The sequence below is a fragment of the Episyrphus balteatus genome, chromosome 1 (genome assembly GCF_945859705.1).
Source record: "Episyrphus balteatus chromosome 1, idEpiBalt1.1, whole genome shotgun sequence".
NCBI classification, from domain to species: domain Eukaryota; kingdom Metazoa; phylum Arthropoda; class Insecta; order Diptera; family Syrphidae; genus Episyrphus; species Episyrphus balteatus.
In genome coordinates this window covers 167761950-168050307 of record NC_079134.1, presented here as the reverse complement: position 1 = coordinate 168050307, position 288358 = coordinate 167761950, and the positions used below count along the sequence as shown (strand labels likewise).

General features: G+C 31.7%; 3 protein-coding genes, 2 long non-coding RNA genes and 1 other non-coding gene across 6 annotated transcripts; 4 read left to right on the top strand and 2 right to left on the bottom strand.

The window, feature by feature from the left end:
• The first annotated feature begins 55214 nt into the window (after window positions 1-55214).
• Window positions 55215-66987, top strand: LOC129907504 (uncharacterized). Its single transcript, XM_055983781.1, has 5 exons — window positions 55215-55392; window positions 65317-65991; window positions 66051-66128; window positions 66187-66421; window positions 66703-66987. The coding sequence occupies exons 1-5, from the start codon at window positions 55215-55217 to the stop codon at window positions 66854-66856; spliced, it is 1320 nt and encodes a 439-aa protein (XP_055839756.1). The 3' UTR covers window positions 66857-66987.
• On the bottom strand, window positions 55264-55869 carry LOC129907519 (uncharacterized). Its single transcript, XR_008771051.1, has 3 exons — window positions 55742-55869; window positions 55413-55667; window positions 55264-55380 (listed from the first exon to the last, which is right to left on the bottom strand). It is a non-coding gene; the product is annotated as an uncharacterized LOC129907519 (long non-coding RNA).
• Window positions 66988-71347: 4360 nt separating the features above from the next.
• LOC129907497 (ribosome biogenesis protein BOP1 homolog) lies at window positions 71348-77056 on the top strand. The gene is made up of 5 exons (XM_055983766.1): window positions 71348-71551; window positions 71609-73136; window positions 75912-76399; window positions 76458-76753; window positions 76817-77056. Exons 1-5 carry the CDS (start codon window positions 71456-71458, stop codon window positions 76968-76970), a joined length of 2562 nt encoding a protein of 853 aa, XP_055839741.1. The 5' UTR covers window positions 71348-71455; the 3' UTR covers window positions 76971-77056.
• A 5531-nt stretch (window positions 77057-82587) lies between these two features.
• On the top strand, window positions 82588-201111 carry LOC129907508 (regulator of G-protein signaling 17). The gene is made up of 9 exons (XM_055983786.1): window positions 82588-83002; window positions 96038-96383; window positions 147487-147640; window positions 154219-154554; window positions 154869-154877; window positions 191165-191245; window positions 191363-191424; window positions 200583-200871; window positions 200934-201111. Exons 4-9 carry the CDS (start codon window positions 154220-154222, stop codon window positions 201019-201021), a joined length of 864 nt encoding a protein of 287 aa, XP_055839761.1. The 5' UTR covers window positions 82588-83002; window positions 96038-96383; window positions 147487-147640; window position 154219; the 3' UTR covers window positions 201022-201111.
• Window positions 129507-129606, bottom strand: Trnay-gua (transfer RNA tyrosine (anticodon GUA)). Its single transcript has 2 exons — window positions 129570-129606; window positions 129507-129542 (listed from the first exon to the last, which is right to left on the bottom strand). It is a non-coding gene; the product is annotated as a tRNA-Tyr (tRNA).
• A 66098-nt stretch (window positions 201112-267209) lies between the features above and the next one.
• LOC129921388 (uncharacterized) lies at window positions 267210-268493 on the top strand. The gene is made up of 2 exons (XR_008773512.1): window positions 267210-267351; window positions 268449-268493. It is a non-coding gene; the product is annotated as an uncharacterized LOC129921388 (long non-coding RNA).
• The last annotated feature ends 19865 nt before the right edge of the window (window positions 268494-288358 follow it).

Genomic DNA, 288358 nt, shown 5'->3' with positions numbered 1-288358 from the left:
TTTTTAATGAGGACTTTTTACTCCATGAAGTACCACTTTTCACTCCCTGAAGTTCTCATTTATAATGAAGACTTTTTAATGAGGACTTTTTACTCCATGAAGTTCTCATTCATTATGAAGACTTTTTAATGAGGACTTTTTACTCCATGAAGGCACACTTTTCACTTCCTGAAGTTCTCATTCATTATGAAGAGTTTTTAATGAGGACTTTTTACTCCATGAAGTTCTCATTCATTATGAAGAGTTTTTAATGAGGACTTTTTACTCCATGAAGTTCTCATTCATTATGAAGGCTTTTTAATGAGGACTTTTTACTCCATGAAGGCACACTTTTTACTTCCTGAAGTTCTCATACATTATGAAGACTTTTGAATGAGGACTTTTTACTCCATGAAGGCAAATTTTTCAGTTCCCTGAAGTTCTCATTCATTATGAAGACTTTTGAATGAGGACTTTTTACTCCATGAAGGCACACTTTTCACTTCCTGAAGTTCTCATTCATTATGAAGAGTTTTTAATGAGGACTTTTTACTCCATGAAGTTCTCATTCATTATGAAGGCTTTTTAATGAGGACTTTTTACTCCATGAAGTACCACTTTTCACTCCCTGAAGTTCTCATTCATAATGAAGACTTTTTAATGAGGACTTTTTACTCCATGAAGTTCTCATTCATTATGAAGACTTTTTAATGAGGACTTTTTACTCCATGAAGGCACACTTTTCACTTCCTGAAGTTCTCATTCATTATGAAGAGTTTTTAATGAGGACTTTTTACTCCATGAAGTTCTCATTCATTATGAAGAGTTTTTAATGAGGACTTTTTACTCCATGAAGTTCTCATTCATTATGAAGGCTTTTTAATGAGGACTTTTTACTCCATGAAGGCACACTTTTCACTTCCTGAAGTTCTCATTCATTATGAAGAGTTTTTAATGAGGACTTTTTACTCTATGAAGTTCTCATTCATTATGAAGACTTTTTAATGAGGACTTTTTACTCCATGAAGTTCTCATTCATTATGAAGGCTTTTTAATGAGGAATTTTTACTCCATGAAGGCACACTTTTTACTTCCTGAAGTTCTCATACATTATGAAGACTTTTGAATGAGGACTTTTTACTCCATGAAGGCACACTTTTCACTTCCTGAAGCTCTCATTCATTATGAAGAGTTTTTAATGAGGACTTTTTACTCCATGAAGTTCTCATTCATTATGAAGGCTTTTTAATGAGGACTTTTTACTCCATGAAGTACCACTTTTCACTCCCTGAAGTTCTCATTCATAATGAAGACTTTTTAATGAGGACTTTTTACTCCATGAAGTTCTCATTCATTATGAAGACTTTTTAATGAGGACTTTTTACTCCATGAAGGCACACTTTTCACTTCCTGAAGTTCTCATTCATTATGAAGAGTTTTTAATGAGGACTTTTTACTCCATGAAGTTCTCATTCATTATGAAGAGTTTTTAATGAGGACTTTTTACTCCATGAAGTTCTCATTCATTATGAAGGCTTTTTAATGAGGACTTTTTACTCCATGAAGGCACACTTTTCACTTCCTGAAGTTCTCATTCATTATGAAGAGTTTTTAATGAGGACTTTTTACTCTATGAAGTTCTCATTCATTACGAAGACTTTTTAATGAGGACTTTTTACTCCATGAAGGCACACTTTTCACTTCCTGAAGTTCTCATTCATTATGAAGAGTTTTTAATGAGGACTTTTTACTCCATGAAGTTCTCATTCATTATGAAGACTTTTTAATGAGGACTTTTTACTCCATGAAGGCACACTTTTCACTTCCTGAAGTTCTCATTCATTATGAAGAGTTTTTAATGAGGACTTTTTACTCCATGAAGTTCTCATTCATTATGAAGAGTTTTTAATGAGGACTTTTTACTCCATGAAGTTCTCATTCATTATGAAGGCTTTTTAATGAGGACTTTTTACTCCATGAAGGCACACTTTTTACTTCCTGAAGTTCTCATACATTATGAAGACTTTTGAATGAGGACTTTTTACTCCATGAAGGCAAATTTTTCAGTTCCCTGAAGTTCTCATTCATTATGAAGGCTTTTTAATGAGGACTTTTTACTCCATGAAGGCACACTTTTCACTTCCTGAAGTTCTCATTCATTATGAAGACTTTTTAATGAGGACTTTTTACTCCATGAAGGCACATTTTTCAGTTCCCTGAAGTTCTCATTCATTATGAAGACTTTTTTATGAGGATTTTTTACTCCATGAAGTTCTCATTCATTATGAAGGCTTTTTAATGAGGACTTTTTACTCCATGAAGTACCACTTTTCACTCCCTGAAGTTCTCATTCATAATGAAGACTTTTTAATGAGGACTTTTTACTCCATGAAGTTCTCATTCATTATGAAGAGTTTTTAATGAGGACTTTTTACTCCATGAAGTTCTCATTCATTATGAAGACTTTTTAATGAGGACTTTTTACTCCATGAAGGCACATTTTTCAGTTCCCTGAAGTTCTCATTCATTATGAAGACTTTTTTATGAGGATTTTTTACTCCATGAAGTTCTCATTCATTATGAAGGCTTTTTAATGAGGACTTTTTACTCCATGAAGTACCACTTTTCACTCCCTGAAGTTCTCATTCATAATGAAGACTTTTTAATGAGGACTTTTTACTCCATGAAGTTCTCATTCATTATGAAGACTTTTTAATGAGGACTTTTTACTCCATGAAGGCACACTTTTCACTTCCTGAAGTTCTCATTCATTATGAAGAGTTTTTAATGAGGACTTTTTACTCCATGAAGTTCTCATTCATTATGAAGAGTTTTTAATGAGGACTTTTTACTCCATGAAGTTCTCATTCATTATGAAGACTTTTTAATGAGGACTTTTTACTCCATGAAGGCACATTTTTCAGTTCCCTGAAGTTCTCATTCATTATGAAGACTTTTTTATGAGGATTTTTTACTCCATGAAGTTCTCATTCATTATGAAGGCTTTTTAATGAGGACTTTTTACTCCATGAAGTACCACTTTTTACTCCCTGAAGTTCTCATTCATTATGAAGACTTTTTAATGAGTACTTTTTACTCCATGAAGTTCTCATTCATTATGAAGACTTTTTAATGAGGACTTTTTACTCCATGAAGTTTTCATTCATTATGAAGACTTTTTTATGAGGATTTTTTACTCCATGAAGTTCTCATTCATTATGAAGGCTTTTTAATGAGGACTTTTTACTCCATGAAGTACCACTTTTCACTCCCTGAAGTTCTCATTCATTATGAAGACTTTTTAATGAGTACTTTTTACTCCATGAAGTTCTCAATCATAATGAAGACTTTTTAATGAGGACTTTTTACTCCATGAAGGCACATTTTTCAGTTCCCTGAAGTTCTCATTCATTATGAAGACTTTTTTATGAGGATTTTTTACTCCATGAAGTTCGCATTCATTATGAAGGCTTTTTAATGAGGAGTTTTTACTCCATGAAGTACCACTTTTCACTCCCTGAAGTTCTCATTCATTATGAAGACTTTTTAATGAGGACTTTTTACTCCATGAAGTTCTCATTCATTATGAAGGCTTTTTAATGAGGACTTTTTACTCCATGAAGACACACTTTTTACTTTTTGAAGTTCTCATACATTATGAAGACTTTTGAATGAGGACTTTTTACTCCATGAAGGCACATTTTTCAGTTCCCTGAAGTTCTCATTCATTATGAAGGCTTTTTTATGAGGATTTTTTACTCCATGAAGTTCTCATTCATTATGAAGAGTTTTTAATGAGGACTTTTTACTCCATGAAGTTCTCATTCATTATGAAGGCTTTTTAATGAGGACTTTTTACTCCATGAAGGCACACTTTTTACTTCCTGAAGTTCTCATACATTATGAAGACTTTTGAATGAGGACTTTTTACTCCATGAAGGCACATTTTTCAGTTCCCTGAAGTTCTCATTCATTATGAAGACTTTTTAATGAGAATTTTTTACTCCATGAAGTACCACTTTTCACTCCCTGAAGTTCTCATTCATTATGAAGACTTTTTAATGAGGACTTTTTACTCCATGAAGGCACACTTTTCACTTCCTGAAGTTCTCATCCATTATGAAGACTTTTTAATGAGGACTTTTTACTCCATGAAGTCACACTTTTCACTCCCCGAAGTTCTCATTCATTATAAAGACTTTTTAATGAGGACTTTTTACTCCATGAAGCATGAAGGCACACTTTTCATTCCCTGAAGTTCTCATCCATTATGAAGAATTTTTAATGAGGATTTTTGACGATATAAAACACCATTAAGTTTTATGTAGTTAATTCCTAAATTTGGTTTGAACAAACGGATCTCACTAACCATGTAGATATGTTTAGGCAATTTTATATTTTTCATAAAAATTTAAATATTGAAATTGGTTCACTTTGAAAACTTGTCCAAGATCAGGTCATTCAACTTTTTATATTTTCATTTCATTTCGGAAAAAATTGCAAAGTCTCTTTATCAAAAGAGGATTTTTACGTTAAGCAAGCAAATAAATGTACAAAAAAAAAAAACAGAAAAAACCATCCATTGGCAAACAAACACACGAACTTTATCGAATAACACACACAAACAAAGACATTGCAAAGCAGAAATTGAAATAAATTCCATTTTTATTGAATCGAAATGCATCCACCATGGCCTCGACTCTATACTCTGTGTGTTTCTTTCAGGTTTCAGAATATGCCAAACAGAATAACAGCACCAGCAAGAGGCTTTTGTGTTGCACACTCACTTTTTTAATATCGCATTGTCATTTGAAATTGACTTTTCATCTTTCCCCGCAACACGTTCTTTTTGTCCACAATAAATTCAACCCGGAAATTACGAGAGGATCCTATCACAAAATAATGCAGAACAGAAAAATACAGAACAAAAAAAAAAATCGTAAAGCCTATGCAACTTATCTTTGCCACACAACTCAGGTACGAAAAAATATATTCCATGACCTTTTGTGGTTTTTTTTAAGGATATTTTTTGTTGTTGTTTTTTTGTTGTTTGCTAGGCCATATTGTATCCTTGGATATTGAATATTTTTTTTTCTTTCCCTCTCAAAATGCCTTTGCACGCAAGAGCTAATTCCATAATGTTCCTATCAAAAAGGCTTTTTCCAACAAAAACTACAACAGGAATGGAAGAAAAAAATTGATGCATATGCGAATATTAGCGAGCGAATAACCTTTAAAAAATGATTTCCCTCTGGCAACGTTAGCTTTGCAGCATCGCGTGGTCCTTTAAAGGACGTTGCAATGAAAACTTTTTTTGTGTGGAAATAGTTTTGGAACAAACTATTCATAAAAAACTGCTAAAAACATGGGATTCTTGGAGCCAGACGGGGCGTGTCTGTAGAGAGAACAGCACATATCTCCTCAAGCAGAGGCAAATGAAAAATACAAGATAATAATGCCTTATCCTGACCGTAAAGCAGTGTTGAATTTGTCACTGAGTAAGATATAGGCGCTAACACCCTCGATGTACTCTTACTCTTACTCTTACTCTTACTCTTACTCTTACTCTTACTCTTACTCTTACTCTTACTCTTACTCTTACTCTTACTCTTACTCTTACTCTTACTCTTACTCTTACTCTTACTCTTACTCTTACTCTTACTCTTACTCTTACTCTTACTCTTACTCTTACTCTTACTCTTACTCTTACTCTTACTCTTACTCTTACTCTTACTCTTACTCTTACTCTTACTCTTACTCTTACTCTTACTCTTACTCTTACTCTTACTCTTACTCTTACTCTTACTCTTACTCTTACTCTTACTCTTACTCTTACTCTTACTCTTACTCTTACTCTTACTCTTACTCTTACTCTTACTCTTACTCTTACTCTTACTCTTACTCTTACTCTTACTCTTACTCTTACTCTTACTCTTACTCTTACTCTTACTCTTACTCTTACTCTTACTCTTACTCTTACTCTTACTCTTACTCTTACTCTTACTCTTACTCTTACTCTTACTCTTACTCTGACTCTTACTCTTACTCTTACTCTTACTCTTACTCTTACTCTTACTCTTACTCTTACTCTTACTCTTACTCTTACTCTTACTCTTACTCTTACTCTTACTCTTACTCTTACTCTTACTCTTACTCTTACTCTTACTCTTACTCTTACTCTTACTCTTACTCTTACTCTTACTCTTACTCTTACTCTTACTCTTACTCTTACTCTTACTCTTACTCTTACTCTTACTCTTACTCTTACTCTTACTCTTACTCTTACTCTTACTCTTACTCTTACTCTTACTCTTACTCTTACTCTTACTTTTACTCTTACTCTTACTCTTACTCTTACTCTTACTCTTACTCTTACTCTTACTTTACTCTTACTCTAACTATAATTAGTGCTCTTAATAGTACTGAAGCTTCTACCAACCCTTCTTCTTGAGTGCTTTTAATACTTCTACTACTCTTTCCAATACTTCTACTACCATCTACTACTTAAAGTACTTTTTTTAGTACTTTTTTCTTACTTTATTGTTGTCATCGAGACTCTGTTTTCAGGCCCCCATGGATCTAAATACGCTTCCTATTTGTTGGGGTGCCTATATAGTGGAACCACTGTTGCACTTAGTGCTCCTCAAAAAACCACCCAACGAAATTGAAGTCGTCAGCAGGTTCTTATTTTTTTTTTTTTGCTTTAAGACTTTTTTTTTCATTTTTCATTTTTTTTTTGGGGGGGGGCCATAACCTTATTGCTTCCAGGCAAACCCAAGAAAGCATCAGAACATATTTTGTTGTTGCTATTTATTTTTCTATTCGTTGCTCCTAACTACTGCAGCTTCATGATTTCTTAAGGACTCTACCGGGAATATAGGCGCACTGCAATATATTAGAATGTTTGTTGAAGTTGTCTCACGAGATGTCGAGGAAACTATTTTGAGATTACAATCTCATAGCAAATGTGTAAGTGGATTTGTATACGAGAGAGTATATGCCAAGTCATGGAAGAAAATTTCTTCTACTGGCGAAGTGAATGGTTTTGGAAAAAAGGGGTTTAGTGTTAAGGCTTCAAGGACTCCTCTGCCTTGCCTTTGGCTCGATTCATTTTTATTTATTAGCTCTTGAAGAGAGAGCTCCTTTCCATGCTTTGGTTTTTCTTATAGGTACCTACGTTTACTATGTGTGAAGGAAACTCTTTTCGATTCACTTATAGATTGGAAATCCAGATTAAATGAAATCCAGTATTTTTTTACTTATATGAACGTAAATAATGGATAAGGTTTATAAGTGGTACTGTTATTTCATTTGAAGAAGACAAAAAAAAGAAAAACCTTATGAAATAAAAGAAAATGCTGGTAAGTAAAATGTGTTTCTAGATTATTATCGATTCTTATTTTGAAGAGGATCTTGAAGGATAACGAATTTATAGTAGAAACTTCAAACGAAGGTTTTCGTGTAGGTAACCTTGATTGGAGATATTTAAAATCATGTCAAGATATTTCCAAATGTATCATAATTTTGGTTGTTTGGAACGAACTTCGTGTGAAATAAAAAAATCTTCTTGAAGTTAAAAGGCTTCAAAAAAGAATGACACTTTATGAAATAAAAAGTCTTCAAAAGTAAAGAGGCTTCAAAGAAGTTTGAGACTTCATTAAATAAAAAGCCTTTAAGAAGTAAAGAGGCTTTAAAAAAACGATTAGACTTCATCAAATAAAAAGTCTTCAAGAAGAATAAAAAGGCTTCAAAAATAACGATGAGACTTCATGACATAAAAAGTCTTCAAGAAGCAAAGAGGCTTTAAGGAACGATGAGACTTCATGAAATAAAAAGTCTTCAAAAAGAAAAGAGGCTTCAAAGAAGTATGAAACTTCATTAAATAAAAAGTCTTCAAAAATAAAGAGGCTTCAAAGAAGTATGAGACTTCATTAAATAAAAAGCCTTTAAGAAGTAAAGAGGCTTTAAAGAACGATGAGACTTTATGAAATAAAAAGTCTTCAAAAAGAAAACAGGCTTCAAAGATGTATGAGACTTAATTTAATAAAAAGTCTTCAAAAATAAAGAGGCTTCAAAGAAGTATGAGACTTCATTGAATAAAAAGCCTTTAAGAAGTAAAGAGGCTTTAAAGAAGTATGAGACTTTATTAAATAAAAAGTCTTCAAAAATAAAGAGGCTTCAAAGAAGTATGAGACTTCTTAAAAAAAAAAGTCTTCATGAAGTTAAGAGGCTTCACAGAAGTATGAGAGTTCATTAAATAAAAAGCCTTTAAGAAGTAAAGAGGCTTTAAAAAACGATGAGACTTCATGAAATAAAAAGACTTCAAGAAGAATAAAAAGGCTTCAAAAATAACGATGAGACTTCATGAAATAAAAAGTCTTCAAGAAGCAAAGCGACTTCAAAGCACGATGAAACTTCATGAAATAAAAAGTCTTCAAGAAGTACAAAAGGCTTCATATCTTTATAAGTTTTGGATGCGTAGTATTAATTTGGAATTTTGCAAAGTTTGACCCTTAAAAAAAAAACCATATTTAACTCTTATTAGAAACGACAAATGTTTGCGGTTGAATCACAAAAAAAAAAAAACATATGTATTTCCCCAAAAACCCACAACACAATAATAATATACAAAATATATTTTGCCTACATATGCGGTTTTACCTACACAACACATCCATCCCCTACAACAAATCAAACAATGAAAAGCAATTTATTCATTTTTCGTCATCCAACCACAAATGACTTTTGCTGAACCTAGTTCCTTCCCCAAAAAAAAAAAAAATCAAATGAAACTAATCCATCTGAGCTTATTTAAATATCTGCCTTCAAGGATTTCGACCTAAATTCATTTGCTACCCCGATAAATATTTAGTGCCAATGAACAATTTTGTGTGTCCTTTCAATTATATTGTCACTTTCAGTGGCAAACTTTTTTCCTTCCTTCCCCAACGTAAATTGTCGGGTAAAAATTTAAATTTGAAAAAACTTTAATGAGGACAAAAAAAAGTTTATTTTTTTCTTAAATTAATGTAGGTTTGTTATATCGGTCGAAGGAGGCTTAAGAGTGTTGGCGTCATGTTGCCTCTTTTAGATTTTTAGGGGATATCGCAATAAGCCCCAAAGAAAATGAGTCAATCTAGGCTACCAAGGATATTCAATGAAAAGGTCACACGCTGATTTTGTTTAGGATCAAATCACTTTTTTTTTCTTTTCTAAAAAAAAAAATACAAAAAATCACAATAAAACCCACAAAATGCCAAAAGATAAGAAACGACCGAGGTTTTTATAAAAAAAAAGGAACAAAAATCAGGATGTAGGCATCAAGTTCAATGATGGCAATTCATGTCAACAAAATGAAAAAAAGAAAAAAAACATAAAACCTTTTGGATTTTCTAAGGCCAATACCGCACTTAAAGCGGATTGAAATGTCAATTGAAAATGTTCCGCATCAATCATTCCATGGGGACAATACATCGAGCATGTCTAACCCTAAAAGGATAGTAAATCACCTATCCTATCATTACTGCTTTTAAAAACATCAAAATAAATTTTCGTTGTAGCCTTAAGGATTTAAAAAGGGCTTTTTTCTGCAATGTTTACATAAAGGGGTAATAATTGGGGGAAATTTCTGCAAATAAAAGCTTTTTAAGGAGTGTGGTGAATTTCATCAAGCTTTCAGAAACTATTTTGATTTTGAGGCTTAAAGTTGAAGTTTATGGAAGATTCTTCTTTTTTTTTCAATGCAAATTTCCTATACCTACCTATGAGATGCTTTTTTTACAGACAAGATACTAAAGAATCTCTAAAAAAAAACTATTACCCAGACGATTTTACAACCTAAGGGAAATAAATCGATATCTAACTATAGAGAGTTAAGGGTTTCTATATTTTTTTACAACTAACATGATGAATGCAGGCGATGATACATATAAAAAATAGAACTCAAGTATTCATGGTGAATGTTTTATGCTTTGACAGCAAAACATTTTGATGAGATGATGGCGTGCATACTGTTTTGTGTCTATGAAAATCTATCACAAAAAAATAAAGGACCATGAAAGGACTAACTCGTAAACACAGCCTTAAAATTACCATGTTACTTGTTATTTTTTTTTTTTTTTTTGTGTAAGTGATTTTTAGTGTCTATTGGTTGTTAGAGTTTTTTTATAAGTAGAACTCATGAATTTTGATAGAAAGTTTTAAATTTAGCAAAAGAAGGACATCATATTGGAAGAGAAAGTATTTTTTATATTGGAAATTTAATGGCTAGATTATTATGTAAATTGATGGATAGCACTTAAATTTTTAAAATATAGAAAATTAAAAATATGAATGAAATTTTGTTTTTGTATTGTAAATTTTAAAATTTTAAGGAACATACAAGGTTCAAGGTTTTCTTCAAGGATGGTTACAAAAAGGTCTGTCTTTTGATCTATCGTGAGACACCTGGCCTCATATGAAAAATGAATTAGCTTAAGCACTATCTCACTTTTCAGTACCTACATTTTCTTGAGATCTATCACAAGAAAATAAGATACATAGATCTCAAGAAAATGTAGGTACTGAAAAGTGAGATAAGAGCTTAAGCTAATTTTTATTGCATACGACCCCTTGTCAATACACTATTTTGTTCGTATTCAGCTCAACTTACAAAAATTTTAAAATCTAAGGTCAACTATATCCACCAAGATTAAAATTCTTAATCATTAAAATTGAAAACGCTAAATTTTTTATTGGTCATGAAAAGTTTCATTAAATAAAAACCTACTTCGACGTTCTATTACGTTATTTACTTGACCTCAAATACCAGTTTTCAGTTTATTTTAAATTTCGTTCTTGTTGATCCTCATGATTTACTATACCAAATAAAAATATTAGCAGTGTAGTTACATATTTATGTTCAATTTTATGTATGTGCTGCAATGACATTGGACTTGGTAACCTTATTATCAAGCAGTTATGATGGAAAATCTATTGCAAAATTTATATTATATTTTAGTAATTTAAAGATTTGCAAGAGACTAATTTTAGTTTTTCTTACTCCCTCTTAACCCTCTGTAGGCACAACTCTTTTCTGCAGATTTGGTTTATACTTTTTCATGTCACTAGAACTTTTTTTGGTCTCACTCTTTTATAAAGAATCATATATGAAATTGATGTAGAATTTTCCGAGGAATATTGTGTTCACAATTCCAAAAAAATATTTTTTTCACCCTTATAAAGACACTTTTTAGTGGCCACTTTTTATTTTTGTCCTGCCAAATTCGCACCCGTGTGCCGATAGAGTGTTAAGATTGGACCCTTATTGGTAATGTGTCAAAGAAAAAATGTCGAATTTTCCGTCAAAACCCTTTAGAAGAAGTTTTCGTTATGCCTTCTTTATGTATAATGCTCTAATGTAATGTTTTAGAATTTCAGGTTTATTGAGAGGTTATAAGAAAAATACAATTTCATACGGAGAGATTAAAAAGCTTTTTAATATAATGTTTGAAACATGCGTAAATTTCGATTGGGTCAACAAACGTCTACGATCTTACTTTTGAGGTATTTGACGTGATACTTACAAAGTACCCCAGTCACAATACTGCCCATAATCTCGTAAAGGCCTTAACTACAAAATTTTCGATTTTGCTTTTTTTTGCATATTTGGAGTTAGGGCATTTTTTCTGATTTATTCTCATTTATATTTTCAGCCTAGGTCTTTAAATAAGCCAGAAAATTCCAAATATTTTTAAATTTTTTTTCATTTTTATATGCAAATTGCGGTTTTTGATTTTGTGTTTTCCTCTATAACTCAGAAATATGAAAAATATAGTTAGGGCCTTTACGAGACTATGGGCAGAATACTTAAGACAGGACTTGGTTTAATATAAAATTCAGGCCTTATAGCATATTTTAGTCCTGAAAAACTGGCAATACAGCGCAGGGCTGGATTAGTATTATTTTGATTCGTTCGATAATATTAGGCACTAGCTGTGTTTTGTTGGCACTGCAATCCGTATCCGCACTTGGAGTTTACAACACGACGCTGCTGAAAAGTATAGAAGCTAAACCAAGCTGTGGATAGAATTTTGACGAAATTTATATTATTACGTTTTCCTTGATATTTGGGAAAACCTACTGCGGATAGCTTTACCAAAAAAACACGCCTATTGATAGACGACAAGTTGAGTTCTATTGAACAGATTTTGTTGGATTTTAAATCCGAACAAGGATTATTTATTTGAAGCTTTTAAAAACTAATTGAATTGGGTTGGTGAAAAATACCACTTTTTAACGGCATCTCACAACTAGTTTGCACCAGTAACTGATTAATTGCTTCTCTACCAGAACCTAAAGTAAAATATGTTTATATTCAATATCTGATACCTGATAGTCACTGCTTACCAGCAAAAAATAAGCAGTCATAAAATCTTTAAAGCAATCCTAAAAGTTGTTTAACTTTAAACAACCCTTTACAAAATTCGTATCGTTAAGGAGTTTCCACGTATGAACATGGTTGCTTAATGATGATTTAATATCAACTCCATTTTGCATGGATCTATTTCATAATTGATTTTGACACAATATTTATGTGTTTTGCAGTAAAGTTGTTTAATTTTCTCAGAAAAGAACTTTTAATTAAAAATTATTTAAGCAGTGAATAAAATATTAAATGAGCTCGCGCTATTAAATTTATACTTTAAAAATTTTAAGTTTAATATTTTAATTGCAAAAAAGATTTTTAAAAACAACATACAAATCGGTGGTTTTTTGCATTCTAGTCAAAATTTTGAAGGTGTTTTGAAGGCAAAACTCCAGATTAAGGGGGGAAATCCCTCTGGACGACACCTTTTTCAATATTTTTTTATGAAAAACTGAAAGCACTTATTGAAATTTGGAAAGAGACAAGATATTACTGACATTATTAAGTATTGAAAAATTTTTTTTTTGAAATGAAAAAATAACAAAATGGCGACTCTGGAGCCTTTCAAAGTTGACGCCTCTAGTTTACGCCGTGCAATGCACAGGTCCAGGAAATCATCTTAAATCAAAAAGGAAATTTTTTTCCGTTAGATGATATTAGTACGCATTGCATGAACCTAAATTTATTTTTTTTAAAATGAAAAATAAAAATTAGAAATAAAAAAAACGAAAAAAAAACATGTTTTTTTTACAAAGAAGTAGTTAAAAAAAGTTAAGTTAAGGAGTAATTTGCTTCAAATTTCAAGTCGATAGCTTCATTAGTTTTTGAGTTACATTGCACGGCGCACAATGGGACCAAACGACCAAAACCATCTCAAAATTGGTTTTAACAGATGTGATCATTTCAAAAAAGTAATGATTGTTTAGCATAATAGAAATGTGCGCAATTATGATAGCATACATTGTTTTTAATATATTTTGGATAAAAGTACTTAAAATGAGTCTCGAACCTTACATTTCAATTTTTATTGTTTTTCATCCTATTTTATTTAACAGTTTAAACTTAGTTTTCTCAGAAGTTTGTGAAGAAACCTTATAAGTGTTGTATATCAATAAAAAGGTCAGAATCTCTACTTTATAAATCCGTTATTTGTTTTTGAATGTACTTTAAATTGATTGTTTAAAAAAAATAACAATTAATGGGAAGTAATTTGGCCAATTTTAATTTTCAATTGTAGATTTCTCCTTTGCCGACGACTGCCGATGTCGAGTTATGAATGAATTTAGAATCTCATTTTACTCAAAATTAAGGAATAAAAATATAATTTTGCGCATATTTGCGCCATTTTGATTTACGATCAAAAATGTATAAAATAAAAATTTTCCAAAAATGTTTGAAAATCTTTTTTTTTCTGTCATCTACAGGGTGTCTCAAAATTAATGATTCAAATGAAATATTCTGATAGGCTATTTAAAGGGCTCTTAAAATTTGGTAACTTGTCTATCCCAAATATTTACGGTTTTCGATTAAATGCACTTCTTGTGAAATTTCGAAAAATTCCTACTTTAAAACAGTATTTTGACTCCACTGTTCATAATTTATTTTTGTTATTTTACAAATCTGTCCCTAAAACAATAATTGACAATTAGGAACAATTGACAAATAAAAAAAAAATTATTTCGCTACAAATTAGTTTAAACAAAAGCCTATGTTTTTTATTGTTTTTTTTTTTACTCTGAAAAACCTTGTTTTGTTGAATTCAAATTATAGTATCTTTCATCTTAACTTAAATTTCCGAATTTTTTATACTTTTTTTGAAAACTGTGATAACTAGGCAAGTTATAAAAATGATAAACCAGTTACAAAATGTACAATTTATTTTTTAGGGTGTTGCTCTAAAATAAAAGTAAGAAATTGAGTTTCATTAAAACTGCTAACTAATTTGTAGCGATATGGCGAACAAAATAAATAATGTTTTGATTAAATAATTGATTCTTATTTACCAATGTCTTAGTGAACGTTTGTAAAAACAAAAATCAGTTATGAACAGAGGAAGTAAAATACTGTTTCAAAGTAGGAATTTTTCGAAATTTCACAAGAAGTGCATTTAATCGAAAATGGTAAGAATTTGAGATATGTATGTATTTTAAATTATTACTTTTGGGATCCCCTATAAAGGGAATTCCCAACAAGCTTGACATTCTGAACGGATTTCAAGTCCCATTTTATGCCGCAAATCAAAATCTGCAGATTTGATTTTATTTTATTTCATCCCATTTTTTCAAACTTTTATTTTTTTACGCTGTTTTAATTCTTATCTCAAGCTTTTGTTTTATTTAAAAAGTCTTCTCTATAAAATATAAATTATTTTCATATTTCATTTCGTTTTAATACATTTTCCTCTTTAACCCTTTTTTGTTGTTTGAGTTTTATAAAATACACAATAATTTTGATTTTATTACGAAAATGGTTAATTTAGTCTCTACGTTTTTGGATACTTATCCCTTTCACATTTTTTCTTCCTTTTCTTACTTATAAAATAAATTCTGCAATGAATTTTATATTATCTTTCATTCGTATGCTTTTTTTAAATTTATAATCTTTTAATTTTTGCTTTCTTATCAATATATTATATATATGATAACTTCACTTATATTTAACACAAATAGCAACGACTTAAAATATAATTTTGTATATGAATTAAGCCATTAATTGACGAATTTGAGCTATTTTTCATAATTTCTGTTTTTGAAAATATTATAATAAATGGTAGGTAGGTAGGTAGAGATGGCGGTCAAGGCAAACCATGTTTGATTGACCCAATTAGCGCAGGATGCGCCGTTTTGATACCAAAACTTATGAAACCTGTGAGTGATAATTGGATTTATTTGAAATACATTTTTTAATTGGTTTTTAAAAAAGGGAAAAACAAGTGTTAGGCAGTCCTAAATCCACTTTGTTGCATTTAGGAACGAGATCAAGTCTTTGATCTTTGATTCTGAGATGTTATCTATGACATTAAAGAATTCGCTCCCCAGAGAGAGTGCTCTATTCCTAGCAAGGGCGGGACATTGACATAGGAAATGGTAGACCGTTTCTTTTTCTTGCTGGTCCAAGCAGCTGCGACAGTAGGTATTGTGCGGTATACCCAACTTTGCTGCATGTTCCCCTATCGGCCAATGTCCTGTACACACCGCAACGATTCTGCTAATATCTTTTCTGGGTCTAGAGATTAGGTCATATGTTTTGGATTTATTATAGGTGGGCCAGATTTTTCTGGATATGACGCAGCTAGTCAAGTTGTGCCACCTATTGTTAGCTTTTGTTAGGTATTTTAAGAAGATATCGCCCTTCATGACTCCTATGGGAATGTTGACTATTTCTGCTAGTAATAAATACATACATAATTTTTTTAGTTCTGATTTTTATTACATGTTGAAGCATATACATTGTAGTATATTTGTGCCAAATTTCAAAAAAAAATATTGAGAAACAAAAAAGTTATGGAATTTTGAGATGATTTACATCGTTTGGTCCCATAGTGCGGCGCGGAGAAAAACTAGTTTCGAAAAAAATGCGTTTAAATTTTTCGTTTTCGTACTATGGTAGGTTCGGAGCGCATTGGTTTCGGGACTATCTAGGCATTTTTGAGGCTTCATTTAAGGCTAAGACCACTGAAAATAGTTTCTTCGGTTGATAAATAAATTTATTACGCAAAAAAAGAATAATGCAAAAATTAAAAAATTCCAGGAAGCTCATCAAAAAACATCAAAACATAGCGTTCAAAAGTATACAGATTTTTTTTTTGTGGGACTTATGATTTTCCTTGACTCAATTCTAAGTGCTTCATATTAATTGAATAGCAAATTTCATGTCTATACTATAAAAACTTTTGTACAGTTTTTTTCGGCATGTTGAATTCTTTGACACTTTTATGAACACAACGTTAAATCACTAAATGTAAAATTTCGATAGTTTAATTGAATCATTTATTTTCAAAACATGATAAGTCCACGATTTCAAATTTTTCAGGAGAAGAAAAAAACGTTCTATTTTCTTTTGTTAAGTGTATCAAAATGTATAAAAAATATATTTTGTAGAACTTTTAACTAGCTACAGAATATCGTTTGGTACTTACTTTTTGGACCGATAGTTCAAAAGATAAAAAATAAAAACGATTTTGGACTTATCATACTTTGAAAATAAACGAATGTGAAATTAGTTTTAAAATTAATATAAAATTTTTTTTAAAGCTTCAGTCTATTCAAACAGTTACATTAGAATATAATGTTTCGAGTAGTTATTATACTTGAAAGACGCTTTCAACTTAGATTTTGAGTCAGTAGTCTGCTTCTTTATGTGTAGTCAATTACTCATAAAAAAATTTCTGTTTATTTTCAAAAGATGATAAGTCCGGGACTTTTATCATGTTTTGACAGTAAAAAATTTTTTCGCTTAGCTGTAAAATCGAATATAGACTGAGTAGATGCTTCATATTTTGAAGGCAAGTGTGTTTATCCCCTAAGAACATATTCAGTTAAAAAAACGAATTTTGAAAAAAAGTGGACTTATCATGTTTTGAAAATAAACGATTCAATTAAAAGACAGATAAACCCGGACTTTTAAGTATTTGATCTATTTTCGCACAAAACATTAGCAAGGAATAGGTAAAACCTTCGAAAGCATCATTGTCAGATGTCAGTTTGAAAAAGGCATAGACGTGTTCAGCCTTTCGCCCTAGAAAGTAAATCGTAGTTCGCCTCTCTTTTTATTGCAAACTAATAGCATACCTACAAGAAAACCGGAATTTTTGAAATTTATAAGTTACTAGACCTTAAAAATTCAATCAGATTTAAATACAATAATTCTTCAAAAAAACTCCAAACACTAACAAATTTTTTTAAATAATTCAATTCCCTTGATAAAGTCCCTTTAAAAAACTTGGCTTCAATTACATTTAGCATACCTTTCCTATTTCTATATAGTCCCACAGCCACCATTCAATGACAACAAAATTGCATAAAACAATCAACTTAGAAACAACTTTTAGCAAACATCTTTCTTTATTTTTTAACAGAATGAAAAAGTTTCAAAACAATCGTTTTAAATTCCCCCATTTTTTTTTTTTTTTTTTTTTGTTTCTCCCCTTGCTCCGTATAATAAAAAGTATGTTACTCCATATTGTTTCACTATTACCATAAAAAGTTATTGCCACCAACAAGAGGGTTACTATACTACTCTGTGATGATGGTGGGAAAACAATCCGCGAACACCGAGCAAGCACCCACGGCACAGACTACATTTTTTTTTTACTGAATGCTGCTACGATCGCAGAATAAAAGCACTTATTAAGTTTCATTTTATATAATGGTTTTTATATGAACTGAATATCCTACTATTTTGTGGTGGCAGAAAATAAAAAGGATTCCATTTGTGATATTCCAATTGACTATGTTCGAAAAAAAAAAAACTGAAGTTTCATGGAAATTATGTTAAAACTGTTGACAAAAAAAATCAAGAAGAAGAAAAAACAATTTTCGAATGGATTTTAAGTCGTATCCTTGAAAGAAAATTTGATCAATCGTTTTTGTAGCTTTAAAAGGTATTTCAAAATGTCAACACTCCCAAAAAAAGAACTTTCCACCCCTCACCTCCTTCTCCCACAAAACTGCACGGAAAGGATGTGTTAATTGAACGGGATATCAAGGGTTTGTTTAACGTTATTGTTTCACTGAGAATGGGCCTCGTTATGCTTATGTCCTTTGAGTCATCCTGCCGGCAACTATTCTACTGGTTGTTTATGTTAAAATTATAATAAGGTATCTGCTCTAATGTGACCCAAAAGCATTAGACGACATATATAATATACCTACCTTACCAACCTATGCATTTTGTTAAGGTAAAATCAGAGGAAGGGGGCAATCGTGCTCTTCGCTTAAGTGAATTTAATTTACGTGAGTGGTTGGTTGTTTACATTGGATATTGTGGGTGTGTGCTTCTCTTTTACTTACCATTCATATCGTGGGAGTAATGGTAGGCCTGGATGGTTGGTCTGGGTGGGCAAATGGAACGTCGTACTTAGTGCCAAGATGAAAATGGGCTTTTAATTAACCGTATGGATGTAGGTAAGGTATGTGTGATGGTATTCACGGAGGATATATGGTTCCGGTTGAAAACTATTTCATATGTTTGCATTTCAAATTATTCGGCTTCTGATTTTCATTGCGTTTATTACATACACTCAACAACGGTATATACAGGATACATCACGGAAGTGGGAATTTGTTGATTTAAGATTTAAGATTCAATTGAAAAATGGTAATGGAGTTCTTGTGGAGTTGGAAATGATGAAAATTTAGTTCAAAAGTGTAAGTATGGGAAATTAGAAAAATTCCTTTCAACAATAATCAACATCTCAAATGCGGGCTTGGAAAACGGAAATATATTACGTGCTATGTATGTGTTTCCGGCGTTGGATAAAGTGATCTTAAATTCCTACGCACTTATGAAAACATTATTTAAATTCAAATTTTTGGCAGGAAACAAAAAGAGAAAGATATAAGTGTTTGACATTCCAAAAGATTGCATGATAAAGAAATACAATTTCGGAAAAAGTTAAGAAGCAAGTTATGGTACTTCGATAATTCTTAGAATTATACAATCAATACAAACGCCCGCAGAACAGTGGAACTCTTATGTTATAAGGCTTAAAATATTAATTTTTCGTCTGGGTCATTAATGCAAAACTTTTTATTTCACTGGATTTTCAAATTTTTGGAACTCGAAAAACCTCCTTAAGCCAGGCCTAAGTTGAAAATTTTGTAAAATGAATACAAAATCTGTTTTAATTTTTTTACTTGCTCTATAGGGCAAGTATTGGTTTCGTGTAGAAAAAAAAATTCGAGGTTTTAATCAAAACCGACATTACGATGATGGAGAAAATCAAAAAAGTGGTTTTCGTCATGCCGTCCGTCGGTCTGTGCGTCTGTGCGTATGTGCGTCTGTGCGTCCATCTGTACATCGAGCTAGGGCCTAAACGGAACCAATTTTTTTTATTTTTCTAATATCTCCTTTTAAACGCATATCTCCCATATAAAGTTTTCGAGGTATTGCAAATTTCTCGAAAACGGCTCTAACGATTTTGATTAAATTTGGTGTAGGTAATACTCCCATTGATTCTTACAAAACTGCGCTTTTAGTTTTTCTCAAAAAATGCGGAGAACGGAAATATGGCGTTGCCGTTTTTCAAAAATTAACATATTTTTTAAGTTCATATATTTCATCAAAGCATAAGTTAATTTTATTCAAAATTTACAGACATAATTTTGAAGTGTCAAAAATAAAAAAAAAAATTAAAAAAGTTTTTGAAAAAAATTTGTTTTTAAAGTTTTTGAAAAAAAATTTAATTTTAATTTTTTTAACTTGCAATTTTTTTTTTTTTGTTTTTTTTTTCTCCACACTAAACAAAATCTTAAATTTCCAATAACTATTTAAGATAACGATACTTTGAACTACAAGAGCAAGTACGTGCGACCCCAGTCGTGCATTTTATTTTCTTAGTGTTAAATGTAAATTCTAATAAAAGATTTTCGTTTTTTTTATTCATATGCTTTGTAATTAATTAGATCAAAAATTTAAAAAAAGACAAAAAAAAAATTATGTGTGCCATTCACACGTGGCTGAATGTGAAACCTTAAAAATCATTTAAAAAAAATCGAAAAAATATAACTTTTCTTTATTCCATAATTTTTTTTATATGACAACCTACAATAAATTTTATACCATCTGAAAGCTTATTCTTTCAGCTCAAAATATTTATATCGACCATGTCTATACAACATCTACAAAAAGAGCTTGAATTTTATTAATCCAATTAGTTTTCATAAAAAAAGCAAAACAATCAATCACTTTTCTCTTCTAACGCCATTAAATCCATTTTTTAAAAGACAACCTATAATAAATTTTATATCATTATTATTTCACCTTTTATATGACGCTTCAATCATATTTCTACCATGCCTACAAAAAAAGTAATAATTTTTTAAAGCCAACCATGTCGAAATTTCAAACTGAGATTTCGGTACTTCCTCTACTGCTGGCTGGTCAGGTCATCGGCAACAAATCTTCACAGGTGTTTTGAGGTATTTTTCAAGTTTTTCAATTAAAGATTATATAACTTGTAGAGCACGTAATGTTATGTGTGATATATTAAATTTGTTATGTGCTCTAGATCAAAAGATATAACGTGTTTAGAAAAAGAACATTTTTTCACCGTTATCTCACAATTTTGAATATGAAATTAATTAAAATTTTGCACAATCATAATTTATTTAACTACCTATCTACTGTATAAATTTAATTTGTCTATCTATTAAAACAAAAAAGTTATGATCAATTGATTTTTCGTGTCGCTTTTTCGTTTCATCTTGTTTCAAATCACTACGATACTAAAGAAGTTTTCACTTCAAAAATATTTATTTTTTAATTTTTTAATTTAATGTCTTTTTTGTTTTTGAAACACAACTTTTTGCACAATCAGACCCAACCACTCGAATAACTGGAGCCAATAAAATGAGTCTCAAAATAGTTAATGCATTTAAATTTGTAGAGCAAACCAAGAAAATACCTGAGCTTTTAAAACAAAAGTTGCCTTAAACACTTCTCACATTTATTCCTTACAAAACTTTGGTTTAGAGTCGAATATCAATCACTTCCACTTAAACTTAAGCTAGCGTTCTAGATTCTTCAAAGGATTTAATTTCGGGACAAAGATATAAAAGAATCTTTTTTAATTCAAGTTGGGAGCCCAAGAGAGCTTCAGATCTTCTACCCAGTGGTATTCCTTTTTCAATAATCAATTTATTAATTTTTCATGATCTGAAATCACAAGAAACCATCTTTTGTCAAGGGCTCAAGAAATTGGGGATACAAATGTGGTATTATTACATTTTTGAAAACGAAACGATTTTTCTAACAGGATGCTCATTCTTCAGCAACAAATTTTTTGGAAAGTAGATATTTGGGCCTATTTCATAGATAATACATCACATACAATCAATGAATTTGTCAGCGTTCTTGTTGACATGCAATTCGATCAGTAAAACAACAAAATTTATGCCAAGAACTACTGTTGTATGTGATGTATTACCTTTCAAATAAGCTGCTGATATACATATGAGATTATTATGAATCACATAAATGATGTGACTTAACGATAATGTGCAATTCTGTAAAAATTTCTAGAGGCCTTCAAATACCTAACATTGGAGACAAATTCTTGCAGTTTTTAGGGCCCAACCAATAGAATCAGTCGCATCCTTTACTTCGACGAATTTAACTGACAGCTTGATAAAATACACACGTTCTTATAAAGGCCCCAATAGAATACTTCGTATGACGGATTGCTTTTTGACAGCTCCAAGGTGTGTTCGATATTTTATCGCTGAATGTGCACTAAGGAAGTTCTGATGCAAGAAATTTTTAACTATTATTGTTGTTCTTTTTTTAATAAAATAAAATGCACGACTAGATTTCCTGTAGGTACCTGCTCTTCAGTTAAAAACAATTTTTTATAGCAAATTATGAGTTGTAGGTATGACTTTGGCATAGTAAAATTGAACTCTACAACAGAATTTGAGTATTTAATTGATATAATTTATTCGATATATCATTAAATGTTACTTTTATTACATTTTCTTCACAAATATACAATTAAAGTTCACTCAGAAACAGAAAATCGAACTGATCTATTGTTGACAACCAATGTCAAAGGATACGACGGATGAAAAAGTAGAAAGTTGGGCTACTTCTTCCGTCGAATCCGTCCGTCTCCGTCCGATCCGTCGCTTATGGGTTGCTTCCCATAAGAACGTGTGTATTTTATCGAGCTGTCAGTTGAAAACTTCGACGGAAAGGACGCAACGGATTCTATGGGTTGGGCCCTTAAGAACCGACCCATAAAACGTATCTGTCGAGTCTGTCATGCATGGGCCGGTTCTCATAGGAACGTGTGTACTTTATCAGACTATCAGTTGAAAATTTCGACTTCGAGCACGCGACCGATTCTTGGGATTGGCCCCTTTTTATCATTAATGTCTTCATTTCAAATTTTAACATTCAAGTCTCTATAAAATTGATAGATAACATCACAACGAAAAGTTTTAAGAAACTTTATTTGGTAATTTTCGTTGTAAGGGCATGTGTGCACTTGATTTTTCATGACTGCATTATTTAAGTTTCATAGGATACTTTCACCGTACAAAGAAATACTAAATTTGCAAAATATCTCTGATGAACTAATAATGTATCAACTTCATTGACAAACTTTCCAATACCATGTTTGTGTGCAAAAAAAAAAAAACAGAAAAAACTTATCTAAAAGATATCACTTCCCAGGGAGACCCTTGTTCAACAATAGTTTTAGATTTTCCTTTATCCAGATTAACTCAATTTTCTCAACATCATCATTCAGTCAATATACCTATTATGTAGAAGATGCGAGGGAAAGAGAAACTTCACTCCAAACCATCACTTTGTTTGCTCCTCTTGTTATTCCAGCCACGATTACCCTCATGGGATTCAACTAATAGTTGGCACTTTCAGCACCGAGATACGCAACCCAACGACATTTCAAATTGAATTAAGGTTCACTTGCGCCAATTGTTCTCTTCTCCATCTATAACCCCATCCATAATCCAAATTGTACATTCGAGAAAGCAGCCCCAAACGCATCCCTTTCCTTTTTGAGATGCTTATCAGAAAGTTCAAAAATCCAGTCGACCCTAATCCTTACTCAACTCAACCCATCTCGCTTAGCTTGCACAACCCTTCGGCAATTTAACAATAATCCGACGTGTTAAGAACCCGGTAATAGTTGGAGATAACGTGAAATTACTGGCTTCAAGCCAAAATATACTTCGCAAGTTGAAAAAAACAAAACAGAAAAAATAAAAAAAAATAATAATAATAAAGTCCTTTTTTTTCCTTTGGAGAGATAACCGACTAATTTTTATGAAATTTTTTAACCAGTGGAAAATTACTTTTCATTTTTTTTTTTTTTCTTTATTTCTTTCTTTCTTTCATCTTTTTGAACCTTGGAAGTCTAAGATTTTCACTTCCATAATATCTTCTAGCTGACAAACAAAAAAAAAGTTAAAAAAAAAAAGAAAACTTAATCCTGTGCATGCTTGAGTTGAAGCATTTTGTTTTCATATTTTCTCTTCTTTTCTTTTAAATTTCTTTTTTTCATTGCCATTTTTGCCATACCTCAGAATACTAAGTGGAAGCAAAAGATAGGCTTTGTGGGATTTTTCTTTTTTTCTTTTAACTTTTTTTTTTTATTTTTTTGCCAAGTACAACAACAAAAGAACTATGCAACCAGGAAGGAGTACTAATGAACAATTTTGCAAAGAATGCAATTTAGAATCTTTTATCTTGAAGAGTTTAACTTTGGATATATTCATTAATGAATATATCATCAAAAAAAAAGTAATGACAAAAAATGTATTTCACCAAGCTCTGTTGTAAAGGTATCCTTAATTAAGGTATTGTTTAAAAAAAGGTAGGTAAAATTTCTTTGTTTTGAAGAAGGTTAAGAGCCGATGTTGGATTTTCTTTAATAAAGACAAGTTGGAATAGAAGTTGTTATACAAAATTCTTGGAAGTTATGTCTTAAAATCAATTTTTTCAAGTCAACAATTATGGCAAGACTTTTAGATTCTAAAATCGAGAAATTATTTGACGAATTTAATAAAAAAAATATTTTCGTACTTAAACTTTAAAACACAAGACGCGGAAAAACATCTCAGCCCTCTGTGCCCCAACACAAATTCTTTTTAAAAATGCCCATCAATATATTGTTTTAATACTAATATTTCAAAAAACTTATGTTGAACAAAACACCTCCCTTAAAAGCAGGGCAACAACTGTTAGTTCAGCGAGTATTTTTATAAAAAGAGCAGACAACACTTAACAATGTCCAATTAATTTAATATTTGGATCAGTATTAGCAAATTTTTTATTATTTCTAACCCTTTCGGACCCAGCGTTACTCTCATGTAACATATTTTTAAAAATTCGTAAAAAATATTCCATTAAATATTTTTTTAGGTTTCGATGGCTTAATTGAAAGATATTAATGCCTAGTTACTTTATTATTACAAAAAGTTAGTCAAATATCGTACCTTTAATTTTTGTTTATCGAAAAAGAGACTGAAATTCACATTTTTTTCTTTTTTTTTGCAAAAAAAAAAATTTTTATATATGGTCATAATTTTGAAAAAAAAAAAAAAATACAAAAAATGTTAATAAAGAAATTGTTTTGTTTTTTGGCTAAGAAGAAGTAGCATACATTATTGTTGTATAAAAAATTATTTTCCCAGTTGTCCGACTTTTTTTGGTGGTCCTAAGCAGTGCATGTTACTTACATGCAACAAGAGTAACACATTATTTTTGCTATTTATTATTTTAGAAAATAGCTTTTTGCTATTCATATTTCTTAGTTGTGATGTTTTTGACACGATGATACGGAAAAAACATTTTTTAATATTGATTTTAATAGCTTGGGTTCGAAATTGCTAAATTTTAAATTTAAACGGTCACTGGGGCGTATGTGGAACTTTTTTTTGTTTAACTTTTTTTTTTGACATTTGGTGACTTCTCAGAATAGATACTTATTTGGAATTTATGTTCCAGATGGTTAATAAAGTGCATCGGACGAAGTTTATTTTATAATGGATGTAATAAAAACATAAAACAAAATTGCAAAAACATCATTTTGAACTGTTTAGACCTCATTTGATTGTAAAATAAAGAATTCTTTTTTCCTACACTAAATGGTATACATTTTTCTTATTTCTAAATTTCCGTTGAATAAATTCAAAATATTTCCATTGAGACGGATAGTGACTTTTTTATACAAATTTGGTAAATGTACCAATATGAAAATAAAAAAAAAATGTTTAATAAACATAAAATTCGTTCTTCAAATTAAAAAACAACTCTGTAAATGGAATTGAGCCCCAAAAAAAGTATGTAGTTTAGTTTCTTTTAATGAGATACTTTAAAAAAAATCAAAATCGTTAGAGCCGTTGTTTAAAAAACTATTTTTTTATAAAAAGTTTTTAAATAATCTTCGTATCCCAATTTGTAGCAATTAATAATTTATGAACACCCAAACCAAAAATTAAAAAAAAAAAAATTTTCAAAAATTTAATTTTTCAAAATTATTCAATAACTATTTTTTTTTTAATTTTGTTTTTGATTTAGGATAAAAATTATAAAAGTGATTTTGTTTAAAAAAAACTTCGTTGACTGATTAAAATTTATTGAAAAAAATGTCAATGCAAAATGGGTGCCTTAAATATTTTTTTAAGATTCGTCTATTTTCTTACAATTTTGGCTATTTGACCATTCATAAGCTGTTTCAACTATAATATTGAATCTACAGTAAAAACTTCGACGAATATTAAAAAAAAAATTGAATGCACAAATTTTGCATTGAATTTTTTTTTAAAGCAGAAAATATTTGATTTGCAATTTAAAATTTTTTTTTTTTTTTTTGAAGAAAAATATTTTTGTTTTCAATACAAAATTTATTTTCAATGCAAATATTTTTGTTTGTTTTTAAAACCCTGATGCATAGGTAAATTGAAAACGACTGAAATGATTTTAGTAAAATCATTGAATAATTACAAAAATAGAAGTGACACCGCAGATTACTCTGCAACTACAAGAGTACCGGAAGATAGATGAACTACATGTTTGCGCCTCAACTATTATGTATTTTCGAGTTGAGTCTTAACTAATAATTTTTTTAAACCTTCATAAAAAAAAATAATAATTATTATTATACATATCAAAGAGCTTATATTCATATAAGTTTTCGTATATTGAAAAGTCATATTAGTCTAGAGAACAAGGACGATGCCTTTTACTCCTACTGGCCTAGGTTCCAATACCGGTAAAATATGAAATTGTTTTTTTTTTTTTTTGCGGAGATTTCTTTGAGAAATTTAATTATTTTTTATTTTAGTAATGTAAAAAAAAAAAAAACAATCTCAATTTCCCGTCAGATTCGAACCTAGGCAGGTTAACTTAACAGACATTCACCTTATCCTCTAGGCTATCTCCACTTTTTTACCGACTTCCAAAAAGGAGGAGGTATTCAATTCGTCTGTATTTTTTTTTTTTTTTTTTTTTTTTTTTTTTTTTTTTTTTTTATGTTTGCTACCGCATAACTTTGGACTGAGTGAACCAATTTTGATAATTCTTTTTGTATTGGAAAGCTGGTGGCTGCAGTGTGGTCCCATTTCAATTTCGTTCACTTTTAGCCATAGGAACTATTTTAAAAACCATAAAACCCAGTTTTGATCCATGGAAGTCGGTTTTGTTTTTTTGCTAAAAATGATTTTGTTACATATTTAATAAAAAAAAAATAGAATTTCAAAAAGTCGAGACCCCTTTTTAATTTAAACAAATTGAAATCTCTCAAAAGTTAATTTTAAAAATGCATTTGAAAAATATATTATTGAAATAAGAAAACTTTTATCTATATGTATAAGCTGTTTAGGATTTGATTTGGGTTGCTGGATTTGCTTTTGGATTGTTGGCTTTGCTTTTGGATTGTTGGATTTGCTTTTTTAATTAAACGCACGATATTAGCGACAGCAACTTTACAGCGGAAGTTTCCCTGGGTGTCCACTTCTATTTGTAATTATTCAATGGTAAAATAAATTCTCATTCAATAAGGTGTCCATCTGGAACCTTTCTAAAAAGAGGGAAACAAAAAATAAAATCTCAATCGGATAAAATTTCCAGAAAATTTTTGACCCCATGGACAAAATCTCCATGGGGAAAGGCATCCAATGGACAAAATCTCCAATAAATAATTTTTCTCCCATTTTCTCCAAATCCCCAAAAATCTCCAATTATCAAAAACAAAAACTTAATAAAATGATAAAAAAACACTGTTAGTCAAAGTAAAATCAGAACTAAACACGACAGTTTTAAAATCATAAAGGTTCTTCTTTTAAAACGGAATAGAAAAAATAAATTGTGTAAACAACCGTGACTTGAACCTTCTTTGTTTGACCTACCATTCGTGTGCCTTAACCATGATTCTAATATACTGGAAGGATACAGCGAGTTGAACTAAGCATAATCTTTTGAGGCAAGTTATCACAGCATACAATTAAATATGAGTAAAAATAGGTTTTTCCAAAATGAAGATGCGCAAGTTGTGTATCAAGCAATTAAATCGCGTGCACGATTTGATTGCTTGATACACAACTTGCGCATCTGAAATTTTGGGATTTTCGCTCGGAGATTTTTTTTTTTGAGATTTTTTCCTGGAGATTTTGTCTATACCCAGGTTTGTCTTGGGAATTTGGGAATTTTGGCTTTGGGGATTTTCTCTTTGGGATTATGGGTTTTGGTCATTCATCACCAACCCCTAAAAAGAGAACATTTTGCTCTCGAACAGTTAAAAAAAGAGAACTTCGAAGAAAAAAAAAGAGAATTAAAAAGAGAGCATTTGATTTCCAAAAAAAAAACAAAAAACAAGCAAGCAAACAATTTTTTTTCGTGTCATTAAGAAATAATTTTTTTTCCCCACACACACACACACACACACACACACACACACACACACAGGACCAAGCAGGACTTTCTTTTATAAGGATACGAAATAACTTTGCTTAAAAAAAACGCGCTGTCTACTCTGTTATCGTAAATGTTTCAAGGCTGTTAACCATCGCCAGAGAAGTAAATTTAAAATTAATATTTGTAAGTCTTAGCTTCATAAATCTGAATGATTCCAAATAAGGTCTACAAGATATTTTGATTTAAAAAAAAAAAAAACAACTTTACATAAACCCAAACCTTGCATCCACTAAATATCCATTATTGAATGGAGTGGAGTAGGGTAAATAACTAAATTTTCTTACAAAAAAATGTATTAACTTGTCTACATTGGCCGTTTTAAAAGTCAACATTTTGTGTAGAATTCTTGTTAACCCATTTTTTACAATCCGTTTAAAAAAGTCTACTTCACAATGCAAAGATAAAATTTTGTAAAAGCAAACAATAAAAACACCGGCACACAAAAAAAAAAAGTGTCATGAACCAGAAACCAGACCTATCTTTCTATATGTTTTTGGACACGCTGAATCCGAATTTGAAGTCCGTTTGGCCCCATCACCCTCCAGTTTTGAGCTGTGAGTGCATTTTGTTTGAATTTTTATGACTTTTTTGGAGTTTTTTGCATTTTTCTCAAAACTGAAGGGTGACCGGGCAAAACGGACTTGAAAATCGGATTCAGCGGTCCCAAAAACATATAGAAAGATAAGTCTGCTTCCTGGTACATGAAACTTTTTTTTTGTGTGCCGGGTATGACAGCGACATGTCGCGACAGTGCTAGCACACAAAAAAAAAAGTTGTATGAACCAGAAACCAGACCTATCTTTCTATATGTTTTTGGGACCGCTGAATCCGAATTTCAAGTCCGTTTTGCCCGGTCACCCTCCAGTTTTGAAAAAAGTGTAAAAAAGACCCCAAAAACTACCTTTTTTTGAGTTTTTTGCTTATTACTCAAAACTGGAGGGTGACAGGGCCAAACGGACTTGAAATTCGGATTCAGCGGGTCCAAACATATAGAAAGATAGGTCTGGTTTCTGGTTCATGACACTTTTTTTTTTGTGTGCCGGTGAAATTTATTGAAAAGAAGATAAATTAATTGAAATATTCGTAAACAAAAATTTAGTTTGAAAAAAAAAAAGAAAACAAAAAAAAGATCCGTGGGAAAAAAAGAAAGAGTAAAATATATCGCAAGCAAAAAAGAGAATATGTTCTCTTTTAAAGAGATACGATGGACACCCTATTATTCAATCAATAGTTCTTGTGAAATTCTTATCTTCTCATCATTAGTATAGAGACTGATGCTTCCTACATTAAAATTCGGTTGAAAAACTTGCAATATGAGTGTACGAAGCCAGTAAGTTTCAAATCATCAAAAATATGTATATCAAAACTTAAACTCATCATTATCATCATCATCATGATAATTTATATTTGAAGAGGAGACGAAAATTTTGAATCGTGTTGAGTGTTACCGCACCACAGTAGTGATTCTGATCTCATAACTCAATTATTAATTTGTGCAATTTAAACTGGAGGAGGCTCTAATTCACTTCACATAAGCCTCATAGTTAACGCCAAACACGAACCAGTATAAGTGCATACATACCCTAAATCTCTTACCCACGACTAAAGAGTAACAAGAACAACCATAATTCTGGTTTCGTAGTAAATTGAATTAGTTTGTTGGGGAAAATTTTGCAAGCAGACCAAGTGAAGCACTCAAATGGAAAATTATGTGCGCAAATTATAATAAAATGAGTTTAGTCCTCATCGTCGCTATATCGTGTTTTGCGAGATCCTATAACTTATGTGCAAGCAAGTCTTTAACAAGCAAAATGCAACATGGAAATAGAATTTTCAATTCCACTAGAAGGACAAGAGAGACTAGACAAACTCGAAATCCATCTTAAGGATATTTTGACCAGAAAATGGATTTTCATTCTTTCGAACACAAAAGACATGCGGTCTAGGTCTGGGTTTGAGGCTATATTCAGCTTAGTATCATGGTGATGATGGATTTTCAATGAAAACAAAAATACATATATACATACATACATAAGTCTCTGTCTGCACTCGGGGGGTTAAATGGCAAAGAAAACATATCTGCTTCGGCAGTTTGGAAGTATCCATAGTCAACAAGGAAGAAAACGATGACTGATGGTTTCATTTATACATTTTGGCGTTGTATTTATTTCTTATGGAAGCCTTGGGCAAGCATGAAATTAATACTGCAACGAGATGGAAAAAAAGGAGACAATTTGTCCCTCGAAAATCGATGGATATAAGATCTTCACTATTTAATGGATGTGTTAATTTATAGATGAGCTCGATTAAGGAAAATGCACGAAGAAAAATCAATCATTTTTCGGAATGACAAGGCAGAAGGAAAGTGATTATAGGGATGTGAATTTGAGACTGTAGTTTAGACAGTCAAGAGGAAGCTTACATTAATTTTGTACTCTTTTTTACTTGCGATTTGGTACTACCTATAGGGCAATTTAAGGACTCGCAAAAAAAAAATGGATCGATTGATGTCAAACTTGGTATGTAGAATAAATTTTGTTGGACCAAAAATAACGGTACTTGTCATATACCGATTTTAATACCTAAAGTTGAAATTTCTCGAAAACGGCTCAAACGATTTTGTTAAAAATTAAATGTATGTAAGGCAAGGTCTACCTTTCAATAAAAATTTTTTTTTTTGAAAATCATTATTAACGGTACCTGCCATAGAACCGTTTTTTTAAATCCGATTTTCTCCGAATATATACTAATTCGATTTCAACGAAATTTTTTGCATAAAATTTTATATAATTTTAATATACCTAAGCCAAAAATAAAATTTTGAAAAATCAAATTTTCGGAAACCGAACATTGAATTTTTTTGAAATTTTGATTTTAGATGTTGATTAGTGATTTCTACAAAATGGCATAGGTACATAAAAAATTTTTTCAAAAATTTTTTTATAAAAACTTGTTTTTTTTTTAACGGCCCTAACGATTTTGATTTTCATTCAAAAAATGCATCTTAAACATACTTGTTTTGGAGGGCAATTTGATTTCAGATGTTGTTTTATTCCTTCGAAAAACGAATTTAATGTTTTTTTTTATATATGTATCTACAATAATTACATTTACTAAATTTGTACCTTAAAAGTCCTAAACATTCTAGCAGCTTGAACCCTAAGAAAAATTTGGTGCGACCCAGTCGTGTATTTTACCAAAACTAACGGTACCCTCCATGTAACGGAAATAGAAAAGTAGATATCTTGTTTTCAAAAATGGCTCTCACAATTTTAATTAAAATTTTTTTATGTAAAAAAAAAAGACCCAACTTTTTGAATAAAAAAATGGGATCGGGTCAAAATTCTGGCTTCAAAATTCTGCTTTTCAAAATTCTGCTTTTTCAGCGAAAATTCTGTTTTTCAAAATTCTGCTTTTTTTGGGTTGGGGTCGAAATTCTGTGTGTTGCAAAATTCTGTATTCAAAATACTGTATGCCAAAATACTGTATGTCAAAATTCTGTATGTGCAAAATGCTGTAGGAACAAAATTCTGAAAGTCAAAATTCTGTATAGCAAAATTCTGGTTGGTCAAAATACTGTATTTCAAAATTCTGTACATCAAAATTCTGTAAATCAAAATTCTGTAAAAATGCTGTAAAAAAATATCGTTTTGATAATGTAAAAAAGTGCGCGCGCACTTTTTTACATTATCAAAACGATATTTTTTTACAGCATTTTTACAGAATTTTGATATACAGTATTTTGCCGTACAGAATTTTGTATTTACAGTATAATAACGTACAGAATTATGGTATTACAGTATTTTGACCCCACAGAATTTTGTCGTACAGAATTTTGACAAGCAGAATTATGACCCGCTCCCGCTTTTTTTCTATTCTGTTTTTCAAAATTCTGCTTTTTAAAATTCTGCTTTTCAAAATTCTGCCAGCAATATATTTGAACAAAAAAATTCTGCTAACTCTGTTTTTTTTTTTATATAGCATATGCGCTGGCTAAAGAAAAATACACCTCATTAATGTAATTCAACATTGGTACTTTAATAAAATTTTTTATTTAAGTGTCTCAAATATTTTTTGAAATGCATATACTGACTTTCTTTCAAATAAAATATGTATACTAATTGAAACCGATGTTGTATATTCCTTTTCTTATTCAAATTTTTGAAAATTCATCTTTATTTGATAAATTAATAAATTTTTAGTTATTTTCGGAAATGTTTAATATTAAAAACCTTTTCTTAATATTTTCAAATTTATTCATTTATAAAACAAAAATTAATTCGCATTTAAAAAATGACAAATTATGTAGGTAAGTAATCAAATAAGCAGATAATTTTTCAAAAAGATGATTTTACATAATTCTGCAAAAAATTAAAAAAGGGTTTGGAAAATGTTAAAAAGCGCGCGCTTTTTAACATTTTCCAAACCCTTTTTTAATTTTTTGCAGAATTTTGAAAAGCAGAATTATGAAAAGCAGAATTTTGAAAAACAGAATTTTGAAAAACAAAATTTTGAAAAGCAGAATTTTGAAAGCAGAATTTTGTAAAGCAGAATTTTGAAAGCAGAATTTTGACCCCGGCAGAATTTTGACCCCAACCCTAAAAAAATATTTTTGGAACCGTTTTTTTTGTTTTCTGAATATCTTTAACAAGACTAATCTGATTCGAACGAAAATTTTTATTCAAAGGCGTTTAAGTAATCGTATTATTAAAATTTGAGAAAAATTTCAAAAAACACAGTTTTAGATTTTTTAAAAAATATTTCTAAAATTTTTTTTTGAAAAATCTTTTTTTTTTTAAACTTTTTCGAAATTTCGTTTAAATTAATTATTTCTTTTAGAATGGTAAAAAAAACTTTTTTTTTTAAATGTTAAAAAAAATTTATATTTAAAAAATTATTTTTTTTAAAACGGCTTAACGATTTTCAATTTTTTTTTTTTTCTTTAAGAAGTTTTTTTTTTTCTAAAAATTCCTTTTTATATAAGAAATCATATGACATACTTGGTTTTGTGATTAAAACCATTAAAAACCGTGGTTTATTAATTATAAAAACAGATTTTATGCATTAGTAAAATCAATTAAAAATTTTCCATAATTTTTTTTTTTCTAAAAAACCTTTAAAATAAGCTACTTTTACTATAAGGGCGGCAAGTACGTGCGACCTAGTCGTGCATTTTATTTTAAATAAATAAGTATGTACCTAATTTGAGGAATAAAGAACTTGTCTGAGAAAATAAAAGGATGTTTTGTGTCCTTATTGAATACCCTTTTACAGATACTTTTAAAATAAGATATTATTTTGACAATTTTGTAAAGTTTAAATCCTTTTGGAAACATTTTCATTCAAAATGAATTGCTCATTTAACCACTTTATTCAACTTACCTCAAACACACACAAGTTGGTCTCATAGATGTAGTTTTTCATTACCATTTACATATGTCACAGAAACTAAATACAAAATCATATGTCAAAATCATTCACCTGTTACACATTTACCTCAAAGAAAATAATTCTTCTTCTAAACACATTTTCTCCTCAAAAAAGAACAAAACCAAAACAAAAGTACTCAATTACAAGCATAATATTTCCCTAATGACACCAAGTTTACTTGTTCGCCCGGCTGTCTGCCTGTCGGTTTTGTCTTGTCTTGTTTTGTATTGGGTTGTGTGTTGTATCTATGAACCCCTTAGAAAAGACAAATTACAAGTGGACGACGACGACAGTGCCGTCATGTTACACCAACACCAACCTCAACCTCGCCATATTCTCTCCAATTTAATTTAGTATTTATTTTGATTCAACACAAATAGCAAACAGCAAAACACTTTGAGCCAATAAATTAATCCCACCCCTCAGCACCTTGCTGTTGTTGCTACATAGTTTGTTGGCCCTATAATAAGCTCAAATGTGAGCGTGTTCTGTATTTAAAGAGCAGGGAATTGTGAAGCACTAGAAATTTGATTGATTTTGGCGTTGATACATATTCTAAGGAAAATGGCCAAATCGTCTCAACCAAGTCTAGCATTTTCTAAGCAATGCACTACGATGGCTGATCGATTCAGGCGGGCTAGTAAGCAATTAATCTGTCAAGCGAAATGCTATGACGATGCAGTTGTTATTTGCATTGGTGAGGGTGAAGCTGATTTTTAATTTATCTGTGTTGATGTCCATTGTATTGATACCGTGTGGGGGGGGGGGGGGGCGATGACGTTAAAAAATATTCATTTTTTTTAGAAATGGGAATAAAATTTGTGTTTGTTAAATTTTATTTAACCCTAATTGTATGCAATTAAATTTAAACTAAATAAATCACTCAAATGGATTGTTTGTACTTCCTCTTGTAGTTGAAAGTATCAAAGTTTATTTTTAAATTTTTTATTTTGATAAGATTTTTGATTATTTGTCGAGTGACAGCTTTTGACAGTGGATAGGTCATCCAAGGACATTTCATCACTAGAAAACCATTATATTTTTTGATTTTGCAATAAAATTCATTTGGAATCGTAAGTTCGTTCGAGCCAAATAAGAATTTTGTTTCTTTAAAGCTCCAGAGAATCTTCAAAGCATCTGTAACGTTTTATAGAAGAAAAGCAAATGCTTTATAAAAGAAAAGAAAATGCACGACTGGGGTCACACGTACTTGCTATTATGGTTAAAGCTTTTTAGCGAACAAAATTAAGGAAAATTTAAAATTTGATATTTTAAAGGAATTCCATTAGTGTAAAAAATAAAATCTGTTTTTATAGTTAATTAAACACCTTTTTAATTGATCTTTTCCATAAAACCAAGTATGCCATTTAATTTCTTGTATAAAAAGGAATTTTTTAAAAATAAATCTTGAAAATCGTTGTAGCCGTTTTTTGTATGTAGGTATTTTCTAACATTTATATAAATATAATTCAACACATAGTAACGAAATTTCGATAAAATTTATTAACAAGTTTTCAAAAAATTGATTTTTCAAAAAAAAATTGAAATATTTTTCAAAAATCCAAAAATGTGTTTTTTGTAAAATTTTGTAAAAGTTTTATACAAAAATTACTCTTACGTTTTTGTATAACAATTTTGGTTGAAATCGGCAAGGAGAAATTCATAAATAAAAAAACTGTTCTTGGCAGGTACCAAAACGAAAAACATACTAAATTAATACAAAGTTTTAGAGTTGCAACAAGTTATAGCCATACATCAATCTTCCCTCAGCTACTTAAAAAAAAAAAAAACTTAAATTGTATGCAAACATAATCAAAATAAACACAAAGTTACATGCTAGGGTTGCCATACTAAATGCTCAATTTTCAACACTTAAAAATTTGTGTTCAGATTTAAAAATAAATTTTACATTTTTATTTGGATAAGAGTAGGTATGTGTATATTAAGGAATAAGTAGGGTAACGTGGTGTAAGAGTGTGCATTTTAGACAAAACACCAAATAAAACAATAACAAAAAGAATTCAACTACTTTTTTTATATATATGTAGTTCTTAGTTTATAATCAATTTAGTCTTCGTTTAATGGTTCCGAGAAAATTTCAATATTTCCTAGTTACTTTCGTTCGCTTGTTTTTTGTAAAACTTGTATTTTGGTTTCTTTTTGGCTGGAATTGCTTTTTCTAGCTGCTGTTTGCTGGTATATGGACAAATGCCAGTTATTTTGAAGCCTTGAATAGCATTCACTGCTCTTATAACCCGCGCACTCTTATACATCATCATGGTGCGCACTCTTACACGTTCAGACATGTAATCGAAGAATATATATGTATTTCACAATGTACTTTATGACCAATCTTACGTGTTCCTTAAATGTTTCTTTTTGTCGACTTTTCAATGTCCCATACTTTGTTTATTGTTATTTTTTGTTGTTAAGCGGAAAATTTAATTTGTTTTGGCAAGAAAAATTGGAAAAAAAGGGCTAAAAAACTTAAACTTAAGTAGCACCTCTGTTTACAAACACATTTGCATGAAATTTTGACAGCAGATCAAACTCATTTAGATCTTTCCAAAATAAGTGCATTCAGTCTTATATTGCCTTTCAAACCGTAGAAAATAGCTTTGCGCACTCTTATCAACCGCACACTCTTATACCATCCTACCCTATAAAGAGACCAATAGCTAGAATCGTCGGATGGAGGATACTTTTTGCGTCTTATAAACAGTAATACAACTTTGTATAACAATTACTCAAAATTGATATACAAGAAAACTTCGGAAACATTAAGACACGAAATATTTTTTTTTTCTTCTTGTTTTCCCATATTTTTGCAAATTAAATTTTTGATTTGTACATTCTTTTTTTTTAATAGTTTTAGAAAGTATTAAAACAATTTTTTATGTTTTAATTCCTAAATGAATTATTAAATAAAAGAAGTAATTTTTTTAACACACAATTAAAAATTCTGAAACAATCATCTTGACCCCTTAAAAAAATATTTATTTAAGAACCTGTCAATTCTTACGGAATAAAAAATTGTTTGAAAACATAATGATTCCCATTTCAGCAAAACAAAAACACGCTCTAGTAGTTTCCTAGTTACAGTTTTTATTAAGTGAATTATATTTGCGACGACTACTGCAAGATTTCAAACTACACTTGAAATATAAAAACAAACATTCTTTCAACAAAATCTCTTACTAATCGAAGACTCAAAAAATCATAAAATCGTAAGTTTTTTTTTCATATTTTTATGTATTTCAAATTTTTACTTTATTGAAATGATTTCTTTTAATCTTTTGCCAAGCAAAAATGATTAATATAAACATGTGGTTTATTGTATTAAATTATGTCGTTATATTTTTTTATATTATAATTTCTCATCTAAATTTTTCATCACGTAATAAAAACTAAGCTTTTAATCCATTATTTACGAGAAAATATTCCTTTTATATTTTCATATTAAATATATTAACGACCTGTATGAACAAATTATAGGCGTTTTTATTTGTGTACAATTTGTGTCTTAGTTATGATTTAAGCACAAATCTGTTTTAAAATGTATAAATAAATTAATAAAAGTATGAAATGTACAAAACATTATTTTAAAACATTCTTTGACTGTAAGTTAAACCATTATTCCAGGAATATTTACAAATGCATTTTCTAATGGTTAAAAATAAAAATATTCATATTAAATATTTTTGTTTATTCAACTTTTTAAATCGGTTAGACCTACTTTGTTATTTTATTTTAAAACAATTAATATTTGAGTTCAATATTTTCGGAACTATTCCAATGTGTCAAATATTTTTGTTTTTTTTTTTTTTTTATACACACGTTTTAACTATACAAAGCTTTTAAATATGATGTTTGTTAATTTAAATACTTTAGAAATTATAATCATCAATTAACAAACCATAAGTATTAATTTATATCCACTTTTACCTCTATCTAAGATAATTCAAAAATAAAAAAAAAATATATGTACATTTAAACGTGTCGTCTAGAAAAACTAATAATTTACATCGTCAAATAGCTGACAAAATATAAACTAAACTATTAAACTGAAATAATGCCTTTGTCAAGATTCCACAGTGAAAATCATTCAAAATAACAAAATATTTAATTTTTTAAATGAAATATTTGGCAACTTTTCAAAAAATATCAAAGAAATAACTCAATTTTGAAAGCAATAAGTTACTAAATTTTTTGAAATAGTAAAAAAAAAACTGAAAGGCTTAAATCAAAATTCCATACACATGACAAGCAATACTCAAGGTGTAATTAATCTTTTTAAGGTTGCGCAGCAAAGGTCATTTTGTACTTCACCTTTGAACATTTATAACACAGCCAAAAAGAATTATTTGATTAATTAATATTTTCACAGTAAAAATAAAAATTAAAAAAAATATTACTCATACGCCACAGAGTACTCAACAATAATAAACGGAAAAGATTATCACTACGAGACCACTTGCGTAATATTCTATAAATTAAATACAACAGATGTAAAACGAATTAAAAGAAATATATGTATGTACTTACCTACAACTACTTATTCCTATTTAGGTCTTCGACCTCAATCCTATGGAGAAAATGTTAACACAACAGCGTGCAAAAACTACAGCCACTCTACGCTATTCTATTTTTGGAAATATATTCCAATTCCAGCCAACTGCTGCTCACCTTCTTCTTATTATTTTTAAAATATATCAAATTGTATCTCTAGCGCCCATCTTCTCTCTTATTTCGAGGCAATGAATCCTACTTCATGGCTACTCGTGTTCTATGTCATTCGATGTGATCTAAAAAATCATTTAAATGCCTTAGCAAATGGAAAAATATTTGGATAAGTAATAAATTTAGACAAAAAATACGTGCCGATACGGTCATTGTTCAAAGTTTTATCATTTACATTAAACGGCGTTTGTTTAAATCTTCACGAAGTAATTCTTTTGTAGATTTTAATATTTGGGGAAAGATCGATGTTATAAGATGAGAGTCTTAAATCAGAATCTTGAAATAGGCTATTTGGCAAGATATTCCTTTGAAACTATTTTCATTTAAAGAAACTTCAAATTTTACACTGATTGGTTAGACATTTACAGTATCAGCATACCTATATAAAAAAGATTTGAACCGATAAGGCGCGGTGGGAGATCTAACTCTGAACAAGCTGTTCTAATTTGAGCTATTAAGAAAGCTGCTCTCAATCAATCTGCTGTTCAACTGAGCAGTGGACAGTTGCGATTGCTCTTCAACAGGTATAGCAAAAACAATCTAAATCAATCTTATTTTCTATGTTCAAATCAGAAAGAGATTTAAAGAGTTATTTGGAGCTTTAATTGCTCCTTTTTTATATGCTGCTAACTGGTATCACTGCTCTTTAAAAATCACACAATTCTATTTTTATTTCTAAAACACTGGCATTTAAATGGTCACTTCTTACGACCCAAAAAAAAACACGGTTTTGAAAATTTTAGGGCAAAAAATCTTCAAACTTTATTACTGTGTTTAACGCTCATCTATTTTTACTTGCGAAAATGGTACTATATATTATGTTCAGGATACGTAACATCTAACTCGAGATTACAATCAGTCATGACATTACGATGATGAAGAACGTTGAAATAATGGGTCCCGCAATTCCCTTTGTCTGTATGTCCAGAGCTTTAAAACTAATGTGCATCGGTTTCTCCTTTTGAATCCCTCCCTATTTTCCTGAAGCTCGCACTGTTTTCATCATATTTAGGGTATTAACTCCCTTTAGTGCGCGTAAATTATAAAAAAAATGCACCTAACTCGAGCTAAACCCCTTCAATTGGAAGTTAATAGTTTTTGGGCAAAATTGAAATTGGCTTTTTATGACCAGAACTTACAAAACCAAAAGTAATCTAGTTTTGGAACACGGCTCTTTATTAAAATGTCTGCGTGTAACGCCTCAAATAAGACCCAATTTTTGAAACAAAAAAAAAATTTAAACCGTCATTAACGGTACCTTTCGTTGAATTGTTATTTTGATTTCTGAATTATTTCGATTTCAACGAATTCTCATACAGAAGAGTAAATTCAATCCTGCTATTAAAAATTTCACAGAACTTTCAAAAATAGCATTTTTGAATCAAATATTTAAATTTTTTTACATTACTATCTGCAATTATGTTTCAAAAAAAAATTTGATATTAGAGTTACTTTTACCATAAGACGATACCTTTGAAGAATTTAATTGTTATTTTAAATGAACGTCTTACATATAAGGAAATATTTTTAAACGTTTTTGGTGTAATTATTGGTTAAACAAAATTCTTTTTTTTTGAAGTTATACTTCTTATGGGAGGGTGAGTATGAAAATTTACTTTTTGACAAGAATGTCAAAGGGATTATGACGCGATCACCCTGGGTAACAGGGCTGTCGTTTCACCTTTAGAGTAGGCAGTACTTTAGTATTTAAAAATGCAGTACGCCGCAGTACGGCAAACATAAAACACACAACACGTTGCAAGTTACATGTTTCATGTGGCAAGTTGCATGTGGCAAGTTGTATGTGGCAAGTTGCATGTGGCAAGTTGCATGTGGCAAGTTGTATGTGGCAAGTTGCGTGTGGCAAGTTGCATGTGGCAAGCTGCGTGTGGCAAGTTCTAGTGGGAAGTTGCATGTGACAAGTTGCATGTGGTAATTTCCATGTGGCAAGTTGCCAGGGTTGCAAAAAGCTCACATTTCAGCTCAGCTCACAGCTCAGCTCAAATTTGAGCTAGTTCACTTTTGAGCTAGGTACCATAGCTCAGCTCATTTGAGCTGAGCTAAAAGTGAGCGCCCCAACTTCCAACGCCTATATCTCGGAATTTTGAAGAAAATGGAAAAAAATTTTTTGATGCTAAAAGGTAGCGGGGACTCTAACATACATTTGGGTACAACTCTCATCCCTGTAGGTCCACGCGTTCTCAAACCGGGAGAACTTAAAAGTAAAAAAAAAATACGCACGATTCTGAAAAAATAGGCATGATGTGGCGGTTTAACATGGAAGGCGATTTTTTAAAAATCTGACAATGTGCAAAGCGTAGGCCCATGACACAAGCTATCATTTGGCATCACTCCCAAAAATTGCTCTCAAACGGTTTAGCTTCTAGGAGCGTTCAAAGATTCGGGGATTTTTCGAAACAAAATTTTACCCCAACTTTCAAAGGCGATTTTCTCGGAATTTTGAAAAAAATCGAAAAACCGGATTATACCACTATCGGGTAGCTGAGAATATAAGCTTTCATATGGCACCACTCCCCTGTCTCTAGATCAAAGCGTTCGAACGCCTACATCGCGGAATTTTGAAGAAAATGAAAAAAATTTGTTTGATGCCAAAATTTAGCGGGGACTCTAACCTACATTTGGATACAACTCCCATCCCTGTAGGTCCACGCGTTCTCAAACCAGGAGAACTTAAATGTAAAAAAAAAATTAGGCACGATTCTGATAAAATAGGCATGATGTGGCGGTTTAACATGGAAGGCGATTTTTTAAAAATCTGATAATGTGCAAAGCGTAGGCCCATGACACAAGCTATCATTTGGCATCACTCCCAAAAATTGCTCTCAAGCGGTTTAGCTTCCAGGAGCGTTCAAGGATTCGGGGATTTTTCGAAAAAAAAAAATTACCCCAACTTTCAAACGCGATTTTCTCGGAATTTTGAAAAAAGTCGTAAAACCGGATTATACCACTTTCGGGTAGCTGAGAATATAAGCTTTCATATGGCACCACTCCCCTGTCTCTAGATCAAAGCGTTCCAAAGCCTATATCGCGGAATTTTGAAGAAAATGAAAATAAAATTTTTGATGCCAAAAGGTAGCGGGGACTCTAACCTACATTTGGGTACAACTCCCATCCCTGTGGTGCCGTGAAATAACGCCGAGCGAAATAACGCCGAATTCCAAAATTCGGCGTTATTTCACTTTCAAAAGCGAAATAAGGCCGAATTTCAACATTCGGCCTTATTTCACAATGACAAAGTGAAATAACGCCGATTCGGCATTATTTCACTTTTTCAGTGAGGCAAATCCTGCTAAGTGGAGCTTATGAAAAATTGCAATGTAACCACCTGTAGTCACTTTGGTATTTAAATGCCATATTCTTGGCAAAGGGACATAGCCCATGGACATTACAGCCACTTTATATTTGTGGACTTAAGTCCCACTTGAGTTAGACATAAGTTCCAAATTGATTGTCAAACTCAGGTTGGACATAAGACCCACAAATAAAAGATGGACGTTATGTCTCACTAACGAAGAATTCACAAGTTATAAAATTATTTCCCAACTGGATTTGGGATAGTTACAAAGTTCGATTTTGCACTTATGTCCCACCCTATTGGCACATACGCCTATCCAATAGTGTATCCAAAGCAGGACAGCATGTCCCCAGCCTCCAAACATACATCACTGTTTATACGCCTAAGTCCTGGGTATTATTATTGTTTTTATGTGTATACCAACAACAAAGATATGTTTGTGTTATAACTTAGCAAACGCGAAGCGGAAAAAAATTTGCTTACATGAGAATCTATTTAATTTTCGGAACCCAAACGCGAAGCGGAAAAAATTTTGCCCACGGGAGAATCAATTTTGAGGTGTGAAAATAAAAATTCGCGCGAATTTTTATTTTCACACCTCAAAATTGATTCTCCCGTGGGCAAAATTTTTTCCGCTTCGCGTTTGGGTTCCGAAAATTAAATAGATTCTCATGTAAGCAAATTTTTTTCCGCTTTGCCTTCCACCAATTAAAACAGGTGGGATTTATTCGTTTCTTATCTTTGTATTGTGGTGACCGCCCTATTTGCGATATAATTTTCCAAATGACCCGCGCTTATCATGCGAGGTTGGTTGTATTCAAAGTTTCTTTTTCATTTAAAGAATCTGAAACAAAACGCGAATAAAATAGAACAAAAGTTATTCTACATTATTATTTTATATTTCGAAAAGTGTGGGGCTTATGTCCCAGTTAAATAAAAAATATGTTGGGCTGATGTCTCACTCAAGTGGGATATAATTCTTAAATTAAATGTCGTCCCACTCAAGTGGAACATAACTCCCAAAAATAAAGAGTGGGCGTTATGTCCTTGGGTCTTATGTCCCTGCGCCACATTTTTATCACCTCTTGAAACTTATCTAGGTTAATGAATAATTAAGAGGCATATAAGAGCCAAAACTTTTTTTTGAACCTATACCTCGATGGGATGGACATAAGTCCCAAATTAGTATGGGAGCCATTGTGCCCAAATAAATTTGGGCCTTATATGCCTTTGAAAATAAGAAAAAGGGTAACATACCGGTTAACTTGCGTCTGCTCTTATGCTCACTTTTCTAACATTCGGCCTTATTTCTCAGTTGGAACTCGGCGTTATTTCACTTTGACAAAGTGCAATAAGGCCGAATGTTGAAATTCGGCGTTATTTCGCTTTTGTAAAGTGAAATAACGCCGAATTTTGGAATTCGGCGTTATTTCGCTCGGCGTTATTTCACGGCACCCATCCCTGTAGGTCCACGCGTTCTCAAACCGGGAGAACTTAAAAGTAAAAAAAAAATAGGCACGATTCTGAAAAAAAGGCATGATGTGGCGGTTTAACATGGAAGGCGATTTTTCAAAAATCAGATAATGTGCAAAGCGTAGGCCCATGACACAAGCTATCATTTGGCACCACTCTTAAAAATTGCTCTCAAGCGGTTTAGCTTCCAGGAGCGTTCAAAGATTCGGGGATTTTCCGAAAAAAAAATTTACCCCAACTTTCAAATGCGATTTTCTCGGAATTTTGAAAGAAGTCGTAAAACCGGATTGTACCTGATTTTTTTTTATGATAAAAAAAGAAATATTTTACTAAAAAAATAGAAATATATTTACTATTAACCCTAGAAAGATAATCTACGTCTGTAAGACGTATGGCGTGTAAAGAACTTTTTTATCTAATTCAATTCAAGTTTCTGGGTTTTTGTTAAATTGATTTGATTTATTATATCACTTCTTTAAAATAATCTAAGTAAAGAGTTAAATAAATATAAATATGACAAAAAGTGTTAACATAAGACCAAAAATCTTTTTTAGAATCATACGTCTCTGAGACGTATATTATGATTATCTTTCTAGGGTTAAAAAAACCAAGAGAAAGATCACGAAAAATTATCTGTTTTATTTATAAAAATATCCATGTGTTAAAATAATTCCATTAATAACTAGAACCAAACATCTTGAGCTATGGTGTTTTATAAAAGTTTAAAATATCTTCATATTTCATTATACTTTCCAAATAAAAATCAATGTATCCTCTCACCCATCACAGCTCAGCTCAGCTCACTTTACTTTAGCTCACCCAACAGCTCAGCTCAACCATCAGCTCAGCTCACTTTCAGCTCAGCTCAAATGAGCTGAGCTATGGTACATAGCTCAAAAGTCAGCTAGCTCAAAATTTGAGCTGAGCTGTGAGCTGAGCTCACTTTTGAGCTTTGTAGCAACCCTGCAAGTTCCATATTGCTACTACTAGTGCTGAAGCACACACAATTCTCATAAAATTACCATATCGCACATTTTATGCGCAATTCGTTTACTTTCGTTAACCATCAACCGTACGTTCTGAACCGCACAACATGAGTAAATTTCACAGAATAAATTGAAAACTACATGGACGCAAGGAGGATGAAAGAATTAATTTATTGTTCACTTGATAAAAATGTAAAAAAAACTAAGTGTGGATTATTTACTTCATAATAGAAATTAAAAATATCAAATAAAATTAATTTACATAATACTGAATGAGAAGTATAACTTCAGTCGCGTGTACATGTGTACACACACTCTTTTTTTTTTCAAATAAAAAAAAAACATTTCTTTGGGGTGGTCAAACAAATACACGGTAGTAAAGCAGCAATCAAATTTGAAAAAAATCAACTTTTCGTGGACTGAAGCACAGCTAAGCCACAGCCATTTTTATTTTGAATGGTAATTTAGTTCAATAACATTGTTATTTTTGTCAAATGGCAACTTGGTTGACCAAATGAGTTTTCACCTCGAATACAAAAACCAGATTCCTTGAAAACGGCAAGCAAAAACGATTTTTTTAAAGTCTGAATGGCTGGTGATGAAAATGTTCATCTGTATAGATAAGTCAACTTAAAGCTCCTCACCGATCATTTAGAGATGAAATATGAAAGGTGCATTTTTTGAACAGAACAGGGCTTTGAAGTCAAAATTTCTACGAAAATCATCCTGGCAAAAGCATTTTCTTATAACTTCATAATGCTACAGACCCTTAAACTAAATAGAAAACGAAGCGAGATATAAAAAAATGTATTTAAAAAATCTTTCTGTTCCTACTCAATAAACTTAAATTTACTTAAAATGAAATTAATTTAAATGCTGATTAGATAAGCTCTCAGAGAATAGATTACTAAACTCTATTTTTTATTTCAAAGAGAATAATGTGATGTGGGGGGTAAACTCAAAATAACACAGATTTTCCATTTCTAATTTTTTAACTCATCCCAAAAATACACACAAAAAACAGCTAGTCCACGAGCAAATCTTATTTCAGTTCAAATACCTACATACATTTTCTAAATATAAATTTTTTAAAACAAAAAAAAAATTGATATTTATAAAACAAAAGTATCACCTGTGTTGTGTAGTAAAATAAAAAAAAAGAAAAAATTATAGCCGGCCAAAAGATTGGCATTGTAAACAAAAATATTTAAACAAAAAAAAAAATCAAAAACCAAAAACACTCAATTTCAAAAAAATACAAAAAAAAACACAAAAATCTGAACAATAAAAGTGTTTTATTTATGTCTGAATAAAATTACGTTCATTCCGCGCCCATTAAACCTCTCGACCACATCCGTGTCAATCCATGACGTAGATTTTTCTTCTTTGGTTGAAAATATACAATTTCTGTCGTCCCATGGGGTTGCCATATGTCGACAAATGTTTCGTCTGCTTTGCTTGCCGCTTTTTTTCTCTTGTTTTTCTTTATTTTTTTCTTGGTCTTGCATTCATTTGGATTTTCCTTCTGCCTTCTAGCAATTTTTAGTTGTATCTTCTAAAGCCTAACTAGATTTTTGTCGGAATTTCCTTTCAGATCAGAGTCAGAATCAGTATATTTCAGTCAGTCAGGGCTAAGTGAGTGATTGCTTCGCACGGGGACAGCCAGCTACTTCTTAGTAGCTCTGCGGTTTTTCCGTTTATTTTCTTCTTTTTTTTTTTTTTTTTTGAAAATTTGTTCTTTAATTTAGTGGAACAAACAACGCATACGGTGAAAATGAAAATTATTTATTAATAAATTTTCTTTTTTTTTTTTGAAAAATTAAGAAAAAATAAAGGAAGAAAAAAATCTATCGAATGGAAATAAAGTGCTTGATGTTTGAAATTGAATATTTAATGGAATTTTATAAGCGATCGAGATAAAATAAACGTTTGAGATTGAGTGCGTATGCGTTCTGATGGTAAAAACGCGTCGGAAAACTGGGAAAAGTTTGAATAGAAAAGAAAAAAATTGATGCAAAAAAATTAATTATATCCAAACAGACCGTAAACAATTACAAAAATAATCAACAAAATTTTAGTTAAATAAACTTCTCCTAAGAAATAGAAAATTTTAAATTTTTTGTTTTAAAGTTTTTATGTTTTAAAATAAAATTACGTTGCAATGGGATTTATGTTGCATAACAACAGAATTAATTCGAGCCGAAAGATGATGATCATTGTTAAAATAATGTTTATACGTGAATGCTGCTAATGTTGTGATCTTTTTTGTTGTTTTTGTTTGTCATTGTGTTTCTCAAAATAAATAAATCGAGTGTAGATCCTTGTCTCAACAGTGCCCATAAATATTGCTTTTGTGATATAAAATTTAACAAAATTATGAAGGGTTTTATTAAAGAAAAGAAAAAAATGCATTTTGTACAATTTTGAGAAATGTGATTTAATGTACAGTTATTCGGCATTAGTATTTCTTAAAGTATAAGTATTTCAAAAAATCGAATCTTGTTAAAAAGTCCAGTCAAATTTTTTTTTTTTTTTTTTCAAAACAAAATAAAAGTAAAAAACTCTGGTGAAATAAAGGGTTTTGGTTGGATAACTTTGAAGTGCTGACCGTAAATCAGAAGTTGCCCAACTTAGTTTCTTACTACCATGAAAAATTAATTGAAAAAGTTCAGTTATTCTACACAAATTGTTTTTGAAATATATATCACTTTTCATAAAATGCCTATAACAGAAGAAATGGTTGCCGTGAAAAATTTTGAAGACAAATTGGCGGACAAAAATCAGTTTTACAAAACTAAATTCACTTTGCAAGAAAATATTGTTTTGGATGTAAAAAAAAACAAATTTTACAAAATCTAACAAAATTTTCACGATCCTGCTACATTCACTTTTGTAAATGTTGATATTAAATATAAATAAATTTTATAACTGTCTAAAAAACGCATTTGCACCATTTTAAGAAATTTTATTATCTAGGCGATGATTTTTTTTATAAAAGAAATCCATTTTTTTTTTAAATTTGTATATTTTGTTGTGTTGATATTTCTGTAGCAATAAGACAGAGTAGCTTATGTGGACTTAAGGAATTTTTAAAAATTTAATTTTCAATGTAATTGTTCTAATGTTTTTGACGTGATAACTTCTTATAAATCGATAAACAAAATGATGATTTTTTTCCAACACTCTGCGTTTCGAAATATGAATTTTTGAAAAACACCTTGTTTTTTAGGAGTATTTTTGGGTAATTTTTGATTTTTAGCTTTTTTTTGGAGCGTTCAAAAAATAGGACATGTAGGTTTTGGTCTTTTGCATTCATGTGCAAAAATTTGGAAACGTTAAGTGAGTTTTGATTAAATAACGGATGAAACAAGTTTTTAAAAAACACGGTTTTTGACCGTTTTTAACCGATTTTCATGGTTTTTTATTTTCATCTTTTTTTCTTTAATAGATAAAGGAATAAAGTATATAAAGTAATAATAGACCATTACTACGACTATTTTGAGATAACGGTAAAATAAAATTTTAGAATTAAACAGGTTATAACTTTTGACAAAGAGCAGATAAAAAATTTTATTAAACTTTTATGAGCATCCTGATACAATTACCTTTCATTTGGTATATCACACATAACGGTAGACTAACTACAAGCTACACAATGTTAAATCAAGAAACTTGCGAAAAACCTCAAAACCCCAATGGAGATCTGTTGATCATGAACAGCCACCACAGTGTGGGAAGTACCGTAATCTCAGTCTGGAAATTCGACATGGTTGACTTTAAAAATTTCTAACTTCTCTTGTAGGCATCTTTGAAATGAGATTGATACGTCATTTGAAAGGTGAAATAATAAACTTTCAAATGGTAAATTTGTTTATAGATTGTCAAACAAAAAAATTGATTCCATAGCCTGAGAACATAAAAATAAATGTTTTTTTTTGCTTTTTTTAATGAAATTTGATCGAGTTCAAAAAATTCTAGCTCTTTTTGTAGATGTCTCATAGACTGATCGATATATACATTTTGAGCTAAGACCATAAGCTTTCAGATGGTATAAAATTTTTTATAGGTTGTTAGGGAAAAAAACGTGAGAAAAAATTCATGTTTTCTTTGCTTTTTTTGATAAAAATGATTGTTTTCAATAAATTATTTTTATACTCTTTGCGCATTATAAAAATTTAAAAACAAGAGAAGTAATACTTGGCTTTTAAATTGCATTATTTTTTTAAAGCTTTTAAAATAAAAAAATTAATATAATGAGAAAATTAAAAAATGTATTTTTTTTTAACTTTTTCTTGTAAATTATGATTGTTTGAAAAAAGTAAACTCTTCAATTGACTCATTTTAAACAAAACCACACAACCTGTTTTCTGACGGCGTTATCACGTAAAATCATCGTCCGTAAACCGGCTTTACAGACAACCTCTTTTTAGTTTTAATTGAACTGAAATTTTTGTCTCTACATTTAAGCGTGAATCATAGCTTAATTTCTATTATTTTGTTTTTAAATTAAAACTAGAGAAAAATGCAGATAAGTGTTGACAGGTTTTCAAATTTTTTGTTTTTGGACTTAAGATACTCTGTCTTATTGCCACAGATTTAGAAGGCAACAAAAGGAGCATGAAATTTTTGTAGTTTTGAAGACTTTACATTTCCGTTATGGCGTTGCTCAAGAGATGTGTTTGTTTCTGCAATTGGCCTATCAGCTATCATTTTAAAGCTCTATTTTGGATTCTTTCTAAAGTGGTTCTTAGGGCAACTTATCCAGGTGCACAAAAATATTTTCCAGCTTTGGACGAATGTATTCTTTATGAATTGCAGCTAGATCAAAGTGGATCAATTGGTTACCACTATACTATAATTCAAACATCAAATATTCAGTAATAAAATGTTATTATAACTTTTCTTTCCAAAAAATCGGAATCGGCACTATTTTTTTACTGACTTCCAAAAAGGAGGAGGTATTCAATTCGACTGCATTTTTTTTTTGTTACCTCATAACTTTGGACTGAGTGAACCAATTTTGATAATTCTTTTTGTATTGGAAAGCTGGTGGCTGCCATTTCAATGTCGTTCAGTTGTGGAACTATTAGAAAAACCATAAAACCCAGTTTTAGCCATGGAAGTCGGTTTTGTTTTTTGGATAAAAATGATTATTTAAGATTGCTGTTTTAATTTCAAACCTTATCTTCATGGGCACCAACTACAGACAATCGAAACTCTCTTGTCCAGAGACCAGAAATAACAGTCAACCTTTATTTTCAATCGGTTTCTCTCTGAGAGTTACCACATTACTTTAAATAGTTTCTGTTAAGGTTTGAGATTTATTTTTAAAAATCAAAAATAAAGGTTATCGGTTGAGATTTATTTTTATTTTTTTAAATATCTCTCAATGGTTGAGATTTTTACAAAAAAATAAATAAAAAAGGTCAACCTTTAACCGTTTTCGCTGAAAATAAATCAAAAATGGTCAATTCAAAGGAAAATGTCGAATATGTCAAGAATGTCTTTATATTGCAAAAATAAATTTGAAAAGCATGTTTTTTCTAAGTTTATGTATTAAATAATGTATAAACTAAATATACTCTCAAAGTTCCTTAGACCCAAGATTGTATCTCTTTTCGGTTAAAGTAAAATCTAAAGACGAAAATGAGTTTTCCACTGTGATTTGAGTCGCTGGGACGACAAGCACAACCAATGCAATTTCGAATATTTCAGGAGACTGATGTTCTAATATCTAGGTCAAAGCGTTTAGCTTCCAGAAGCGTTTTCGCCCGCCCAACTTCAAACGGCTATATCTCGTAATTTTGATAAAATTTTTGATACCAAAAGGTGACGGGGACTCTAACCTACATTTGAGTACAACTCCCATCCCTGTAGGTGCACGCGTTCTCAAACCGGGAGAACTTAAAGGTAAAAAAAAAGTTAAGCCCGATTCTGAAAAAATAGGCATGATGTGGCGGTTTAACATGGACGATGATTTTTTAAAAATCTGACAATGTGCAAAGCGTAGGCCAATGACACAAGCTATCATTTGGCATCACTCCCAAAAATTGCTCTCAAGCGGTTTAGCTTCCAGGAGCGTTCAAAGAATCGGGGATTTTTCGAAAAAAAATTTTACCCCAACTTTCAAACGCGATTTTTTCGGAATTTTGAAAAAAAAAAAATCCAAAAACCCGATTATACCACTATCGGGTAGCTGAGAATATAAGCTTTCATATGGCACCACTCCCATGTCTCTAGGAATTGATACATTTGCAGATGAGATTTATTTTTTTCTCTCAGCGATAAATCTCACTGGTTGACCGAAACATAAAATAATACAAAATAAAGGTTTCTCTCAGACCTTAACCGAAATTTTTCATTTTTAAAAATAAAGGTTATTTTATGACGGTTTATGGCGACAAATAAGAGTTATTAAGGAACCTTTCAAAAGGTTGAGATTTATTTCTGATCTCTGCTCTTGTCACCTATAAATAGGAATTGATGAATGGGTTTACCAAAAACAGGGGATGAAAAAAAACCCTTCAACGAACAAATATCCATTTTTGTTAAAAACCGCATTTACAAAACCGTGAAAGTGTTTTGCTAGTCCTTCAGACCTGTCATCGTTTTAAATTTTGACTTCATACAATCAAAATTAGACTCGTTATTTTGCCTTAGCTATTTCTAAAATTTCGAATTAAAGGGAAAAATCCGTAAAAAACGGGTGAATTCTACATATTTGTATGCAAATGAGAACAAGTACACAAAACCTGGATCTTATTAAATTTATCTATCAACATTAAGTACCACGTCTAACCCAAATATTAGCAACAAAGTAACACCCATTGGCCGTTTGTTACTCAAACACATACACATTTTTGACACCAAAGAAAAAACTTTGTTTTTGGAAATTATTAAACATTTCGGTTGTTGACTCAAAGATACATTTCAAAATCATAACATTTTTGTTAAGTGCATTTATATAGTTGATTGACATGAGACACGCTGTTGAAATTATTTTTAAATTTGTTTAAATATACAAAATTGTGTTATGAGAAACTGCTTCGTTACTATCTACTATACATTTCTACATGTGTGCTGAGCATTGCGTCATTTCAAAAGGAGACTCGTCTGTCACCATCACCATATTTAATGATGTCATATTACTTTGAACATGAGAATGTGCTTTAAATGAATTTTTATTGTTATGTTACTGTTATGTTAATGCTTTATTCGATTAAATTCTTAGGAATTTTTTACTGCAAATTGGTGATGTAATATTTCAGTTAAAGTACTGACTTTAAAAAAAAAGTTTAATGAAATGTTCTGTGACTAGCAAATATTGAAAATTTCTTTAGCAACAAAGTTGCAGAAAAATATGCCGCAACATGTTGCAGTACATTTTCTTAATTTTTGCCTAACTTGAAAGTACCTGAGCAAAAAAGTGTTTATAGCATCTTTCGTTGGTTTTTTTAGTTTATTCTAAATAACTGACATTTTATGTGAATAAATCTAAAAATAGTTTCTGAACATAAACATTTCTATCAAAGGTACCTATCTTTTTTTCGCAAATATATGACCTAAATGTCTCTTTCTGTCTCAAAACAATTAACACGCTTTATCCCATTTTACGTTTGAAAACTTTTAAAATGAATTTTCAGTCTTCAAAGTAAAATATAAATTAAAAGCACTGAATTCATGCAAAATTTGTTTATTTTTCTTGGAAAAACCGACAAAAAATATATAGTATTTTTGGACCCATCATTCTGATGCCGAAATAGAGGAAATTCACTAAATTCTAATTAACAATGTAGTGCCAAAAAAATACCCCCACAACCCATAATTACATTTCATGTCGACCAAACAAAAATTTACGGTTTATTGCATTTCACTGCAAGAGATCACATCTCAAAAATAATATAAAAACAAACAAAATTTTATATAAATGTAAACCTGCCAATCACTATGATAGTTTTTATCAAAACTGTTTTCTTTTTTTCTCTTCTCCAACTGTGACATTTCGATTAACTAGTCAAAATGATATGTCAACATTTTGTTGTCAAATAAAATCTCAATCCTAGAAAAAAATTGATACATTTTCGATTTCTGTTCTAGGCTAGTGATATATACAATTTAAAATAAGATACAAAAAAAAAATAAACGAAACAACTTTCGATTATTTTATAAATAAATTTCTTTTTTTAAACAAATTTAAGTAGAAAATTAACTTTATACCTTAGCCAAGATATCGACCATATCGACTAAGTAAGTATGTCAATCTGTTGCTGTGCTTTGCAGCTGACTAACTGACACCTCTCTGCGATATTCTCTCGCCTTCCCATTCCTAGCCAATTTGTAACAACTCAACACAAAAAAAAACAAAAACTAATGCAGATCCGTCCGTCCACACTTTTAAAAGGAAAGTCTAGTCAACCACCCCGAGACATTGATGTTGTCGTCGACGTCGCGTCGTCGGATATAGAAGAGAAAGTAACTTCTTCTCAAATGCACTTTATACAGGGTTGTTTGGGTCCTGAAAAAAAAAAATAAGGCGCAATGTTGTTTGGAGCAGGTGTTTCTATATCTCTATACATTTCAGATAAGTTTCTTGCCCTTGCTTGCAGTCAAGTTTATGTTGGGCGCCATTTCATTTGAAAAATTGATCTATTTTTTTCTTTAAAAATTTTTATACAAATAAAATTGCAAATTGGGAAGTTTTGCAAGCCTCAAAGACCAAAAATTAAAACCGTTTCACATTGGGCGCCATTTAATAATTTTCTTACCATTAATTGCCAGTTGAATTTTGTATGAAGTATCGAATTTGTTTCCAAAAAGTTCTCACATTTTGCTCCATTTTTCTTCCGTGACCGAACAGATAGAGCAACGTCATTAAACGTTAAAAGCCTCTAAACTTCTTCTAAATTTTTGATACATTGAAAAATTTAATTATCTCAAATAAAAACTAAAAAGGTTTCAGGTTGGGCGCCAGTCCATTTCATTATGATTCTCAAAACTTTACCATGTTTTTTTTTTATTTAAAATTTGCAAGGGTTCCTCCAACTCAAATTCAATTTATCAGACTAGGATGAAAAGGCTTCACGTTGGGCGCCATTTTATTTCAAAAACCAATGAATTTCTTAGTCCATCCAGAACTTTATAATATCATTGAAGCAATTGCAGATGTTTTCAATAGTCTTACGAATGGGTAAGATGAAAAAGGTTCACGTTGGGCGCCATTTTTTTAAGTAATGTATTTCTTGGTTAGAAGAACGTATCCAGAATCAAATAGCATCATTGAAACATTTGTAGCTATTTCATTAAGAAAGCCGTCCCCATAGTAGCAATTTGGACTGAAAAGAAAATTATTTGCCATTTTCAATCCTGCAGGCTTATTACAAGCACACAGAATTGAAAAAAATTACCATTAATCTTATTCAGAAACAAGTTATTTCTTATGCCAAATTTACACTACTGGCCAGTATTTTTGCCATTTTTATTTACGTTTGAAAAACATTCCGCCATTTTTTAATTGACAAAATTACTGGCCAGTCGTGTAAATAAGCCAATAGTGTATTCAGGATTTTAAAAAAAAAAGTCTAAATTTTTAAGTTTCGTTTAAAAAAAAAGTCCCACATTAGCCGCCAGTTAATAAAAAAGTTTGAACTTCCACAATTTTAGATATACAAGTGGATGTTTATTATTCAGAGTTGTACTCTTTTCGATAAACACAATGTTCTTCATCAAGAAAACCTTTGTTAAGAAACCTATGAACAAAATATTCCTACGTTGGGCGCCACTTTTTACTTTTTTTTGTTCTTATATTCTTTATTCTTAGCTGTTTCGATTTCTTGAGGAGCCTAATTTTGGCAATGGGACCAAATAAATCCAACGAATTGTTTTGAAGTTAATAATTTTTTGTTCACTTTTTGTTCTCATTTGTTCTAAATATAAATAAGCAATTTTCGTCGAAAAAAGTTAACCATGGTTTCAATTTTTGACCAGTTTCTTTTAATTTTTAACATAATTTAAAATTAATGACCAATTCGTATAAGAATTTGGCTTAGGTAAAAAAAAAAAAAAAAAATCGCGTTGGGCGCCAGTTTAAGATTTAACTTTTTTCTCAATACGATTTTTAAAAATTGTTTGGGCTTAAGGCATCTTTATATTCAAATACAACCCTGAAAATTCCCCGTATAGTTTTACAAACAAAGTGCATGCTAAAAGTTCAAAATAATTGGCTATAAGTGGGAGTGCCGGCAGTGGCACTCTGGATGGCAGCGTGTCAGCTCTATATCCTTTCTCACATATAAACTGTTTTACACACCACTCTTGCGGTCAGTGGCGGCAAGAACTCTTTTATATTATTATTTCGTCTTATTCATTTTGTTCTTTGTTGTGTAGAGTATTTCCGATGGTAGGTCATCCTTTTTTGAGATAGAATAACACTTTTGTTCGCAGTTCACTGAAGCACACACATCATAGAGAATATCCAAGCTCACTCGGCAGTAAAATGTGCTTCAACGCGCAGCACCGCTGCCGCCAGGCTTCATATAGATAGAGAGATATATCTACATTATGTCTATACAACCCTATATCCATCTCAAAAAATACAAAAAAAAAAGAACTATTTCTCATCGCTTTCGATATAAATATCTGTGCCAAAGTCAACATTCGAGACCATGTCGTCCGTCTGCCACCATCCATTCTTCATCATCATTTCTATTGTCCGTTCAATGTTCAACTAGTTGAGTTGAGAAGAGATCCGAGAGGAACAAAAATTAAAAAAAATAAAAGACAAACAACTTAGACACATTCTATTCGAATCGGCTCGACAAACTGTCAGCACGCATACCACTCACATAGCACCATCATAACTTTTAAGTGAAAACAGCATTTAATTTATAAAAATTTCCTTTATTTTTTTTTATAAATTTTAATTTAAAAAAGTGAAAAAATTTTAAGTGGAAACTCTCAAAAAAAGTTTTTAAAAAAATATGAAAATTTCCAACAAAAAGTAAAAACGCCATCCTGTGAAAAAAACCTGCAAAGTTTATCAAACAAAAATAAAAGATAAACGAAATGTGAACGAATTTGTCATCTCTGTGGAAATCCTTAAAAAAATTAAAACAAAAATATTTACTTAATTGAATTTATTTAAATATTTAAATTTAGTAATAAAAATAAATAAATCCACAAATAACAAAATCAGAAGTGGGATAAATCCAAAACGAAAAAAAAAAAAATGATTCGAGATGTATCAACGTCCACAATTGGTCGTGAGGACCGAAAACCTGCAATGGATGCGTACATGTTCCAGAGGCGAGTGCTTCTGGTATGCAGCTTTATGATGATTCTGTCACTCATTGTTTGGATTATTGCCATCTCGACCGACCGTTGGATTATAATATCTGGAAATGGAGGTAATTAAAAAAAATTTTACTTCTGTCAAAATTATGTTCCTGACAAATGTGAAATTGTCACTTTTTTGTGGTGTGGAAGACCGCAAGGCAGTGTAAATAGTCCCATCGCCACTGCCCATCATCATGTCGTTCGTGTGTCGCAGCATCATCATCATCATTGTTAGTCGTGCCTTCGGAAGAAGTCTTGAACGTTTTTCAGCTCGTTCACAGGTTGTTTTTTTTGCAAAGATAGATATATAATTTCGAGTTGGCACAGTGTTTTTGATGCGATTTTGCTAGAATTATTTTTGGGCCAAAGCCAATTGAAATATTAACAATAAAAGTCTCATTTTCGCAATATACTATTCACATGTATAGATTCGCTGTCGGCGGAATTCCTGTCCCTGTTTGTTGCTATACTATAAAATTGCTATGCATATTTTGTGCATAATTTTTGCGAGATAGAAGAACATTAAAACTGAGAAAATTGTTGTTTATTAAAGAGAGACAGAGAAAATAAGCAAACAAAAACAAACGAGATTTTATTATTTTGATATACTAGTATCGGAAGGATTTTAATTTGGTAATCAAATTAGAATTTTATGAGATTGAATATTTTGAACAGAAGCCTTCGAGGCAACAGGTGATTAGAGCGATGTTTTAATACACAAATAGGTTTATAGGGGATGGAAATTATTATTATTAAGTATTGAGTAGTATTTTTTGATGTAAAAGTTTGGGGGTGTGAATTTATTTTTATGTGTAGGTTGAGAAAATCGGGTACCGGTACCCGGATGGTTAGTATCATGTTTAGGTGCCAAGTTGTGAAAAGATGAGTTAATTTCGAATTTTATGAATAATTTATTTATCGAAGAAATAATTTTGTATATTTTTTTATTTTCTTGGTGTTTTCATGTAAGTAATTAAAAATGTATTCATATTGTAGGCGTTTAGGATTAAATGATATACAATTTGGAAAAATATTTTGAAGTATTTTCTTAATTTTATTTGTTTATTTATAGTATGTAAACATTGGAATTTCTTCCTGGATTTATAGAAGTCATAATAAGGAATTCTGAAATGTATTAGTTTTATTAAAAAGTAATTATTTAGTTTTATGAGAAGTAGTTAGGATTAGCCATTTCTTAGATAAGAATTATACACTAAATAAAAATAGTTTGAAGAGAAGAAGAATTCCTTAAGGGTTGGGGTCGAAATTCTGTATGTTGCAAAATTCTGTATTCAAAATACTGTATGCCAAAATACTGTATGTCAAAATTCTGTATGTGCAAAATGCTGTAGGAACAAAATTCTGAAAGTCAAAATTCTGTATAGAAAAATTCTGGTTGGTCAAAATACTGTATTTCAAAATTCTGTAAATCAAAATTCTGTAAAAATGCTGTAAAAAAATATCGTTTTGATAATGTAAAAAAGTGCGCGCGCACTTTTTTACATTATCAAAACGATATTTTTTTACAGCATTTTTAAAAGAATTTTGATATACAGTATTTTGCCGTACAGAATTTTACAAAACAGAATTTTGCATGTCAGTATTTTGTTGATACAGTATTTTGACGTACAGAATTTTGTATTTACAGTATAATGACGTACAGAATTATGGTATTACAGTATTTTGACCCCACAGAATTTTGTCGTACAGAATTTTGACAAGCAGAATTATGACCCGCTCCCATTCCTTAAATAGATAATATTAAATAGGGGTTGGGGTCGAAATTCTGTATGTTGCAAAATTCTGTATTCAAAATACTGTATGCCAAAATACTGTATGTCAAAATTCTGTAAGTGAAAATGCTGTATGAGCAAAATTCTGAAAGTCAAAATTCTGTACAGCAAAATTCTGGTTGGTCAAAATACTGTATTTCAAAATTCTGTACATCAAAATTCTGTATTTCAAAATTCTGTAAAAATGCTGTAAAAAATATCGTTTTGATAATGTAAAAAGTGCGCGCGCACTTTTTTACATTATCAAAACGATTTTTTTTACAGCATTTTTACAGAGTTTTGAAATACAGATATATTTAAAAGAGGGTTTACTATGAATTTCTAAGAGATCAACTTAATAAAGAGGCAAGCTTCTAATGCTGATTAATCTAGGTACTTTATTAGGAGCTACGGAAAAAAGAGAGAGAAAACAAAACTACACTTATTTTAAAAAAACAATCTGAATTAAACCACGTTGCATACCTGAAACGGATTGACAAAAAAATTAAATTTATTTGATTTTGTATGTTTAAGAAGAGTTTGATTTGTGTTCCTAGAATTGATTTACTTTTTTACTTTAATAATTATGTTTGTATAAAATTACAACTTTACTGTCAAAAAGCTACTATTTCGTGTTTTTTTATCAAAGGAAATTTCTTTAAAAATACTGTATTGAAAATACAGTATTTTGCCGTACAGAATTTTGCAAAACAGAATTTTGGAAGTCAGTATTTTGTTCATACAGTATTTTGACCTACAGAATTTTGTATTTACAGTATAATGACGTACAGAATTATGGTCTTACAGAATTTTGACCCTACAGAATTTTGTCGTACAGAATTTTGACAAGCAGAATTATGACCCGCTCCTATTAAATAGTTAAATTGAATTGTGATTCAGTTTTTTGTTTTTTTTTTTTTTTTAACATATTTTTAAAATGAAAAATTTTAACTGGTTTTTTGAAAAATAAAGAATACCTACATTTTATTTTAAGGTGTTAGGAGCTTTTCTAATGTCGTTTTCGATTGGTTTCACTCAAGGATTCACTCATTCTGAAATCCAATAAAACAGTTTGAATCGTTTCCACTCAATTCTGAAAGTTTGTATCGGTGTTAGTGAATAATCAAATAAAAAAATTTAATTTTGTACCAGAAAATTTTGTTTGACATTTATTTTCTATGTATAAGTAATTTTGAGTCGATTCTGATTTGAAATCAAGAAGAGAATTTTACTTCTGAGAAGCGTTTAAGCTGTCATGTTTTTGTGAATAAAACGCTTTCAGAAGGCTTCTGAATGCTTCCGGACGCTTCCGGATGGCCAATCGAAAACGACATAAAATTTAATCTGGGTCCTGTCATTTGTATCCGTACGAAATATAACTTATGGAGGACTATGAAAAATTATGTGCAATCTTCTGACAGGAGCTTCTCAAAATTTAGACCGATCATTCGCAAAAAATTTTTGTCGGGCAATTTCATTCAAGAAATGAAAAAATGCAAAAATGGTTTGTTCTTGGTCTTGTATTTCAAAGCAATTATATATATAGATTATGAGAACTGTTTTCATATAAATTTTAGACAAATTTGGGTGATATACGGGAAGAGCCCACAAGACTGAGTGTATTTCCGATGCGCTATTTCCGTTTTTTTTTTTTTTATTTTTTTAGAGAAACTAAAAAATGTTGTTCTATTGCAAAAGCTTGGAATATTTTGTGTGCAAATTTAAATTAAAATCGTTTGAGCCATTTTCCAGAAAATTGCAATACCTCAAACATTTTTTATGGGAGGTACACGTTCTAAGCCAGATATTAAAAAATCCGTTCACGCTTATGGGTTGTTTAGGAAAAGAGTACAGATGGTCGTACAGACTCACGGAATTACAATAGCCCACTAATATGAAATTTTAACGTCAATTTTAGGTATTAAAATTGAACTCAAAGTAACAATCAGACATGATATTATAGAATTTTTATAGAGAATGTGAAAAAAGTAAGTCTCGCAATTCCGTCTGTCTTGTCTGCATCTTGAGATGACCAAAATTAACGGTACTTGACATATGACAAAAATGGAAAAGCTTGTTTTCTCTAACAATTTTGATTTAAAAAATTAATTTTTATTGTCATTATGGTTTTACAATAACGAAGAAAAAAATAACAAAAATAATAAAAATTATTAAATTTATTTATATTGAATTATGGTTTTACTTTTAAAATACTTCCCATAGAATCGTTTCCTTGACGTCTGACTTTTTCGTAAATAACACATCCGATCTCAATGAATATTTTCATGCAAAAGCCTTGTAGCAACTTTAATATTTAAAATAAGAAAAAATTATCCAAAAAAATCATTTTTGGCTTCTTAAAAATAAGATCCATTTATTTTTTTTGAAAAATCGATTTTGAAAACGAACTAACGAATTTCATTAAAACTTAGTTTTTATGTGTTGATTAAGATTTTCTTTTTAATTACACACCCACTTTTTTTGGAAAATTTTTATATAAAAAAAAACTATTTAAAAAAAGGACCGGATACAGTTTAATTTTGAAAGTGAAAGAGTACAGTACAAAGTGAAATAAAGTGTTGTAAATTGTTAGTAGTAGAAAAGTGATTTAAAAGTGCGATTGTTTGAGCGAATCATAAAAGTAAATTGAGTTATAATAAAGTGTGTTTTAATTTGAAAAATTATCGTTTTTCACGTGATTAATCATTAGAAATATTATTTGTTAAATTTAGCCAATTTTTTATTTTAGTGTTAATATTCCACTGTTATTAGGCTGTCTTGGCCTACATAAAGAAAATGCGAATAAAACAAGTTCTATCCCATTTTTTTTCCCAATGTTTTGGAAGTGTTTCTTACTTCATCAATTTATTCAATTTATTTATTATAAACATAATACATAATTTGCTTCCCTTCTCTTGCTTCTATTCAATATATCTCCTCGAAATTTTCTTTATGTAGAATAAAACAGCCTAATAACAGTGGAACATTAGAAATATCATTAGACCAAAAATTTCAAAAATTTTGTAGGTATTTTTATTTTTCTTCATTTTCAACCCCCTTTACATTCTATTCCAAATTCTATTCCAAAAAATTCACCCGCGCTCAATGAGTTATGTACCTATGGTTTCGTTCGATCCATTTTTATAAACCTTAAACTTTTTACTTACTCTATAGGGCAAGTATTGGTTTCGTGTAGAAAAAAAAATTTGAGGTTTTAATCAAAACCAACATTACGACGATGGAGAAGATCAAAAAAGTGATTTTCGTCATGCCGTCCGTCGGTCTGTGGGTGTGTGCGTCAATGCGTCTGTGCGTCCATCTGTACATCGAGCTAGGGCCTAAACGAATGGATGGATTTGTTGGAAACTTGGTACAGATGATTTTTACGTTATTCCCTAGACCCGTGTTTTTTTATTTTTTTTATATCTCCCTTTTAACGCATATCTCCCATATAACGTTTTCGAGGTATTGCAAATTTCTCGAAAACGGCTCTAACGATTTCGATTAAATTTGGTGTACGTAATAGACTTATTGATTCTAACAAAACTACGTTTTTAGTTTTTCTCAAAAAATGCAGAGAACGGAAATATGGCGTTGCCGTTTTTCAAAAATTGACATATTTTTTAAGTTCCTATATATCATCAAAGCATAAGTCAATTTTATTAAAAATTTACAGACATCATTTTGAAGTATAAAATGTAAAAAAAAAATATTTTTAAAAACATTTTTGAAAAAAAAAAATTTTAATTTAATTTTTAAACTTTGTTTTTTTTTATTTTTTATTTTCTCGACACTAAACTAAATCTTAAATTTCCAATAGATATTTAAGATAAAGATACTGTGAACTACAAGAGCAAGTACGTGCGACCCAGTCGTGCATTTTATTTTCACAGGGTATTTCGAATTGTTCGACAGAGTTCTTGTAAGTTTCCTTAAAAGAAACACCCTGCCCACAAAATATTATCTTCTTAAACATAATAGCAAATTTCCTACTCAAATGTGAGTAGCGAGTTAATTTATTCGAGTAAGTGATGGTCGTTATTTCTCATGATGATAGGTCAACAACTTTTGATTATTATCATTTGGTAAAATTCCCCGACAATACTGTCAGGATTTTATTGTCAAAACGTGTGGTTATGACTTTTGTGTATATATTACATTGTTTTAGTTTGAAAAATATTAAAGGATATTTCCATAATATTTACTCAATGCGTGACTTCAGTACATGTAATTTTAGGAGGGAATAAATGTATGTGACATGGACAGAGTAGTTCACATAATTTTTCACTCGTTAACCTCAGATATATATAACATGCGTTCTTATAAAAAAAAAAAACAATAAAATGGTGGAGTAGGTTTTATGAACTAAAAGGCTTTTAAATTTTTAAATGACGTTTTTTGTATGGAACAAACGTCATTTTAGGACGTAGGAGGCTGATAAATATTTAAAAGAGCTTTATGAAATTGGCCATAAGTCATCTTTTCAAAATTTTCTAAAACTAAATAAAAGATGCCAGCTCATTTCTTCAACACAAAAATTCATAAGAGACTTTTTTATTTTTATATTTTTAAACAAAATTTCAATAAGTATTTCTGTTAAAAAAAATTTTAATTTTTCAAACAAATATGATATTTGTAGGTATACAAAAAAACTTGGATAAAAAAATTAAATTTTAAAATCTCTTTTTTTGCCACAAATAAATTTAATATTTACCATAACCATTTTTGAATTAAAGAACTCAACATAAAATCAAAGGACTTTATACAGCAGCTGTCTCTTCAAGTGTGACTAAAAAAACCATAAGTCCTCATAAATTATCTAATATGGAATTACCCAATTGGTAATATATATGATGTGTCAAGATATAATTTACCATTAAATTCACATCAAAAAAGATACTCCTACTATTTAATGGAAATGTTTAAATATTGTCTCAAAAATATGTATGCTATGAATAATAATTGCAAATATTTTCAACTCAAATAATAATCCTATCATGTCTACGTGTCTGGTTGATGTTTAAATAAAATTAGATGGGTAAATAAAGATATTTGTCAATGAGCTGTGACATGTTATTGATTTATGGATTCATATTATTTTTATATGCAACATAAATAAATTATGTGTCTCAAAATGAAGAATACTTTTTTTTCTTTTTAATATTTTCGTTTGATGTGAATTTTATTGGAATTTAAAAATTAAAGAAAAAGATTTTTGTTTATTTATTTTTTTTTTTTTTTGTTGAAAATATAAACAAAAACTTTTTACTTCTAAGAAAATGGAATTTCTTTTAAATAATTTTCAAAATCAAAGATTGAAATCAATTAATATAAGATGACATGTTTGATTTGTGATATTGCAATACCAACAAATAATTTTGCTTCTAAGCTACTTTATAGATGATACTTTAGCACCTGTAAAGCTTTATAGAAGCAATATTGTTAGTTAGAGGCATCGCAGTTTTTAACATTTCGATTTCTGTCACAGTTGCGATAACAAATCCTGTCACCGCACAGCATCAAGAACATAGACTCACTTTATTCGCCTGAATGCCCAACTAACAATCTTGCTTGTATAAAACTTTACAGAAGCTACAACAGCAAGAACTGCAAAACTTTATAGAAGCAAATTTTTTCTTTTCTGGTGTTTGTATAAGAGTGAAAACTACTTTTTGACAAATCGTCGCCCTATTATTGGAGTGCCGTATACGCCAAATTGCATTTTTTGAACTAGGTATGCATGCAGTCGTATGTTTTCGAAGTTGCTCTTTTCAAATCTGCTATCCGTTTTTTTTCTATCTTTTTTCGTTGCCGAGATATTCACTATTGTTTTGACAAAAACAAGAAATTTTGGCATTTACGTCAAATTTTTCATGCAATGCAAGAAAATTTTGAGAATTGTTTTGACGTACGTTATGTTTTTTTTTGACGTACGTGTATGTATAAAAGAAACTTCTGATTTTCATGGCGTATACGGCAAACTCATTTTGGACAAAAATTTAAATATTTTGACAACTAGACGAATTGCAGATGTCCAATAACATGTATATAAAAGACACATTTTAATTATATATCATACTAAAATATCAAAAAATACCAGCGTTTAGTTATTTCGCAATTATCTTCCGAACATTTAAATGCGATTTCCCAAAAATATAAAAATGGCGTATACGGCACTTCAATACTAGGGCGACGAAATGTCAAAATGACATCTATCTGCATTTATTAACCCAGTGATTACATCGAATTATTAAAACGAAAAAAGTTCTGATAAATGTGAAGAAGTTACTCTTATTTTTGGGCATTATATTATATTTATCTTTATATGACATTCTCATGTCAGTTCTTAAACTATTGTTCAGCAAAAGTAACAAAAATACCAAATGAAGGAGATGGCACATTTTTCTATGGAGCTTGGGCCCAGTGTGTTCACTAACGAAATTGGTATCAAATGAAAGGTGACGGTAAGCACATTACGTGGGTAAAATATTTTCAAATTCGTTAGTGGGGTTTTGGAGATATTTGAGTTTGAAGTTTAGGATTTCACAATCAAGATTTCAGCTAATTTTTCGAACAATTAATCGTAGAATGCGTAATAATGGGTGTACAGAAATAATATTAGTATCAAATAAAAGGTATTTCTCTTGTCTACAAATCTGTATCAAAAGTTTTTTTCTTTGTTAAAAAAAATAATACATATTAGGTATTTACTTCTCAAAGGTGATTTTTTTAAGCGAGGCATTTGGCACATCGAAATATCAAAATATTCAGTGGTGACATGCACTTTTTTTTGTAATTTTTCGATAGCTTAATGTGTTACCTTTAATTCTATATATAAAATAGTTCTATAAAACATACAAAAACCTTATAATAAGCAAAATACACAAAAACGCGCTGAAATATGCCTATTAAATAATAAGAATAGAAACTATAGTTCAGTCAATGGGGAAAAATCTGGAAAAAGCTATGACGTGAGCTAAGTTTGAATGCAGTATTGAAGAGGGGTTTATCCCAAGTACAAATCTCAGATTGCGTATTGTTTGGTCTTGTGGGGCGACCGCCATTTTGAAAAACGCATTTGTCTCAATATCTCGAGAACGACTGGTCGGACAGAAAACTAGAGAGGACTTTTTAGATTGGAAATTAGTTAATCTTTCTTTTTCTAGTACATCATTTTTCTCTAGGAGTTATAATTTCAGAGTTACACTACCGAAAATTGTGTGTTTTTTGATATTTTAAATATTTTAAACAACCCTTAGAGTTAAGTGCGGAATTACTGAGAATGAGATACTTTGCGGTTCTGTTACTCTGAAAGTATAACTCCTAGAGAAAAATGATGTACTAGAAAAAGAAAGATTAACTAATTTCCAATCTAAAAAGTCCTTTCTACGCATTCTACGATTAATTGATCGCAAAAATAGCTGAAATCTTGATTTTGAAATCCGAAACTTCAAACTCAAATATCTCCAAAACCTCACTAACGAATTTGAAAATATTTTACCCACGTAATGTGCTTACCGTCACCTTTCATTTGATACCCATTTCGTAAGTGAACACACTGGGCCCAAAAATGTGCCATCTCCTTTATATTTCTGTGAATATAACGACTTTTAATCACCTAATATTTTCAACATGGTATAGTAATCCATAGTTAACACTTCCTGTCAAAAAATAAACTTATGAAACAGCTGAAAAAATGTCTAAATTATGACAGTAATTACTCATTTTTACTTAATACCACTTACTTAGTATCAAAATGCTACTACCTCAAGGCTAAAGTCATTATAAAATTTGACTTTAAGAATTAAATGAACAACAAATTATGACAAATTTGTGACAAATAAGAAAACTGACACTTAAATTTTAACACTTCAAAAAATATTTCTTCATCTGGAACCAGATGTTCCTCGTTTATATACAAACGCTCTGTCAACAACAAATTCCCATTTCACACTCTATTGAATGTGAACATGTGAAACGCATTAACGATGACTAACGATCAATAGACAAGTTCATAAACCGCAAACACGGAGCGATCGTAAAAACCAACAAAGAAAAAACTTATCACTTAGCGTGGGTAGGAATTTCCTTTTTGTCGCAATTTTCCAAAATAAAATAAATTGAATCTCATCAATTTTAGGATTTATTTTCCCATCTTTTTTATCATTCTGAAAGACATTTCCTAATCTTTCTTTTATATTTTTGTTTGTATTTTCTTTGTAGGAATTTACATTCCTGAGACACGTCGATTTTTCATGTACTCACATTCTGGATTATGGCGCCACTGTCGAATCACTCAACTGCCAAATGCCCTCAAAAACGCAACAGTCGCACGGAATTTCACCTCGATTGCCTACCAAAGTCCAGCAAGTGTAAACGATGCCAAATTCAATATTACAGATGTAGAATTTGTGAAATCATTTTTGACACATGAAGTGACATTTCCACTGCAAAATTTCACCGACGCAGCTAAGGAACGAATGTTTGCCCATTGGATTCGAAATGAACAGGAATTGTTTCAGGAGTTTAAGAAAGCTTTTTGGAGTTTAGAATTGGCAAATGAAAAAATTGCCTTGACTCCGATTGACTCGAAGCCAATTCAAGTTAATCCGTTAGATGTCCCGGGTTTGGAAGCACAAAAAGTGTTTGGCCAAGCATTGCAACAAGTTGTTGTAGATAATTTGACATATTTCTTTGTGATTCCGATACCAGCTCAAAGAGCTATGTTTAATGGATGGAATGAAAAACGGCTGGTGCCGAAACTATATTGGCCCTATGTTCGAGATTTGGATATCCCCGCTTATGTGATGAATGAACATAGAGTTATTTTGCAATTGATCCCACCGAAGCCTCCGAAGAAGGGAGGAATTAAAAATGGTTATGACTACATTTACACCTGTAAGACTTGTTTAAGGGTTCTTTTAACTGATCATTAAAATTCTTCCATATTCCCTCAGCTCGATGCAAGTACATTGAGATGTTTCCATCAGCAAGTTCACTTAAAATGGATCCAGGATTTGATGATGAACTTATGGGTAAAGGTCAGATTCTAAAACCTTGATCTTTTAAGTTTCAGCTTATTCTCTTTTTCAGATTATATTCGAACTCAGGCGTCCTTTGCTTGCATCACAGTTTTTGTTATGTGCTTGGGAACCGTTTTTACTTTTTACACCTTTATGAACCCTCGCTACATGTTCAAGCGTTTAGCTGGAGGTATTCACCTGGTATCTGCTTCCACCTGCTTAGTTGTTATCCAAGTTTTAATGTCCTCGGTCGAATACACGAAGGAGCATCTATTTTATGCATATCCTGATGGGGCAGAGTTAACGTAAGTCTAAGACCGGTATTCTAAAAGCACTTTTAACTTAAAGGTGCTCATCAAACTATCCAATAAACAATTTTGCTTCTATAAAGGCTTACAGAAGCTATAATAGAGCCTTAAAAGATTTATAGAAGCAAAATAATTTTTAATCGGATATTCACCAGAGAGTGAGCTGTGTGGTTAATAGGCTTAATATCTTCATAAGTTATGAGTGCTTTTGAGAATTCCGGCCTTTGTCTTCAATATGAAAGATTCAAGCTTCACATAAACTTTGTTCTATTTCACAGATATGGTTATGGAGTTTGGTTTGCTTGGTTTACATTTATAACAAACGTGGTTTGTGGCTTATTATTTATGTGGTACTCGGGCAAGAAAAAGGGCAGTAAGGCACCCACCGATGAACTTGCTATGGCCGATGAAGCTACAATTATGGGAAGATGAAAAGTCTCATTAGGTTTTTCTATTGTTTTTGTTAAAAAAAAAATTTCGAGAATTCTTCGACTGCCATGGCATTTTTTGTAAATAGAGCTCATCTTCTTTGTCGAGTATACGAGGTGTTATTTGTTATTTATTATTTATTTAATATTTTATTGGAATTAGAAAAGAAAGTTTTAGTTTACTATTTTTTTAAATTTTGTTAATAAAATTAACAAAAAAAATCTATTGTTCCTTAAAGTTTAACATTAATTTTTTTTTTTTAATTTAAAAAAATAATAATACGCGTACTTAAGCTTTTTATAGAAATGAATGTTTTTTTTTTTTTTTTTTCTTAATTTACCAACTCGTAAAATATACATTTTGTTGAATTAGTTTTTTCTATAATGTAAGGAATTAAACGAAATATATTTTAAATACTTTCTTCCTTAAAATTATTTTGTTTTTAATTTTCAAAGATTACATAATTTACATACTTTCAGTTACTTTATACTCATTATAATTCCTTGAGTGGCCAATCTGAGGGTAAGCTAAAAATAGTAAGTACAAAAATATGATTAGTAGGGTACTTTTTTGAGGCGACTATCGATTTTTGTCGCTCCCATTCAAAATTTTCTTGGAAATATCTAACAAAAAATTCCCTTAAAATGTCGGCCCTTAAGGCTTAACTGCATACACCACTTTTTGAAAAAGTACAAAAGTGAAAATATTTTTTTTTTTGTGAAAAAGAGTATACAAATTGTTTATTAGACCAAAAAATAAGCTTTCTGCATCATTTGTTTTAATTTTTCAGGTCGAAAAACTATACAAAAATGCGTTTGAAAATTTTCACTTTAGTACTTTTTCACTTTTTGAGCCAATGTAGTTAAGGCTTATTTAAAATTAAGATTTAGCACTAGCCCTCCGCGTGTGAAGATTTCCCATAAAAAAAAGTAAGTTTGAAATTTTTTTTTTTAATTTATACAGCTCAGCTGAATTTTATGCTATTTCAAAGAGTTAAGCCTGAACTACATAGAAACACAATGTGAAAAAAGTACAAAAAATTTTCTAATTTTTCAAATAATTTATATTTTTAAATGTCACATCAATAAATTTTGTTTTTGTTATTTTGTACTTTTGTTTACTTTTTATACTTTTTTTGCCTTTGTGTTTCGATGTAGTTCCAGCTTTAAAGAACAAACTTCTCAAAATTGAACGTTCTATAAAGGTGTTAAAAGTGATTTAACTGTTACTTCCACCAGTGAGACAGGACGTCACGGAAGCTATATTTTCATGATTCTCTTGTTTTTTCGGTGTCATTTCAGAAATGCTTAGTTCTACTAAACGCTTAATTAAATACAGAATCCGCTTTGTGCTGCGTACTGTGCAACGAAAAGCATTTCGTTTACTGGTTTTGTGTGGAAATTTTCGTTTCAGCAGCATACTAGGCTTAAAGCCTTAAATACAATGACGTAAGATATGAAAAAGTTGGAAATTTACAAAAGTAAAAAATTTGTATTTCTTTCTTCCGCTATTTGTTTGTGGAAAAAACTACAAAAATTATTTTTTTTTTAACCAAAAAATAAGCTTTCTGCATCATTATTTTTATTTTGTGGTCGGAAAAACTGTCACAAAAAGAGTTTGAAAATTTTCACTATTTGACTTTTTGCAAAAAGTGGCCGTTGTAGTTATACCTTAAGACACAAATATTTTTACTTTTTTCAACCTTTTTAGCTTAATTCCTGTTTGTGTACTTCTGACACTGTGTAGTTTTTGACAAAAGAGAGCCATCTGACAGAGAAAGCAATTTCTCTTTCGTGCGAATTTCAGTCCGAAAAATGTCTTTGGACAAAAATCTGAAACTGCTATATCAAAACCTAGTGCTATCTCTTTTTTTCTTTATTTTTTCTTGTCGCACACTTAAAAAAAAAAACAAATTACCGCATTGTGAGTGTGGTATGCCGGGTATGGATTGGTCTTTTGTTTTTAATTCTTGCGTTTAAGTGGTGGTATGCTCAAAATAGGGGAAAGGTGCTGACAGTGAGGCAATGCGAACAGTGAGACAATACATTTTTCTCTTTACTGAAAGTAAGCACTAACGCTAGTTTTAATTTTGTTCGGATTGAATTTAAGTTGTCCATATTTTCCTACATCGACAAATATCACACAAAATCATATGGAAGTATTTTTTGGAGTGTAATGAAAAGAGTGTACAGCACAAAAAAAAATCAGTTTTTAATGGGGCGCTTCCACTGGTTTCTCTGCACTGGTGAAGTGATAAACAAACATTTTTTCCAATGCTAATTAGTACAAAAAAGGCTATTTTCACTACAAAAAACGTTTGCTTGCATCTTCACCAGCCCAAAACTGACATTCGGTGGAAGTTCCCCATGGACAGAACTATGTGGTAATTCTGACGTTTTCGCTAACTTGTTTCTGTTTTATCCGTCCGTCTCACCTTAGCCTGTCTCACTGATCGCACTCCTTGCAAACAGTAAGACGTTTTGACTTTTTCTACACTAAAATTTAATATGATGCTCTCATTTATTTTTAATTATAACTTTTTCTGCAACATTAAGATAAAAATGTGTCTTAAAATTGCTTCAAAATTTGGTTAAGATAGCCTGGAAACATTCTAAAATATACCAATTTAAAAAAAAGTGTCTCACACTGTTCGCACCTTTCCCCTAAATAAATATATAGCATTCGCACTTTTATTTAAACTAAACACAAATTAGTTTCACCTTTCACAAATATATTTCACCTTTTAGCAAATATATTTCACCTTTTAGCAAATATAATTAAACTAAAAGCAATCATAATTAAACTAAAGCAAACTATTTAAACTTTTCGCAAATCTATTAAACCTAAACGCAAAATGATTTAACCTTTTTTAGAAAAGGCTTTTGATATCGTGCTATGAAGAAGGGATAAGAATTTAGAAGGTGAAATAAGTTTGTGTTTTGGTTAAATAGAATTGCTAAAAGTTTAAATAGTTTGCTTTAGTTTAATTATAATTGCTTTTAGTTTAATTATATTTGCTAAAAGGTGAAATATATTTGCTAAAAGGTGAAATATATTTGTGAAAAGGTTAAATAATTTGTGTTTAGTTTAAATAAAAGTGCGAATGCTATATTTGATGAAAAAATAACAAAAATAAGTGTTTTGAAAACAATACATTTTTTTTATATTTTTCGTAGAAGAAAATATTGTCCTTATAGCGTTTAGGTACTTTTGCACAATTTTTCTTTCTCTGAGAAGATTTCATCCCCACTCTTTAAAATTTGACAGATTTTATATATTCATGCCTATTACAGAAGACGCAGTGACTCACTCCCCGGGAATCTACTCGATCCGCAACCGAATCAAATTTCAATCTGTGAACTCCCCGGGATGAACTGTATTATCGATTCACGAAAACACACTAAACTGCTTACCGCCATTATGTCATTGTTTACACTTACATAGCCAAATGTCATTCTATCACTTCCGCTGCGGCGGCTTCGGTAATACGAAATCTTGTGAAAGTGGACTCTCACTCCCGCCGCTGTGCATTTGCTTCTTCGGTAATAGGCATGATTATAACGATGTGCCCCACTCTGCGCCGACTCGTTTTGACAGCTATGTGAGGAGTCCGAACATTTTAAATGAGTTTAAAATTTCCTGTCTCTTTTTGACATCTCTTTCTCACAAAGAAGCGCAAGTGAGAAAGCAACACATAAATGTCAAAATGAGACGGCGGAGTGAGGCCAATGTGAACACCATCATGATTTCAAAGAATGACAAAAAAATTAACATAAAGGCTTGGCCACACCGGAGGGTATGCGGTAGCGGTACGGGTAGCGGTAACGATATTTGTATGAACAAAATTCCACATCTGAACGTTGATATGTCAGATTGGAATTTTTTTCATACAAGTACCGTTACCTCTACCCGTACCGCTACCGCATACCCTCCGGTGTGGCCAAGCCTTAAGGCTGCATGTGAAAAAAAAAAACAAAAAAATGAGGTCAAACGCATCATTCAAACGAATTGCAATCAGGCTGCTTTCTATCAATTCCATTATAATCTTTGAACAAATACAACAAAAACAACAAAATATCATCTTTTGAACGAATCGCTGAGCGACGAGCAAGTGTATTCTTTTTGCGATGAAATTTATCAATTTTTACATCTGTGTCAACTCATCTTAAAGTGCACTTAGAGTGATAAAAATTTAGCTGGAAAGGAATGTGTTGAAAAGCACTATATTAGTAAAAATCTGAGTTTTCTGCATAATTTGTGTGAATTTTTTTTTCCTGAAAAACTATCAAAATCTCAGAATCAAATAATTTTATCGGCAAAAATTAATTTTAACCCACTCAAAACACACCCGCCACCTGCTATCATCTAGTTGAACTACAAACATAACCCATCTATCTGCTTAAAAATACATTCCTACTTTCCAACAACTCCCAAAGCTCTTTGGTAAGAGCACCACACCATCTTTTGTTTATGCTGTCAAAAAATGACATTTTAAACGTCATCGTTGTCATAATTCTTCAAAACCAAAACACGTGCGCATTTAATTCCAAGCGTTTTTCCACATTTTATTCAAGAAAATTTTTATAAATTTAATTTAATAAAATGGCTAAACACGCCAAACCAACAAAAAGAAAAGCCGCTTCAATCAAAGAATCAGAAAAAATTGATGATAAAGAGGAAGTTAATGATGATGAAGAGGTAAAACAAATTTCTTATAAAAGTGAATTTCTAAACTCAAATTTTGATGATTCCCAGGTGGATTTATTAAAGAACATTGGCAACGAAAATGATGCCGATAGCACAGACGATGAAGGAATTGACGAGGCCTTCAACTCCGATGAGAGTGATGAACTAGAATTTGAAAGTGACGACGAGGGAAATTATGTCAAGAAAAATGTAGAAGATGAAGAAGAAAATGAAGAAGATGACGATGATGGTGAAGATGAAGGTGAGGAAGAATTAGATATTGAACATGATTCTAGTAGCGATGAAGAAATCGAAGAAGATGATGACGATGACAGTGTCATTGAAGATGAACCTCTTCCCGAAGACAAACCAATTCCATCGACATCAAAATCAATTGAAAAAAATAAGAAAAAAGACCAAACAAAACAAAAAGAGTCAAAGAAAGTTGCAGAAGCACCTTCAAAAGACGCACCAGTTCCCCCAAAAGCTGCTCCCAAAATCCAAGTCCCTCGCGTCGAAGGTGAATTCAAAATAAACAAAAAAAAGAAATCAGCTTTGTCGAAAATACAAAATAAACTAAAAAAAGACAATAAAGGAATTAACCCATTAACTGGCGAAGAATATGAAAATTCCGACACTTCGGACGAAGAAGACATTCGAAATACTGTTGGCAACATCCCAATGCACTGGTATGATGAATACAAACACATTGGCTACGATTGGGACGCCAAAAAGATCATTAAACCTGCTAAAGGCGATCAAATTGATGATTTCTTGAGAAAAATCGAAGATCCTTATTTCTGGAGAACTGTCAAGGATCCACAAACTGGGCAAGAGGTTACTCTAACCGATGCCGATATTGAACTGATTAAACGAATCAATTCTGGAAGAATTCCAAATGGCGAACATAATGAATATGAACCATGGATTGAATGGTTCACTTCGGAGGTTGAAAAGATGCCAATTAAGAATGTTCCAGATCATAAAAGATCTTTCCTTCCTTCAGTCCCAGAGAAGAAGAAGATTGGAAAGATGGTTCATGCTTTAAAAATGGGTTGGATGAAAACAATGGAAGAAGTCGAACGGGAGAAGAAAGCCAAACGTGGTCCTAAATTCTATATGCTTTGGGAAACTGACACAAGTCGTGATCATATGCGGAGAATTCACGATCCAGTGTCAGCTCCAAAACGTGATTTACCTGGTCACGCTGAATCGTATAATCCTCCTCCAGAGTATCTCTTTGATCAAAAAGAAATGAGAGAATGGGAAAGAATGAAGGAGGAACCACATAAGCGTAAATTGCATTTTATGCCACAAAAATACAAGTCGCTAAGAGCTGTTCCAGCTTATCCAAGGTATCTTCGAGAGAGATTCCTTCGTTGTTTAGATTTGTATTTATGTCCTAGAGCGAAACGTATGAAGTTGAATATTGATGCTGAGTATTTGATTCCCAAGTTGCCTAGTCCGAGGGATTTGCAACCCTTTCCGACCACAGAAAGTATGGTTTATCGTGGTCATACAGATATTATTCGGTCGGTTAGTGTGGAATCGAAGGGAGAATATATTGTTACTGGATCGGATGATACTACTGTTAAGAGTAAGTTTTTCTATGAAATTTTTCAAGTTTTTCTTTTATTCTTGTTTTTTTTTTATATTTAATCTTTTAATCGACTTCATTATTTTAATAAATATGCCTTTTTATATAATTTTAAATAGTGGATTAACTAAAGGAAATTATTAAGGAACCCGGCCGAACAGGTCCGATTTTTATGATTTTTTTTTTTTCATACCTTAAGTCTGTAATTAAAAAAACTTTAACCTCTATAGGTTAAAAATTGCCGATGTTGCCGTATTGTTTGTTTAAATTAAATTTTATTTGACGAAACCATTTTTTTTTTGCTTAAATTAAATGATACCAAAAGATTGTTTCGTAATTTAAGGAAAAAAAATATATGGAAGTAAGGGACAGTGTTCCATCGTTTAAGCGATAAATGCAATTTTCTCACAAACAGACTTCAAATACAAAATAAAATATTTTGAACGCAACACTTGCAATATTTAAAAACATATTTTCAAAAAGCTAGAAGCTTTTTCTTAACTTATTTAAATCTACTAAATTTAATGAAAAGTTTTTAAAAAAATGGTCCTCAAAGTCGGAATTTAAAAAAAAGACTTAAATTACTTAAATGACTTTTCAATATTTTTGTAATAAAATATGAATTTATTTTTAAAAGTTTTTTAGCCATAAATATTTTAAGTTGAATTCCGAAGAGAAAAAGGTAGTTAAAAACTGAACTACAATTAGGGCTGTTGAATGAAGAAAAAATAACTTTATATTTAAATGTTTATAATTTTTATCATAAACTACATATAAAGCATATTGACATTTTCTTTTGAGAATTCAAATAACAATTAATATGGCCAGAAAATTAAAAAAAAAAAAATATAAATGCATAGGTACATATTTTATTACAAAAAAGTTTTAAAAATGACATCTTAAAATTTTTTTTACATTTTTTTTTTCAAAATTCTGAGTTTACAAAAACACTTCATACAATTTACTTAATTTTAATTTTACAAATATAAATAAGTTTCTAGGTTCTAGCTTTTTAAAAATGTATATTTAAATATTGTAGGTGTTGCCGTTGTGTTCAAATATTTTTTTTTCTGTGTTTGAAGTCAATTTGTGAGAAAATTGCATTTATCGCCTAAACGATGAAAGATTGTCCTTCACTCCCATATATTATTTTTTCTTTAATTTCTCAGACAATTTTTTGGCGTTAATTAATTTAAGAAATTTAAGCAAATTTTTTGAAAAATTAAAAAAAAAAACAATACGCCAACAGCGGCAATTTTTAACCTATAGAGGTTAAAATATTTTTAATTACCGACGTATGAAAAAGAAGATCATCAAAATCGGAGCTGTTTTAGTTACTCCACTAAGGGCCAATTTTTCAATAGTCAGATAAACCTCAGCTAGAGCTTATTCTATGACATTTATTCCTCTGATAGTCTAACTGACGATTGAAAAATCAGGGCTAAACTAATATATTTCGAAGGGATTCCTCTTCTTCAGGGTCTAAATAAAGCATTTTTATAAAATTACAATATTAAAAAAAGAATACAAAAGTTTTTATGCTTTTGATTAAATGTTGATAATAATAAACATTTTATATGAAGTCTGTTTAAAAATGTGAAAAATGTCAGTTCAAAAAGACAAGTGAAACTTCCTGTTTTTATAGGGTTGACTGGTGGTTTTAAAACACAAAATTAAAATAAATTCCTTTGATATGACTTTTCATTCAAATAAATTATAATAATAAGAATATTTTTGTTCTCATTTTCAATTAATTATTTATTCAATATGTGTTATCTGATAGTGCATAGCAAATACTACAAGACCTCATCATTCGTTTATTTTTGATTAAAGTTGACATGTGCCGTTTTTCACCTGGACCCTTTAAATCAGCTACTGTTTGATACTTCTCAATCATTTGCTCTACCTCAAAAGTAGAAGCAGAAAAACTTGAACTAAACTGACAGTTTGAAGAACAGTTTGGGGCAAGGTGTTCCTTCATGGAACACACAAAACTGCACTTTTCGGATCTTTTCTGTTATTTTCTGTGCGGATTAGATTCATTAAACAAAACTCGTTTATACAAATAATTTGAAAAAAAAAAACACTTTATAGCTTGAAAATAAAAATCGTAATATCAAATTCCGGGTATGGTTTTTTGAATAAAATGTTTATATTTGTTATCTACTATTGATGCCCTTTCAAGCCATATAGGTCTAATTCGTATGGATGCTGGGTGTTTTCTCCATATATTTTTGGGCATTCTCCTTTAAATATTTAAAAATCTTAAACAAACAAATCAAACAAAGTAAAAAAGCAAGTAGGTACATTATATAAAGTTAATTGTTTGCTGGTTTGCATTGATAAATCAAACTATGATATGTGTAACCATAGTCCTTTTTGTCAGTTTTGTAATTACAAGTAATTTCCTCATGTTTTTATAATTTGATTTACTTCATGGACTTGTAGTTTAAATTTACGTCTCTCAAATTTTAGATTTTTTTGCATCATGAAATTTAAAAGAATGTCCAATTTGTTTGACATATTCTGCTAATGCGGCAACTTTTTTATTATTATTTGATCCATCGAGTACTTTCTTACATTCATTTTTGTGTTGTTCAATACGAGAACCAAGTTTTTGGATTTATTTCTCCAATTACATTACATTTACACGGTATTGAATAACCAAGGCATTTTATTGAATTAATGAAGGTGATACAAAGATAAAATATATAAATAATCTAAAAAGTTCAGCAAGACAAAAATATTCAATAAACACTTATTTCTTTTGTTTAGTTTGGGAAATTATCACTGGACGTTGCATTCGCACTATTGAAACCGGAGAGACAGTTCGTTGTGTGGCTTGGTGTCCCAATGCCAAGTTGTCTATTATTGCAGTGGCATCTGGCAATCGGTTGCTTCTGATCAATCCTAAAGTCGGCGATAAGTTGATTGTGAAGAAGACTGATGATCTTCTGGCTGAGGTTCCTAAAGTAGACGAGATGGAGAGTGAACGTATCAGGACTGCCGTCCAATGGTCAGTGGCTAACAAAGAGGAGCAGGAGAAGGGAGTTCGTTTGATTATCACACATTTCAAGCCTGTCAGACAGGTGACATGGCATGGACGAGGTGATTACCTTGCTACAGTTATGCCTGAGGGAGCTAACAGATCGGCAATGATTCATCAGCTTTCGAAACGTCGCAGTCAGATTCCATTCTCAAAGAGCAAGGGATTGATACAATTTGTGCTCTTCCATCCTATTAAACCTTGTTTATTTGTGGCGGTAAGGAATATCTTTTCATGTCTGACTTTCTTGATTTATTTGTTTATATTTTTTTCAGACTCAACATAACATTCGTATTTATGACCTTGTTAAGCAAGAACTTATTAAAAAACTACTCACCAATTCCAAATGGATTTCTGGAATGTCAATTCATCCTAAAGGTGATAATTTACTTGTGTCGACTTATGATAAGAAGATGCTTTGGTTTGATTTGGATTTGTCAACCAAACCATATCAGACAATGAGATTGCATAAGAATGCAGTAAGAAGTGTGGCATACCATTTAAGGTATCCTTTGTTTGCATCTGCTAGTGATGATCAATCGGTGATTGTCTCTCATGGAATGGTTTATAAGTAAGCTTCAATGTTTCAAATATAAAAGAAAGAGTCTATGACTGTTTTTTTTTTCTTTTCTAGTGATTTGTTGCAGAATCCATTGATTGTTCCATTGAAGAAATTACAAACGCATGAGAAACGTGATGATTTTGGAGTTTTGGATGTTAATTGGCATCCAGTGCAACCTTGGGTGTTCTCGACTGGAGCAGATGCTACTGTTAGATTGTTTACGTAATGTTTTTTTCTTAATGCAAAAGTATAGGTTTTTATTTTTTTTTTTTTTTAATAAATTTGAATTAAATTTATGTGAACAATGAAAAATTTTTTTATTTTTTAACTAATCAACTAAAAAAAAATTGTGAACGAATGTAAAGATGAACAAAATTTGTCGGTGGACCGGTGTTTTCAAAAATGAAATTGAGTGGTAACTTTTGAATTATTGTGTTGGTAAAGTTGAAAATCACAATAAAAGCGGTTGTTTGCACAAAACTTTAAATGAGTTTCATGGTTTGAATAAAACAGCAGCACGGGCGAAAGTATGAGAGAAAGACCAAAAAATATTTTTTTTTTCATAAAGTAAATAGCGCTCATTTACTTGCATAGTGTTATAACTAAGAAAAACTGTTTTTTTAGTTTCGATCTATTTTTGTATGTAAAAAAATAAGTTTCTAAAACAAAACTAGTGCTAATTCTCCGTTAGTTTTTAAAGCTAAGAAAGGACTTTCTGCAGGTTTAAAAATTACTTTATTCCAATAACTTCTGCATTATTACCTCAAAATTCGTGATTTTTGAGTTATGAAAGTATTGAAGTAAATTAGCTATATGTACCCTACATGTTCTTGGCTATAAAAGTAAGTACATAAGGTTTATGTATGTATTATGTATCCTATTATAGGGTGTTATACTGTATATATTGTTCTCGTATAAAATTTAAATCAAATGTAGAATTTTGAATTTCTTTAGATAAAATAATTATAAAGTTACATTTAACATTTCAAAGTAAATGATTGGTTTACGAGCAGCAATTTAACAAACTTAGTTATCAGAAAAAATGCATATTTTTTAATATTGATTTGAATATTTAAATAGCTACTAGTGAAGTGTAGCAAATATCCTCGGACTCTCGTTCGATTTTTCTGAGGAACATTTTCTAAACGGTTGTTATTTGAAAATACTAAAATTATCACTTATTTAAAATTAAAGTTTATTTTTAAAATTAAGGGTGTTTTCATAAACGTCGGAAATCTGCGTCAGTCCAATCGTCTTTCTGCTTTGCTGCATTAATGAACACACCAATTCTGCAGAATGTTTGCAGGCCTGCGTTGGTACAATTTTCAGCAGTCACTGAGTGTTCATAAACGTCAGAAAAAAAATATAAAAAAATTACCACAGAATGAGTTTTGTTTAAGCAAAAAAATATTTCTTTTTCAGTTCCCGAAAATATTGTTTTTAATAACACGAAAAATTTGTAAACCGTGCTACATTAGGGTGGCCAAAAAAAATACTTTCTTCTAAAAAAAAATAATAAAAACACCGAGTAGTTCACATTTAAAAAAAATTATCTATGGAAAAAATATTTTTAATTAGGGTGTTTTTTATGCGTTTGAAAAAAAAAAAATGATTTTTAGTGCACAGAAAGTTTGTTATGTGCGTTTTTGCTATAGTAATATTAAATTCATGCCAAATTAATTAAATTGAATTTGGTTGAATTCCAAGCGTAAATGTTAAATAAACCATTTTTCTGAGCCCCCTAATTCGAAAATACCTATTCCAATTTTACATTATATTTCATAAACCATGTTTTACAAACTTTCTCTGCAGTGAAAAATAATTTTTTTTTTAATTAATTTAAAAAAAAATTTGAACCACCCTAATGGAATTTTTTTTTCTTGGATAATTTGGTCAAAACAATATCCACGTTGATTTTTTTGGAATTCTTCAAGCAACTGTAGAAGAAAAAAATTTTAGAGTCACCCTAATACGAAAAAAAATAATATAAACTCATTATCTCAAAAAACATGATTTCAAAATTTTCTGTGTCATTAAAATTTAAATTTTTCGAAAAATGAAAAAAGAAACATTTTTTGCACCACACTAATAAATATGTTTGCTTTTCATTTTTTTAAACAATATTTACATTTATTAACAAAAAAAATCGAATCAAAAGTCAAATAAATTTCTTCTTGAGTTCTGCAGCAATAAAATTTTGGCTGCGCAATCTGCCCGATGTTGACGACATACTGACGTTTATGAACAGCAGAACTGCAGTTGGACTAGTCCGATCGCAGATCTGACTTTATGAACACGACTAACGCAGGCCTAAGTTAGGCAGACGTTTATGAAAACACCCTAAGTTTTTAGTAAACAAAATAATTTTTTTTGTTCAAAACTGTTTATTAAATAAATGATTTTGATGATAAAATATGCGCCCATTTCACAACATCCATTTAGTTTAAAAGGATAATTATAAAAGTTGACTTAAAACTGAAATATTATATAAAACAACAAATCATATTATTTTTGAAGTCTTAAGGTTAACAAGATTAACTGCCAAAAGTCTTAAGTATCATTGAAATGCATCATTGAACATTTCTATTTCGGTTTTAAGAGAATGAAGCATGCGATAATGGTTACATGGGGTAGCAGAATCAAGGTAATAGCAAAAATCATATAACAAGTACTTGTTATATGATTTTTGGTAATAGGTTAGGTTAGGTTAGGTAGAAATGGCTGTCAGGAAAACGACTGTCACACTTAGACCACTTATTGGTCCGTTGTGATACCAGGATTTTGCAAGGAAATTCCTCACTAATCAAACCAGTTGGAGCTTTTAATGAAGCGGTGAAGGTTGAAGATATCAGTATTAATTAATTCACTAGTGTCTTCTAAGAAATATTTCTTCTTCTTCCTCATCAAAACAACTTCTACAGAAGTCGTTAGAGACTACGCCAAGTCTTATGGCGTGTCTACCTATGAGACAGTGTCCTGCTAAAACACCTATTACGGAGCTGATATGCAATCTGCTTAGAGACGATAAATTTTTTGAACGTTTTGGATCTAGCCTAGGCCAGATCTGCTTGGTCGTTTGACATGTTATAATGTGTAACCATCTTATGTTTGTTGCCTCTATAGCTTCTTGCATCAGCATGAGATTGCACGTTGCGATTGGTATACCAATATTTGCCTTGTTGGGTAAAATTGGTATTAGAGTTCTATTTCTGGCGAGTTCATCTGCTTCGCAGTTTCCCAGAATATCTCTGTGACTCGGCACCCAAAAGAGGTGAATGTTAAACTGTTCTGACATCTTCATGAGAGATGATCGACAGTCGCGGGCTGTTACGGAGTTTGTGGGAACCGAATCTAACGATTTTAGGGCGGCCTGGCTGTCAGAGAAGATGCGAATATCCGATGTAGATATCACGTTTTCTTTGAGCCAAGTCAATACCTCTTTAATCGCCATTATTTCCGCTTGGAACACGCTGCAGTGATTAGGGAGACAGAAGGAGATACTAACATTAAGTCTTTCTGAGTAAACCCCGCCACCTACTCCGTCATTAGTTTTAGAACCATTTTTGTAGAAATTAATTGAATCATCTCTTAGAAACTCGGCACTGTCCCATCAAGGTAAAAACAACTATAAAGAAACTTTAATTTTATTACGACTTACCTATCACAAAATAAAATTTTATCATTTAAAATAATTTGAAAATATAAAATTTGATTCAAGAAAAAAAATCAATATAAAATATTCAAATAAAAATAGGTACATATACATACACACTTTGGTTAAAAAAAAATTTATTGCACATAAAAAATTTTGTTAAAAAAAAAAAAAACAATTCAAAATATGTACACAAAAAATTTTGTTTGTATTCGAATTTCTTATAAGTAATTTTCAGTGTTTGACCTTATGTCAGCTATTTCAATTATTATAATATTAAAGTTAATGTAAGGTTATAAAAAAAAATTAAAAAAAGATGTCGACTACATCGCATATTCTGAAAAAAAAAAAAAAAAAAAAAAAATGCGGAGGGTTTTCCGAACGTGAACAACTTTTCGCCCGAAACTCATAATAGGGGAAAAGTAAAATTCAAATTTTTCCGAGTGGAATCTTGTTCACTTGAAACTCTTTTTCTTTCGTCTAATTTCAGCGAATTTTCTTATACCTACAAATTTTTTTTACTAGTTTTGATAAAAACTTAAGAAAAAATGAATTTTTTTCTGTTCTTTTTGAAAAAAATATTTTTTTAAATCATGTTTTGAAATGTTTTCAACATATTGATTAAGCAGAATTTAAATTAAAATTTTTTTGGTTTTCTATTTTAAGCCACTAAAATATCAGTTCTTTGCTTTTTAAATTTGCATTTTTCTGTTTTACGTCGACAGACCCCAAATTATTCACATATTTATTAAAAATGAGAAATTTGTTTGGGCGGGCAGCCCTGCAAAAACTTTTCACTCATAGAGAAAAACTGAATTTCGTTATGCCCAACTAAAACAAAAAAATAATATTGTCAAAAAATTGTATTGTTAAGAAATTCGCAAAAATTACTTTATTATGTTTAGGAAAACAACAACGGTACCCATTCGTTTAGATTACTAAAATGCATTTTATTTAAATTCAAAATAGCCATACAAAAATTAGCTCCGCTAATGTGAGTTTCAGAGTTTAAACATAATCGGTCACTGTGGTGTATGCGTAATATTTTTTTTTCATTGAAAAAAAAAATTGCGTTTTAATACATTTTTGTTTCTTTATCCGAGCCTATATTTGATCAAACAAGTTGACTTTCATCACGACATTAAAATTAAATAACTACATGAAAGAACAGCCTTTTCAAATGATCAATTTTATATTTGTTTCAGTCCTTAAAGTACAATTAACAAATAAAGTTCCTAACCTTTTACCCACCTACCGCAAAAAGCAGGTGAGTGCCTTCCAATATGGCTGTTATAAGAGCTTTTTATGCTAATCACCTTGTGTCACCCTACTGCCTACCTACTATCTGACTCTGACAATTTGGCCCACATAATTCTCCAATTCCTTCGGGGTAAATTCTACATTGTGCACAAGTTCAAGTCGTCTTCTCTCATCTCTTCTTCTAAATATTTGTCCCCAATTTTATTCCATTCATTTTCTAAATCTACCCTTAAGTAATATATCACTTTCTATCTCTTTCACTCTAAATCCTTAAGCTTTTCCCCAATCATCACCGGTTAAAGAGGGGTATAGTTTGGAATTTAAATCCAAAGAAAAAAACACAACTTTTCATGGATAAATTTTTTCGAATATCAATTCATATCAGCCAGGTATACTACTCGTATACCTACTCTCTCATTGTGTATACAAAAATATTTCCACAAGCTTTTTTTCTCAAAATTATACACAAAAATTTATTTCGACATTGGAAAATTGAAAAAGCACTACCTACCCTCCGTGTTACCCCCTCCCCAAAAACACACAAAAAGAACCCCCAACTAAACAATTTTCCACACAGCGAGAATTTGTATTTCATTGGTTTTTGCTCTATGCTCAGATTGGAAGACGCCATATTGAGCGGTGCACATACAAATAATTATTACCTCTGTAGGTACATCGCCTCGAACGCTCGGGCCCGCAAATACCAAAAAAAAAAAGAATTAATATTCTCTGAAACGGCAATTATACTGCCAATTGCAACCCCCCGCGGACTGTTTAATTGTAGTGTAGTGTTTCTTTTTTTTTTTCCAAAAAAAAAAATGAAAAAGATTTTTTCAAAATCCTTGATTTGAAAAATATTATTAACAAGTGAAAAACCCCCTTTAAAAAATTATCAAAAAAAAAAAAAACTCTTGCAATACAAAAAAAAAAGTTTGTTTCTTTCAAAAAAAAACGGAAACCTGTCGTCGGGCTATAAACACGGTCGTTTTCGAGGTGCGAAAGTTTTATATCTTTTTGATATACAAAGAAAATCCGTTTTTTCGTTTCTTTGTTTTCCTGAATTTCGGGCGGTAGTGCGTGGAATACATTCATAAAAAAAATACCCCAAAAAAAGTGCGTAAGCAATATGAACAACCACAAAATTTGTGGTTGATTTCGGAGATTTTCTATCCTCCCGTCGGAAAAAATCTACTCCCTCCCCCTCAAATTACACAGTGAATAGTTTTTGAAACACCTTGAAAATTAGAAAAAAAAATTAATTCAAAAACTCTGTTTCTGTATTCGCGTACACGAAAAAAAAAATAAATACAAAAAAAAAATTAAAAAAAAAGTTTAATAGTAAAAAGGTATACAGTTGTGAAAATCAAATTGAAAAATTCAGATACACGCACACAGAGGAATATTGCGAGAAAATTTTATATTCGAAATTCAAGTTCGAAAAAAGCTCTCGTTTAGAAAAGTGTGTGAGCTGCTATTTGTTGTTGTTTGTTAGCTGCTTCTGCTGGGAAAACAAATCAGGAAAATTCTGCTCCGTATCTGTCGGTTTTCGGTCTTCGTCGTCGTCCTCAATACAAAGTCTAGGGGCAGGTATACAACACATCAACCGCGAACCAGGCTATTTTCCAATGCTGCTCTCTGAGCTCATAGAGAGAGCGCCACGGATATAGAGATTCTACAGAGCATGAAGAGAAAGTGCGAGAGTTTTTCGCTTCAGTTCAGTTTTTGGGGGTATTTTTTAAGGGGGGAAAAGGAGGTTAGTTTCTGTAGCTTGTACTTTCTCTTGTAAGTGAGCGCGGGGAAAGTACCCGCCACGCCACAGAACACTGTATAATGGATTTTGATGTTTTTCCAATTTTTCTATACAACATTTTTTGCTTGGGGTATGATGATGTATGGTGGTGGTCGGTCGGTGGGTGCTTGCTATAGCTGAGAGACAACTACAACGACGACGACGATGAAAAACCGTCGGGAGAATGAGCTTATATTGTAGGCAAGACGACCGAATAAGTGGAAAACTCGGCACTCGAGTACTAACATTGGGGCAACAAAAAGAAATTCCTGATGGTGATAACATGGCCGAAAGTACTTAGATACATTTTTATAAACCTAAAAAGACTCGGTATACGGTTGTTTGTGTTGTTGTTGTTGGATTGCCAATGATAAATGGATGAAAAGCGTTTTCTAAACAAAAAAAAAAAAAAACTTTCAGTACGTAAACAGAGTCCAAAGACTAAATTGTTTTTAGGGGGGGGGGGGGGGGGGGGGGATAACGTCGAAAATGGTCGAGAGGGGTGGTAGTTAGTTGTGTTGGAAATATTGGTTGGTTTTGGTTGGTGTCTCTTTTTGCTTGCGGTGGAATTTCAAAATTTTTGTTTAATTTCGAAATCGACGCATGGCGAATGGTGTTTTTTTGGTGTGTTTGTAGTTTGTTGTTGTTGTTATTTTTTTTTTGAGTTCAACACTGAGCTATATCTCGCTATCGTTGTATAGTCTCTATTTATTCACCAGGCAAGAGAAGCGTGAAAAGGGAAGGTCAGCAACATCGATCTTGAACTAATTTTTTTGAGATTCCATAAAAATTGGAAATTGTGCGAGCAATTCGACTATGTGGTGTCTATATGACTTTTCTGTTTAGGCTTTTTTATTCGAGTTGTTTAATGTTTGTTGTATTTATAGGTATATTTGGCATTCTAGTTTTCGTTATAGGTAGGTAATGTTGTTGTTGTTGATTAGGTCTTTAAGGTTATTAAGGAAGAAGATTGCCAATATTTTTATGTTTCTCCTATTTATTTGAAGGTGGAGCTCTCTATATCTATAAAGGTACCTACAGAACCAATATTGAATTTAGAAGAAATAAATCATTTGGAAGTAGAGAAAAAAAAGAGCAAAAACAAAAAAAAAGAACGAGCAAAAAAAGAAACATTTATAGATTTTTGTTGTGTGTAAAGATAAATGATTTCCGAAATAATCCAGTCAAATAAGGGTTTAACCTCGGAATGAATGTTAGTAGAAATTTTTTTTGCTCAATATCTTCCTTTTGCCATTCTATAACATATCTCAAAAGTCTAGAAAAATCTAATGTCCGCTTGTCGCGATTCCAAGGTCAAATCGCGAAATGGAGATTTTCAAAATTAGCAATAATAGGCTATGGTATTATATACACATATGATACATGATTTCAAGGTATTTTTTAATACTGATTCCAAAAAATCTAAAATCAAGACAATCTGACGTCTCTGGAAAAAGTTATACCTGTTTTTCATCTGTCAACTCATATTATTATAACAGTTGCAAACTTACTGCCGAAAAACCCTTAAAAGTTATGGTAGATGAACTAAATTTTGCATAAAGATTTTAGAATCCATCATTATTAAAAATCAAAACAATCCATTACAAAAAATGTATATGCCTACGAAATAATGGTATTTTTTGATGGAGGGGCAAAATTTAGGATATGCACTAAAGAAGATTCTTGTTCATCTTAGGAATAAGTGCAAATAGGCTAATTTTTTCATTTTAATCTTTTTTTGGATATTCTTTAATTACCCTCAAAAATCTAAAAAAATCTCATGTCCGCAAGTCCTAATTTTCTTGGTTTGAAAGTAAGGTGCAGATTTTAAAAAAATTGGAAAACTATACTTCAGATTTTTGTGTCAGATCAACATGAATAAGGTGCATTACTTTTCAGGGATGGTCAGGTTGACTTGTTTGTGAGTTTTGTTGGAATTAGTGTTAAAAAATACCTTTAAATCATGTCGCTTATGTTGGTATACATATAAAAATTTAAACTTTTCTTATTAATTTTTTAAAATCTGCACCTTATTTTCAAACCAAGAAAATTAGGTCTTGCGGACATGAGATTTTTTTTAGATTTTTGAGGGTAATTAAAGAATATCCAAAAAAAGATTAAAATGAAAAAATTAGCCTATTTGCACTTATTCCTAAGATGAACAAGAATCTTCTTTAGTGCATATCCTAGAATTTGCCCCTCCATCAAAAAATACCATTATTTCGTAGGTGTATATATTTTTTGTAAGGGATTGTTTTGATTTTTAATAATGATAGATTCTTAAATCTTCATGCAAAATTTGGTTCGTCTATCATAACTTTTAAGGGTTTTTCGGCAGTAAGTTTGCAACTGTTATAATAATATGAGTTGACAGATGAAAAACAGGTATAACTTTTTCCAGAGACATCAGATTGTCTTAATTTTAGATTTTTTGGAATCAGCATTAAAATATACCTTGAAATCATGTATCATATGTGTATATAATACCATAGCCTATTTTTGCTAATTTTGAAAATCTCCATTTCGCGATTTGACCTTGAAATCGCGACAAGCGGACATTAGATTTTTCTAGACTTTTGAGATATGTTATAGAATGGCAAAAGGAAGATATTGAGCAAAAAAAATTTCTACTAACATTCATTCCGAGATTTACCCCTTTTTTCTCCTTATTTGACTGTATTAAAAGTTGAGAGAGAAAAACAAAACACTTTCTTTTATTTTATTTTTTTTTTGTGTGTTGTTTTCGAAAAGTTAATTCCGGTTCTGAAGATTGAATACATTTTCAATATACAATTTTTTGTTGTTGTTTTTGTTTCTTGAAGGGGTGATTTACCTGATTTTTTTTTGTTCTTAATTTTGTTTGAAATTCCATTGGTTTTCTTTTAGGTAAATGCGTCAATAATCACGCGGATTTTTAGCTCAAACAATTAGAAGGAAACACAGAGATTTTTCAAAGAAATATAGGTATATTTTAGTTTAATCAGCAGGGACTCATATTTTTCGATTTAATTATAAAAATTCATTAAGATACTTTTAAAATGAAGTTTCTTGGAATTTTGGTAAATAGAAAAATATATAAGTATGCAAGCTTTTTGATTGTTTATAGGTTTCCGATGATACAGCAATTTCGTGTTTTTGATTTTTTTTTTTCATTAATTTGGTACACAATATAAAGATTATTAAGGTCAAATTTTTATTCAGGAAATACTTTTACTAAGTTGAAATATAGAACAAGCAAAAAGTTGTGTTATTGGAAAAGTTGATAAGATCTACCAACTTTTTTTGTTTGTTAAAAAATTCAGTCGGTAATTTAATATATTCTTTTTAAGCTAATTCGGACCTAAGATTACAGTTTGAAGAATGATCGAATACTATAACTGTGTTAATTTAGAACTTTCTGTTTCTTTAAATTAAATAAAACCCTGAAACCTGATTGAAATCCTGAAAAAAACCCAGTTTTAATTGATTAACAAAATATATATATTTTTTGTGTTTAATGTTTTCTGTTTTAGTCATTTTCTTTTTCCGTTAGGAGTAACCACACTGAGGGAAAAAATGTACCTAATGTAATGTTCAAAGTTGATTTAATGTTGAAAAAACTAACATGAAACAGCGGCAAACCACTTTAAACTAACGATGTCCTACATAGCCGTATTTAGGGGGGGGGGGGGGGGGGTTTGGGTGTTTAACCCCCCCCCCCCGAAATTTTTTTTCATAAAATCAAAAGATACCTATATTATAAACATATACATAAGTCTAATATGTGCAGCACTAAATGATTTGTTTTTGTATTTTAGTGATTTGATTACCTATATGAAAATCTGCCTTAAAATCACTACCAATTTTGCATCGTTGCAGAAGCTGTCGATGAAGTTTGTATAAAGGAAAAAAAAAATTGTTTGGTCCATCACAAAGAGTTTTTATCTCTTTGACCATTTCCTTAAGCACTATGTTAACACCTTAAAATGCTCTTTTAAGAACCCTTTAAATACCACAAGTACTTATGCAGGGTTTTTGGTGCCGACACTAAACTATGCTTTTTCAAAGGGTTTCGGTGGCCGAACTCGAATCCAAAGACGGACTTATTCGATCACATCTCGTTTTTGACATATTACCCTTAAATCTATTTAAATCTTTCAGACATCTTTTTTACTGTCCGAGATATCTTAAGTTGCTTATTACCCACTTTTGTTCTATGTTAACCTTAAATCCAGTATGTAAGCGAAAATAAATGTATCGATTTTTTCAGAGACTGTAGTGCCTACCAACGCCAGGAAATAACCTCGAAAACTGGTAAAAAGCGGGATTTTCGATTTTCTAACGGGAATATCTCAAAAACGCGATGTGATAGAATTTTTCTGATTTGAGCTCAGCAACAAAAACTCTGTAACAAAAACCTTGTTGGCCATACTCAAAATAAAAAAAATGCAATTATACTTTTGCAATGGAAGAAAAACTTGTTTTTATTTCTAAAAATTATAAGAGAAAGTAACGGGACATTTTGTTCTTCTCAATATTCTTGTTTTTTGATCCCCTTTAATAAAAAAATAGTAGGGTGTCGCTGCAATACTCGGTTTTATATAAATAGCATTTTTATATGGTGCGATTATACTTTTGCAAAGCACTGTATTTACAACATTTCGTTATTATTTTGTTTCAAATTATATATAGGTATTAAACAATTTCAGTGTTAAATTTCAAAGTGAAGTATAACAATGGTCAACAAAATTAAACTTCTTTTTTGTTACAGAAACCAGGGTATACTCTTCTATAGGTTTTTTGTGTGCTGAGCTCGAAACCGAAGTCAGAAAAATTCGAACACATCAAGTTTTTGAGATATTCCCGTTAGAAAATCGAAAATGCCGCTTTTTACCAGTTTTCAGGGTTATTTTTTAGCGTTTACTTATTTTTTTTTTAATTGAATTTGTAACAGTTTCTAAAAGAATTAAGTTTTGTCTCTCTAAATCCGTTTAAATCTTTTAAATATCTATTTTTTTCCTCGAGAAATCATAACTTGAAATCAAAGTGCTTGGGGCATCTCATATTTATTTGCTTTTAATAGCAAATATCGAAAAGTTCTGTACCAATCGCTTTCAAATTTTGACATAATTCTTTTAGAAACTGTTACAAATTTAATTTAAAAAAAAATAAGTAAACGCTAAAAAATAACTTTGAAAACTGGTAAAAATCGGCATTTTCAATTTTCTAACGGGAATATCTCCAAAACGTGATGTGATAGAATTTTTCTGACTTCGGATTCGAGCTCAACCTATAGAAAAGTATACCCTGGTTTCTGTAACAAAAACCTTGTTGACCAGTGTAATTAGCTCATGTCAAACAACTTGGATTATTTAAAATTTTGGTTTTTAAGTATTGCTAATTTCATTTAGAACTCAATAGATAGAATGTACCTGTCAATTTTCTGCTACAAAATTTCAGTGCAAGAAAAAGTACATTTTTCAATGTTTTATATATTAAATTGTACGAAATAATTTTTTTTATAAAGCCTTAGATTGGTTAAAATTTGTTTCTTAAAAAAAAATTTCTTGCTCGCTAACGCTCGCAATTTATATCAACCAACTTATCACTCTTTGTACTATTTGATTTAGCGGGATTTAGAATCGACTGCAGTTACATATAGTTGATACAAAGTATTGTGATTTCTAAAAAAAAATTTGTTTGGTCTGAGCTACCCCCCCCCCCCCGAAATGAAATCCTAGCTACGGCTATGATGTCCTACTATGATTTTAAATTTTTCGTCTTCAACGCACAACGAAAAATAGTTAAATCGACCTGATGGTTTTCGTTGATTTTAAATTTATTTTTTTCTTTCAGTGCAGTATAGTAAAATAAAAGTTTCTTCATGAATGTTCAGAAATGACTAATCAATTAATCACCTTCTCACATAGCGAAAAAAGTGATTGCATTCATGTTAAAATAATATGTTAATTAGGTTTTTCAAGATGCTGAAAAGTGTACCATATCTAAGCTCGATCCTCGATGAAAAACCTTAAATTAAGTCTAAATTAAATGAATTGTCAGAAAAAACTTTCGAAAAATAAAAAAAACAAACTTTTTCTCTAAAAGCATGTGAAAAAAACTGAAAACTTCTTCTTAAAAGTAATGAAAATGAACTTATTATTATTGTCATGAAAATAAGAAAAAAATAATAGAACATACAAAATAAGTGCATAAAATAGATTCAAAGTAGCTATGTATGTTGAACCGAGTTAAGGCTGTTAAAACTTTTAACTGTGGTGTAACAAAATATTATTTTTATTTTTTTTCTGTTTAAATAAAATTATGTCTAATGCAATATCAAAAAAAGTATAGACAACAAAATATCAAGCCTCATAAAAATGTTTCGAAAAATTAGATTTCTGTATTTGAGAAAGAAAACATTTCTTAACAATGATAAAGGTATAAGACATGTGTTTTGAAGGTACAAAAAATGTAGAATTTGTAAACTCAAGAATTACAAAAAAAAAACGAACCTCAACATCGATTTAATTAAATTACAACACGTCAAAATGGGTGTAAAGTATGTAAAAGAAGTAATTCTTGAGTTTACAAGAAATTAACTTATAATAATTACAGTCACATTTGAACGTACGTTTTCTTTGATAATGACATTATAGACAAAAAGTATCTTTGAAGTCGTCTTTTAATGTCATTTTTTTAAATGTAGTTATCAAGTTTTGTCAAACACCATTACAGATGCATTTTCCATTAAAAAAGAATTCGCAAATTGACTGGAAATAAAACTAAACAATTTTAGCCTAATTCAAAATAAACTATTTACGAAAAAGATCTCAATGGGATAAAGGACCTACGAATATCGAACAAAATGCGATATGACACACCCTAATGAGCATATTCCTAAGTCCCCCAACCCTTAGTGGGGGTTTCCTCACACCTCTTAAGGTTGTAGTTTATAATGTATAATGTAATTTGGCAAGAACCAAATTTGAAAATTTGTCTGCTCATATCTGTGGTGGTATTTTTTTGCAAATGCTTTTATTTTAAAGACCTTAAATCCAAGGTTAAAAATTTAAAACGCCAAATATTGATAAATAATCGGAAATCACAATTCTAAGCGAGTGAAATGTTCAAGGAAGAGATTCTTAGCACGCAGTCCTTTGAAAGAAAAGTCCGAAAATGATGCAGCTTACAAAAAGTGTAAACAATTAAATTTCTATCGAAATGACACCTGCAAATTTATTTAATAATGCTTTTTTTTTATATAAAACGAATAAAACGAGTTTTCAAGTAAATTTTTTGAATACTTAGAGAAGTTCTTCTTCGAATCACTTGTCCGAAATCATCTTAAAAAAGTCAATCTTTGTTAGCTGGCCTCGTTAACTTATTCTGTGGTGCTTTTTCCCAGCCATGAAAACATTAAAAAAAAGAGGTTGTCTGTAAAGCCGGTTTACGGACGATGATTTTACGTAATAACGTCGTCAGAAAACAGGTTGTGTGCTTTTATTTAAAATGAGTCAATTGAAGAGTTTACTTTTTTCAAACAATCATAATTTACAAGAAAAAGCTAAAAAAAATACCTTTTTTATTTTTTCATTATATTAATTTTTTTATTTTAAAAGCTTATAAAAAAAATTATGCAATTTAAAAGCCAAGTATTTCTTCTTAAGAATAAAACCATTTTTAATTTTTTACAATGCGCAAAAAGTATAAAAATAATTCATTGAAAACAATCATTTTCTTAAAAAAAAAGCAAAAAAACAACATGAATTTTAATCTTCTCACGTCATTTATTCCATTTTTTCCCTAACAGCCTATACCGTCTAAAAGCTTATTGTCTTAGCTCCAAATATATATATCGATCAGGTCTAAGAGACATCTACAAAAAGAGCTAGAATTTTTTTAACTCCATCAAATTTCATTAAAAAAGCAAAAAAACATTTATAATCCAGTCAAATAAGGGTTTAACCTCGGAATGAATGTTAGTAGACATTTTTTTTGCTCAATATCTTCCTTTTGCCATTCTATAACATATCTCAAAAGTCTAGAAAAATCTCATGTCCGCTTGTCGCGATTTCAAGGTCAAATCGCGAAATGGAGATTTTTAAAATTAGCAAAAATAGGCTATGGTATTATATACACATATGATACATGATTTGAAGGTATTTTTTAATGCAAATTCCAAAAAATCTAAAATCAAGACAATCTGACGTCTCTGGAAAAAGTTATACCTGTTTTTCATCTGTCAACTCATATTATTATAACAGTTGCAAACTTACTGCCGAAAAACCCTTAAAAGTTATGGTAGATGAACCAAATTTTGCATGAAGATTTTAGAATCCATCATTATTAAAAATCAAAACAATCCATTACAAAAAATATATATACCTACGAAATAATGGTTTTTTTATGGAGGGGCAAATTTTAGGATATGCACTAAAGAAGATTCTTGTTCATCTTAGGAATAAGTGCTAATAGGCTAATTTTTTCATTTTAATCTTTGTTTGGATATTCTTTAACTACCCTCAAAAATCTAAAAAAATCTCATGTCCGCAAGTCCTACTTTTCTTGGTTTGAAGATAAGTTGCAGATTTAAAAAAATTGAAAAACTACACTTCAGATATTTGTGTCAGATCAACATGAATAAGGTGCATTACTTTTCAAGGATGGTCAGGTTGACTTGTTTGTGAGTTTTATTGGAATAAGTGTTAAAGAATACCTTTATATCATGTCGCTTATGTTGGTATACATATAAAAATTTAAACTTTTCTTATTAATTTTTTAAAATCTGCACCTTATTTTCAAACCAAGAAAATTAGGACTTGTGGACATGAGATGTTTTTAAATTTTTGAGGGTAGTTAAAGAATATCCAAACAAAGATTAAAATGAAAAAATTAGCCTATTAGCACTTATTCCTAAGATGAACAAGAATCTTCTTTAGTGCATATCCTAAAATTTGCCCCTCCATAAAAAAACCATTATTTCGTAGGTATATATATTTTTTGTAATGGATTGTTTTGATTTTTAATAATGATGGATTCTAAAATCTTCATGCAAAATTTGGTTCATCTACCATAACTTTTAAGGTTTTTTCGGCAGTAAGTTTGCAACTGTTATAATAATATGAGTTGACAGATGAAAAACAGGTATAACTTTTTCCAGAGACGTCAGATTGTCTTGATTTTAGATTTTTTGGAATTTGCATTAAAAAATACCTTGAAATCATGTATCATATGTGTATATAATACCATAGCCTATTTTTGCTAATTTTGAAAATCTCCATTTCGCGATTTGACCTTGAAATAGCGACAAGCGGACATGAGATTTTTCTAGACTTTTGAGATATGTTATAGAATGGCAAAAGGAAGATATTGAGCAAAAAAAATTTCTACTAACATTCATTCCGAGATTTACCCCTTTTTTCTCCTTATTTGACTGTATTATTATTTTTATGTTCTCAGGCTATGGAATCAATTTTTTTGTTTGACAACCTATACAAAATTTTATACCATGTAAAAGCTTATTATTTCACCTTTCATATGACGTATCAATCTTATTTCAAAGATAACTACAAGAGAATTTTTTAAAGTCAACCATGTCGAATTTCCAGACTGAGATTACGGGACTTCTCAGATCTCCACTGGTGTTTTGAGGTTTTTCGCAAGATTCCGACCGTTATGTGTGATATACCAAATGAAAGGTAATTGTATCAGGATGCTCATAAAAGTTTAATAAAATTTGTATCTGCTCTTGGTCAAAAGTTGTACCTAACCTGTTGAATTCTAAAATTTTATTTTACCGTTATCTCAAAATTGTGTTTACGAAAATGATTGAAACTTCGCAAACATTTAGTCGTAGTCATGATCTATCTAAAAACGTTCAAAAAACGTGTTTTTTTAAAACTTGTTTCTTCCGTTATTCAGTAAAAACTCACTAAACGATTCCAATTTTTTGCACATGTATGCATAAGAAAAAAACCTACATGTTTTATAAGTTTGAGATTTTTTGAACGCTCCAAAAAAAGCTAAAAATCAAAACCTATCCAAAAATACCCCTAAAAAACAAAAAATTCATATTTCGAAACGCAAAGTTTTGCCAAAAAATCCGTATCCGTAAAAACGTTGTAGCTTAGTTTCAAAAATTTTTTAGAATTTTTTCTTAAATGCAGTTATTCTTAAATTAGTTTTATCTATCTATAACAAGAAAAATCAACTCTCTACGATCTCGCGTTTAGATTTTAGTCCAAACTTCATCTTTCCGTTTTAACCCTGTTTACCCTATTATATGACGGAATTTTGAAAAATCCTTCATTCGGATTTAGATTTAGGTTATTATCTTTCAAATAAGCTATAGAAGGTTTTTGTACCTCTAATAGTTTATTTTTAATTTTGAATTGAAATTGAAATTGCGGGCACTGCGAAAGTGCGAGAGCGGAACGGGAGAAAATGGCGTCACTTTTTTATGGTGGCTGCCATGGTTCATCGATTTATAAGACGTTATCACGTCAAACACATATTTAAATGCCTTAAAAGCCTCTGGCACTACGGTCAAAGTGTCAAAGTCAATGAAAAAAGTTAGTTAGGCTTTCTACACTTAAAAAAAAAAAAAATTAAATGAGAATTGGTTTTCTGTAATCAGAACTATGTGTTCTATCATTTCTGTTCTAAGTTTTCTTCCCTAGAACGTATAAGTATCCTAACTATCAAAGAAAAAGTAAGAAAAACTTTGCTTTTTTTAAATTAAGTTGTACAGATGCAAAACGTATTTTATTCCCGGATAAAGTTCGGTTTATAATAATGCTTTGTATACATTCTTAGCAAACAAAATTGAAAAAAATATCTCTTTATTTTATACTTAATCCCATGTTATAAGAAAGTCTGCCTTTTCTTTAAAGAGTACCTTCCTACCACTCTGAGTCTGTGTCATTCAAATTTACACTATCGATTTGATTGAATATTCATTCAGCATCTTTCAATATTAACCAAGCATCGTCATCATAATGCAAATCCCTCGACAGTTTGAGAAAAAATCTTCTAAAACTCAAACAGGTGGATAGAATTTTCTTTTTGTTTTTTTTTTTGTGTAGGTATGAATAATTTATTCTTTATAAGATACAAGAGAAAGTCAAGATTCTTAAAGAACAAAAAAAAAAATCAAAATACAAACAAATGAAATCATCAAAATCAACTTGTTGTCCTATGAACAATATGTATATTGTATATATACGGTCGCTCATTTAATGACGTCTTCAACCGGTTCATCAATCTTTCCGTCTTCAACTAGAAATTTTGTTGTCATCATGTACCTACTTCTATAAGATATAATAACATCATTCCAAATATAAAATGATTCAGCAAGCAAATTCCATTTAAGAGATTCTATAAAAAAACAACATCAAATAAAAATCTTCAGCAAACAAATTTTTTTTTGAAAAAATTGTGATTCACTGAGTTTGTGAATACTCTCCATCATCATACAAGATATGAACGTAAAAGATTAAATTTGTCAACCCACTGTTTGTTGGCGTCGTCTGTCGGTCGGGGCCAGGTTAACAACACACAACTTTCCCACTCTCATTTTATTTCACATGTATCTGAAAGTCATTTGAATTTTATGAATTTTTTTTTTGTTTTTATATCGAATTGCTATCAGTGCAAGATTATTCGAATCGACCGCGTTTTTATTCTTTTCATAAAATTCTCTCTTGTTGACTAATTTATAGTCCTACTCTCGGTGAGTGGTGACGTTTTCGAAGTGCGCCATCAAAACGCCAGATAAACGTTTCAAGTTCTTCAACGAATTGGTATGAAAAAAAATAATCGTTATCGCATTTTCCAGTTGTAACACATTTATAATTCGCGTGATATAATATTTCGATTACGTTTTTGTGTCTCTCCCGGTTTTTGAAATAAGACAAAAAAAATCTTTGAAATGACGTAGGATAGCCTACAAAAAAATTTTAAAAAATCTTTCCAAAAAATCCAAAGAAAGGTTATCTCATTGAGTTTGTTTAGGAATTGAGGTTGCTGAATTCAGATACCTTCCTTTTACTTCCCTAATGAGCCATATAATCAAAAGCAGGAAGTTATTCTCTCAAACAAATTCGTTTCGGATTCAGGCAGCTGTCAGAATTTTATGCGATTGTTTTTTTTTTTGTGTTTTGCTTTCTTTCTACCCTCCATCGAGGTTTTGTGATAAGAAAACAGCAGTTTTTTTTTCTGAAAACATTTTTCTAACATCCAGAAATCGGAACGTGGGTATCTGTTGGATTGTCAGTTGAGTGAGATAAGAGCCTATCGCAGCAGTCGTTCGGAGGTGTCGTCTTATTGCCCGGAAAAAAATTATTAAAAATATATTTGTTGTGTTTCCTAGACGAAAAGGAATATTGTGCAATGTGCAGCTGATTTGAAGAATTTCACTTCCAGGATAATCGGGGTTTCCTAGGAGATTTTAATATTCCTTCGGCTTATGTGGGTTTTGAGTGATTTTTATATTTCATTGAGGAAGTAGGAAGCAAAACAAATAGTAGCTCATACACGTTCGTATCTCAATCTCTTTGATATTAAATTATTCTATGTATTTTTTTTTCATGAAAAATATTTATAATTCCAGTTGAAAAAAATTGTTAAGTGAAAAAAAAAAAAAATATATTTGATTGTTTAAAAAATTTAATGGAAAAAAATATAAAAAAAATTGGCAAATAAATGAAAATTACCCAATTAACGCAAGTTTTTCTGTGATACAAAAACTTAATTAACCTATATCTAGGTAGTGTAAAATATTTTGACAGCAGCCGGGTATTGCAAATATTTTCCTCAAAGGACGTCAAATTACAACATAGTTATCATCACCAGGATATAATTTTATAAAATACTTACTGTGGATGAAAAGGACGAAAGTATAATAAAAGGATATTTTAATAACACTGCTGCCAAATACACAGTTGGAATTTTATAAGGTAGGTTGATGTAAAAAAAAAAATAAATTTGTGTTGTATAAAAAGTTAATTGGTTTTACTAAGATGATGAATATTATGTAGGTATTTATTCATAATTAAGGTTTATTTGTTTAAATCAGAGATGGTTTCAAAATTAAGTTAAAGATTTTGTATAGGTTCAATAAACTACTAATCAAATAACGATTAAGGGGCATTTAAGTGCCTGTTAATCTCAGAGATTAAAGTGATGTGAATGGGTATTGCGAAATTGAATCTATAACTCTTAATAATGACAATCCAGAATTAAGTTAGCATAACCTAATGAGAACGAGTTTATAATACTCGTTATATGATGTAAAGGTTAAAATATTGAAAATCCGAATTTTAAAATACAAAAAATGCTGTGTAATGATGTTTTTAAAAAAAGTATGAACAAAAAAACTTTATCTTTGAATAATTTTTGTATTACCTAAATATATACCAATACCTACATACATATTATTTAGAAAAAAGTTAAAGGAAAAATATACCTAACTAAAAAATTATTTAAATTTATTGAAGAAAACTGGCATAAAAAAGAAGTCTTTCATGTAGTTTCATATATGTAAATTGAAAAATAAGACTGATTAAACGGTATTTAAAAATTAAAATGCAGTTAAGTGTCTAAAAGCGTCAATTTTAAATCGATTTAAGTTTTTTTTTTTGTTATTTTGGAAAAGAGGCATTTAGACCTTTCTGAGGATAAAATATGTATTTTTTTCAACTTTAACATCCATCAACAAGGTATTTTTCTTAAATGAAATTCGGTTGAAAATTATGTGAAAAAGAATTGAATCGTATATTTTCAAAACATGATAAGTCCACTTTTTTTCAAAATTCGTTTTTTTAACTGAATATGTTCTTGGCGGATAACCACACCTGCCTTCAAAATATGAAGCATCTAATCTGTCTATATTGTCAAAACATGATTAAAGTCCCGGACTTATCATCTTTTGAAAATAAACAGCAACTTTTTTATGAGTAATTGACTACACACAAAAAAGCTGACTACTGACTCAAAATCTTAAGTTGTTTGATAGACTGAGGCTTTAAAAAAAAAATGTCATACCTACCCCTTTTAAAGTCAAAAGTGTCCCGGGATCGGGGCACTTTTGACAAAATGACTTTTTTTAGAAAACATAATTTTTTTAAATGTTGTAATGTTGTAAAACAAAAAAAATAACTGTTAGTATAATCTTGAACAGTCAATAAATCAAATACAAAACAAAACATTGGAAAACATTAACAGTTTTCGAAAATACAGACCTTTAAAAACTAAGTGTCAAATGTACCCCCTTCTCCCCTAGACGAATTTTTCCGAAAACTTGCACCAAACTACGGATTTTTTTTGTATACCTACACCTAATTCACGTTATTATACCATTTACAACTATTTTATATACAAATAACTACAAACATGTATGCTCCGTTGATTTGCTTAAAATTTGGTACCTAATTTAAAACTAAATTAACGGGACCTGCCATAAAATCGAAACTGACAAAAAAACTTTCTTTTCTTAAAAATGGCTCTAACAACTTTGATTACAATGCTTATGCAAATGCTTGCAAATAGCGTCATACTCTTAATTTTATCATTAACATTAACAAAATAAAATACATTCAGGAATATATAAAAATTAATATAAAAATAAAAAAATATTCATGCAATGATTTTAAACATTTTAATGCTAGGTATGTTATTTCTGCTTGTAAAACAGAGGGTGGCAAAATTTCAAAAAATCGGTTTGTTCAAGTTTTTACATAAAAAATAATATAAAAGCTAATAACTTTGTATAATTTTCTAAAAAAATCAAATAAAAACCTTTTATTTGTTAGTCCACCCCCAGCAATCTATATTTCTATATTCTCTTTCGATTTTCGAATATTTAGTAACAATCTTTTGAGGAGCAAACTCATTTTTTTTATTGAAAATAGATTTTTAGCCAAAATCCTTAGGATAACTTATTTGGTTTTTTTGTTTTCTAAGGAAAATTTATCGTTATACCAAATTGGTAGCTATTAATATTACATTATTTCAAAGCATTTTTCGAAAATTTGTACCTACGTTTTATAACTTCCAAAAAAAAGCTTCAAAAAACTTGAGTTTTCTTTAAAAAACAAACCTATTCCAAATAAATCTATTTGCGGCTATTTAATACTTTTTATTTTTAATTTTTAATACTTTCCTGATCACAAATTGTTATGACACATTAACTCGTTATTATATAGGTACGTACATACCTACATTTTTAAGATGTTACAACTTGTATAGATCAGAGTCCATTTTTTACATAAAAAAAAATTAAAATTAAACCTTATCAGCCTCTTTGGTGCCATCGAAATGAAACAAACAAAAAACAAAAAAAAAAAAAAAAAACAGACAGAACCTAGACACCGAAAAAAAAAATGAATTTAAAAATAATAAAATTAATTCTGGCAGCCAACAAATAACATAATACGCAACATTTGTCTAGAGTCGAGGTGGTGATCATAAGAGTGTTTTTTTTTTCATTTAATCGACGTCATCAGTCAGAAAAAAAAAATAATTTCTAGACTAACCTATTTATTTTATTAATGGCCAATTTAATGACAGAGTTTTATGTCATATTTGAATTATAGTGTAATAAATATATTTTTTTTAACACAAAAATAAAAAAAAAAAAAAAAAAACTCTGACGGTTGAAGTTCATCTGAGCAAATATATAAATTCGTTATCAACTTATAATAAACATCAAAATCTTAAGATAAGAGTATATTTTATTGTAAAGCTTATACTGCAACGTGCTGTGATTTAAAGTCTTTAAAGTCGTCCAGTTAAATTTTAAATAGATAAAGATTGAATAGTCCAGTAATTTTAGGTTTTATCTGCGGAAAAATTCCTACTGGGCTGAATTTTGGTATACAGCTTAATTTCGGCTTTGTTATGAAGATGTGAAAAATCGACATTGATATCGTGTCCGCGTTAAGAGTTATAGGGGTCAAAAGGTCACAAAAACTGGTTTTTCACGATTTTCAGCAAAACGGTAAGTCTTATCAAAAAATTTTCAATGCAAGAATTGTAGACCAGATTATTATATATAAAAAGTGTCATGACACTTTTTTTCCTAAGACCCACCGTTTCTTAGGTATAACGATTCAAAAAGTTGAAGTTTAGTTGTAATCGTCATAATCCTATTCCTGAAAAAAAAACTCCTAACTGAAAAGTTCCTGAAATTTCATTATTTTTTTAGCTTGAATTTCGTTCCTCAACTGTTAAGAATATGGGGAAACCAAAAAAAAAATGGAAATTTTCGCCATTTTTCCGATTGGGGCCCTTCTCCCGAAACCATTTCCCTGGGAATTTTTGTTTAGAATATGTCTGAAAATATACAGGGTGTGCAATAGAGAATGGACAACCCTAAAACGGCTTATAGCTACACTTATGATTGTTCTAAAAACAGATAGAAAAAAGTTCTATCGCAACCAGTTCATAAAATATGGACTTTTTTTCGTTCAGTGTATTTTAAATTTTATCATCTTATGTTTTCGTTCACTACAACCACGAATGAATGAATTTTATTTATTTCTTTTTTCTATAATTTTCTACAAAAATTGGATGAGTACATAAACACTTTAAAAATTTCATTGCTATTGCACATTTGTGTAAAAAAAATTTTGAAATCTGTTTTTTGATGCAAAATGTAAAAAAAGTATTTTATGAAAAATTTTAAACAGCTGTGGTATAAAATAAATCTATAGAAACCTAGGTGGCCAACTTTCTTAAAAATATTCTGGTATAAGGAGAATATTTTTAAGAAAGATGGCCACCTAGGTTTCTATAGATTTATTTTATAATACAGGTGTTTAAAATTTTTCATAAAATACTTTTTTTACATTTTGCATCAAAAAACAGATTTCAAAATTTTTTTTACACAAATGTGCAATAGCTATGAAATTTTTAAAGTGTTTATGTACTCATCCAATTATTGTAGAAAATTATAAAAAAAAGAAATAAATAAAATTCATTCATTCGTGGTTGTAGTGAAAGAAAACATAAGATGATAAAATTTAAAATACACTGAACGAAAAAAAGTCCATATTTTATGAACTGGTTGCGATAGAACTTTTTTCTATCTGTTTTTAGAACAATCATAAGTGTAGCTATAAGCCGTTTTAGGGTTGTCCATTCTCTATTGCACACCCTGTATACTTTCAGACATATTCTAAGCAAAAATTCCCAGGGAAATGGTTTCGGGAAAAGGGCCCCAATCGGAAAAATGGCGAAAATTTCCATTTTTTTTTGGTTTCCCCATATTCTTAACAGTTGAGGAACGAAATTCAAGCTAAAAAAATAATGAAATTTCAGGAACTTTTCAGTTAGGAGTTTTTTTTCAGGAATAGGATTATGACGATTACAACTAAACTTCAACTTTTTGAATCGTTATACCTAAGCAACGGTGGGTCTTAGGAAAAAAAGTGTCATGACACTTTTTATATATAATAATCTGGTCTACAATTCTTGCATTGAAAATTTTTTGATAAGACTTACCGTTTTGCTGAAAATCGTGAAAAAACAGTTTTTGTGACCTTTTGACCCCTATAACTCTTAACGCGGACACGATATCAATGTCGATTTTTCACATCTTCATAACAAAGCCGTCATTAAGCTGTATACCAAAATTCAGCCCAGTAGGAATTTTTCCGCAGATTGGGCTTAAAAATGACTAAAATGACTGGGCTATGAAGGTAAATAAATGAAATGAAAATCTTAACAATAAAATCATTTAATACAAATTTTCGAAAAAAAAAACTGTGTTAATCCAAACGAAATGCTGTCATGCGTAGCGTTTTTAACAAATAGTCAATCAGGAATGGAAAGGACAAGTAGGTGGGGCAAAATATTTATATTTAGTATGTATTCAGTTACTTTTTACCCTAAAAATAGCCTATATTGACTATTCTTCAAAAAAATTTCACCCTTTTGCAAATCAAATTCACCTTTTTAAAAATCAAATTGTTGATCTCATTAATTAATTCACTTAAATTCACAACAAATATAGGATCCATTTCCTATTCTTATTCTGAGGCACTCTCGTCTTTGTGTCTGAAAACTTTTAGAATCGGGAAACAGACACAATCCCGAAATTCTGAATCCAGAAAACTCCGACTCCCGAAAATCCGAAACAAGAAAACCCAGAATCCAGAAAACGCAGACTCTGGGACATCTAAAATCCTTAAATTCCAGAATCTTTAGAACCCAAAATCCAGAAACCCAAAAATCCAGCAGAAACCCGAAAGTGAAACAGAAAATTTAAAAAAAGGACCTAATACAGTAATATTGTTTTAACGCTTTTATATCTTTTCTCGACTTCGGAAATCCTGAAAAATTCCAAAATTCCCGCAAAATTTTGTGTTTTATATAATTTTCGGGATCTCGGTATTTCCTTCGGGGGATTTTGGAATTGAATTTTGTATTGTAGAATTATGAGCTCTTGGATTTTCTAGATTTCGGGTTTTCTGGCTTTTGGATTTCCTGTATTTTGGGTTTTCGCTATTTCGGGTTATCGGGATGTAAGACGGTTGGAATTTTCACCCCAACCATTCAGAATCAAATACAAGAAAATGGAATCGAACTAAAGGAGAATGCCCAAAAATATATGGAGAAAAAACTCAGCATCGATACGAATGAGACCTGTATCCTTGATGGCTTGAAAGCTCATCAAAAGTAGATAACAAATATGAATTTTTTTTTTTAAACCATCCCCGGAACTTGTTAAGACGATTCTTATTTTCCAGCTATAAAGTGTTTTTTAGGCCAAAACTATTTTCAGGGAAGTCCGATTGTCGTTGTTTTAGTTTTATGAGAAAAATACCCTAAAATCATGTGAAAATCAATTTCTTTGACAAAGAAAAAAACACCCTTTGAAAGTTGAATATCTAAAAATATAAAATTGAATTTTGAAAGAGAGAGAGGAACTATTCTTACGGACAATAAACAACAGACAATTTATTTCAAGTAGTGAAAACCTACTTCAAAAAGCAATATTATTATGGAGAAAGTTTGCTCAGTTCTCCATCTTTTGTTGTATACAAACGAGTGTGTAGATATGCTTATAGTTTGTTTAAAGTATCCACTAAGAGAAAAGGAAGATGAACTTTTTTTTGTTACTATAGTCGAATTCAAAATTTAAACTTGTCCAACAAAAAAATATAAATCAATAACGAGTTGGTCCAAACAAAATTAAAATTAAAAACTTCAATAATCCCTAAAAAAGTTTTTCTTCAAGCTTTAAAATTTAATCCAAACAAAAAAACAGGCAACAAAAAAAAAAAACTACCATCAGCACTAAAATGTTTAGCCTTTTCCTGTTTCCTTATTTTGGCCTGCCATAATCCTAAACTGCTCCCCAATTAATTTGGTAATTTATCTCTCTGGTCTACACTTTTCAATTCCCCCATCATCATTCGTCAGAATAGCCTCCTTTTTATATAGATGGTTGGTGTGATGAAAAGAGACAGAAATAGTAATGAACTTGTGCGTGGTCCTAGCTTGTTTCGGATAAAATTGTAACCCAGCACCTCGACGACTAAACAAAGATCGTAAGCACTCACTGGAGTGCATTTTGTGAGCTCATCCGTGATTTGATATCCATTTCATTTTAATCACATGCGGAGCCTGCTGTAGAACTTTCGGCCTGGGTTACAAGCAAAAGGCGTTGGGAAGTTGGGAAGAGAGGGCTTATAGAAGCAATATACAACCTAACCTAGTCAGCAATTTTATGTAGCACTCACAAAACGTGTTTGTATATCTGATATCTATGCACACACAAACAATAACACCTCACCTGGTTACACACGTGCAGATGAGAGAGTGTCGCAACATCCCGTCACTCAAACGTCACCGGGTTACATGTGCCGCAATGCAAGAAAGATCACACTGTCAACTTATATAAGATGCTTCTTCTATATCATCGGGGCCTTTCTGCTGTGCTTTCACAGAGAGAGAGTAGCAGCAAACATGTTTCTTCACTCTGTCTTCGTAAGTATTTTCCGTCCATGAACCCATGATTCACGCTCGAGACATTAAGGATACAATATCTCACAAAAAAGGAATCTTCCTTGTGCCTTCGCTTTTGCTTCGCCTTGCTGTCGGGTTGCCAAAAGGAAAAATTATTTCCTTCATCCATTGAAACTCTTTACCGGTGCGGCACACTATGAGATGGAGGGAGGACTCTTCTAGGTGCCCGGGGGAGAAGTGAGAGGAGCTGGAAGGACGATATGAATGTGCTTTATTTCTTGCTTTGGTTTGGAGGTGGGGACGCGAATGAACTTTCCAGTTTGTGTTCCCATTTAAAATGCGGGTGAGTTTGGCTCGATACTTCCGGACTCTGTATACCGTTATTGCCTGTGTGCAACTTTTTATTCCTGACATGGCACACACAAACGGAAATGAAATCTTTCGTCACACTTTCCTGTGTGGGGCGGAGGAGGTCGATGGGGATGATGATATTATGGTGGTTTTGGTGTATACTGCATTCGTTTAGTTTGCTTCAATGAATGTTTTATATCTATATCATGGAAGCTATATGGTTGGAGCAGAAGTTGTATTAGAATTGATGAGGTGTCTTGTGGCAGGAAATGGCAACCTTTGGATTCAACGTTGACATCCAGGACCCACCGCCATCAGGCAACCACCCACGCGAAACAGGATATGTGTGCGCATAGATCTATATAGCTCGAAGCACGTCACATAAAAAAAATGCATTATTTAAAATCATAATATTGTGCGGCTTATGGTGCGGATTGGTGTGTTGGCCAGGAAAGGATTAAAATCTAAAAAAAAAAAAACGAAAAAAAAACTTCCATTAGATTTAACTGGATAAATTTTTTATCTCTGTGCAAATATTTTTTAGTTTATGATGGTTAGAAAGTGGCAAGTAATGAAAATGTATATGAAGAAAAACACTTTAGTGTTTATGTTTAATTTTTTAGTTAGATGGAATTGCACAGGGTGATTCAGATAATAATTTTTGTCATTTAAATTGGCTTAAAAAAAAATTAACACAACTTCGTTTAAATAAAATGCGACTAGGATTTTGTTCTTTGAAAAAATTTCTTAATTTAAATAGAAATTCGAATTTTAGGTTTTTGTCTTACAGATGTTTTAAAGATGCTACTACTGTTTCTTTCTTGTCGAATAAATGCATAATATTAGTTAATATAACTTACTTTAATTTTGAATATATTCTGAATATAACAAATGAAGAGAAACATATAATAAATACAAATATTAACAAAAATGTAACATTTAACATTTTAAGAAATTAACTAGAACTACCTCTACTAAACAAGTTAAGTTTGCAATGTAATACATATCTAAAAAGAAGATTTCTGAAATCAAGGGGCACGGTAGTGCCCAGCCAAGTTCTCTAGCAACTTTGGCACTACACCCTTATTTGCAGGAAAAAACTCAGGCCATTTTCAGCCCCCCTCTTATTTCCACACCAAAGATGCTAGAAATTTCAAACTTGTTGAGCTGGTCAAAACCAAACTCCTCACAAAATTTCAGCTTCTTACGATGAGTAGTTTCTGAGATATAGGTGTTTAAAAATCGCAAATACCGTAACTGACTTACTGACAGATCATCAAAATTTTTGAAAATTTGAGATTTTCAACTCAGGGGGCGTGGCATCCGCCCATTTCCGCTGAATTTTCATCAAATATTATAGAGCTCTTTTGATTATCGTAGAATCTTGAAATTTAGTAGAATGGTAAAGCTGGTAGTTTATACAAAGGAAAAAATTTGAAATTTGAAAATTTTAGCCAGGGGGCGTGGCAACCGCCCATTTTCACTGAATTTTCATCAAATATAGAGATTTTCAATTCTACAGCCATATCTTGCAAAAAGTAGTGAAAACATTACTGTAAAAAAAAGAGCCAAGTTTTCCTATGTTGAAATTATGCTCGCACAAAAAGTACTGAGATGTAAAAGTGTACCAAGTTCTAAAGTTTGGGTTCAAATATGTATCAATAAAATTTTGATTGTTTACTTGGCAAATTTTTGAAATGACTTTAAAAATCGGTAATTAAAAGAAAAATTGCCAAGAGAACAATCAAAATTTTATTGATACGAATTTGAACCCAAACTTTAGAACTTGGTACACTTTTACATCTCAGTACTTTTTGTGCGAGCATAATTTCAACATAGGAGAACTTGGCTCTTTTTTTTTACAGAAATGTTTTTGTTGTGTTATACATAAACATGAAACAATTTCAACAAATATTTTTAGTTTTAAGTTTTTTTTGTGTATTTTATTGTAATCACCCTGTATTAATACTTGCCAAATTGAGTTTGTTATGGAAAATTGACTTCCCATGAATATTTTAAAATTCAATAGAAATATAATTTTTTTATCAAATAGGTAAAATCCCTATCCATCCAAATAATATGATATTTGGCTGAAAGGTTTTTAGAATCACTATATATGTATGTATATGCAGGTAGAAAAGAAAAAAGGTTAAAATAGGGTAAGTTGTGGATGTAACTGCTCCATGTTAAAAGATGAATTAAGGAATTTTGAAATGAATTATTTACCTACTAATATAAGGTATTTTAAGGTTTTCTTACTTTCAACTCTGTTCCACAATAAAATTATATTTTGTGTGGAATTGAGTATTGAGAGCGAAATTGGATATGAAATGTGTAAATATAAATAAACCGATACTTATAAAAAGTGTCGCGAAGGGATTTTACTGATGCTTTAAATGCAATTCATATAATCTGCGACCTGCATCTGCTAATAAATTGTTTAGAACATATTTCTAAAGCAAATATCAATTTAATTTTATGTGAATAATTGTTTAATAAAGTGAATAAAATGATCTTATTTACTGTTTTAAATAGGAAATATTGCGTAAAACTATACGGTTAAAAATTCTTTAGTAGTTGTTAATTCTACTTTTGGAATTACTTTGTTAGTTCTTAATATTGCGATTTTATCACACAGTTTTTTAGTAATTTTTTTTATTAATTTCAAATACAAAAAAAATTAAAATGTATTAGGTTCAAATACAAAACATTAATATGTAATCAAAAGTATTGAAATATAAGAAAATTTGAATTTAAATATTCGTCTTCTTTTTTTTTCAATACAAGAAAATCGAATTTAATTAAATTAAAACTACTGTATTAAAAACGTAAAACGGAAATGGAAGCCAATTTAAAAAAAGAAATATATTTTTTTGTTGCTGAATTTAAAGTTATCATTACCTGAAAAAGTACCGATATGAAACTATTTTGGTGCAGAAAAATGCATTTGGTAACCTTTTTACTTAAAAAAAATCAAAAAAAATCTGAATTTGCACTATTTTGAAGGCGCTTTGTGTTTTTTCGAATTAAAATGTATGAATTATTGACAAATTTTGATCGGCAATAAGATTTCACTTTACATAGTTTGTGAAAAAAAAAAAAATAAAAGAGATAATAAGATAACCAATAATTGCGTATTGACAAGGTTTCTCACGATAAGTCAATTGATGAGTCCAAGTGAGCTAGACCGGGACCAAACGCCAATTTTTTGTTTGGACTAAAGGCCATAAAAAGCTATATTAAATCAATAATTTAACAAGTCCAATTAAATATAGTGCTTATTCTTCTACTTTACTGATTTCAGTAGTACCTATATAGAATTTGTATTATAAAACCAATCTTCTTCTTCTTTAAAAGAGATAACAGATAATATTACAATTATTATATTTATGATGAATTATCAGTTTCAGAAATGTTTTGTTTCATTTTAAAGAAGTAAGAAAAAAATACTTAAAATAATAAAATAGTAGAGTAACTAAAGCAAATTATTAGGGAATTCGTAGGTAATTAAAAATACTTTAAGGTCTATAGATTAAAAATTGCCGATGTTGCCGTATTGTTTTTTAAAATTAAAATTAAATTTTTTTGAACAAAACCATTTTTTTGCTTAAATTTCATAAAACAAATGATAGAAAAACATTCTCTAGGTAATTTAAGGATAAAAAGTATAAAGGAGTAAGGAACAATCTTCCATCGTTTAAGCAATAAATGCAATTTTCTCACAATCTGACTTCACACACAAAAAAAATATTTTGAAAACAACGGCAACACCTACAATATTTTAAAATACATTTTTAAAAAGCCAGAAGCTCATTCTTATCTCTTTAATTTAAATCCACTAAATTTAATGAAGAGTTTTTGAAAAAATGGTCCTCAAACTCAGAATTTAAAAAAAAAATGTTTAAAAAAAAAATTTTAAATGACTTTTTTCCAAACTTTTTCTAATAAAATATGAATTTATTTAAAAAAAATTTTTTTCCAAAAATATTATCAGTTGAATTCCGAAGAGGAAAAGGTAATATATATTACAGTTAAAAAAAAATTAAAGATTACTTCTATTTCAACGGGTTTTTTTGATAAAAACTGAATTTTTGCATTGAAATAATTGATTTTCTCAAAGAGTTTGGTAAATAAGAACTTTAAATTTTTGCTATATAACTTTCAACAGTAAGGGTTATTAAATAAATAAAAAATAATTTAGAAGTTGAACTTAAAAAAAAAAATAAGTTAAATTTTTTTCCAAAACTTCTATTCAAAAAAGTTCTTCGAAAATGGAATACTTTTTAATTTTTTTCATAAACCGTAATACATATTGACATTTACTTTTATAATTTCAAATCATAATAAATGTGGCCAAAAAAAATTGAAAAAAATGCGAATTAAAAAAATTACGAAAAAGGTTTAAAAACCACATGTTAAAATTTTTTCAATAATTTTTTTTTCAAAAATCTGAGTTGAGTTACCATTCTTTCAAAAGCCCTTATTTCAATTAAATTAAATTAATTTTTACAAATACGACTAAGCTTCTAGCTTTTTAAAAATGTACATTTAAATATTGTAGGTGTGGCCGTTGTGTTCAAATATTTTTTTTTGCGTTTGAAGTCAATTAATAAAAAAAATTGCATCTATCGTTAGAACGATGAAAGATTGTCCCTCACTCCCATATATTTTTTTTCCTTGAATTTCCTAGACAATCTTTTGGCATCAATTAATTTATGAAATTTAAGAAAAATTTTTGAAAAAAAAATTTTTTTGTTCACAAAAATCTTCAATAAAATTTAAAAAATCAAAACGGCAACACCGGCAATTTTTTATCTATAGACTTTAAAGTATTTTTAATTACCGACGTTTGAAAAAAAAGATCATCAAAATCTTTGAGCTTTAGTTACTCCACTAAAAAGAAAGAGTAAGAAATAAACTGAAACTTTGAATTTAGGAAAACCTCCTTGATTTTCAATACAAAAATAATTGAATTTCTATAAATTTTGTATTAAACTCAAAATGTATGCATATATTCAAAGTATTAAATTTAAATAAAATTTTGGTGTAACCGTGTTCATAAAATTGAGAGACAATTTTAAATTTGTGTTCAGCGACCCCATAAAAACATAAGAAAATTCACTACCACCAAAACATTTCACTTTAAATTACTATTTGACCGGATATAAAAAAATATTATGCAGTATCCCAGGAGTTGCTATTTTTTATAGTACCTATCTTGTCTTTTTTTGTTATTATTTAAAAAAATATTAGGCTTGTTTTTTCTACAACTCAGAAGCTACTCAATTTTTGATTTAATTGGAAAAATAAAAACGAAACTTACTTGTGTAATTTGTACTCCTGAGTTGTTAAAAAAAACACGGCTATTATTATTTAAAAAAAATTGCATCTTAAGTTAAAACAAGCAGTATTACAAAATTCATTCAAGCTTAAGCCCGCCAAACTTTAAAATTATCGAAAGAGATATTATTATAACTTAATTCTTTTAATAATTTTTATTTTAAGACTACGTTATAATATGCATTCGGCCCCGAACTATTTGGTATGTATTGCTGAAAACAAAAGAAGACGATTTCTTATCAGTTAATTTAAATATTTTCCAACTTGCTAGTATGTAACTAGCGAAGCTACAAGTTATTCAATAATTTTGTGAAAAGTAGTTTTTTTTTTGTTGGGAAAAAATTGTTCATAGTTTCCTGCTTGCCCGAAAAAGGCGTCCTTGAAAAACGACCTAAACAAATAGAAGAATTTTTTTGAACCTCAAATGTAGGTTTCAAGAACTTTTATGAACAAATCGAGGGTTTTAATATTTTTCTTTACCACATCATAAAATTTTATCTTATTCTATTTACTGATACAGATTTCACAGATTCAAAAATGCTTTTATATGTAATTTGGACAATTGTGGTGCTTAGAATGCTACCGACCTATGAAAATTATAAATAAGCAAATATATATAGTTAAACTATTCCGATGAAAAATATCTCTCAAGTAGTTGACCATCAAAACATATGAATGTTTGGTTTCTGTGGTTTATGTTCATATAAGAAGGGGCAAAGACAAGACCACACAAAAACCATTAATCAACCAAATGTAAATTCTATTGTCATTATCATTACTATGAACAACTGAAATAACTATTAATTACGACTAATTACATTACATGATACCTGTGAATATGGACCAACCCCTTAAACATATGTGTACTGTTACCCTCTAAGTTATTTCAAACTTATGTTGACTATACACAACCCATCTACAAAAGTATTATAATTTATATTAAAAATGCATTACATGTCCTCCTTAAGATGATTTCAAAAAAAAAAATTTCAAAACTCAAAGAAATTACGAAAGAAAAGAAAAAAGAAGAAGAACGTTTATTTTTCACAAGTTAACATAAATTATGCATGTGATTACGTTTTGTGAAACTTAAGTTTTTCCCCTTATTTACATTCCATCTTCAATGAACAAAACTTAACTTTCCATAAACTATTCTAAAAACTGTAGACATTATTTTGTAATTAGTCTTCTTCTTTTTTTTCTGTTGCAAAGTAAAGTAAAGTTGAAAAAAAAAAAACATTCTCGTTTCAAAAAACTTGAACATTTCCATTGAAAAACTTTCTCCCATAAACAGCACCCTGTCTTAAAACTGCCATGTTTAACTTTCTTCTTTAGCTTTCTCTTCCTTTCGTCTGTTGTTTCCTATCCTTCGTCGTCGTCGTCTGTCGTTTCAAGCATAAGTAAGGACCGGAACTAAGTACTTAAACTGGCTCTCTGACCGAACTGTGCGTCCATAAAACACAGAACACGTCGTCCTCGTATACATTTTCAAAATGTTTCCCTTTATACCTATAACATAGCACCTAACGACTTTTAACCACCTCCACTATCAAACCATCCGTACACATCCTGTGGCAGTTTTTTGGTCATTCCTTGCATATGAAAAATGTTCATGTTCCTGAAAGTTTTCAAATAAAAATAAAAAAAATTGTTTTCTTTTTCCTCAGAAAAAACACAGAGAATTTCAACCAAAAGCCAACACGTTTTTGAATATTTGAAATGTGACCCAACCCAGCTGAAACAGAGAGTGGGTGATAGTATTCTATGGTCATCAACAAATCATCCGAGAGAATATTTTGTCCTGGCCCGGATGGACGGAGACATAAGTACCTAGTTGAAATTATTATTATCATTTTTGTAAGATATCCTTTACCCCAAAAGAAGGCTATGTAACACGCAAGCAACCATTTATCCATCTCTCTCGTCCATACACGGACTGGACATAAATAAAGGATTTTAGAATTAATTAAAAACGTATTTACACATATTCACACACATATACACACATATATCATGTCACAATTAAAGCATACAATGTAAAATGGCATCAAACTGAATACAGGCAATTACTTTGAAACCTAATTCCAGATTCCTGAAAAGTGTTTATATTCGTTGGCTAGCAATTCCCATTTAGCCAGGAACAACCTTAAAGAAAGTGACAGGAGATGGACACACTAGACTTAGCCTGTGGCAGTTGATGTTGACGTAATCCTTGGTTGACTTTTAGAATATATCATCATGATATCGTTGTCTTTGTTCAAGGAAGCAAAAAGTAGCTTTATGGAAAGGACATAGGAGTGATGAAATTTACGTGTAGAATATACTCGTATATGTAGTTTTGAAGGTTTAATTTGCGAGGGTTTTGTTAGTTTAAGGATGAAATTAAGGAGAGAGCAAATATATGAGAAATTTTGAAATTTAAGTCTGACATATGCTTAACAATGTACTGAGGGAATTGTTAATAAAAACTATTTTACTATACTATTAAATTTTCAGGGCTGGATTTGGTGGAAATCTATGGCCCAAAAAAGTAAATTATTGCAAAGCATTACCTATTTTCAATTCCACAAAAATAGAAATTTAAGAGTTTGTACAAATAGAGTCTTCTTAACAAAACTAGCACAAAATTAGGGTTATAAAGGCCTTGTTTTTTGCATATTATTGAATTTTAAAGCTCACGCGGGCTAAAAATTCTAGAATAAAAAAACATTTTCCAGGTTCTAGGCCTTAATATTTAGGTATAGGTAATTTTAAAGTATTTTACCTAAGTCGGTAAAATTCGAAAAGTGGGTAGAAAACTTCAAAACCTTCAAAAAAGTTATGGACTCTAAGGATTAGAAAAATAAAATGTTTTTACAATTATGGTAAAACATTATTTAGAGTACCTATATGTGTTCATATATAAAATTAAATAAAAGAGTAAACTCAATTTGAAATTATTATTAATTTTAAAAGAAATTAAAAAAAAAAACGCAAAAAGTTGTTTTTAAAAATTACGAAAACGCAATTTCAAATGGTTTAGATCTCCATGCTGTTTGATTTGTTATACAAAAATTAATCTTTCTAATTAGTTTTTTTTTTTTATCCTTGGAGCCGTTTTTCTTTTTAAATAAGTTATTGAATGTAATAAAAATTTGTAAAAGTTTTCAAAAAAAATTGGTATGCCTTTATGTAGAAATTTATTAATCTACACTTAAAAAAAAAAATTTTGAAAACATTTAAAATAAATTGCACGACTGGGGTCGCACGTACTTGCTCTTATGCTTAAAGTAACTATAATGTTAAAGCTTTTTATTCAAGAAATTAAAAATTTGATATTTTGAAGAAATTTCATAAGTAGTATAAAAAAATTAAATCTGTTTTTATAATTAATTAAACTCTCTTTTAAATTATCTTAAAAAAAAAAACAAATATGCCATTTTATTTCTCGTATAAAAAGGTATTTTTAGAAAAAATTTTTCGAAAATTGTAGGAGCCGTTTTTTTAAAAAATAGTTTTTTATATATAAAAATGTTTTAACATTTTTCAAAAAAAAAGTTGGGATGCCATTTTGAAGAAATAATTAATTTACACATTAAAACTAAATTTCAAAATTTTTCATTAATCCGTTTTCAAAAAATTGATTTTTCAAAAAAAAATTTTGAAATATTTTTAAAAAAACCAAAAATGCGTTTTTTGAAAATTTTCTAAAATTTTAATATTATCTTTACTTACACACTTTTGTATAACAATTTTCATTTGAATCGGGTTAATGTTGTACGAGATATTCAGAAACGAAAAAAAACCGTTCTATGACAGGTACCGTTAATAACGGTACAAAAAATATTTTTTTTATTTAAAAAGTTGGCTCTTATGTGTTGTACTACACACAAAAATTTTAATCAAAATCGTTAGGGCCGTTTTTGAAAAAAATTAACTTTTCTATTTCCGTTATATGGCAGGTACCGTTAGTTTTGGTCATAAAAAAAAATTTCAATTTCCCCTCTAGGGAATCACCAAAAACTGCTAACTACCAAGTTTGAAGAAAATCACTTCACTCGTTTAGGCTGCAGCTCCAGATAGAGACAGACAGACAGACAGACAGAATTGCCGGACCCACTTTTTTGGCATTCTCCATCATCGTAATGTCATGTAAAATTGTTATCTCGAGTTCGATTTTTTTTACGAATCCTAAACTTGCCCTATAGTACCTATATCGCAAGTAAAAAAGAGATTAAAAAAAAAATGATGTGAAATAATTTCATAATTATTGTTAGGTATATCAATTTTAAATAAAACCATGCTTAATCACCATGCTTGCAATGACAAAGACATTTTGACAAGTCACTAAGTTTGAGGAAATATAAGCAGAAATTTGATCATTTTTATTGTCTTACTCCTTTTGTACAAACAAATACTTATTGAAAGCGGGTCACTGGGGTGTATACTTATCTTTTTTTGTAATTTGTATTAAGATTTACATTTTTTTTCGGACGAACCATTATTCATTGGTGTATGGGAGTAGTATTGGTTAATTTAATTTTTGTAATTCATTAATTAAGAAATTAATAACTAAAAAAAAGGGTCGAACAAATAAAGAAAACAATTCTCATTTACTTGACATAAATTCTCTGCAACAATTTATTATTGAATACGAAAATGTACAACCAATTTAAATCTTTAAGTAATTTTATTGCTTCAGTACCTTAACTTTACTTGGTAAAAATTTATTTCTTTATGTTAAATGTCTCAAAACTCATAACAGCCAAGTTTGAATAAAAGCGCTAAGGAATGTAGCTCAAGATGAAAAAATTAAGTCCGTCGCGTCGAGTTAACCAATAGATGAAAACTATACTCAGAAACATTTTTTTTAAAAATTGTTTCGAGAATTTTGCGGATGAAACTTCAACAATGTTCAAAATAAGAGTCACCCTAATATGCAGGTGTTGAAAGGGTTTATTGAAATGTAATATAATTGATTTAAGTAGAAAACAGGCAGCGGTGAAAAATGTTTGTTTATCAATTTAAAAAAAGTTTATTTTAACGGTCACTGTGGCGTATGTGGAACATTTTTTCTAAAACACATTTTTATTGGTTTTTAGATTTTTTTTAGGAAAACAAAGAATGATGTTGAATTTTTCTTGCTTTTGATATTTCGGGTTGGTCGCTAATCAGTGGCAATTTTACTTATGAAGTATACTGGTTTAAAGGACTATAACTAAATTGAAATCGCAAGTAAAAAATATGACAGTTGAATAACCAGCTTTTTCGACTTTTGACCAATTGAAATATTTATGCCTGTAACATATTTTCAATCATACTATGGTACCATTTAAAAGTTATCTGTATGTGTAAAAACCTAATTTTTTGACACTTAACCATTTCTTGTTAATATGCCTATTTAATGAAGAAAAATAAGAAAAGAACATAATGAAGCATCACAAGAGCACAAATACTTAAAATCAGTGAAAAAAAAAAATGTTTAAGGTATTATGTTTAAAGTACTTGTTTTATAAGGGTGACTGTGCCCACACCACAAACAAAATTTTGTTCTTGCTCATAATGCAGATGAGTGATGTTAGGTTTAAGGTGCTTTTTGCAGCACTTGCAAAACGTCAAAGGCTGTTTGTTTTTGCCATAGAATTTATTTACATTTTTTTCATATTTATTCCCTTGAAAGTTGTTGTTTGTGGTAAGAATATTTTAAAGGATCTGTTTCCTGCAGAAACCAAACACTGTGCAGATTAATATTTTTAATTTGTAAATTATATAAGATAAGCATTTTAAATAATTTAAAACCTCGGACTGAATTATGATAATTCCGTACTTGCAAAAGTTTTATTTTCCCCCAAAGAATTATTATTAATGACTAATGATTCATTGCTACACATGACGCGTATACTTTATGAATAAATAACTACAATACGCATTATTCCTCACAATTTAAAATATTAAAAACAAAAAATCAATAAAAATAATAATTATTCAACTTGATAAGTAAAACTCCCCATAACTCACTTTTGACCTTTTTTTTTCAAAAAAAAAAATCAACATATTTCTCCTTTCACACATGTCCTTTTTTTTTTAAACTGATGAGATATAAAACAAACACCATCATAAACCAAACTGAATTTCTCAAACCCTCTCCATCTCCATCACTCTCATCCATCATCAATCTAAAAACATTAAAACTCAACCAAAACCAAAAAAAAAAAATTATAAATATATCGAAGCTTTTACTCTTTGGATAGACAATATTTCAAACTCAATCGGATATCGATTAAATGTTTGCCCTTTATACTACTATAACACAAAAGAGAGACACACAGCTAGAGAAAGAGTGAGAGACAAACGATTGATCAAAAACGTTCAAATTCAAACAAAGGGACTAATAACTTTTTTCCTTCAAAGGACAAATCATTGTTTCCCATTCAAATCGTCTATCATCATCATCATCATCCTTTGCCGTCGTATATATCGTGTATAGAAAATAGAGTGTATACGAGTATAGTGTGTTCTGTCGCGTCGTTGTTCAGTATTATGTGTATATGGAAAGTTCTATTGTCATATATCCTTTTGTTGATTGTGACTTTGTATGAAAGACATAAATATACGAAATGGAACACTCACACACACACAAACAAAGTCGCATAAACAGAATGGTTCTAATTTTTAATCGATATGGCACATAATGCTTGGACATAGACATAGGGACTATAGTGGGAGCCTGAGCCACCCACTTGTTATCGAAAAATGATATCACACGCAACACAGCGCACCACACACATTTTTATTTGATATTTGGCAGGGTGGGATTTGTTAGAATATTTGAAGAAGGCGGTATTGAATAAAATATTTCCAATGAGTTTTTGATCAATAAGATTTTGGAGAAAAAATTACGAAGTTGACTTTAAAACGTAGAATTTCATTAATATAACTTGACACTGGTTACTTTAGCATTTTAAACTATCCTTATCGAAAAAGTCACTAAAAATCGCCTCAATATTTCGCAAGAATGTGGATTTAACTATTTGAAATGTTAAAATAACTCTGTCTTACGAAAAGTAATCTTAGTCTTACTTCCATTCCACAAGTTCCTGATTTATAATATCCCACTTCTGAATATTGTAACCCCCTAAAAAAATGTCCTCTGCAATTCCGTCACAGGCATTCTGATTGTGACCAATGTACTTCTAATTCAGTTCAGTTGAGTTCAGTCGTCATTGTCAACCCCTTTTATCGTTCTTACTTCATCTCCCTACCAGGCTATAGAGCAAGCATATTGATAATAAAAAACTACTAACAAAAAAAAAGGAAATAATTCGGAACGAGGACCTAAGTAAATATAAAAAAATAAAAGTATCCTCGGATAGAAATGGAAAAACCTATAAAAAGCATACAGCATTATAAGACTCTACGGTAATTTATCCCCTATTCTACGCTTTCCACTTAGTCAGTCATGTGAATTGAAGAGAGGTGATCATTTCAGTTGGAGCTCTTTCTTTAAATTAGATGAAGCAATTTTGTATCCTTGACAATATTGTGTAGTGTATGGAGTTTTATAAGTTGTAGAGTATTTTTTAGAGAATTTTCATTGTCATGGTAATATTTAACTAAATCTTAATATTATATAGATAAATGTAAGTATAGAATACCCAATATGATTTTCAAACAAATATTTCTAACCGTAATTCAAGATTAAAGTTAATTTTTTTCTTTATTGATTTTTGTAAAAAAAAAAAAAAAATAAAAAAAGAAAATTTTTTTGAATGATGGGGTACCACAGGTTTCCGTTGTGCTTACTTTCTTAACAAGAATCTTTCGAGCCTTCATGAATTCATGGTTTTTACCATACTTATTAAGCAGGCCCGGAACTTATTGTACATCATTGGAATTATGTTGTCACCCGAGGTTCATAGTATATTAGTATCTTGGGTCACGGGATTTTATCTTTGTACATTCTTTTAATTAGCTTAATATGTTCAGGAAATTTCTTTGACCAAAGCATTAAGAACTTATCGAAAGAAATTTTCCCACCGAAACTGCAATTTGAAACATTATACATATTAGACTGATTCAAAAAAAAAATTTTTTTTTGTTCAAAGTAATACCGAAAAAATTGTTGGAAATGACAAAAAAAAATACTGTAAAAGTTTCAGCCCTTAATGTTAAAATTAAGTACCGCCGCATCGCAAATTTTTATTTCCCATATGATTTACATGGCAAAGATTGTTTTTTTGAGTTTGAATTTTACAACTTTTTAATGATTCATCAAAAAGGCTAGATTAAATCATTTTCTTGTATAAAATTGAACGTTCTACAAAAAAAGCTATTATTAATTTTTTTGATAAACTGCCCCGTTTCGAAATTATTTAACTTTAAAATATAAAGTCTAATTTTTCTTAATTTTTTTTTTTTTTTATTTTTATTTTATTTTATTAAGTTTTTCAAACAATTTGGCAAACTTTTAGAATATTTGTATTTTATGTTGTGTTTTGGTTTCACAGATCCTTTTACATAACTCTCAAACCCGTAATACTGTCATATTAGATTTCTTCAATAAACTCCAATTATTCATTAAAAAGTTATAAAATTCCAAACTCAAAAACACAATCTTTCCCATGCATGTAAATCATATGGGAAATAGAAATTTGCAATGCGGCGGCGATACTTAATGTTAATATTAAGGGCTGAAACTTTTACAGTATTTTTTTTTGTCATTTCCAATAATTTTTTCGGTATTTACTTTGAACAAAAAAAAATTTTTTTTGGAATCAGTCTACTACATATATAGCGGGTATTTTTAGTAATTTGACTTTTGAAAACCAAATTGTCTTGACTACTTTGGTGATTGAAAACTATAAGGAGAAGTACTTCATTTTGGCCTCAGGAGCTGATGTGACCTGCTTTTGATTGTTAATTTCGTGTTTCTATTTATCAATTGGTGTAAATAATTTAAAAAAAATCATGTGTGCAATTAACACGTGGTAAAAGTGTAACCTTAAAAAATCATTTTTCTTGCAAAAAAAAAAATAAAATAGAAAAAAATCTACCTATTTTTATTCTATCACCTTCAAATCCATGTTTTTTATATGACAACCTATGTATATAAATTTTATATCATCTGAAAGCTTGTTGTCTTAGCTCAAAATATACATATCGAATAGGTCTATGAGACATCTACAAAAAGAGCTAGAATTTTTTTAACTCGATCAATTTCCATCAAAAAAAAGCGAAAAAACACGTATTTTTATCTTCTCACGCTATTAAATGCATTTTTTACATAACAACCTATAACAATTTTTACACCATCTGAAAGCTTATTGTCTTAGCTCAAAATATATATATCGATCAAGTCTATGACACATCTACAAAAAGAGCTAGAATTTTTTAAACTCGACGAAATTTCATCCAAAAAGCAAAAAATACATTTATTTTTATGTTCTCATGCTATTAAATCAATTTTTTTGTTTGACAACCTATAACAAATTTTATACCATGTGAAAGCTTATTGTTTCACCTTGTATAATGATGCATAAATCTTATTTCAAAGATGTCTACAAGAGAAGTTAGAATTTTTTAAAGTCAACCATGTCGAATTTTCAGAATGAGATTACGGTACTTCCTACACTGGTAGCTGGTCATCGCCAACAAATCTCCACAGGTGTTTTGAGGTATTTTAAAATTTTTCAATTTAAGATTGTGTAACTTATAGAGCACGTATCGTTATGTGTGATATACCTATCAAATAAAAGGTTATGTTATCAGCATGCGTATTAAAGTTAAACCAACATCTTTTTACCGTTATCTCCGAATTTTGAATATGAAATTAATTGAAATTTTGTACAATTATAATTTATTTAATTACCTATCTACAGTACAAATTTTATTCATCTATCTATTAAAACAAAAAAGTTATAACAAGTTGAAGTCGTGTCGCGTTTTCGTTTCATCTTGTTTCAAATCACTACGATACTAAAGAAGTTTTCACTTCAAAAACAGCTATTTTCTTCTATCAAATAGTTGAATTGAACTCGTAAACATTTCTATTGTAGATATGTACCTACGTTAAAAAAAATATAATTGTTAAGTTTCGTTTAGGTGGACAGCATTGTGTAACTGCCAGTTCCAATACAGAGTTTCCAAAATCAGGGACAAAGTTTATGTAAAAGCTTAGGTTTACGAACAAAAATTTTTACTGAAAAAAAAAATTGAAAATCGCTTGAAACTTAAAAGTTTAAATGTAAATTAGAGCATTTGTTTTTTTTTATCGGGTTTTTCGAGAATCAAGTTCCTAAATTAAAAAAAAACTATTTCAAAATAATAAAAAAATCGCCAAATTTTTGCAGATTTTTATTTGACGCGAGTTGTAAAATGTTTTGTCATTTGAAAGGTATACGTTGACTTATGAAGCCATTTTTTTTTTTTTAATATAGCCTTGAAGTAAAAATGTTTAATGAGGTTAAAAATACACGCATGCCCTGATTAAACTTCTAAAAGATGGTTTGTACCTTTTTTGAAAACGTATTGTTTAATGTAACATTTCAAACATTTTAAAATTGGTTCTAGCTCTGTTTATAAATGTGGTTGATGTGAATATTTTGAGCTGAAACAATAGGCTTTCAGATGCTTTAAAGTTTATTATAGGTTGTTATATAAAAAAATGGATTTTTGGGTGATGAAAGAAAAAAAGGTTGATTTTTTTCACATTTTTTTTATAAGAAAATGATTGTTGCACAGTTTTATTTTTTAGAAGAAATATTAAACTTTATAATGGTATAACTTTTTTGCAAGCTTATCATATAAAAAAAAATTATATATAATGAGAAAAGAAAAAAAATGTAATTTTTTTATCTTTTTCTTGTAAATTATGATGATTAGATTTTATTATTCCGTTATTCCGTTCTTCTACAAATCACAAAGATATTAATATGAAAGGTCTTAATTTTAAGCTTAGTATATACTTTACAATAAGAAATAAGATTTATTATCTTATAAATTTTTTAACAAGGAAGTAGACAAAAAAAATAATTTTTAAATTATTTTTTTTTTTTAACAAAACCACAGAAACTTTGTTATGACGTAATCACGACTTTACAGACAACAACTTTTTTTTTAAATTCTGAGATTAATGACCATTTTTTTAAAGAAAAAGAAAAAAAGGTTCCACCAAAATCCAGGCTAATTTGAAGTTTTCGGTACTTTCGTATGTTTAATTTTTTAAAATATATATTGGTAACCAAATTTCAATCAACCGAATACCCCAACCACCATTATCTATGTACATTAGGGTGTCGCGTTATTTCCCAAAGTGATGTTTTCGGAGAGACACCCCCTAGAACGAAAGTTTAGGGCCTAAATAAGAGGAATTTAGCAAAATTTTTTTGGAGGTCATTAACCCGTGCCTCTAAGGTCATACTTTCCCCATACAAAATTTGTATGGGAAATTTTTAACTCATACATAAAATTTTTTTTCTCTCAAGTTAAATCATCTATTTTTAAAATGTTTGATAATTCTGGTTGGAAAACTGGTACTTTAAAAGATCAAATTCAAAATTTCCCGTTAAAAATTTTTTATATTTTATTTCGGTTTTTGAAATTATAAGCTTTTTTCGTAGTTTTTGCTTGTACGTTTTATTTTATTCTACTTAAAGTAAGCAACCTATCACACAATTTTAAATGCAGTTTTATTGGTTTTTAAGTGTTTTCAAATATTGCATTCAAAAATGTGTGTAAAAATCAAAAATTTAAATTAAATTTGCCGTTTACGTATAAATTTATTTTTCTCGAAATACAAAAGACATGATTTTTTTGCTAAATTCCCCTTATTTAGTCTCTAAACTTTCGATCTAGGGGGTGTCTCCCCCGAAAACATCACTTTGGGAAATAACGGACACCCTAATGTACGTAGGTAAGACCCAAAATTCCCAAAATGATATAAGCTTCAACACCTTATTACCTAAAAAAAACCATTCACAGTCAAATAAACTTTGTTAAGCAAAATTTCATCAAAAAAACAATAAGTTAGTATTGTATGATAGATGTGATGATGATGATGATGATGATGATGATGAAAAACAAAAAAAAAAAAACTCGTCCTTTTCGGCCAAATATAATAATATTGAAGGTGCTAACATGAATATGGCGTGACTAAAACTTTTAATTACACCCATGGAATGAAAATTAACGATAAGGATGCCAGCGAGCCAGCCAGCCAGAGCTATAGCCATCGCTTTCATCATCCATCAAATCGACCCCATTAAGGGACAGGGATGGGTATGAGTAGGTATGGGTTGGTTGGTTGGTTGGTTGTCATTGACTTGGAAATTTACGGTCACATTGTCGACCCTTAAGAATTCCCCAAACGATTGCATTTGAATGGCCTATTATGTACTCGGTTTCCGGTTTTGCCTTGTGTGTGACTCGGGCGCAGTCATAAATTAATTGCCTTTTTGCGACAATAGTAGTAAGGTAGTAGTGTAATAATAGTGGTGGTTGTATGTGTGTAGTAATGTATTTAACAACTATACCGTTAAACGGAGTTATCTACTAACACACAACGTTTCATATGAAAAATTGTGCCATTTCGACGACACATGGCTGACGATTAATTTGACGGAGTTCATTTTTTCGAGAGCTATATGATGGCACTTGTCACTCACTAGGATCCTGGGCCGGTTATATACAAGAGACCGTGGAATAGCATTGGGAATTTTACACACAATTCATGGGATGGTCACGACTCACGACGAGTGCAAGGCACACATTAGATTCACGTGCTTCAAAGTCAACCACAAGTTGTTATTCGGTTCATTCTCAAGTCCTTAATGATTGTGTTTGTTAATTGGATGAAGATTTTTCCTTCTAGGTCACACATATATTTTCTGGTTTGATGAATATTTTTTAAAAGAATAGTGGTAAGTCAAGCGGTTATTTAAAGCTCCTAAACTCGTGAAGCTGAAATTATGTAAAGCACTTTTCGTTTAAAAAAAAAATAAAAGCCGGGTTTTTGAAAATCTTTGGGGTTCAATAAAGACTTTTTAAGGAACATAAAGCCTTTCTTTTAACCCTAATCAAAGAAAAAAAAAAAACGTTTTGAAAATCAGCTTGGAGAAATTTTCAAACACCTGCAAAGCCAAAATTACCTCTCAAAAGGGATTACTTTTTTAAACCTTAAAGGTTTTATAAAAGATGGAAGGTGGTAATAAATGAAAGTTCCTTTTGCTCGACTTACAAAATCAACGACCCACTTTTCAAATGAGCTTAGGTATGGTAAAGTTTATTGGTTAATTATAACTTCATTATTACCCAACGTTCAAATTTAAATCACATCTTGATCACGTAAACACTCTTCAAACTCTTGAGGATATTGATTAGATGACGAGCATGTTGCAATAATTAAATTGTCTAACTTCGGAAATGAATAATTTATCAACATATTGCTAGGTATATCTGCTATAGGTAGGAACAGGAAGGTATACGCTGATGGATATGTGTAGTTATCAGACAAATTGGAATGATATCTTTGTTCTCGAAAGATTTAAGTTATATTAAATTCTTATATACATTTCTTGCAGGTATATCTTAAACAAATTTCATATAATTTCGTATGTATATGTATTGGAATTGTCTGTAGGTACATGTAGGGAAAAGTGCAAGTCAATCAATCAAAGTTCAATCAACTAATAAGATTATAGACAGATTGAACGTGAGATATTAAATAGAATACAATGATGATGATGGGTTTCAGGTAATAATAAAATATGATGGAAATTGCAATAGACATTCTTTGTTTCATGGAAAATATTTTAATATTCACAACAAAATATTAAAACTACACAAAATTCATGACTCCATTTGAGGTAACTTTTATTAAATTTCAAATAAATGATAAGTTATTGAGAAAGGAGGTATAATACTGTCTAAAACATGATACGTTTGCTATATTGAGGTATAGCTACTGAAATTTATTGAAATTTTAAAATTTTTATTTACAAAATTTGGTTTAGGTAATAATAATATTTTGAAATAAAATTTTGCACTTTTTCTTAAGACCTCTGATATGAAGTTCAAAGAAGTGTTTTTTTTACAGTATGTTTTCAAATAAACAAATAAGATAAAAACCAAAAAAATATTTAGCACAATATTTGATTAAAATTTTTGAATTTAGAACATGAAAAAACTGAATGCAAGTTCCCAGTAGCTAACTTGGAATGAAACTGAGAGATTAGATTTTCTGAAACAAAAGACTTTAATCGAGCAAATTTAAACACTGAACTTTCGAATTTTGGGTAGGTACATATATAACTTGAATAAAAACTTACCTATAATGATTTAAACTTGTCTCAGGTTTTCCAGGATTTTTTTTAAAAGAAGATATTAATCATTTTTTAATGTTTTTCCCAACCTTAAGTTCATTTTATTCTGAAAAATTCGTTTTTGAGTAGCATTTTTTTCTTCTAAATATGAAAGACGAATTTTTTTTCTTACAAAATAGAATATTGTTTTGTACAAAATAGAATATTTCAATTTTTTAACAAAAAAAACTACAAATAAAGTAAAACTAAAACAAAAATTAGTTTTTTGAATTAAAATTGGTAAAATGTTTCAAGTGAGCTGTTGTTATTCTTAAAAATCTAAAAAATGTTAAAGACATTTTATATTTGATGAAAATCCTTAAAAAACTAATTATATTTCAAAAATATATCTCTTTTTTAAGTTTCACTTAATTTGTTTAAAAATTGTTTAAAAATTGAAAAGTTCTTGTTTTATTATTAAAAATGGTACCCAAATAACCCATTTTTACTTGCGATATACATATATACTATCTATATTTCAAGTTATGCATTCGTACAAACAGGGCCGGATTTACCAGAAGGCTGAGTAGGCTGGAGCCTAGGGCGACAGATTTTAGGGGCGGCAAATTTGGGGACCGATCTGTTCACCTCATAGAAGTCAAAAAGATTTTTCCATGACGACTTTCTGATGTCTTGCAGATAGAATTCTGTAAAAAAAAATTTCCAATGACTTTTTTCTCCCGTTAGTCATTGCACGTTCCATATTCTAGACTAAAACAGCAAGTTCGCCGCCCCTCAACTAGTAATGGGCACCTGCGCCTTTTGCCGTTTGTATACTAAAATGACTTGCTGTGGGAGCTACAATTTGTCTTAAATTAGAAATTTATTTTGCAGTCCCCTGATTTTACTTGGGAAACCCATGGTTGTACAAAAAAAAAAAACCAGCGATTTACCAAAGCTATCCGTGTTTTACTGGCGAAAATACAGCAAAGATTCGGGTGGAAACCGTGACTTTTAAAGAGGAATCTCGTGATTTTAAGGGGGCAACCAAATCATTAATTTAACCGAACTAATCCTACCCTTGGTTTTATTGGCCAACCCGTGCTCTAAACGACACGTTCCATGATTCATTTTTTCCCGGCTACCGAAGATTTTGCCAAAGCAATACGTGATTAGAAGATGATTTTAGCAAAAAAAAAAAAACACAATCGTACAGCAGCGACCCATTCTAATTTTTCCAAAGTAATTCGGGATGTTTTCGGAATGATTCTTTTAACGGGGAAACCAGTGATTTTAATGACGCGATATTGTGATTTTACCCAGGATTTTCATGACGAAGTGCACCTGATTTTCGTGCAAACCATCATTTTAATGCGGAACTCAAACTCATTGAAATAAAATTTAAAAATTAATAATTCTGGATTTTTTTTTTTAATACAGCTCTTGTATTAAATCAATTTTCAATACAAAAAATGTTATATTTTAATACTTTAAAAATATTAAAATTATTATTAATCTTTTTTGTATTCAATTTCAATATTTAAGTATTAAGTTTACAACTTGTAATACAAAAATTATCAGAAAATGACCTCCGTGGGTTAAATTCTAATCTTGTATGAAATTTAACACCGCTGTATTAGATTTTAATATTTTTGTATTACATTTTAATATAGGTAATTGTATTACATTTTAATATAATTGTATTAAAATATAATATTAATTTATTAAAAACTAAAATAAAAAGTATTAAATTGTAATACAAGAATATTAAATTTTAATCAACCGACAACCGCAGCCATCTTAAAATAGAAAAAATTCGATGTTTGAGGTACCTTTTTAAAAAAAAAATTAAATTAAAAATTGTAAATTTATACTAATTTGAAGACTCTTTATATTTTTTCGAAGCAAAATGCATACATTGCAGATGAAGTTTGATCTGCAATAAGATTTTACATGCCACAGTTTGTGAAACAGATAAAATAGAGCCAATAAATATCACCATTATTATATTTATTTATGATTAATATATTTATTTTCAGTAATGAATTTTGGAAAAGGAATATATCGTATTAACTTTAAATATATTTGGTATTGAATTGAAATATCTTGTATTACCTTTTAATAAAATTCTTATTAGATATTAATTTATTAATATAAAAACATTAAATTTTAATATGCAATACTTGAAATTTAATGCATTCAGTATTAAATTCTAATATAAACTGAATTATTTTTTAATACAACTATATTAAGTTTCAATACATTTTGTATTAACTAAAAAATGTTATTATTTGTCATGTAATAAATTTCAATACATTTTTGGTGTAGACCTATATGTAACCCGAAAAGTATTAAAAAATACTCCAGAATTTTTAACCGTGTATGTTAGTTTACTTGTAGATTTTAAGAGCTGGCTCTATATAAGGGGCAAAATACTATTAAGTGCCTAAAAAGTTGTCCCTTTGGACAGTGAATTTTGAAAAAATATGGACATTTTTATCAATATATTTTCATATACTTTAGTTGACACAGAATGGTTTGGTTATACTTTAATCTATTAAAAAATAACATTTGCACCGATGTATTTGGAATGATATTTCTATATTTATGATAGTTGCAGACAGTTTAAACACAAAGTGATCAAAACCAAACAACTGCCTTACTTTACCGAAAATTTCAGTTTTATCTGTAAAATCATATAATTAAGCTCTCTGAAATTTCTATTTTAAACTATAGGAACAACGTAAGTCTCCTATGAAGTTTAATCCCAGAAAAATTAAAAACCACTGCGTTACCAAGATAAACCACAATGTTACCGTGATTTGTAAACAATTCGATCCAAATTTGGGTTTCAAACTTGTAGTACACGGTTAAAAATTCTGGAGTATTTTTTAATATTTTTTGGGTTACATATAGGTCTACACCAGAAATGTATTAAAATTTAATACATGACAAGTATTAAAATTTTTATTTAATACAAAATGTATTAAAATTTAATATAGTTGTATTAAAAAATAATACAGTTTATATTAGAATTTAATACCAAATGTATTAAATTACTAGTATTGCATATTAAAATTTAATCTTTTTATATTAACTAGCCGACCCCGCACTCAAAATTCGAGTGCCAACTGTGTGTGCTCAAATAAGCACACTATATAAATCACTTTATTTACTACTAAGAATATGCAACACTTAATTTTTTTCGAAATTCGAGAATGTTTTCGAAGATTCTCGTCTTTGCTTTTAGAAGTTTCCACTTCCAGAAGGGAGAGGGCGTGGTTCAGCACATTTGTTTTTGTTTTTTTCCTCAATTTTAATTTATTGTTTTTAGCTATTTCGGTAAAAAAAAAATAAATAAAGTATATATTCTGCACATCTAGATAAAATTTCCTATCGTTCCGTATATAATTTATGCCCCTTCGGTTTTTGTGGGCCACGTATTTTGTACCACAAAATAAGTGTTTGCCGTTTTATTATATGATTTCTAATAACAATTTTATTAAAAGATTATACAAAATATTTCAATTTAATACCAAAAGTATTTAAAATTAATAAAATGTATTCTTTTCCTCAATTCATTACTGAAAATAAATACTAATCATAAATAATATAATAATGGTGATATTATTTTCTCTAGTTTATCTGTGTCACAAACTGTGGCATGTAAAATCTTACTGCCGATCGAAATTCATCTGCAATGTATGCATTTTGTTTCGAAAAAACACAAAGCGCCTTCAAATTAGTACAAATTTACATTTTCTGATTTCATTTTTTTTTTAATAGAAAAGGTACCTCAAACAATGGATTTTTTCTGGCTGCTGGCGTCGTTTGATTTAAATTTAATATTATTGTATTTCCATTTAATACTTTTTATATTAGTTTTTAATAAATTTGTATTACATTTTAATACAATAATTATATTAAAATGTAATACAATCATATTAAAATGTAATACAATATATTAAAATGTAATACAAAAATATTTAAATCTAGTACAGCAGTATTAAAATTCAATACAAGATTAGAATTTAACCCACGGAGATTATTTTCTAATAATTTTTGTATTACATGTAGTAAACTTAATACTTAAATATTGAAATTTAATACAAAAAAGATTAAAAATAATTTTAATATTTTGGAAGTATTAAAATGTAATATTTTTTCTATTGAAAATTGCTTTAATACAAGAGCTGTATTAAAAAATACTACAGAATTTTTAACCGTGTAAATAATGATAATTTTATAACTCAACACTAAATAGTATTTTGGCCCATAAATTTAAAAAAAATTTGATGTTGGGGAAGAGCCGACATTTAGGGTAAAGTTTTATAAAATGAAAATTTTATTTTTGTGATTTGACTTTTTTGAGATTGCTTTGAGTATTACGTCTTCAAAGTTAAATCAAAATCGTTAGAGCCGTTTTCGAGTAATTTGCTATAACGTGAAAAATTTGTATGAAAGGTAAGCTTTCGAAGCGAGATATAAGTAAAAAAAGGAAGGGGCAAGGGCGGCAAAAACTGAAAAGCCTACACCATGAAAATTTGTAAATCCGGCTCTGCGTACAAAAAAAAAAGTTGAGATAACATTTTTCCATGACATTACGATGGTAGAAAATGCCAAAAAGTAGGTTCCGGAAGTCCGTCTGCCTGTCTGTAAATGAAGCTACAGCCTAAACGGATAGACCGATTGATGTCAAACTTGGTATTTAGCGTTATTTGGCAAATCTCCAGAGGGGTTTTTGGAATTAATTTTATTGGACCAAAAATAACAGTACTTGTCATATACCGATTTTAGTAAAATTGAAATATCTCAAAAACGGCTCCAACGATTTTATTTAAAACATTCAGATGTTAGTTTTAAGCTAAGGTCTATCTTTTAATGAAAAAATTTTTTTTTGAAAATCATTATTAACGGTACCTGCCATAGAACGGTTTTTTTTCAAATCCGATTACCTCCGAAACTGCTTATTCGATTTCAACGAAACTTTTTGTGAAGAAGCATTTATATAATTTAAATATAAACCAAAAATAAAATTTTCCAAAAAATAAGTTTTGGATTTTTTAAAAAATTTTGAAATTTTTTTTTTGAAAAATCAAATTTTCGAAAACGGGACTTTGAATGTTTTTGAAATTTTGTTTTTAGATGTTGATTAGTGATTTCTACAAAATGGCATACCAATTTTATTTTAAAACATTTTTTCCAAAAAATTATTTATAAATAATTAGTTTTTAAAAAAAACGACTCTAACGATTTTGAAATTTTTTTTTTCTAAAAATGCATCTTAACATATAAATCAAAACTGTATACTTATTTTGGAGGGCAATTTGATTTCAGATTTTATTTTATTTTTTTTTTAAAACGAATTTTATTTTTTTTTTCCAAATTTCTATATAAAAAGTCTTAAAAATTGAAGCAACTTTAACTCTTAGAGCAAGTTCATGCGACTTAGTCGTGCATTTTATTTTGAATAAAATGATAATAATGTAAAAGAAATTAAAAAAGAATCATTCAATACAATGATTAAAACTCTATTTTATAAAAATGTTCAAATGTTTATTTAAATTTTCAATCCAAAAAGGTGAAAGGTCTCCGCATTATTTCTTAAGTTAGTGATGCACGTTCTTATTCCGTGATTGTAAAAAAAAGACAAAATTTGTCTGCCTTATGTTCATTTGTTTTTTTTATATAAAATCTCGTCGGATTGATATTATTAATCTGAAAACTAAAATTTTAATTTGATTATTCTTCATTAAAAAAAAACTCCACCATTTCAAAGACAATTGTTGAGAACTTAAAGTAAGCAGCTACTTTGCTATTTACTTAATACAAATTGTTCACTAAGCTCAAAAATGTTTTGTTATCATCTTAACAGCTAAACAAATAACACAAACATTTTTGATACCTCCTCGATTTGTTGTTTGTTAATACATAATGTAAATAGTTAAGGTACCTATACAAAGTTTTTAAAGACTGAGCATTAGCAAGCAACCACAAATATTAAAGTAATGAGATTTAAAAAAAATATAAAACATTAAATGATACTGTTCAAATTTAAACATTATTATGTTCCTACTTATTATCAATTTATTGAATTAAATAACCAACAATAAAAAAAAATAAAAAAAAAAACATCTTCATTCCTTCGAGCCGGATTTGAACCAGCGACCTATGGATTTCTATATTCACTTATATCATTTTCTTCTACAGTCCACCGCTCTACCAACTGAGCTATCGAAGGTGATTGGAAGGTGAAATTTCATTTATGAATTTGTGGAAAACCAAGAAGTTATGTGAAAAGAAAGAAGTGAAAGTAATCTGTCTCAATAGCAAGTAAGAAGAAATGTGCGATGTACCTACTCCATTATAAGTTATTATTCTGGGTGAAAAAATGTTTATAAATAGAAAAAAGTTATCGCATACCTAGGTAACAATTTATTTTGCACTACTTCTTCTGTTATCGTATGAGATCAATTGATTTTGTTTGTTTGTATCGAAATCATAGGTAATTAGGTACTTTTGTACTTCATATAGATTTTTTTCTTAAGTGCTCTTAGGTTGTTCCAGTAGGTGGTTAAGGTATAGCTAAGGTAAGGTGTTAGCTAGAGAGAAAAAGAAAATGGCGAATATATGAACTCAACTACTGTAATTAATTGTACTGAAAATGTTGAAAAATGCTTTTGAAATGGAGTGTTTACTACCTCATTTTTAAATTAACTTTAAATGCTTAACTAATCATTATAAATTTACTGAAGGTAAAGAAAAAAATTAAAGTATTAATTAAAATTTACTAAAAAGTGTAGTATTTCGATATGTCTGATTTTTTTGTCAATCAGTATTTTAAAATATGAGTAAACATTAATGTAATGTAATGTAATTAAAGTAAACATTAATGTAAAAGAACATTTTTGGTGTCAATCGATAGGTCATAAGAGGAGGAATAAGTCCTTCAACTTTGAGCTCAATGCGACAAATAGTTTAAATTTTATACAAGTTCAAATGAAGCTAAAAGGGTGATTTTTTAGAAACTACCCACTTTTTTCAAAAATCATTTTTCAAAAATGAAATGGTACCTGATAGAATTTTTCTGAAACCATATTTAGATTTAGGAAAGTCTTATCTTTCATAATATCAAAAAATTATTTGAAGCAAAAAAAAAAAAGTTAAATTTTGCAGACTAATGTTATTTGAAGTTACAATTATTATCAAAGAAAAAAAAAATTGGTTGTCGGTAAATCCGGTTAAAGGGTAATAATTTTACGTGATAACGTCATAATTAATAATTTTTGAAGCTCAATACATATATTATAAAAAAACCGAAAAAAGAAATAATTACCTAAATTAAAAATTAGCATTTCTCCTTCGGTCGTATGCAATAAAAGTGAGCTAAGGCCATTATCTCACTTTTCATTGCATTATCTTGAGATCTATCTCATTTTCTTGAGATAAATCTCTAAGAAATGTACTGAAAAGTGTTATTATGTCAATTTTTTTAAATGCTAGCTAATGTACCTACACAAAAAAAAAATGTACCTTCAATAAGCCTTATATTTCTTCTAAAGAATTTAAGCATAACTAAAGCCTATATCTTTTGTAATAAGTATAAAAATGATTTCTTGAAATCACACACTTTTCATGAAAAAAAATCGAAAAAAATTTACTTTTGTTTCCTTACACATCATACTGTCAATATATTTATATGACAACCTACACTGAAAATAATAAATTTCGTAAAATTACGAAAATAGTTTCATACACTACATTTTCGTTGGCCCAACGAAACATTCGTTGGCTCAACGAAAATATGTAATTTTTCGTAATATGAAAACCTTCATCAATTAATGAAAACGTTTCATACACTTTTTCTCCCTTTTTAGTGCCAAAAAATCCAATTCAATGAAAAGATTCATCAATTAACGAAAAATTTTATACTCATTTTAAAGAACAAAAATACGATTTTTTTCCTTACTCAATCAAAGTTTTAATTAAGTAACGAAAAAATTCATTAACTTATGAAATTCAACATTAACTAACGAAAATCTTCATAAGCTTATGAAAATTCTTCATATACTAATGAAATATTACATTGGCTTATGAAAAAATACATCAGTTAACGAAAAAAAATCGTTGCCTTACAAAAAAAAAAAAAAAACCTAGACTTGGGTGCATTTCTGTTTTAATGGTTACAAATTGAATCTTGCTGGATATAGTTCACATTAGGTTTTTGTTTAAAAATCTATGTAAGTTGAGCTGAATATAAAAAATATTTGCGTATTGACAAGGTGTCTCACGGATAAGTCAACTGATGAGTCAAAGTGAGCTCCACCGGGTCGAAACGCCATTTTTTTGTTTGGACTGTATTAAATTAATAATAATTTAATAAGTCCAATAAATATTTAACAATAATCTACTAAAAAAAAAAATTAATACAACGAAAAGTTTCGTTAGCTAACGAATATTTTTTTCGTAATTTAATTAAAATATTCATTAAATTTACGAAAAAATTCGTTAGCTAACGAAAAATATCTCCGTGGTTAATTAAATTTTACGTTAATCAATGAAAAAGTTTCGTAAAGTGATGTAAAAATTCATTAATTCGCGATCAAAAATATTTATGAAAAATTTCCTTAAAATACGACAGTTTTCGTTAGTTGATGAAGTTCTTCATTAACGTATGAAAGCCATTTCGTTGAGCCAATTAAATTTTTCATCGGCTGAAAATTAATTAAATTTTCGTTGGCTCAACGAATTTTTTCGTTGTATTTACGTAAGGATTTGGTTCAGTGTATAATAAATTTTATATCATTGGAAAGCTTATCATTTAACCTTTAAAAATATGCATCAACCATATCTGTACGAAACCTACAAAAAAAGTAACATTTTTTTAAAAACAACCATATTAAAATTAAAACTTGGTTTACGGAACTTCCCTCACTGGTGGGTGGTGTCATCAAACGATCTCGCACATCTTGCTCTTCTCGATTCATGCAAGATTTATACTGTACAGCAGTGTTGCCAGAGAATTTTAGAGGCAAGGAGACACATTTCAGAAGTCTTGGAGCCAAAAATCGCCAATTTCAAAAATTGTTCATAGCATGTATTTTGTACCATTTTTTAAAAATTTTATTCAAACATTTTTTTTTTCAAACTTTCAATTAAATTAGATTTATGACAATATAAACAAAAACTATAAGGCTTAAAGGAATAAACGCATTTTTCTCATCATGATCAATAATATTTAAAATACTAGCTGTGTTTAATTTATTAGCTCTAAGTATTGTGATAAAATAGACAGCCAACGAGTAGAATAAAGTCTTAAAATGTTTTTAAACTAAAAATCGGTGTTCTAATTGATGAGCTCAAACAAAACAAAACATATGAATAACTAGCTGACCCCGCGGACTTCGTTACGCCTCTTCGGCTTTTTACTTCTAATTTTGGAGTGTGTCAATCTTTTCCAAAAAAAAAAAATCGGGTCACAACATCAAATATAGTATAAAGGTGTCAAACTACGGCATACGTTCGTTAACTTATTGACGCCTTATGTCTCTATCATTTTCTTCTGATTTAATAGAGAGAGAGCACTAGTCAAAACGTTAACGAACGTTTGCCGTAGTTCGACCCCAGGTTTTTATAAATAAAAGAATGTGTTTTTTTGAGTTCTATTGATCGTATTATCAAGATTGATGTTTGTAGGCTTAAAGTTTCTATATTTAGAATATGAAATATTACGAATTTAGGCTATTCATATGATTTGGAAAGCTAACTTTTTTGAACCCCTTGAAAACAACATAAAGCCAGAACTTGAAAAAATCGTTAAAAAAAAAATTTGGAGTGGACCATGCTAACCATTTATGGTATGGAAATAGATCGTAGACTTACCCGATGTACCCACAAAATTTCATAAAAATCGTTCCAAAAATATATAAAACAACAATTTTTGGTTGGACCACCCTAAATATTTAGTGGTATTGATGTTGGCCGATTTTAGACTTATCCGATATACCTACAAATTTTCATAAAAATCATTTCAATAAAATATACGAATCTTTTTGATTGGACCACCCTAACGATTTAATGATATGAAAATTCATGTTGGTCGAATGGCCGATTCTCAGACTTCCCGACATACACAAAAAATTACGAAAAAATCGTTCCAAGAAGATATAAAAAAAAACTTGGCTGGACCACCCTAACAATTTAGAGGTATGAAAAACAAGTGTTTGCCGATTCTCAGACCTACCCGATATGTGTACAAAATTTCATAAAAATCAGTCTAGCCGTTTCGAAGGAGTTTGATAACAAACACTGCGACATGAGATTTTTATATATTAGATATGGAAGTAGGTACATTCACAATTGCGCTATTCAGATGTCAAATTCTACTTCGAAGAAGTTTAGTTAAACTTCGACGACTTTTAAGGTGTGTGATCATAATAAAATATAAATAAATCAAGTTCTTTCAATATAAAAGTTTTTAATTTTGAAGGAGCCAAAAATCGCCAAATTGAAAACTTAAGGAGTCAAATTTTGATAAATCGGAAATCATAATTTGAAGGAGCCGGAGAAAACTTGAAAGAGCCGGTTTGGCTATAAATAGCCGCTCCTGGCAACACTGCTGTACAGTCGTACCGCTAAGCGAAGGTAATTTCTTTACGAAATTTCTTGATTCGGTCCCCATGCTAAGGCCCGCGATAAAATCTATGCAATAGCTTAGTAATAAAAAAAAAATATAAGGTTTTATGATCTTAGGTGGATATAACTACATAAACACTAATTACTTTTTTCTATAAAGATAAATTGAAAATGTTTAAACCAATTCGCTATTGCTTTACCGATAGGAAAACGTAAACATAAAAATTTTCGTACTACAGTTCACATACGGAAATCTTGTAATTTTGTATATTTTTTCCTTATTCCGTTGATATTAAGTGACAAAACCAATTTGTACAACGGAAAAAATAATACAATGTGAGGTTTTATGACAGGAGTGGGTTAAAAGGTTCCAATACTTTAATCATCTATTTAATTTGTTTTTAATAAAAACTTAAAACTTGTTTTATTTTCAACAAAAACACTTACTCTCTTTTAAATTATGAACTATTCCATACCCTTCACTGAATCAATAAAAACCCATAAAATAATAAAAAATAAAAAATGAAAAAAAAGTAAAAGAAATGAAATGAAATTTCCACTACTTACCTACAAAATTGTAATACAAAACACAATCACAACCCATCCGGAATCAGTCCGGAAAAATTAAACACAAAATTGACTCAGGACACTTCAAGCGCGTATATTATCTACCTACACCATTCCGCCATTCAGTGATAAGAACGGAACAGCTTAAAAAATTAATCACGTGCTAGGTCGCTCCTTTTATTATTATTCTCTGAACACACAGAAAAAATGATCCGAGAGGAAAATAGGTAACACGAAAGAAATAAAGAAGCAAACAATCATACAAAACAACAACAAAACACGAAAGATTCATAAGGTGCACACGTCTTTGCTATAATACAAAACTAAAATACGTATATTAAGCTTAAACGCCAACAATACAATCATCTAGCAAATAAGAAATAATAAAAAAAAAATATAAGAAAAGAAGAAAACGGATTCAATTCAAACGAGGCCAACGCGAATGCACTTTTTCACGCTGCTGCACACTGTAAAAGCATTAAAGGCCATCCCATAAGCCATAACACAAGACAACCGCTAGAATTTCCCATAGAGTGTGCTCTTGCCTTTCCTCCATCTTTTATATTATATTTCTCTGTTTCTTAGTTTTCTTCTTTTCTTGTACTTCGTTTTTGTCTAGGATAATAAGGATTTTCCTCGTTAAATTAAGCCAACGAGGTACCTAAGTTTTTTATTCTATTTTTTCTTGTTGTTGCTGGTACCTACCTATATTATTTGTTCATTCTTCTTTTATTGATGCATTTCTTTATTCATTTCTCTACCCCTTCCCCCTCCTCAATATCCTTTTGTAATCCTTGCTCCGCTATTCTTTATGTAAAAGCCCCCGACAAAACGAAAGAAGTAAACAACCTGTTTCTACAGAACAAAAAAGAAAAATAGAACTACAGAGAATAGAAAAAGAAGAAGAAGAAGCTTAATGCCGCCGCCGCTTCGTGTCCTGATAACTGGTACTGCACTTAGCTTCGTTCTGTCGTACCAGAGCCCCTCCTCTCATGCCTCCTTTTCCAGCAAATTAACGACCCTTCATTTCGGTTTGTCTGTGTGAGCTAAAGGGAGATCCAGCAGCAGACAAAGGGATCAGGGACAGCAGCGGCGATAGGGCTCCAGGGGTATTTTCTATTTAACACAGATGGTGGAAGAAATTTGTAACAAAAATGCTACAAATGGCACACTCAATGGCATCATGAGCTTCAGCGGCAAAACGTGGGTTGGTTGGAGATGTAGAAGATGTATAGAGAAATGTTTATACAATACACAACAACAGACTTGAGTCCTTTAAAAAAAAAAAATTACTATTTATACCTTTGGTACTTATAGATATGTATTAGAGGAATTTCTAGAAGAAGACTCAAACAAACTATTGGAGCAGATGCTCGTGTGGATGAACGAATGTTGATGCTTTTGTTAAATCCAGCTTCTTCTTCCATCACTTCTCTTAGCCAAACCGACCATCAACAAAAACCAACTCGAACAACAGTTTTGTAGAAAAGATGATGAAGATGCAAATCGATAGAGGAAATATGTAATTTTGTGGGTCCGTTTAAAGGGAATCTAGGTTATATTTCCTTCTCCTTTCTCCCACTCTCCTTTTTCATTGTGTTACACGGCCTTAACCGCGCGCATCCAACCATAGGACCAATAATTGTGCTCTTCAGTATCAATTAAGGCGAAAATCCCTTGCAGTGTTGGTTTTGGCCATCTCGATTCTGTGTGAACACAATAAGGCATCAGTCCGTTGCTGCCGCGCGCGATGAGAGGCATGAAATAGAGAATCACAACTGTTGCCACAAGCTTCGGGCTATATAATCGATTTATATAGAACTAAATTTGCAGGCAGTATAAGGATTTATATAGAGTTGTTGGTTGGTGCGAGGGTGGGCACAAAATGTTAAAATCCTAATAATTAAGACAGATAACTCTTGTTAGCTAACAATAAATTTCAAACATCTCTTTTGGTATCATCCGATATAGAGTACCATTCTATTTATTATGGCAAGGCCAATGGTTTTTGCTTTAATTTTAATTAACCAAAATTCCTATTATTAAGGAGTATCTTGGTAGACCTACATAGATTTTGTCCTTTTAAATCTTGTCGTATATAGTGTTTCTTGGATTTACCAAACTTTTAGTTTGGAACTGTTGTGGTGTCTTAAAGATGGGTGTTAGTTTTGATTTTCTTTTGGGTATCTATTAAACGGAAATATCTTTTAATATTTAAATATATTAATGGGTGATGGGGTGCAATTTTGTCCCAACAAGTTTTAACAGAGTTAGCTTATTTAATCGAAATAAAGAGGCTCGTGAGAGTTGTTTAGTTGATGTGATAGTTTTCTTGCTACTTGACTTTTTGGTTTTATCGACTTTAAAGCGAACTCAACGACTTTCAAAAGTGTTTACTTTTTATCAAAAACAGTTTCTTATTTAGTGCCCCAAACTATTAAAAAAAAAAAAACTTAAACCTATTTCAAGATAATGTTGCTCATACGCCACAGTGTCTATTTGATTTTAAATTTCAGAAATTAGTAAGAAAAGTCGAATGGTGATTAAAATACAGCGCCTAAACGTGGCGCTACCATCCATTGTAGTTTGGGCCTCAACCAACAAGCTTCTCCAGCCAGTTCTGTCGTAAGATAGTTGCTTCCTGTTTTCCACGTCCGGTTTTTTGAGCTCACTACCACTTTTCTTTGCTTTCTTAGAAGAGATCTTGCACTACTGCGCCGCCGTCTCTCTGGGTTGGTGTCAAAAACGTTCCGTCCGCGCACTCTATATAACCTAGGCGGCTCAAGTCGTTTGGCTAGGTTAGTTTCCTTGTACAACCCGTGCGTTGGTCGTCAAAGTCCATGTCCTAGCACCATATAGTAGGACTAGGATAAAAAGAATCTTGTATAGGGACACTTTGGTCGCTCGGAAGAGAGCTTGGAAGGTCAATTATTGATTTCAAACCAAAGTAGCAGTTCTTTGCAAGAGTTTGATTTCAATGCTGTTATTCTTGTCTGTGTTGAAGACCGATCCTAGGTAGATGTAGTTCTTTACTACTTCGAAGTTATGTTAGCCATATTGGTGATGTTGTGTCCTTTTTTTGAGGACAGCATAAGCTCAGTTTTGCCCTCATTGACCTTTAAACTGATTTCTGGCGCTTCCGCTACGATGCTTACAAATGAGATAATGACATCAGTGATGTCACATCACACTGTGTTCTTCCTATTACGTGCATATCGTCGGCATAAGCGAGTAGCTGGACGGATTTTTGCAAAATGGTTCCGCTGGTGTTGTCGCATTGACAAAGCGGCGACTTGTCGAAAACATTTTTTCAAATCAAACGTAGCGGGGAAATTTTTGCCTACCGTGATTAAGCAGTGTGCATTCGCCATCGTCATCCTGCACATGCACAGGCGGACAAGCTTGGCAGGGATGTCAAAACCCGACACGGCTCTATATAAATTTTCATTCCCGACCTTAAAACCGATAAACAAGTGATGGGTATGGATCTGCCGTAATATGATTATTTGGTCAATGGTGGACTTTTTTACATATATCTTTAAGTACAACTGATAAGAACCTATCAAATTGTTGACGAAGGGTTTTAGACGTTCAAATAATACGGCAGAAGGGATCTTACATGCTAAAGAGACTGATTCCTAGTTCACGTAATTCAGAGAGTCTCCTTTCTTAATGATCGGGTAGACAATGCTCCTCCTATTCGGCAAATGAGTTAGTGATGCATACTTCTACCCCAAACCAGGGCCCTATTGCACCAACCACTTTGCACTTTGCATTTTGCAACTTTGCAAAACAGTAATTTCCTGCAAAGTAAAAGTGCAAAGTGTTGCACCAAAAATTAAAAGTTCCCCACTTTGCACTTTGCAAATTATGATGTTTTTTTGCAAAGCAAAAAGTGCGGGCGTTGCACCAACTTAAAATGGAACTTTGAGTAGTTTAAAAATTTGCAAAGTAATGCAATAAATAGTTTCAACTTTTTTTCGTTATTAAAAAATGTTGAAATCTTCTTTTTTTTACTTAAACAACGATATCTTTTAAAATTTTTGTTGTACTTTACTCTATCATTTGTTATTTTGTTGGTTAAAGTTACTTAGACTGTTGCTTTGCTGTAATTTGTTTAAAGAAGAAAATAAAAGAATTTTTAATATCAATATAATATCATTATTTTAACTTTAAATTGCAATCATTCTTTGAATGACGGATAATTTTTAATAAGGTGGTTGTTAATTCTAGAGGAGGCTATGTGGCCATGAAGCAGAGGGCAGAGGTGCGTTCTTTATTTTACCATAAGTTACTTATGGTCTAAATGGTCTATTGTTAAGTTAAAATTTCTAACTATTTGACATCGTTCCTAGACACCTTTTTCAAATAGTGTTAAATAGTCACCATTCTTAATTATTTCCCACTCACTTCCATGATACGAGTTTAGTGAGTTGTTGATCTAAGATATAAGATGTTTGGTTTTCAAGACAATTCAAACATTTTTATTACTTTTATTAATCAGCGGAAAAATTAAATTAAAATGGAATTTTTGAAATGATGGGAAAAAATTTATTTTGAATAAAAACATGATTTATGTATATAATAATGGAATTGGAATTATTCTAAAAAAAATTGGTCGTTTGACAGTTTAACATTATCTAACAACAAATTGCTCCTAAATGATTTTTAAAAAGAACACAACAAATTCTAATAATGCCACTTCAACTTCTTTTTACATACTAACCATAGGTAAATATTCCCAATATTTAATTATTCCTAATTTCAAAATTCATTCTTAATTTTACATCACTCAGGTACCTATTACTATACTCTTCATCTTCAAAAAGTCGTTCAAAGCGATTCTTTTAAATTATCATTTAATATACCCGAACTTTACACGAGAAATGGCCATCCGCAAATGAAATTTTGTCTTTGCATATTATTGCAAAACTTTGCAGAATTTGGTATGGAAAGTGCAAAGTTTTTTTTGGTTGGTGCAGCGAAATCGAAGAATTCTTTGCAAATTGGCAAAACATTGAACTTTTCAGAAAAGTACTTTGTACTTTGCAAATTTTTGGTTGGTGCAACAAAATTTGCAAAGAAGGAATTTTTGTTTTACTTTTCAAAAAAAAAATTTCCTCTTTGCAAATTGGAGTTTGGTGCAACAAAATTTGCAAAGTTTAAGTGCAAATTTGTAAAATGCAAAGTGCAAAGTGGTTGGTGCAATAGGGCCCAGGTTATCTCCTACTGGTTTATAAGGCCGTAAACTTCAACAGCTTTATTGGGCTTAAATTTGGACTTCACTCCGTTAAATAAAACGCAGTCTAAAAGTAAATTTGGATTGACTTAACTAAGCAAAAATGAAAATAAAAGGACAACAACTTTCTGAAGATTGTAATTTTAAAAACTAAAACACACTACATTAAAAACCAAAATTTTCTTATGCCTCATTGCAAAACGAATACAAAGCTTTCTTAAATCAAAACCTTAAAAGTGTTTTCTTACTAAAGTACCTACCAACATTTTCGTAAATAGCTTGTTTACCTTCCAATTTCATAAATCTGCTGTTTTACGAATGGAGTTTTAAATAATTTATTGCACTTTTCTTTGTTTTTTTGAAACTTAGGAATATTAAACTACTTAAATAAAACTTCTCAAATAAAATTAAAAAAATAAGAACAAGAAAGAGAGCAAACATAATTAAATACTAACCAACTGGTTAAATACGAGCCCTGGTTTGTCCCATTGGGGGACAATATTATAGCTTTTCTCCAAACAAATGCAAAAGTACCAGCAAATTATTTTTAACATTTGTTATTTTTGTTTTCTGTTTGTCCTTTAAGGTCCTCTAATTTTAAAACGAAAATAAACTTTTATACCCTAACTTGTACCACCATCATCATCATCATAATCATCGCATAACAAAAACACTAGAAACTTGTAAATCTTTCAGTTTATCGGTCTTAAATGTTTCTTTTGCATGAAAAAGTTTTTCAAAGTCAGTGTGTAACATGCCTTTCGGGTGAAACTCAAAATGCTCTCTCCTAACAAAAAAAAAAAAAAACTTTAAAACCATTGTGAATGTGTGTATCTTTAGTTTAAAATTTTATCCTTTTTCATGAATGACACGAGAAAAATGTGCGAGGGGACATCGCTTTATTTTTTTTTTTGTTCTTCATGAAAAAAACAATCCAGTTGGCATTTCACTTCGTGTCAGTGAATTATTTTAATCTGGAATAATATTTTCCCTTAAAATTAAGGACATTTTTCTTAATCCAAATGAATGCGTTCATGTATGTATATGCAGAGGAATCATCAGAGAAGGAGGGCATTCATTCCATGAGAGTATGACAATTCAAGTTTACTACATCACTATAAAAGGATAAAGGATAAAAAGAATTAAAAAAATAAACAACAGAGAAAAACAAAACGAACAAACCCATTAACGACAACGGTTCGCTCACTAACAAAAACAACAAATAAAACTGTCGGTTGAGTTGGATGAACTTGCTGTTGGTCTTTAAGACAGTACGATTTATAGTTCCTTTCAGCCAGAAAGTATTTGTATTCAGCTTAAAAATATCCCATTTATTGATCGTCCTTTAACATTCTCAAATAAAATGTAAATTCTGAAAAAAAAAAAACCATCAAGTGGAAAGAGGCTCAATTAAAATTAATTATTAAAGTCGTTTTCCGAAGAAGTCACACTATGAAAATTTATTTGAGAAAACCAATACTTATCCGCAAGTAAAAATAAATGAAATACGAAGGAACAAAAAAAAAGAAGGTGTGTTCGGTTCAATGGCACATTCATCTGCCGAAGCATAAAATCCAATTAAAAAAGCATTTTGCTCCTGCCTCGGCTTCGGCTTTAGCTTTCCATTTCCATCCCCATTCATTTGGTGAAAGGGTTTGTAATTGATTTCGATGCTTCTCGATAACATTAAATCGATTTGTACGACAGTCGTGGTTGGAGAGATAGAGAGACAAAACAGAAAGAGGTTCAAGTTTTTACTATATAGAAGAACCGACCGCCCTAAAGCACAAAAAGGTTTTATTTATCAGTGTTTTTTTTTTTAACTTTTATTTTGTTGTTGTTTATAGATTTATACGCTGATTTTCTTTTCATTGAGTATAATATCTACAACGCAAAATGCAGTAAAGATCCTTTTTAACAGACAAGAAGAAAGGGTTGTATTGTAGTAGGACCATCATCATCATCATCATCATCTAGTACATATAGAAAAAGACAGTTGATGGGTGGTGATTAATGTTGTTGGTAATTAATAATCTGGAAAAGAGTTGAACTTGATATTTTTGATAATTAAATACGCAGTCAAAGCTCCCATTAGTGCGAAAGGAGGGTATATAAAATGTTTTGGTTTTTCCCGATTTAAGTGAGGTTAAGGGTAAAATAAAAACCTGCTACGAATTAGAATTAAAGAAAATGCTCGACTAATGGGTACTATTAATTTGTCTTAGAGGTTTATTTTTAATATCTTTGCTACACTGACAATATTATTCAAGGAAACAAAAAAAAGGGAGTTATGTATAAGAATATTTTTTTTTTACTCCTTAGACAGACGAAAGCTCAATGCTTTTTTAAATGTTTTTCGAGCTGCCTTTCGACTTGGTGGATAGAAGAGCTCTATTTTTTAAATAAACTAAACAAAACTAGGTTATCGACTTAAATGCTTAATTTAAAAACAAAATAATCTAATTGTTTTTTGGTTTCAAATTGGTTTAAAGTCGGTGAGCAAAATTTCTTTTAAACGGCTGAACCGATCGGCTTGAAATTTTTACACGATCTTCTTAGATAATTTTGTCAGGTAATGAACGAAGTCATAAGGTTTTTGGCAATAATTCGATTTTTTTTTTCGTGAAAGAACGTTTTTTTTTTCTCTGGGAAGCCGCCATTTTGTCAAAAATCAAAATTTTGAATATTCCTTCGTTCATTACCTGCATTCGTCTATCTTGGAAATGAATCTTTTAATTTTTTAATTTAAGGGGTGATTTGGATCAGAGATATCTTGCTCACCGCCAGACACCTTTTTTTGGATGTCGTCCAGGAGATCTACTACAAAAATAACGGAACGCAATATTTTTACTTGCTCTATAGGGCAAGTATTGGTTTCGTGTAGAAAAAAAAATCGAGGTTTTAATCAAAACCAACTTTACGATTATGGAGAAGATCAAAAAAGTGGTTTTCGTCATGCCGTCCGTCGGTCGTCGACGCGTCGGTCTGTGCGTCTGTGCGTCTGTACGTCCATCTGTACATCGAGCTAGGGCCTAAACAGATGGATGGATTTGCTTGAAACTTGGTACAGATGATTTTTACATAATTTCCCAGACTCGTTTTTTTTTGTTTTTTTAATATCTCCATTTTAACGCATATCTCCCATATAACGTTTTCGAGGTATTGCTAATTTCTCGAAAACGGCTCTAACGATTTCAAATAAAATTTGGTGTGCGCAATGCTCTTATTGATTCTAACAAAACTGCGTTTTTAGTTTTTCTCAAAAAATGCGGAAAACGGAAATATGGCGTTGCCGTTTTTCAAAAATTGACATATTTTTTAAGTTCATATATTTCATCAAAGCATAATTTCAATTTTATTAAAAATTTACAGACATCATTTTGAAGTATAAAATATTAAAAAAAAAATATTAAAAAAAAACATTTTTGAAAAAAAAAAATTTGAATTATTTAATTTTTAAACTTTCGATTTTTTTTTTTTGATTTTTTTTTTTCTCGACACTAAACAAAATCTTAAATTTCCAGTAGATATTTAAGGTAAAGATACTGTGAACTACAAGAGCAAGTACGTGCAACCCAGTCGTGCATTTTATTTTTTAAATACACAGCGAATTCTTTTAATACATTAAATTTGCTATATGTACATGTATTCTTTAAGTTTATATAATTAAATGCCTCTTTACAAAAAATCCACAAAATAGAAAGTTTTTTTGCACATACAACTAGATATAACCCCTTAATACATCTTCCAGAATTTAGCAGGGTTGCCAACTTAGTCCACGTCTTTTCAAATTGTGTCTGGATGACCTTCTTCCTGAAGAAGTTACATTTAACAATGTTCCTATACATGGCTTGTTATATAAGCCAGTGTATCTTGGCATAACCCTGACTTCAAGACTAAAGCCCCCTCTGCACCTACAAGAAAAGTTGAGAGACCACAAAAAAGGCTCTAAGTTGCAAAAAGTTGCACAGGAGCGATCTACCATTCTCCGCACTCTTTGCAATAGTTGAAAAAAAGGAAGATGTTTAAAAGTGAAATGTCCAGTTTTTCAGGAAATCCAGGAGATTATGCATTGGAAATTAATGAAGAATAAACCAGCCGAATTGTATGTGGAAAATCATTTAAAATTGCCAATTTATTAAAAAATGCCAACAAAACCAATAACTCTTTTCTCTTGACAATTTTTCTTTTAATTACCGATTTTTAAAGTTACTTTCAAAAATTGCCAAGTAACAATCAAAATTTTATTGATACAAATTTGAACCCAAACTTTAGAACTTGGTAGGTACACTTTTATATGTCAATACTTTTGTGCCAGAATAATTTAAACATAGGAGAACTTGGCTCTTTTTTTAAAAAGTAATTAATGTTTTTGTTGTAATTTCACTACTTTTTGCAAAGTATGGCTGTAGAATTGAAAATCTCTATATTTGATGAAAATTCAATAAAAATGGGCGGTTGCCACGCCCCCTAGGTAAAATTCTCAAGTTTTAAATTTTTTCCTTTGTATAAACTACCATCTCTACCATTCTACCATAATATTTGATGAAAATTCAGCGGGAATGGGCGGTTGCCACGCTCCCTGAGTAGAAAATCTCAAATTTTCGAGAATTTTGATGATCTGTCAGTGAGTCAGTTACGGTTTTTGCGATTTTTGAAGCTCTACATCTCAGAAACTACTCATCGTATGAAGCTGAAATTTTGTGAGGAGTTTGAAATTTCTAGCATCTTTGGTGTGGAAGTTAGAGGGGGGTCGAAAATGGCCTAATTTGTTTCCTGGTAAATAAGGGTGTAGTGCCAAAGTTGCTAGGGAACTTGGCTGTGCCCCTTGATTACCTACTTACTTACTCTTGAGCTAGAAATACACCGAAACACATAAGCAAAAAAGTAAATCAAAGTACAAAATTATTCATGTGAAATTTAAAAATATAAATTATTTGAAAAAATTTAAACTTTTTTGTACTTTTTTTCATTTAGTTAGAAACACAAATTGAAAAAAGTTATAAATATTCCTCCTATGTCTCATTGAAAAGTTCGAAATAAACTGAAACTTTGGTCGAACTACGGCATACGTTCGACTATTGCTCTCTCTATTTAATCAGAAGAAAATGATAGGGACATAAAGCTTCAATACGCTAACGTACGTACATATGTCGGCAGTAGTTCGACCCCTGGTCTCAAAACGATAATAACACTGGTCAACAAAATTAAACTTTTTTTTGTTACAGAAACCAAGACATACTTTTCTTTAGGTTTTTGGTGTACTGAGCTCGAATCCGAAGTCATAAAAACTCTATCACATCACGTTTTTGAGATAATCCCGTTAGAAAATCGAAAATGCCACTTTTTACCAGTTTTCGAGATTATTTCTTAGCGTTTGGTTATTTGTTTTAAATAAATTTGTAACGGTTTCTAAAAGAACTAAATTGAAATCAACGTGTTTTGTATGTCTCATGTTTATTTGCTTTTAATAGCAAATCTCGAAAAGTTCTTTGCCAATCGCTTTCAAATTTTGACACAACGTTTTATTTACATTCCTGTAAGTTCTTATATTGTTTTTAACAAGAAAAAAGTTATATTTTTCTCACTAGTAATTATTTAGTTCAACACTCTGACACGGTCGCGCTTTGATGTATCTCACCGCGATTCAACACTTTCGCTAATATAAAAACTTGCGAGATTCTAAATGGAACGTTGTGTCAAAATTTGAAAGCGATTGGCAAAGAACTTTTCGAGATTTGCTATTAAAAGCAAATAAACATGAGATATACCAAACAGAGATATTTAAGAGATTTAAGCCTGAACTACATCAAAACACAAAGTCAAAAAAGTACGAAAAAGTAAACAAAGATTAAAATATAAAAATCACATGTATATTTACCTGACATCTATTGGAAAAAAATTAACTAAAAAAGCTCTTTTGTTTTTGAAGTTTTGACATTTCAAATAAAAAAAAATTGAAAAAATAAACAAATTACAGTCAACTCCATCTAAGTCGAATTGTCACAGGACACGAAAATTGGTTCGAGTTAGAGGGAAATTCGACTCAGAGGAATCTATTTAATCTTTTTGCTGCAGGCGGTTTCATTAAAAACGGTAAAAAAAATTTGAGTTAGAGGAAAATTTTACCTAAAGGAAGTACGACTTATAGGGAATCGACTGTATTTGAAATTTCAATTGTTTGTCAAAAAAGCTTTTTTTTCGCAAAATGACAGGAACTACATATGTGATCGAAGAGCTACCTTACGGAAAGGATATAAAATATTGTTTGAGTGTATCTGTTTTAAAAACTTTTTTGAAAATTGAAAGCTTGTTCTTATTCAAGCTTTTTGAATCGAATACTTTTTTAAAATGAAAGAGAGATATACAAACAAGCTACTAGGGGGAAGAAGAAAAAACATCGTGTTTACTTTTTTTTACTTTTTTGACTTTGTGTTTTGATGTAGTTCAGGCTTTAAACGGATTTAAAAAGACAAAATTTACAAATTTATTTAAAACAAATAACCAAACGCTAAGAAATAATCTCGAAAACTGGTAAAAAGCGGTATTTTCGATTTTCTAACGGTATTATCTCAAAAACGTGATGTGATAGAATTTTTCTGACTTCGGATTCGAGCTCAGCACACCAAAAACCTATAGAAAAGTATATCTTGGTGCCTGTAACAAAAGCCTTGTTGACCAGTGTTATTAATATAAATATCAGTAAACAAAAGTACAATTTGCACTAAGAGAAATTAATTCTCTAGTCTTACAAAATAAAAAGAAGTTCAATTTATTCAAAGGAAGAATATCCAATTTCACTTAACTTTTTACTTGTTTGTTGCAGCAATTCGTGTAGCACCAGCAATGCAATTTAATTTGTATTAAGAAACAATTCAATTAAAAACAAAGTTGTATTGATTTTCTTTATTTTAATTTGTTATTTTTCATTTCATTCTATAGAAAAAAAAACCTAAAAGATATTTGAACAGAATTTATTTGAAAAAAATGTATGATTTTCCATTTTGCATTGCATTTTTTTCCACAGAGAACACGTAGAATACAAACTAAACGAAAAAAAAAGTCATTGACATCGAGAGAGCCAACCAACTCTCTGTTAATTAATTCCAATTATTTCCAACAAGAATGGATTGTTAGCACTGCTGCAGATAAATAATTACCAATTATCCAATAATTGATTTCTTTCTGATGCAAATGAAACCAATTTTGTGAGCAGATTTTTTTTTCCTTTCGAAATTTTGTTTGTATATGCGAGGGAAAATATTGTATGTGCACTGTGGTGTATGTGGAATATTTTTTTTTTTAGTTTGTTTGTGTGTTATGAAGTTGCGGTAGATTTTGTGTGTTTTGATTGCTGATGGCATTTTTTTTTATAGAGATTGGATTTTCTAAATCAAAAGTTTTGTTTATATTTTGTTTTTAATACTCACAAGCCCCCCTCTTCATTCTTTCAATACTTCTGACTTTCATAAAATTGTTAGCCAAATTCAAATATTGGAGTGGTCTTTGTTAGTTTAGATGAAAACAGTTACAAACCATTTTATATTTAATTCGTATTTTTAACTGTAGCGAAGTGTATATTTTTTATTTCTGTAAATATTTGAAAAAGCCAATTATTTTTGTGAACATTTTTTTTTTTTTCGAACCAAAATAATTTCTTGTTTTTTGTTATAATTGCAGAGTTTTTAACATGAACCGGTGTGATGGCTAGTGGAAGGATTGGAACGTTTGAAGTTCACTCAAGTGCTGCTTCGCTCATTAGCAACAACAACAAATTTGGTAATCCTGTTTCATAGACCCAGCACCAAAACACAAATTCTGGCAACAGAACTCAGTAAGTTTAAATCTATGTATATGACAATATTAGGGTGGTTCATAATTTTTTTCGTTTTTATTTAATTGTGGTTAAAAGTAGTCAAATAGGCTAAATAAGGTCATGATGAAATATTTTCGACTGCTAATTGGCAAATAAGGAACAGCCTTATGTTTATTTTTGATTGAATTCTGAGTTTTTGTTCTATGAATTTTTTTATACTGCCTAAAGTAAGAACGTTATGTTATGAAAAAATTTTCAACAAATGCATTTCCTTTGAAACGTTTACTATTTAAAGTACAAATATTCCTGGTCCACAAGTTAGGTTAATTGCTTAATTAAAGTTCTTTTGCGACGTTTTAACAAACCTAATTAACACGTAGAGCGAACATAAATACATGCTTTCTTAGCTGAAAAAGTTGTGGTCAGTGGATCATCTGATGTTCAGTACCTACCTGTTTGAAATAATAATGCTTCGTTTTTGGATTTTTAAAAAATATTTCAAAATTTTTTTTTGAAAAATCAATTTTTTGAAAACGGGTTTATGAAAAATTTTGAAATTTTGTTTTTATGCGTAAATAAATTATTTCTTCAAAATGGCATACCAACTTTTTTTTGAAAAATGTTAGAAAATTTGTATACAGGGTGTCCCAAAAGTAATGGATCAAACGAAATATGCTGATAGGCCGACTTTAGGGCTCTCAGAATTTGGTAACTTGTTCATCCCAAATCCTTACGGTTTTCGATTTAATGCAGTTTTTGTGAAATTTCGAAAAATCCCGACTTTGCAACAGTATTTTGCTTCCTCCGCTCATAATTGATTTTTGTTTTTTACAATTCTTTCACTAAAACATTGCCTAATAATAAGAAATAATAAATTAATCAAAATATTTTTTATTTCATACGCCATTTTGCTGCAAACTAATTAACAGTTCCATGTTTTATAAAAACTCAATTTCCTTCTTTTATTTCAGAGCAACACCCTGAAAAAAAATTGTATGGTGTGACCCTGGTTTATTATTTTGAAAACTTGCCGTGTTATTGCAGTTTTCAAAAATGTATAAAAATTTCCAAAGTTGAAATTAGAACGAAAGATATCACAATTTGAATGCAAAAAACAGACGTTTTTAGAGCAAAATAACAAACAAAAATCGAGTCTTTTGTTCAAAAAGAAATAAACAAACAACAGTCGAGAAAATGTGTTTATTTTTCTTTGTTATTTTTCTCTGAAAAGCCCTGTTTTGTTGCTTTTAAATTGTAATATCTTCAATTCTAACTTCAACTTTGGAAACATTTATACATTTTTGAAAACTGCAATAACACGACAAGTTTTCAAAATAATAAACCAGTGCCACACCATAAAAAATTTTTTCAGGGTGTTGCTCTGAAATAAAAGAAAGAAATTGAGTTTTTATAAAATATGGAACTGTTAATTAATTTGCAGCAAAATGGCGTATGAAATAAAAAATATTTTGATTAATTAATTATTTCTTATTATTAGGCAATGTTTTAGTGAAAGAATTGTAAAAAACAAAAATCAATTATGAGCGGAGGAAGCAAAATACTGTTGCAAAGTCGGGATTTTTCGAAATTTCACAAAAACTGCATTAAATCGAAAACCGAAAGGATTTGGGATGAACAAGTTACCAAATTCTGAGAGCCCTAAAGTTGGCCTATCAGCATATTTCGTTTGATCCATTACTTTTGGGACACCCTGTATATAAAAAATTATTAAAAAAAAAAAAAAACAGCTCTAACGATTTTCGAAAATTTTTTTCTAAAAATTCCTTTTTATAAAAGAAATAAACTGGCATACTTGATTTTTTGTGAAAGATCATTCAAAACGGTATTTAATTAATTAGGTATAAAAACAGATTTTATTTTTTTTTTTTAATTTCTTGGAAATATCAAATTTTAAATTTTCTTAATTTTCTTGAATAAAAAGCTTTAACATTAGAGTAACTTTAAGCATAAGAGCAAGTACGTGCGACCCCAGTCGTGCATTTTATTTTCATTGTTTCTAAGTGATTTTAAAGAATTTTCTTTAATAATAGCCGTGTTTTATTGGTACTCAGTATTTTACTGAGTAAACATTTTATGCTGTCAACAACAACAATTGATTACTTTTATTCATTTGTTAATGATCCTTATTGTTGAAGGATCAAATATGAATAAGTTAGGAAAAAAAATTTCTCTATAAACCAACAAATAAAAAACTTTTATTTATCCTTAGCAATCTTTTGTTGTTGTTTCCCGTGTAAAATTTTACTGAGCTAAGTAGGTACTGAGTTACCATTAAAAAGCGGCTAATGATAAAAGAACGTTGAATTATAACACTGGTTTACATCCAAAATGGACACTCAATCCCATTTTTTTTTCGTACTTTGACCTCAGGGACTTGGAAATCACTTTAAAAAAAAAAATACGATGGATAGGTTTTCGAGATATGATTTTTCAAAGTTTTTTGTCGTTCGGGCTTATCTTGAGTAATAAAAAACTAATCTGAACAGAAAACCCAGCACCTGAAAGCTGAGTACCTAAATAAGCAGGAAACACTTGAAAAACTTTTTTGGGTTACTCCACATGTTTAGGTGCAATGTTTAAAAACATTTAAAAAAATCGATTTTTAAAGGAAATTTTTCCCAAAAAAACTTTATATACTGAAAGAAAAAATCAAAATCTTTCGAATCCTCATACTTTTAAATATTTCATGTGAAGTACACTGGCAAAGATAAAAAGATAGTTTTCTTCAAAATGTATGGATATGGATAAGTTTTAAAGATATGACCATTTTTGTAATGATCGATATTTTCGACTTTTTCTGTTACTTTTTGACTTGAAATGCAAGCCAAATTTAAAAATTTAAATGAAGGAATTTTTTGTAGATAATTAATTTTCCTAATGACAATAATCCTTTTTATAAATTTTAATATTCAAATATTGTAAAAAACTTAAGAAAAACTATTCAAAAAACAGAAAAAACGACATTTTTGATGATTTTACTAAATCTATCTCTATTTTTAACTTTTGAGCATTTATAGATATTGAACATGTAAAGGAGAAAAGAAAATACTTTACCTTTTAACATAATGGTCACACAAATTGAATTCGGCCAAAACTGGATAAAATATAGACTTTCAAAATCTACTGTTTTTGGTATTTTTAACCATTTTTTTCTTTGACACATGTTAGAAGTTGTAATTAGGAGTTTTGTATTTTGTTATCTTTATTAATTTATACCTCTATTTTCTGAAAAATAATCTCTGCATCCCATCTCTGCTAAAAAAAGTAATGATAAAAGTTAAAAAAGATGCCTGTCAAATTAAAAAAAAATTTTTATTTTTTTTCCAGTGCTGTACATATTTTTTTGAATTCATTTAATTATTTATATTCATTTAATAAGGTAACAATTTTTATATAACTTTTTTTTTGTTTAATTAGTAGAGTAACTAAAGCAAATTATTAGGGAACGCGGCCGAACAGCTCTGACGATTTTTTTTCAAACTTAGGTAATTAAAAGTACTTTAAAATTTATAGATTAAAAATTGCCGATGTTGCCGTATTGTTTTTTAAAATTAAAATTAAATTTTTTTGAACAAAAGCATTTTTTTTTTGCTTAAATTTCATAAAACACATTATAGCAAAAGATTCTCTAGGTAATTTAAGAAAAAAAAAAAAAATATAAGGGAGTAAGGGACAATCTTCCATAGTTTAAGCGATAAATGCAATTTTCTCACAATCTGACTTCAAATCCAAAAAAAATATTTTGAAAACAACGGCACCTACAATATTTTAAAATATATTTTTAAAAAGCCAGAAGCTCATTCTTATCTCTTAAATTTAAATCCACTAAATTAAATTAAGGGTTTTTGAAAAAATTTGAAAAAATGGTCCTCACACCTCAGAATTAAAAAAAAAAAATGTTAGTGAAAACATTTTAAAATGACTTTTTTCCAAACTTTTTCTAATAAGATATGAATTTATTTAAAAAAAAAATTTTGGCCATAAATATTATAAGTTGAATTTCGAAGCATAAAAGTTAATATACAGGGTGTCCCACAGTCACCGCCCCAAATAAAAACCATGGATTCCTGAGGTCATTTTAAGTCGAAAAACTTAAGAGGTAATTTTCTCGTTTTCGTCCCGTTTTCGAGTTACCACGGTTTTTATGATTTTTGCTACCTTGTCCTTTAACTGGCCTTATCTTTGCCAAACTACGTTTGATTTGAAAGATTTTTTTAACGACCAATCAAGAATTTATTACAGTTTTAGTTTGTCTCAAAACTTTTTTTCCTGCGGACAACCGTTTCTCCACAATTTTGCATCAAACACAATTTTCTTCGTTTTTAAGTTGTTTTTTACACTTTCATATCATTTAAGTCAAAAAAACACGTTAATGAGTATTAATTTTTTGTGCTTTTTATTAGAGCCCCGTTTATTTTCATAAAGAAAATAAGTTTTATTTCATAAAAAAGGCTACTGAAAGTAATTAAAAAAAAAAAACAAACTGAGTGAATTAAAAAAAATAATAATTTTTAAATAAAAAATTAATTTAAATGAATTAAAAACTTTCTCTGTGCTATTGTGGTTAAGAAAAGAACAAATAGATAAAGCTCAGAAAAAGTTTTAATTCATGTAAATTAATTTTTTATTTAAAAATTATTATTTTTTTTAATTCACTCAGTTTGTTTTTTTTTTTTTTAATTGCTTTCAGTAGCCTTTTTTATGAAATAAAACTTATTTTCTTTATGAAAATAAACGGGGCTTTAATAAAAAGCACAAAAAATTAATACTCATTAACGTGTTTTTTTGACTTAAATGATATGAAAGTGTAAAAAACAACTTAAAAAACGAAGAAAATTGTGTTTGATGCAAAATTGTGGAGAAACGGTTGTCCGCAGGAAAAAAAGTTTTGAGACAAACTAAAACTGTAATAAATTCTTGATTGGTCGTAAAAAAAATCTTTCAAATCAAACGTAGTTTGGCAAAGATAATGCCAGTTAAAGGACAAGAGAGCAAAAATCATAAAAACCTTGGTAACTCGAAAACGGGACGAAAACGAGAAAATTACCTCTTAAGTTTTTCGACTTAAAATGACCTCAGGAATCCATGGTTTTTATTTGGGGCGGTGACTGTGGGACACCCTGTATATCACACTTTTGGAAAAAAAAAAATAAAAATTACTTCAATTTCAATGGATTTTTCGATAAAAACTGAATTTTGCATTGAAAAAATTAATTTTCTCAAAGACTTTGGTAAATAAGAACTTTAAATTTTTGCTATTTAACTTTCAACAGTAAGGGTTATTAAATGAATAAAAAATAATTTGATATTTAGATGTTGAACTTAAAAAAAAAATAAGTTAAAAAAATTCTTCGAAAATGAAATACTTTTTATTTTTTTTCATAAACCGTTATACATATTGACATTTTCTTTTATAATTTCAAATCATAATAAATGCAGCCAAAAAATTTTGAAAATAAATGCATTTTATATAACGAAAAAGTTTTAAAAACGACATGCTAAAATGTTTTCAATAATTTTTTTTTTCAAAAATCTGAGTTCAGTTACCATTCTTTCAAAAGCCCTTACTTCAATTAACTTAATTTTAATTTTACAAATATGACTAAGCTTCTAGCTTTTTAAAAATGCCCTCAAATATTTTTTTTTGTGTTTGAAGTCGATTAATAAAAAAATTGCATCTATCGCTTGAACGATGGAAAACTGTCCCTCACTTCCATATATTTTTTTCCTTGAATTTCTTAGACAATCTTTTGGCATCAATTAATTTATGAAATTTAAGAAAAATTTTTGAAAAAAAAATTTTTTTTGTTCACAAAAATCTTCAATTAAATTAAAAAAAATCAAAATGGCAACACCGGCAATTTTTAATCTATAGACTTTAAAGTATTTTTAATTGCCGACGTTTAAAAAAAAAAGATTATCAAAATCTAAGCTGTTCGGCCAGGTTCCCTAATATTGCCAATTTTTGAGCTTTAGTTATTCCACTAAATTTCAATTTTCCTCAATGTTTTTTTTATTTTATTTTTTTTTATTTTTAGTTTGCCTTTGACTTATATAAAAACTACGTCTACCTATATAAAGACAGAATTCAAAAGAATTTCATATGGACCTTATTAAAACTATTTGGTAACCTTTAATCATTGCCAGAACTTAAAAATTAAAATGAAAAATTAATTGAAAAAAATTACGATCCACCCTAACGTACAGTCAGTGTCAAGAAAGTTGGTATTAAAACAATAAGTGTATCTAGAATACCCTATTATTATTATTAATTTCTTAAATTTGCAAAAACACACTTTCTGTTTTCAAAATTTACCATAAAATGGATCATGGATCAGTTATCATTGCCATTTTGCAATTAAGAATTTAACATGTATCCAAAGCTGATTAAATTTGCTTTCAAAACTCATATTTCATTATATTAGACAATTTAAGGCCAATAAACCGTTTTATTGTTTTTAAATAAGGTAAACTTTCTTTTGACACTGACTGTGTTGTATTGTGCTGTTATGCATATAAACAAAGCTTTTAACTTTTCCAAATTGAATTTACCTTATATTCTATCCCCTAAATAGGATGTCCTGTACGGTTTCAGAGCTGCCATCGGGGTGCCGTCTCCGTGGCATGGGCTCTGCATCACAAGCCACAAGTAATGTTCAACTAACTGGCGGTAGCAGCGGCGGCGGAGGTGGTGGCGGTGTAGGAAGTGGAGGCGGCAGTGGCGGCAACGGCAGCGGTAGCGGAATCACCACAGTTGTTGCTCCCGGTGGCATACATGTGGGCGGTGTGTTAACAACAACCAGTGTCCTAGGTACCGGCAATAATAATGCACTCCAAGAGGCACCACTGCAAAGGCAGCAATCCCAGAAGCCATGCTGTTTCTGTTGGTGTTGCTGCTGTTCGTGTTCATGGTAAGTTTTATTGTTTTAAAGCAAACGCATTTCTATACACCACCTGTGTGTTCTATGTTTTACACATAAACTATTTTACTGATTGAGATGCATTTTAACTTCAATTTGGAAGTATTTTCAATTTTTTTAAAGATATTTTTCCTGTTGGAAAACTCAATTAATTCTTCCTTTTTTGGAAATTGTTTTCTCTTTTCTCTTTCTCGTTTTGTGTGCTCTTGGGTATTGTGTTCGCAAATGGCTTTTGTGGAATTCTTGTGGTCATGAATTTAATTGACTGGTTGGTCTTCTTCAAATATCATCGATGCAAAAAACAGGGCGAAATGGTAAGTTTGAAGAGTTTGAGAAAAAAAAAAAATATTTATTTTAAGTATTTAACTTCCCTCTTGGGGGATGTGCAAGCATAAAAGTTTTCAGGTTAGAGTGAAAAGAAGAGTTCAAAACGTAAAACTTTGTGCAAATATCTTGAGAAACAATTTGACATTGCAATTAATGTGGTTTGCTTTTTAGATCAGTAGATTTTTTTTTGTGTTTTTCTTTATCTTGAAAATTCAGCAAGATTTCAGGTGCATTGAAAAAGTTTGGGAATATTTTTTTGATGACAAAAAAGTTGTCAGCACTCTTTGATTTAAAGATAATGAGTAATTAATTTTTTAAACGAATTCGACAAAAAGTTGGAAGAGGTTTGAATTTTTTTGGTTTGTAAAATTGTACTAGAAACAGTTGTAATTTTTTTTTTTTAATTTCTAAAAATCTTTATTGAACTTGAGCAAAATCGAATTGACCTACTTTAGTTTATAATTTAAATTAAAGTTAAGATGAAACGGTTGGGGAAAAATAAAAGGCAAAAAAAAATGAAAATCCTGGTATGAACTATTACTGAGCGGACACATTAAAAAAATCTAATTTTATTATAGAATAAAAAATTAAATTTTTTTTAAAGATTTATGATCAAAGATCAAAATTAGATTTTTTTTTTAATTTGGTATTTCTAATTTTGAATAGTTTTCAAATACTAAATTAAACCAATAGATATAAATATTTAAAAAAAAAAAACCGTTTTTTATTCGAATTTTTAACATTGAATTTTATCGACTCAAAGGAATGAAAGAGCATTATTTTTCTCTGTTTTAATTGTTTGATAAGGAGAAAAAAATTGAATTTTTTATTAACTTTAAATAAAATTTCAAAAGGAAAGGAAACGGACAAAATCCCGAAATTCTGAATCCAGAAAATCCAGAGTCACAATTTTAGTTTTTCGAACGAAAATTACAAAAAAAAACACCTTATTGTCTCACAATTGATATTTAAATTTTTTTTTATTTTAAAATTACGATTAAAATTTTTTTGTGAAACAATCAGAAATCCAGAAAACGGTTCTGTAACTACACTGAGTTAAAAAATAAATTGAATTTAAAACGTCTTTGTTTCAAAGATGAACTACTTGATTTATGTAACTTTAAGATATGAAACCATAAAAAATTAACCTTTTTTCCACGTTGATTTTAAAATGTTCAAAACTGTTAGATCTTATGTGAAATTGATAAATCTAACGGTTTTTGAGTAATTAAAGTGTAAATTTTAATAAATAGGCCAAAATTGTAAATAATGATACAAAAAATTTCGAATTTAAGCTTTTTTAATTTTTTGCATTTTCCGAGAATATGTACTATGGTATATTAATGTAAATTTATGTTTACACCATCAGAAAGTATAGATTTTGAAGAACAAATTACCCACTGATTTTTTTAAAAAAGCTGATATTTTGACACGTGAATTTTCGATTGAAAATTAGGGTGTTTTTTTGATATTAAGTCAAAATAAGGTTAAAAAATTAATATTTTAAATCAAACAAATTACTGTGTATTTGGGACATAATAAGGTAGGTTTTCAAAAAATTTCGTAGAAAAAAAACATCTTCTTGAAAAAGATAAAAATAAAAAACCAAAAACTCGGTTTTTTGAATTTTTCACATTAATTTTGAGGTTATATGAAAAAATTGTTTATGCATAAGTTGTAGATCTTTTTATTACCTACAACTTTGCCATACAACTTTTTTTCATAGAATTTGCGGTATTGCCGTAATTGAGATATACCATTTTTTTACCATTAAAAACTCAACCCACCCACTTCCCGAACTCGGCTCGCCCGTAATTTATTTTTCCTTTAATTTTTATCATATTCACCTCCTTTTCCAATGGCTTTCATCCTACTATGATTTTTTTTGGTTTCAAAAATTATAGACCCTGGTCTTTTATATGAATACAAAATTTCGAGACTTCTCTGTTTAAAAATACCAAGTTTTAACCAAAATTTAGATTTTTCATAAATATGTCATACTTTTATACCCAAATTCAATCATTTTGAAGCTTATGGTGTAAAAAATTACTTTTTTTCTGGAAAAAAAAAGTTATAAAAATACTGTACCAACCCAATAAAAACTATTTCAGTAAAACATGAATCTATTCAATTGACTCTTGTTGATAACTTTGATCTTTAAAATTATATATAATTGGTCTTGTAAAGTATTGCATTATTTTGAATGGCTTACTTTTCGTTTTTTTTTTTTTTTATAGAACTTTTAGCAGTTCAAACAAGAGAAAATACAAATGGGCCATTTCATTTTAGCTCTTAGGTCATTTTGACGCTTGTTATCCAGTTTATGTCGTTAAAGAAGCAATCTTTTTTCTTGAAACTTGGTGGGTATGTTTTATGGTATTAGAAAGTAAGATGAAAACAACTTGACACGTATCTGCCAAATTTTAACTTAGCTTTTGGCTCCTGTGTTTTTTAGAAGAATTACAGATTTTTTACATTTCACAACACTGTTTAACGAAAAAAACGAAATTTGAAAATATTTTTCTCGTGACCTAAAATATTTTTTAGGGCATATTGAATATAATAAAACTGCATACTTTTTTGTTCCAAATACCTAAATAACACTGGTCGGCAAAAAACTAAAAAAAGTCGGGAGCAAGAACTTTATAAGGTGATTTTGATTGACTTTAGTGTGCTGAATTCAAAACTGTTTACAGATTTTTTCTATATTTTCCTCTTTATTAGTCCAAATCAGAAGACGCAAGATTCATTACTTTGAAAAAAATAATCAAGATTTTGAGATATCTCTATCATAAATTTCTTTTTCCAATATCTTTGAGAAAAAAAAATAATTTTGAAAAAATATATGTAAATACCTTTAGGACGTGTTAATATGGGGTTTTGAGATTGCATAAGTAGTTTTACAAAAAAAAATTAACGGTGATGTAATTCGATGTCAAATGTACCCAAAAAAAAAACGCGTTTTTGACCTATTAATATTCAATTATTTCAAAAACATGACGTGCCAGTGAAATGTTGACTTCAGATTCGGACTCAGCACACAAAATTCCTCTCGAAAAGTAGGGTTTGGTTCTTGCTCTATATCCGTTGACGACCAGTGTAATTCGGGTCGAAAAACATTTTTTTTTTCAGTCTCGTCAATTTTCATAAAAAATAAGTCATTTGATTAAAAAGTCATTTGTTTCAAAAAATCAAAATTGACATTTTTTAGTTCAAAAGTATGGCAAAATCGACGTTCAGGTGGAGAAAATGTCGAAAAAAACACTATTTTTAAAAATTCTTGAGCTTATGAAGTTTAGGTTTTTAACTAAAACCATATATTTTATATATTGTTGGTTTTTTAGACCATCAAACATTGCATATACTCTAGTCTCGTCAATTTTCAAACAATTTCAATTTTTGAACCTGCTCTTAAGGGAAGATATTTCAGACTATAAATGTTGATGTTTTTTCTTATTTTGTTTTTATAAACTTTTTTTTGGGCAAATATTTTATTTGTTCCCAAAAAGATACATAAAACATCACAAAAAAAACGGTAAAATATAAATAATCCTACATTTATCTTTTATTGTTATGAACTGGATTCAAAATATGTTGTCAACATGTCAAAATACAAAAAAAATCTTTAATTTAATCCAAACAAATGAGAGACGGGTCAATGGTTAAACGATAAATTCCATGAATTTACAGTGGTACAGTGGTAGTAAATTGGTTTAAATCCAATTTATTTAATATCAATTTTTTCACATATAAAGTGTATTATGTGTTTTTAAATTGAGGTTGAGGTTCGAGGGAAATGCATGGTAGTGACACTCATTTTGTTTATAATTGTTGCATAAAAAGAAATTTATTTCTAAATACCTTAAATAGCCGAAAGAAATACAAGTTGAGTTCTTATTTAATTAGTTTCTTTTTTGCATTTATAACTTTTTTGATAGTTTAAATAGAAGCTTCTATGTAGAACTATGTATATAAATCGAGGACTTATTTTCAACTACAACTTGATTCCCATTAACTTCAATAACATGATGAGTATTTCTCTACTCTCCCATCACAATAATTTATTTTCATTTATTGCTTAAAGCAAAACAAGAGTTTTCATAGATTGCCAGCAAATGCTGAAATGTTGGAAAAATTTATTTACAAACCAATCCGCAAACTTTTTTAGGCATGTTTTTTGTTTTTCCTTTTGTTCCAAAAACTGTTTGGTTTGACCTCATTTCTATAGTTTCTATAGATGAAGCTTGAAAATATATTTTCAAACGAATTTCCCCTTTAGGCAAAATGCAACCTGAAATTTTTTCACAAACAATTTTGAACAATAAAATACAATTCTATAGGTACTTGTACATATACCTACAGAACTTTTTATCATTAACAGTCTTTGTTTCTGGGTTATGTCGAATTCCCATCTAAAAAGATTAACACCCTACCTCCCTTAACCTTAACCTGGGATAGTCCTTTTGGACTCCATATACGCGAAGCAAAGTGTCTATCTCAACTAATCTTTGGGACACGCATGAAGTTTATAGCTTTTTGTTTTTTGTGCTATGAAAGTAAGAAGAAAAAAAAATCTTTACCTTTCTTTCCCTCGTTTTCGAGCCTCCGCTCCGGTCCTTTTCTTATACAAAAAAAAAAACACAACGTAACTTAAAAAGTCATAAAATCCAACCACATTTTGTATAAAATGTAAGCAAGTGATGAGTCAGGTGAATGAAAAAGCCTTTTTAACAAAAAAAAACCGGAAGCCATTTACAATTTGCTGATTCTTTTGTGTGTGTACAACATACTCTATTGTACTCTTTCCCCTTCTCCCATTTGTAAGAAGAATATGTTCTGGTTTTTCTTCTTTTTTGTTGTTGTTGTTGGTTTTCTTAATTCCATTCATTAAAAGTCTTTTGAATCGTCTATTTTATTTATTTACTTTGTCTAGGAAAAAAAAAAATTATACTAAAAATACTTTTAGCTTCAGTTGGAATTTTATTGTTCTGAACGTATTTCATTTAGTACTATTGTACTTTGTTTTCTATTAAAATCAATTATAAATAAAATGAAAATCTTTTAACAATAAACTTTTCTTTTATAAATATAAAAAAAAAAAGAAAAAAAAATTGTCCTTTCCTAACGCCCCCAAGTCGACTAGAAAAAGAACCACAGGTATACTTCTTTCCAGTCAAAATCTTACACTGGAATTGGAAAAGAGCTTACGCATTCCTGGAAGTTCGAAAAATACTCCAAAATATTTTTCGAACTTCCATAATCCCAGCTGTTCTCCTTTTTCCTTTTACTCATAACTGGAAGTCAAATTTCCCCAACTGGAAAAGCTTTAAGTCTCCACTTTTCAATGGAGACTATCTCATTGGGGTACATTGGAATATTGGAAAGCGAAAAAAAAAAACAAAAAATCTGTCTATATTCTAACATATGCGCGTCTTGTAAGATAAACAGCACGGAAGGAAAAGTATTCCAAGTATTATGCATCTCGCGATACGTGGGTGTTAGCTGGATGCTTAGGTCTTCCGTCATCATCAGAGACCCAGCCAACTTCATCTCTTCCCTTAAATTTTTGTTGGTCGGTTTTTTTTTTTGTGATTGTTGTTGTTATTGTTATTGTTGTTGCTGTTGTTGTAAGGGTATCAGGATTAGAGGAATCATCATCATCGAATGATGCTGATGACGCTGACGACGACGATGAAGTCGATGTCGAAATAACGTTGAACGTTCGTTGGTTGGTTTGGTATCAAAATCGAGGACTGAATACCGAAGGAGTATATTATAGAAGATAGACACAAACGATGGTGGAATGATACACCTTAACTCTTGGAATTGGCAAAATCCAACGTCATTAATAAACTTTATATCGAGTAGGTGGATGCCATTTTTAGCCATCGACGTAGTCTTCTTCGGTCTCGGTCTTTTCTATTGTATATCTGGAAAGAGAGATAGCTTTAAGGGTTTTGTTGTATAGTTTTTTTTTTTTTTTTTTTTTTTTGTATACACTTTGCTTTTTGCTGGGGGATTATACCTTTAATTTGAGGTCTATGGGATTAGGAATAATGTGCAACTGAAGTGTGTTTGGGATAGTTTCTTCCGACAGTGAGTAGAGTATTATTATTGTGTTGTTTTGGTGGTGTTGGTTGTTGTTTGATTCGTGATGGAGAGGAATATCGCCTACGCGAAATTGTGGTATTACAAAGCAATATCTTTGTTTTTTTTTTGTAATTTTTGTATTTTGCTGCTGCTTTCTGCGTCATTGGATGATTTTTTTTTTTTTTTTGGTATCTTTAGAGGGTTGATATTAAATCCAATGCAAGTTTAATAGAATTTTCTGCTTACTCAATTATAGGACATGACATATTTGATGTTTATCTCGCTGTTTGGTTGAGAGAAAAAGAACTGGAGAAAGAAATAAAGGACGGAATATACACAAAAAAAAAAAAATAATAATGCGAGTGTAGGAGTTGCAGAAAGAAATAAAAGAAAAGTTATAGAAGAACTTATATGATATAAGCCTTATTTAATGAATTATATACAGCTGATGGTTTAGGTTTTGTTGGTATTTAAAGAGTTTATATAATATGTTTATGTAATTGTAATTAAGATTTATTTTAGTTAACAAAATAAAAGAAAAGGATCAAATTATTTTAGTTTGTTTTGGAGTAAGCTGGTCCATATGTTTGCCGTTATTGGTTCATGATGTATTTGTGTCAAGCTTCGTTCAGAGTATTTTTTTTTCTTATTTCTTAGGAAAATTAAATAATCCTAAGGGATATCAATGGATTTGATTTCCCTCTTTAAATAATTCCTTTCCAATTAAACTTTTCGGCCCTCTTATAAATACGTTGAAATTTTCCAATCACTTGACAAACGTCCATGTCAGCAGTTTTCTTAATCAGCAATAATTAAGGCACGTGTGTTTTTTTGCATTTGAGTAGGGATGTCGAGAACTTGTTTGAACTTTAGAAATAGCTCCCGATATTTTTTTAGATAAAAGAAGGTCTCACCTAAAATGTCATGCCTATTTAAGCCTTTAACTCCTTCAAGTGTTACCCATTTTTTCTGAAATATGAGTGTTTTTTTTAGAATCTGTTTAGGCGGCAACCCTACTTGTTCGTATTTTAAAAATGGCACCAAACATTTTTTGATAGAAGATTGTCTCCACCTAAAATCTAATGTTTATTTTGTCCTTTAACTAAGTATATCAAATATCATACATTTATGCTGAAAAATAAGTGTTTTAGTGGTTTGTAGCATTTAAGTAGGGTTTCCGAGTGCTTGTTTGTATTTTTGAGATGACACCCGATATTTTTTTTTTAGATAGAAGTGGATCTCAGCATTCAAATCTATCAAATATCATACATTTTGAGTTTTTTTTTAGCGGCAATCTTAGCCTAATACGTTTTAGTATTTTAAAGATTTTGTTTAAGTGGAAAAAATATAATAAAAAAAAGTATTATATATTTTTTTTTTTTTTTCATTTGAGTAGGGTTACCATATTTGGGAGCCTACATTTCCATAAAAGTATTTTATTTATTTTTGTCACTTTGAGGCTTCAATTTGTTATTTCAAACAATTGCCTGGCTAAATTACAAATATATAAAGTATTTGTAGCAATTTTTAGTTCGTGGGTTGCCAAGTAGAAATTACCGTTTTTTCAAAGTGGTAACCCTATTTTAATTTTCAATATTAACTCATTTTTTATGTGACAACAATTTCAAAATCTTACTTATTCTTACTTGCTCTTGTGAGCTAAATAATTCGACAGTCGCCGCTTGAACTATTTCTGATACTTAGATTTTAGATCTGAAGAAGATACATAGAAAGCTCTAGATTTGAAACAAAAAGAGTTGCTTCTTATTTCTTCAACTTTTTGAAAAGAAATAGGTAAGTAGAAGCAGGGGCGGATCCAGGATTTTTTTCTGGGGGGGGGGCACAAGGGACGGATTGGCAAAAAAAAACAGCAATAACAGTTAGAAATAAAGTGAAGTACCATACGACTGACTAACAAGCAGAAAATTTTAACGACCCACAGTGGTCTAAAACCTGGCCAAAAATATTTAGGCACATTTCCCACATAAAATAGGTACCAAATGACCAAAAAGTTATTCGGAAGGAAAAATTTTCATTTTCTTGTTACAGTAAAAGCCACTTAAGTGCTAACCCTCTTACTCCTGGATTAGCCGGAAGAAAAAAAATATAAAAAATCAGAAAATGCACGTACAATTCTGTGCTATATTAAAGTTAGTAATCTATTCTTTATTTAATTTTTTGACTTAAGTTGTTTCACCAAATAGTTTTTGAGAAATTAAGTTTTAAAGATGAAATTTTGAAAAAAAAAATGTTTACGTTTTTTAATTGATTTTGTATAAAATTTTGCAATATTATGGACATAATTATACCATTAGTTAATGACCTAGTAGTTTTTAGTCAAATACTAAAGACTTCATTCTAATAAATATAAAAGTTCCTCAGAATAACAAAAAAAACTGAATCATACTTTTTTGCCGGGAAACCCAGTTTTGTTTTTTTTTTAATTTGCATTAACCTTTTGTAACCCAAGGTCGTAAATTTAAAAATTAATAAGTCAATCGATTGGCCTTTATCTTTAATAAAACACGTATTTTTTAAAAATTCAATAAAGTCATTATTTACTTATTTTTTTCGATATTTTGGGAGTAAAAAAAAAGTTTAAATAATTTATTTTTATATAAAAATGCAAAAATTCAAGCAAAAAACTATCTAATATTAATTTTTAGGCACTTTCCTAAAATCCAAAAATAAAACCCCGTGGGGTTTACTAACAAAAACTATTTTTTTTCTGAATTTCGTAGTTTTTACACAAATTTGCTTATTTTCAAAAAAAGCCCAACTTTCAACATTACTATTGGTGCTATTTATTAGAAATTTGAAATTTATTTATTTCGATAAAGCAATACTTAAAGATTATAATATTAGAAGCTTCAAAAGAAGAAAAAAAAAATAGTTTGTAGAGCTTTTATGCAATCTTTTTCGGTTTGTTACAGAAATGTCACATGGGGCTACAAGGGGTTAAATTGTTTTATACCTCAAGAATATTGTGTTCAAATTGTGGGTCTCTTGGAGCCAAATTGACCAAGTTATGAGTATTTAAATACTTCCCTTAGGAACGTTTTATTCTTTTAGTCCAGAGTTCAAAACTTTAAATCGTTATCCCCACAACTAATGTTTTCAACGGTGCTCCTCATAACTTCAAAACTACTGCACCGATTCTTTTGAAATTTGGAACACTATTTTTTTTACATATTTTTAGAAGTATCCCTGGAGAAATTTTCTCAATAAAATAACATTTATAAAAATCTATAAGTAAGGGTCGCTTTTGAGGAGTTTTTTTCTCGGGGTGCAAACTTGGGCAAACTTCTGAAATGCAAGTTTGTTCTACATATCCAGCAGTTCTATAATATATAGTTTATGCAATTTTGTGACTATTTGAAAAAAACACTAATGTTAAAAAAAAAAAAACAACGAAAAAAGTGCAAATTTTTGAGGTGGAGCTTTTCATGGGAAAGGGATGCAACAATCAACAACATTCGCATTTTCAGCCAGAAATAGACAAGAGTTTCACTCAAATTCTTTCTGTTATTATTCATATATTTTTAAATCTCTTATAGTTTGATTTCCTTTAAGTATGAACTTTAAGTTCTGGGGGGGGGGGGCACGTGCCCCCGTGCCCCCCCCTGGATCCGCCTATGAGTAGAAGGGAAAATACTCTCTTAGTCACGTCTTTGACTTAGAGGAACATAATAAAGAACAAAAAACTCATGCTGATAATTTCTATTGTAGGACTATCAAAATCTTGCATGAAACAATTTTAATTTTAAATAAGTGACATAACATAGTTTAAAAAATTCATCAAAGCATAAAGAATTTGGTATTATGTATGTAGTATGTATATGAATTAAAATTATGTGTTGAATTAAATATATTAACATTAATGGATGAACCACTGACATCATATAATGAAATAAATCAATCAAGTTACATAAAAATATAAAAAAAATCGTTTTTAAATATTATTAAAATTAATAATCATTTAAAACTTCATTTTAAACTACAGAACATGACTCAAATATTTGGGTACTTTAATGTATACATAATGATTAATGATTAACTTAACGCATGAATCACATATCCCTCAGAGATAAATCAGAAAAGATAATGCATTTTTGCTTTTTATCAGGAGATAAAATTTAATTGACATTGTATGAGTCGAGGCTTTTGTTGTTTTTATGGGCTTATAACTACTTCATAATTAAAATAAATAAGTTTATTGAGGATAAATAAAATGAACAAAAAAATTGTTCAGTTAAAATCTTCGTTAATTCGTGGTGGTTCGTAAATTAAAATACAAAGTCCAGGGACATAATATGTATATAGTTGAGTCAATACAGAGTTGAAATAAAAAAAAGGGAAACTCAAAAGGTTTTTGTGAGGGAATATATCAACATCAAAATTTGAAAAAAAAAATGTCTGCGTAGTTTTTTTTCTTTTGAATCACTTGTAAAATTGTGCAACAAGTAAAAAACTAATAACATTTTATTTTTAATTATATTTGATTTCATAACTTTAATTAAATTAATGAAGAATTTTAAGTTCAGTTTAAAAAAAATAAAGAGGTAACAGACTTTTAGTTTAGCTAAAACAAAAATTAATATTGAAATATTTAAGTGACTTTAAGTTTCGTTAAAAACAGAAAACAAAATAGACTTTTATAGTTTGGCTAAAACAAAAAAAAATTCTTTGTAAAAAGTTGCACATACACCATAGTGACCTTTATCCAAATTTTTCTTGAAAATAAAATTTTTTATTTGACTTTTTTGAGAAAAACTGCTTTGAATATAACGTGTGCAAATTTTCATCAAAATCGTTTAAACCGTTTTTTAGAAAATTACAATAACTCATTTACGATGTTCGAGAAGAGCCGACATTAGTGATAAAAAAAAAAAAAAAAAATCATGTGTGCAATTCACACGTGGTAGAAGTGAAACCTTAAAAAATCATTTTTCTTGCAAAAAAAAAAAAAAATAGAAAAAAATCTACCTATTCTTATTCTATCACCTTCAAATCCATGTTTTTTATATGACAACCTAGATAAATTTTATATCATCTGAAAGCGTATTGTCTTAGCTCAAAATATATATATCGATCAAGTCCATGAGACATCTACAAAAAGAGCTAGAATTTTTTGAACTCGCTCAATTTCCATCAAAAAAAGCGAAAAAACACGTATTTTTATCTTCTCACACTATTAAATCAATATTTTTGCCTAACAACCTATAAAAATTTTTACACCATCTGAAATTTCATTGTCTTAGCTCAAAATATATATATCGATCAGGTCTATGAGACATCTACAGAAAGAGCTAGAATTTTTTAAACTCGATGAAATTTCATCCAAAAAGCAAAAAAAAACATTTATTTTTATTTACTCATGCTATTAAATCAATTTTTTTGTTAGACAACCTATAAAAAATTTTAAACCATGTGAAAGCTTATTGTTTCACCTTGTATAATGATGTATAAATCTTATTTCAAAGATGTCTACAAGAGAAGTTAGAATTTTTTAAAGTCAACCATGTCGAATTTCCAGACTGAGATTACGGTACTTCCTACACTGGTAGCTGGTCATCGCCAACAGATCTCCACAGGTGTTTTGAGGTATTTTTAATTTTTTTTTTTTCAATTTAAGATTGTGTAACTTGTAGAGCACGTAACGTTATGTGTGATATATCAAATAAAAGTTTATGTTATCAGCATGCGTATTAAAGTTAAACCAAATTTGTATGTGCACTAAATCAAAAGATATAACGTGTGTTGGAAAAGAACATCTTTTTACCGTTATCTCCAAATTTTGAATATGAAATTAATTGAAATTTTGTACAATTATAATTTATTTAATTACCTATCTACAGTACAAATTTCATTCATCTATCTATTAAAACAAAAAAGTTATAACAAGTTGAAGTCGTGTCGCCTTTTCGTTTCATCTTGTTTCAAATCACTACGATACTAAAGAAGTTTTCACTTCAAAAAAAAAAAACGGAAATAATCTAATCAAAATCGTTAGAGCCATTTTCGATATAATTACAATAACTTAACATTTTTGTATAAGGAGGTATACCTTCTAAGCTTGATTTAAAAAACCAAATTTAAAAATTACGAAAATAACATCTGTACCAAATTCCAAGAAAGTCCGGGAAACCCGTTTAAGCTGCAGCTACTTGTACAGATTGACGCACCGACACACAAACAGAAGGACTTCATGACGAAACCCATTTTTTGGACTTCTTATTATAGTAATGTTAGTTTTGATTTAAACCTCAAAACTTTTTTTTGCCACGAAACCAATACTTGCCCTATAGAGCAAGTAAAAATGTAATTAATTTGTGCATTTCTCTACTAAAATAATTAATAGAAATCAAAAACTTTGTAATTAAGAAAAAGTTGGTCGCAAAATCAACGAAGTTTCAAAAAACTTATTTTTAAAAAAATAAAAAAAAATTGATTGTTTTTTAAACCCAAACATTATTTTGTGAAAATTGTTCTGATTTTTAATATGAAGGTTTTAAAAAGCTTCTTACATATGACATTCATTAAATTCGGTTAAGTCGTTTTTGTTATAGAAAAATTAAAAAAAAAAAAACATTGACGGTCACTGTGGTGTATACGTAACATTTTATTCTATATAAAAATATATACTTTAAGTACCACGAAAAAATTCCGATTGCTTAATAATTGCAGTAAGTCCAATGGTATGGTTGATTTCTCGTAAAGTTACTTGTTGCAAAAGTATTTTTGCCGCTGTCAGTCGAAGAAAAGTTCTGTGCCCGTCCTCAGTATTTTTCTCTCAAACATTTTTCATGACTGTCTTGGAAATAGTTCAGCATAGTGGAAAGGTGTTAAAGCCTAAAAGTCCACTTGAACCTTTTATTTAGTTAAAATGAACAAATTCTTCTCAACGCAGTACATTAAAATCGCTTTACTATTCTCAACTAATTCTTAAAGTTGTAAAGTGTTGAAATAAATCCAAAAATCTTCTAAAAATTCATCACATATGGCAATCATCCACCTCCCCATTTTACCACCCCAAATATTTGCACTCGTATAGTAAAAGCTCAACTTCTGTATGCGTAAAGCTCTATGGCCGCAGTTGAACTTGATTTTCTTGAATGAATTTTTCTGTGCGCTACCCCCCAATTAAGAAAATCCCCAGAATGTTTCTTTTCATATTTTTTGAAACTTATCAAAAAAAAACAAAAAAAAAAAAAAAAAAAAGAAGATTAAAGCCTCGCAAAAACTTTCATAAACCAACAACAAAAGGTATTATGGTGATGGCAAAGCTAGAAGAGGTAGTAGCAGGAAATGTCCATGTATGCTGTCGTCGTCACTCTTCGACTTCATTGTTGTCGTCAGTTGAAAAAGATTGTAAGTGCAAATATATAAATTTTCACAGAGAAAAACGGCTTCTGTTTTCGTCGTGTTCCATAGAGCACCAGAGGTATATTCATTTTTGGTTTTCATAGTTCAGTCTTCTAACGGTTCATGCAGTGAGAATAAATCGCTCTGCCAGTGTGGATGTGGCAGAAAAAGTTCTGTCGTAACTTTTGTTGTCGTCGGTTGTGCTGAGTCTGACATAGCTTTCCTTCTACTCTTTGCTTACATTATTCAAGGATCAATTCTCAAAGTGAGCTAGATTTCAATCTTTCGGAATTGATTCGAAGGTTATTCATTAAAAACAAAAAATATACAAAGATCCACTTGTAGTTGTCGCGCGGAAGAGCGTAAATCTATATTTTACCCTTTGTACCACCCCCTCCAAAGCATTTAGCTTGAATTGATTTTTATATATATCGACGTGTAGTGGAATTTAATTGGTTGTGATTGGTGCGTTTTTTTTGTATTTTCAATTGGATATAAACAAATTGAAAACCGACAAAGATCTATAAGTGCGGGTTTGATCAATTTATTTTGAGAGATTCAAAAAAGAGGATAACATAATTATGGTCTCTTGATGGAACAAAAACAACAACAACAAAAAATCTGGAGACAATTTTAATTGCAATGAATCACAATTTGCATACTTTGTCGCATTATATTGGCCAGAAGATGGGGTAAAAAATTTAAGTTTTTCTTAATCTTACACGAAAAAATGAGGGGAATGGTGGAAATTATTAACCACACACGATATGGCACTTTTGAATACTTTGGGGAAATATTCATGAATCCATTAAGTTTTTTTTTTTTGGCAACCAAAACGACCTAAACGGCGGCAGCGCGTATTCGTATAAGGAATGATGCGGTTAACATGAAGGTTGACTGTATGTTGTGAACACGAATTATGTGTCCTTGCAGTGACATCATATTTTTTTTTTTTGTTTGTTAATTTTATGTAGGTTCTAGGACAAGGGCACCACAAGGGGCATCCAGAAAGGAGCTTCAGCACCACCAGTAGCTATATAATACAGCTACTGGCCTTATATTTACTCTGTTGGAAAATGCTCTTAAAAATTCATAAATCAAAGCTAATTGCTATGCTCCCTCGGCTCAATCCATTCAATCTCAACCCCAACCCTCACTCATTTCACTTCACTCCTCCTCTCCTTAATCCTATATAGAGAAACGACCCCGACCAGCTTTTTTACATCTTGTTGAGCTGGTATACTACTTGACTTCTGGTTCTTTGCATATCCTATCAGCAAAAGCGTTGTTGTTTTTGGCACACGACTTGGTTTGAAGGCGATGTGTATAGGTATGTGTGTGTAATGGTGGTTTTTGGTTTAAGTAAAATGTTTTCGAGCGTGGCATTTTAAGGTTTTTAATAGGGATGTGCGGTTTTTTAATATAAAATATCCGGTTATTTTTTAACTTAATTGGACGCAACGCAAAATTTATTTACTTTGAAATAAATTAATTTTATTTTTTTTGTTCATCATATTTTGCAATATGTCTCTGAGGGAAAAGTGGTTTAAAAAAAAAATATATAAACAAAATTATGAAAGTAGGTATAAATAGTTTTAAAAAGTTAATACATTTTTGTTTTTGAATACTTAATAAAATTGTCATTAGCGGTTTGTACTGCTAATAATGTAGGTAATTGCAATTAAAAATAAAATGCAACGTTGACTTCTACTTCCATTTATAGCTTTATGCTCTGTAACTAATTTTAAATAGCTAAGGACCTACTCACAAATTAAAATTAAGGACTTTAGGACACATTTCTGGTTCTAGGAAAACATATTTTCACGCTTTGACCACAAGCTTCTAAAGTGTCAAGAACTTTTTTTGACTACATAGATTTTTTTTTCACTTGAATATTTTGGTGTGAATTTTTTAAGTGCTAGTTTATGAAAAATGTAGCAGATGTGTCTATAGAGTAGCCAAATAAATTAAACATATTTACGATAACATCTTAGTTGTAGATACATACCTAGAATTAAAATCAGCATCGTTTGTTAATCTATACCTACTACAAATATTTTTATAAAAAGATATGTATTTACAATTTCGTTTGTATTTAATAGCTTCAACACCTAATATACAGGGTGTCCCAGAATATGATATGGAAAATTTAATGGGTGATTACACTGGTCGGCAACGAAAATAGAGCTTGAACCATAACCTACTTTTCTAAAGGAATCCGAAGTCAAAATTTCACTGGCACGTCACATTCTCACATTTTTGAAATACTTGAGTAAAAAGAGGTCAAAAAGGTTTTTTTGAGTACATTTGTTGTTGAATTACATCATCGTTAAATTTTTTTGCAAAACTACTTATGCAATCTCAAAACGCCATTTTAAAACGTTCTTAGGGTATTTACTTTTTTTCAATTTTTTTTTTCTCAAAGCTATTTAAAAAAGAAATTTGTGATATAGTATGTATGTATAATACTCGTAAATGGTTTTTTGAACCAAATTTCAATTTGCGTCTTCTGATGTGGACTTAAACAAAGCAACATATTACAGAAAATTATATTTTTTTGACTAATCATCAAATTGGAAATAAGCTTTTGAGATTTTATAGCGAAAATAGTGATGAATATGAATGAATATCACCTAAAGTTCTTGCTCCCGACTTTTTTTTGTTTTTTTTTTTTGTGTTATTGGTTATATCTTATATTCTAAAAAAAAATTGTTCTACAGTAACGCCCTATCTGCAAAGTTGATATGATACCATTAAGCGATGATTTAAGAAGACTCGTACTTTGGTATGCCTTTTCTCATGTAAATGATAGTTTCTCTGTTAAGAACTGTGGAAAAAAGTTGGTAAAAGTGTTTTTGTTTTTAGAAGAAAAAATGTTATTCTGTGTAAATGTGTTTAAAAATATTTGATATCTTTTTTCGTTGCTCATTATAAAGTTGTTAATTTTTTCTTGACTATAATAATTTTTGACTTTGAGGCTAATTTTCTTCAAGAAATGTGTGACAAATATAACCAACATTTTTCTGAGCTAAGTACCGAATTCGAGTTACTAAAATCACCGCCATTGTTTTCCTGTCTTTCAATGTCACAAACTCTTATGATTGGATGTAACGGGTGTGACTTTAGAAAATTGATTTAGTCTACTTTGGTGACTTTAAGGAGTCATAATGACGATTTTTTAATGAAGAAACTTGGATACACTGAGGGAAAAGCCACCATAAAACAACGTAAAATCAATGAAAACCACATTGATTTAACTATTAGTCGGAATGATTTTGCGTTGAAGATGGACATTTTAAAATCAACGTGGAAAATAGGTTAATTTTTGATGGTTTCGTATCTTTAAGTCACATAAATCAAAGTAGTTCAACTTTGAAAGAACGACGTTTCAACTTCAATTTATTTTTTCCCTCAGTGTATCGTATTCAATATGAGAGGAGATTTTATTACGTTTTCTAGTAAGCATATAAGTATTTGATTCAAATTTATACAAGAATGTGTTTTTATGGCAATTGAAAAATGTAACGGGTGTGACATTGAAGGGAAAATAGGAAATTAAGTATAGAGTAAGTCAACAAAAAAGATTGTGCTTTAAAAAAAAATGTTATTGGAAATGAAAAATATTTGCATTGAAAATAAAATTTTAATTGGAAATAAAATATATTGAATTAAAATTATTTTGTATAAAAAAAAATTTATTGCAAACAAAAAAATTTCTGCATATTGAAAAAAAATTCAATGCAAAATGTGTGCATTAAATATTTGTTTTTAGTATTCATCCAATTTCTCACAATTTTGTCTATTTGCCCTTACGGTTCAATATTAAATATTATAGTTGAAATAACTAATGTATGGAGCCAAAATTGTGAGAAATTCCACGAATAAAAAAATTTAATGCATAAATTTAATGCACAATAACTTTCAAGCAATTAAAAAAAAAAAAAAAATCCCTACAATTTTAATTTTTTCTTACTTTTTTCCAGAAAAATATAATTTTTCAATATCGATCAGCACCCCCTTCTATAAAAGATAGGAGAATGAAAATAAGGAACCAAACATGATGGTGGCCCGACCACTTTTTGAAGATTTTATTTCTCCCATACAAGCGTGGACCACCTAGTATAGATTTTTCGAAATCTCACAATAACTGCATTTAATCGAAACCTTAAGGATTTGGGATGCACAAGTTACCAAATTCTAATAGCCAATAGTTGACCAATCAGCATAGGTATTTCCTTTGAATTATTCCATAGGTACTCGCTTATCAGAAAATTCTATCATAAAAAGTTTGAAAAAGCATTTAAAAGATCAAGTCTATTCAACCAAGTCATGCTATTTATTTACATTTTGTCATAACTTTGAAAAGAAATTATTGATGGACTAGGTAGGTACTTAAAAAAATATTTGAAAATTTCCCCCAAAAAAAAAAACACTAAAACGCATTGCACAAGCACATACGAGGAGCTGTGATAACTGTTATAATTTGAATTATTATTTTTCAGAAACAATATTTAGCTTTTGATTTAAGTTTTATATTCTGAACCGTTTGCTAGTATAGTTACAAACTGTTATAATATTTTCTGTCTGGTATGATATTACCGCAAGGTTTGTGTCTTATCTTATATAACATAAAATGTCCTAAAAATAGATTTCAAAATAAAAGTCACTGAATTTCTTAAAAGTTTTCAATGAATTATAATGACCTTGATATTTGTAATTGATCGTGGTCCAATTTCTCACACTCTCAAGGTTGGCCGCATTCCTTAATTGTGGACACAAGTATATAATGTTGAGTCCCTTGAGGTCATCATTTATTACCATGCGTTAAGCATGAGGACGAGAGTCGTTAAATTTAAACCATAGTTGATGAGATTTAATGTGATCACAATTTTGTTGTTTGTTAAAAATGATAGATCGACAAAAAAATTTCGAGCTTTTTGTTGATTTTTTACTTGCAAGTTCCAACTAACAACTAAATGTCTAAACATTGACCTTTTAGCACATCTCTAACAACGTCGCAATAGAGATGTATTGTCAAGGACAAGTAGGTATTTTGCCAGTCAACTCGTTCATCGTTTTGCCTCCTTTTCTCACTGACTATGTCTTTTAATTAACAAGGAAGCAAAGGTGTTGTTGTAGCATTTTTCATTTATGGAGTTATCGTGTTTAAGATCTTATAACAACCTGCTAAAATAATAATAATTGAATAACCTCTTCTTCTTCGGTCTCGTTTTGGAACGGAGTCGTTTCGTAGCCTTATCCTGAGTATTCTCTTGGGGCATCTTCATTTATAAACCATATAACTCACAGAAAAGCTGAAGATTGTGTTTTTTTTTTTTTTTTGACGAAAAATTATAATCACATTCCTAACCTAAACAACACTCAGGATGTCAGAATTCAGAGATTGAAAATTTCATCATGCGAGAAATTGTTTTAATTTTTATTTAGTTTTAAAGCAAAAAACATGGAGACGACAAAATAACGACGATGAAAACGACGACGGCGACGACGGTATATCCTGGTTTATTAACATAAGACTTTTTCGTGTATATATTTCGCGATTTATGTGGTAGAATTTGCATGTTGAATTGGTTGTTTGCTCTTCTCTGGCTTCAACGAAATGGAATTATTTAAAAAAAAAAGAGTGCTGTTTGTTTTACTTATTGCGTGTATCCGGCACATATTCCTCCAACAAAATAAATACACACACATGTAGGTTTGTTCGCCTTTTTTAAGGTTACCATTTAAGAAAAAAAATTAACGTTGTCTTGCTTTTATTTTTTTAGAATTTTTTTTGAAACTTTAAATACAAAAATTAAGAATTTAACGAAAAATTTACAAAGTTTAACGAATATAATGTACCTACAAAAAAAATATTTTTTTTTGTACCTACATACCTATAATGCTTCAACATATTTTAAACAGACAAGTTTAAAAACTTGTAACTTTTTAGTAACATTTCTCAAAGGGTATTGAAGTTGACTGCGTTTACACTGGCTTTTCAAAGGCATTTGATCAACTTAGTCATAAAATAATAATCTTCAAATTAAAAGCTTTTGGTTTTCCACGTATTTTTATTGCCTGGGTTGAATCTTATCTTAACCAAAGATCCTATCAGGTCAAATTTAGAAACTGTCTTTCAGATCTTTTCATAGCCAACTCTGGAGTCCCTCAGGGAAGTCACCTAGGCCCATTTTTATTCATTTTAGCTATAAACGACGTAATCTCGTGCATAACTTCAAGTGATATTCTAATATTTGCTGATGATATGAAGATTTTTATAGAAATTAAGTCTGACAATGACCGTATCCTTCTACAAAGCGATATTAACAGTATTAATGTTTAGTGTGGTAAAAATGGCTTTTCACTTAACCCAGCTAAATGCCAAACAATTACATTCTCCAGAAAACGAGTCATTAATATTTTTGATTACTACATCTTGCAACATAAGCTATGTCGAGTATTTAGCTTCAAAGACTTGGGTGTCCAATTTAGTTCAAATGTAGGATTTACTGAACACATCAATTTTATAGTAAATAAAACGAGCTCAATGCTTGGTTTTATTAAACGTTGGGCAAAGGAATTTGATGATCCATTTGTTACTCTATCTTTATACAACTGCTACGTTCGACCCCATCTTGAGTACGCTTCTCAAGTATGGAGTCCTTTTTATGAAGTTCATAAAAACCGAATTGAATCTATTCAACACAATTTTGTACGCTTCGCTCTAAAAGGTCTTCCTTGGACCGATCCTTTCAACTTGCCACCTTATGAACATCGCATTCAACTTCTTCAGATGCAAACTTTACCACAGAGACGTGTAAATAATGATTTAATCTTTCTTCATCAGCTTATTAATTCCCAAATTGACGCCCCTGATCTATTAGCTTGTATTGGTATAAATTATCCGGGTGGATCTCAAATCCTACGAAGATTTGAACCTTTGCATATCGACTTTCATAGAACAAACTATGGTATTAATGAGCCTCTTAGTCGCATGAGTAAACTTTTTAACTTAAACCATTCATCTTCAGTGCTCCACAATCGTGACTTTTAATCAATGTTTTAAATAAATTTTATATATGTTGGATTTTTTGTACTTATAATTTTATAACTTGTAATTTTGTTCGTAATTAATTTGTTTTATACTGTGCATGTGGGAGGTTGTATTTTTTGTTTACTCTGATCGTAGATAAAAGCTTGTTCTAAGCTTACTACATCAAAGAATCTGAAGTGAAAAAAAAAGAAGCTATTAAATTAACAGAATGAGCTCGTAGCTGATTTCATGCGTGAGAGAGATATTTAAAATTTTATGAATCAGTGTCATTTTTAAGAAGATATGTAGGTACCTAATAATTTTTGATCCAAATTTTGGCACATTAAAACATTCATCATTCCAAAATGTTTATCTGTATTACTTTCCTCCGAAAAATGCAATCACATATAAAAAAAAAATTTAGTGCATTTTGTGGGTAGATGACTGCATTAAATTTAAACTTGCATGAATCATATTTTTGATATCAAAGATGGAAGATCTATTGCAGTGTCAAAAATTTTAAAAAATTCCACTGTTATTCAACTTTTTCTTGGAAACGTCACCGATACATGTCTCAATAGACCAAGGTATTTGTTATCGCTATAAATAGACTTTTTTGTAATTTTGATACACTAAAAAGTCTTCCACAAAAGAAACCTTCTCCCAGCTCTCGGTGTAATACTGATAGTAAATTCCAAAATAATGATGTGGGAGGCGAAAAAAAAGGAGTTACAATCCCTAAAAAACAATTGAAATAATTTTGGCAATTATCGTCAACAACAACCAAACTTAAATGATTATCTTATGGACACCTCATTGGAAACATTTCAAAAATAATGCTCTTACATTTTAAGATCCATTTTTACAAGAAAAATCGTAAGAAATGTGTTTTTTGAAAAAAAAAAAAAAAACAAAAAAAATTCCGATCTATGCAATTTTAGAAATTTTCAATAATCACCTAAATTTCTAGAACGAGGTATGGAAAGTAAAAAAAAATTGTTAAGTTAGGTAGGTACTAATAAATCAATTTTTCGATAAAGTTCTTCAAATCCGTTTTCGAATAAATAGCAATACTCTGAAAATGATATTTTGGAGGTACCTATAAATTCTTAGCGAGATATTTAAAAAAAAAGAAAATATGATAAAAAGGCAGGGAAATGTGAACACATGTACGAACGGCAAGACTTTTTGACCCGAAACCAATACTTGCCCTTAAAAAAAAAATTTAATTTTTAAAACGTTTGTTTTATTTTTTTGTTTCAATCAAATCTAAGAGACAGGGCCCAGTTTTCATGTGTCAACTTTTTCAAAAAAAAAAATATATTAGTGTTTTGTCAACGCTTCATTTTGTGCTTAGGAAAAAGTTAATTAGACGATTTAAAGTGTCTGATCGTCAATGATGAGCAAAGAACCTTCATTATGTATATTTCACGTAATAAAAAAACGTAGGTACTGCAAGAAAACGAAAATAATGTTCAAAAATAAGTTCAATACTTCATTTTTTCCAAAAACTTTTTATACGGTTACCATTTAAAAAGTATAAATTTAGTTTAATTTTAAAAGAAAAATGTACCAAAAAAAAAAGAAATTATGATTTTATTTTAAAACTACTAAAACATACTTTTACATAGTTTTTAGCTCAAAGGCAACTTTGCAATTTTTCTTGTATAAAGAAGAATTTTCAGAATACTTTTTTCTTGACACCCGTCAAAGTCATGGTATAAAAAGAGAAGGTATGATCATTAGAAAAAACTCAGTATCGAGAACTGTCAAAACTTATGGCTACTTAAGGTTTTGACAGCCCAGCCCATTGAAATTGTTGTTGTAAACAAATTTGTCTGGGAAATTGTTGTTGCTTTTGACTTTGCCAAATGCCAAACGTCAAAACCTTATTACCCCATTTTGTAAGATGGCGGCTCTAATGATCATACCTTGTCTTTTTATACCATGCGTCAAAGTGGTGTTCGGGCCACCACATTCTCAGTTTTGGGGAACATTCGAAAGATGTATTCAGGGAATCATCCAATCTTCAAAACGCATCTTAAACTCCGACTCTTGGGAGAAAATAGCAGTGTTACACTTTATCTTGATTTCAATTAAGGTGCACCTGAGATTAGAGGAATCATTTTTCTCTATCTGTTTTTGAAAAATCCGGCCTCAAGGCTCCGCGAAATTAGGCCCCAGGAAATAAGGCCCCAATAGAAAAAATGAAATAAGGCCTCAAATTGGGGTATTTTTTCATAATGAAAATATGCCCCAGTGAAACAAGGCCCCATAGAAATGAAAAAATGCCCCAAAAATAAATAAAATAAAGCCCCAACTTGTTTTGAACTTTTTTAGAAAAATGAAATAAGATCCCAATTTTTCTTTTGCATAATTAATTTATTTTTGGTAATGAAATATCACCCCAAACCAACAGAACCATCTTTATGGACGGAACTTTTAAAATTGTTCCTCAAGGATGTTTCAAACTGTTGTTGTGTTTTTTTCGGTTATTCTGTTACTTATTAATGCTTTTTTTCAATGATCCCTGATGGTTTTTACATTGAAAGGCATTTGTTTGCAGTGCAGCACGATGTTTACATTGAAAAGCATTAGAAAGTAACAGAATAGCTGAAAAAATCGCGCGATTTCTTGTAGCTATATGAAATAAAGTCCCAAATTGTTTTTAAAATAAAATGAAAGTAAGCCCCAAAACATGTGTTGGGGTCTAATTTCATGGGGGCCTTATTTCGTAATGAAATTATGCCCCAAAAACAAAATGAAAAAAGGCCCCAAAAAATGAAATAACACCCCAAAATTTGAGAAATTTCGTTGTTGTTGTTTTGTGTGTATTTTTTTGGGGCCTTATTTCATTTTTTTATTGGGGCCTTATTTCCTGGGGCCTATAATTTCGCGGAGCCCGGCCTCAATACAGACTTGAGTCCTCTAAGTCCAGCTTTCACGAGCCTTTTTCTTACTGAACTTCATGAAATTACTTTCACTACATCTTTCTTGTAGATCGACACAAATTGATTTTAAGATACACTGAAGACTTGAACTAATGTTGACAACTATAGCACCTACACATAGTGATGTGCCTCGGGTATATACCAATCGGGTGGGTATTTATAAATGGGTATGTACCGGGTTTATACCGGGTAAATACCCAAATGGCGGGTATATACCCAAAATGAGGGTATTTACGATTTACAGGCGAAAATGAAACATGGCATGCCCTTTAGAACGTTTTCAATCAATATTTGTATTTTTAATAAGCTCTTATTAGCTTCACTTGTAACAAACAAACTAACTAGCAATGTAATAAAATCGAAGAAGTTAATTTTGACCGACTTCCGATTATCATATCATTTATCAAGCTGAAACTTTGTACACATATAAATGTAGTTCAGACGTCAACAAAATATTTTGGTGGTCAGGGGAGGGCGTGGGTGAGTCGAAACACCCCAAATCAATTTTAGCCTGCAACTTATTGTAACAAACGGAAGCTTAGAAACATTGAAACATTCCAAATCAATTAAATGGAAAAAAATCTTGGTGGCTTATACATATACAACCGAAGTCGAATTTTGCTTAATTTCAATAATGATAAAAATAAAAAGTAAAATTATATAGTTTTAAAAACAACGCTTTTATCACTCTTTAAAAACTATAAAATTATTTTGTTAATTTATTTCAAATAGTTAGTTTTAAAAAAACAGAAAGCGCTTTGTTCAAACTTATTAATAAAACTACACACAACCAAAATATGCTTTTTGATCTAATCATTTTAGATAAGTTAGCTCCTGATTATCCCAATAGTAACAAAAAGTACGTTTTTTCTTGATTGTAAAAAAAAAATATTTTTTTTCAAAAACCCACTAGATTTTTGATTGAAATTTATTGAAGATTTCAAAACACTCCTTAATTTTCTTGTGCAATCAGCGGATGCTGATTTATTCATGGGTAAAGACAAAAAGATCCTTGCCCGTTCAAAATTCGATATCTCATCCATACTGTGGTTTGGAAAGATTTTTTCCAAGTTTTTAGACAAAAGAAAAAAAACGGAAAAATTTCGATTTTTTTTTGTATTCAATCGATTGAGCCGAACATGTAGCTTGACAAAAATTCACTATGATTTCTTAAAACTAGGAAGTTTGAGCCATATCTTTTTTAAATTTTAAAGCGACCATTTTTAAGGGAAATATTACTGCCACTAAAAAAACCTCAAAAATTTTGGAATTTTTCTTTTGATCCGTTAATTCTTTCCGCTAGTGTCTTTAATTAAACAAAACTTTTTCTATATATACATAGAGCCTTTTCAAGAAACCAAACAATAATAAAAGTGGGCGTGGCAGTGGTCGGATTTTGCTTAAATTACTTAAAATATTTTTTCTTGCTCATAACTCTGAAACTCTGAAAATTTCATTTAAACTATACATCCGTTTTTGAAAAACAAACACTAATAAACGTGGGTGAACAAAATAATGAATTGTTTTTTTCCTACAAAATTTAACACAACAAAATAACCTCAATCAAGAAGACCGAACAAGTGTGCCCCTGTCATGTTTATTATAATATCTAGGGCCTATTTCAGAGCTTACTACGTTGTTTACATCAATGACTTTAAACATTAATTGCGGCGGCCTGTTGGACTTCCGGAAGCATTTTTTTGAACATTTGCACTATTTAAACCATAAGAAATATTTCCCGAATTTCAATCGGACTCAACTATTGGCTTTTGAGGTTGCTGATGTAGTTAATTTAGCTGATGTAGTTGATGTAGTAGCTCTCAAACAGGGTCCTGATGACAAACAATCGAATTTGTAGCGATTATAAGTAAATACCCGTATTTACCGTCGTTTTGGTAAATACCCGGTATATACCCAGGGTATAAACCCACAAATGGTATATACCGGGTATTTGCCCATCGCTACCTACACACGGCACCTAAAAACGACCTATCAATGGACTCATCTTTTCCGTTCCAGTCCTGGTCTCACAAATTTTTTTTAAAGGGCACCTTAATCTCACAACAAGATTTCCGCTTAAAATAAGAGGAATCTTTTTAAATTCTGTTAAATTTAAAGTGAATTTCATTTAATTTTACTAGGAATTTTCATCTTCAAAAAAAAAAAAAAAACGAATAAGAATGAAAAGATTCCGTCATGTACATACAACTTAGATCGTGTACGATTATTGTAAGTGTATTCCATGTTTTTTATACTCTGATGAAAAAATTTGAAAAAATCAAAACAAAATCTGTTCTCCCAAAAAAAAAAAAAAAAGAACCAATGGTAACCTCATTCATTTAAGGACAATTGTTCTAAAGGAAATGAAAAACACCCAAGGTACGTGCGGTTTTTGTTTGCTCAGTTTGATGATGATGATGATGGTAGTCTCACATGCACTGTACAAGAACATAACATACCTATAAAAGGACACACTACACTATACACCAGCACCACACGACTCATTTCAATTGGACAGAACTTTGGTTGCCAAAAAGGAGTCGTCACAACCGAGCACAGCACAGATTGATGGTTTTACCTTCGAGGCAATTTGAGTACCAACAGAAACAATTTTGTTGAAAGTGGACAATTTTTATAGGTGAAATAACGTTGACTCTGATATGACGATGACGACGAGGGCGATCAACCAACAACCAACGCCAACGCGATGCGATATCGTGCAGAGGTATTTCGGACAAAAAAATCAACTATACCCTATGCATACATTTTTGTTGTGAGCCCTTAGAATAAGGGTGGTGATTGTGGGTGGTTGGGTATGAGTATCCTTTGATTTTATGATGAAATTGAAGTTTCTATTTTGTGGTTGGCCTTCTCTCTGTGCCTTGTTCTTTTAAGTTAATTGAAATTTCAAAGAAAATTCATATTTTGTGTGCAATTTTGAGAATTGTGTATAAATGGATTTTACAATGCAATCATGAATTTTCTTTGATGTTCAAAAATTAAAGTGTAAGTGACTTTTGAGGTTAATTTTAAAAGCCTCAATTGTCATTTTCATATTTTTGATGAGATGGATGCCTTTGAAAGCAAAAAGAATCCAATTTATTTGTTAAAAATAAAAACAGAAATTATTAAAACACAATAAATTACAATAAAGGTGAAAATTTTAACATGAAAGTCCATAAAAAAAACTCTTAATATAATAATTAACTCAAAGCGAAAAAGGAAATAAAAGTTTTTCCTCCCCAATTACTGTTTATTTCCATAACTCAATTTTGTTTTTTTTTTTAATTTTTTTTTTATTAAATAATCAATAAGCAAAATCACAAATCGTTTTGGTCACCACTCTATTAAAACAATAAAAAAAACAGTTTACACCAGAGCGACAAAGGACTTAATAAAAAATAAAGCTAAAATCATAAATATTCTTTCAGGTTATAATTACATTAAATTTTTTTTTGTGGTTTTCTGAGATTTTTTTTGTTCCTTTGCATTAATTTCTGTAATTTTCTTCTTTATTTTTTGGAAAAAAAAACAGGAAACTTAATATCATTTTTATGAACCATAAGGGCATTTACCGGTAATTTATTGGCAGCTACGAAATTGCAGTGGGAAGAAAAAAAAAATCCTTCTCAAAAATGTTCATTGTGAACTGACATGCTATATCTGGAGAGAGAGCGAAAAGAGCTGACGTTGTGGAAGAAGGGTGGGTGTTGAATATTTAGGGTGTGGCTGCCTCCCTTTTTTTCTACCCCCTCCTCAAAGGAAATAAAAATTACGAAGCTCATTAACTACTGCAGATTTGTATGTATGTTTGTATGTGTATAAAGTAAGTAACAAAGGAGTTGATTATGTCCTCGTTTTTCCTTTCGCCTTCGTCGACTTTTACTATACTACACATATACGACTTACATACTTACTTACTACTCAGCCAAGTTGGTATAGTATAGTCATAAAATAAGTGACTTTAATTTGTAAGAATTTTTCGTGGAGAAATAAAACAATGGTTGTTGTGGGATGATGGGGGAGTGAGTATAGGTTATATTTTCTTGACTTATTCAACATGAACATGACTGTTTTACCTGCGCTCCGACATCCGACAATGTTGTTAATTACATCGAGGTTGTGCGAAATAGACATTATAGCTCTTGGATGATGATGATAACTTGGCTTTTAATTTTCTTTATTATTATTTTTTTTTTGTTTTTTTTTGCTAGCTTCAGGAAAAATGTGATTTAGTGAGAAGCAATGCATATGGAATAATTAAATGCTATGTTAGGTGGGTGTTTTTAAGGATTTTTATTATTTTTTTTTTTTTGTTTGGAAATTTTTTAATTGAATGTATTATTTCAAGAAGAATAAGGAATGAATGTGAAGGGTTATTTTTTAATTATTTAATAGTTTTTGAAGAACATTTCCTTAAATGTTAAGGTTGTTATATTTTATTTATGATTTGAACTTGCTCATTTGAGTGAACTAAAGTAAAGGAAATAACTTTTCCTATTTTGACATTAATTTTGCAGCACTACTAAAAATTTATAAGTGTACAAACATTAAGGAATGTCATTTTTGTATGGAAAAAATGTTAAAGCTAAGAATTGACGTCTCAAGAAGAAATTGAAGTATTCCAGACTTACGACTTTTTTTTTGCAATGAAGACTTTCATTCAAAGTATGTAAATGTTATTTTAATTATTTACACCATAGGTTTTTAAAAATGTTTTTTTTTTAATTAACCTAAAAAAAACTCTTTTCTTGCAAAGCAATTTGCATATGTTCCATTTGTGACAAAAAGTTTTCCGACCTGAATAACTTACCCTATTTTTGTATAAAGATAACAATCTTTTTTATGTTAATTCACTTTTTGTAATAGAAGCTACTATTGTTTTGTATATGAAAAACCAAATGGTTTTAAATAAAATTAAAAATAATTTTGCAAACATTCTGTATCTGTTTTAAAATCACTTCCTTTTTACTTGCGATATAGGTACTATATATCAAGTTATGCATTCGTAAAAATAAATTGCACGACTGGGGTCGCACGTACTTGCTCTTATGGTAAAAGTTACTCTAATGTTGAAGTTTTTCATTGAACAAAATAAGGGAACATTTAAAATTTGATATTTTCACGGAATTTCGTTAGTGGTGCAAAAAAAAAATAAAATCTGTTTTTATAAATAATTAAATACCGTTTTAAATGATCTTTAACAATAAACTAATTATGCCATTTTATTTCTAGTATAAAAAGGAATTTTTAGGAAAAAATTTTCGAAAATCGTTAGAGCCGTTTTTTTAAAAAATAATTTTTTATATATGTATAAAAATTTTCTAACATTTTTCAAAAAAAAAAGTTGATATGCAATTTTGAATAAATAATTAATTTACACATAAAAACAAATTTTTCACCAACTCGTTTCCAAAAAATTGATTTTTCAAAAAAAAAAATTGAAATATTTTTTAAAAATCTAAAAATGTGTTTTGTGAAAATTTTAAAATTTTTTTAAATAATTATTATTTAAACGTTTCTGTATTAAAAATTTGGTCGAAATCTGTTTTGTCGTTTATGAGAAATTCATAAATCCAAAAAACCGTTCTATGGAAGGTACCGTTAATAACAGTACAAAAAATATTTTTTTTATTATCAAAAGAGGCTCTTATCGGTAACAGTAAATAGAAAAAATTTTAAATCAAAATCGTTAGAGCCATTTTTGAAATAAATTAACTTTTCTGTTTCCGTTATATGACAGGTACCGTTAGTTTTGGTCCTAAAAAAAAAACTTCAATTTGTCCTCTAGGGAATCACCCAAAACTGTTAACTACCAAGTTTGAAGAAAATCACTTCAGTAGTTTAGGCTGTAGCTCGAGGTTCTTACAGACAGACAGACTTAATTGCCGGACCCACTTTTTTGGCATTCTCCATCATCGTAATGTCATGTAAAATTGTTATCTCGAGTTCGATTTTTTTTACGAATCCTAAACATGCCCTATAGTACCTATATCGCAAGTAAAAAAGTTGATATAACATTTTTCCATGACATTACGATGGTAGAGAATGCCAAAAAAGTGGTTTCCAAAAAATTATATATAAAAAATTAGTTTTTTAAAAAACGGCTTAAACGATTTTGAAATTTTTTTTTCTAAAAATGCATCTTAATATATCAATCAAAACTGCATACTTGTTTTGGAGGGCAATTTGATTTCAGATTTTATTTTATTTTTTTTTTAAACGAATTTTATTTTTTTTTCCAAATTTCTATATAAAAAGTCTTAAAAATTTAAGCAACTTTAACTTTAAGAGCAAGTTCGTGCTACCCAGTCGTGCATTTTATTTTATTTCACCGGCGACCTCGCCTTTTTTCAAAAATAATTAAGTTTACATTTTTCTTTGCACTGTTGAGTTAATAGGTAAAGAAGTTCTGATCTTGGTACATACTATAAAGTCTGTATAAATTTTGTCTAATTATATGGGTAGAATTTAAAAGGCAAACACAAAGTTCTTGACTTATTGCTTACAAGTTTTTTTCTTTTCAAAAATAACTTAATCTGAATAAAAGAAGAATGAAATGCATTTGCTAAGAATATTAAAGCTCTCTATGTAAAATTTTAATGAGAAATAGTTATTTTTTTAACAACAATTTAAAACATAATATAAAAGAATTATAAGAATTTTTTTTTATTTATTTTGCTATGTCATTAGAAAGTAAATGTTAATAAGCAAATAAAAATAAAATTTCAGATTATTGAAAAGTTTTCGTAATTTTAACATTGAAGTTAATGAATGATTTATGTATGTACATAAATTTTCGATTAAATCGGATAAATAGTTTATTAGAAAGTCAGAAATTAAGAAAACGGTTCTACCGTTAATAACGGTTCAAAAACAACTTTTACCATTTCATGGAAAATTTTGAAAAAAAAACTCCGAAATATTTTGATTTTAAAAATTAATTTTTAAAAAACTAGTCTACAAAAGACGAATTTTTTGGCTTTACAAAAGGTACAGTAACCTTTATAATATTTTAATATTTTTGTTTTCAAATTAAGTCAATTTTTATTAGAAAAATGCCCTCAAAAATGATGTCAGGTACACAAAAAAAGTATTTTCCAACCGAACTTCTCTTTGAATATAAAAAAAAATCTAATGCCTGAAACGCAATTCACTATAAAAACTCTATAAAATTATTTTGTTCCTAATGTCATTAACACACATAATTTTTTTTTTGGGAATTAAATTTTTGTTTATACCTAATTCAATTTTTTTTTGTTCTTGTTCCAAGAAAAAGTCGTTCTCCTAATTGATGATCGATACCACAAATTGATTGTTCATAACAAAGTTGACCACAACCATAAGAAATTATTTCTGGTCTATATATTTCTGTGTAGAAAATTTTTGTGTCTCACCCAAGGTATTGACTCTGAAAAATATCTGCTCTTGATCGATGCTAGTTCAAAAAAATTAAAACAAAATATTTATTCGGCGGCCTCAATTCAAAAAATCATCAAAAAAAAGTCTTTTATTGTTGCGAGAGCTCTCTCTCTTATATTGCTCAAAAGAAAAAAGAAAAAAAAAAACAAAATCATAAACATTATAAAAATCGATTATTGTTAAAAGATAAATAAACAATTTCATACCGGAGGCAGTCGGTCTGAAATTTGTGTAATAAAACTAATAAATTGTTTGAAAGAAAAAAACGTCAGATTTTTCAAACTAAACTCACATAATATTCACCTGTTGTTCCAAAAATAAATATAAAATTTCTTACAAACTTGTTCATCCACCATCTACAAAATCGAAAAAAAAAATGACAAAATAAATACATATTTCATCGTTGAGTAAGCGCATCTTGAAAATTATTCATATACAAAAGCTTGCTAATTGCATTGGAATGTGCGATTGCAACTCGTGCATGCAGACACTGGGGCGTATGAGTGTTTTTTTTTTTTTTTTTAAGTTTTTCTTCGCAAAAGTTTATATAAACAGAATTTTTTCTCTGGGGTATTCAAAAGTGCCAAATTGCTGGAGAAATAGACATTCAAATATACATTATACACAAATTTTTATATTCTTTGATTTGTTTTCTTATAAATTGCACCCGATTTTATTATATATTCATATTGGCTTTCGTGCACACACACCACAGCATTGCGAATGCTTTAAATTCACGCCGTTTCGCTTCAAATTGATTTATTGCCCTTCTTTCAAAAAAAAAAAAAATAAAGCAAAAAATAAAATTAACTAAAATATCAACAACAACAACAACAAGACCCAGTTGAAGAATAAATATTCATCTCAAAACCTCCAATATGGCTGAGCGATGGAAAAGTGCCATGGCCAAGCTAAGGAAGAGGTAAGCCAAAATATATTGAAATAAAAAAAAAAAATAATAAATGTTTATAAGTACGAAATGTATCTTTGACCAAAATAGCTTTTATTACCTTTTCTGTAACATTTTTTTTTTCTGTTTGTATTTTTTTTTTCTATTTCATTTTATGCTAAGGTAATCATCTATTCAATTTTTCAAATGGATTTTCTTCATTTTCTTCGAGAGAGAGTGAATGTTTTTTTTTAGCTGGATTTTGATGATGGTCAGGAAATGTGATTTTATTTTCTATCCTTTGACTCTGTGAATACATATTAACAAAAAAAGAAAGAAAAAATTGTTTACTGTGATTTCGTATAACATAAGCTGAGATAAGATTTTGATACCTTTTAATGGGCGATATCAGCTCTTTTATTGGCATTTTGTGTCCGATAACTACTATAGAAGGCAACTATACACTGATGGTGAATGTAACTATGGGATACTTTTTTTACTTTTGTTTTTTTTTTTTTTTCCTTTTTTTGTATCGTGTGTTGGTTATCTAGCTTATTGTTGTATAGCCTTCAGGTGAAGTCTTGTGCACTAAAGCTCAATATTGTATTGTGTGGTTTATTCTAATTGATTTCTTTCAATAGAAATTTAGTTGGTAAATTGACTGGAAATTTTTATGGTTTGATGAAGAAATTAGTTTTGTTTATAAATAATAAGGATAACCCAACTTTTGTTTTTGCTATCCTAACCTTAGTTTAAAAATTATAGAAGCATTATTTTTTATTCACCTACGAAAAAAAAAAAAAAAAGTACGCATACACCCCAGTGACCTTTTTTTAAAATTTATTTTTAAGAAAAAGTAAATCCACTGGTGTGGGCACTTAACCTCAAATCTTATTTATTTGACACAGAATTCTTACTTGATTGAATGTAGTCCATATAACATTCCTCTTAAGAAGCTTAAAACTAGGCGCAAATATTCAACTTTATCAAAACCAAGAAGCAGCGCATACATGAAAAACTTCAGAAGCAATCTAAGAAAAAACCAACACATTCACAACATGTATATTTTTTCTTTCTCTCTTGTCTCTTGAAAAAGGTAAAAAAAAATACGTTTTTATTTTGTTCAATTTTTTAGTCAACTTTTTTGTATAAAAAATTAATAAAATAATTATACCATTCAATAATGCAATATTAGGACTAAAGTACGTTGCGTAGAAAAAAAGTAATAATTTTTTGAACCCAATAATATTTGACAAAAAAAAAAAGGAGCAAAAAACGATATTTCTTCCCATTTTCTCATTGTTTTTATATGAAAAGTAACAAAAATACTTATAGAATGTGAAGGTGAAGGCCTTATATTTTTTTCTAAATAATAAAAAATAATAATTTATTAAAATCAGTAATTTTTCATGAAAAAATGAAAAAAAAAATAAGTTTTTTTTCCTTATACCTTCAAAAATTTTTTCAATGTTTTTGACAACATACTAAAAATTTTATAGGTACCATCTGAAAACTTATTATCTTAGCTTTTAAGTTTTATCCTTATTATTTCTCTCCGCCATCTATAAAAAGAGCTGGAATTATTTCAATGCAATCAATTTTTATCAAAAAAAGCCAAAAAAAAAAGACAAACATTTTTTGCTTCTTTCAAACTGTTGCCCATTTTTTTTATGACAACCTAGAATAAATTTTATATCACTGGAAAGGTTCTCATTTCTTCTTTAATATTATGCTTCAATCATATCTGTAGGATGTCTACAATGAAGGTAATAAATTTTTAAAGACAATCATGTCGAAATTAAAAATTACGAAATTACGGCACAAACGGTAGGTTTTTTGAGATTCTCGGATTTCGAGATATTTGATTTTTGGTTTTCTGGATTCTGTGTGTTCTGGATTCAAAATTTCGGGATTGTGTCCGTTTCCCGCATTAAGGACTTTTTAGGGCTTTAAACTTGTTTTGAAGGAATTTGATAAATCGAAAAATAGATTTTTTTGTAGGTATATTTGGTATTTTCCCAAATAACATTTATATAAAAATATAAGCATTATGATTATAAGATATTATAACTATTCACACGGTTTTCTTTTAAATATCTTAATTATTTGTTTATTTTGTTTTTTTTTTTTCAACTGTTCTAATTTTTTTTTTTAAATTATTCACATACAAAAATTTTAACTTCATTATTGATTTTCAAACTGTTTGATTTAAAGGGTTGAAATTGTTGGAGTATGTTTTTTTTATTTTTTTAATAAATAAATAAAAAGTAAATCCTTCAGCTAAAACTATAATTTTAAAGCAAAATTTAAACCACAAAAAGTTTTAAAACTTTCATAAATTGATTTAATATTTATTATATTCATTTAATACAAAATTCGTTTTTAATTTTCTCCTTTTTTATGTTGTTAGTAGTTATCCTCCTCAACATAAACCTTGTCATCCAAAAATCCATTAAATCATTAAAACTCAATAAAGAGAAAAATCTTTATACGATTAACCATTTTCATTTTCATATACATACCAACAACATGATGAAGTGACACACACACATAAGATACAACACAAACCAACACTCATCAAATGAAAAACGCTTTAATCCATTATTGCCAAAACTACATATCAAACACACCCTGTTTGGCTATTTGTCCCGATGATAGCTTTCCCACACTGATTTATTAATTTTGTCCGACTTTCTGTGTAGAGAGAAAGTGTTGTGGAGGGGTTGGCGTTTAACTCAAACTCCCCCCAATAACACTTCTTGATAGTTGTTATTATGGTCACCATCTGTCATGAAAATTTGAGGCCTACTTAAAAGTTTAATTTTTTTTTTCAATCATTTCAAGGCTTAACTTGAAGTTTTGTAAATTGAAAAAATTGGTTGTCTGTAAAGTCGGTTTACGGACGATGGTTATACATGATAACGTCATAAGAAAACAGGTTGTATGCTTTTGTTAAAAAAAAATGAACTAAAATTTTTTTCTTTGTCAACTTTCTTTTAAAAAAATTTAGAAGACAATAATTCTTATAGTAAAGTACTTCAGCTAAATATTAAGACCTTACATATTTATATCTGTACGGTTTGTAGAAAAACGGAATAACTTGTTGACTCCAATCATAATTTACAAGAAAAAGCTAAAATATACCTTTTTTTCTCATTATATCAATTTTTTTATATAAAAAGCCTACAAAAGAACTACACCATTAAAAAGTTTAATATTTCTTCTAAAGAATAAAGCCATATTTATATTTTTATAGTGCGTAAAAGGTATAAAAATAATTTATTGAAAACAATCATTTTTCATGGAAAAGTAAAAAAAAATCAATTTTTTTTCTTCTAACACCATTCAATAAATTGTTTAATGTCTGTTTTGCCTGTTGTTTCAGCTCAAAATATTCATATCATCAATGTCTACACGACATCTAGAATTTTTTAAACCCAATTAATTTTCATCAAAAAAAAACATCAATCTTTTTCATCTTCTAACACCATTAAATCAATTTTTTTATATGACAACTTATAATAAATTTTATATCATCTCAAAGCTTATTATTTCCCCTTTTATATGACGCTTCAATCATATTTCTACTATGCCTACAAAAATTTTTTTTAAATTAAGCTGTAGAAGTATCTCCAGAAATTCAGGTGGAACGAGGGAAAATGGCGTAATTTTTTCGTGGATGCTGCCATGGTTCAACGATTTATAAGACCTTATCACATTGTCTAATTTTCTGATGTAAAAAAGTTTATTGCAGCAAAATTATTGGAAATATATTTCTTGTACCATACGAATAATATGGTCACCCTTAATATCGACTCTATACACACTTTTCACACATTTGTACGTAGAGTATTATTGCCACCAGAAGCAGCAGCAATTCCAGCAGACAGACAACACAAAAGGACCTCAAAATGGGTTCTCCGCATTCAAAGTGTTCGTTCACTGATGAGTCGATTCGATATTTTATTCAACTCAGAAATCACTTTAATTGATGTTGTTTTTATTGGATTTGCATAATTTAAAGGACTCGTTTTGCAATATTGAGATTGATTAGTTGGATGCCGGAGAGAGATTTCCGAGATTTCACAATCGTCCACTTGTATCCTTTTATGTCTGAGTTGTATGTGGTACTATTATACTCTTATAGTATCAAAATTGGCATATTGTGTGGGGATGGATCATGATGATGGTTGTATTCCTTTGGGGTATAAAAGACTTGAGGTTTATAGTTAAAGAGAGCGGGAGTATTGTGTTGGTGTTGTTTGAGGTTAATCAATTATTCTGTTTTCATAACGGCACTTAAGTTTATCTATCATACAAAAAAAAAAAATAATTTTCTTTCTCTATAATTGTTAAAAATATATTTGCACAAGGTTTTAACTCTTTTTTTCCTTGATGATATCGATTTTTTTAAAAATATTCACCTAGGATTTTCAGTCAGTATAGACAGATAGATTATATTAGATTTTAATTACTCATGGAAATATTGTTTGTTTTTTCTTTCTTTTCTTTGGTAAACAGCTTAGCGATTAAAAATGCAGAAGACAATGGACCAACAAAACGAGATCCAGCGAGTTCGGATCTACTTTTAGATGGCGAACAGTGAGTATAAAAATAATTTATAGTTTATTTTTGTTATTGTTGGAATTATGTTCAGTAACAGAGATGAAATAATTTTTGTTTTTCTTTCTTTTTTCTTTCATTAAAAAAAACTTTTAGACCAACGCTGGAGGAAATCCGAAGCTGGGGCAAAAGTTTCGATAAATTAATGAAAAGCCCAGGTGAGTTTGTGTTTAGAGTTTTTTTTTTTTTTTGTTTTTTTTTCTTAAATTTTAAATGGATAAGGAAAATTATTCAGTGATAGAAAGTAGATAGTAGATAGGTACCTATGCAAATATTGTTTTTTGTTTTGTTTTGATAGTGGGAGTAAGGTAAAATATAAAATGTGGTTAAGATTCCAAAGGGATTATAGCTATATCACCTTGTGGAAGTTTTGAAAGGGTTTAATTTAACTTAGGTGAATGATATATTGCATTTTGTGAGTAGGTATTAAAAAATCTGTGTTAGTTGGCCAACAATATATTATGCAAAAAGGGTTGCTGTTGACCAAGTTGGCATCTGGGGATGATCTAAACAAAAGTTAAAATTTAATTTTACTTCTTCCTTAATCAACGAAATTACTGAAAAGTATCACCAATGGATTCTAATAATTCAGTTTAATTATAATTAGCTTTTTTTACCTGCGTTTACCATTAGATAGGTACTGCCTGAAGAAAAATATTCCTTAAAAATAAAAATTATTGAAAATGATTTTCACTAACATTTTTGGAAGCAAGTTAGGTATTTGGTCAATCTGCCTATGCTAGTACCTACTCTTATACCGCTTTCTCTGTTGTCGTATACAATAATTCTGATCTTCTTTTTCTTTTCATACCTTCATTATACTTCGAGAGGAGTTTAAAATTTACTTAGGATTGGCATGAGGGAAAACTCGAAAACAGTTGAAATTATTTTCATTTATCAATACAATATCTTTTTACCTAAATGCATTTAGGCTTTTCAAAGTAGCAGCATTTTTAGTTGCGATATAGGGGCAAGTTAAGGATTCGTTAAAAAATATCGAACTCGAGATAACAATTTTACATGAATTAACGAAATTACATGTCTGTCTGTTATACCGCGAGCTACCAGCCTAAACGAATGAAATGATTTTCTTCAAACTTGGTAGTTAGCTTTTTTGTGTGATTCCCTAGAGGGGAAATTGAATTTTTTGTATGACCAAAACTAACGGCAACAGCGGATACAGGGGGGGTCACGGGTTCATGACCCCCCCCAAGAGCTTAAAACTTAAACAAGAAATTGTTATGTGATTTGCAAAATGTCGAAGTTTTAGAACATGAACGAAAATGAAAAGTGAAAAAAATTTTCGGTATTCAAACCAACTATTTTCCTATATTTGGGGATATTTTAAGCAACTGCTATGCTGGATTAGGATTATTTTGATTCGTTCGATAATATAACGCATTCATAGGCTACAAGTTAAGCTGTGTTGTAGAGTTTTGTATGGATTTAGAATCCAAATACTATTTTAATTTTGACTAAACCGATAAAATAGATAAGAATATAAGCAAGCTTGTCTAAATGCAAATTAAATATTTAAGCAAGCTTAGATCACTTAAAATATCCTTCGATAATCAAGCTAACAAAAAATAATAAATACTAGCCGACCCAGCCCTCGAAATTCGAGTGCCAATTTCTTTATTTTTTTTTTATTTGCAACAATTTTGAACACAATAATACCAAAATAGTTTCTTTATTTTTTATAGTATTTGTTGTTGTTTTCTTACAATTAACTACACTTTTTACGCGGGAATATATAATATACCTACTTTTTGATATATTTTAAGCCTGATTTAGATATTGTTGAACTACGTTTTAACTACGCTCAACTACGTAAAAAAAGTATCGAAAAAGAAAATGCAAAGTGTAATCTCCTTAAGGGCATTGTGTTTGCACCTTGCATTTCAATTCAATTCAACCTGTTTCATGTTCCATTCATTCAAATTCCATCATTCAACTTCCACCAACTTCACTCAAATTTGTCATTCACACCATTTTTTTTTCATTTAGCTTGTAGGAACATGAAAACAGACCGAGTTCTTTTTGCGATTGTGTATGTGTCCTTTGACAACAATTTTAACACGTACGTCAATAGGGGGGTTCACATTGACTAACTTACCGGACAGACCAGCCGCCATTTGGTCTGATCTGATGCTGTTTTGATAGTGTGAACACCCATCCGACAGCCTGTCCGGTTTGCCGGATGGTTTTCAAAAAATTTTGATTTTTTGGTGGTCGGACGAACATGTTAGTCAATTAAACGACATGTCTGTCCGGCAGACAGTGATAATCCATTGTCTCTAATTTGAGAGCAGAATAGGGTAAAGATATATTAAAAATAAGCTGAAAAGTGGGTTTTGATGAAAATTGTCTGATGAGTGTGAACGAAAAATATAATTCGGCCATCAGGCCAAATGACAACGGGTCTGTCCGGTAAGTTGGTCAATGTGAACCCCCCTAATCTGAAATCAAAACAACTTCTGCAAAATAAAACCAGAGGTTCCTTTGATCAATAATTTTGTTTATTTTCTTCGGTAATATAAATTCAACTAAATCAAAATCAATAGGAAATTGCAGATATTATTAAGATCTGAGTGAAGATGAAGTAGAAAGTTAATTATTTTGGCCGTATGCTGTCGTTTTACAGAGGCAAAATATCCTGAAGACAATCACGGGAAGAAAAGTCACAGTAATTTGACTTTTTCACAATAACTATGCCAGGAAAAAATATATTTTGATCGCAAATGGTTTTTTTTTATTTATTTTATATTTTTCCGCAATAAAAAAATGATATTCAATTAGAATTTACTCTTTATTTGAAGTTGGTGTTCTCAAATTAACAATACGAAGAAAACTTTCAGCTTGACGTTTGAGAAATGTCAAATCTTCCAGGAAAATTTTAATGAATGCGTTCAGACACTTAATAATGATTAAAGATATGTTCACATTTATTAAAGGTATGTTCAGGTGTAGATCTTCATAATATACAGTAGTAAAAAGGTAATCCGTGGTACTATGTGGTGAGAAGCGACATTTTTTAATCAAACAAATCAATTCTTCAGGCATTACCACGACAACTGCGTCGCACAACAACGTTTTTTTTATTTTTTTATGTTAAAACCATAAACTACAATGAAAAAGTGGGAAATTTACAAAATTAAATTTATTTTTTATTTCTTTCTAGCAATATTTGTTTTTTTTTTTTAATTTTTGGAAAAAACTACCAAACATTTTTTTTGAAACCAAAAAATAAGCTTTTTGCATCATTATTTTTTATTTTGTCGTCGTAAAAACTGTCATAAAATGAGTTTGAATCTATCACTTTTTGACTTTTTGCAAAAAGTTGCCGTTGTAGTTATACTTTTAAAGCCTTGAGGCTTAACTACAATGACCTAAAAAGTGAAAAAGTGGGAAATTTACAAAAGTAAAAAAAATTTATTTCTTTTCAAGCTCCATTTGTTTTTGGAAAAAAATTGTTTTTCAAACCAAAAAATAAGCTTTCTGCGTCATTATTTTTAATTTTTTGGTCGAAAAAACTATCACAAAATGAGTTTGAAAATGTTGACTTATTGACTTTTTAACTACATTGGCTCAAAAAGTGAAAAAGTACAAAAGTGACAATTTTCAAACGCATTTTTGTATGGTTCTTCGGGCTAGAAAAAACAAAAAATGCGAAAACCATATCTTTTTTGTATAAAACAATTTGTTAAAGGCATATCTTCAATGGCCTAAAAAGTGAAAAAGTGGGAAATTTACAAAATTAAAAAATTTTAATTTCTTTCAAGCGCTATTTTTTTTTTAGAAAAAAACTACAAAAATTGTTTTTTTAAACCAAAAAATAAGCTTTCTGCATCAATATTTTTAATTTTGTGATGGGAAAAACTGTCACAAAATGAGTTGAAAAATTTTCACTTTTTGACTTTTTGCAAAAAGTGGCCGTTGTAGTTATACCTTAACTCTTTTTTACAAAATTTTCAAATTCATTTTTTGACAGTTTTTCTTACCTTAAAATCAAAAATAATGATGCAAAAAGCTTATTTTTTGCTTGAATAAACAAAAACAAATAGCGCTAGAAAGGAATAAAAAAATTTAATTTTGTAAATTTCCCTTTTTTTCACTTTTTAGGTTATTGTAGATAAGGAACAAAAAAGACGTTTTTGTTAGTTTTCCCTGAACCTCATAAGAAAAACGCTTTGCCATGCGGCGATAAAATATTAGTGCCTTTTATGCAAAAATGTAAACGTCTAAAAGTGAAAACTTGGTAAAATGGTAAAGGAACTGTCAAAGTCAGCTATTACATGAAGCCTCAAGAGGCTTGACTCTTTTTTCGAAATTTCTTTTGATAACACACCCACAAAAAAAAAAAAAAAATTCTGACCTGGGGTTGCGACTAAGTTTTTCATATAGTTTTTGGGTCGCTGAAACCGAATCTTGAGTCCGTTTTGCCCCATCACGTCAGGTTTTCGAGATAACCTAAAAAAATGTCACGAAAACAAAAAATTTTTTCACTGATCTGGATATGCGAATATGTAAATCATATAGTTTTTGGATCACTGAATCCAGATTCGAAGTCAATTTTGCCCTATCACGTCAGGTTTCTGAGATATCCTCAAAAAATGTCAAAACCAAAAAAACTAAATTTCGTATTTGGGGCTGCGTCTAAGTTTTTCATATAGTTTTTGGGTTGCTTAAACCGAATTCGAACTCTATTTTTCCGTATCATGTCAGGTTTTTGAGATATCCTCAAAAAATGTCAGATAAGAACTTTTTTTTTTGAGTTTAGACATTTTTTGAGGATATTTCAAAAACCTGACGTGATACGCCAAAATAGACTTCGGATTCGGTTTCAGCGACCCAAAAACTATATGAAAAATTTAGTCGCAACCCCAGGTAAAAACTTTTGTTTTTTTGGTTTTGACATTTTTTTGAGGATATCCCAGAAACCTGACGTGATAGGGCGAAATTGACTTCGAATCTGGATTCAGTGATCCAAAAACTATATGATTAACATATTCGCACATCCAGATCAGAGAAACAAATTTTTTGTTTTCGTGACATTTTATGAGGTTATCTCGAAAACCTGACGTGATGGAGCAAAACGGAATTCGGATTCGGTTTCAGCGACCCAAAAACTATATGAAAAATCTAGTCGCAATCCCAGGTCAGAACTTTTATATTTTTTTGTGTGGCTGCCCTACTAACAATTTTGCTTCTATAATACTTTAAAGAAGCAACAATTGCATCTGTAAAGCTTTATAGAACCAAAATTGTTTGTCGGGTGTGTAATCATTCTGTGAGGCGCGTACTATTACACGATGCCTCTTGAGTCAAGGACTCAAATTTGACATTTATCTTTTGAATTAAAATTTGTTGTTGTTGTATTGCACCAAGAAGCAAAAAGAAATGTGAGGGAATGTTGAAAAAAGAAAAAGTGGAAAAAGAAACGTCAAAAAAGAGTCTCGGACTCACGACCCACGACTCTCCGGTCGGATAATTTTTTCTTTCATCTTTTTTCTCTTTTGCACTCATTATGTTTAAAAAGAGTCGCGCCTCTTGAGGCTTCATGTAATTGCTGACAAATTCTTATGTTCTTTCAAGAGAGAAAAGGACGAAAATAGATTTAATTGGTATCAAAAGTGTTTACAAAAGTAATAGACTTGATTTTAATAGAATTCGATTTTAACAAAAAAAATTCATGGTAATAAAACAAACATCTTACTTTCTAAACTTAGATAACTAAAAACAATGAAAGTTAACCATAGTTTACGTGCGATCTTAAAACAACGCACCAATGTGAACCAACCTTAATTTTTTTTGATTTTCGCTGAATGCTTTCATTCATTCATTCAGTGGTCATGAATGACATTTCATTCCAGTCGATTGGAAATTTTCCAATAGAATTCCAGTTGTTTTTGTTTTGTTTTTGTTTTTTTTTTATTTTGTATCGAATTTTAATTTGTTTAATTTTGTTATTTCGGTTAATAAAAAGTAAAAAAAATGTGATTCTGCACATCTACGCGTCATTCTCTTTCGTTCCGTGTATAATTTATGCCCATTCGGTTTTTGGGGGCCCGGTAATTTGTACCACAAAAACTATGCTCGCCGTTTAATTATATGATAACTGTATATGTTTTATATTTTAAACCGCCGATAAATACCTCAAAGCTGACGAAATCAGAGCCGAAAATTGTAAAATCCTTAGTGAGTGATCTAAAGCATTTCTTTAATTAGTATCACAACAAAAACATTGCTGTTAAAAAAGAGCCAAGTTCTCCTATGTTGAAATTATGCTGGCACAAAAAGTACTGAGATGTAAAAGTGTACCAAGTTCTAAAGTTTGGGTTCAAATTCGTATCGATAAAATTTTGATTGTTCCTTGACAATTTTTCTTTTAGTTACCGATTTTTAAAGTTATTTCAAAAATTGCCAAGTAAACAATCAAAATTTTATCGATCCTGTAACCCCCTCGTCTTAAACAAAATAAAAATTGGCGTACAATTTTAAAACAAAATTTATAAAATAATTCTGGACTAGCAGAATGCAGAGTTGTTTAAAGGCAAATTATTGAATCGAAGGACTTGTACATTACTAGGGATCGGGTTTCCATGCAAATGCATGTTTTTTTAGGAACACCTCGGAAGCATGGCAACGAAGTATGTACACGAATCAGGATATTTCCTTTAAAATGGCAATCAATTGTTAGTGCATATTTTTGCATATTTTGCATTTGTTAGCATTTTTTTTCTGCATATTTTGACATATTTGGGAAATAAATGCATGTTTTTCGTGCATATTTTCGCAAAAATTGGCAAAAATAACGAAATTTCACGCTTAAAATTTTTGACTAAAAGTGACTGAAAGTCAATTGGAAAAAAGTCAAAAACGTAAGCAAATGCTGTGCAAAACTGGCAAATTGTCCAAATCATAAAAAACACGCTCAAATGATAAATTGGATTATTTAAGAGTAAATTTTCGCCAATTTTATTTATTGTTTTTAAAGAAAACCCCAATATTTCAAAAAGTTACATCTTTGAACTCGGAAATGGTTTCGTATATAGATTTCATAAAAGTTACGTAAAATCTTTTATAATTTTAAAGAAATATTTATATTTTACAAATTCATGTGGCCTTAAAAGCATATTTATTTAAAGTAGATATTTTTTTTTAAGAGTATATTTTGAGCGCATATTTTTTGTTTTTAAGTGTATGAAAATCCTATCCGTATACATTACACTGTACTTTAAGGACAGGATGGTCTTAATTGGTTAGACTTAAGGTTGAACCCTAAACAAAAGCAAACGAATCACACAACGTTTTTGTTTGGTTACAAGAAGAAATCCTGTATACGCCCCTGACTAACGGTACCTACCAAATAACGGAAATAGAAATGTTAATTTTTTTCAAAAACAGGTCTAACGATTTTGATTAAAATTTTTGTGTGTCAACTTTTGAACTGTTATTAACAGTGCCTGAAATAGAAGGGCTTATTTGGTTTCTGAATATCTCATACAAGATTAACCCGATTTTTTATACAAAAGCGTTTTTAAAAGTAATATTAAAATTTTTAGAAAATTAAGAAAAAAACAAAGTTTTGGATTTTTAAAAAAATGTTTCAATTTTTTTTTGGAAAATCATTTTTTTTTTAAACAAGTCGGTGAAAAGTTTTGAAATTTCGTTTTTATGTGTAAATTAGTTTTTCTTAAAAATGGCAAACCAACTTTTTTTTTAGAAAATTTGTATAAAAATATTTTTTTAAAAAACGGCTCTAACGATTTTTGAAATTGTTTTCCTAAAATTTCTTTTTTTTTACAATAAATCAAATGGCATATTTGGTTTTGTATAAAAGATCATATAAGACGGTGTTTAGTCAATTATAAAAAAACAGATTTTTTTTTCACTTCTTATGAAATTCCTTAAAAATGTCAAGTTTTCCCTAATTTTGTTCAAAAAAAGGCTTAAACATTAGTACGTGCGACCCCAGTTGCCCATTTTATTTGCTTTGAAAAGCTCAAATTTTAAGAAAAGAAAAATTGAACCTAGCAAGCTTTTAATTCGATTTGAAGTTAATGAATTGCACTTCCGTCCGGTTCATTGAACCAATATTGAAAACTTAAACAATAAAAAAACAAAAATTGACATAAATTGTTGCTCAAAAGCATTTTAAAATATTCCGAAATCAATGAAGGAAATATTTTATTGCAGAAAATGGTATAGTAACCTAGAACTAGATGAAATATGCGTAAACCGTTTGTAGTTCGATTATTTTTTTTTTTTCATTAACTGCAATTTGCTTCACAGAAATTCTGCTCATATTTTCAATTATTTTTTTTATGTGGCGGAATTTCATACGATAAAATTTCCTTTTTTCATATGGTGTAAAAGGCAGTTAGAACAGTAATATTATGGATCCATTTCAAAACATATTTAGTGAATGTTAAATTTGGAAAATTTGGCAAAAACTGATATTGCTAAGAGATACCACATTTAAAACCCGAATTCTTTCATGTTATTTCGCTTATGTCACCAATTGGTCCGAATGTTAAGTAAAAAATATGTGAAAATATATATATAGAAAAAGATAAATTAAATAATAACAAATTTTTGGTTTCGTTTCTACAAAATTTGTAGAGCAGCCTTAAAAACTTTGTTAAAATCGATATGAAACTGCAGTAACTTTCAATACCAAAATTCTTCATACTCCATTTATTGAGATTTTTGGCAAACTATTTTTTTTTATTCAATTAACATAATTTAGTTGTACCTATAACCTACCTAAACTTATGTCTAATAAAAGCATTTTCATGTTCAATATATTCTCCTATGATGTATATGAAATCTCATAAATAAATCAGAATTTTCAAAGTTAAATCAATACCTCAGACGTCTGTTTGTCTTTTCTCACTTCTAAAAAAGTATTTTTCGAGGTCAAGTGCGTCTACATCGTCATCGTCGCAGTGATTCGTCACTTTAAATATATAGAAAAATAATGTTATGATAAACTACCTAGAAGCAATAACTCACGCAGTAGAACGCATCATAAAACTTATGGAATAATATTTTTCTATATACCCCCTATACATTATTTGTACAAACACGCAAAGTTTTTTTTTTGTTGGAATATGTTCCACCTGAATCCTAAATTATTTAAATCCTTAAACTTGAATGAATATGAACATGCAGGTCGGTAATATTATATTAGAACAGAATTACGTCATTTTTGGTAAAAGCAAATTACCGCATTCTATTAAACTTTTGCAAGACTATAATTTGATTCCAAACTTTGATTTTCTGTATGTTTGTTTTTATTTTTTTGTTGCAGGCGGTCGCAAAGTATTTCGTGACTTCCTTCGCTGCGAATATAGCGAAGAAAATATCCTTTTTTGGTTAGCCTGCGAAGAACTGAAAAAAGAAAGCAGTCCGGAAATGGTTGAAACCAAAGCACGGTTAATTTATGAAGACTACATTTCGATATTGTCACCGAAGGAAGTATCATTGGATTCGCGAGTGAGAGAAATCGTCAATCGCAATATGGTCGAACCGACAACGCAAACATTCGACGAAGCTCAAATACAGATTTATACTTTAATGCATCGTGATTCCTATCCAAGGTAATGAAAATACTCCAATCTTAAGTAAACTTTACTAAAAAAGGTTTAAAATTCGTCATTAGGTTTATAAACTCGCAACTTTTCAAGTCACTTGCACAACTTCCTGAAGGTGTGTCAGCGTCCGGGTCAATGGAAGAAAGCCCGATGTAGGAAAAATTAAGCCCCGGAGATAAAGACAATTCGAAATAATAATAATAAAATAAAAGAACAAATAAAACCAAAACCAAACCAAAAAAAAAATCTCTCTACGTAGAAACTAAAGAAACAAACAAAAAACCTAATTAATTATAAAAAATTAAACTTAAAAAAAAAAAAAACTAAACAAAGAAAATTTAAAAAATAAATATTTCAACAAAAAACATCTTAAACTTTAAAACCGCTCTCCTTTAAAACTTTAAGTTATAAAAAAATAATAATAGCTTAAAGTTAGTTAAGAAACATCCATAAACGGTTATCATTTCCTTAAAAATTTAAAGAAAAAAAGCAATAAATATTTTGTGAAAACATTAAAATATAAACTTAAAATAAAAAAACAATGCATTTCTAATTAATTTATAAAAAATCGAATAGAATAGCTTAAAAAAAGTTTCTTTTGAAAAATAAAAATTTAAAATTTAAAAAACATGCAATCAAGATGTAAAAATCACCATTTAAAGCGCACCAAACAGTTAACGAAATATTTTTTTTATATTTTAATTTCTATATAATTTAACTATTTTTTTTTTAATTATAATTTTTCTAGTCATCTTTAAAGTTTTTAAAACCAAAAACATAAAAAATAAAAATACATATAATTATTATTAAATTTAATTTCTTATTCTCTATATAATGTGATTGAACGCCGCGGTCATATTGACCCGATATGTATGCATATTGATTTTTTGTCAAATAATTTATTTTTTAAAATATTTATCTGTATAAAAATAAAATAAAAAAATAATGTAAAATAAATACACAAAAAATATTAAATTTAAAAAAAATATTATGTTCCACATATAGCAAAAATACAAAAAAATATATGCATCCTGCATTTCGCACAGATGATTTATTTATTATATATAAGTTATAGTTAAATTTATAATTAATTAAAATAAAAATTAATACAATAAAAAAAAAAATAATATAAAATATAATTGATACACACATCGAAGTATTTTTGTAAATAAATTTAATTTTAAACTATATTGTTATATATTATTATTATATATTTTTATGTTAAAAAATATTTATTTATTTAATATTTTAGTTATAAATTTAATTGAATTCTTCATTCCGGTTCTGAATAATTGGTGCTCAAAAAAACAAAAAAAAAAAAAAAAGATAATACAAAAAAACTTACTATAAATTTAATAAAATCAACAAAATTTCTAAATTGAATTAATTTTGTTTTTATTTTTGTAAAATTGTTCAAAAGGTATAATTTTAATTAATTTAATTTAATTTCTTTTTTTTTTTTTTTGTTTTAAAATAACATTTGTATTTATATTTAAAGAAATACACTGCCAGAAAAGAAATTAAAAAAAAAAACATACATAATTTAAAATAAATTTAAAATATCAAATATAAAGCAAAACGTATAATTTGAAATATGTTTGTGTAAAAATGTAGTTACAGATATTCAAAGATGCTTGTGTCTTTATTTTTCTGAAACACAAAAGCTATATTCTTTGTTTGACTATTTTAAAAATCTCAACATTCTTGAAGGTATTCATAATAAAGGCAATGAAACTATATTTCAATATTACTTCTGGCATATTTAACTAATTTCCGGTTAATTTAACTATAATTTGATTAAATATAAAAGCGTTATTTTCTCTCGGTTTACCTCCTACTTAAATTTTAAATACTCAAAACTTTAATCAAACATAAAAACTGCTAGAATGAATTTACTTGAAATACTTTAACGTTAGAGCCAAGAATGCAGATCGACTTAAATGTGATTTTGTGTGAATTATGATTTGAAATTATTTATTTATCTGTCACCCTTTGGTTCCAAAGTGACTTTTGAGCAGGGTTGTAAAAAATCATTTTATTTTTAAAGCATTTGCTCTCCATTACAATTAAAAAAAAAATCTATTGCAAACAAAAAAATTGCATCGAAAAACAAAATATTTAATGCAACTGAAAAACATTTGCATTCAAAAAATTTTTTTTGTTGCAACTGAAAAATATTTGCATTGAAAAATAAATAATTTATTGCAATTAAAAATATTTTGCATTGAAAAAAATGTTATTGCAAATGAAAAAAAAAAAATTGCATTGAAAATAAAATAAATATTTTTTTTTTGAATAGGTATAAAAAACCTTTGTCAATATTTCAAATATTGAAGATAATATAAGGTCAAAAAGTCAAATTTCTAAGAAATTCGACGAGTATTAAAAAAAAAATTTTTTAATGCACTAATTTTGCATTTAATTTTTTTTTTCAATGAAGAAAATTTTTATTGCAAAGAATTTTTTTTCATTTGCAATAACATTTTTTTTAATGCAAAATATTTTTAGTTGCAAAAAATATTTTTTTTCAATGCAAATATTTTTCAGTTGCTATAAAAAATTTGATTTTAATGCAAATATTTTTCAGTTGCAAAAAATATTTTTTTTCCAATGGAAAATTTGTTTTAAATGCATTTTTTTAAATTGATATTTGTACAACCCTGCTTTTGAGTGAATAAGCCTAGTCTATTTCACAAAAAACCTATAGAATTTCTTGTTTCTAAAAAAAGTCATAAAAACGCAGAGTGAAAATGTTTAATCATTCTAGGCTTTTTAGTGAAGCTTGTATTTCAATTTGTTCAATTTTATCTGTAGTTTCTTAATCTTAATCATTCTTTGGTTTCTTGATGTTTCAAAATCTTCTGTGCTGTGACTGGCACGTATCCGTGTCCTACATTTATATGTGAATGATTTTATTTTAATTTATTTTAATTTCATTACAATGGTTACAATACATAATTGCCTGAATTTACTTAAATTTTTTTTTTTAATATATTAACTGCATTTATTCTGGAGTAATTTTTGACAAAAAAATGAGACAGACTCCATTTTAGATATAAAATTGTTTCCTAAGTGTTTCCCAAATTCCTTCTATTTATTTTCCTTCTTTTATGAACCAAATTAAATTTTATAAAAAGAAAAAACTATCATACACCTTTTTTTCAGAAAATTTAATAAGATAAAAGAAAAAACAAAATATTTCATTGTTAACATAAATAATAAAAAAAAAATTATGCATTTAAAAAATGTATAAGTCTCATCTTTGAAACTAAAATTAATATAAATAATTTAAAAATGAAATTCAAAAACGACATAAAATAAAATAAAAGTTTGATGCAAAATCCATAATTCACGTGATAATTGAAAAGAAATGAATAATAATTAAAACAAAATTTAAATTAAATTCTTAAATAAATAAAAATTAAAACCAAATAGGTACGAAAAAAATAATATGTAGTTTTCATGTTTAATAAAAATCATTTTTGTTTGTCCTTTAAGTGTTGACATTTGAGTTGTTTTTATATATTTTACATAAAAAATATGCATATAAAAAAATTAAAAAAAAAAAAACAAAACTTTTGAACTTTTATACATCCCTTTAAATATGAATATAAATGTAGGTAAGAAAGAAAAAAAAAAAAATAAAAATTAATAATTGTAAAAAAGAAAGAATTCACACACACAAACATATTTAAGAAATGCAATAGATTACATAAAAAAGAATAAAAAAAAAACTATCAAAAACAAATCTCTTCTTAAATTAAAAGAAAAAAATGTTTAATTTTAAATTAATATAATTGACAATTGTTAGATTTATATAGAGGTATTATAAATATGTAACAAAAACAAAAAAAGAAATACCATAAAAATTATTGTAGTTAATTAAACAAAAAAAAAAAAAAAAAACAATTAAGTTAATCAACTATACATTGCATGTTCTAGAATTGTAAATCTTAAATTTAGTATGACAAAAAAAAAAATTAATCTATAAGTAGGCAACCAAATAATTTAATTATTTAAGAAAACAAAAACAAAAGAGAAATTAAATTAATATTTTAAAAATATAAAAAAAAAACTATGCAAAGTTCATTGTTTTACTAAGTTCATTCTCTAAAAATAAAAAACAAAAAGTAAAACACAAAAATCACAAAGCACAAACGTATTATAAATAACAAAAAAACAAATAAATTAATAAATAAGTTTTCTTTTTAAAATAAATTAAGAAAAAAACCAAAAACAAAGTTGATGGGAACTCAAATAACTAATTAAATAAAACAAAATGCAACTAAATATTAAAAAAAAAAAAAAAACAACTTAATAAGAGATAAACTTTGACCATTTATATATATAAAACAAAAAACGATACTATGAAATAATGATAAAATAGTATAAATAAAAATATACAAAAAATTCATTATTGTGTTTTTGTATTTACATTATTTAAAGAAATTTTTATTATAAAGGTGGTACCCAAGTTTGGAGGAGGGCGAAACACAAATATGATTGAGGGTAGATATTCAATATTTGTGAATGATAGTTGAAAAATCGTTTAGCCAAAAATTATACACTAGCCCAAAAAATTAAGGGAACAAAAAAAAATCGTGATTTTTTTAGTGATTTTCGATAAACTGTATCTCAGTAAAAAAATGACCGCATCATGATAAAATAAAAAGGATGTGAAAGCTCTATTCTTCTAGTTTTAGGATTAAATATTAAATTATTTTATTTCTAACGGTAAAATAGCAAAATTGTTGGAAATGTTTAAAAACCAAAATTTTCATTTTTTTTTTTTTGTTTTTACTTCTCTCATAAGCAAGTGGGAAAATTTTTTCTGATAAAATGATTATTATTTTTAAAAAGGCTTTTTATTTGGCTATAGAATTCCTTTTGTTTCAAACTCCTACGATTTTTTTACACTGCCATATCAGTCATCAAACCAAAAACCATACTTTTGACTTTGACTATCAATATCTCAACAACGGATCACTAAACAGGAAATTTAAGGACACATTTAAAAACTTCAAAAAACTTCATTCAATTCTCTACAAAGAAATTAAGTTTGCTTTGCAAAAAAAAATGTTTTCTTATTTTTGAGATTAATTTAGGAAAGCTATCAAAATAGGCATTTTAACGGTTTTTTAGAAAATGTACCGCTATTTAATTTCTATGGGTGAAAAGATTAAACTGAGGCTTAATTATTGAAGCTTAATATACCTGAAATTAATATGCAAAGTTTCAGGCTTATTCATCAAGCAGTTTTTCTGTTGTGAAGGTTTGAACTTTTGAGATGAAGTAAAACACCATATTTCTGCAGTTCTAAATGACTTACTTCTTGTTATTTTTTTATGAGCAAAATCAATTTTTTTTGAGTTTATTTGAACATGTTATTGATAAATATCGTTTAAATTATAGATAAACCAAAGAAAAACAAAAAAATTTCCAAATTAGGAAAAATATCCAAAAATGGTATGAAAAGCTTTTTCTCAAAATTTAAGTTTTTTTGAAAACTTTTAATTTTTTCTTGGTTTATCTATAATTTAAACGATATTTATCAATAAAATGTTCAAATAAACTCAAAAAAAATTGATTTTGCTCATAAAAAAATAACAAGAAGTAAGTCATTTAGAACTGCAGAAATATGGTGTTTTACTTCATCTCAAAAGTTCAAACCTTCACAACAGAAAAACTGCTTGATGAATAAGCCTGAAACTTTGCATATTAATTTCAGGTATATTAAGCTTCAATAATTAAGCCTCAGTTTAATCTTTTCACCCATAGAAATTAAATAGCGGTACATTTTCTAAAAAACCGTTAAAATGCCTATTTTGATAGCTTTCCTAAATTAATCTCAAAAATAAGAAAACATTTTTTTTTGCAAAGCAAACTTAATTTCTTTGTAGAGAATTGAATGAAGTTTTTTGAAGTTTTTAAATGTGTCCTTAAATTTCCTGTTTAGTGATCCGTTGTTGAGATATTGATAGTCAAAGTCAAAAGTATGGTTTTTGGTTTGATGACTGATATGGCAGTGTAAAAAAATCGTAGGAGTTTGAAACAAAAGGAATTCTATAGCCAAATAAAAAGCCTTTTTAAAAATAATAATCATTTTATCAGAAAAAAATTTCCCACTTCCTTATGAGAGAAGTAAAAACAAAAAAAAAAATTTGAAAATTTTGGTTTTTAAACATTTCCAACAATTTTGCTATTTTACCCTTAGAAATAAAATAATTTAATATATAATCCTGAAACTAGAAGAATAGAGCTTTCACATCCTTTTATCATGATGCGGTCATTTTTTACTGAGATACAGCCTATCGAAAATCACTAAAAAAATCACGGTTTTTTTTTGTTCCCTTAATTTTTTGGGCTAGTGTATAAACAAAGCTCTTTAACTATTTCATCCCATAGGTAATAAAAATCCTATAGACGAAACAGGACATTATCTTATCGATTTTTACTCAATTGGGACTCAAATTAAACCCAAAAGCGAATTTTATTATATAAAAATAAAATGCACGTACTTTCTCCTATGATAAAAGTTGCTAGGTTAAAGTATCTTATAGCTTTAAAAAAACAAAATGTAAGATAAATTTTGTCAATAATTGTATGATATATTTTTAAATGCAAAAAAAAAAGAACAAATTAAAATTTGTTTTTAATACTTTGAATGGTTATAATCTTCAAATTGAGTATATGTTATAAAGTTTCTTATATCAAAGAATTTTTGGAATTTTTTTTTTCGAAAATTGTAGAAACCGTCTAAAAAAAAAAGTTCAAAAAATGTTCAAACAATTCTATTCTGAGGAAATTATTATTTCACACATAAAATCACAAATTTCAAAAAATTATCAACCCGGTTTCAAAAGATTGGTTTAAAAAAAAAAAAAAATGAAATTTGTTTTAAAAATTTTGAAAATTTTTAGACATTTTAATATTTACTTTACTTGGATGCTTCTATACAAATTTTGCTGAAATCGAACCAGTCGTTTATATGAAAGTCAGAAATCAATTAAACGGTTTTATGGCTGGTACCGTTAATATCGTTTCAAAAAATTTTTTTTTAGTAGGACTTTATTTGCCACAGTACGTATTTTTGTTGTCAAAATCGTTAGAGCCGTTTTTGAGAAATATTACCTCATTTTATATTTAAGAGAAGTACCTACCGTTAATTTTCCCTTCTGACTAAAAACACTTAACTACCAAGTTTGAAGTAAATAGCATCAGTAATTTTGGATGTAGCTCGAGATAAAGGCAGACTCAGACAGACGCTTGTAAAAAAAAGTGTACTTTTGTACCTACTTGTTCAAACTTCAAAAAGTGGCCAGTGTCTCGAGGAAGTTCGTTGTAACAACCAAATTTCCACTCTCCATCAAGCGAAACATTTTGTTAATACCTTAAGAGATTTTTTTTCTTATTAACTAACAAGTCTGGCAATGCTGTATATTTAGTTGTTTCTCTCTCTCTCTTGTCTGCCCGGTTTGTTCTGTTGTCGTTGCACCGATGCATTTGGACAAAAAATAATATTAGAGCTTTGAATTAAAAAGAAACAGGAGTGAACATTTCGGAACTAACTTTTTAAATTATGGTTTAATTCAACTATTTTATTTACTAAGTAATTTCTGAATGAATTTGTAAAGTGGATTAATTCTTATCAGATTTGGTTTCCTATCATTCAATCGTTCTTCGCTCTTCTGTCGCCCCCAAGAATTCTGTCTGTGTGAAAAGGAGAAACATAATTTGTGTCCGTTATTTTTCTGTGCAAAACTTTCAATGCACTATCATTTGACAGCTGTTGGTTATGTTCTCAAAAAGTTTTTGTTTACAAAATTTTAATAATAAATACAAAAATATTCCCATATTATGTGAAAAAGTGTCTGGCTATTTTTATTTTGAAATGAGTGTACTCGTAGTTTACATTTTGTAGACAAAACTTTTGAAAATAAAAAAGATAAACTTGGTCAACATTCCAAATGTAGGGGCACCACATACCCTAATTTTAATAATGTCAAAATGAAGCGGTAAGTGTTGTTATGAAACATCTTTTTTTGAGCAATATTGAAAAACAGTTTCCAATTTTGGCTTTATTTTGAGAAAAGCCAACATTGTATACATTTTTTAAATCCTTTTGCATTTTTGGCTTCTTTTAAAAATTCATTACATATCTGTTATATCTACATTATTTTCTTGCAATGAAACTACATCAATTTATTATTGAACTGTGCTACCCACCTAGCGTTCGATAGGAGAAACTTGGAAACAATTTAGTTAGTGCACAAACCATGGCAAGTGTCCAACACATACCAAAACCAACTTAGTGCAGTCACAATCCAAACTAAATACAGTGATTCCAAAACTATATTCATATAACAGTGATACAAGTGTTATTAATTATTAGACAAAATTTGTTAAGCGACAATTATTTAAATACAAATTTGTTCTTTAATGAAAAGATTTTATCACGGGATGACATTGTGATAAAGATGAAGTGTTCAGAATAATAAATGGGTCAAGTTTGTGTTTGTTTATTTCTTATACAAAATGTAAAAATAAATTCACGGCACATATAGCTATTGAATTGCCGAAAAAAGCCAAATTATAAAATGCTGAATGTATGTGGTTCAATAAAATCACTTGTTCTAAAAAATTACACTGTACTTCGGCCATTCGAAAGTAACGGAGAAGACATAATGACCTTAAACTGGAAGTTTATTTCGATGAAGAAGCAATCAGTTTTCCTGAAACTTGGTGGATCCTAAAGGCTCATGATAAAGTTAATGCAGAAGTTTCACGAAAAACTAATTAAACGTAGCCAAATTATTCACAAAAAAAGTGGTAACGGAGAAGACGCGTACAAGTCTTCTCCGTTACCGTTTTTGTGTGTCAATAATTATAAAAAATTATAATTTAGCTAATTTTATTTAGTTTTTCTTGAAACTTCTACAACTTCAACTTTATCATGTGCCCTTAGGAATTAGTATCCACCAAGTTTCAAGAAAAAATATTGCTTCTTTAACGAGATAAACTGGATAATAAGCATGAAAATGTCCTGAAAATGCAAATGGAATGGCCGACTTCGAGGGGAGTCACCCAAGACAAAAAAAAATCGCTTTACGTAGCACAAAATTACACCGATTTAATTTTTCGGTATATTGTTAGGATAACAGTAGTTTATGAAAAATTATAACCACACTAATAAAAATGTTATATTGTCAGCAAACCAAAAAGCGACTGTAAACTAGTACAAACTCAGATTTTGTATTTTAAATTTTTCATCATAAAAATGATATTTTTTTTTTTTTTTGAGAACGGAATACGGAAACAAGAAATTTTATTTCTATTTTAAAATGCTTTACGTTTTAAATACAGTTTTATTAAAATTAAATATTCTCGTAATAAAAAAAAGGAAGACGAATATTTTTTAATTTCAATTCTTACGAAAATTAAGATTTTAATCTAGGTGTCTAGGAATTAATTCAAGTTTTGTATAAGCATATTAATTTTATTGTTTTTTATATTCAGAATAAGGTTTTTAATACAAAAATATTTGAAACTAATAAAAAAATTATTTAAAAACTGTGTTCTAAAATAAAAACTAATTTATTTGTATTGAAAATAAATTATTCTAGAGGTTGCCTTAAACACTACCGACAGATTTTTTAACCGTGCAATTTTTCAGGGAAAAATCAACTTTTAAAGTGATTTATTTAAAAAAGTTCTAGACCAGAACTGCGATTTCGGTAAAATTAAAGAAGAAGGGTTAAAGAGTTGATAAGGTCTTGAATTTATGTATTTTAGTCAATTTCAAAAATTTTTTCAAAAAAAGACTTACCTACATAAAAATTGTATTAATTCTTTATATTTTTGGTTCTATTAATCAAAATACGGTGTGCTGAATCTTCTAGACCAAATTATGGCTTTATGTGCTCACCTAACAGAAAGTTCAATAGAAATAACCGAACATTTTAGCCTAGATAAGTTTGCTTAAAGATCTTCAAATAAATTTTTTGTTGGTTCGTGTCAGTCTCTAAAACTACCGAATTCCTTTCTGCCATTGTTGTTTCCAAATCCGCCTTTAAAAATGCTTCGCACGATTTTAGTATGGATAAAGAAGTGGATGTATAAAATCAAAGAAATCGTCTGTAAAAAAATGTTGAACTAAATTTCAAGTTCATCCTGTCACAAATGGTCTTATCGATCGATCATCAAAAAAATTTAACCACTAAGAACTTCGCTAAATCCTACTTTTGAATTCAGAACTCATAGTGTTTCGCTGTCGGTGTTCATAAATTAATTAATTAAAAACGAAACCTTCGATTAATTGCAAGTCAATAAAACGCCTTTCAAAATCACTATTTTAGTATTATAAAAATAAATAAAAATAAAAAAAATGAGATAAATAGGAAGACAACCGCAGAGAGCCTTGTGTCCAACATTCACTCTTCTCCATTCACTCCATTGACTACAACGACGAAATACGACGACACGATTGATCCATTAATTGCCCAAGAAAACAACCTAAACCCAAACCGCCATCGCCACACAGATCCGTCACTCCGACTCTGATAGCAGGAAGCGCATTCGACATCTCGTCGGATCTAGCAGCGCAGCCGCCCCACTGCACTGCATCCTCCTTGCAGTCATCATCAGCCTTCTGACTCAAATCCCGGCCCAAGGAATTATTATTAATTACTTTCGCATTAAAAGTTATGATGAATTGCCATGCTCTGGCTGAATCCATGTGAGAGAAAAAAAAAAAAATGAGAAAATTCAGCAAAAAGGAAAAACTGCCGCATAAATCCCAGGCCTGGACATGACTTGAAATTTAATTAGGCCTTCATATATAGCCTATAGAAGTATATTCGATCGTTCGCAGAATGACTGACTCGCGGGGGAATTGGTTCAAGACGGACTCGGGGATTTGTCTAGCAGTCTCGCAGAGATATGACGATCGAATGGTGACTCGCTTCTCATCTCTGATGCTGCGTCTTTACAACATCGTCATTGTCATTGTGCTTGTCTATCATTTCTCTAAGCAGCGAAAAAAAAATGGAATAAAAGAAATTTAATTGTCCACTTCGAAGCGAGAGCTCCAATCCAATACCAGACGGGGCTCTTATGGACCCCATCTAATCATGCCCTTGCAGCTCCTCCCGGCCATTGTCCGTGGTCTGTCTATCAATAAAACATTATGGGAATGATGAGCGAATATGATTAATAATTCATTGCGTTGTGGTCACAACTGGCAGGCGGGCCAAGCCTGGACAGGAGCAACGCTTAGGTACTTAATATGTGCATCAAGAGCATGTCAGTGTTTTTAAGTGGCCCCTGAATGTGTCCCATCTAGCATCGTTGATGTGGTGCGCTGCACTCTGTGTCCGCATATAGTGGCTCCTTTTTTTTTTTTGCTACCAATTTAGTTGTGGTGGCCGTCTTTTGGTGGAGTCTTTCGAAGAGCTAATAATGCAGTTTTCCACTTTGTTTTGAAGCCACCATCACCACACATCTGCGCGGTGTACTCGTCCACGCCTCAGGCATAGGCTGGGTCTTTTAAGGAGATTAGAAAAAAAAAAACTAGTGAAACTCTGAGAGTTTGTTTGGTACGGGCACTGTTGGTTTGGTGGGTCGAGAGGTGAAGTCCCAATGTGTTGTCGATTGTCATCGTTTGGAATTTAATCAGAAAGTTTATCTCGCGCAAAAATGTCTCAGGGAAACATTAACGTTGCTGTATATGTATTTTTTTTTAGCTTGGGGCGCCACAACAAGGGGGAACTTTTTATATGGCCAATTTTTTTTTATAAAAATAAACCTTTTAGACGATTTTGTGCAGTTTTTTGTAGATCAAAGGCTATATCAATGATGAAATGTTGCGGCTTACACTTTTAAAGGAAGTTGAAATTTAAGAATATTTTTATTTAGAAAACATCTATGCATGTTTTTTTTTTTAGTTTTTGTAAGTTTTTTCCGCACTAAGACTTATTTAAGTCAACTTTTTTGTTTGATTTAATTGAAAAGCCAAAAACTGATGATAATAAAAACCTACAGACGAATAATAGGTCAAGTGCATTTTGCACATCTCCAAAGTGCTTCCTTGAAGAGGTATTTTAGATAACAATAACTTTACAATAAACAAAACGTAAACGGTCTATAAGTTTCAGCACTCCATTAAATTATTATGAAAATGAAGTAACTAAAGAATTTATAAAACTTTCTTGAGTAAAATTGTGTTGTTTTTTTTTTAAAGAGAACATAAAATTCACTATAATTACCGCAAAAAAAAACTTGTAGAAATTGGCCGTTTATGAAAACGTATGAATAAGTCCATAATAATAACGAAATCGAAGCGGTATTTTTTATATGAAGCAGAAAAAGTGATTATAAGTTCTATTAACTCTATAACTAATTTTTTTTTTGTGACAGGGTGTTTTTTAAATGAAACGAAAATTCAACAGCGAATAGAATTTTGAAAAAATATATTACTTTCTTGTTTTATTGATCTTGGCGTGTGAAACAACAATTAAAAAAAACACCTATTGTAAAGAAAATCAGTAACCAAAATGTTATCCCGCTGAAGTCTAGTAATAATGCAGGTAGTTCATTTAATTATTTAATCCCTGATCAGTCCTTTAGTCCTTTCAACCTCATAGCTAGTGTGGTACACGCTTAGCATCTTTAGTAAGAAAGTTTTATTTTTCAGGAGGAACCAAAAATATCAATAATAGATGAATCTTCTTAGGACAAAAGGTTCTTTTTATAACCGACTTCCAAAAAGGAGGAGGTATACCTTTGGACTGAGGGAACTAATTGTTAATTCTTTTTGTATTGGAAAGCTGGTGCCTGCAGTGTGGTCCTATTTCAATTTCGTTCAGTCATGGCCATAGAAACTATTAGAAAATCCATAAAACACAGTTTTGATCAATGGAAGTCAGTTTTGTTTTTTGATAAAAATAGTTATTTAAAAAGGTAAAAATATAAGACAGATGTTGTGATACCCATTCTAGACATGACTAACGCCCTACAAAAAAAAAACACCCTTTAAACAAAATACTTTTAAGTTGAAAGTCCGAGCTGTAACATACGATATATTTACCGTTATAAAATGCAAAAAAGGGTTTTTTTTTATAACGGTTATATTTCAAGAACGGAGGCTAATAGAATTTTTCCGATTGCGGATTTGAGTTCAGCAACTCGAAAACCTTCAGAAAAGTATATTTTGGTTCTTGTGGCAAAAATTCTGTGACCAGTGACTTAAATTTTAGATTAAGTTTAGTTTCTCTTTGACTTATTAAATGAAACTTAAGATATCTCGAGCAATAAAAGAGATATCGGGAAAATTTAAACAGTTTTTGAAAGAAGAATATCTGTTCTTATAATGACCGTTACAAATTTGTTTATAATGAATTACCCCACATAAAAACAGAACCTCGAAAACAGCCAAAATTACGTTTTTTAACATTTTCTAACGGTAATATTTCAAAAACGAAGGCCAATCAATTTTTACTGACTTCAGATTCGGATTCAGCACCCCAAAAACTACTAGAAAAGTATATTTTGTGTTTTGTGGCAAAAAAAAAGTTAAATTTTGTTGACCAAACAGTTGAAAAACTAAAAGTTGCAAGTGCGCGACTGAACCAAATAAAGCTTTTAAAACCTCAAAAAAAAAAAAAAAAAATGTTTCTCATTTCATTCATACCCTCATGAAATTAAAACTCGATTTCGTGCCTACAGGCTGTAATTGTCCCTTAACTATTTCATTGTGTTAATTAAACTTTTATTTTTAAAAAAAGAATTATTTTTTAAACATTTTAAATGGTTAGGTTAAGAGTCCAAGCTTATTCAAGAAAGTTTGTCTTAATTTTATTGTTGGCACTGGGGTAAACAAAATGGCACTTTTTTGTTTTATGAATTTTCCTTTCCTATATTAATTTGGCATTGCTGATTTCAAATCTGGCTCTTAGTTTATTCTAGAAGCTCTAGTTTGAGTGATACAGGTACTTAAAAAAATGCTTAAAAAAAAGTAAAAACCGATTTTACTCGGTTAAATTAAATAATACTAAATAATTGCAAATTGCGATTACAAATTGAATGAAAGGTATTTTTTTTTCACTGAACAATTCTTTTCAAACAGAAACAAAACTTCAACTATTTAAGCTTAAGTCTTAACCCTTAACTATAGTGGTGGGTCCAGGGGACCCACATCTACTTTTAAAAAGTTAATAAAAACCGTTGAAAATGAATTTTCTCTTTTTTTTTTTTATTTTTTTATTTTTTTTTAAATTGTTATCTTTTGATGCTTAAAAACAAAATTTATAAAAAAATTCAATTTTGTATTTTATTTTATCATTTCAAAACACCACAAATTTTCACCACTATAGTTAAGGGTTAATTTGTCTTCTGGGAATAAAAAAATATTTTTTAATTAGGTATTAATAATTTTGCCTAAGGTAATAATCGATTTATTTCAACCAACCATTCTTTCAAACAATATTTTTTAAGTGCTTCAATTATTACAGAAAAATTCAATCTTTATGAATTGCCCTTCAATAATAGTTTTTTGTAAGTAGGTATGCGTAAAGACAAAAAAAAAATTAAAGAATGCGGCTGTATTATTATATTTTCTCCGGAAAATTTTTATTTAAAAGCAAAAAACTAAAAAAATTAATAATAATGATAATGATAAGTGGAGTTGTATCAATATGTCGCGTCGTCGTCCGTCGTCAGATGGCTGTCGTTGGTGTACGTATACCGATATTAAATATGAGAGTAAAGTATCTTTTGAATGATGAAAAAAAAAAAGTTAAATAGATTCCATTAGAAAATCTTTCTTTATTTTGCGCCAGTTACTCCAATTAAAATTTAATTTATGACATTTCAACGATTTATGTTATCTCGCCACAATCACTCAATCAGCGCCACAAACATTGTAGGTGCGCAGCAGGAGCACCTGGCCCCAACCGCTATCTCTTTGGCTTTCGTTCCACTTAAAAAAAAAACGACACATCACCACCGCTACACTGTGGGGAGGTAATGGAATAAAAGTTGGGAAAAATCCAACAAAAAGATACAAGACTTTTATTTTACTCAGTTTGGATCAACATCACACTAGGCAATATACCACAACACACCACTACAACACGACACTACACACCACAACACACAACAAAACACCACAACACGCCATAAAACAACACAACACAAAACAAGACACCACACAACAAGACACCACAAAACAACACAACAAAAAACAACAAGCCACAACACACAACAACACACCACAACACACAAAAACATACCACAACACAACGTTACAAAACACATAACAATACAACAAAGCTCAACATTAAGCAACACAACACACAAACAATTTCATTGAAAAAATGGCAACCCATATATGTTTGTATTTCTGAATTTTTGCCAACTGTTTCATACAATTTGTCCCACTGTTCATCACATCAGATTTGTGGTCATTACAAATCCTCCTCGGAATGCCGCGCGTAGATAATTTTCCCATCTGAAATGTTTTAATTTTCTGTAACAGATTTTTTTTTCTTTCCTTTCTTTAATAATTCGTTTTTTTCTGTAATCTTTTTTGTCCACTCTCTGATTCAATTTCATTTCTGATGAAAATCCATTTTGCCAGCATACACACCGCACAGAGGTCCGCGAATTGTATGATTTCATCCATCTGCCGCATTTTGCTCTGCCTACGTTTGTACTTTGGATTGCTGCGCAATGCAGAACATTGGATCGGCAATTGCCACCTAACATTGTCCCATCATCTGGACGGCCATAACTCATCGCCCAACACCCAACAATCTGCTGGACCAGCCCGTAGAGATCAGCCATAGCAGCCGCCCAACATGGATCACTTCACGAAGAAGAATAAGTCTACGACGACGGACGCCGCCGACGATGATGATGACGACGAAATAAGGAGCAGATGTCTCTGCTGTTGCTAAAGCTCCTTCTTCTGATGTTACAACTCGCAACGACAACGAACGTATAGCGACGCGCCATGCGACGATGATTTACTTGAATTTCACTCGGGAAAAACTCTAATAACTTTCGCAATTGGAAATTCATTGATGAAAATGCTGTCCGGTGTGGTTTTTTTTCTCGATTTTTTCTATGTTTTTTTTTTTTTGCCTTTGCTCTGCCTGCATATTTGAGCTCTTTGCTCTGCACTCAATCATAAAATTAAAATTTATGCGATGACAACGACGCATGGTGCAACACAGATCATAAAGTAAAATGGGAGCAGCCGGGTTGGAGACCAAATGACAAACAAACTGAACAACAAAAAAAAAAATTGTTTGTTGGACAAAAAACCACTCACGCGGTCGGTATACTACATTGGAGGCATTTTTCGCAATCGCGATGGACAATTACAAGCAATTGTGATGTCCAGCGAGACAATCCCGCAATTACATATAGAGCTTGGAACCATCACGCAGCAAGATTCATAGAGATCTTGTTGTTTGTTATACGTAATAGGGTGGAGCCGGACATTGTATGGTGGACAAAAAACCATTACACACTGTGGCGCCATCTAGGGATAAAACTATTGTTTCTGTATTACATGTGAACAATCGTTAAATCAAAATGCTTATCTTCAAATCTATGTTTAAGAAAAAGATTCCCACACTTGCAATTTTTATAAAGACAAGAAACTCGATTAATCTTTTAAGGGACTTCAATCTCTTGGGACCATCTTTTTTTGCAATTCTTGACTTATCAAGCTCTCCAGTTTCAAGGCTTTTCTGAAAAAGACTTTAAATATGCTCTATGATTCTTTAAATAGATCAAAATAAAAAAAGGTTAACATAAAATAATGTTTTTCTCTTCAAATGTGGAACGAAACAGTGTCAAAAATGTCCCAAAAATACTTTTTAAGAAGAAAATTATAATAAAGTGTTGTTCATGCTGATTTTAACTGAGTGCAAGCGGATTCCATTAATTTGTATTAGAAATCTTATTGTCTTAAGTAAATGGGATCACAACAAAAACATTACTGTTAAAAAAAGAGCCAAGTTCTAATATGTTGAAGTTATGCTAGCACAAAAAGTACTGAAATGTAAAAGTGTACCAAGTTCTAAAGCTTGGCTTTAAATTTGTATACATAAAATGTTGATTGTTCTCTTGACAATTTTTCTTTAAATTACCGATTTTTAAAGCTATTTGAAAAATTGCCAAGTAAACAATCAACATTTTGTATACAAATTTAAAGCCAAGCTTTAGAACTTGGTACACTTTTACATTTCAGTACTTTTTGTGCTAGCATAACTTCAACATATTAGAACTTGGCTCTTTTTTTAACAGTAATGTTTTTGTTGTGATTTCACTACTTTTTGCAAGGTATTGCTCAGAAAAAATGGGCGGTTACCACGACCCTTGTCTAAAATTGTCAAATTTTAAATTTTTTCTTTTGTATAAACTACCAGCTCTACCATTCTACCAAATTTCAAGATTCTACGATAATCAGAAGTGCTCTATAATATTTTATGAAAATTCAGCGGAAATGGGCGGTTGCCACGCCCCCTGGCTGAAATTCTCAAATTTAAAATTTTTTCCTTTGTATAAACTATCAGCTCTACCATTCTACCAAATTTCAAGGTTCTACGATAATCAGAAGTGCTCTATAATATTTTATGATAATTCAGCGGAAATGGGCGGATGCCACGCCCCCTGAATAGAAAATCTCAAGTTTTCGATTTTTTCCTTTGTATATACCACAAGTCCTATCACCGTGTAAAATTTCAAGTTTCTACGATATCGGGAAGTTCTCCATAATTTTGATGATCTGTCAGTGAGTCAGTGAGTCAGTTACGGTTTTTGCGATTTTTGAAGCTTTATATCTCAGAAACTACTCATCGTAGGAAGCTGAAATTTTGCGAGGTGTTTGGTTTTGACCAGCTCAACAAATGTAGCGAGTTTGAAATTTCTAGCATCTTTGGTGTGGAAGTTAGAGGGGGGTCGAAAATGGCCTGAGTTGTTTCCTGTAAATAAGGGTGTAGTGCCGAAGTTGCTAGAGAACTTGGCTGGGCACTACCGTGCCCCTTGATTTGGGAATTGCATCATCTTGATTCTAAGTAAGCCCCTTTTTTCTTCGTGTAGGGGAGACTGCAATATTTCACTGAAAATTAGAATGGTTTAGTGGACATGATACACGCAGTACTCTTTTATTACAAACAAAAATTGTTATCGATTACAAAAATTGTTTTTTTTTCACAATTGAAAGTTTAAAAAAAAATATTGGAATTAGACGTAGAAAAAAATTGTTTTTTTTAACATTACGATTTTACTACATTTTTTATACTTTTTCGATTAGTTTCAAATATTTTTGTATTTAAAACCCTTTTGAATAAGAAAAAAAAACATTAAAATGTTATCAAATAAAAGCAAATATCAAAGAAAGAAATTTAAATTAAACACTTAATCCTAGACATTTTAGTTATAATTTTATCTTGACAAAAATTCGCATTAAATATTCGTCTCCTTATATTTTAATACCTACAAGAATATTAAATTTAAATCAATTATACTAAAAACCTAAATGATAGCAGAAGCTATTTAATGAAATACAATTTTCGTCCCTGGTTTCAGTGTTACCGTAACCTGAAAATGTGTCTATGAAAATATTTTGTAAAAAAAAAAAAAATGCATTCGGTAACCCTATTTCTCATAAAAAATTTAAAGACAAAAAGTGTAATTTGTACTAATTTGAAGGTTTTTGGAAGGCTTTTTGGTTTTTTGACAAAATTTGATTGGCAATAAGATTTTGCTTCACATAGTTTTCGTGTTGTATTTTTAAAACGATATCATTTTTTTTTTGTTGATAATGTTTATTCGAAATTTTGTTTCTTTTCATTTTTATTTACAAAAAATGATTTTTTTTTGAAACGGTTGCACAAATTTTCAAAAAAAAATCTTTCTTTACAAAAATCAAATGACATAGGTATAACAATTTTGCTTTCCGCCGACGATAGGTAGTACTAAGTTTGAAAAATAAAGAAATTTAAAAAGGATTTTTTTTTTTTTCAAACTATAGGTATTTAAAATTTTGAATTATAAGAACTTTTTTCCATAACCGCAAGCAAGTACGTGCCACACAGTCGTGCAATTATATTTTTATTTGATCAAAATGGCTCGTCTTCTCTTAAACATTTTGATTATATCCAGGTCATGATTGGAAAGAGGTTAGGTAAGAATGGTTCTTGAAAATTTTGTCTGTGGTAAGTCGTTCTCGAGATATTGAGAGTAACGCATTTTTTCAAACTGACGAGAATCACGAAATCAAAAATAATGTAAACTTGTATTAGTATTAAAATCAACTCCTCAGCTAAATTTGGATGCAGTTAATAATGCAGTGAAATGCCCGCATTCAAATTTTGCGACCTCAAAAGTTTTGTACAATGCTTCCTTACTGCCTGTACCAGTACTTTTTTAGTAGATATAAACATATACCTACTCAAATCTTTTACAAAAGACAGCAAAACGAATTTATTGTATGGATGTATCATGTTTCAAGCAAATAGGTATAATAAAAAGATATTTTTTTCTACATAGACCAAAATTTAACCAAATTTTGACTGACGTTTCACAAAAATATTTCAATACAAATTTATACGGAAATCCCTTCCTTTCACAATAATTCAACAATTTTTACCAAATGGATATGATCATGATCATTGATGCCCGACATATCGCTCAGCAGCACAAGTCCCCATGTAGACAAACCTCACAAAATTCTCTTGAAATGTGAAATTATCCATCATTGGTCCTGTGCCTGTCCAATTGTCTTATATACTTCAAATTGTCTCAAGGGACCTCATACTCAACTTTCTATATCCACACAATAATACAAATTGGAAAGCCCATACATTCGAACCTAAAGTACATAAATGGTAGAGATACGTACCCCTTTTAAACAGAGTAACACTGCTTTTATAGTGATTTGTGCGTGGTGGACATTTAAGGGCACGTCATAAAACAAAAAATAAAGAATGTACTCTCCTCAATTGTTCCAACTTATTGTTGTTGGAAATGCAACCATCATCGCTTGTTGGTGCCCCGTAATGAAGCATCTCTACGGTATACTGCAATTTGCAGTTGTTGGCTCGTAACTTAAACTTTTGAAAGGATTGTTTTTTTTTTAGGTACACGAATATTGCTTTACGGCAGCGGAGATGGATTATGAGCACGTTATGTTGTCATCATCATTACCTTACTTGTGCCGCCAAGAGTTCAGAAGAACTTCAAATATAGAAGACTTAGTGAGTGGTGAAGTAAGTGGCAGCAAAACATTTCTCCAGAGAGAATTATTATCAAAGCTTTTTGTTTGAAGAAAAACAAAAAAAAAAAAAACAGGGATGTTATAAAAGAATAAAAATGAAATGAAATATAAAATTTTTAGTGGTTATTAATGGAGTTAGCTGTCAAGAAAAACGAAGCTGTTTTTTCTATTATTGGTGGGAATTGTTGGGACCTCAATATTTTTTTAAAGGATTTACAGGGAATTTAGAATATCTTCTTTTTGAATGTATAACATCCCTGTTTTTTTTTGTAATTTTTTTTATCAAACTGAAGTGCTTAAACTCATTACAACTTTTCCCAAAGTAGCAAACCAATAAATGATGTTACCTGTTTGTAAGTTTCATATAAATGAGTTCGTTTCTCTGCCAATCAGAGACTGTCAGAGCCCAGCCCATAATTGACTATTTGCTATATCGGTCGTCGCGAAGACTCCTCTAAACCAAGCCAATCAGTCTGTGCTGATTCTGCGAGCTTCTGATGATGCTCTAAATCAAGCGTGTGCATCTATAGACGTTTATATCGATCCATCGACCAGTCGATCGCGACTTGAATGACAAAAATTTCTTCATCAATCGGTAGCGACTATAAACACAACTACTATGATCTGATCAAACGGTTAATAATCAGTATGCGCAAACAAGCTTACTTTCCAGTAGCAGCAAAGTGTCACTATCCGAGCATAGAGAGGGTGCACGTGACTGCACATCTGACATGTCAGATGTGCAATACTGTTTTAAAGCAGCTTTTTTGATGTCCATCTATGGCAAAGCACATTCCACTATGATGACGACAGCAACACAAAACCATCAGAGACAACAACGTGCCACTAAATATATCGTTCAGTCACATTTGAACTTGATCCTGATCGCGTCTCGCAACTAACCTGATAGAGTTTTTAGCCAAATAGGTAAAAACTGGCTTACACAAGTCGGTCGTACTAATAAAAATAATTATTTGCAGCTAACAGGGTGAAGAGAAAATGCTACACTGTAGACATTATTGTAAACTTTGCATAGTTCGTTGAATTTTCAGATGCAATGCGAGATGTAATAAGAATTTTAGGTAGGTTGGTAGTTCAACAAAAATCAACATCGTTTTGGCCAGTTGGCGTCATAATGCATGAGTTTGTGAATAGACCGAACAACCGAGTTGCAACTCACAATCCTTTTCGTAAAAACCGGACAACGCTGAAACAACGTCAAAGCAGCTTAATCAGATATTAATATACTATCAAAACGTAAATGGACTTCGGACTAAGACCAACAAGATCTACAAAAATGCAAATAATCTTCCTCACGACGTCATTATACTGACTGAAACTTGGCTGAATTATTCTATTCTCGACTCTGAGCTTTTTGATACCTCCTATCAAATCTTTAGACGTGATCGTCACCATTTGGACGATTCCAACACCGTAGGAGGTGGAATTCTTTTTGGAATCAAAAACTCACTTATTGCATGCGTGATCAACGACTTTAGGTCAGCTAATATTGAAGCTTTGAGCATGAAAATTGAACTTGACTCTGGAAATTTATTCATTATAGCAGCGTACATTCCTCCGAATTCTAATACAGAAATTTATGAAAAATTGAATGACTGCATAGAAAGTATCTATGTGCTTTTGGAACCTGAAGATGAAATTTTGATTGTTGGTGACTTTAACCTACCAAACCTTGATTGGGTTAAAATTGATGACGATAACTTCTACGTTCCCGTAAATGCATCGAGCTCAACTGAAATTTCTTTAATTGATGGTATGTCGTCGTGTGGACTAAGCCAGTTTAACGGAGTGACTAATAGTTTAGGAAGAACACTAGACTTAATATTTTTCTGTGATACCGTAAGCGCCGAAACTGCAGTCATAGCCTCGACTGTTAAGCTAACAGACGAAGATCGACATCATCCTGCATTAGATATTGCGCTTAATCTAAACTTATCTTCTCCTCACCATAACTCTATAAACGAACTCGAATTTAATTTTAGTAAATGTAATTATATAGAACTTTTTAATTTATTATGTACCATTGACTGGAATCAATTATTTTCTAGTTGATTGCTTTTGTAAGACAATTCCACTTAAAAGAGGACGTGGCAAATCTAATGTTCCACCATGGTTTGACTTACATCTTAAAAACTTAAAAAATAAAAGAAACAAAGCCTGGGTAAAATATAATAGTACAAGAACCGATGAAGATCTTGAAACATTCTTAATTATAAAACAATTATTTGCAGAACACTCAAATTCTTTATACGAAAATTACATCTCTAAAATTGAATGTGATCTAAAATCAAATCCTGATAATTTTTGGAAATTTGTTAATTGTAAGAAAAAAACTAGCGGCTACCCAAACTCTATGAAAAATTCATCGTCAACTAGTCATGAACCCGAGGTTATCTCAAATATGTTTGCAAGCTTCACGTCCTTTTGTTTAGATGTTTTTGAAAAACTTGGGCAAGTCGATTGTGTATTCACTGACTTTATTAAAGCCTTTGACAAGTTGTGTCATAAAACATTATTCTTAAAATTAAGCAATCTTGGATTCAATAATAGTTTTTTAAATTGGATATCCTCGTATCTAAAAAATAGGCTTTATAGTGTTGTATTTCGTAATATGTGTTCGAACCAATTTGTTGTCAATTCAGGTGTTCCTCAGGGTAGCCATTTAGGCCCAATTTTATTTATTTTATTTATAAATGACTTGGTTTCGATCATTAAAAATTCGTCCGTCCTTATTTATGCTGATGACATTAAGCTTTTCAAAAGTATTAAATGTACTTCTGACTGTTTACTCTTACAAGAAGACTTAATTTTATTTAGGGAATGGTGCAATACAAATCGTCTTGTTCTTAATGTCGACAAGTGTAAAACTATGAGTTTTACACGCAAAAAAGTCCCGTTTGTTTTTAATTATTCGTTTGATTCATGTCACTTAAGTAAAGTCCCCGTGTTTTCAGACTTAGGAGTTATTCTTGATCCTGAGCTAACAATTATAGATCATTTAAACTACATTATTAAAAAAGCTAATAAAATACTAGGATTTATAAAGAGATTTGCTCGCGATTTCCGCGACCCTTATGTGCTAAAATTGCTCTTTGTTTCTTTTGTAAGACCAATACACGAATATAGCTGTGCAGTGTGGTCACCTTACTATGCCACTCATATAACAAGACTTGAAGCAATACAGAGAAGGTTTTCGCGTTTCTGTCTTCGTTTTCTCCCTTCTTCACATGATAATTTACTTCCCCCTTACTCTCAAAGACTCAAATTAATAAATCTTCCTTCACTTACTGACCATAGAAAGTATTTGCAGTTTTGTTTTATTGTTGGAATTATCAATGGGTCAATATCATCCCCATCGGTTCTAAGTCGGTTAAATTTCAGTTATAGTCGCACAAGTATAAGGTTACGCCAACTATTGTGCCTTATTTTTAGTAGATCGAACTATGGTGCAAATAGCCCCCTCAATCAATTGATAATAATATTCAATAAACTTTACTTTTGTATCGAGTCTGTAAATGACAATTTTAAATGCATTAAATTCAAAACAATGTTTTTCAATAGCTTAGAGTAATTAATTTAGATTTAAGTATTATGTACATATATGTATATGTATAAGTATATTCACGTTAGTATTTAACGAATTGAAATAAATTAAGCATGTCCCGAGCATGTCCCGAAGATGTCCCGAAGATGTCCCGAAGATGTCCCGAAGATGTCCCGAAGATGTCCCGAAGATGTCCCGAACATGTCCCGAAGATGTCCCGAAGATGTCCCGAGCATGTCCCGAAGGTGTCCCGAAGATGTCCCGAAAATGTCCCGAAGATGTCCCGAAGATGTCCCGAAGATGTCCCGAAGATGTCCCGAGCATGTCCCGAAGGTGTCCCGAAGATGTCCCGAAGATGTCCCGAGCATTTCCCGAAGATGTCCCGAGCATGTCCCGAAGATGTCCCGAAGATGTCCCGAAGATGTCCCGAAGATGTCCCGAAGATGTCCCGAGCATGTCCCGAAGGTGTCCCGAAGATGTCCCGAAGATGTCCCGAGCATGTCCCGAAGATGTCCCGAAGTTGTCCCGAGCATGTCCCGAAGATGTCCCGAAGATTTCCCGAAGATGTCCCGAAGATGTCCCGAAGATGTCCCGAACATGTCCCAAAGATGTCCCGAAGATGTCCCGAGCATGTCCCGAAGATGTCCCGAAGATGTCCCGAACATGTCCCGAAGATGTCCCGAAGATGTCCCGAGCATGTCCCGAAGGTGTCCCGAAGATGTCCCGAGCATGTCCCGAAGATGTCCCGAGCATGTCCCGAAGATTACCCGAAGATGTCCCGAAGATGTCCCGAAGATGTCCCGAGCATGTCCCGAAGATGTCCCGAGCATGTCCCGAAGGTGTCCCGAAGATGTCCCGAAGATGTCCCGAAGATGTCCCGAGCATGTCCCGAAGATGTCCCGAAGATGTCCCGAGCATGTCCCGAAGATGTCCCGAAGATGTCCCGAGCATGTCCCGAAGATGTCCCGAGCATGTCCCGAAGATGTCCCGAGCATGTCCCGAAGATTACCCGAAGATGTCCCGAAGATGTCCCGAAGATGTCCCGAGCATGTCCCGAAGATGTCCCGAGCATGTCCCGAAGGTGTCCCGAAGATGTCCCGAAGATGTCCCGAAGATGTCCCGAGCATGTCCCGAAGATGTCCCGAAGATGTCCCGAGCATGTCCCGAAGATGTCCCGAGCATGTCCCGAAGATGTCCCGAGCATGTCCCGAAGGTGTCCCGAAGATGTCCCGAAGATGTCCCGAGCATGTCCCGAAGATGTCCCGAGCATGTCCCGAAGATGTCCCGAAGATGTCCCGAGCATGTCCCGAAGATGTCCCGAGCATGTCCCGAAGGTGTCCCGAAGATGTCCCGAAGATGTCCCGAGCATGTCCCGAAGATGTCCCGAAGTTGTCCCGAGCATGTCCCGAAGATGTCCCGAAGATGTCCCGAGCATGTCCCGAAGGTGTCCCGAAGGTGTCCCGAAGGTGTCCCGAAGATGTCCCGAGCATGTCCCGAAGATGTCCCGAGCATGTCCCGAAGATGTCCCGAAGATGTCCCGAAGATGTCCCGAAGATGTCCCGAAGATGTCCCGAGCATGTCCCGAAGATGTCCCGAAGATGTCCCGAAGATGTCCCGAAGATGTCCCGAAGATGTCCCGAGCATGTCCCGAAGGTGTCCCGAAGATGTCCCGAAGATGTCCCGAGCATGTCCCGAAGATGTCCCGAGCATGTCCCGAAGATGTCCCGAAGATGTCCCGAAGATGTCCCGAGCATGTCCCGAAGATGTCCCGAGCATGTCCCGAAGATGTCCCGAAGATGTCCCGAAGATGTCCCGAAGATGTCCCGAAGATGTCCCGAAGATGTCCTGAAGATGTCCCGAAGATGTCCCGAAGATGTCCCGAGCATGTCCCGAAGATGTCCCGAAGATGTCCCGAAGATGTCCCGAAGATGTCCCGAGCATGTCCCGAAGATGTCCCGAGCATGTCCCGAAGATGTCCCGAAGATGTCCCGAGCATGTCCCGAAGATGTCCCGAGCATGTCCCGAAGGTGTCCCGAAGATGTCCCGAGCATGTCCCGAAGATGTCCCGAAGATGTCCCGAGCATGTCCCGAAGATGTCCCGAGCATGTCCCGAAGATGTCCCGAAGATGTCCCGAAGATGTCCCGAGCATGTCCCGAAGATGTCCCGAGCATGTCCCGAAGGTGTCCCGAAGATGTCCCGAAGATGTCCCGAGCATGTCCCGAAGATGTCCCGAGCATGTCCCGAAGATGTCCCGAAGATGTCCCGAAGTTGTCCCGAGCATGTCCCGAAGATGTCCCGAAGGTGTCCCGAAGATGTCCCGAAGATGTCCCGAAGATGTCCCGAAGATGTCCCGAGCATGTCCCGAAGATGTCCCGAGCATGTCCCGAAGGTGTCCCGAAGATGTCCCGAAGATGTCCCGAGCATGTCCCGAAGTTGTCCCGAGCATGTCCCGAAGATGTCCCGAAGGTGTCCCGAAGATGTCCCGAAGATGTCCCGAAGATGTCCCGAGCATGTCCCGAAGATGTCCCGAGCATGTCCCGAAGATGTCCCGAGCATGTCCCGAAGATGTCCCGAGCATGTCCCGAAGATGTCCCGAAGATGTCCCGAGCATGTCCCGAAGGTGTCCCGAAGATGTCCCGAAGATGTCCCGAGCATGTCCCGAAGATGTCCCGAAGATGTCCCGAAGATGTCCCGAAGATGTCCCGAGCATGTCCCGAAGATGTCCCGAAGGTGTCCCGAGCATGTCCCGAAGATGTCCCGAAGATGTCCCGAGCATGTCCCGAAGATGTCCCGAAGATGTCCCGAGCATGTCCCGAAGATGTCCCGAAGATGTCCCGAAGATGTCCCGAGCATGTCCCGAAGATGTCCCGAAGATGTCCCGTGCATGTCCCGAAGATGTCCCGAAGATGTCCCGAGCATGTCCCGAAGATGTCCCGAGCATGTCCCGAAGATGTCCCGAAGATGTCCCGAAGATGTCCCGAGCATGTCCCGAAGATGTCCCGAAGATGTCCCGAAGATGTCCCGAAGATTTCCCGAAGATGTCCCGAAGATGTCCCGAAGATGTCCCGAAGATGTCCCGAAGATGTCCCGAGCATGTCCCGAAGATGTCCCGAAGATGTCCCGAGCATGTCCCGAAGATGTCCCGAAGATGTCCCGAGCATGTCCCGAAGATGTCCCGAAGATGTCCCGAAGATGTCCCGAGCATGTCCCGAAGGTGTCCCGAAGATGTCCCGAGCATGTCCCGAAGATGTCCCGAAGATGTCCCGAGCATGTCCCGAAGATGTCCCGAAGATGTCCCGAAGATGTCCCGAAGATGTCCCGAGCATGTCCCGAAGATGTCCCGAGCATGTCCCGAAGATGTCCCGAAGATGTCCCGAAGATGTCCCGAGCATGTCCCGAAGATGTCCCGAAGATGTCCCGAAGATGTCCCGAAGATGTCCCGAAGATGTCCCGAGCATGTCCCGAAGATGTCCCGAAGATGTCCCGAGCATGTCCCGAAGATGTCCCGAAGATGTCCCGAAGATGTCCCGAGCATGTCCCGAAGATGTCCCGAAGATGTCCCGAAGATGTCCCGAAGATGTCCCGAAGATGTCCCGAGCATGTCCCGAAGATGTCCCGAAGATGTCCCGAAGATGTCCCGAAGATTTCCCGAAGATGTCCCGAAGATGTCCCGAGCATGTCCCGAAGATGTCCCGAAGATGTCCCGAGCATGTCCCGAAGATGTCCCGAAGATGTCCCGAAGATGTCCCGAAGATGTCCCGAAGATGTCCCGAAGCTGTCCCGAAGATGTCCCGAAGATGTCCCGAAGATGTCCCGAGCATGTCCCGAAGATGTCCCGTGCATGTCCCGAAGATGTCCCGAAGATGTCCCGAAGATGTACCGAAGATGTCCCGAGCATGTCCCGAAGATGTGCCGAAGATGTCCCGAAGATGTCCCGAGCATGTCCCGAAGATGTCCCGAAGCTGTCCCGAAGATGTCCCGAGCATGTCCCGAAGATGTCCCGCAAATTTCCCGAAGATGTCCCGAAGTTGTCCCGAGCATATCCCGAAGATGTCCCGAAGGTGTCCCGAAGGTGTCCCGAAGATGTCCCGAAGATGTCCCGAAGATGTCCCGAGCATGTCCCGAAGATGTCCCGAAGATGTCCCGAGCATGTCCCGAAGATGTCCCGAGCATGTCCCGAAGATGTCCCGAAGATGTCCCGAGCATGTCCCGAAGATGTCCCGAGCATGTCCCGAAGGTGTCCCGAAGATGTCCCGAGCATGTCCCGAAGATGTCCCGAAGATGTCCCGAAGATGTCCCGAAGATGTCCCGAGCATGTCCCGAAGATGTCCCGAAGATGTCCCGAAGATGTCCCGAGCATGTCCCGAAGATGTCCCGAGCATGTCCCGAAGGTGTCCCGAAGATGTCCCGAAGATGTCCCGAGCATGTCCCGAAGATGTCCCGAAGATGTCCCGAAGATGTCCCGAAGATGTCCCGAAGATGTCCCGAAGATGTCCCGAGCATGTCCCGAAGATGTCCCGAAGGTGTCCCGAGCATGTCCCGAAGATGTCCCGAAGATGTCCCGAGCATGTCCCGAAGATGTCCCGAAGATGTCCCGAGCATGTCCCGAAGATGTCCCGAAGATGTCCCGAAGATGTCCCGAGCATGTCCCGAAGATGTCCCGAAGATGTCCCGTGCATGTCCCGAAGATGTCCCGAAGATGTCCCGAGCATGTCCCGAAGATGTCCCGAGCATGTCCCGAAGATGTCCCGAAGATGTCCCGAAGATGTCCCGAGCATGTCCCGAAGATGTCCCGAAGATGTCCCGAAGATGTCCCGAAGATTTCCCGAAGATGTCCCGAAGATGTCCCGAAGATGTCCCGAAGATGTCCCGAAGATGTCCCGAGCATGTCCCGAAGATGTCCCGAAGATGTCCCGAGCATGTCCCGAAGATGTCCCGAAGATGTCCCGAGCATGTCCCGAAGATGTCCCGAAGATGTCCCGAAGATGTCCCGAGCATGTCCCGAAGGTGTCCCGAAGATGTCCCGAGCATGTCCCGAAGATGTCCCGAAGATGTCCCGAGCATGTCCCGAAGATGTCCCGAAGATGTCCCGAAGATGTCCCGAAGATGTCCCGAGCATGTCCCGAAGATGTCCCGAGCATGTCCCGAAGATGTCCCGAAGATGTCCCGAGCATGTCCCGAAGATGTCCCGAAGATGTCCCGAAGATGTCCCGAAGATGTCCCGAAGATGTCCCGAGCATGTCCCGAAGATGTCCCGAAGATGTCCCGAGCATGTCCCGAAGATGTCCCGAAGATGTCCCGAAGATGTCCCGAGCATGTCCCGAAGATGTCCCGAGCATGTCCCGAAGATGTCCCGAAGATGTCCCGAAGATGTCCCGAGCATGTCCCGAAGATGTCCCGAAGATGTCCCGAAGATGTCCCGAAGATTTCCCGAAGATGTCCCGAAGATGTCCCGAAGATGTCCCGAAGATGTCCCGAAGATGTCCCGAAGATGTCCCGAAGATGTCCCGAAGATGTCCCGAGCATGTCCCGAAGATGTCCCGAAGATGTCCCGTGCATGTCCCGAAGATGTCCCGAAGATGTCCCGAAGATGTACCGAAGATGTCCCGAGCATGTCCCGAAGATGTGCCGAAGATGTCCCGAAGATGTCCCGAGCATGTCCCGAAGATGTCCCGAAGCTGTCCCGAAGATGTCCCGAGCATGTCCCGAAGATGTCCCGCAAATTTCCCGAAGATGTCCCGAAGTTGTCCCGAGCATATCCCGAAGATGTCCCGAAGGTGTCCCGAAGATGTCCCGAAGATGTCCCGAAGATGTCCCGAGCATGTCCCGAAGATGTCCCGAAGATGTCCCGAAGATGTCCCGAAGATGTCCCGAGCATGTCCCGAAGGTGTACCGAAGATGTCACGAAGATGTCCCGAGCATGTCCCGAGCATGTCCCGAAGATGATCTTCGGGACATCTTCGGGACATCTTCGGGACATGCTCGGGACATCTTCGGGACATCTTCGGGACATCTTCGGGACATCTTCGGGACATCTTCGGGACATGCTCGGGACATCTTCGGGACATCTTCGGGACATCTTCGGGACATGCTCGGGACATCTTCGGGACATCTTCGGGACATCTTCGGGACATCTTCGGGACATGCTCGGGACATCTTCGGGACATCTTCGGGACATCTTCGGGACATCTTCGGGACACCTTCGGGACATCTTCGGGACATGCTCGGGACAACTTCGGGACATCTTCGGGACATCTTCGGGACATGCTCGGGACATGCTCGGGACATCTTCGGGACATCTTCGGGACATCTTCGGGACATCTTCGGGACACCTTCGGGACATCTTCGGGACATGCTCGGGACATCTTCGGGACATCTTCGGGACACCTTCGGGACATCTTCGGGACACCTTCGGGACATCTTCGGGACATGCTCGGGACAACTTCGGGACATCTTCGGGACATCTTCGGGACATGCTCGGGACAACTTCGGGACATCTTCGGGACATCTTCGGGACATCTTCGGGACATGCTCGGGACATGCTCGGGACATCTTCGGGACATCTTCGGGACATCTTCGGGACATCTTCGGGACATGCTCGGGACATGCTTTGGACATCTTCGGGACATCTTCGGGACATCTTCGGGACATGCTCGGGACATCTTCGGGACATCTTCGGGACATGCTCGGGACATCTTCGGGACATCTTCTGGACATCTTCGGGACATCTTCGGGACATGCTCGGGACATCTTCGGGACATCTTCGGGACATCTTCGGGACATCTTCGGGACATGCTCGGGACATCTTCGGGACATTTCGGGACATGCTCGGGACATCTTCGGGACATGCTCGGGACATCTTCGGGACAGCTTCGGGACATCTTCGGGACATGCTCGGGACATCTTCGGGACATCTTCGGGACATGTTCGGGACATCTTCGGGACATGCTCGGGACATCTTCGGGACATCTTCGGGACATCTTCGGGACATGCTCGGGACATCTTCGGGACATCTTCGGGACATGCTCGGGACATCTTCGGGACATCTTCGGGACATGCTCGGGACATCTTCGGGACATCTTCGGGACATCTTCGGGACATCTTCGGGACATGCTCGGGACATCTTCGGGAAATCTTCGGGACATCTTCGGGACATCTTCGGGACATCTTCGGGACATCTTCGGGACATCTTCGGGACATCTTCGGGACAACTTCGGGACATCTTCGGGACATCTTCGGGACATGCACGTGACATCTTCGGGACATCTTCGGGACACCTTCGGGACATCTTCGGGACATCTTCGGGACATCTTCAGGACATGCTCGGGACATATTCGGGACATCTTCGGGACATGCTCGGGACATCTTCGGGACATGTTCGGGACATGTTCGGGAAATGCTCGGGACACCTTCGAGACATGCTCGGGACATGCTCGGGACATTTTCGGGACATCTTCGGGACATCTTCGGGACATCTTCGGGACATGCTCGGGACATCTTCGGGACATCTTCGGGACATCTTCAGGACATTTTCGGGACATGCTCGGGACATCTTCGGGATATCTTCGGGACATCTTCGGGACATGCTCGGGACATCTTCGGGACATGTTCGGGACATGTTCGGGACATGCTCGGGACACCTTCGAGACATGCTCGGGACATGCTCGGGACATTTTCGGGACATCTTCGGGACATCTTCGGGACATGCTCGGGACAATTTCGGGACATGCTCGTTACAGCTTCGGGACATCTTCAGGACATCTTCGGGACATGCTCGGGACATCTTCGGGATATCTTCGGGACATCTTCGGGACATGCTCGGGACATCTTCGGGACATCTTCGGGACATGCTCGGGACATCTTCGGGACATGCTCGGGACATCTTCGGGACATGCTCGGGACATCTTCGGGACATCTTCGGGACATCTTCGGGACATGCTCGGGACATCTTCGGGACATCTTCGGGACATCTTCGGGACATGCTCTTGACATCTTCGGGACATCTTCGGGACATCTTCGGGAAATCTTCGGGACATCTTCGGGACATCTTCGGGACATGCTCGGGACATCTTCGGGACATGCTCGGGACATCTTCGGGACATGCTCGGGACATCTTCGGGACATCTTCGGGACACCTTCGGGACATCTTCGGGACATCTTCAGGACATGCTCGGGACATATTCGGGACATCTTCGGGACATGCTCGGGACATCTTCGGGACATGTTCGGGACATCTTCGGGACATGCTCGGGACATCTTCGAGACATGCTCGGGACATCTTCGGGACATCTTCGGGACATCTTCGGGACATGCTCGGGACAATTTCGGGACATGCTCGTTACATCTTCAGGACATCTTCAGGACATCTTCGGGACATGCTCGGGACATCTTCGGGAAATCTTCGGGACATGCTCGGGACATGCTCGGGACATCTTCGGGACATCTTCGGGACATCTTCGGGACATGCTCGGGACATCTTCGGGACATGCGCGGGACATCTTCGGGACATGCTCGGGACATCTTCGGGACATGCTCGGGACATATTCGGGACATCTTCGGGAAATCTTCGGGACATCTTCGGGACATGCTCGGGACATCTTCGGGACATCTTCGGGACATCTTCGGGACATCTTCGGGACATGCTCGGGACATCTTCGGGACATGCGCGGGACATCTTCGGGACATGCTCGGGACATCTTCGGGACATCTTCGGGACATGCTCGGGACATCTTCGGGACATCTTCGGGACACCTTCGGGACATGCTCGGGACATCTTCGGGACATCTTCGGGACATCTTCGGGACATCTTCGGGACATCTTCGGGACATGCTCGGGACATTTTCGGGAAATCTTCGGGACATCTTCGGGACATCTTCGGGACATGCTCGGGACATCTTCGGGACATGCTCGGGACATCTTCGGGACATACGCGGGACATCTTCGGGACATGCTCGGGACATCTTCGGGACATGCTCGGGACATCTTCGGGAAATCTTCGGGACATCTTCGGGACATCTTCGGGACATGCTCGGGACATCTTCGGGACATGCTCGGGACATCTTCGGGACATGCGCGGGACATCTTCGGGACATGCTCGGGACATCTTCGGGACATGCTCGGGACATCTTCGGGACATCTTCGGGACATGCTCGGGACATCTTCGGGACATCTTCGGGACATCTTCGGGACATCTTCGGGACATGCTCGGGACATCTTCGGGACATCTTCGGGACATCTTCGGGACATGCTCTTGACATCTTCGGGACATCTTCGGGACATGCTCGGGACATCTTCGGGACATGCTCGGGACATCGTCGGGACAACTTCGGGACATCTTCGGGACATGCTCGGGACATGCTCGGGACATCTTCGGGACATCTTCGGGACATCTTCGGGACATCTTCGGGACATGCTCGGGACATGCTCGGGACATCTTCGGGACATCTTCGGGACATCTTCGGGACATCTTCGGGACATGCTCGGGACATCTTCGGGACATCTTTGGGACATCTTCGGGACATCTTCGGGACATGCTCGGGACATCTTCGGGATATGTTCGGGACATCTTCGGGACATCTTCGGGACATGCTCGGGACATCTTCGGGACAACTTCGGGACATCTTCGGGACATGCTCGGGACATCTTCGGGACATCTTCGGGACACCTTCGGGACATCTTCGGGACATCTTCGGGACATCTTCAGGACATGCTCGGGACATATTCGGGACATCTTCGGGACATCTTCGGGACATGCTCGGGACATCTTCGGGACATCTTCGGGACATGCTCGGGAATATTTCGGGACATGCTCGTTACATCTTCGGGACATCTTCAGGACATCTTCGGGACATGCTCGGGACATCTTCGGGAAATCTTCGGGACATCTTCGGGACATGCTCGGGACATCTTCGGGACATCTTCGGGACATCTTCGGGACATCTTCGGGACATGCTCGGGACATCTTCGGGACATGCGCGGGACATCTTCGGGACATGCTCGGGACATCTTCGGGACATGCTCGGGACATCTTCGGGACATCTTCGGGACATCTTCGGGACATGCTCGGGACATCTTCGGGACATCTTCGGGACATCTTCGGGACATCTTCGGGACATGCTCTTGACATCTTCGGGACATCTTCGGGACATCTTCGGGATATGCTCGGGACATCTTCGGGACATCTTCGGGACATCTTCGGGACATCTTCGGGACATCTTCGGGACATGCTCGGGACATCTTCGGGACATGTTCGGGACATCTTCGGGACATCTTCGGGACATCTTCGGGACATGCTCGGGACATCTTCGGGACACCTTCGGGACATGCTCGGGACATCTTCGGGACATCTTCGGGACATCTTCGGGACATGCTCGGGACATCTTCGGGACATGCTCGGGACATCTTCGGGACATCTTCGGGACACCTTCGGGACATCTTCGGGACATCTTCGGGACATCTTCAGGACATGCTCGGGACATATTCGGGACATCTTCGGGACATGCTCGGGACATCTTCGGGACATGTTCGGGACATCTTCGGGACATGCTCGGGACATCTTCGAGACATGCTCGGGACATCTTCGGGACATCTTCGGGACATCTTCGGGACATGCTCGGGACAATTTCGGGACATGCTCGTTACATCTTCGGGACATCTTTAGGACATCTTCGGGACATGCTCGGGACATCTTCGGGAAATCTTCGGGACATCTTCGGGACATGCTCGGGACATCTTCGGGACATCTTCGGGACATCTTCGGGACATCTTCGGGACATGCTCGGGACATCTTCGGGACATCTTCGGGACATCTTCGGGACATGCTCTTGACATCTTCGGGACATCTTCGGGACATGCTCGGGACATCTTCGGGACATGCTCGGGACATCTTCGGGACATCTTCGGGACATCTTCGGGACATCTTCGGGACATCTTCGGGACAGCTTCGGGACATCTTCGGGACATGCTCGGGACATCTTCGGGACATGCTCGGGACATCTTCGGGACATCTTCGGGACATGCTCGGGACATCTTCGGGACATCTTCGGGACATCTTCGGGACATCTTCGTAACGTCTTCGGGACAACTTCGAGACATGCTCGGCACATCTTCGGGTAATCTTCGGGACATCTTCGGGACATCTTCGGGACATCTTCGGGACATCTTCGTGACATGCTCGGGACATCTTCGGGACATGTTCGGGACATGCTCGGGACATCATCGGGACATCTTTGGGACGCGTTTTGTGCGCGTTTTGGATTAGTTTAGAACGCGTTTTTGACGTTTTGCTCCCGTTCTGGACGAGTTTTGGACGAGTTTTGGATGCGTTTTGGAGGCGTCTGGGACGCATTTTAGATGCGTTTTGAACTCGTTGTGGATGCATTTTTGACGCGTTTTTGGAAGCCTTTTGGACGCGTTTTAAACGCGTTTGGGACGCGTTTTGGACGCGTTTCTGAGGCGTTTTTAAAGCGTTTGGACGCGTTTGGGACGCGTTTCGGATGCGTTTTGAAAGTGTTATGCACGCGTTTGGGACGCGTTTTGGACGCGTTTTGAAAGCGTTTTGGACGCATTTTGGGACGCGTATTGGATGCGCTTAGGACGCGTTTGGGACGCGTTTTGGGCGCATTTTGGGTGCGTTTTGGCCGCGGTTTGGACGCTTCTTGAAAGCGTTTGGGACGCTGCCGCCGGAAAATATTTTTTTCTAAAATAAAACAGAGTGTTCTGCATATCTATGCTATTCATCAATGCAGGCAACAATTTTTACTTTACATGTCTGAATTCCCCACTTAAAAAAGAAGTTTTTTCTCCAGGTAATTTAAATTTTATTGAACTGTCTATAAATTTATCACCAAATTGCCGGTGAAAGATTCATCAAACCTCTATATAAAGCTGTACAAAAGGATCCCTGCTTAACTCCGATCCTGCATTCATTACTTCATTAAAACTATATTTTTCTTTTTCTATTAATGAGCGGCGCACTCTACATCGGAAATTCACTATCAAGTCATTTTTATTTATCATTATCTCGTCATTTATAGTCCCAAAGCCCCTAGACTCTATACGCACTATGCGCATGCAAATTGCATTAGTCCATAAAAAAAATTCCCATCGAAGTCGCATTAAGCCTCCTATAACTTCCTTCTTGCTCCTTCTTCCATCTTAAAACTCTTTATAGGCCAACTAGAAAATATATAGGTACTAGTATTATTTTTTTTTCTTTATATAAAACCGTAATCATAGTAAATTCTCGGGCTTAAGCTTCAAGGCGATTCTCTCCATCTAAGGATCCATTAAATTGAGCAATTACCAGCCCCCACAATCACACACAATAACAAAAAACACAACCAACTGTACGCGCGTCGGCGAGTTAACATCATAATCTAACTTTAATGCTAGCGCGGCTCAAAGGACGCATTTGTCCAGCTCATTCAAGCGGTTTGTTGGTCGGCATCGGGCCGACATAGTCTTGGCATTGCGTTGTCCCGCAAGCGCATATAAAAAGCGCAAAAAACCAGCGCTGCTGCCTCTTAAACGACGACAAAAAAAAAGCGAGGAAAAGGAAAATCCATCTTCCTCTGCGCGGCGGTAGATAAATCTTCGACTTAGATCAGTCAATTAAACCTCACTTAATCCATGAAATTTAGTGCAGAACAGCGGCGCGCGGTTAGCCTTTTGCGAAATGCGAAAATGCTTGTGTAATCTAGGGAAGCAAAAAAAATGCACTTATTGCAAGAGTCCAGTCGGTCGGTCTCTCTCTTGGTTTGCGTCTTTTAAAAGCCATCAACCTTCGGGATAAGAAATCCAATGGCACTCGAGTGTCCGGTGCGTGTGTCAATCAAATTGTCATTAGGGCTTGAAACGATTGGCCTCAGAGAAAAGAGAAGAAGTATCTTCTTCTGACATCCTAATCAGGTTGACCGCCGCATTGCCAGCTTTCCATTGAATTCTTCATCCAATTGATACTACCACAAAAAAAAAAAAAAATGGAACACTCACACACAAATAAAAATATGGAGGATAACAAATTTCCTTTTTTTCGTATATATCACGGCTTTTTAACCATAATGACAAAGGACGTGCGACTTTAAATGCAAATTCACGCAATCTTAACGGCTGCTGTTGCTGTAGCTGCGTGATATGTCCAAATGGCGGATCCTTTAAACTTTTTATATATGCGCTCTGCGCTGATGCCATTAGTGGTATTGGCCAACCATCTAAAACCAGCCAAAAAGTGGTCGACACTCGACTCGACACACAGCTTGTTTGTGAAAGACCTGGTTTATTTTATATTTTTTGGAGGCATTTAAGGTTTCATGTTTGCGCCTGATGTGCGGATTGGCCGAGGTTGAGGTACATATATAAAATTTGTCCTCAATGAAATCCTTTCTTTACGCGCATATGTTTGGAGTACATGCAACCATTTGGGTATATTATAGTGGTTTGATAATGGAATATCAAATTGATGTATTGTAACTGTATGTACACGAGAGTGGTTCAAATATTATTGTTTTTCCTTTGGAGTTTCACTTCTAAATTATATGTTAGTCATCGAGTCGAATAAAATAAATCGGGCCTTCCAAACCTTTTACTATGAAAATTCAAAGCTCGACACAAATTCTAATAAACTCCCTAAGAGAAGAAAATTATCGACTTTTTTAACAAATTGGACAAACACCGTCGAAATTCTGATGTAATATGCTACACAATATACATATTTAAATATTAAAAATATTGATAAATATATTTTAGTACAACAAAAAAATAAATATTTAGTTTTATTGAACATTATAATTTGTTATTTTAGGTTTTTTAATTATAATTTTAAAAATAAGGCCAAAATAGTAAACAAAAAAAAAAAAGATTTCAAAATTGTTCCTATTTAAACAAAAGAAATAGGCCTTAAATTATATTTTACTAATTTGGAACTTTTTTTTTTTAATTTTTGATTTATTTATCGAAACATTTTTGACATCAATTAAGCTAAATTTCTAGCTGTTTTTCAATGAGAAAATTGTACTTATTCCGTCTGCCATTTTGGAGTCACCATTTTGAAAAAAAAATGACAAGCTTTTTCGTATTTCCCATACTAATATACTTCAGTGTACCAAATTTCATGACTTTTATTCATAAAATGGCCCTGCAAATGATTTTTGACCTCACAAAGCAGAAAATTTTTGTGAGTGACTTGTTGATGAAATATTTTTGTATTTCTTTTCTTGGGACCTAATTAATAACCACAAACTAAAATCGAAATTTCGACTTTTTGACACAAAAAAACTATTTTGGCATTCTATTAATATTAATTTCTATGAAAGCAGTCAAGGTGTTCAAACAAATTTTTTTTAAATAAAAAATTAAAAAAAAAAAAAAACATTTGACAAAAGAAATATCAATTGACGTAATAAAATCATTAGTTTCTTTTCAATTTTTTTTTTAAAGTTCATATATATAAAAAATCATATAACAAAAAACTTCAATTATTTATTTTATTTTTTTTTTTGACGTGCTAACGTTTTATAAATCGATGAACCATGGCAGCCACCACAAAAAAGTGACGCCATTTTCTAGCGTTACACTCTCGCACTTTCGCAGTGCGGCAAAAAATTTAAATTCAAAATTAAAAATAAACTATTAGAGATACAAAAATCTCCTAAAACTTATTTGAAAGATAATAATCTAAAGCCTAATCTAAATGAAGGATTTTTAAAAATTCCGTCATTTAATAGGGTAAACAGGTGTAAAACGGAAAGATGAAATTTGGGCTATAATCTAAACGCGTAATCGTAGAGAGTTGATTCTTTTTGTTATAGATAGAAGAGACTAATTTAAGGATAACTGCATTTAAGAAAAAATTCTTAAAAAATTCTGGAACTCCGCTTTAACGTTCTGTTTGAACGTTGATCAGGTGTTGTGGGTATGACAAAATGTTGATTATGGGTAGGGGAAATTTTTTTTGACAATTCTAAAGTTACCAGGTGAAAGACGAAGGAAAAAAAAATTAGGGGTCTAATACGGATTTTTTTCCAACACTCTGCGTTTCGAAATATGAATTTTTGAAAAATACCTACTTTTTTTGGGGGATTTTTGGGTAGTTTTTGATTTTTCCCGTTATTTTGGAGCGATCAAAAAATATCAAGTTATAATGGACATGTAGGGCTGATTAATGCACATACATATGCAAAAAATTGGAATCGTTAAAAGAGTTTTGACTGAATACGGAGAAAAATAAATTTAAAAAAAACAGTTTTTTTGGCCGTTTTTAACCCATTTTCATCGTTTTTTATTTTATTCTTTTTTTCTTTAATAGATAGAGGAATATTATATATCGAGTAATGATAGACCATGACCACGACTATATGTGTGCCAAATTTCAATCATTTTCGTAATCACAATTTTGAGATAACGGTAAAATAAAATTTTAGAATTCAACAGGTTATAACTTTTTACCAAAAGCAGATAGAAATTTCATTAAACATTTATGAGCATTCTGATACAACTACCTTTCATTTGGTATATCACACATAACGCTAGACTAACTACAAGCTACACAATGTTAAATCAAGAAACTTGCGAAAAACCTCAAACCACCAGTAGAGATTTGTTGCGCCATGAACAGCCACCAGTGTGGGAAGTACCGTAATCTCAGTCTGGAAATTCCACATGGTTGACTTTAAAAAATTCTAACTTCTCTTGTAGGCATCTTTGAAATGAGATTGACACGTCATTTGAAAGGTGAAACAATAAGCTTTCACATGGTATAAAATTTTGTATAGGTTTTTAGGAAAAAAATTCATTTAATAGCATGAGAACATTAAAATAAATGTTTTTTTTGCTTTTTTTGATGAAATTTGATCGAGTTCAAAAAATTCTAGCTCTCTTTGTAGATGTCAAATAGACATGATCTATATATATATATTTTGAGCTGAAGCAATAAGCTTTCAGGTGGTATATAATTTATTATAGGTTTTTATATAAAAAAAAATGAGTTTTTGGGTGAAGTGATTTTTTCACTTTTTTTATAAGAAATTATTGTTTTCAATAATTATTTTAATACTTTTTGCTCATTGTAAAAATTTAAAAATGGTTTTATTATTTAGAAGAAATATTTGGCTTTTTAATGTTATAATTTTTTTTGTGAGCTTTTAAATTAAAAAAAAATTAATATAATGAGAAAAGAAAAAAGGTTTTTTTTTTTTTAGCTTTTTCTTGTAAATTATGATTGTTTGAAATACATAAACGCTTCAAATGGCTCATTTTAAAAGCACACAACCTGTTTTCCTACGACATTATCACGTAAAATCATCGTCCATAAACCAGCTTTACAGACAACCTCTTTTTTTCTTTTCTGTGACCTTTTTAATAACCCCTTATTTGCAGGAAAAATAAAATCGAAAACCAATTAGGTATATGCAAAATTAGGAATTTTGGACACAAAAAAGCTCTTTTGGCGATCTTTTAATATTTTTGTCATAGTCAATGTGTTCAAAAAATAGGTTTTTTTAAAAATTAAACTTTTCAAAAAAATATTTATTCACCTATAAAATTAAATAAAAAAAAAATCATTAGTCCTTTTTCAAAAATTATTTAAAATCAAAAACTTGTGTTTTTTTGTTTTTTTTTTTAGTTTTAACATTGAAGTAAATAAAAAATTCTTTACAAAAAATTTCGTTGCAATCGGTCAAGTCGATTATGAGAAAGGAAGAAAGCAAAATCGTTAGAGTCATTTTTGAGAAAAACAATCTTTTCCAGTTTGTTCATATGACAAGTAGGTAGATAAAGTAATTTTGGTGCTAAAAAATTTCAATTTCCTCTCACCCAAAAGTTTTAACTATCAAGTTTGAGTCAAGTCGCTTTATTGGAAACGATCCACAATAATATAGGGTCCAAATGATAAGGTTAGATAAAGCTGTTCTCAAATAGTTTTAGAAGTCGCAGAAAGCTCTTTCAACACAAAATTCCTTATTAGTTTTTACAGATGCTTTGCGAGGGCGACCGCCAAAATGACCTGCTTCAGCTGACTTTCTGCATCTTAAATTTTTGACGATATTAGAAATAGTTGACGTCTTTGAGATAATATTTTGTTACATTATTGTTTGAAAATGTTCTACAAATTTGCTTTGAATAATTCCTGCAATTCACAAAACTAATAGCTTTTTAAGTGGCAAACATACGAAAATATGACTGAGGTCACGCTTTAAAGCGTTGCATCTATATCGCAAATCAAAATCCTTAATTTTGAACAGGCATGTAATAAAGTCTAATTTAAACTATTTTTTTTTTTTGGATATTAAGGTTTTTTAACGTCACACCCGTAACGCAACTAAATTGAAAAATTGAGCATGTAATGTAGGGGAGAGTGGGGCAGTTTTGAACACTTTTTGCTTTCGCAACTGCTAGAAAGATATTTATTCTATTTATTGATCTGTTAAGTTTACTTATATGAAGCAGTGATATTGAACTTCGATTTTAAATTATATCTGGTTATTTTAGCATATTATTTATATTTAATTTTAATTTTTAACCAATATTAGATCTTATGTTCAAAAGTGCCCCATGTATGGGGCAGTTTTGAACATGGAAGGGGCAGTTTTGAACATCAGTATTAATTTCGTTGTAATGAATAAATAATACTTAACTTTTTATTAGTTTTTTAATAAGAACATACAAAAACTCCAAATTGATTATTATATCATATTCAATTAACCAACAAATAATAAAAACTCAGAAAAAATAACATTAAAATTTAAACTATAGTTATCAGTTTATCACATTTATAAGTTCAAAAGAAAAACAAAAACCAAGAAAAATTCATTTAAAATATATCTTAAAAAAATGGCATTCATACCATTTATGCTTCTCAGAGTAAAATAGATTTATTTTCAATATAATATAGATATATTTCTAGACATTAAATCCAAATGTTAACAAAGCGGATGTTCTTCATGTACCAGGAGCATTAATTGGTGTAGGTAGCTTGACTTTTATTTCTATAACTCTTAAGCGGTATATAATCGAGTTCTCATCGAGAACAGTCTAGCAGAACTTGAAGAATTCAGGCATTTTTTTAAAACTTCAATTATGTTGTACATATTCCCATTTTTTCTTTAATTTTGCCCACAAATGCTAGTTTCATTATTTATTTTTATAAGAACATTACGGTTTATTAAATAAAACACATTTAAGTGTCCTTAAAATGTCTGATACAAACTGCTCGGGGCGGTTTTGAACATGTTCAAAAGTGCCCCACCATACTTGTTCAAAACTGCCCCCACTGTGTCAACGACATAAAATGTTGAATAAATATTTAACATTAATACATTCATTCAAAAGTTCACCGTCAATTAGTTTAAAATTCATTAACCATTAACAAAAATTGTATTACGTTTTAAAATCACGTACCAATTTTTTTTTAAACTCTTACAACTAAAAAACTGAAATAATGCAAAACCACTATAAAAATCACCTTCCACCTATAAATCTGAAAGTCAGCCGAGATAACGATGGAAAGTCATTGACATTTATGGATATCGTGTTGACGGGTTCAAATATCGAAATACTTCTAAAAAAGATTGATATACTAAAATTTTATATGCAGTGTTCAAATGTGCCCCGTGTTCAAAACTGCCCTACTCTCCCCTACATGTTATTGTACATTAAAACACTGCCCGTTTAAAAATTGAAAATTGAATAATGGATGAATATTTCTTATAAATAAGAGTTTCACACCCGTAACGATAGAAAAATGATTGATTAACACGAGCAATTCATGAAAGTAGAGAAAAGTGAGATAAATGCCTAAAAACCAACTGGAACAACGATTCATTAGCTTTTTTGAAATATATTCACAATTTCTTAAAATCTTATTTTAAAATAATTTAAAATATTATATTACTAAATGCCAATACCTTTTTTGGGGAAAAGAAGAAATGGGAGTGGTACAAACAGCTTGATCAGCTTACAATTACAGTGGATTACTAATGCTTCGAGTTTTTTAAGCGAAACATTGTATTGCTTACATATGAGTGTCATTTAAGTCAATTGCATTTTTTGTTTTCCAACATTATCTACAATTTTCAATTTGAAATCTTTATAAAATTGAACCCAAGTTCAGCTAGCAACAACATGCCTGGCCAAATGAATGACCAATCCCGCAATGGAAATGCAAATGCGTGTCTCTGTCATGTCTTCCTGTAACAAAAAATAAAAACTCAGCTTGAATTTAATTAATTCGTATCATGGCCATTCCAATTGAGGCCACAATAAAAAAACAAAAAAAAAAAAAAAACACAAAATCTACACACAGCAAAACATTAGCCAAGGTATTAGCGTTAAAGCCGAACCACATAATCCTGGCCTCTCTTCCGTGGAGAATGCTGGAACTGCAATTAAACTCTCAGGATTAACTGGAGTCTTTTATGGTTTATTTTCAGTTTTTTTTTGTTGAGAATTTGCAATGTGCAGTTTGTGATCAAACAAACAGTATATGTTGTGTGATGGTGTCCATCGTGTATAATGATAGATTGTCCAGGCAAGCGGATCTAATGGTTGATGTTTCTAAGCTTGGGCATTTTGCAAATGTTAGTTATTTGCGAATCCTCTCTCTTTTATTTTTTGTGTCGGCTAAGGCTGACACCATGATAAGACGCCCAGGAGACTTGGAACAGCAGCAACAGAATCAACGGGATGAAGAAACGATGAAACGACGATATTTTCACTCCATCATCAAGGAGCGCATTTTGCGCTGCTGCTGAGCTGCATGGCAATTGGATGCGTGCGTGCATGCATCCGTCCAATGATGGCGTGGTTGGCCATTTTGGTGTTTGGACACTTTGGCGAGCTCTAAATCGGATTTGTAATTCACCTCGCCGCCGAGCTCGAAACCATCAACTAAAAGCTGCAACCATGCTAATGAAAATTAACTTTTAATAGGAAATTTATGAGTGGTACTGTTTTGAAGCTGGGGCAGCGCAGAGTAGCACTGCGCCACATGCCATGTCCATGTCATGCGACAGCACAGACATTTGATAGTATGGGGTATGAAGAAATGATGCCATGGAATCATTCTGTCTTCCGTGAAAGACATGCCACTTGTCGTTCATGTTTTAATATTTGTATGAATAAATTTTGATTACACCGCTCGCTTGCTGGGACTAAAAAGGAACCAATCTCTCGGTGTGCATGCTAATTCAAGAAGCTAAATCATCACTCTGTAAATGGAGAGTTTTTTTTTTTTCTTTCTACTTGTATAGTATTGAGATTAGCAATTGGAATGCACTTAGGGTTGTTTTATTTTGTATATATTTCTTTGCTTTGATCGATCTTAACGAAGGTCTAATGATGGAATATAGCTTGTTTTTGCATAAAGAAAGATTGATTTTTTTTTTTAATTCAAGTAATTAACCTCAACAAAGTAACAAACATTCATGAATCGTTAATTAAGATGATAGAAAGTTGAGTCAATCATGTGTGGATATGAAAATAATACCTTGAAATGTCTTTATAGTTTGATGTAATTGGTGTAGCTAATCATGTGCTGTGTAAGTCTTATCATAGAAGTTTATAGTCTTCGTTTATAACCACTGTTTAGTGAAATAAGGGTATCAATTACAACCATAAGTAAAAACTACATTTTTTTATAGAAACCGTTGGAGTCGTTTTCAAGATATATAAAAACTTTTTTCTAAAATGCAACAATAATAACTACATATGTTAATTTCTTTTCAAATGCATACAATTTCTCGATACACAATTCTTGTGGGGGCATTAAAAACAGGAAGCCTAAAAAAGACCAGGTCAAAGAATGATCAAAAAATTCCATTCAACTTATAATTGAAGAAATTACTTTTCAACTTTTTAGTCATTTATGAGAACTATTTTGACACTATACCACACACATATGTACCTATACTGCCCATAATCTCGTAAAGGCCCTAACTACAAAATTTTTGATTTTGATTTGTTTGCAAATTTGGAGTTAGGGCATTGTCTCTTATTCTCATTTACTTTTTTAGCCTAAGTCTTCAAATAAGTCAGAAAATAAAAATGTACTTTTGATTTTTTTCATTTTTATACCTATGCAAATTGCGATATTAGATTTAGTGTTTCCCTCTATAACTCAGAAGTAAGAAAAATGTAGTTAGGGCCTTTACGAGATTATGGGCAGTATATGTATGTATACGTCAATAAGCGTATAGTGACCATTTTAACTTTATAATTAAAAAAAATTGAAATAGGTACCCATAACAAATTTCTATTTATTGTACCAATATTTTTCAACCACCTAATTCTCACTAACAATTTTTTTTCCTCCTTAGCAATAAAAATTCAATTTTCAATGCAAAATCTTTTAATTTGCAAGAACATTTTTTTTTTTATTATTTCAAATGAAATTCTTACAACACAAAAATGAACAACTACAACTTCTTCTACATTCTACAACAATGGTCAATCTGTTCTATTATACGATCATTATTAAATTTATGGGTCTCCAGGGTGTATGTGGAACATTATGTTTATATTGAAAAAAAAAAAAAATATTTCTATCTTCGACATTACCTAATAAAGTATCAGTTAAGAATTTTGAAAAAATAAATGATGAAAAAGTATTTTAAGTTTTGTTTTCTTTTTTTTTTTTGAAAAATTAAATTTTCGAAAACATGACATTGAAATTTTTCAAAATTTCGGTTTAAATGTGATTTATAACTTTTTCAAAATGAATAACCAATTCTCATTTAATGTTTTTTGTTTCAAAAAATTATTTTTGAATTTCCAAAAATGTTTGGTTTCTACCTCATTTCAATTAAGATGGTGTTTTTATCCTTTGAAAAACTAATTTTTATATTTTTTATTTTGTTTTTCATTTACATTTAACAAATTTGTATAAGCATACAGCCCTGTTATCAAGGGGCACGGTAGTGCCCAGCCAAGTTCTCTAGCAACTTTGGCACTACACCCTTATTTACAGGAAACAACTCAGGCCATTTTCGACCCCCCACTAACTTCCACACCAAAGATGCTAGAAATTTCAAACTCACTACATTTGTTGAGCTCGTCAAAACCAAACACATCACAAAATTTCAGCCTCCTACGATGAGTAGTTTCTGAGATATAAAGCTTCAAAAATCGCAAAAACCGTAACTGACTCACTGACTCACTGACAGATCATCAAAATTATGGAGAACTTCCCGATATCGTAGAAACTTGAAATTTTACACGGTGATAGGACTTGTGGTGTATACAAAAGAAAAAATCGAAAATTTGAGATTTTCAATTCAGGGGGCGTGGCATCCGCCCATTTCCGCTGAATTTTCATAAATTATTATAGAGCACTTCTGTATGTCGTAGAATCTTGAAATTTGGTAGAATGGTGGAGCTGGTAGTTTACACAAAGGAAAAAATTTAAAGTTTTAGAATTTCAGGCAGGGGGCGTGGCAACCACCCATATAAAAGTTGCAGTTAAATCGCAAAATATTACAATTTGAATTCAACAAAACAAGGTTTTTCAGAGCAAAAATACAAACAAAAATAGAGACTTTTATTTTGTTTAAAGAAAAATAAACAAATAACAGTTCGAGAAAATGTGTTTATTTTTGGTTGTTTTTTTGTTCTGAAAAACCCTGTTTTGTTGAATTCAAATTATAATATTTTGCGATCTAACTGCAACTTTGGAAACTTTTATACTTTTTTGAAAACTACAATAATAGGACAACTTTTTAAAATAATAAACCATTCTCACACCGCACGAATTGTTTTTTTGTGGTGTTTTCGTAAGAGAATTTAAAAAAAAAAAAACAAAAATCAATAATGGGCGCAGGAAGCAAAATGCTGTTGCCTAGTAGGGATTTTTCGAAATTTCAAAAAGGTAAAAGTTTAAAACAAATTTGAAACTTGAATTTTAAGAAAGACATCCGGGACTGAACACCTCAAAGACAACCTAGTCAGCCAGTATTTAAATACCTATAGTATTTCAATATATTTTATAACTTAGTCATTGTATATGGTTAGGCCCCTCTGTGCCAACAAAATTTTGTATCAAACCAATGTATCTTAGAAATAAGTTAATTTTAAGTCAATTGTAAATAACAAGTTCAATAAACTAATTTGAAAAAAAAAAAATTTAATGGCAAAATTTTGAAAAGCAGAAATTTCGTTTAAATAACAGAATTTTGAAAACCAGAATGATGAAGTCAAAATTCTGATCCGCCGCCAATTTGTATATACAAAAATGGCATCTTTCGTTTGAAGTTTAAAATCATTGAAATAGATGTATTTAAGGGTTTGAAAACAAATTTTGTAGGTATATTTTCTTAACATAATCGCTCCCTTCCCACAAAATTATCGTAAGCGACATTGGGGGCGATGTTGATGTCAATGTTTCTTGAAAAATTTATTAATAAGATTAAGACAGAAAATATTTGTCTTGTTCGTTCCTTGTTTTGGAAAAATAAATTTTTAAATAATTATCGTCGGCCTCAAAAGGAAACCTCGTAACTCCCAAAATCAAAATTTTACAGGAGAGACAAAAGAGTAGAGAAACAATAGAGTATAGTTGGGGAGTAAAGTGCTGCACAAAATTTGAATTTAAGTCTATTTAGAGTTTTGGGAATGAATTTTCTGGGTAGCTCCGCTGACATATTTTCTAAAAAAATGGCATTCAAAAGTCATTTTCGAAAAAAGGTGGAGTTACGAGGTTTCCTTATGAGACCGACGATATGTTGTACATAATTCAATTTTTCGCAATGACTATTCTTCGGATTCGTCATTTCATGGCCAGGGAGAAAAATGGAACCGTTGTTAGTGAATGGACATGTAGGTAACATTTTAACGATGTCCCTGTTTGTCAAAACTGCCGCGGCAAAATGAATAAGAAGCTGTCATAGGAGCTGAGGAAGGCAATTGATGTCTTCCAATTTATATTTTTCATTAAATTTGATGCAAATATTTTTGGTTAAAACTTGGCACTGTCCTGATTGGTAACTTTACATCCTAATTTTTCTATCGATCCATAACTTTCGAATAAGTTAATCATTTCTTCGGTTTTAACAATAAATTTTCTACGAAATAAATTATTTCATCATAGCTGAATGCAAAATTTTTATTTGTTTCTCTATTTTTCTTTTGAATCACATGACTCATGAATCTATCTTGAGACTTTTTTATCTTAAAAAGTCTCCTACAAATATATTTTATAAATAAAAAAGTTATAAATAAAAAATAATTTCAACAGCAAAATTTATCATTTCCTAACGAATTTGACAGAATGTGACAACTGACAGCTAACTGTGTCTTGAATGCATTTGACACTCACATTACATTTCTTTTATGTTATGTTTTTTTACGATCTTGCCATTTTGCGTGGGATAGATTAATATGCCCTTGCTTGTTTTTGTATTAAACCAAAGTGACCACTTATAAAGCATTTAACCTTCAGCTTATAATACAATGTAACAACAGATTAATACCATTTAAGTTACACACTTGTGACACCTGTCAAACACGCCATCGATTAAAATTAAAGATAATATTAATAAAACAAAAAAAAAAAAAAAACATTGATTTATTGATTGTGTAATTGAGAATGATTTGCACGTGATTAATGAACAATGCACCAACTAATTATTATTAAAAAGCTTAGATAATCCGAATTTTCTTTCTATCCATCAAAATTATTATTATTTGCACCAACTTGTGTCAATTATATAAAATGATCACAGCCATTAAAAACGCCCCGGAAATGACTCTTTTTTTTTCCACGATCACAGACACAAATCTTTGTTTTGTGTTTTTTATTTTTTGCAACTTTCACCATCCAATCGGCTATTCGTGACGATGCCGAAGGTCAACGCAATTAATCAACCCCTTGGCCACTAATTATTTTCCGCACTTTAGGCGAACCGCTATAAAAAAAAAAATAAAATACCATAAAAAAAATAAACGCGGGAAAACTATTTTGCATATAAATTAACTATCAATCGTTATTTGCATAGATTTGCATACAAAAAAAGCAGCAAAAAAAAAAACTACCCATTACTCACCACACCCACCATCACGCAGCAAGGTGTTCACTCTGTTCACCTTTTTTTCGCGTGTGAAGTGGCAAATACCTAATTGCCCCAAGGCACACTTTATAAATGTAAACAAAATGTCCAAAGCTTGTAAAGGAGTCTTTACCGTGCGAGATTCTATATGCGAATTCACCTGACACTCTGCGCTGCGAAGCTAAGCAGCATTTTGATTTGCGCATCAAGTGGTCAATAGTGGCAGCAGCCATCCATGACTCATCCCCTGGCTGGCTGGGAGATGGAACGTTAGAATGGCCAATCGATGGAATCAACAAGTGCGCAAGGTCCAACACACTGCACCAGAGTTCAAGAAGCTATCTTCATCAGTGGAAGACGGTTCGTTTGACCGCACTGAAGCGGCTGCGTCTGGGCAGTGGCGGATCTAGGGGGGGGGTCGTGGGGGTCATGACCCCCCCCAAAAACCTGAGGTGAAAAACAGAAAACTATGAGGCAAAAGGTGGAAACGAGCTTTTAAACCATATGAAGGGTTTCTTTATTGTTATTGATGGAAATGATTCATGGGTAGGGTATACTAGGAAGAAGTCGTTTTTAGTTGTAAATATAGGTAATGAGGGCATGTAAAAAATTTTTGGTTTTTTACACATTTTTTTAATGAGAACGTTCAAAAGCCGAAAATCATATCATATAATTTGCCATGATATAATTACTTTTACATGATTACTTGTATCTCGATTCACGAACGATCTATCATAACTAATCGCAAAAACTTAATTTCATATTTTGATTTATGAAGAAATACGCTTTTCTTTTTAACAAACCTGTGTGGAGGAAATTTATTTCATCCTACACATATTTTTTTTTAATTTGTATTTTTTTTCTTTTTAAAGCTTTTGCTTTCAAAGATCACATTTCTAAAATGCAAATTAAACATATAAATATACTATTTTTACTCGGTATTTTTTTATAGAAAAAAACATTTATGTTTTGATGTTTTCGCAAAAAAATAATGATGCTGAAAACATCGCTCTTGGAAACATTGATAAATCGAATCCAAAGGTGTTGAGTGAAGAAAAATCTTTTTTTACATTGATAACAAAGTTTAATTTATAAAAGAAAGTTGGAATTTTCAATGTGAATAGTTACCAAATGTGAGAATTCTTTTTGAAATAATATAATACTATAGAAAAATGGTTTTTCGTTTTCTGTCTCCCTCTTGACTTAACGCCTTAGGATCAATTTTGTTATTTAAAAATTAAAAATTAATTAAAATTACTGACTTAAACCCTTTGTACCGAATCATTTCTAACGGCAGGAGATCCGCTAGAGCTATGGCGATAGGACCAAACGAAAGAGAAAAAAAAAATTTTAAATTATGGTCTTCAACGCAAAATCATTCGGAAAAACATTTAAATCAAAGTGGTTTCCGTTTATTTTAACTAGTTTGAAGTTTCACACAGTGTAGAACGGTTATTACCTTCTAACTTTGTTTAAAATGACAACTTCAATAGTTTCAACAGATTTTTTTTAACAAAAGCTTTGATTGTATTAATTAAAAATTTAATATAGAAAAATGTATTTTTTGGATTAAGAAAAATATTTGTATTTATTTTTAAAATATCAATTTACGAAAACGGGATATTTTTTTCAAATCTTAGTTTTAATTTGGTTAAATATTTAGCCGAGGATAAGTTTTTGACATTTGTATCTATGTCTGTTGAATAAAAATTTATCTTGGGCTTTATTTAGCTGTGAGAATTGGGGCACATCTTGTATTTATTTGCGAAACAATAACAAAACAAAATCCTGCTTTTGTTGTAAAGCTAATAAAAACAATCTGATCTGGATCACGAGGAAAATAAAAAACAGCTAAAGTGAAATATATTGAAATAATACACACTCATAATGTTGCATTACTTTCCCAATTTTCTTTCTTTATTTTCAGTTTTTGATTATTTATTAAAAAAAACATTAATCCTTCTGCAAATAATTTATCCTCTGAACAAAAAAATTTGACAGCTGAAATTTTTTGTTTATTCAAAAATGTATTGTCAAAAATTTAACCTCGGCTAAATATTTAACCCAATTCACACACGGCGTTATGTAGTGTGAAATAACAATTACAACAAATGGTATGCCAACTATATTTTGAATCGTATTTTTTTAATTTTGTATGTATGTTTCTAAAAACATATTTGACATACTATTGAGCTTAATTTAAGCTCCGAAACAAAATCCTCTCGAAAATACATTTGATCTTAGAATTTGGATAGAATTTTGTATGTTAGATAAAATTAAGCATATATGTATTTTGAGCACTTGACCATTATTTTTGATTATCTTGGAAGTAAGTTTTTTTAGTCCTATGACCCCCTCCAAACCAAATTTCTAGATCCGCGCCTGCGTCTGGGCTGGTCCGTCGGCAAAATGGCCACGCCACAGAAGAGCGAGGTATGAGCTCGCTGCTGCTGCGCAATCACTGGGCCACAATCATTGTGTTGTGATGGTGTAGAAGTTGCAGTAGTTGCGGCAGCTATTCTTTGGCCAATTTTGAGTTATTGTTCTCCGTGTAAGCCGAATTCTTGGCAGCGTCATCGCGCATGCGTATATTCGAAGACGCGAAGTCTATTGTCTTCTGAGAAATCGAATCTTCAACGTTTGCCATAGCCAGTGCATATGGCCTGAAGGAGGTGCAATTACAGGACGTTCGTTGAATGTGCTTGCGTTGGCCGTTATGTGAGTAATTGCTGCGAGAGGATTATTCCCTTCAAATTGTTTTGCGCCCGGTTAGGAGATGTGTTCAAGAAGAAGGAGAAGATTGCACACAATAGATTGGATGTCCCTTGACTTTGACCAAAACAAACATACAATAATACCAACAAAAGAAACTTTCTATTATGTTTCATTTGTGGGATATCAGAGATCCTGACTTTTTGGTCAGAAGTTTGTGTGTCCCCATTTGACAGAGTAAACCCTCATTCGAGAGGATCTCTATGTGTGTGCAGATGTAATTGATTTATAGAAAATAAATCATGGAATCTCAATGTGTTGCGATGCCGCAAATGGAAGGGTAGGGAGTAGGTAGATAAACGATGACCAGACCATAACCAAGGCTATGAAGAATTGCCTATACGTGTCCTTTCATAATTTCTGAGCAATTTCCGAGACAAAGTGCGAGAAAAATCATCGCTTATTGTTTATTTTTTTTTGCTTTTTTGTTGGTCTTATTGTATTAATAATTATATCTGTGACATTTTTGTCGAGATTCTGTGACCATTCGTTGTGTTTTTATGCAACGTGCCGACACAGACAGAGACTTGGGGAAAATAAAGACGATGACGATTGACAGCAAACATTTTCCATTGTTTTGTTTCTGAGGTTGAAGGTTGGGGGATGCGCAATTCATATACAAAAAAATAGTAATGAAGATTTAAGTTATGCAATCGAATGGAGTTGAAGTTACTTTTCAATTGAACTTTGAGATTATAGGTATATTTGCAAGTTATAGCCTATTTTTCACTAGAGCCTAAATGAGATAGTTTCGCAAATTATCTCATTTCGAATGTCAAATCGTAGGTATAGAAAAAAATAAAATTTAAAATTTGAACTGACCTATTTTGCGAAATTATCTCTTCTGGGCTGTAGTGAAAAAACAGGCTATTAGTCTGTATCTGAAAGTTAACTTTTTAATTCTGAAAATTAAGTCTATACGGGTAGAGGAATACCCCTGAAAATTAAAAAAAAAGGTCTGAAAAAGCAAGTAGTCATAATAAAACACTAGATGTTTGAAAACATTTCCCTTAAAGAAGAAACATACAGTTGTAGAAATGTTTTTTCTTACTGCTTAAGAAAAAGTAAAATACCTTTGTCAAAATTCCCACTGTTTTTAAGTGATACATTTTTTTTTTGGCCCAAAACAATAACAATGCAATAAATTACCCCAAAAAACTTGCTTTAAGTATTTTATTTTAAAAAAATATTGTATTCGTCTTTAATTTCAATAAAAGTGTTCAATAGTTCAATTTGAGATAGAGTCGTAAGCATATAAAATACAACCACCTATCAAGATTTTTACATCTTGAAAGTGACACAGTCAAAGTTGATTCCCAAGAAAAATTACAGAAAATTTTTTTACTTTCCAATTTTTCTTTAAATGTTTATTATTGTATGTAATTTTTGGAGAGATAGAAGTTCTGCTTTGCCCCCTGTTTCCATATTGTAGGGAAAAAATTCTTGTACCTCGTAGTTGGAGTAGGACAAGAACTGGAAAATGCAAATTACCTTAAGCTTGACAACTTTTGAAAAAGTTTTTTTTTTATTGCAGTAGTTGCCGCATAATTGCCACGTTAATGCCGTGAAGTTGGTTGTTTCAATAGTTGTCATGCTAAGTCCTAAGTTTTTACTTATAGGGTAAAAATAATGTGCATCGAACGGTTTTGTTTTATTCGATCGAATTTTTGCAAAAAAAAAAAAAAAATAAGAGATCACTATTTTTACTTTAAAGTTTGCAAAAAAATATTTATTCATTTTTGTTTTATGCATTTCTATTTAAAAAAATGTTTGAGTTTATGACATTTTTATCAATAGAAATGCATAAAAATTCGTAACTTAAAAATTATTTTTTTTTTCTTATGTTTAGTTAAGATCCTTTAGTTTTGTTTCAAAGGTTGCTACGTTTCTTTTCAAAAGGTAAATTTATTAATTTTATAAACAAAAATAAATCATTGAGTTCTGTTTTTGAAAAATAAAAAAAAGAAATACCTATAACAATTTTTATAAAAAAACGACTTCCTTGGATCGAAACGTATAGGTATTATAGTTTTCTCATGAATGCCATAATCAGAACTGGACTAAATTAATTCTGATGGAAGCACATACGATACAGATTTCAGATCCAAAAAGAAACATCAAAATTGGTTCACCCAGCCCAAAGTTCTAAACTTACAAAGATAAAAAAAATACAGATGAATTGAGAACCTCCTCCAACTTTAAAGTCGGTTAAAAACGATTAAAGTCAAGTTTTTTTTTAAATTTATTCGCAAAATAAAACAAAACAAATACTTACATGTGTAATTTCATTTTCACTCAGACTTTAAAACCTGCAGCTTATTTCAAAACGCCTTATATTTTGTTTTGTATGCAGGCATTTGTATGCTTAGGATCGATAATTAGAAAAATGATTTCTAAAATTAAAGTAGGTATGAAAAGTAAAAAAGTGGTGTTAATTGCTGATACACACTTGTACCTATGTATGTGTTTTCGGAAAAAAACACATTACTCTAAAACCGTACAAAGCCATGAACTAGTTACCTAAGAAGTGGCTGAGTTAAAAATTTGAGTTCATTCCTCAACTTTAGGAAGATGAAAGCTAAGCTTAATAATGCATTTCCTTTTTATTCAATTCCAATATTATAGACACTTATTCTTTTTCTCACTGTCCAGTGTCCAATCATCATCATAATCATTGTTGCCATCATCATCTTCAAAAACATAAAAAAATAAAACAAAAAACAATAACAAAAGATAAATATAAAAACAAAACAATTCAAAAGGAATCGCAACCATCATCATCATTGACGACGACGGGCAAAACAACGAAACATCCAACAAGGCAATCGGACCAACGGAATGTTGTCATTTCTTGACATTGCTGCCAATAATGTATCTTACCCTTTTTTGCCCCAAGGCTCTCTCTAAAACGAACAGTCCTATTCTTTGCGTTTGACATCGTAGACTTCATTCGTTGTATACATCCCAATCTTATAAAGTCACCGAGAGAGAGAGAGCATATAACAGCAGTCAGAATCAGAAGCAGCAGCCAGAAGCAGTAAAAGCATCGATCGTTGTGTTGTGCTCTGTGTTCATAACTTTGACGATCCTTTTTAGGTAGCCAAGTGATTTCTGAGATGTTTGTTAATTGCTTCTCGGTCATTCCGCGAGCACTCTATTCTTGCTACAACTCCATAAGCTGCTTGCTGCTGCTGAAGCTATTGCAAACACACTGTGCTGTGCTGTGAGGTGCGTCGCATCGGTCGCTCGTCGAAATCCCTTCACCATCATAATACCCTGCTGCATTCCAGCACATTATTGCTGTTCGGTGCAGTGCAGATGCGCGTTATTACGGATGCGATTAAATGATCTATACTATGTGACTGAATGGCATATAAGGTGAATTTCACAAGTTGAAATTATGTATTCCCAAGAGAAACCAATAAGGAATTCCTAGCTGAACAAAAAAAGCCCTGAAAACGCTTTCCCATCTTTAAATAAAGTTGGAATGTAGGTATGATATGACCGAGTAAAAATAGAAATTGAATTTTTAAAGAAAAAAAGAAAAAAATCTTGACCGCCGCACCACAGCTGCACCACCGCCGTTTGGCGGAAAATTTCGGCGCACCACGCCCCCATTTCATTTTGAATGAAAAATTCGGTGCACCACCACCGCACCACGACTGCACCACGTCCGCACCACGTCCGCACCATTTCATTTTGAATGAAAAATTTGCTGCACCATGAAACATATTTTTGGATTATTGCATACGTGGTGCAGCAGTGGTGTGGCGGTTTAGAAATTTTTAAAATGGTGCGGACATGGTGCAGCGGTGGTGTGGCGGTCAAAAAGTAGTGCGAACGTGGTGCAGCAGTGGTGCGGGTGAATTTAATTGTTAATCGGGTCATGAAAATAATTCATTCCTATTTCTTGTACTCGGTGAAATTCACCTGTTTCTTAAAAAGAAAAAAATGAAATTACAGGGCTCCCTCTCGAAAAAGGGAAGTGGTGTATCTCATTGTTCTCGAATGCAGTATAAAGTGTGTTCCATGGATGGACGCAAGATGACCATTACCTACTTCGAATTCCATCTGTTGACAGTTTTTTTTCTGTCCATACTCTCGCAAACATCAAGGCATTGCCATTGAGTGAAAAATGGCAAATCTTTGGAATTTCAGCTTCAAGATGCAGTTAGGGTTTTCTCTTTATAACTTTTCTCATTGCGATTGGGGAGAGCTGCGCGTAATTAAGCAGCGCGGCAGCAAGCAAAAAAAAAATAAGCACGCAGCCATAACTGCTGCTGCAAGCGTCAAACACTCTCGATGGACACAGGGCCTTTTGCTGGTGATGCGTTGCTGTCAATGTTTTCTTCTTTTTTTTTTGTTGTTATTGGTTGTTGTCTCCAAATATTCTCGCGTAATTTCGCATAGCTGACTTCCGGGAATATTGGTTGGGAAAGGAACACATCACAATATATATAATAGTCCCGCTGCCAGCCACCCTGAGTTTTGTTTGCGTCTTCGCACAAAGTCTTGAGGGCTTGAAACAAAGTTTCAATTTGTCGTGTTGTGCGCGTTGTCTTTTTCTGGGGCTGGAATTTTTGTGAGAACATGACATTTTGATCGGTCTTCGTCGTCGTTGTCTCTCGCAAATGCTCAGCTTTTCAGCTTTGCAGAGAAATGAACCGAGAAGAAAAAAAACGATACATTTTTATATAAAACACGGACGGACAACAACGTTGTCGTTGACGACGACAATGACACAACATTTATTGTCGCCTCGCGAGAATCGTTATTGTGCTGTTTCTGTTTGTTGTTGTTGGTGAGGTGGAATGCCATTTTGGCAAACTGTTAAACAGTTGCAAGAATGCGCACAGCTGTTATGTTCGTCATTCGCTCACGAAATTAATTCACGAAAAAGGGTAAACTCTGAATCCTCCTTAGCAAAACCATCAAGCAAACTATTTATCGTATAATTTTGTGTACTTTTTCGCCGAAAAAAAAGTCAAGTCTCCATAGTCATTTTATAAGCATTTCGAATGCAAGGGAATTATTATGTAGACAGCGAGATTGTAAATGGTTGGGTTAACAAGGAAGAAGAATCTCAGATTTTGTTGAAAGGATTTTTTTGGCTTGTTGTTTTGTTTTTGTCTCCCCATTAAATTGCTTGTATAATGCCGAAAAGGTGACCTAGAACTGTCGTAAATGTGACAAGTAGGTAATGAGGTACAAAAAGGCTTTTTAAATCAGGGTTAAGGCTTGGATTTTTTCGTTTTATTTTAAATGACTTCATTGGAAACTGAATTAAGTAGGTACTTGAAATAAATAGAGGTTAGTTTATTTAGAAAGTTTTAGGTTTTCAGTCAATAAAACCACCCAAGACTTCGTATTCTAAGAAAACTAAAATTGGTATAAAATTGATATTTTGAGCAATTTTTGTTTGATGAATTCATAACCCAGCTTAAAGTTATACGAATATTTTAAATGAAGCTTAGCACTGGAAAATATCTTTCGGCTGAAATCCGATTTAGAGGCTTGTAGAAGATAACTTTTATGTGGACTTTTTATGATGAATTTGTTTAAAAATAATGCGTTTTATACCTAAGGACGATGCACTGTCGAATCTTTCAACTTTAAAATGGTTTTCCAATTACGTACCTACCATTAAAAAATAACTGAGATGATATTTCATACTGAAATAGTAGAATTGTACCTATTAACAGAATTTAAAAGTCTCGTAGTAAAAGTATTATTACAAATTTAATTTTGGCTGTAACATTGTATTAAATAATAACTACTTCCTTGAATAACTATTTTCTGAATCGAAGCATGAAAAGTGAATTTTTGGAACTCTGTTGCTGTTTTTTATTTCTTTGACACATTTTGCTCACATTCGAGACGTCTGGTTTGGTAAAAAATCAGCCAACGGCCATTCGTCAAAGGGACGTGACACGTGTGAGATCTATTAAGAATATGGCCGTCAGTCCTCGAAGTGTGCAAGAGTTCTCGAAGAATTTAATTTGTATGAGTCGAGAAAGCCTTTCGAAGACTTAAATTTGGCAAATTTTTCACCGTATTCGAACAATGTGTTAAAAATTGGATTGGAGAAAATCCGATATCACCAATTTATTATAGCTTAAATGTTTATGTCTTCCTTCGAAATATACTAAAAAAAATAGGGTTGTTCACAAGAATTTGGCTTCGCTTATGTCGACGACAACATTTCATCTTCATAATAAATAAAATGCATCGTTTGTTGTTGTTTACAGTATAAAATATTTACATAGCTAAATACTCAGTTACCACAAAAACAAGGCTCTTAATAACCTTTTATATTAAAAACACTGAAGAACTTAAGTGTGCCAAATTTCACTACCTTTCGTCAAGAAATAGTCATCAAAATATATTTTTTTCCGAAATATATGAAAATTACCAATGTGGGTGCTGAGCAACAGTCAATAGGAGCATTGCATGAGAAAAATAGCATTTCCGTCGTATTAAAAAAAAAAATGTATAAACACAAAATTAAACTTCTTTAGGATCTTAATTTGAAAAAGGTTAATATTTACTTAAGCAAACAAAAGAGCGGAGCAGCGAACTTTTTTTTTATTCTTATAAATTCAAAGTGAAATAAGTGTGAAAATTGTATTGAAGATTAGATCTATTTGCCTTCGTTTAGGTATTTTCTAAAAAATGTGTTAAAATAGAAATTAAAATATCAAAAACGGCACTACCCAAAATAACATGTTTTTTTGTAAGCTTAGAACTTAGTATATTGTTTGATTTAGAAATTAAGAACTATGAATATTTCCCAATTATTGGAATTTCCTTACTCATTTTCATGATTTTGATGTATTTTTGAACTTCATATAAATCATATAAAGGCGAAACCAAAAATGTTTAATCGTTATTTAAAAAAGTTATTCCCCTTTTTATGAATAGTCCCTTACCTTTAGGTCAGTCAGAATATTACGAATTATAAGAAAATTAAATTTTGTACGAAAATTTCATATTCTCATCTGGGCTTATTTAAAAGAATAAATAATAGTGAAAACACTTAGAAAACTATTGGAATTTGATTGGTTCTATCTCTTGCGCCAGAGTTTTTTTTTACCGAACTGAACTCATAAGGATAAGAAAACATATTTATTAAACTTCAATTAATTGTCATTCAGCCTTTAAATGAAAAAGGACCGTTTTGTCTTTGATAAATTTAAATATTGAAAGCTTGTTACCAATAATAAACAGAAAATTAAAATTAGGTTCTGAAAAACAGAACGAATTTTCTGCAAAAATTGACATTCTTTCTAGGATCTGAAGAGTAAGGATTTTAAGCTTCAAATAACAAACTTTTCTTTACGACTTCAGCCATATTTTTAAACCGTCAAAAATGTATAATTTCGGTTGTTCCTTTAATTTTTTTCAGTAGTGATAGTATCATGTGAATTAAGAGTAAAATGAGTTGCAATATATAAGGTCAACATAACTTAAACCAGATCAAAATGCGGCTTTGGAAATTGGACAATTCGGATCTCTACAGTGTCGTAAATCAAGTTGGACTAACGAACTGTATTAGGTATATTAACCCAAACAACCAATCTAAGTACGTTGAAAAAAATCTCTTTTCTGAACTTTGTACTTTGGTTTCTCTCTAGGTTAAGTTCCCACGACATTAAATCCCTATTTTACTTTTTCTTCATTTAAACGCTTTTGGCTAAAACAAAAAAACGAAAAAACATAAAAGAAATTTTTCCTTTCACCATCTACGTTGCGACTTCTTTGACATCCTAATTCACTCTTTGCCAATCTGTCAGTAATAAAAACTCATTAATTAATACCAATATAATTGGCTCTGTTTAATGCTGGCGCGGATTGCGGTACATTTTCTACTCATCTTGAAGCCTAAAAAAAAAACACATCAACAACAATTCTGCCTGGTTTAGTTAAGACGCTTACTGAATGACCACGAGGAGGTGTACAGCGAGAAGAGATATTGTAAAACTATGGAGAAGTGTAATTATTAACCAACAACGGGAGGCGTTAACGTTTCGCATATTACGCGACTACGTTTTTCTCGCCGAGATTTTTATTTTTTACGAGCTGTGGCGAGCGATTTTTATTTTAATTTTCATGTCATTTTGTTGTTTGCTAGCACCTGCAAAACTCTCGAAGTGACTTGACTTTATTTTTTTTTTTTAATTTGGTTTAAGTATTTCTAGTTGCAATTCAGTGGATTTTTTTTCAGTTTTTTTTTTTTTTTGTTAACGCTTTTGATTGGGATTGGCTACGAATCGTCTCAGGCTGGCTCTGGTCATTTAGCGTAGAGACACGCTTTCGTGCGTCAAATGGATCTTTGGATCAATCGAGCCGCGCAGTAAAAAATCGCGCACTGCTTTTTTGTACGTTCAATAAAAATCAGTCAGCCTGTCAAGTGGTTTCAAGTCGGCCACGCTGTGGCACTACAACGACGACGACGCGACGACAGCGACGCTATACGCTCAAAGAGCCCGCGTGCAGCGTGTATAGTCCCGATGAAATAATAATCAACAACCACCAGCAACTGAAGCAGCATCTGAATGAGGCAGGCGGGCGCAGGCAAGGCTCTCACATCAGAGCCTGTTGGCAATTAAACGCAATTATCACCGCGAGCAAGTGCAGAACGAAAAATGTGAAAATATCTATCAAGGTGCGATAATCAGGGTTTTATACTTCTTGGCGTTGAGGTAAGGAGAGTTGGATCGTTTATTTCGTAGGCAGCCAGCTGTAATTCCACAGGACGGTCGGTGTGTTCGATTGCAATATTGTCAATCAGATTTCCTGGATATAATATTTTTTTTTTTGTTTCAGGTTTTGTTTGTATTTTTGTAATGAAATCAGTTGATGGAACCTATTAGGAGGCATTATGGTGTCCTAATGAGCGCGAAACATAATAAGTTATTCAATTGGGAAGTCCATAATGGATTTTTTGATGTGACATTGACAGAAGTGTGAAAAGAATAGGAAATTGTCAAAGAGTGTCAAGCTTATTTGTTGTAATTTTTGATGAAATAAAGTGGCGGTAATATGAGAGTGTGGCATAAAATATTAATAAGCTCAAAGAGAGTATTGACTGTTTTAAGTACAGCCGATTTTTTCTTGGCCGATTTGGTACTCATTTTTTGTTGTTATTTGAAGGAAACTTGTCTTCTTCTTCTTTTCCCTATTCTTCTGTGCTTTTATAATCTCGAAGTCGAGAGGATCATATCTCTCCCATGTATCTACTTCACTAGATCCAGTGGGGTTCACTGGGTTGACCTCAAATATCGACGGCAAGCGTCCCGGTTTTGTATTGTTCTAGGCCTGTGCAAATTAACCGATTTTCGCAAAAACTAAAATTATTGCGATCACCTTAATCTTGACAAAATTTCGATTTTTTCAGAGTTCTAGCGAAATTCTCGCAAATAGCGTTAATGCCCAGTATGAAAAGACGAAAAATTGTCAAAGAAAGGAAAAACATGTAACAAGCTGATTTTTGGTTGGTATACAGATTGGTGTTAGGGTGGTTTACAATCTGTGAAAAGTCCTGAATTTTTTTTGTCCGTTAGTCCCATTATAAGGAGTCAAAAGTCACAACCTTTTTTATTTTAAAAACGGTAGGTTGTAGACAAAAATTATGTTCTACAAAATTGTAGCTGAGGCTATCTTACAAAAAATTGACCACAAAGTTTTCTTGTTTCATGTTACCCCAGTCATTTTAGTCATTTTTAAGCCCAATCTGCGGAAAAATTCCTACTGGGCTGAATTTTGGTATACAGCTTAATGACGGCTTTGTTATGAAGATGTGAAAAATCGACATTTATATCGTGTCCGCGTTAAGAGTTATAGGGTTCAAAAGGTCACAAAAACTGGTTTTTCACGATTTTCAGCAAAACGGTAAGTCTTATCAAAAAATTTTCAATGCAAGAATTGTAGACCAGATTATTATATATAAAAAGTGTCATGACACTTTTTTCCTAAGACCCACCGTTTCTTAGGTATAACGATTCAAAAAGTTGAAGTTTAGTTGTAATCGTCATAATCCTTTTCCTGAAAAAAAAAACCCCTAACTGAAAAGTTCCTGAAATTTCATTATTTTTTTAGCTTGAATTTCGTTCCTCAACTGTTAAGAATATGGGGAAACCAAAAAAAAAATGGAAATTTTCGCCATTCTCCTTATACCAGAATATTTTTAAGAAAGTTGGCCACCTAGGTTTCTATAGATTTATTTTATACCACAGGTGTTTAAAATTTTTCATAAAATACTTTTTTTACATTTTGCATCAAAAAACAGATTTCAAAATTTTTTTTACGAAAATGTGCAATAGCTATGAAATTTTTAAAGTGTTTATGTACCCATCCAATTATTGTAGAAAATTATAAAAAAAAGAAATAAATAAAATTCATTCATTCGTGGTTGTAGTGAACGAAAACATAAGATGATAAAATTTAAAATACACTGAACGAAAAAAAGTCCATATTTTATGAACTGGTTGCGATAGAACTTTTTTCTATCTGTTTTTAGAACAATCATAAGTGTAGCTATAAGCCGTTTTAGGGTTGTCCATTCTCTATTGCACACCCTGTATATTTTCAGACATATTCTAAACAAAAATTCCCAGGGAAATGGTTTCGGGAGAAGGGCCCCAATCCAAAAAATGGCGAAAATTTCCATTTTTTTTTGGTTTCCCCATATTCTTAACAGTTGAGGAACGAAATTCAAGCTAAAAAAATAATGAAATTTCAGGAACTTTTCAGTTAGGGGTTTTTTTTTCAGGAAAAGGATTATGACGATTACAACTAAACTTCAACTTTTTGAATCGTTATACCTAAGAAACGGTGGGTCTTAGGAAAAAAAGTGTCATGACACTTTTTATATATAATAATCTGGTCTACAATTCTTGCATTGAAAATTTTTTGATAAGACTTACCGTTTTGCTGAAAATCGTGAAAAACCAGTTTTGTGACCTTTTGACCCCTATAACTCTTAACGCGGACACGATATCAATGTCGATTTTTCACATCTTCATAACAAAGCCGTAATTAAGCTGTATACCAAAATTCAGCCCAGTAGGAATTTTTCCGCAGATAAAACCTAAAATTACTGGACTAATGTAGCGTTTAAAAATTATATCACTTCAAACTCGCATACCTATGTTTTTCTTGATATTTTTAAATTTGTTATTTTAATCAAATTACATGGGATAGTTTGAAATGTTGTAATGTCTGAACGGTAAGTGATACAAAAAAACTTTATATGACAATTATTTTTCTTATAAAATAACCTCAGCTACAATTTTGAAGAACATAATTTTTGTCTTAAATCTACCGTTTTTTAAATAAAAAATGATGTGACCTTTGACAAGAAAAAGCTGAAGTACGTCTCCGAAAACCGTATACGAAAACCAGTAGTTCGATTAAAGTTATATGTGGTTTTAAAAATCACGATCACCCACGCAGTTAATAGGTCTGAGGACCTATGCAAGAATGCAACTGGTTAACTTTTATTTAATTTTGTAAATTTGCTTTGCAAATGTGGATGATCTCGAATTATAGTATTTCTAGTTAATTTTTTTTTCATATTTTTTCAATTCATTATTTTTTATCTCTTTGCCATTCATAACTAAAATCCCCAAAAAAAACTTAGCCTTCTCAATCTATTTAAGATTCATTCAACGTCAAAGAACCCTGGCGATATTTGTCAGAATTTGATGTGCTGAATTCTCCGAATGGACATCATAAAATGTGTTAAAAACCACACACATGCATTATACGCGATACCTCTATGCCTCAAGCTCTCATAGGTTGTGACGATAAAAACATAAAAATGCGTAATATTTTTGAGTTAAAAAAGCCATGAAGATCACACAAAAAAAAATATTTATAATCATAAAAAATGATCATTGTCACAGCGTCGCTATTTCGGCAGAACTCTATCCATCCAAGAGTCACATTCAAATTTTAAAGAAACATAACGACTTCATCTTTGCACTTTTGAACTCGACTTCCACAACGGCACCGAATGTCCATCTCTCTTTTGGTTCATTGTTTTCTTTTCTTTCGTAAAACATTGGCCATTATTTCTACCTACATTTCTATGAATGATATTTTTTTCGGGTCACTATTGTCGTCATTTCAAAGCATTAGAAGAAGGAAATATGGACTTGGGAATCATGTCACACAGCTAAGTCAATTAAAAACCATTAACCCGAAGGCATAGTTCATTTTCCTCTTTGGCATATCTAACGCACAGGCTTCGCAGTGATTTGCGCAACGAATGCGATTTTGGGTTGAGTTGGAGGTTAATGACTCCCAACAACGGGTGTCTGCGCCATTCGGTAACAGTACCCACGGCAATAAGGTGCGTATAACCAACACCATAATAATACCGAATCTCACCTCTGGACACTCTTGTAAGTCATAAAAAACTAACGAAACGTCACAGAAACGCACATTGATGTCGAATGCGAGACTCCATTGGGGGCAACAACTTACGACGATCCATTGACATTTCTATTAAAATCATTGCAACACACAAGATATTGCATTGCAATGGCGGGACTGGAGGACTTCACATCCGCACTGCAGCGCTGCGTCCGCCGTCCATGCGTCGCACAACATTGACAGGAAGGCATTATGTGGTTTGCTTGCAGATCGCAAAGCAACGAAATGGCATCAAGATGAGGCAATCAAAGGCTCATCACTGTCAGCCAAGTTGATCGTACGTCCGTCATTCGTGAAGTAATTATCGCTCCTCCTTGGCTTGGAATCGCAGGCAGATTCTCGCGAATAATAAGTAGCCCGGTTGCAATGTGTCAGTTTGTGTGTATAGGCCATAATGGAATTATGCACGCATTTTCCATTGAGATTCGCAGAGGCTGCTTGCTAAAGCAGATCGCAACAAGAGCCAGCGCGAGAAGATTCCCGACGACACTCACGCTTTTAATGATGTTTGCCATGGCAGTCGGATTGCTAATTTCCAATTTGAATGATTGCAGATTTGCAGGTGTATTGGTGCGTTTTTTTGTACGCATTGTTGTAGTTTTAGTGTGATCCTAATGACAGTTGGAAATATTCGATGTCAGTTGGGTCTGCATTGGCCACATCAATCACCGGCAATTAAATACTCTGCGATGATGAGAGTGTTGGGACTTGGGACCTTGGAAGATCTCAGCTCCATTGCCAGCAGCGGAAGCAGCAGCAGGAGCAACGACATCCTTGTTGTGTTGTTTACCAACCAACGTTGTGCGAGAGGAGGGTGATTTACGGCAATGATAATACTGAGTCATGTTTATCTGCTTGCTGTGTGCGAACGAAGGATGTTGTCCATTTTTAATTAATCTTAGTTTGTTGACAAGGTACTGGATGGTGCTGGTAGTGCGTGTGGGATGGTGCGGGGAAAAGAGTTTTATTGTATAGCATTTCCTTATGAGATGTTTGGTTTTGAAAGTCGCGAATAAATTAAGAAAAAGAGATTTAAAGCAGTTCTATAAAAATAAATAGTCGAACCATGAAATACACATTTCGAAAAGTCGTTTAACCAAGAAACAGTTAGTCTGAAACACAATCTTCTGACATGGAAATGGTCAAGTTGGAAATTTATTGGGGGTTGAGGATTGGAGAAATTTCAAAATGAGTCATAAACGTAAGAAGTTGGAGAGGATTATTGAATTGGAGTAAAACCATAAAGATGTAAGGATATGATAGGAGAAACTTTTTTATGTGCTTAATAATTGTCGAAATGAAACCGACCAATTTTTATCTACCCAAATTGAACTTCTTCGATAGTCCTTAAAAGGTGATAACGTGAAAGGTGAAAGAGGTGTTAACGTCATTAGAAAACAAGTTGTATGCTTTAGAAAAAAAATTATTCCAAAATTATTTGTAAGAAAACCAAAAATTTATAAGTAAAAAAGTGTTGGGCTGAGACAAATTGTTCAATACTTAAACAATCGATCTGCTGAAATTGTTCTTTATTGTCATCTACTGTCTGGCACTAAGGATTTTAGTACCTGCGAAATACTTAGTGCCAGACAGTTTTTTGCTATCATATTTATTTAAAAACTTCATTGCTAATGTACTTGCCAGTGCACAGGACATTATTTCATATAAACAAAAAAAAAAAAAACAAATATTTCCAAATATATGTACTAATAATTTTATCCTATCATCACACCAAAAAATTGTTGTGGGCTGCTATCAATTTTAATATACAAAATTCTAATCATAGTTTTGATCCACTTTCATTTTGAGTTTCAAACAAAACGAAAATACATTGATAATTTTCAATTTTGAAAGTTCCAATACATGAATCCATTAACAAACAAAAGAGCTGAGCAGCGAACTTGCAGAGTAATAATTTATTTTAAAAACCTTTAGGTATTTAGAAGTCAATAAAATTATTTTTATGGCATACTCCACATTGCATAATGTGTGACAAAATAACAGAGCGTGTAGATTGGATCACACCAATAGCAAAATCTTATGGAAGAAGTTCATGTTCCTCCATTTAGGTATGAAGTGCGCTTTTCATAAAAAAAAATCCTTATATAGATATTAAGAAAAAACAACGACACCATTAACTGTTTTGTATCAATTAATATTTGCTGAAAAATTGTGATTTAAAAAAAACTTGAGTTCCCAATAAAATTTGTAAAGAAAAAAACAAATTATTCCTTATGTCAAAATCCTTGTATTTTCCAGATCCATCGTGGAATGAGAAGTCTTATAACAGTAACAAAAACGTAGCATGACCATGACCATCAGCAAAAGCAAGATTGATATATCGGGTGGTCAGAATACCTAACAATGGGTCAAGTTCACTTCTCTACAAGTAAGTTGTTTGAAGGTCTTTAAAATTAAGTGTTTCGTTTGATTTTTAATAGAATGAAAGGAAGAAATTCTGGTAAAATAGAGTTATAGATTTGTGTTTCAAAGCTCCTTTAGTTCCTTAGCAAGAGCTTCTCAAAGTTTTAAATAAATTTTACCCATTACACTGGTGGTTTTGTTGCCGAAACAAAAATATACTTTTCTAAAGGTTTTCGGTGTGCTGAACTCGAATCCGAAGTCAAAAAAAATTAATCAGCTCCCGTTTTTGAAATATTACCGTTAGAAAATGCAAAACTTCGGACCTTATTCTTTTTAAGGAAAATTGTTTGAGCATATTTAGTAACAGTTTTTATAGGAACTGTTTACCACCTTTTTAAATCTGTTTAAAAACCTTCAGAAAAGTATATTTTTGTTCAGGCAACAAAAAAAGTTTAATTTTGCTAACCAGTGTTATTATTCTGAACGCCTCATATGTATTAAAGATCAATAAGAATCATCAATAAAGTTTACAAGAGCAGTAGTACAGAAACCAAAATGCTTATGTATCGGAATTCATTACCAATACGATTTTTGACATTTTATGAATTTTTTTTTCTTTTTTTAATCTTTTTTCATCGGTGTAATTTTTGAAATTCTGCATTCGGTTAGACATCGGCTAATTTCTCTAGCCCTGATAACCTCTTTTCAACTCGAATCAAATTATGTTTTTAGAATTACTAGCAATCCTTTTAATATTCCTTACGGATTACATATTTGAATTGTCAGTTTCATCTCGAGTTCGTAATTTTTTTTTTTGCAAAGATAATAACGTGCCTCACAAGAATGACGGTTTTATTGATGAAAATAAAAGCCTCTGGTAATATTTTTTTTTAATTCTGAATACAAAATTTCAATTAAAAAATGTTGTGAAATTCGTGTCCCTTTATCTCATTATCGTTGATTGATCCGAAAGTTCATTGTACATTTTACTCTAGGGCAAGTTAAGAGTTTTAATACAAAAAAAGATTACCTACAAAAAAAAATCAAATGTTAGGATTATTAACAATTTCCTCCTTTATTTGCATTTTTGCTTTCAATATGTGTTTTTTTTTTTATTTTCAGATATGAGAGGCAAAAATAAACCATAACAATCGGTAAGTTCAGAACTTTACCTACAATTTTATTCAAAAATTAAATTACCTAAAATTGAGAGAGAAGAAATTCTGGAAATCACTTTTTTGAATAGAAAGTATATTTTTGATTTTTTTTCTTAGATAATGATTCTATATCCGGTTGGAACCAAACTTTCCTTTAAAATCTCAAAATCAAAAATTCCGCATTTTTATCTCAGAAATATGAAATTCCAAATATTCGTGTTTGTAAGCGATATTTCTATTTTAACTATGCAACTTCCTTTCACACTGCGTGTCACAGAGCGCGCCGGATGTGACTAGTCAACTCCTCTTGATCGTAATCTACTAAAACCGAATCCCAAAAGGCTATCAAAACACCATCTCACCCCTCATCGTTCAACACGGTTCGGTGCAGTGCAACATAGAATAACTATCCCGATGTTACTGCTGCTGCATGCCTTCAATATGAGCTTCACAGTTGTTGCTCTCAAGCTCACACAGTTAAGAAACGAAAAAAAAAAAAAAATCAATTTGTATCTGTCGCCCATTAATGCCACGTAGAGGAATATTTATCGCCTTAACCACTTAGCGACAGGCAAAAATTGTCTAACAAATTATTATTGCCAAGCTTCCACACATATGGCCACCACCATCACAACACAGCTATAATACAGTGCCATCCCGCAGTCAAAGCCAGGTATCACCCCCGGCTGTGACTGGCTATATCAAAAAAAAGCCTATCCTCTTCCCAAACACACACAGCCACAAACAATTTTTAAGGTGATAACAAATTTATAAATTTTCCGCGTAACGAAACCATCATAATTGCAAAGTACTTTTTGGCCGACGGTGTTTACTCGTTTACTCGTACTGGATGCTGGCTGAAAAGACTCAAAATAGCCATCATATGAATAACCGATCCACGCTAATTACGCTCCACTTTCGGCTGCGAGCACACATTGCAGTTATATATACTTACACAGCTATAAAGCTACTACTGCTGTTGCTGCTGCTTGCTGCTGCCTATCAACGATGTCGATCAGGTCTGCCTACATGGGCCCCCCAGGACTTTGTTTCACATAAAGGTAGTCGAGTAGATGTACCTCTTAGAAACGGTCCCCTTGCGCATATCAGCGACCAATGCAGCTACTGCACTGCTTCAGCTCGAGCCTAGTGGAATCCGAATCCGCGCACTCTGATGTGAGAGATGAACTCTCGCCCCATTCTCTCACTCCACCACAACGCCCCTTCGAGGAGACCGTGTAGCGTGTTATAAATTATTATGAAAATATTTGAGACCATGTCGACCTGAATTTGCGCGATCGGAGACGAAAGCGCTTGCGCGCGCGCGCGCTCTCGCACCCATTTGCATACTTTGCTAGTGCTGCCAACCCGAACCGAACTCCGCCACCGCTGTCGGAGTCCGCAATCGAAGTTGTATCTAGCTTGTTAGCTATCAAATTGGCATGCCATGAGCGCGACGCGAGGTGGACAACTGCACCGCGCACGCACTACAAATGCGAAGCATATATCGATTCGCAGTAGTGCGATCGGTGTGTCCCCTGTCCTGGTTTTTTTTTTCTTTGCCATCATTCAAAAGCCTATAAACCAAAGGACAGTTCATGGAGCTTATTAATTTGTAAAAATCTCAACTACAAGCAGTTCGTTTGCCTGAGCGACGACGACGAGAGAGATCGATGTTTGAAGAAATCCAGCTGCTGCTGGCTGTTGTAGATGCAAATCCTCAATGCTTTTGCAATCGAATTGGACTCTTGGGACCGCACGCAGCCTTGCGATTTTAGTTCCGCGCACAACAAAACAATGAGCGAGAGAGTTCAAGCGCGATGTCTGCTGCTGCTGCAAAACTCCCAGACAAAGGATATGCCGAAATCTGTTCTACAACATTAGAAAGCCTCTGCTGCGTATCGAGTATAGGAAAACAACGTGCGCGCATACAAAACTCCACACCGCGCGCGCAACTTTGCGAAATCTATCAATTTTTTAAGCGAAATTATTTCGTTTTGGGCAATTTATCAAAATGGACATGTGCGCGTTGCGTGCCAGCGTTCAATTAATTTCTGATTTGACCAATACTTACAACGAGGACATAAGACTGCGCTGCTCTCCATTCATCTGCGCCCCCTTGCGCCCGCCTTTTTTTATAAGAGCGATAAGTTGTATCCGCTTGTACAATGTGGGCAGTCAGTTTTGGCTTAGATGCATTTAGTTGTGTAAGTGAAAAGAACTCTCCTCCAAAGACTCCTCATCCCGTCGTCATGTTGTATAGGAAAGAGGTAGGAAACACGAAGTCTAACATTCCGCTTCATTATAAAATTGATCAAACACGAATAAAAAAAAGCTCCAGCTCTCTCTCCTCTCGTGTGCGTAGGCCTAGCGGCAAAAAAAGGAAGCATTCCTCCGCATATTTTGCACTTCTTCCATTGCATCCCTTACCACTCTCGCGCGCATTCTATACGACTCTATTGCGAGGCGGTGTGGTGCACATTGTCCATTGCATTTTCGTTCCCATTTCCATGTTAAACTGTCACATTGAGGTGATTCATTGTGGTCAAGCGGACAAGATATCCTGCGGGGTCACTCACAGTCACACACAGAATATGGTGCGCTCATATAAAAACGCGAGCGCGACGAACATGACGATGGACGACGACGACGACGCATATAAGCACGACACCAAATTGCAAAGTGTCGCTGGCTGCGCCATCTTTGAATCAGAATGACAAATGCAAATAGAGCTATCTGACGGTGGCGGCGGCAGCGGTCACTAAACGGTGAATTTGTGCCTCACGGGTGTTAAATACATCTTTCTATCGCAGATGTCTGTGTTTATTTTCGCGCGACATTTGCGTTAAATCGCCCCGCTGCTACCCGTTCGTAGAAAGTTTTTGCGGAAGCGGTGGAACCCATTAATCAAAACAATGTTTTTGTTGCGAGTTTCGTGCTCGGTTGAAAATATTCCTGGTATCCTTTTGATTAACTGTGCAATGCAGCAGATTGACGCATATATCACACACATATGCGCATACATGTATGCAAAAATCTATTAGATACGCTCTCAAAATACTGTCTTATTGTGAGCGCGGCGATTTATCTATGAAAGCCAATATCTATCCCTAACTTATTCGGGAATCGCATTCATCTTTGAGGTCGAATGTTGCTAGGCTATGCGCCGCTGCCGCTAGTATCGATGCAATGCAATGCGCTGCTGTCGCGGGAAAGGTGTTATCGTGGAATTTTACAGTCGGTGTTGATCTCACGAGAGATGATTTGCACGCATAACAGATAACGGCTGTGTTGTTTGCGCGGTGAAAATTTTGCATAAGTATACGCGAGGTGAATGGTGCGATGCTGGGAGGTGGTAGGGGCGGTGTTGGAGATTTGGTGGTGCGGTGTATTCAGTCTAATCGGACTTAAATCGATGAAAAATGTTTCGAATCGGTTGTAGGACATAGATACATGCATTTAAAGGTATATATAGAGATTGGTGTCGATTTTTTGTTGTTGTTGTTGTTGTTGTTGTTGTTGTTGTTGTTGTTATTGATGATTTTCGGGTGGAAGGGAAGAAAAGAGTTTATATTGATAGGCGTAAATGAGGATACAATAGATGTGTGTGATCTTAAGATATTCACAATATGACTGGGCTTTAATTTATAAGACTTTTAGAGTGATAGATAGAGGTAGGAATCCGAATAACTTAACTATACTGGCCGATGTCACGAACGAACTTTTAACATTTAACAGACTTTAACATTTCGCTATGTCGCCATGTCGCCTTTTCGCCTTGTCGCCATGTCGCCACGTCGCTATGTCGCCATGTCGTCATGTCGCCATGTCGCTATGCCGCACAGTGGGGAACCTTGTATGGGAAAATGGAAAAAACTCCGTAAAATCTCAAGTACTAGACCGTTTTTGATGAAATTTTCAGGAATAATGGGAAATAGAAAGATAAATCAACACCAGTAATTTCCGCCCACTGCCCCACCCACTAAAGTAAAAAATGGCTATTTAAATTGAAAAAACTCGAAAACTAGTACTTTTGCATGAAATTTAACGAAGAAAATGTGACTTTCCGTAACCAAAATATACTTTTCCGTGTGTTGAACTCGAATCCGAAGTCAGAAATAATTTATCAGCTGCTGTTTTTGAATATTACTGTTAGAAAATGCAAAAAGATTTATTTTTTACTATTTCGACCTTATTCTTTTATATTAGGAAAATTGTATGAACATATTTAGCAACGGTTTCTATTAGAACTGATTTCCTTTTTTCAAGACCTGTTTAAATCTTTTCGATATTTCTTTTACCGCCTGAGATATCTTGAGTTCTTTGGCATGTTATACCTACCATAGAAATTATACCGTCATTATCTCCCTTATTATATATGAAACCTTACTACATTTTAAGATATCTCGGAAATAAAAAAGATATAGAAAAGATTTAAACAGATCTTGAAAGAAGGAAAATAGTTATAATAGAAACCATTATTAAATGTGTTCAAACAATATTCGTTAAATTAAAGAATAGGGTCAGAAATAGTAAAAAAAAGTTTTTTTTGCATTTTCTAACGGTAGGTAATCAAGGGGCACGGTAGTGCCCAGCCAAGTTCTCTAGCAACTTTGGCACTACACCCTTATTTACAGGAAACAACTCAGGCCATTTTCGACCCCCCTCTAACTTCCACACCAAAGATACTAGAAATTTCAAACTCGCTTCATTTGTTAAGCTAGTCAAAACAAAACTCCTCACAAAATTTCAGCTTGCTACGATGAGTAGTTTCTGAGATATAGGGCTTCGAAAATCTCAAAAACCGTAACTGACTGACTGACTGACTGACTGACTGATTCACTCACTGACAGATCATCAAAATTATGGAGAACTTCCCGTTATCGTAGAAACTTGAAATTTTACACGGTGATAGGACTTGTGGTGTATACAAAGGAAAAAAAAATTTTGATTGTTTACTTGGCAATTTTTGAAATAACTTTAAAAATCGGAAATTAAAAGAAAAATTGTCAAGAGAACAATCAAAATTTTATTGATACGAATTTGAACCCAAACTTTAGAACTTGGTACACTTTTACTCTCAGTACTTTTTGTGCCAGCATAATTTCAACATAGGAGAACTTGGCTCTTTTTTTAACAGTAATGTTTTTGTTGTGATATTTCAAAACGGGAGCTGATTAATTTTTTCTGACTTCAGATTAGAGTTCTGCACATTGAAAAATTTCACAAAAGTAAATTTTAGTTTCCACAAAAAAAAGGTAGGTGGGTACTAAAAAAAAGCTAAGGTAGGTATGTACTAAAAAAAAATCAACTCAGGTTTAAAATGCATGTAATTTCAACTTCAAATAGCTCTAAAAGACGAATCCGGACGGTTCTGGATGAGATCTTTGCAGGGAATTATTGCTTAACACTACAAGCCTACACTATCTGCTGAAATCAACGAGACAATGTCGGCAAATGGCGGTAGTGCTTGACACTCTAAAAGACTAAAATTAATAGCAAATTTTAAATATTTCTTGTTTAAAAACGATTTTTTTTTATATATAAAGATATTTTCAAAACTAGGTACATCAGATTCAAAATAATGGCATCAAAATACATATTCAACAAATATGGTCTCCAAAAAATCTTTTCATTTTCTATTATAATCTGCATTTTTAGAAAATACGTTTTTCACATTTGCTTAGCTTCAAATAGGTCTAAAAAATTAATTAGGACGGACTAGGATGAGATTTTTGGTGGTAAATGTTGCTGAGACTCAACACTCATACCTATAATATGAGTCCGCCCACAGAGGCAAACAGAGGAAGTAGTTAAAACAATTTTTGAACTTAAAATTCCGGAAAATTATAAGTATTCTTAAAATGAAAAATCAAAGAAATTTTTTTTCCGCTAAAATTGTTACTCATATTGTTAATCTGTTTATTTTTAATATATTTACAAAAAAAAGTGTTTGAAAAGTCAAAATTTAACTGATTTTATACCACTTAAAAAATACTCATATTTACATCAGTTTTCATAATTTTTCAACTTTTAATACAAATTTCCATATCCAGAAATTTTTGTTTGAAAGAAATGCTTTCACATCCTGATTCTACAACATAATTACTGTAAGAAAAACTTCCAACATATAAAAAAATCCAGCTTTCACACAAATGAGTTTTTTCCACTTTTTTCCCACTGTGTGCCGCCTTGTCGCTATGTCGCCATGGCGCTATGTCGCTGACTTGTTTGATTGTTATCTTAATTCAAAATTGATTTTTATTGTATCATTATCCCTCTTGATTAATTTGCACAATTTATTTATTATTTTCATGTAAACTTATTTTCACATGCTTCAACCATAATTTTCTTCCACAAAACAGTAAATTATTAAAGTTATGACAGCTGTTTTTTGAATTAATTGATATTTCTCTTTGTTCCAAATGAACTCCAGCTGGAGTCTTTATTTCCCTTAACAATGTAATCTAACCAAATTGTAAGGTAAACTACTGCACAATGTCTTGCTATTAGCCTCTACAACCACCCGCTTAAAACTGATTTTTGCATTATTTAATACTTTTCAACAAACAATAACATTTGCACGGCGAGATAAAATTTATTTGTCCAAATTAGGTTCCACCTTTTCTGACTTATTTATTATCTGGTCAACAAGTTGACTTCTACCAAAAAAATCTTACAAATTAGGACCGCAAACTGTGATAATTGCACAAGACAATTCTGGTGTGCAACTGCTGCCGGACTGTGTCTCTCGTGATGTGCGCCACAAAACAGTCTTAACTAACTCTCCTATTGCAACATTTTTTCGTGAACTCTGGTCAAAGCGTTTTTTATCTGACAGGCGGTCATTGCAAAGTTAAAAAACAACAATACACTTCTGTCCTTCATCCACCCCAAATGCTGCCCAATCAAAAATAGATTTCACGCTACGATGCGTTTCTAACCAAAAAATCTCAACAAATCTTTGCCGAATTCTATACCGCACGAGCCACAAGTTGCAAAGTAAAGATTGAAAAGTGAACTTGCCAGCTCCACACAAAAATAGGAGAGAAGGGGAAGGCTAATAAGTGTTGTACCGCGCATACATTGGAAACACAGACATTACCTGTCATAGGGATATATGAACCTAGTCTCCGCCATCACGAAGGATATCCGAAGCGGGCCAGGAGGAGCGGCGCAGATTTCGAGAGATCACCATCACGAGATTGCATGCGCAGCGCAGTGCAGTGCAGCAGTGCAGCCAAAAAACCCATACAGCCGTAATTTCTCGCTCTGCATCTGAAAGATACTTTATGTGATTTCGAAATATGTTCGAAAGCAGGCATCCGGGCGGGGGTAGGAAAAAAACACAGCCAGAGAGCCACACCACCACCGCCAGGGTCACTGTTGCTGTTGGTGCGATGGAGAAACCACGGCTGGCTGCTGCAGCCGCTGATATATATCTGCACCTCTATGCTCCGTTATAACAATGTTCGGATTTTGATCTATTCGCGGAGCCTTTATCCCTGACACGATACACCACCAGCCCGATGCGATGCGGAGTTAGAGTTGGAGCGCTAGAGCAGCCACTGCAGCCAAGATCAGCAACAACAACAACAACGAACGGTTCTGCCGAACATAAAGGATAGATTTACATATGGCGGATGATAAGATCGGGCTGTTTTTCGATGCTGCCGATGCCAAGTGATCGCTGCGAGGGGATCATTTATTTATTAACACATTACGAATTGGAGTGGACAGAGGCGATCAGGAGGGGCCGGCTGGCCGGCCGCAGTAACAGCACTTGAAATATTGCCGCACGCATTTTCCGCCGATAGACAAACTGCGAACACGTAACTCAAACGCACTCTGTGTCCGTGTGTTTTCTATGGCGATCGTTGGTTTGAAGGTAGTAGTGATGGCGGCGGTGGTGGTTTGAAATGATCGACGAAGAAACACACCCAATGCCGGCCGTGGCTGTAGCGCAAAAGATCGGTCTATGATCCCGATATCCCTGCAGCTTCGCGCGCAGCTGTCATACAATTCGTTTCTCGATAAAATCTGTAATAGTTTTTATTTCTGTTTTTCGATTTTTTTTCGATTTTTTTTAATTTCAGAAAAAAGATACCAACGATTCAAACGCGGGGATTTATCGATCGGATTAGAAGTCCGGCTCGTATGTAGATACAACTGTGGCAATTAGGGTGGGCAATTAACGCAACTTTCTCTTCTTTCTGCTAGCTGCAACTTCAATTGAGTTGCGCGTTATGTTCGAACGGTGGAAAGTTGACGCAAAATTAGTTCGCCGATAGGCGGTCGCCGCCGCTGCTAGCGGGCAGTGTTTGGTATTTAGAAATTTATTACTTTCTGAGATTATGTACATTTGAAAGTACTTAAAATGAATCTAATTTGCATATTTTTAAGATTAAAATTGAACAAATAACAAAGAGATAAAATAAAAAGATGCAACACAGCGATATAGAAACAAACAAAACTATAAATGATTTAAAAAAAAAAGATAAAAATTATATTGATGGAGATTGTGAGTGCAATCTAATGTTAGGTATAAGATTGGATTTGTGTCGAATGCTTTTATGAGAATTAGATTTAAGCCAAATATAACAAGAAATAAATTGGTAGAATTGATAATTTATTGGTTGCAATTCTATCAATAAATAAAAGTCAAGTTGTTTATCTTCACAGGGAACGTGAAAAGTTGTAAGGAGCTTCAAGATTTCTTCAAACATAAAATTTAACAGTTAAACCTCCCAAAATCAGCTTCTAGAGTGCGAAAGAATGTTAAAAACTTAAAGAAAATATTTTGAAATAGTTAGGTACTTATGTTATACGGAAACTGTTTGAAAGCTATTTCGTTTTATGAATACTAATGACTTTAATCTGATAAGCGTATTATTACAAACGGAGCGAATTCATAGAAATATGCCCCGGATATTACTGAGTAGAAGAATCCAGATCCCGAGGGATAAAATTGTGGAATTACCAACTTTAACGATCTGGAATCTCTTATTCAGTATTGTCTGCCGACTGATTGGCCCATTTCTATGAATCTTCTCCTGTCCGCTTTCCGTAGAGTTTTAAATGTAAGTTTAGATTAACAAAGTATTGAAATACCTAACTAAAAATGAAATAACTACCGAACTGAAACTTGTTCACCAAATCGCAGAAAGTTTTCAAAAGAACACTATCTTTGACCTGTTCAGAAACGATGCAACCCAAATATTGTGTCAGCTTCAATGAAAAAGACCTAATTAAACTGCTGCAAGCTTCTGTAAGAGTCTATAGAAGCTGAAATGGAAGTAAGGAAGAGTGTAACGAATTACACTTTCAATACGGCAAAACAATCTCAATTTATAATTTTTGTACTATAGAGATGTAATAAAAAAAACTCGATATTACTTCAGTTACATTAATGTAATTTTAACTAAAATATAGGGTGGAGTTGAAAGTTCTAAGAAAGATAAGCCCTTCAAGCAAGAAAACTGAGTTCAGAAAAGACACTCCGACCTCAAAACGAGAAAAACGGGGTTGCACTCACACACTTGCAACTTTTTGTGTATGAACACAAAGTCGAAGGAGAAATCGTGGTGAAAAAAACCAATACATATAAAATTGGCTCCGCGGTGATTATAATTTCCATACTAATTTGAGCCGCCGTCGGACCCGTTTCGTAGTCGAAGTCGGACTCAGCTCCGCCTGAGGCAGAGCGGATTCGGACCGAGGTCGGACTTGTTTCCTTGAAGGGAGGGATTTAATAATATTTGAACCGTTTTCACTTAGAGTTATTAGTTTTGCTGCTTAATTCAGTCAAATTGGTTGACAGATGAAAAACAGGTTTAACTTTTTTTCAGAGACGTCAGATTGTCTTGATTTTAGAGTTTTTGGAATCAGCATTAAAAAATACCTTGAAGTAATGTATCATATGTGTATATTATACCATTGTCTATTATTGCTATTTTTGAAAATCTCCATTTCGCGCTTTGACCTTGAAAATCGCGACTTGCAGACATGAGATTTTTCTAGACTTTTGAGGTACCTATGTTATAGAATGCCATAACGAAGGTATTGAGCATTCATTCCGAGGTGAAACCCCTACTTAACTGGATTATTATTCTATTATTTCAATATTCATTTTTAATACTGTTAAATTTATTGATCTATCAAAAAAAAAAAATATATATTAATAATGTGACAAAGTAGGAAATAATACCTAATCAAATAAGCAGTAAAATTTGCGAGAAGATGATTTTACAAAATTCTACAAGAAATTAAAAAAGGGTTTAAAAATGTTAAAAAGACAGAATTTTGAAAAGCAGGATTTTGAAAAACATAATTTTGACCCAGGTAGAATTTTTGGTCTAAGTTTTTGGTCTCCAGCTAACCATCTGAAAGTTAGAACTTGATTTATCTTACAAAAATCCCTGATCGGGTGCCAAAATCCTATATCTTTAATTTCTTTTCTTTAATGGACTGAACACAAATTCGCTGCAAATCGTATTTGAAAATTGCTAAATAATAATATGAAAATATTAACAACTATTAAACTTTATAATTTTTTTTCAACGGACAATTGCCTATTTCGCTATTTTACCCAATACGCTACTGTTAACACTTTGACATTGAATCGATTGCCAATTTGCCATAATTTCAGTTCTCAATCCCAATGGAATTTAATTTTATAACGGCTACATCCTATTATTTCTCAAAAAGCTATAAAAATAAAAAAAAAACAACAACAACAGCATTAAAAATATTGCAAACAACGCAATAAACAATTTTTTATTTTTTTGAATTTATAAGCCCCCCTGTTGATTGGTGCGATATTACACAAGTGCACACAATATCACTTTTAGGTTGCATAAAGCTCTTAGCCCGGCTTAAACAATTAACACCAATTGTCAAGACACTGAGATTGCCGGCTGCTGTTGCTCTGAGAAGAGAAGCTTTTAAAAGCCATTAACTACGATTGATTAAAATCTCCTCTGCCGTTTTTTCAGTTTTTAGCAATTTTTATTTATTTTTTTTTTGCGTTTTAGGTTATAAGCTGAATAATCGTCATCGTCGTTGTTGGTCATCCTCATTGTCGTTGATGTAGTGAATTAAAAAAAGTTAAAACAAAAATTAACACATACCTATAAGGTATCAAGAGGTCGTGTGGACATGTTGTAAAGAGGGAAACTATAATTTAAAAAAAATTGGCCCTAAAGTCGCACTGAATTCAACCTTGTGTGACTTTTTTAAAAAGCCCCAACTTTTCTAACCTAAAATACCATTGAAAGCTCTAAATCTTGTGAATCGATTTGTTAAAAATTTTAAGTTTTAAGCCAATTTTTTGCAAACTTATAAGTTGCCCTAACCCGACCTCCCTATATCACAGATCTCACAATCCTCTCTAAGTCTCTAGGGAATATCACAACGAGCGGTGCGGACGATGACAACGTGAACTTAATGCACCTCTGATTATGCCAGATTATGGCTATCGTGCGATGTTAATTTTATAATCACCGCACTAGTCACCTCCCAGAGCCATTTTTGTGGAGGACCCCAGAGTTTGAGTTTGAGTCACGTCTGCATAAAGTCCAGTCCATCAGAGTCCATTCCGGCGTCCAACACGATCATAAGCAGAGGAGTGATTGCATCACTATATATTTCCGTTAAATGTCAGAACGCGTCGCTGTAATATCCGACACGAAGACCGGACCGCAGATCCAAACGAAATGTGATCCGATCCAACCGACTGATTGCACGAAACCAAAAATTTCGACTTTAGAATCAGAAAAAAAAACACTCTACGAGCTTGAAGATGAAAATGAAGACGAAAGAGAAGACGAAGAAGTGAGTGGAACTCTTTAAAAACACAAACGTTTGAAGCAATTTATGCATAGAACTGTATTTATGACCAATAAATTAGTATTTGCTTCAAGGTTGAGATACATTGATGGCGACCTATCGATTGGCATCTTGAGGCAGCAGCTTGCTTGCGTGGGACGCAAACGCAATCGAGTGTTTGGAGTCTATATAAAGTTTCTTGAGTCTTGAGAGAGACCATATCGATAAAGTTTTGAAACTTGATCCAAGACTGAATTTTTCAAGCCCCCATCAAACACATAAATTCGTATAGCTGATGATGATGAGTCTTGAATCGGTTTCGGGTAGATTGAAGATGTTTACCCAACACCTTGTCAGACACGACACAAGTATGCCGTAAGTTACTGGTCCTCTGTCAGACCTTCTTCCCTTACCTAGTCTTCTAAAATTGCTTCTAAAAAAAGTACTCAGAAAATGTAATTGCGTTCGGGCCAGTGTTAAGTGCATGATAATGACATGCTAATCGTTGGACAGGTGCTCTTTCTTAGTTCACCCAACATCACCGAAGTGTTATGATTCATAATTTTGTATTTTTTATTTTTATTCTTTGGCACAGTTATATGTCCATATACAGGGTGTTGATGGTTGTGAGGGGGAAAAACCGCGAGAGCGCCATTAGATTGCATACCTGATGACTTAATTAATTGGAAAAAAACACACTCAGTCCGGAGTCAGTAGAAGACAGTTATATCAGAGTGATTTAGGGTCTATTTGTTACGAATACACGATAATTAGTTTGCGGTTTCTTTTTCCAGGGCGGACAGTGTTTTTTTTTTTAATTTCTATATCATGGCTACCGGAAAGGCCAAATACAGAAAAGAGTGACTCGTTTTTAGGTACCTATAAAGTTTACATATGTTTTGCGGTTCTTGCGAAGCCACAAAAGTAAGTTAATAATGTTAGACGTGACTGAATGATTTGATCCGCTTTTGTGATTCTTAAGAATCACAACACTTAGAAAGTCTCGATTGTCGATTTAAGTATTAAAAAAAAAAATAATATCAGTGAGTGGGAATTCGTTTTTTGTTTGGAGAATTAAATATGACTTTGGATTCCAATGTGTTATTTCTTTGTAATTTCTATAAATTCTGAGTAATGATGTTCTTTTTCTGAGTTATATTTTCAAGGTCAAAATAAGCTTAGGGAAAAGTATTTTTGTAATTTGATTTGGTTTTGAATTAATTTAAAAATTGGAAAAAACACTTAGGTATAATAACACTTCTTGAGCTTTTGTCTCTTTAAGAGTCCCTAGCTCAGACAGGATGGCTCACGATCACTTGCATTTTAGGACCCACAATAGCTTGTTTTTTTTTTCACGGAACTTATTTGTAATTATAATTTGAGCTGCTAAATTTCATCTATCCTTATCTACTGTTTTCATTAGACAGTATATATGGTTTTAACAGTCCCTAAAAATGCAGTTCTTCTTCACCCTTAAACCGTAGCACTAAAATTCATTTTTCTAAGCCTCAACCAACAAGTTTCGTCAGCCAGCTCTATGCTTTGTTCTCTCCTTCCAGTTTCGCAAGCCAAGTTGATTGATGTCATCTTCGACTTTATTGCGCCATTTCAGACGGAATCTTCCTCTACTGCGCAGTCCCTCTCTGGTTGGAGTGGAAATATTTACTGGCCCGTGGCCGGAGCATTGTTGTCCATGCGCTCCACGTGACCTAGCCATGACTCTCATCTCTGCTAAATAGGAAACTACCTTTGCACCCTACATTCTTATATTAATCCATACAAGTCTGAAGCCCACAAAATACATGCTATGGTGTACGCCAAGGCTCCGTTTTGACTTCGATTTTCTATCTTATTCTTGTAAATGATAATCTTATTGAATTTACAAGCTCACTAAAATTCTTGCTGATGAGATTACCTTAGTTTTTCATAATTGTTTCCTAAATCTAGATTTATCTTCTTTAAATATGGAACTTCAATTAAAAAGCTAAGTAAGCTTAAGAAACGCAAAACTGCTTACCATGAATAATTTGGAAATTTCATTTAGTGGAAGTTGCATCGAGAAAACTCTTGATATGAGTGTTACAAACAGTCAAAAATGCAGCGAAACGTTTTTGGGGGTTTATAAGGGGTATATTGTATACATCCTAGGGTGGAGTATAATTCTCACATCTAGAAAAGAAGGAGGACATTTCCTCCTTGAGTTTCCTAGTCAAAATTTAAAATCATCTACAATTGAAAGAATTATGTACAAATGTACATACCAATTTTGAGAAAAAATTTATTCGTAATACCTTTTTTGATTTCTCTCCCATTTTAGAACTCAGAACTGCAAAATTAATGTATATTGTATCTCCTATCAAATATTTACTCATTTTCTTAAAAAACGCCAAATTTTTCTGAGATCGTACTTAAATATGTCCAGCTCGCCAACACACTCAATTTCGTCCTTAATACACTCTGGTACCATAATAAAAGCGTCAAATATTTTGTTCTGGTCTGTTAACCAAGTATTATAGAAACACAACGATTTTTTTTATAGAAATATTCATGGACAAAACAGAACATTTTCCTTTGTTATATTGACCTCAAAGGCATAAAAGAAAGCAAATCAACTGTATTGCAATCCTTTAATCCTTTCTAACTACATCACGCATTATCTATTCATTTGCATTTTCAAAAATCACTCATTCCCCTTTGGATTTATCTATGTCGTCCTGAAGTTATTGTTACTGAAGTTATCACTCCAAAAAAGGTTTGCTTAGAACAAAAACAAATCTATCCGAGACAATGCACCGGCTTTGGCATCATCACCATATTCTTGTATAATATTGGCCTCGACTTTTCCACATAATCCCAACCCATTCATTTCAATTTCAATTTAAAAAACAACGGCATTGGGGTTGGTTGCGTTTTCCGGGTTTTTCACTGAAAGAGTGCACCATCGCGTCTTTGTTGATGTCGTCCGTCGTCGTCTGTTTTGTTCATCGTCGTATACAGTCAACGCATTCGCATACTCAATGAACGCGATCTAATTAGACTAATGAACCAACCGTCCGTCCACTCGACTAACCAACCCAACCACCGCCAACTGCCAAACCACTGACCGCGAGACCGCCACCATCGCTGCCGCATGTCACCGGACTAATGGTGCTTGCGCTGCTAGTGCGCTGGTGCACATAAAACCCTAGATTTTTTCCAACAAAAACACAAAATACAAACCACAACAAAACGAAATTCAATTCGAATCGAATTGAATCGAGCAAAAAGAAAAAGAAAAACTTCTGTGTGTCTAGGATTTGGCGGACAGAAAACCGTTTTGCAAGTTGTTTTTGTACATCTGTCATTATGTCAATTTGGAGAAATGTTTGAGAACCCAAAAGCGGACCAAGAACGCCAAGCTCTAGACCAAACTATATAAACGCACACACATATTATCTATCTACTCTGAGCTCTGGTTGGGGCAATTATGTCATTCGAGTGCAAGCTGACGTGCAACAAGCGTACCAAATTCAAATGGCCGCTCTGGGCGCTATTTGCTGCTGCCCGATCGATCTTTGTTGGGCGACCTGCAGTAAGTTAGTTTTTTTTCTGTTGTTCGAGAATAGCATACAAAATCAGAGCACCTAAGATACAAAAATATAAACTAACGACATCTGAATTCCAAGTGCGCATTCAGCCATTGTTCGTATAAATTCGTTATACTTAAATACGAGGGAGGGATTGCCCGTCCGTCTGTTCGTTTGTCCATTTCGTCCAGTTCACTTGTCCGAAAGAACTTATAGATAAGGTGGAAGTGCATAGAAATGGACACAAACGGAACGCCATTGCGATGCCAACAGCCGCACCCCAGTTCATCAAATCCAAGTTATACCAACAAGATAGAACCTATATAGAAGCCCTGAACTGAACTGAAGCTGGAGCTGCCTTCTCCTGTCGCAAATCAATTAAATGCAAATATGGTAAGATAATCGGCTGCATCTATACTTCTCTATATACTTTGGGCTTTGTTTATCGCTGAAAGAGGAGGACGCTTTTGGACAAAAGATCGATTGGTTGCTTGAAAGATGGAAGAGCTATGTAATATGTGTGGTTAAGTGTTGCCGCATGACTCAACTTATTTGTCTTACCAGCTAGGTCCCAAGTCAAAAACTGGACGTCTGGGAAACAAGTTCCGTTCAAAAAAAACCGTCATAGTTTTCTACGAGTTTCAAAACGGTTTTTCGAGTTTCTTAAAGTAAACCTAAAGTTTCATATGAGTTTCGAACGAGTTTCACATGAGACTACAGAACTTTCATTAAATTTTGTATGTGTTTAAAAAGGTTTTAGAAGGTTTCGTTAGAGTTTTGTATAAGTTTCTGAGGAGTTCCATAAGAGTTTTTTTGTGTAGAATATTCTCAAAAAGCTCAATATATTCCTTCAGTCGAATGTTTTAATACCTAGGCACAAGATTCAAAAGAGTTTCGTTTCAGTTTTGTAACAGTTGCTACGATTAACATGCATTCAAGTTTCTTAAAACTGCGCATATTCACTAAGTTCGAGTTGCACATGTTTTTAACAAGAGTTTCTCGCAAGTTGCATGCCAGTTTCAAACGAGTTGCGTAAAACTTCATAAAAGTTTTGCTTCAGTTTCATGCTTTTTTCCTTATATAACTTAATATAAGTTTTGCATGCGTTGTGGAAAAGTTCTCTACGAGTTTTGGATTAGACCCGTATAAGCTAACAGTTCTCTATGAGTCTTATAGGATTTCGGTTCGGCTTGTTTCCAATTTTTTTTTTTTCAAACGAGTTCCAAACATAGTAACAAGTTTCCTTAAAGTTCCGTACGTTAAGTATTCTAACAGTACAACAGTACGTTAGGTTTTATACGAACTCTAAAAAAAAGTCTGCTTTGACTGTCATGAAAGTTTTTCAGAAGTTCAGAAGTTTTACCAGTTTCATGCTAAATTTGTACCCTTAAAGTTCCTTACAAGCTTTATAGAAGTTCTATATAAGTTTCATGCAATCTAGTTTCATAAGGGTCCATCAAACTTCTTTTAGGGTGTGAAGTTTTGTACAAATTTTGAAAGAGTTTCCTTAAAGTTCCATACGAACTATTTACAGTTATTTTCAAAGTTCCGTACAAGTTACTCATAAGTTCCATACAAGTTCAACAAAAATTTCTAAAGTGTTTCTTGTAAGTTTTGGAGGAGGGCCGTAAAAGTAACGAAACTATTCGCTATGAGTTTTATATGATTTCAACCGTAAAGAATAGTTATTAAGGTTTCTAAAATTTACGTACGTGAAGTACTCTTAGAATAAACTTTTTGTGCAGAATAAACGTTCCGTTCGTCAAAATTCCTTTAGGTTGCGAAATATTTCCGAAGTTTCTTTAAAGTTTTAATACAATATGCTAAAATTTCTTAAAAAAGTTCCGTACAAGTTACTCATAAGTTCCTATGAGAACAAAAATAATTTTATTACGAGTTATTAAAAAGGGAAATTGTATGCAATTTTACAGACTTCTCATTTTAAAATGGTTACATTAAATTGAATGAGTGTGAATAAATTGGGTCTTAGAATATCTAATAGCATGCCTTTGGTAATAGGTAATAGGTTTCACACGATTTCTGAACATAATCTGTGTCGTGAAATATTTCTTAAAGTACCCAATAAGTTCGCTACCTGTTTTATCCATTAAAAATTCTTTACAATATTTTTACACAGTGTTGGCTGTGAAAGATTTCCAAACTAGTGCAAATTTTTTACGAACTCTTTAATATTTTTTAAGGTTCGGTACAAGTCACTCATAAGTTCCGAACGAGCTCAACAGAAGATGTTGAATAAAATCTTGCGAGTTTGTAAAAATGTTAGTACTGAAAAGGGAAAGGTTTAATGCAATTTTCAAGAAAATTGCTTAGAGTACACAAGTTCGTTTGTGTACTCTATGTCACTGAGCTTTCAAAAATCCAATTTATTTGATATTTTGGACAGTGGACTACCCACTTAAGATATAAAGACATGTCTCTTCTACAAAGTCTCGATTTTGAAAGTGATTTCATGAAGCAAAAAGTCTTCATTTTTTAAAGGGATTTTATAAAGCAAAAAGTCTTCATTCCTTAAAAAGATTTAATGAAGCAAAAAGTCTTCATTTTTAAAAGAAATTTCATGAAGTAAAAGTCTTCATTTTTTAAACGGATTTCATAAAACAATCCAAAGTTTCGAAAAATAAGAAAAACGGCAACTCATTTCCATGCGTTTATTCGCGGTCGGTCGTCGTCAACGGTCGCGCCAATGTAATGCGTTGTGTTGCGCGCTTCCATGCGCTTATCGTTATTTGAAGATCATTCCTCTTGACTTAGTCCATAGCTAAAGAAGAGAACCAAATGTACCTCTGCAGAGGCAAAGACAAAACCCCATCAAGCTCAACCAAAAGGTAAAAAGAGGTAAAAAAATTCCTTATTGCAGCTAGAGCTACTCTCGAACGAACCAAGTGATGTTCATCTCATCTAATTACGATGATTAATTGATTGCAATTATAATTCTATTTATGGGGGCTGTGCAAGAGGGAGAGAGCAATATTGCCCATTTTGTCAGATGGATGGATAGATGGATGGATGGATGATGTACCAACCATCACAGAGTCTCTCTATAGACAATACGCAAAGGGAAAGATGAAGAATCTTCACTTCATTCAAGATGCAAGATGCGTTTAGCACAAAAAATAGAGAAAAGAAAGAGAAAGAGAGAGAGAAAGAACAAAAAAAAAGCTTGTCTGGACTTTTGTTGTTTTGTTTCTCCATCAGCGTCATTGATAAATGGAAACACAGTTTAGATAATTACGGGTTCGGTTTTTTTTGTATATATCTACGACGACGGACGCAGACTTGGAACATCTATTACGAACGAAAAAAAATGCATCACACCGAGATGAAAACATATATACTCACTGTGGCACTGATGTGAGTGGAAATAGCTTCGCCTGGAGCACGCTGTGACTTCTTAGCTCCTGGCAGTCTAATGAAATTGTAATTGAATTTCTCCTTTCGAGGAGGATTTGGCTAAAAAGATACAAGGTATCATTGAAAAACATGGATAATTGTTTTGCTAGCTTTTGACAAAAGGGATATACGTTCCTGTCAGCGAATGTTTACTCAGCCCGTAGAGTGTGATCGATCTTTGGTTTTTTGTTAACGGACTTGAGTACTTTTCTTAAGCAATTAGCTGCTGTGATGGCTTAGGAATATAAGCATTATGTGGCGGCATATAAGTTTTCCATTTAGTCGAAGATCTATTACGGCCATGAATAATATACGACGAGTGTAATTGGCATTTAAAAACTCATGGTAATTAATCCTATGCACGAGAATAATGGTTGTTCAGGAGGTAATAGAAAACTTTATAAAACTGTTGGTTGGGTTATTGTTTCTTCTTCTTGTTGAATAAGGAGGAGCAGAAGGAGGAGGATCACCTGCCATTTGTTTTGGTTGAGGGAAATTTCAATTTTTTTAAATTATTCATAAGTTATTTTTTGTAATAAAGTTGATGGATGACCCATATTTGACCTTTAAGACTTCATCAAAATTTGAAATTATTATAAAACATCAACTACAGATGTCAGCTTTTTGATGAACTCGCCAATCGTATGGCTGGATTTCACAAACTTTCACAAAATGCATTTGCAAGTGGAACATTCTGAATAAATAAATAATTTACATACAGGGTGTAGCAAAAGTAATGGATCAAACGAAATATGCTGATTGGTTAACTTAAGGGCTTTCAGAATTTGGTAATTTGTTCATCGCAAATCCTTACGGTTTTCGAATTAATGCAATTCTTGTGAAATTTCGAAAAATCCCTACTTTACAACAATATTTTGCCCATTATTGATTTTTGTTTTTTTTTTTTTTAATTCTTTTACAAAAACATTGCCAAATAATAAGAAACAATTAAATAATCAAAATATTTTTTATTCCGTACGCCATTTCGCTGCAAATTAACTAACAGTTTCAAGTTTAATAAAAAAAAAACAATTTCTAACTTTTATTTGAGAGCAACACCGGAAAAAAATTG

Excerpts from the sequence above, each read along its gene's own strand:
- LOC129907497 (XM_055983766.1), top strand. The coding sequence starts at position 71,456 with ATGGCTAAACACGCCAAACCAACAAAAAGAAAAGCCGCTTCAATCAAA. Across the intron at positions 73,137-75,911 it reads GGATGATACTACTGTTAAGA|TTTGGGAAATTATCACTGGA; the intron begins GTAAGTTTTTCT and ends TCTTTTGTTTAG. Across the intron at positions 76,400-76,457 it reads AACCTTGTTTATTTGTGGCG|ACTCAACATAACATTCGTAT; the intron begins GTAAGGAATATC and ends TATTTTTTTCAG.
- LOC129907504 (XM_055983781.1), top strand. The coding sequence starts at position 55,215 with ATGATTCGAGATGTATCAACGTCCACAATTGGTCGTGAGGACCGAAAA. Across the intron at positions 55,393-65,316 it reads TATAATATCTGGAAATGGAG|GAATTTACATTCCTGAGACA; the intron begins GTAATTAAAAAA and ends TTTTCTTTGTAG. Across the intron at positions 66,422-66,702 it reads CCTGATGGGGCAGAGTTAAC|ATATGGTTATGGAGTTTGGT; the intron begins GTAAGTCTAAGA and ends TCTATTTCACAG.
- LOC129907508 (XM_055983786.1), top strand. The coding sequence starts at position 154,220 with ATGTCCTGTACGGTTTCAGAGCTGCCATCGGGGTGCCGTCTCCGTGGC. Across the intron at positions 191,425-200,582 it reads TAAATTAATGAAAAGCCCAG|GCGGTCGCAAAGTATTTCGT; the intron begins GTGAGTTTGTGT and ends TTTTTGTTGCAG. Across the intron at positions 200,872-200,933 it reads CATCGTGATTCCTATCCAAG|GTTTATAAACTCGCAACTTT; the intron begins GTAATGAAAATA and ends ATTCGTCATTAG.